Raw genomic sequence first — 288358 nt, forward strand, 5'->3', positions numbered from 1 at the left:
AGCCTGGCCTGACAACAAGACTCTCAACACAGTCAACCTGATAGCGGAGGACCGGGCCGGGTTGCGCAAGCAAATATTCTCACGTATGTACATTGACTGTAGCCATTTACTCTGATGTATTGTAGTGCATAAATTGTATTGTTAACCCCCTTTCAGATATAAAACTCTGTGGTGTCGGAACCCAGTGATTAACTACAAATCGGTGTTGTGACCTCTTTTCCCTGCTAGGGTTTAAAGTGTATTACATTACCTAACTGTATAAGGTTTTAAAGTGTATTAATAAGGTGTGTACGCGCTGCAGGTACTTTGTACCGTCAGCGCTGCATAAGGTTTAAGGTGTAACATCATTGAAGTGCTTTGCTGCATAAGGTTTAGAGTGTAATAATATCATTGCATTGCATTACTAAGAAGGTTTAAAGTATATCAAGAGTGTGTGCGCGCTGTGTGTACTTTGTACCCCCGTTTGTACGCTAAGTCCGTACAAGGTACAGGACTCTGTACGCAAATAGCGTACAAAGTACGTAGCGTGTGTATTAAGTCTAGCGGCCGCAGCGGCTCCATGGTAAAAGTGTATTTAGAGGTACAGCTTTATGGTTTAAGATAATATCGACATTATCATGTGTTAGAAAAATACCTAGGTATTTGATCTTTTGCTTGTGCCATTGAAATGGAAAGGAATTTTCTAATGATATCTTAGTCGGGACGGGGATATAAAAATTCAATACTTCAGTCTTACTCGTATTAAGTTTATAACCTGAATATTTAGAGTAGATGTCTATCTCAGAGAGGAGCGGCTGTAACGACTGAGATGGCGATCCCAGCATATAACGCAATTTTATGTTCAGAAGGGCCTACCCGCACTCCAGCTATATCTATATTAGCTCAGATTCTTGCTTCCAGCGGTTCCATAACCAGGGCAAATAGCAACGGGGAGAGCGGGCATCCCTGTCTGGTGCCATTAGCGATGTTGAACGCAGAAGAGGTGAGACGATTAACAGAAACCGTGGTAGTAGGGGATCTGTAAAGCGCCGAAACACCTTCTAGGAATTTGCCAGAAAAGCCCATCCTCCGGAGTACTGAGAAAGCGAAGGGCCAGGAGATTCTGACAAAAGCCTTCTCAGCATCCAATGCTAGCAACAACGAGGGTAGCTTCTGTTTATGGATAGAGTGAATCAAATCTATGGCTCTCCTGGTATTATCGGAGGCCTGGCGGCCAGAAATAAAGCCCACTTGATCTGGGTGTATCAGTTGCGTAAGCAGGGGAGCTAAGCGGTTGGCTAAAATTTTAGCGTAAATCTTAAGATCTACGTTCAGCAAAGAAATCGGGCGATACTTGGAACATCGTGTTGGATCCCTTTCTGGCTTCGGAATCATAATATTGTCAGCTTGTACCGTCGCTGGCGCAAATGATGCTCCCTCTAGAACACTATTAAAGAGCGAGGTAAGGTATGGGGCCAGTTCCGTGTGGAATGTTTTAAAATACTGAGCAGTAAAGCCATCTGGACCAGGGGCAGCTGACGCCCGCATTAATTTGATAGCGGCAACCGTCTCCTCCAGCGATATATCCGCATTAAGAAGAGAAATCTGTTGCTCTGTCAAACTCGGCAGGGGGGCACCCAACAATTATGAACGCGCTCCCCCAGGACCATCGGAGGGAAGAGGGGGGGCAGGGAGATTATATAAGGAGCTATAATAGGCCCGAAATTCCTCCACCATCAATTTAGGATCATAAGTGAGTGCGTCTAATGTAGAAGAATGTAGTTTTTCTATCCGTCCCATAGCTCACTTCTTAACTTATTAGCTACTAGACTATCAATTTTATCCGCCTTATCGTAACATTTCTGACGGAGCTTCTGTAGTATAGCTGCCGCTCTCCGCGATAAAAGGGTGTTTAACTGACCTCTGAGGTTATTTATCTGGGAAAGTAGGGAGTCGCACGGGGCAATTTTATGTTGGACTAAAAGCGCAGAAATTTTAGATTCCAATGAGGAAACTTCCTGTGCTGCTTTCTTACATATGGCTAAGGCCTTAGACATAAAGTGGCTGCGAATAGTGGCTTTATGTGCTTCCCAAACTAGGCTAGGAGAGACTTCTGGAGAGGCGTTTTCCTCAAAGAAAAATTTCAGGTTCAATTTGGTGTCTGAAAGGGTGGAGGGATGCGAAAGAAGAGTATCGTCAAGACGCCATTTACGGGATTTATTAGGGGTTCCATAGAAGTCTACTAGGATATACACCCCCGCATGATCCGTCCATGAACAGGGAGTGATGCCTGAATCAGATATCAACGTCGAGAGTGAGTGAGATACATGTATCATATCTATTCGAGAGTAATGCTGATGAGGTGCAGAGAAGTGGGTATAGTCTCTGGCGTTGGAATGTTTAAGACGCCAGGTGTCAATGTGAGGGCAGCATCAGATGGGGATGCATCCTTCTTAGTTTTAGGAGGAACATATTTATCTAAGGAGGGATCCAGCACAGTATTAAAGTCCCCACCTAAAATAATGTGGCCTTGCACTACTCTATTAAGACGCAAAAAGAGTGTGCGAAAAAAATGGGATTGCTCTTGATTAGGGGCGTAAACAGACACTAGCGTTAGAGTATCAGTGCAGAGCGTACCAATCACTATTAGGTACCGGCCGTCAGGATCAGCTATGGTTGTAGTGTGGACAAATGGGATGTTACAGTGGATCAATATAGCTACCCTCCTTTTCTTACAGTCAGCAGAGGCAAAAAAGGTCTGGGTAAATTGCTTACCCTGAAGCTGAGAGTGTGTACCGGCGAAATGGGTCTCTTGGAGGAAAACTATATCAGCCTTCTCTCTCCGACAGGCGGACAACATCACTGCACGTTTCTTGGGAGAATTAAGCCCGTTAACATTTATAGAGAACAATTTAAGCGCCATGTGATACCAAAGAACAAAAGAGGAGCAGTGGAAACCCAACCCGGGGAAGAAGGAAAAGGAAAGAAGAAAGACTGCAAAAACCAAGAATCAGAGACATAGAAGAAAAGAAAGGGATAGAGAAGCCATACGGGAGAAAACCCTGAATTATAGGGTCCCAATCAAGGACCGCTACACAAATATAAAACAACATATTCTGAAGTAGCAAATAAAGGGAGCACGGGGGTAGTGGGAATAGCAAGCTAATGCAGGAGAAGTGGGTCCCTCTGGACCGCAATAGTTGAGTCGGCTGGAGCCGAAGATACAATAATGTAACCCAAATATGAAAAACAATAAACAAAAACGTACTGTGTCATAACCAACTAAAAAAATAAAAAATATATAAAAAGGGGAGGGGGGAGAGGGAAGGGGAACAAGGAGAGACAAGACAAACGGGATAAGCCTAGCATAATAACACCAGGCTAGGCGGAACATATGGTAAACATTAAAGCTTAGTGAGCAACTTCAGAGCCCACAACAGGCACATTAAAATATGGAAGATGATATCAAGAGTCTCCTCCTGTCAGGAGACGCATTCCTAAAGTGTTGAGAACTGTTCAAGTGTAGCCAAAAAGAGTTCGTCAAAATCAAGGAGCGTCATTGGTGTCGTTGCGATGACGTGTTACCCGTGTCCATTCAGGCGAAGGGACCTAGGAGCGTCGTGGCCCAGAGGAAGAGGCAGACCCACCATCGGATGACGGTATAGGGAGGAGACCAAGCTTAGCCAACAGATCTTGACCTTGATTTAAGGTTTTGACGGAGTGAGTAGAATTGTTTGCTGTAACTTGTAACATGAAGGGAAATCCCCATCTATATCGTATTTGTTGTTGGCGTAGTAACCGAGAAACAGGCTGGAGATCCTGTCTCTTTTGAATGGTGGTGGGGGACAGATCTTGAAATACTTGCAATTGCATATCCCGGAAGTTGATCACTGGAGAGTCTTGTAGTGACAGCAGAATACGTTCATTCGAACGAAAATAATGTAGACGAACTATGAAATCCCTGTTCGGCTGTGTCGGGGCCGGCTTCGCTCGGAGCGCTCTGTACGCTCTATCACATAGACAATCAGCATCTGAAAGGTCAGGTAAGACATGTTGAAAGAAGTCTTTCAGGAAAGACGGTAGGGCAGAGCTAAGGATTGATTCCGCCACATTGCGAATGCGCAAATTGTTGCGACGGGAGCGATTCTCTTGGTCTTCTTGGCGTTCTTTGAGGTCCTCAAGCTCATCATGAAGTCTGAAGAGCTCCGAATCAAGATGCTGTTGAGAGCGACAAAGGTCATCTGTGTTCGATTCAAGAGCATCTGTACGATTACCGAGGGCCGTGAGATCAGATTTGAACTCGGCGATAGCTGTGGAAAGTTCTTGCTTAAAAGCGGACTGCACCCCTTCAAGTAAACTGGTCATAACTGCTTGGATCTGTGGGTCTATACCCGTCTCCGATGAACAGGGGGAGGAAGGAGAATCCGTGAGCAATGCAGGAGTTGGGGGGCCCTTCGATTTTGTCCAAAATTTTTTGTGGGGGGCTGCGTGTTTTTCTTGTTTCTTTGCGCCATTATGGGAAAATGAAGAGGGTAGGTGGGATATCACAAATGTAAAAAGAGACACAGACGGTGTTTGTCAGCTGTACGTTAAGTAGAAGAAGGAAAGGTATAAAGAAAACTATCACGGTCCAGGTCGGACAAATTGTGTTGCTAGGCCATCATCCCAGACATTGCAGAGGGGAAGATGAGGGCCAGTGACCCTATCGCTATCGTCCTAGGGCACTTGACAAAGACTGAGTGGCCCTGACAGCAATGGATATCAGCGGGACACCAGAGTCGGGGAGAGTAAGGAATAGGCAGCATCGGAGGGAGGGACGAGGGTAGGTGGTCCCACAATCGAACCTGGTCGTCCGTATGTGAGTGTCCACAGGAGCTGTCCAATGCAGTGTGACACCGGAGCTTGTCTCCTGTCTGGTCTGTCGGCAGGCAGTGTGCGGCACCTGTAGCTGGCGGATATACACGGCTCCAGAGGTTTTTGTCTCTCTCAGGGTGGCTAGCAGATGTGTAGTATTGTAAGCTGGGGGCCACACTGTGGCTCCAGGGAGAGCAGGGGCTGTGCAGCACCTAAAGAGTGGCATGTATATGGAGATGTATCCTGTTAACCACCCCCAATATGGCCACCATCACTGAGCTCCAGTAGGTATTCTTATAACAGATAAGTTAGCCCAGGGGTCCCCTGGGCTGATGCACTCCACCAGCCCCACAGATACTTTCAGCGGGAGAGACCCAGTCAGTGCGAGCCGCTCGGGCGCTCACTTCATCCGCGCGTCTCTTTGCTCCCTCCAAGATGGCCGCCGGCCCCGAACGTCCACAGGCACCTCGCGGCACCGGTTTGCGCTCGGTTCCCGGCTCCAGGGGCCCGTGCGCACCTTCTCCAGCACTTGGTAAGGGTCCACTTGGAGGAGAGTATGGTCCGCCAGGGTCGCTGCAATCCGTGTGACTCCCGCAGGTCCGAGTCGCCCGGCCGGGAGGGGTATAAAATCTAGGTCCTGGCTTCTGCACAGGAGGAAGGCCGCAACCCGCAGGAACAGGAAAAACCTGCTCCCCGGCTCCGCAGCACTTCCACACGAATTGCCCTGTTTCAGGGACAATATAACAGGGCTTCAGGAGCTAAAGAAACACAGATGGCTGGGTTATAATGGGGTAAATATGAGGCGTTTACTGGGAGCTCTCCAAGGACACCTCTGCTCAATCAGGCTGCAAGCCACGCCCCCCGCAAAACTTTTTTTAAGTATATAAGTGAAAGGAGAAAATAAAATGGAGGAATAATAAGACTTAAGACAGAGAGTGAGCATTTGGTGGAGGGAGACAAGGCAATAGCAGATCACCTAAATAATTATTTTTGCGCAGTATTTACCACAGTTAAGTTGAAGAACATTCATAAAAATAAGGTAGATGAAAATACATTTACAGAGGAGAAGGTCCTAACAGAACTTTCAAAACTAAAAGTGGATTAATCAATGGGACCAGATGGGATACACCCAAGGATACTAAAAGAGCTAATAGATGTGCTGGTTACATCTTTAACAGAATTATTTAACCAGTCACTAAATACAGGTGCCATTCCAGAGGACTGGAAAAGAGCAAATGTAGTTCCACTGCACAAAAGTGGAAGCAAGGAAGAAGCAAGTAACTACAGACCAGTAAGCCTTACATCAGTAGTAGGGAATGTAATGTAAAAACTATTAAAAGAAAGAGTTGTGGAATAGCTTAAATAAACAACTTACAGGATCCAAAACAGCATGGATTTACTGGTGGGAGATCCTGCCAAACAAATCTTATTGGCTTTTTTGACTCTGTGACGAAAATAATAGATCAAGGGGGAGCTGTAGATGTAGCATATCTAGACTTTAGTAAGGCATTTGACACTGTCCCACATCGCAGACTGCTAAATAAACTTGAAAGCGTGGGGGGTGGATTATAAAATAGTTAAATTGATAAGAACCTGGTTGCAGGATAGAAAACAGACAGTTGTAGTTAATGGAGCGCAGTCAATGGAGGGAAATGTTACCAGTGGAGTACCCCAGGGATCTGTACTTGGTCCAGTTCTCATTAATATCTTCGTTGGTGACATTGCAAATGGTATTGAAGGGAAGGTATGCCTTTTTGCAGATGATACAAAGATATGCAACAGGGTAGACACACTGGGAGGGGTAAAACAAATGACTGATGACCTAGGTAGGCTTGAGAAATGGTCAAGAGCGTGGCAACTACAGTTTAATGCTATAAAATGCAAAATCATGCACTTGGGTCTCAAAAACCCAAAGGCTAAATATAGTATCAAGGGTACTATAATGGAAACTATTGAGGAGGAAAGGGATTTAGGAGTCACTATTTCAAGTGCCTTGAAGGCAGGAAAGCAATGCAACAAAGCAATGAGAAAGGCAAGTCAAATGCTTGGTTGCATAGGGAGAGGAATCAGTAGCAGGAAAGGGATAATGCCACTGTATAGATCATTGGTACGGCCCCATCTGGAATACTGTGTCCAGTTCTGGAGACCATATCTCCAGAAGGATATAAATACATTAGAGAGTGTACAAAGAAGGGCAACTAAAATGGTCCATGGCCTACATCACAAAACTTACCCGGAAAGGCTAAAAGATCTTAACATGTATAGTTTGGAGGAGAGAAGGGAAAGAGGGGACATGATAGAAACTTTCAAATATATAAAGGGTCTTAAAGTTCAGGAGGTAAACATTCTTCAAAGGAAGAGAAGTATTAGAACTCGAGGACATACACTGAGACTGGAGGGGGGGAGGTTCAGGGGAAATTTAAGGAAAAATTACTTCACAAAAAGGGTAGTGGATAAGTGGAATAGCCTCTACCACCTCTGATGGGAGGCTAAGACTGTAGAGCAATTTAAACATGCTTGGGATAGGCATATGAATATCCTTACAAAGAAGTAAGGTTCAAAAAGGGTTGAGATTGCCTAAAGGATAAAAAAAGGGGCAGTCTAGATGGGCCAAGTGGTTCTTATCTGCCATCAAATTCTGTGTTTCTATGACATGTTACAAACCGCCAGATATTAGTGTGTCTGACGAATTACAACTCTGGCAGCAAATCGAAAAAGCTGCAGGAATGGGGGAGGTCATTATCATAGGGGACTTTAATTACCCGGACATAAATTGGAACACTGAAACAGTAAAAACATGCTAAAAGATCATTACTTGTCCCAGGTAATTGAGGAACCAACTAGACATAGTACTACTATACTGGACCTAGTACTAACTAATAAGGAGATAATATCAAATGCTAAATTAGAGGAGACCTTGGAATTAGCGATCATAATATGATCACATTTGATATCAGCTTCCAAAAACAACACTATAAGGGTGTAACGAAGACTTTTAATTTTAGAAAAGCTAATTTCAACTTGCTGAAACAAGCAATGAAGGACATTAATTGGGAAATTGTTCTTCATGGTAGGAATACGGCTGAAATATACGTTATGTTAAGAACTTATCGTTGATAACGGTATTTCTCCTAAGTCAACAGGATACACAGGATAACAATGGGATATGATGAAGCGACAGCGGATTGGCACCAATCGATCAAAGCTTTCAGGCCTCCCAGCATGCAACGGGCCCGTCCATATATCCCCGCCTCCTGGCTCAGACAAATCAGTTGTATTCCAAAGCACAAGGCAGGAGCATCATATAGAGCCCTAATCAGGCGAGAAGAACACACATGCACACCCTTCCGTACAAGAAGGAAGACGTTAGTGAGTAAAAGGATCCTCAAATCAGGTGTATCAGGGTGGGATCCCTGTGGACTTAGGAGAAATACCGTTATCAACGGTAAGTTCTTACCATAACGTATATTTCTCCGTCAGGGTCCACAGGTTATCCACAGAATAACAATGGGATTTCCCAAAGAATTTAGTGGTGGGGATGCTCTTGATTGGACAGGAGAACCCATCGCCCGAATTCAGCGTCATGAGAGGCAAAGGTATCCAAGGCATAATGTCTAATGAATGTGTTAATGGAAGACCATGTGGCTGCCTTACATATCTGTTCTGCTGAAGCACCACGCTGTGCTGCCCATGAGGAACCTACCTTACAAGTAGAGTGAGCAGAGACATTAGCCGGAACAGGGAGATCAGCCTGAGAATATGCTTCTGAAATCATCATCCAAAGCCATTTTGCCAGTGTTTGTTTATTAGCAGGCCATCCTTGCTTGTGAAATCTGTAGATAATGAAGAGAGAATCTGTCTTTCTGATGGCACTGGTACGATCCATGTATATCCTTAATGCACGGACCACGTCCAGCGATGCATCTCCCACAGAAAGTCCCGGTACCTGAAAAGCCGGGACTACAATTTCTTCATTAAGGTGGAATTTAGACACCACCTTAGGAAGATACCCAGATCTAGTTCTGAGAACTGCTCTATCTGGATACAAAATCAGAAATGGGGTACAACATGACAATGCCCCTAAAGCTGATACTCTTCTAGCTGATGCCATAGTCAGTAGAAAGGGTGCTTTAGCTGTCAACCATTTAAGATCCACTTTATTAAGTGGTTCAAATGGGGCAACTTGCAGGGCTTTCAGGCTTAAACATAAGTACCATGGCACTGTAGCCGGAACAAACGGAGGTTGAATGCGCAGCATTCCCTGGAAAAAAGTATGCACATCCTGTAAATTGGCAATTTTCTTTTGGAACCATACAGTCAATGCCGACACTTGCACTCTCAAGGAAGCCACCTTCAAACCTTTATCCATTCCTGCCTGAAGGAATGCTAAGACCCGGGAAACTCTGAAAGATTTAGGGTCCACCTTTCCTTCACTGCACCAATGAATATAGGTTTGCCATATTCGGTGATAAATGCAAGCTGAGGAAGGTTTCCTTGCTCTGAGAATTGTTTGAATTACCTGTTGTGAGAAACCTCTTGACTTCAGGATAGAGGTTTCAAGAGCCACGCCGTCAAAGACAGTCAATCCAGATGTCTGTGATAACAAGGACCCTGCGTCAGTAGGTCTGGACGTTGAGGCAGCAGAAATGGAGCATCCATCAACATTCTCTGCAGATCCATATACCAATGCCTTCTGGGCCAAGCTGGAACTATTAGTATCACGGCACCCTTTCCTTGTTTATCTTTCTCACCACCCTGGGTAATAGAGTGGTTGGAGAGAACACATAAGCCAGATGAAAGTCCCATTTCACCGACAAGGCATCCACAAAAATCGCTCTGGGATCCTTTGTTCTTGACTTGTATGCGAGCACTTTGTTGTTCAGACAGGACGCCATGAGATCTATCTCTGGCAACCCCCATTTGTCTACTAGAGTCTAGAAGACCTCCGGGGGTAGAGCCCATTCGCTTGCTTGAATGGTGTGTCGACTGAGAAAGTTCGCTTCCCAGTTTAGGACTCCCGGAACGAACACTGCAGACAAGGCTGGATGATGAAGTTCTGCCCACTTTAGTATGTGACTTGCCTCCTTCATTGCTTTTTGACTGCGAGTTCCTCCCTGATGGTTGAGGTACGCTACTGTCATCGCATTGTCCGATCGGATCTGGGCTGGTTTTCCTCGAAGAATGTCCTTTGCCTGAATCAGTGCCATGTATATGGCCCGAAGTTTAACACATTTATTGGCAGGCAACTTTCTATTTTGGTCCATCGCCCCTGGAAACACAACTTTCCGGACACTGCTCCCCAGCCCTGGAGACTGGAATCTGTTGTCAGAATTTCCCAATCTGCTATCCGAATGGGTCTCCCCTTGTTCAGATGGAACGTCTGTAGCCACCAGGCTAATGACCTTCTTACTTTTATTGAAAGTACCATAGTCTGTGTTTTTATCATCTGATGTAATCCACTCCATTTGGCAAGAATCAGATGCTGCAGAAGCCTTGAGTGGAATTGTGCATACTCCACCATGTTGAATGTTGACACCATCAAACCCATCAGTTGCATTGCTACATGAATGGATACTGTTTGACTGTGTAGCAAGTCTTGAATCCTTGACTGAACCTTGGATATCTTGTTCCGAGGTAAAAATACTCTCTGCAGACCTGAATCCAGTACAGCCCCCAAGTGAGTCATCCGTTATGACGGAACTAGAGATGATTTTGCCCAATTTATGAGCCACCCGTGCCTCTGCAGACATGTTATTGTCTGTTGGAGATGACATAGGAGCAATTCCTGTGACTGTGCCAGGATTAAAAGATCGTCGAGGTATGGAAAAATTCTTATCCCCTGCTGGCGGAGATAAGCTGCCATAACCACCATAATCTTGGTAAATACTATGGGGGCTGTGGCTAACCCAAAGGGTAGAGCCTGGAACTGAAAATGCTGTTGGAGGATAGCGAACCTGAAATAACACTGATGAGACAGTGCTATAGGAACATGTATGTAAGCATCCTGTATATCCAGGGATACCATATAATCTCCTGGCTCCATGGCCAAGACTATGGAACGTAACGTCTCCATGTGAAACCGAGGTACCCAAATGTATTTGTTTAGCATTTTATGATTGAGAATGGGCCGAAATTACCCATTTGGCTTCTGAGCCAAAAACAGGTTGTAGTAAAAACACTGTCTTCGTTGTGCAGGGGGAACTGGAATGACTACTCCTGACTGTAGCAATCTCTGAACTGCTTCTTGCAAAGCCCTGGCTTTCGTCTCTACCAGAGATGGGCTGGTACAAAAAAAAACCTTTGAGGAGGATGCTTCTAGAAGGGGAAAGCATAACCTAGAGATACTGCTTCCTGCACCCAGGCATCTGTTGTAGACTGCTGCCAGATCTGTGCAAACTGAAGAAGTCGGCCCCCTACCCTGGGGTCTCCCAGGAGGAGGCCCGCACCATCAGGCTGATGGCTTGTTTTCTGATGTGGAAGCCAGCCCTCTGGTAGCCCAATGCTTTTTCGACTTACCAGACTTGCTGTATTGGGGCTGCTTGCGATCCCTTTTCCCCCTAGCTTTTCCTTGAGACCGAAAGGGCCGAAAAGCCGGAACTTTAGGCTTGAAGTTATATGTGGAAGGAAACTTGACCTTTTTGGAGTCTGCTTCTGACTCCAGAATATCTGTCGTTTCTTTACCAAAAATAATATTTCCAGAAAAAAAGCAAAGATTCCAAAACCTTCTTAGATTACGAATCAGCTTTCCACGTACGTAACCAAACTGTTCTGCAAGCAGCTATTGTTGAAGTGGATGCCCCGGAGGCAATAGTACCCATATCTAATGCTGCTTCTTCCAAGAATATTGCAGCCTGTTTTATATTAGCTATATGGGATTTTTGCTCTCTAGAAGCTACAGAAAAATCCCCCTCCAACGTATCAGCCCAGGCAGCCACTGGCTTTGCCATCCAAGCTGAAACCATGGTTGGCCTTATGACTGTCCCAGACAGGGAAAATATGGTTTTTAGAAACCCATCCTCTCTCCTATCCGTGACATCATTTAATGATGTTGAAGGCAAAGGTAATATAGATTTTCGCACTAATCGAATCACATGCGTATCTACTTTAGGAGCCACTTCCCTTTTTAAACAATCCCCAGCTGGAAGAGGATAATTGAAATCCCATTTTTTTAGGAATTCTAAACTTGTTATTGGGTGTGGCCCAAGGCTCTTCCATGATTTCCGTCAGCTGATCTGACTCTGGAAACTCGGTTTTAACTGTTTTGGGATGTTTAAACACAGGTGCCTTGGTTTTTAACACAGGCACTGCTGAATCCTCTAAGGATAGAATGGCTTTCATTGCTTTAATTTACTCAGCTATATCCACTAAGCTGAGACCTTCTTCCTCCTCTTCGTATACCGAAGTAGAATTAATTAAGCTTTCATCTTTCGATGAATCCTCCTCTGCCTCATGTGTAGCCTGTGAAGGTGAAGATTTACTTACCATCGGTTTATCAGCTTGTTTCTGTTGAGAAGCTGCTGGTGGAAGTGATATACCGTAGGTAGGAGCTGCATGTAAGGGTTAATAGTGTAACCTATGCCTGGTACAGAAGCTGTAGGAATTATCTGTTCAGCTACACTGGATAAGGTCTGTGAAAACATAGCCCAAGGTGGATCCATCTGTACCTGACATTGTACAGGGATCTGCCTTGTACTTTGCTGAAAACTAAAACAATTTGCACATAAACCATCATTAACCAGAACCTAAGATGATAATACAGTTTTGCAAGACAATCATGATATGAGTGTTGGTGTTGCTGTGAGTGTACCTTCCTCACCTTTGCCGCTCTTAGACATGATAAATAATCAGCACTTTCACAGTGTACTACACAATTTGTGACTGTAATCACTTTAAAGTTTCTAAAGTGACATACAATCTGACCCTACCCATGCACCAGCATTGAGGATCAGAAAAACAAACTGACAGACATATAGTAAAGTCAGCAATCACACTAGCAGTCACATGTTATACATTAGTATAATTAGCAATATGAGCACATCAACTACAAACACATTTTTAAGTAAGTAGGAGAACAAATTACTGCATCCTGTCTGAAAGGATCTAACATATTCAGATGCAAAGCGAAAGAAACAACAGTAAATGTATACAGACTCATATGCAATAGGCACTTATCTAACTATTCATACTCAAAAGGTAAAGATTTAGTGCTGTATAACCCATACTCAGTAGAGTGGGATTACAGGGAGACTCACCTCGCTTCCAGGATTGATCAATACGTTAGCAAACGCTGAGTGGATCCAGATGCTACTAGTGTACACTGCCTCATCAAGAACCTATAGTGAACACAGACGCACCCATCACACAGCCGCCTATGCTGCGACCGGGTCCCCTCGTGCACAGCATCTGGGATGGAAGCGAGGAAACAGATCATGGTGGGAGTCTTGGAGGAAACTGGTCATGAACCAGGGGGGTGGTGACAAGGAGAGCATCTGACGCCCCCTGCTGACATCAACCCTAGCCTCATGCTATTCCTGGAGCCTATGATCCCTAAGGCCTAGCACTGGTGCACCCGCAGTGGCAGCCGCGTCAGCTACTGTTTGGTAGTCTCTTCCCACAAAACAGTGCGGCTGTGTCTGTATTATATCTAGCTAAGCGGAACCGATGCCTTACCTTCTCGCCGTGCTCCGGCCACAGCCTGGTAACGTCTGCTGGACATGCTAGTATATCAAACACAGATGTCCGCCAAAATAGCACTGTACTCATGGGTAAGCATTGTCACGACCCGGCGGAGAGTTGTTGGAGTGACTCTTTTTAATATATGTATAGGACGCTGTTTATAAAGATCACTCAAAAAACTAGTAAGACTATAAAAATAAAATAAGAAAGCTTAGGGCTGCTAAAAACTGATTTGCATGAGCCAGGAGGCGGGGATATATGGACGGGCCCGTTGCATGCTGGGAGGCCGGAAAGCTTTGATCGATTGGTGCCAATCCACTGTCGCTTCATCATATCCCATTGTTATCCTATGGATAACCTGTGGACCCTGCCGGAGAAATGTGGGATGTTTTTACAACTGAGCTCAATAAGTACACTCATTTGTTCATTTCCAAGGTTAACTAAAACAGGAGTAGTAAATCCAGATGTGGCTTAATAAGATGATCAAGGAACAAATGGATAAAAAGAGGCGAGCTTTCAAAGCATTTAAGTCCGATGGTAAGGCGGAATCATTCCAGTTCTACAGGAAATGTAACAAAAAATACAAAAAAGAAATCAGGGCAGCCAAAACAGAAAATAAAAATATTGCAAAGGAAAGTAAAACAAACCCCAAGAAGTTCTTTAAGTATATAAACAGTAAAAGGTAAAAAAAAATGGAGAATATTGGACCACTAAAGGGCGAGTTGGATGTCTTGATTAATGATAAGGAAAAAGATCTATTGAATAAATTCTTTTCATCTGTATTCACGAGAGAGGACTGGTTGACGAAAGAAGTGCACAACATAAGCGATAAAAACGACCCATTGCTAAATACTTGGTTAAACGAGGAAGTAGTCTGGGAGAGACTAAGTAAAATTAAGATAAATAAATCTCCTGGGCCGGATGGACTACACCCCAGGGTTCATATGGAACTTAACTCAGAGCTATCGAGGCCCTTATATTTGATTTTCAGAGAGTTAATTACATTAGGAATGATACCCAAGGACTGGCGTATAACAGAGGTAGTCCCAATATTTAAAAAGGGAATTAAAACTCATCCCGCAACTATAGACCGGTAAATACTGGAAGGTATATTAAAGGATAGTATACTAGACTACTTAGATACCTCCAAGGTTACTAATAGGAATCAACATGGTTTTGTGAAGACAGGTCATGTCAAACTAACGTAATAAGCTTCTATGAGAAAGTGAGCGATAATATTGATCAGGGTAAAGCAGTGGATGTGGTCTTTTTGAACCAGCCAAGGCCTTTGACAAAGTCCCACATAAGAGACTAATTTTCAAATTTAGAGAGCTTGGCGTGGTAAACACTATTTGTACTTGGGTAAGTAATTGGCTGTACAACAGAAAACAGCGAGTGGAGATTAATGGGATGTGCTCTGAATGGGCCTCAGTGCTTAGTGGAATACTGCAGGGTCCAGTACTCGGGCCATTGCTGTTTAACATATTCATTAATGACCTAGGAGTGGGCCTAGAAAGCACAGTGTCAATTTTCGCAGAGGATACTAAAGTGTGTCGAGTAATTAATTCAGACAAGGATGTTGAGTCTCTACGGAAGAATTTATCCAGACTGGAGGTCTGGGCAGACAAATGGAGAATGAGCTTCAATATCGAAAAATGTAAAGTTATGCACTTTGAGACTTCGAACAATCGGGCAGCCTATAAATTAAATGGGGAAAATGTAGGGATAACGGTAGTTGAAAAGGATTTGGGTGTGCTCATCGATAATAGACTTAGCAGCAGTACGCAATGTCAAAATACAGCAACAAAAGCAAATAAGGTGTTAGCATGCATAAAACGGGGAATGGAGACAAGGGATAAGAGTGTAATCCTGCCACTATATAAATCATTGGTACTGCCACACCTGGAAAATTGTGTACAGTTCTGGGCACCGCACTATACAAAAAGATATCTTGGAACTCGAAAGGGTTCAGAGGCGAGCCACCAGACTGGTTAAGGGGTTAGAGGCACTGAATTATGAGGAAAGACTCAAAAGGTTAGATATGTTTACACTGGAAAAGAGGCGGCTGAGAGGGGACATTATTAATATTTATAAATACATTTAGGGACATTACAAGGACTTATCAGATGATCTGTTTATCAAAAAGACGCTACACAGGACTCGAGGACACCCCCTGAGGTTAGAAGAAAATATACGTTATGGTAAGAACTTACCGTTGATAACGGTATGTCTCCTATGTCCACAGGTTCCAAAGGATAACAATGGGATATGATGGAGCAATAGCAGATTGGCACCAAACGATCACAAGCTTTCAGTCCTCCCAGGATGCAACAGGCCCGTCCATATATCCCCACCCACTGGCTCAGGCAAATCAGTTTGATTCCAAAGCATTTAGACAGGAGCATCATGTAGAACCCTAATCAGGCGAGAAGAACACACATGCACACCCTTCCGTACAAGAAGGAAGAGGTTTAGAACCAAGACGGGCTGGAACAGAAGAACTTTCAAGGAGGATGCTTCTTGAAAGGAAAGCATAAACTAGAGATACCACTTTTTGCACCCATCTGTGCAAACTGAAGAAGTCGGCCTGCTACCTGGGATCCCCCAGAATGAGACCTGTACCATCATGCTGATGGCTTATCCTCTTGTTTAGAAACTGGCCCTCTGGTCGCTAATACAATCCTTTTGCTTTTCCTTTACGATGATAAGGCCGAAAATCAGACCCCTAACCAGGGGCTATATGTGGAAGGAAACGTGACCTTCTTGGAGTCTGCTTCTGACTCCCAAATATCTGATAATTCTTTACTCAACAGAGAGTTCTAGCCAAAGTTAAGTTCCCAGAACCTTCTTTGATTCTGAATCAGCTTTCCATGTATGTAAGCAAACTGCTCTGCGAGCAGCCATTGTGAAGGGTGACGCCTCCATGAAGCATTACCCATATCTACTTCTGCCTGTTACAAGCCCAGGCAGCTATCTTGCTTCTTTCCATGCAAGCTGAAGTCATGACTGGCCTTATGACTGCCTCAGACAGAAACATTATGGTTTTTTTGAAAACCATTCCTCTTTTGACATTGATTGCAGAGGCCATATAGATTTTTGCACTATGACATGCGTATCTATTTTGGGAGGCACTTCCCTCTTTTAAACACTCCCCAGCTGGAAAAGGATATTGGAATCCCATTTACCGGGAATTCTATTTTACTGGGTGTATCCCAAACCTTTGCCATGCATTCTGCCCTTGTGAGGAAGTCCAATTATTGTTTTGGGATGATTAAACACAGGTGCCTTATTTTTAACCCAGACTCTGCTGCCTCTAATGACAGACTAGCCTTTTCTGCTCTCATTAATTCAGCTTATTCATTAAGCTGATACCTTTTACCTTATCTTCATATGCTGAAGTAGAGTATATAGAGCTTTCATCGTCTAAAATGTAACGGCTGACAGCAGCATCAGTCAGAAATTTTAGTCAAATCATCATGCATAGGAGACCACAAATAGGTTGAACTCGATGGACAATTGTCTTTTTTCAACCTCAGATACTATGTTACTATGTGTAGCCTGTGAAGTCGATGATTTATTTACATTCAGTTTATCAGCTTGTCTTATTGGAGAAGCTGTTGGGGATATACCGTAGGTAGGGAGCTGCATGTATGGGTTAATAGTGAACCCTATAGACCCTGGTATTGAAGCTGTAAGAATTAACTTTTCAGCTAAACTGGACAAGGTCTGTGCAAATATTGCCCCAATGGCTCTATCTATACCTGATGTAGATCAGAGATGTATTATGCTGAACAGCAAACCATTTTACACATAAACCATCCTGTACCAGATCATAGAGGATAATACAGTTTTTACAAAACACCATGATATGAGTGTTGGTGTTACTGTAAGTGTACTCTCGTCACTTTGACCGCTCTTAGACATGATAAATAATCAGCACTTTCACAGTGTACTACACAATTCGTGACTGTAACCACTTTATCTCTCTAAAGTGATATCAATCTGACCCTACCCATGAACCCGCATTGAGGATCAGAAGATCAGCTGACAAACATATATTAAAGTCAGCAATCACACTAGCCGTCAGTCAAGTTATATATTAGTCATATGAGCATAATATCAACTACAAACACATTTTAAAGTATATAGGAGTACCTATTACTGAAACGTATTCACACGCAATGCGAAGAAAACCACAGTAATGTACACAGCCTCATATGCAATAGGCACTAAACTTAACTATACTAACAAAAGGAGATAGAAGTTTAGTGCTGTATAACCCGTACTCAGTAGAGTGGGATACAGGGAGACTCACCTCACTCCCAAGACCAATCAATACGTTAGCGAATGCTAAGTGGATCCAGACGCTACTAGTGTACACTGCAAACTTTAAGTGAACACAGACGCACTGGTCATACAGACGCCTGTACTGCGACCGGGTCTCCTCGCGATAGCATTTAGTGAACACAGACGCAGCGGCCTATGCTGCAACCTAGACCCCTCGTGGTAGCGTCCGAGACGGAAGTGAGGCAACAGTTCATGGCGGGAGACCAATGGAAACTGGTCATGAACTGGGGGGAGGGGCGACCAGGAGAGTGTCTGACTCCCCACCTGCTGACATAATCCCTAGGGATCGCAGCCTCATGCTATTCCTGGTGCATTATGATCCCTAACACCTAGCGCTGGAGCACCCATGCCTGAGCCAGTGGGCAGGTATATATGGACGGGCCCGTTGCATCCTGGGAGGACTGAAAGCTTGTGATCGTTTGGTGCCAATCCGCTATCGCTCCATCATATCCCATTGTTATCCTGTGGATAACCTGTGGACCCAGCCGGAGAAATAGGATTTTGGTACTTACCAGATAAATCCTTTTCTTTGAATCCACAGGGATCACTGGAGTAGTCTTGGGATATGGACGCGGCGTTAGCAGGGATAGGCACATTTAAATTAGTAACCCTCCACCCGATAATAACCAAGTGATATTATCGGCAGTGTTCATTCCAGGAATGGACAACTGAGAAGCAGATTATCTCAGTCGTCAGGACTTTCATCCAGGAGAATGGGCTTTACATTCAGAAGTGTTCCAGATGTTAGTCCAGCGGTGGGGTTACCCAGTGGTGGATCTAATGGCTTCTTGCCAAAATTATCAGACACCCAAGTATGTATCCAGAACAAGAGATCCTAAGGCAGTTGATGCTCTCACAATAGCGTGGCCGTACAGCCTCGTGTATCTATTTCCACCATTTCCGCTGCTTCCTCGGTTGCTAAAGGGGATCAAAAGACAGTCCACAACCATCATACTATTGAAAGAAAAGGATAGGAGTAAAATATCACAAGGCGCCACAGATTTAGTGTACAATACTAAATTTAGACCATACGTCCCTTTTATGGCTGAATTCAATTTCAGAAATCCAGGCTTTCCACCTCATTCATTGATCAGATATATCCGCATATATGTGTCACGATCCGGGTATCTGGACGCCATTACTTACCCTTCAGATGCCTCCTAAGGCGGGCTCAGCGTTCCAGGACCGGATTCCGCTGTTCCTGAGTTTCCACATGCAGAGTGGTCTTTTCATCAGCCGCGGCCTCCGCTGTGCCCGCGTGGTTAAATGTGCATCTATCAGCCTGGCGTCTCCTGTCTCCGGTGGCCGGCGCCGCCATTACTGTTTCCCAGACCACATGGATTACAAACCAAACTTCCCTCCAAGTGTCTGCATGGGCGCAGCCATCTTGGATTCTGTCATCTGATCATTTCCTCCAATCTGCTGTCTGTGTTGTTGATTTGCATAATTGCCTAGCCAACCCCTTCCTTGCTGCAGGTATAAGTAAGCTGTACCTGAGCAAGGAAGACGTCAGTGCTTTGGTTGTCAAACCTAGTTCCTGTTTGTCTCTCTTCTATGATTGTCTTCCAGGCTCCAGCTCCTGTCTCAAGACTTCCACCATAGAGACCCGCACCAGCATTCCACCTGCGGTGTAGCCTGACTCTCCAATCCATTGTGGATTCATCTGTTTCCAGCTACAACACTACCTGCTTCCAGCCTCAGCTTCCAGCAGAGTACAGCTTCCCTTAAAGGGCCGGTGTCCTTTCTACACTTTACCACTCTCCACCGGAATTATTATTTCTCCGCTCTCAAGTTCTACATTTCAGTTCACATTTCATCGCTCCCAAAGTTCATTTATTATTTAACTGGTTCCAGCCAGTATCCACTCCGTGCTAACAACAGTCTGGTTCCAGCCAGTATCCACAGCAGCTGTTTTACCTTCAGCAACCCAGCTCTTCCTGGAACACCAGCTGGTACAATCCTGGGTTATCTCCATTGCTACAGCCGGGCCTGGTAAGGACTTTCCATCTAGAAGATCATAAGAACTATCTCACACTACCAGTGCCCTGTGGCTCCTGCCATGCTGTAGTACTCAGGAACTGTATTTATTCTTTGCTGACTTTTACGTTTTCTTTTATTGCTGCTGTGATGCGGAGTTGTCATAATAAACATCATTGACTTTTATCTAAGTTGTCGTGGTCACGCCTTCGGGCAGTTATTATTCATGTTACTTACATGTCCAGGGGTCTGATACAACCTCCCAGGTTCCGGTACATCTCAGCCCCTACAACTGAGGCTGCCTCCCGTCAGCTCAGGCCCTCAGTTGTGACAGTAAGCACTGACCTAATGAATCCAGCCGGAGACCAGGATCAAGCGGCCAGGCCGATGCAAGAACTGGCAGCCCGACTAGAACATCAGGAGGCTGCACAGGGCCACATCATCCGCTGTCTCCAGGATCTCTCTACTCGGCTGGATGGGATTCAGACAACTCTCCGTGGATCAGGCGCGTCTGGTGCGTCAACCACAGTGACTCCAGCTATAACCCCACCCACCTTACCCATTTCTGCTCCACGTCTTCATCTTCCAACGCCAGCAAAATTTGACGGATCTCCAAGATTCTGCAGGGGATTTCTCAACCAGTGTGAGATTCAGTTTGAGCTACAACCTGGCAATTTTCCCAGTGACCGTACAAAAATTGCCTACATGATTTCTCTTCTCAGTGGCTCAGCCCTTGATTGGGCATCACCGTTATGGGAGAGGTCCGACACCCTGCTATCTTCTTACACTGCATTTGTGTCAACATTCAAGCGCATCTTCGACGAGCCAGGCCGGGTAACTTCAGCTTCGTCTGAGATTCTCCGTTTACGCCAGGAATCACGTACTGTAGGACAATATCTTATACAGTTCCAGATCCTGGCATCCGAACTGGCATGGAACGACGAGGCCCTGTATGCTGCATTCTGGCATGGTTTATCCGAGCGTATTAAAGATGAGTTAGCTACCAGAGACTTACCCTCCAAGTTAGATGAGCTAATCTCACTTTGTACGAAAGTTGACTTACGTTTCAGAGAGAGAGCAACTGAGCGTGGAAGATCATCTGCTCCAAAATCTTCTACTCCTCCTCCTCGCCAACTGTCACCAACTACAGATGAACCCATGCAAATTGGCCGTTCCCGTTTAACTCCTGCTGAGCGCCGAAGACGTCTCTCCGAGTTTCTCTGTCTGTATTGTGCAGCTCCGTCTCACATCATTAATGCCTGTCCCAAACGTCCGGGAAACTCCAAATCCTAGCTCGCCAAGGAGAGGGCCGGCTAGGAGTAATGATCTCCTCTCCATCTCCTCAAGATTGTAACCTCCCAGTCTCGCTTCAAGTTGCTCAACGTTATCAGAACGTCATTGCCCTCCTGGATTCCGGAGCAGCTGGGAACTTTATTACTGAAGCCTATGTTAAACGGTGGTCCCTACCCACCGAGAGACTTCCTTCGTCCTTTTCCTTAACTGCTGTGGATGGCAGTAAAATTTTTGATACAGTTATTTCTCTAAGGACTCTACCAGTTCGTCTGAGAGTGGGAGTTCTTCATTCCGAACTTATTTCATTTTTAGTGATTCCAAGAGCCACACATCCTGTGGTCCTGGGCCTTCCATGGCTCCGTCTTCACAATCCTACAATTGATTGGACGACTACGCAAATCCTGGCATGGGGTTCCTCCTGTACTAAGACATGTTTGTTTAAAGTGTTGCCTGTCTGTTCTTCCTCCCCCAGGTCGTCTGATGTTCCACCTCCTCCATATCAAGATTTCACGGATGTGTTCAGTAAAGCTTCTGCTGATATCCTTCCTCCTCATAGAGAATGGGACTGCCCGATTGATCTCGTTCCAGGGAAGGTTCCACCTCGAGGCCGAACTTATCCGTTGTCTCTCCCCGAGACACATTCTATGGAGGAATACATTAAAGAGAACCTAGCAAAGGGGTTCATTCGACCTTCTTCTTCTCCAGCCGGCGCAGGCTTCTTTTTTGTAAAGAAGAAAGATGGTGGTCTGCGGCCGTGCATCGACTACAGAGGTTTGAACGACATTACCATCAAGAACCGCTATCCTTTACCCCTGATTACTGAGCTCTTTGACAGAGTTAGCGGAGCTACCATCTTTACAAAGCTGGACCTGAGAGGTGCATACAATCTCATCCGGATCCGTGAGGGTGACGAGTGGAAGACCGCATTTAACACCCGTGACGGACATTATGAGTACCTCGTCATGCCCTTCGGATTGAGCAATGCTCCAGCTGTCTTCCAGCATTTCGTCAAAGATCTTCAGAGACATTCTATACCGTCATGTCGTGGTCTATCTAGATGATATCCTCATTTTTGCCAACGATTTAGAGGAACATCGTTTCTGGGTTCTGGGTAAAGGAGGTTCTGTCCCGTCTCCGTGTCAATCATCTCTACTGCAAATTAGAGAAATGCGTCTTTGAAGTCAAGTCCATTCCGTTTCTAGGGTACATTGTGTCCGGTTCCGGACTAGAGATGGATCCTGAGAAACTACAAGCAATCCAGAATTGGCCGGTACCCTTAACCCTCAAAGGGGTCCAGAGGTTCTTAGGGTTCGCCAATTATTACCGAAAGTTTATACGAGACTTTTCCACCATTGTGGCGCCTATTACTGCTTTCACCAAGAAGGGTGTTAACCCGTCCAAGTGGTCTGAAGAAGCCATGCAAGCTTTTCATCTTTTAAAACAGAGGTTCATCTCTGCACCTGTCCTGAAACAGCCTGACATCGACTCTCCTTTCATCTTAGAGGTGGATGCCTCCTCCGTTGGAGTAGGAGCGGTGTTATCTCAGAGGGCTAAAGATGGTCATTTACATCCTTGCAGTTTCTTCTCACGGAAGTTCTCCCCAGCGGAGCGCAACTATGCCATTGGCGACCAGGAGTTGCTAGCCATCAAGCTCGCTCTAGAGGAGTGGAGATATCTGTTGGAGGGAGCTTCTCATTCAATCACCATCCTTACAGACCACAAGAACCTTCTATATCTAAAAGGCGCACAATGTCTCAACCCTCGTCAGGCCAGATGGGCACTTTTCTTTTCCAGGTTCGACTTTAAACTCCAGTTCTGTCCGGGCTCTCAGAATCGCAAGGCCGATGCCCTTTCCCGCTCATGGGAGCAAGAAAATGAGTCAGAGTCTTCAGACAAGCATCCTATTATAAATCCGTTGGCATTCTCCACGGTAGGGATGGACTCTACGCCCCCATCAGGGAAAAGTTTTGTGAAGCCGACACTAAGGAAGAAGCTCATGCATTGGGCCCATGCTTCCCGTTTTGCCGGACATACAGGTATCCAAAAAACCCTGGAGTTTATCTCTAGGTCCTATTGGTGGCCAACTCTGAAAAAGGACGTTTTGGAGTTTATTGCATCTTGCCCAAAGTGTGCTCAACATAAAGTATCCCGCCAGTCGCCTGCGGGGCAACTGGTTCCACTATCTGTTCCCCGTCGACCATGGACCCATTTGTCGATGGATTTTATTACAGATTTGCCCATGTGCAACAAGTTCAATACCATCTGGGTGGTAGTTGACCGGTTCACCAAGATGGCACACTTCATTCCTCTCACCGGTCTTCCGTCAGCTTCCAAGTTGGCTCAAGTATTCATACAAGAGATCTTCCGACTCCACGGTCTTCCAGAAGAAATTATCTCAGATCGAGGAGTTCAATTCACAGCCAAATTCTGGCGAAGTTTATGTCAAGTCCTCCAAGTCAAGTTAAAGTTTTCCACGGCTTACCATCCTCAGACCAATGGTCAAACTGAGAGGGTGAATCAGGACTTGGAGGCCTTCCTCCGCATCTATGTGTCCTCCTCTCAAGATGACTGGGTTCAATTACTTCCCTGGGCCGAGTTCTGTCATAACAACCAGTATCATTCTTCATCTTCCTCAACACCATTCTTCACCAACTTTGGATTCCACCCTAAAGTCCCTGAGTTCCAACCGCTTCCAGCAACTTCTGTTCCCGCAGTGGATATCACCTTGCATCAGTTTGCCAATATCTGGAAGAGCGTACGATCAGCTCTGCTCAAGGCATCGTTCAGGTACAAGAAGTTTGCGGATAAGAAGCGTCGAGCAGTTCCTGCTCTCAAGGTGGGTGATCGGGTATGGTTATCCACGAAGAATTTGAGGTTAAGAGTTCCCAGTATGAAGTTTGCACCTCGCTACATCGGTCCTTTTAAAATTGATCAAGTCATCAATCCTGTTGCTTACAGACTCCAGTTACCTCCCTTCTTAAAAATACCCAGGACATTCCATGTTTCCCTGTTGAAACCGCTAATCTTGAATCGGTTTCATTCCTCACTTCCACCAACTCCGAAAGTCCAAACTCAACGAGGCGTTGAGTATGAAGTGGCCAAGATCCTGGACTCACGTCACCGTTACGGTCAACTTCAGTATCTCATTGACTGGAAGGGCTATGGTCCTGAAGAACGCTCTTGGACCAATGCCTCTGACGTCCATGCTCCTGCCTTGGTCCGAAATTTCCACGCAAAGTTTCCTTTAAAGCCTAAGAAGTGTCCTGGGGCCACTCCTAAAGGGGGGGGTGCTGTCACGATCCGGGTATCTGGACGCCATTACTTACCCTTCAGATGCCTCCTAAGGCGGGCTCAGCGTTCCAGGACCGGATTCCGCTGTTCCTGAGTTTCCACATGCAGAGTGGTCTTTTCATCAGCCGCGGCCTCCGCTGTGCCCGCGTGGTTAAATGTGCATCTATCAGCCTGGCGTCTCCTGTCTCCGGTGGCCGGCGCCGCCATTACTGTTTCCCAGACCACATGGATTACAAACCAAACTTCCCTCCAAGTGTCTGCATGGGCGCAGCCATCTTGGATTCTGTCATCTGATCATTTCCTCCAATCTGCTGTCTGTGTTGTTGATTTGCATAATTGCCTAGCCAACCCCTTCCTTGCTGCAGGTATAAGTAAGCTGTACCTGAGCAAGGAAGACGTCAGTGCTTTGGTTGTCAAACCTAGTTCCTGTTTGTCTCTCTTCTATGATTGTCTTCCAGGCTCCAGCTCCTGTCTCAGGACTTCCACCATAGAGACCCGCACCAGCATTCCACCTGCGGTGTAGCCTGACTCTCCAATCCATTGTGGATTCATCTGTTTCCAGCTACAACACTACCTGCTTCCAGCCTCAGCTTCCAGCAGAGTACAGCTTCCCTTAAAGGGCCGGTGTCCTTTCTACACTTTACCACTCTCCACCGGAATTATTATTTCTCCGCTCTCAAGTTCTACATTTCAGTTCACATTTCATCGCTCCCAAAGTTCATTTATTATTTAACTGGTTCCAGCCAGTATCCACTCCGTGCTAACAACAGTCTGGTTCCAGCCAGTATCCACAGCAGCTGTTTTACCTTCAGCAACCCAGCTCTTCCTGGAACACCAGCTGGTACAATCCTGGGTTATCTCCATTGCTACAGCCGGGCCTGGTAAGGACTTTCCATCTAGAAGATCATAAGAACTATCTCACACTACCAGTGCCCTGTGGCTCCTGCCATGCTGTAGTACTCAGGAACTGTATTTATTCTTTGCTGACTTTTACGTTTTCTTTTATTGCTGCTGTGATGCGGAGTTGTCATAATAAACATCATTGACTTTTATCTAAGTTGTCGTGGTCACGCCTTCGGGCAGTTATTATTCATGTTACTTACATGTCCAGGGGTCTGATACAACCTCCCAGGTTCCGGTACATCTCAGCCCCTACAACTGAGGCTGCCTCCCGTCAGCTCAGGCCCTCAGTTGTGACAATATGTAAAATAGAGGGGAAAATACCATCATGTGCAGACAACATAAAATTTAATAAAACATCATACAAGACGTAAACATACAACAAGTATATATTAAAACAAGTATGTATTAAAACAATGGCAGCCACAGTAGATCCACAGAATAATTACCAGATGGTCTGAGAACCCAGAAAAAGTTCTCAAACAAGCTCTTAAATCACCAACAACCACCCGGATCTGGAAACTGGGAAAAGGAACCTGGTTCTTATTGACATACTATTGGCGCCTCATTGGCCTTGGAGAACGTTGTTTTCGGATCCTCGCGTGCTACTCACGGACAATCCATGGCCACTTGCGCTATGTCCAGGGTCCGTTTCTTTACCCCGATTTAGCGTGGCTGCGTTTAACAGGGTGGCTGTTAAAACCACTCTCTTAAGACGAGAGGGCATTCCAGAGTCTGTTATACCAACCCTGTTACGTGCTAGGAAGCCAGTTACAGCAGCTCATTATCACAGGATTTGGCGAGCTTATATAGGTTGGTGTGAAGCACGGAAGTTTCCGACGTCTTCTTTCAAGTTATCCCGTCTTTTGCTATTTTTACAAGCGGGGGTAGATGGAGGACGACATTTAGCTACACGAAAGGTGCAGGTCTCTGCCTTGTCAATTTTCTTTCAAAAGCATTTGGCCCTGTTGCGAACAGTTCACACTTTCCTGCAAGGTGCCCTTAGAGTTCAACCTCCATTTATACCACCTACAGCGCCATAGGACTTGAATTTAGTTTTAGATTTTTTGCAGTCTGGTGTTTTATGTTGATAGAGCAGAACTTCGGATGAATCCCGCTTTTCTACCAAAGGTAGTATCTTCTTTTCACATCATTCAACCAATTGTAGTTCCTGTTTTTACAGAAGGTTCAGGAACTCCAGCTACTTTGGATGTGGTACGCGCACTTCACGTTTATGTAGCCCGAACATCAACAGTACGTAAAACAGATACATGGTTTGTTCTTTATGATGCAATCAAGATAGGTTGGCCAGCTTCCAAACAGACCTTGGCTAGATGGATTAAGTTGACCATTCATCAAGATTACTTTCATGCTAGTCTATAACCGCTTGCATCCATTTCAGCACATTCCACGCATTCTGTGGGAACATCATGGGCAGCAGGTCATGGAGCTTTTAAGACACAACTTTGCCATGTGGCTACATAGTCATCAGTGCACACGTTTGTGAGCTTATACAAGTTTGATACATTTGCGGCATCAGAATCTAGCTTTGGTCGTCTAGTGTTACAGATGCCAACCAGCTCTTCCGCCCAAGGGGGAAACATTGGTACGTCCCAAGAGTACTCCTGTGACCCCTAGTGGATGAAAAAGAAAATAGGATTTTGGTACTTACCAGGTAATAGGATTTTAATTACCTACCGGTAAATCCTTTTCTCGTAGTCCATAGGATACCCTGACCAAGTAGCCACTCGGCAAAGTTGTAAAGCCGAGACCCCCTGGGCAGCCGCCAAGGAAGAACCCCACTCACGAGTAGAGTGGGCCTTAACCGATCTTGGACATGGCAATCCTGCCGTAGAATACGCATGCTGGATAGTGAACCTGATCCAGTGAGAAATTGTCTGCTTAGAAGCAGGAGACCCAAGTGTCTTGGGATCATAAAGGACAAACCGAGAGTTAGATTTTCTGTGACGAGCAGTCCTCGCCACATAGATATTCAGAGCCCTTACAACATCCAAGGACTTTGATGGAATTGAGGTGTCAGTAGCCACTGGCACCACAATAGGTTGGTTGATATAAAAAGCCGTCACAACCTTCGTAAGGAACTGCTGATGCATCCGGAGTTCCGCTCTATCCGCATGGAAGCCCCCAATTCCGACACACGTCTAGCAGATGCCAAGGCCAACAACGTGACAGTTTTCCACGTGAGAAACTTGACCTCAGCCTCCTGTAGCGGTTCGAACCAATCCGATTGCAGGAACTGCAATACCACATTAAGAACCCAGGGTGCCGTAGGCGGCACAAAGGGAGGCTGTATGTGCAGAACCCCTTTCAAGTCTGAACCTCAGGGAGGGAAGCCAGTTGTTTCTGGAAGAAAATGGATAAGGCCGAAATCTGGACCTTCAGGGATCCCAAACACAGGCCCATATCCACACCTGCTTGCAGGAAGAGGAGAAACCGTCCCAGTTGAAACTCCACCATAGGAAACTTCTTGGATTCACACCAAGACACATACTTTTTCCAAATGCGCTGGTAATGTTTAGAAGTTACTCCTTTCCTGGCCTGTATCAGGGTAGGAATAAACTTGTTCGGAATGCCCTTCCGAGCTAAGATCTGGCGTTCAACCTCCATGCCATCAAACGTAGCCGTGGTAAGTCTTGATAAGCGAATGGCCCCTGTTGCAGAAGGTTCTCCCGAAGAGGAAGAGGCCTTGGTTTTTTTCAGCAGTAACTCCAGAAGATCCCTGAGTCCTTCTTGGCCAGTCCGGAGCAATGAGGATTGCTTGAACTCTAGTTCTCTTTATGAGTTTTAGAATCCTTGGGATGAGTGGAAGTGGAGGGAACACATACACTGACTTGAACACCCACGGAGTTACCAGGGCATCCACCGCCGCTACTTGTGGGTCTCGTGACCTGGAACAGTACCTCCAAAGCTTCTTGTTGAGACAAGAGGCCATCATGTCTATTTGAGGTACACCCCAAAGACTTGACATCTCCGTGAACACCTCCGGATGGAGGCCGCACTTTCCTGGATGGAGATCGTGCCTGCTGAGGAAGTCCGCTTCTCAGTTGTCCACTCCCGGAATGAAGATTGCTGACAGTGCCACAGCGTGCTTTTCTACCCAGAGAAGGATTCTTGACACCTCTGACCTCGTAGCTCTGCTCTTCGTTCCGCCCGGTCGGTTTATGTAGGCCACCATCCTTACATTGTCCGACTGCACCTGAGTGGCCTGATCTTGCAGAAGGTGTGCCGCCTGTAGAAGACCATTGTACACGGCTCTTAGTTTCAGGATGTTTATTGGAAGAATGGATTCCAGACATGACCACCTTCCTTGGAAGGTTTCCCCTTGGGTGACCGCGCCCTAACCTCGTAGACTTGCATCCGTGGTTAGAAGGATCCAGTTCTGAATCCCGAACCTGTGGCCCTCTAGAAAGTGAGGCAGTTGTAGCCACCATAGGAGTGAGATCCTGGCTTTTGGCGACAGATGTATCCTCTGGTGCATGTGTAGGTGAGAACCTGACCACTTGTCTAGGAGGTCCAGTTGGAAGGACTGTGCATGAAATCTTCCATACTGTAGCGCCTCGTAGGAGGCAACCATCTTCCCCAGAAGGCGAATGCACTGATGGACCGATACCCGGCAGGCTTCAAGACATCCCGGACCATCGATTCTATCACCAACGCTTTCTCCACCGGTAGAAATACTCTCTGCACCTGCATGTCGAGGATCATCCCTAGGAAAGACAATCTCCTTGTCTGCTCCAAATATGACTTTGGAAGATTCAGGATCCATCCGTGATCCATGAGCAGTCGAGTCGTGAGGGCAATACTCTGCAACAACTTCTCCCTGGAGGACGCTTTTATCAGCAGATCCTCCAGATATGGAATTATATTCACTCCCTGCCATAACCTATCCATCATCTCTGCCATAACCTTGGTGAACACCCTCGGTGCCATGGAGAGGCCGAATGGCAGTGCCTGGAACTGATAGTGACAGTCCAACAGCGCAAATCTGAGATAAGCCTGGTGGGGCAGCCAAATCGGAATGTGGAGGTACGCATCCTTGATATCCAGGGATACCAGAAACTCTCCCTCCTCCAGACCTGAGAACAATGACATCTGACCTTTCCAATATGTGAATGGCTTCCTGTAGGATAGCCCTTTCTGTCAGCAAAGCTGGCAAGCCTGATTTGAAGAATCTGTGAGGGGGGAGCTCTTGAAACTCCAGTCTGTACCCCTGGGACACAATATCCTGTACCCAGGGGATCCAGTCCAGATGGACTCCCAGACGTTACTGAAACGTCTGAGTCTCACTCCCACCTGCACGTTCTCCAGGCTGTGAGGTCCACCGTCATGCTGAGGATTTTGAGGAAACAGAGGCAGGCTTCTGTTCCTGGGAACCTGTGTGTGCAGGTTTTTTGGATTTTGCCCGACCGCCTCTGAAGAAAGTGGTAGGCGGCTTGGACTTTTTTAGCTTTTGCAGCCTGAAAGGACTGCATGGAGGACGTAGAAAAAGGTTTTCTTCGGCGTCTGAGTGGCTGAGGGAAGAAAGGTCGACTTAGCAGCGGTTGGCATGAAGAACCACGCATCCAATGCTTCCCCAAAGAGAGCCTGACCTGTGAAGGGTAGGTTCTCCACACTTCTCCTGGATTCCGCATCTACCGACCATTGGCGCAGCCAGAGTCCCCTGCATGATGAGACAGCCATGGTAGATGTCCTTGCATTCAGATGACCCAGGTCCTTCATAGCTTCCACAATGAAACCCGCAGAATCCTGTATGTTACGTAAAAACAATTCAATTTCACTTCTATCCATAGAATCTAAGTCCTCTAGTAATGTGCCTGACCACTTACTATGGCTTTAGAAATCCATGCACAGGCAACAGTGGGCCTTAACGCCACTCCTGAAGTAGTGTATATGGATTTGAGCGTAGTTTCAATCTTGCGGTTTGCCGGTTCTTTCAAAGCGGTAGACCCAGGAACAAGTAAAACCACTTTTTTTAGATACATAAGCGTCTACTATAGGTGGGTTTTCCCACTTTTTCCTATCATCCTCAGGGAAAGGAAAAGCCACAAGAACCCTCTTTGGGATCTGGAATTTTTTCTCTGGATCTTCCCAGGATTTTTCAAATAATGCGTTTAATTCCTTAGACGCAGGGAAGGTCAGGGAGGCTTTATTATTGTCTGTAAAGTAAGCCTCCTCTACCTGCTCAGGTGGTTTGTCAGTAATGTGCAACACATTCCTAATAGCCTCAATCAGGAGTTGCACCCATCTTGCCAGGAAAGCCTCATCCCCACTCATATCCGCATCACTGCCTGCCGTGTCAGAGTCGGTGTCCATGTCGACATGCATAATCTGAGCAAGTGCACGTTTCTTTGCGCATATACAAGGTGATTTTGGTGTAGGGGGAACAGAACCAGACAAAACCTCCACAGATTGTTTTAAAATCTGTGATTCAGTCTCATAATGTGCAATCCCAGTAGAAATCTGGGATATCATTCCCTTAATAGAAGCTACCCATTGGGGCTCGGATTCAGAAGGCTGAGACAAAATATTACATTCCACTGGAGAAGATACATATTCTGTCGCACAAGACACAGAGTCCCTGGACATGGTAATGTGAGAATTTGCACACACACACACACACACACAGAGGAAAATGTCAGACAGTTTTCCCCAAGTACCTTCAGAGAGACACAGAGAAATGGAGCCAGCACCCACACAGCGCCCCAGAAGGCAGATACACAATCTGTGCCTGGTGCTGACTGTGTAACCTTAATAGATTACACAGTTGTGACTAAACACTCTCTCCCCCCCCTCTACAACTCCCTGGTACCGCACAGGATAGCTGGAGTCGTGTGGAGGGTCAGTGTTCCCTGTCAGCGTCTCTCAGTGATGATCTGCAGGGAGGGAAATGGCGCTGGTGAGCTGATGCGTCCGCTCCGAGAAGCTCCGCCCCCAAACATGGCACGTCTTCCCGCACTTTGTAGGATTATACTGGCCTGAGGTATATAGTGTCTAACAGCAGAACTAACGTCCCTGATAGCAATTGTGATCAGTTTTCAAGGGTACCTGCACTGGCTCAGGGCGCCCCACCATGTGTACCGCTGAGCCTTCCGGAGTGCAGTGTCAGAACTGCTCTCCCACCCTGATGCCGCCATTTACTCCGGTTCCCTGCTTGTCGGGTCACCGGTGACACACTCACCACCGCAATCTTCTGGCTGTTAGGGTGTGGCGGCATGCTGCGGGAGTGAGCGGTCGCCTCAGGGGCTAACGATCATCACCCTCAGGAGCTTAATATCCTGTCAGCGGAGATAGTGGCCATTAACCTCAGAGGGTTGGACACTACTCCCCCACCCTAAGTCCAACGAAGCAGGGATGCTGTTGCCAGCAGCCTCCCTTTGCCTAACATATTAATGAAATAATAAAACTATAAAATCTCTAGGAGCTCCCCTAGCTGTGACCGGCTCCACCAAGGCACATTTTCTAATCCGAGTCTGGTAGGAGGGGCATAGAGGGAGGAGCCAGCCCACACTATTAAAGTCTTAAAAGTGCCCATGGCTCCTAGTGGACCAGTCTATACCCCAGGGTACTAATGTGGACCCCAGCATCCTCTAGGACGTAAGAGAAAAATCCTTTTCTTTGAATCCACAGGGGGCACTGGAAGCCCACCCAGAGCAGTTTCTCCTGGCTTGTGGTAAGTTCAGTAAATCTTGGTAACACATTCTCACCGCCTTGTTAAAATGTTAAGGTGATTGTTATCTATTGTCGTGTCAACTTTCTAGTTGTCCATTATGTGTCAACTTTATAGTTGTCTGTTATGTTATATGTAATTCTCCATTGTTCATCCTCTCTATCACTTCTGTTCGGCTCAGTAAAAAACACTGAGATCATGGGAGTATGGAGGGGGTGGAGGGTTACTAATTTAAATATTTTAATGTGCCTATCCCTGCTAACGCCCCGTCCATATCCCAAGAGTACTCCAGTGACCCCTAGTGGATGAAATTTCTTTTAATTAATTCATACAGAATGGAGGAAAGGGTTCTTCAATGTAAGAGCAGTAAGGATTTGGAATGCTCAACCAGAGGCGGTAGTAAAGATGGACTCCCTAAATAAATTTAAAAATGGTTTAGATAAATTCCTAACGAATAGAATTATCCAAGGTTACAGCATCTAAATGATAATACAGGTTGAACTCTATGGACTGTCTTTTTTCAACCTCACAAACTATGTAACCAACTATGTAACTTATTAGGTGGCGGTGGTATTATGAGACAGGTATTGTCTTGTCTGGTATTGTCAGATATATCCTCTGGCAGCTCTTCCTCTAATGCCTGAACCCACGCCCCAATACCTTTTGCTGCCAGGAGGCAGCTATAGTAGGTCTATGAATGACTCCAGTAAGGGAGTATACAGACTTCAGACATCCCTCCAAACGCTTATCTGTCGGTTCCTTCAGTGAGGTGACAGTGGTGACAGGCAGAGTGAATGACACCACAAGGCAGGTGACGCGAGAATCCACCCACGGTGGCATTTCCCATTTATACATAAACCTGCAGGGAGGGGATAGTGATCCAAGGCCCATTTTGGCAGAGGGAATTTCCTCCCTGGATTAGACCTGGGTTGCCGTTTGATGTCCACAAAATGATGAGAATGGGGTCATAAAGTTTAAGCAGCAGAAGGTGGTTAAAACTATATCAGTTTTATTTGCCACAGTAGTGGAATCCTCCTCTTTGAAGGAAATGCTTATTAGCATCCACTAAGGCAGGTACATCAATCTGCAAAAGAGAATCCTCATCAGTAACACAGGATTCAGTGTCTGACAGGACCGTAAGCTCCCCCTCCTCTTCAAATGAGACATCCAAGAGGTTATTGGATTGCGAGGAGGAAGCAGCCCGCTTAGAGGACCCAGAGACACGGGAGAGACCTGGTGTAGGTTTCTGTCTAACCAAAGACTGATTCATTTGCAGTTTGTTAGACAAATTTTCCTCCCAAGGTGAATTAACCATAGGGACAATATGAGGTGGCAGGGCACCGGTGGTCCTATAGCGGGCGCTATGCGTTCCACCAGAGTACCCAGTAGGTTGGTGAACGCAGCCCAGGGTGCTCCATTGCAGGAGCTGCAGACTGACTGGGAGGCGTATGACAATTAGTACACAGACCGTCATATAACACTTCCCCTCTGGTAAATCCCTGGAGCATGCTCTGCATGATGTAGGCGCTTCCACTGATTTACTGCCCTGTTAGACATTTTGTGAGAATGCAACAACAGATCGACTTAGTACGATATTGCCAGACAAAGTACACCACCTGCGAATAAATCCGGTATTATGTGACTGAGTACATAGTAGAATATGCATATTGGATAAATACTATGACGCACTATATTAGCAGACCCAGACGCACCTAGCCTCTTAGGGTACAGAATATAGTGACAGTTATATCTGGAAAACACAGAGTGAAACCACACAGCAGATACAGGGCAATGAAGAAAATATCAAAATAAGACTGCACTGGACTAGTATATAGGTATATATCAGAAAACTCACACAATATATTCTGTAACAGGTACACTCTCTTAACGAACGCTGTCTGTATAAAGACATGTAGAATACTGAAGTGTTTGTAAAGTCACAGCACTGTATACAGGCAACTTTACAAGGGAGAGCTTGCCCTGCAATCCCAGAGACCAGTAGTAGCTATGCTCAGAAGATGGCACCCAGCATCTGTCAGGGAATGAGGGAAAGTGAGGCAGCTCCAGGGCGGGAAAATCTACTCAGAGATGGCACCCTGAGCCGGGGGAAGGGTTTCAAGTCAAGCACCGGTTCCCCTATCCTGGACTTCCACCGCCGGTACTACAGAGCCTTATTAAATGGGGCGTTCGTACACCTGACCTGTACTCTTACGCCCTGGTGGTCTTGTGGGATCCCTGCTCGGTGACAATGTCCACGCCAGCGCCGTGACCCATTTCCCTAGGTCGCGGACGGAATGCGATTTAATGGCACGTCCCGCCTGGGGGACCCTCTTACCTCCTCCCCGTAGCAGCCACATGATCCAGGGGAGCGGTCTGCAACTGTGTGCCTAAGCGTCTCCGCCGCAAGTACCTGGGAACAGAGCCGCGGGAGCATGCGACGCCGCTTGGGAGGTGATGGAGCTGCAGCGCTGAAGTGTCACCCTGACATACAGCGCTGACAGCCCAGTTGAATCAATCTTCTTAGGAAGTTTTTTCAGGGCTGCCCAGTGCAGCCCCCGTTAGGTGACCTGCTCCCTCAAGCACCAACTCAAAACTGAGCTCTCAGTGCCTGGAGGCAGGTTTATAAGGGAGGCCCCAATGCATCCTGGGACAGCCTAAAGCTTTCGCCTGTTGGTGCCTCTGGATCAAGATCCACTCTACACCCCAATGTTTTCCTGTGGAAATGAATGTATCCTGCTGCAGAAATTGTACAGTAAATACTCAGCTTTTTTTCTCTAGGCTCATTGCTGTAAGAGCTGAGACAACACTGTTCTTGTATTGGCTGTACATTGTAGCTATTCTATTAGGAAAAAAATAATAATTATATATATTTTTTGTTTATAGTTGTCTACAAGGAGGTGCTAAATATATACCCACATATACATACACCTATACACCATTTTTATGTACCCATCTTAGGTGAAAATCATGCTTTCTGAGCCTCTATCAGCACGAAAAGCACTGGTTAACACCACCAGCAGTATGTAATAGCGTCCAAGATTGCTGGAGGTGCGGTATGCCAGATGATCTCGGACATCCTTTTAAAGGGGCAATCACATACAAGGCATGGTTTGCCACTTCAAAAAAAAAAAAAAATAAGGTCAGATTGACCGGCAGCCCGCACCTCTGATTATAGACGACATTACATCCCGCTGCACATGTGAAATATAATTTGTTGTAAATGCAGGGTCACTGGTGTTTTCCTAACAGGAGAGGGGGAATTTTTGTTATAATCCAATTCGTAAATCTAGGAATGTATTATGTGGCAATTAATGTGTGGGAGTTGTTTGCTGTTTAAGTTAAACTTAGCATTGCAACTTACAAAGACTGGCATATAATACAAGGTAGTGGTTCCCAAACTTGGTCCTCAAGAACCCCTATCAATCCAGTTTTTAAAGTTAGCCATGGCTCTCCACAGATGGTTAAATTAAAGTGACTGAGGTACTAATGAAGTCCCCTTGGCCAAGCATGGATATAATTAAAACCTGGACCGTTAGGGGCCCTTGAGGACAGAGGGCCTAATTCAGATCTGATCGCAGCAGCAAATTTGTTGGCTAATGGACAAAAGCATGTGCAGTGCAGTGCAGTGCAGGGGGGGGGGGGGGGATATAACGTGCAGGGAGAGTTAGATTTGGGTGGGGTGTGTGCACATGGTTTTGCCCAAGTGCTAACAAATTTGCTGCTGCGATCAGATCTTAATTACCCCCCAGAGTTTGGGAAATACTGCCTTGTATTATATGTGCTGCAGCTATATCAGGCTGACACCAAAGGGAAAAAAATTGGGGACAACTAGCTGGCAATTGATTTTTTTTCAAACTACATTGAGCAAATATCTGACAATGGAAGGCAGGAGGGGTGTACTAATTACACTAATCAGATAAAATAATTGGGTGGAGATATATTAAGAAATCATACCCACTCCCACAACAGTTAACCCTCTGAGATGGGTCTCTATGGCTAGATCAGAGACTATAGGATAAAGATGATGAAACTGGTATAAATGTAGACATGCCATAAAATCAGTCACAAGATGTCAGCATGATATATACGTTATGGTAAGAACTTACTGTTGATAACGGTATTTCTGCTATGTCCACAGGATAACATTGGGATATGCTTGAGCGACAGCGGATTGGCACCAAAAGATCACAAACTTTCTGGCCTCCCAGGATGCACCGGGCTCGTCCATATAATCCCACCCACCGACTCAATCAAATCAGTTGTTTCCAAAGCCTTTAGGGAGGAGCATTATGTAGAACCCTATTCAGGCGAGAAGAACACACATGCACACCCTTCCACGCAAGAGGGAAGAGGTTAGTGAGTATCAAATCAGGTGCGTCAGGTGGACATAGGAGAAATACAGTTATCAACGGTAAGTTCTTACCATAACGTATATTTCTCCGGCAGGGTCCACAGGTTATCCACAAGATAACATTGGGACTTCCCAAAGCAAATTTTTAGTGGTGGGGATGCTCCTGATTAGATAGGAGAACCTTTCGCACAAATTCAGTGTTATGAGAGGCAAAGGTATCCAAGGCATAATGTCTAATGAATGTGTTAATGGAAGACCATGTGGCTGCTTTACATATCTGTTCTGCTGAAGCACCATGTTGCGCTGCCCATGAAGAACCTACCTTACGTGTAGAGTGAGCAGAGACATTAGCCGGAACAGGGAGATCAGCTTGAGAGTATGCTTCTGAAATCGTCATTCGATGCCATCTTGCTAGCGTCTGTTTAGTAGCAGGCCATCCCCTCTTGTGAAATCCGTAGAGAATGAAGAGAGAATCTGTCTTTCTGATGGCACTGGTACGATCTACATAGATTCTTAATGCACGGACTACGTCCAGCGACGCTTCTCCCGCAGACAGTCCAGATACCTGAAAAGCCAGGACTACAATTTCTTTGTTAAGGTGAAACTTTGAGACCACCTTTGGAAGATAACCAGACTTAGGGGGTAATTCCAAGTTGATCGCAGCAGGAAATTTTTTAGCAGTTGGGCAAAACCATGTGCAGTGCAGGGGGGGCAGATATAACATTTGCAGACAGAGTTAGATTTGGGTGGGTTATTTTGTTTCTGTGCAGGGTAAATACTGGCTGCTTTATTTTTACACTGCAATTTAGATTGCAGATTGAACTCACCACACCCAAATCTATCTCTCTGCACATTTTTATATCTGCCTCCCCTGCAGTGCACATGGTTTTGGCCAACTGCTAAAAAATTTCCTGCTGCGATCAACTTGGAATTACCCCCTTAGTTCTGAGAACTGCTTTATCTGGTTAGAAAATCAGAAAAGGAGACTTACACGTCAGCGTTCCTAAATCTGATACTCTTCTGGCTGATGCCATAGTCAGTAGAAAGAGTACTTTAGCTGTTAACCATTTAAGATCCACTTTCTTAAGTGGCTCAAACGTAGCCCATTGAAGGGCTTTGAGGACTAGACTTAAATCCCAAGGTACTGCAGAAGGAACAAAAGGTGGTTGAATGCGCAGCATTCCCTGGAAAAAAGTATGCACATCTTGTAAAGTAGCAATTTTCTTTTGAAACCATACAATCAATGCTGAAACTTGAACTCTCAAGGAAGCCACCTTCAAACCCTTATCCATTCCTGCCTGAAGGATATCTAAGATTCTGGATACTCTAAAAGATCTTGGATCCATATTTCTTTCACTGCACCAATGAATGTAGGCTTGCCATATTCGGTGATAAATGCGAGCAGAGGCGGGTTTCCTTGCTCTAAGCATTGTTTGAATTACCTGTTGTTGTGAAAAACCTCTTGACTTCAGGATAGAGGTTTCAACACCCACGCCGTCAAAGACAGCCGATCCAGATGCCTGTGATGACAGGGACCCTGCATTAGTAGATCTGGACGTTGAGGGAGCAGAATTGGAGCATCCATCGACATCCTCTGCAGATCTATATACCAATGCCTTCTGGGTCAAGCCGGAGCTATTAGAATCACGGCCCCCTTTGCTTGTTTTATTTTCCTCACCACCCTGTGTATCAGGATGATTGGAGGAAACAGATAAGCCAGATGAAAATCCCATTTCACTGACAGAGCATCCAAAAGATTTCTCCGGGGTCTTTTATTCTTGACCCGTATACCGGAACTTTGTTGTTCAGACGGGATGCCATGAGATTTCTCTCTGGCAACCCCCATTTGTCTACTAGAGTCTGAAATACCTCCGGGTGTAGAGCCCATTCAGTTGCTCGAATGGTGTGTCGACTGAGAAAGTCCGCTTCCTAGTTTAGGACTCCTGGGACGAATACTGCGGACAATGCTGGAAGGTGGAGTTCTGCCCACTTTAGTATCTGACTTACCTCCTTTATTGCTCTTTGGCTGCGAGTTCCTCCCTGATGGTTGAGGTACGCTACTACCGTTGCATTGTCCGAGCGGATCTGGACTGGTTTTCCTTGAAGAGTGTCCTTTGCCTGAATCAGTGCCATGTATATGACCAGGAGTTCCAACAGGTTTATTGGCAGGCAACTTTCTTCTGTGGTCCATTGTCCCTGGAACCATGATTTCCTAGACACTGCTCCCCAGCCCTGAAGACTGGCATCCGTTGTCAGGATCTCCTAATCTGATATCCAAAAGGGTTTCCCCTTGTCTAGATGGGATGTCTGTAGCCACCAGGCTAACAACCTTTTTACCTTTACTGGAAGTACCATAATTTGTTTCTTTACTGTCTGATGTACTCCATTCCATTTGGTCAGAATCAAATGTTGTAAAGGTCTTGAGTGGAATTGTGCATATTCCACCATGTCGAATGTTGACACCATCACTCGCATTGCCGTGTGAACTGATATTGTTCGACTGTGCAACAATTCCTGAATCATTAACTGCACCTTGGATATCTTTTCCACAGGTAAAAATATTTTCTGCAGACTTGAATCCAATACAGCCCCTAAGTGAATCATCCGTTTTGACGGAATCAGAGAAGACTTTGCGCAATTTATGAGCCATCCGTGTTTCTGTAGACAGGTTATTGTCTGTTGGAGATGGCTCAAGAGCAATTCCTGGGATTGTGCCAGGATTAAAAGATCGTCGAGGTATGGAAAGATTCTTATCCCCTGCTTGCGGAGATAAGCTGCCATAATCACCATGATCTTGGTAAATACTCTGGGGGCTGTGGCTAACCCAAAGGGTAATGCCTGGAATTGAAAATGTTGCTGGAGGATAGCGAACCTGAAGTAACACTGATGGGACAATGCTATTGGCACATGCAGGTAAGCATCTTGTATATCCAGAGATACCATGTAATCCCCTGGTTCCATGGCCAAAACTATGGAGCATAATGTCTCCATGTGGAACCCAAATGTATTTGTTTAACATTTTGAGATTGAGAATGAAACGATCCATAGGGCTTCTGGACCAAAAATAGGTTGGAGTAAAAACCCTGCCCCCGTTGTGCCGGGGGGTACTGGAATAATTACCCCAGACTGAAGCAATTTCTGAACTGCTTCTTGCAGGGCCCTGGCCTTCGCCTCTACGTGAGACGGGCTGGTACAAAAAAAACCTTCGAGGAGGCTGCTTCTTGAAAGGGAAAACGTAACCCAGAGATACCATTTCTTGCACCCAAGCGTCTGTTGTCGACTGCTGCCATATGTGTGCAAACTGAAGAAGACGGCCCCCTACCTTGGAGTCCCCCAAGTGGAGGCCCGCACCATCAGGCTGATGGTTTCTGTTCTGTTTTGGAAGCTGGCCCTCTAGTGGCCTCTTGCTTTACCAGACTTATTGTACTGGGTTTGTTTCAATTCATTTTTACCTTTCGTTTTACCCTGCCACCGAAATGACCGAAATCCCGAGCCCTTTGTTTTAGGATTATAGCTGGCAGGAAACTTGACTTTCTTGAATTCAGCAGAAAAAAGCTAGTGTATTGCGCTTGATGCACTAATTAAATTGAATAAATAACACTATACAGTTGTGTGTCTGCTTTTGCTCAAATTAACACACATGGAACTTGCTTTCATAAAATCCAACAAAAACTTTTAATAACAGCACACATACATATAGCATAAATACCAAGATTAAATGAGCTAAACACATTGAGAAAGTCGCTTTAGCTATTTAGACACAAATTAGTTGGACAGTAATGGTGTCCATAAACAGTATCCAGTAGACGGCAACAGTGTATCGTATAAAGTGCTAAACAGACATACCTCATCTGTTACGTACAATGTATCTCAGTTTGCAACAGTTACTAATGCCTATGTGAATTTATGTATAATGTCTTCAATCCTCCTGCTACTGGCGTCCCAGTGCAGAGGAATGCTGCTTGAAATATATTTACCCGAACCTGCGGAATTATCCACATACACAGCGCAGATTTCCAGGGAGATATCCTTATGGCATGCAGCCACAGCGTCCGCCGCCGGCACTATTCGTGGTGCAGTAGAATCTCTGTCCTGGCGGGCGGGTACAGACGCTTCAGGTGCCGACAATCAGCAGATTGATTCAGATAGATGATACGAGTATGCAAGGAAATGTCCTTATGGCATGCAGCCACAGCGTCCGCCGCCGGCACTATTTGTGGTGCAGGGAGACTCTCTGTCCTGGCGGGGTGGGTAAGGACGCTTGAAAAGCCGCTGTCCCAATGGGCCGATATGCAGACTCTAGTTACCTCCTCAGGAATAAACGTCCGCACCAGACACAAATAATAGGCACTAGTAATAGCACTTAGAACAATGTAGCCGTCAGTACGTATATCAAAGCGGGGAGATGACGTCAACGCGTTTCGTCCCGTCACAACTCGGGACTTCCTTGAGGAGGTAACTAGCGTCTGCATATCGGCCCATTGGGACAGCGGCTTTTCAAGCATCCTTACCCGCCCCGCCAGGACAGAGACTCTCCCTGCACCACGAATAGTGCCGGCGGCGGACGCTGTGGCTGCATGCCATAAGGATATCTCCCTGGAAATCTGCGCTGTGTATATGGATAATCCCGCAGGTTCGGGTAAATATATTTCAAGCAGCATTCCTCTGCACTGGGACGCCAGTAGCAGGAGGATTGAAGACATTATACATAAATTCACATAGGCATTAGTAACTGTTGCAAACTGAGATACATTGTACGTAACAGACGAGGTATGTCTGTTTAGCACTTTATACGATACACTGTTGCCGTCTACTGGATACTGTTTATGGACACCATTACTGTCCAACTAATTTGTGTCTAAATAGCTAAAGCGACTTTCTCAGTGTGTTTGGCTCATTTAATCTTGGTATTTATGCTATATGTATGTGTGCTGTTATTAAAAGTTTTTGTTGGATTTTATGAAAGCAAGTTCCATGTGTGTTAATTTGAGCAAAAGCAGACACACAACTGTATAGTGTTATTTATTCAATTTAATTAGTGCATCAAGCGCAATACACTAGCTTTTTTCAGTTTTGTGTATCTTTGAGGATATTGCCAGTCCTTTAGTGTGTGCAGCTGGTGTACTGAGAAATATTAACTACAGATTTAATTATATTTGCGCCAGGAGTTGGGGTGTTAATCACTCCTAAAATCTAGGTTTTCTTGAATTCAGCTTCTGACTCCAGAATATCTGTCAATTCCTTGCCAAAAAGTATGTTCCCAACAAAAGGTAAAGCTTCCAGAACCTTTTTGGATTCTGAATCAGCTTTCCATGTTTGTAGCCAAATTGCTCTGCGAGCAGCTACCATTAAGGCTGATGCTTTAGAAGCAATCGTACCCATAACCATTGCTGCTTCTTCTAGGAATAGCGCAGCCTGTTTCATATGGGCTATATGGGACTCCTGCTCTCTAGTAGGTGCTGAGAGCCCATTTTCCAATTCTTCAACCCATTCAACAACCGCTTTTGCCATCCAGGCTGAGGCCATAGCAGGCCTTATGACTACCCCTGACAGAAAATATGTTTTTCAAAAAACCATCCACTCTTCTGTCTGTGACATCATTTAATGATGTAGATGGCAAGGGTAAAATAGATTTTCGCACTAGTCGAATGACGTGCGTATCTACCTTAGGAGGCACTTCTCTTTTTAAACAGTCCCCAGTTGGAAAATAAGATTTTAAACCTACCGGTAAAACTTTTTCTCCTAGTTCGTAGAGGATGCTGGGGACTCCGTAAGGACCATGGGGCACAGACAGGCTCCGCAGGAGACATGGGCACTACAAAGAACTTTAGAATGGGTGTGCACTGGCCCCCCCTCCAGACCCCAGCCAGAGAAACTGTGCCCAGAGGAAACGGACAGTACGAGGAAAGGATTTTTGTTAATCTAAGGGCAAGATTCATACCAGCCCACACCATCCACACCGTATAACATGGAATATACGAACTGGTTAACAGTATGAAACAAAACAGCATCAGCCCGAGACTGATCAAAACTGTAACATAACCCTTATGTAAGCAAAAACTATATACAAGTCTTGCAGAAGATAGTCCGCACTGGGACGGGCGCCCAGCATCCTCTACGGACTAGGAGAAAAAGATTTACCGGTAGGTTTAAAATCTTATTTTCTCTTACGTCCTAGAGGATGCTGGGGACTCCGTAAGGACCATGGGGATTATACCAAAGCTCCAGACCGGGCGGGAGAGTGCGGATGACTCTGCAGCACCGATTGAGCAAACAGTAGGTCCTCATCAGCCAGGGTATTAAACTTGTAGAACTTTGCAAAAGTGTTTGACCCTGACCAAGTCGCTGCTCGGCAAAGCTGTAATGCCGAGACGCCTCGGGCAGCCGCCCAAGAAGAGCCCACCTTCCTAGCGGAATGGGCCTAAACCGAATTTGGTAACGGCAATCCAGCCGTAGAATGAGCCTGCTGAATCGTGTTACAGATCCAGCGAGCAATAATCTGCTTAGAAGCAGGAGCGCCAACCTTGTTGGCTGCATACAGGACAAACAGAGCCTCTGTTTTCCTAACCCGAGCCGTCCTGGCTACATACATTTTTAAGGCCCTGACTACATCAAGGGACTTGGAATCCTCCAAGACCCCTGTAGCCACAGGCAACACAATAGGTTGGTTCATATGAAACGATGAAACCACATTAGGCAAAAATTGAGGAAGAGTCCGCAATTCTGCTCTATCCACATGGAAAATCAGATAGGGGCTTTTTGGGAGAAAAGCCGCCAATTCAGACACCCACCTTGCAGATGCCAAGGCCAACAACATGACCACCTTCCAAGTGAGAAATTTTAATTCCACCGTTTGAAGAGGCTCAAACCAGTGAGATTTCAGGAACTGTAACACCACATTAAGGTCCCATGGTGCCACTGGAGGCACAAAAGGAGGCTGGATGTGCAGCACTCCCTTTACAAAAGTCTGGACTTCTGGGAGAGAAGCCAATTCCTTCTGAAAGAAAATCGATAGGGCCGAAATCTGTACCTTAATGGAGCCTAATTTTAGGCCCATATCCACTCCTGTCTAGAAAGTGGAGAAAATGGCCCAGATGGAAATCTTCCGCAGGAGCATTCTTGGCTTCAAACGAAGATACATACTTTCTCCAGATACGGTGATAATGCTTCGCCGTCACCTCCTTCCTAGCCCTTATCAGAGTAGGGATGACTTCTTCCGGAATGCCTTTACCAGCTAGGATTCGGCGTTCAACCGCCATGCAGTCAAACGCAACCGCGGTAAGTCTTGGAACAGACAGGGCCCCTGTTGCAACAGGTCCTCTCTGAGAGGAAGAGGCCACGGATATTCTGTGAGCATTTCCTGAAGCTCTGAATACCAGGCCCTGCGAGGCCAATCTGGAACAATGAGTATTGTTTGCACTCTTTTTCGTCTTATGATTCTCAGTATTTTTGAGATGAGTGGAAGAGGAGGGAACACATAGACCGACTGAAACACCCACAGTGTCACCAGGGCGTCCACTGCTACTGCCTGAGGGTCCCGTGACCTGGCACAATACCTCCGAAGCTTCTTGTTGAGGCGTGACGCCATCATGTCTATTTGAGGAAGTCCCCAAAGACTTGTTATCTCTGCAAAAACTTCTGGATGAAGTCCCCACCCTCCTGGATGGAGATCGTGTCTGCTGAGGAAGTCTGCTTCCCAGTTGTCCACTCCCGGAATGAATACCGCTGACAGAGCGCTTACGTGATTTTCTGCCCAGCGCAGAATCCTGGTGGCTTCCGCCATTGCCACTCTGCTCCTTGTCCCGCCTTGGCGGTTTACATGAGCCACAGCTGTGACGTTGTCTGATTGAATCAGAACCGGTAGGTCGCGAAGAAGATTTTCCGCTTGTCGAAGTCCGTTGTATATGGCCCTTAATTCCAGTATGTTGATGTGTAGACAAGCCTCTTGGCTTGACAATAGTCCCTGAAAATTCCTTCCCTGTGTGACTGCTCCCCATCCTCGGAGGCTCACGTTCGTGGTCACCAGAACCCAGTCTTGAATGCCGAACCTGCGACCCTCTAAAACAGGCTTTTTCAACCAGTGTGCCGTGGCACACTAGTGTGCCGCGTCCAGTTGCAAGGTGTGCCGCGGAGCCAGAGCAGCTTCCCGCACCTTCAGAGTGAACTGTTGGCCCAGGCTCTTCTTAGAGGATCAGTCGTGCTCCAGCCGTGACCTATGCCTTGAAAACGGTGTGATATCATAGGTCACGGCCGCCACGTCTCACCACCCAGCCATCCCACCTGCCGGCATACACATCTTCCAGTTCCCACCTGCATACACAGCTTTCCTTGCCAAACCACATCCACACCTGCCCGACCGCCCGCTTCTCAGTATTCGCAGAACTCCACTATGAACAACCCCCACCACTGAGGGACAGGGAGGAGGACAGCTGATGATAATATTTATTTCATTTCTTCTGTGGGGAACAATAGGATTTCAATAGGACTTATGTGGGGAGAATAAGAATTTATGGGTTTATGGGGGGAACAATGTGAATAATTCATGTGGGGAGCAACAGGATTTATGTGTGGAGCAACATGATTTATGTGGGGAGCAATGTGATAGTTTTTTCTGTGTAGGCCAATGTATGTGTGGATTTTTTTTACTGTGAGGGCCAACGTGTGTGTTTTGTTTTTTTCTGTGGGGAACTGATGGTGTGCCTTGGCAATTTTAAAATATTGTTCGGTATGCCACGAGTAAAAAAAGGTTGAAAATCACTGCTCTAAAAGGTGAGCACTCTGCAGCCGCCACAGGAGAGACACCCTGGCCCTGGGGGACAGGGTAATTTTCTGATGTATTTGAAGATGGGACCCGGACCACCTGTCCAGAAGGTCCCACTGAAAAGTCCTCGCATGAAACCTGCCGAAGGGGATGGCCTCGTAGGTCGCCACCATTTTCCCCAGTACTCGAGTGCATTGATGTACTGACACTCTCGTCGGTTTTAACAGGTCTCTGACCATGTTCTGGAGTTCCTGGGCTTTTTCCATCGGGTGAAAAACCCTCTTTTGTTCTGTGTCCAGAATCATGCCTAAGAACAACAGCCAAGTCGTAGGAACCAACTGTGACTTTGGTAGATTTAGAATCCAGCCATGTTGTTGCTGCACTCTCAGGGAGAGCGACACACTTTTCTGCAACTGTTCCTTTGATCTCGCTTTTATCAGGAGATCGTCCAAGTACGGGATAATTGTGACTCCTTGCCTGCGCAGGAGCACCATCATTTCCGCCATTACCTTGGTGAAAACCCTTGGGGCCGTGGAAAGCCCAAACTGCAACGTCTGCAACTGGTAATGACAGTCCTGTACAGCGAATCTCAGGTATGCCTGATGAGGAGGATATATGGGAACGTGAAGGTATGCATCCTTTATGTCTAGTGACACCATAAAATCCCCCCCTTCCAGGCTTGACATAACCGCCCTGAGTGATTCCATCTTGAACTTGAACCTTCTTAAGTACAGGTTTAGGGATTTTAAGTTTAGAATGGGTCTGACCGAGCCATCCGGTTTCGGAACCACAAACAGGGTTGAATAGTACCCCTTTCCCTGTTGATTTAGGGGAACCTTGATAATCACTTGCTGTTGACACAGCTTTTGAATTGCAGCTAAAACTATCTCCCTCTCTGGAGGAGAAGCTGGTAAAAGCCGATTTGAAGAATCGGCGAGGAGGCACGTCTTCCAATTCCAGCTTGTAGCCTTAGGATATAATTTCCATCACCCAAGGATCCACGTCCGACTGAACCCAGACGTGGCTGAAAAGTCGAAGACGTGCCCCCACCGGCGCTGACTCCCTCAGTGGAGCCCCAGCGTCATGTGGTGGATTTAGTAGAAGCCGGGGAAGACTTCTGCTCCTGGGAACTAGCCATAGCAGGCATTCTTTTCCCTTTACCTCTGGTGAGGAAGGAAGATCCCCGACCTCTTCTGGACTTCACCCTTGTAAGGCAAAACTTCCATATGCCTTTTTGAGTCGGCATCACCCGTCCATTGGCGGGTCCACAGCGCTCGCCTAGCAGAAATGGCCATGGCGTTGGCTCTCGAACCTAGCAGCCCAACGTCTCTCTGAGCGTCTCTCATATATAAGACTGCGTCCTTAATGTGACCTAAGGTCAATAAAATGGTATCCCTATCTAGGGTATCAAAATCAGCTGACAAGGTATCTGTCCAAGCTGCTACAGTGCTACAAAGCCACGCCGATGCTATCGCCGGTCTGAGTAAAGCCCCCGTATGTGTATATATTGATTTTAAAGTCGTTTCCTGTCTGCGATCAGCAGGATCCTTGAGGGCTGCAGTGTCTGGAGACGGTAATGCCACCTTCTTGGATAAGCGCGTTAAAGCCTTGTCCACCCTGGGCGAGGACTCCCACCATACCGTGTCCTGTGCCGGGAAAGGATACGCCATAAGAATTCTTTTGGGAATCTGCAGTTTCTTGTCTGGAGATTCCCAAGCCTTTTCAAATAACACATTCAGCTCATGAGATGGGGAAAAGGTTACTTCAGGTTTCTTTTCCTTAAACATGTGTACCCTCGTGTCAGGGACAGAGGGGTCATCTGTGATATGCAAAACATCTTTTATTGCAATAATCATATAATGAATGCTTTTGGCCACCCTTGGGTGTAACCTCGTATCATCGTAGTCGACACTGGAGTCAGAATCCGTGTCGGTATCAGTGTCTGCTATTTGGAAGAGGGGACATTTTTGAGACCCTGAAGGGCCCTGTGACACCGTCAAAGTCATTGATTGACTCCCTGGACTCTGCTTTGTCTAATCTCTTATGTAACAAAGTTACATTTGCATTTAAAACATTCCACATGTCCAACCAATCAGGTGTCGGCGTTGCCGACGGAGACACCACAATCATCTGCTCCACCTCCTCCTTAGATGAGCCTTCCGCTTCAGACATGCCGACACCCCCACACACACAGGGATATATTTATATGGAGACAGTTCCCCAATAAGGCCCTTTGGAGAGACAGAGAGAGAGTATGCCAGCACACACCCAGCGCCAACTGACAGTGGAACAAAATTCCCAGATAACAGCGCTTATATGATTATCTGTATATACCTATACACTCACTGCGCCTTACAAGTGCCCCCCCCCCCCCCTCTTTTTTGCCCTGTGTGTTCAGCAGGGGAGAGTCTGGGAGCCAGCTTCTCTGCATGTGCTGTGGAGAAAAATGGCGCTGGTTAGTGCTGTGGGATCAAGCTCCGCCCCCTCAGTGGCAGGCTTCGGTCCCGCTCAATTTGTTTAATACTGGCTGGGGATTTGATATATATTGCCACCTCAGCTTATATTGGTCTTTTAGCCAGTCCTAGAGGTCTTTTATTGCTGCCCAGGGCGCCCCCCCTGCACCCATCCGTGCCTGCAGTGTGTTGTGTGTGGGAGCAATGGCGCGCAGCGGTTACCTCAGAGAAGATCTAAAGTCTTCTGCCGCCTTTGAAGTCTTCTTTCTTCTTATACTCACCCGGCTTCTACCTTCCGGCTCTGCGAGGACGACAGCGCGGCTCCAGGACGAATGGCGAGGGTGAGACCTGCTTTCCGACCCTCTGGAGCTAATGGTGTCCAGTAGCCTAAGAAGCAGAGCCTATCATTTAAGTAGATCTGCTTCTCTCTCCTCAGTCCCACGATGCAGGGAGCCTGTTGCCAGCAGTGCTCCCTGAAAATAAAAAACCTAACAAAATTCTTTTTCAGAGAAACTCAGGAGAGCTCCCCTGCAATGCACCCAGTCTCCTCTTTGCACAGGATCTAACTGGCTGGGGTCTGGAGGGGGGGGGGGGGGGCAGTGCACACCCATTCTAAAGTTCTTTGTAGTGCCCATGTCTCCTGCGGAGCCTGTCTATGCCCCATGGCCCTTACGGAGTCCCCAGCATCCTCTAGGACGTAAGAGAAAAGGGTAGTAAGAATCCCATTTTTTTGGAATTCTGTATCTCCTATTAGGCGTAGCCCAAGGTTCCTCCATGATTTCCGTCAGTTCCTCTGACCCTGGAAACTCAACCCTGTTTTGGGACGTTTAAACACAGGTGCTTTAGTTTTAACTATTGGCTCAGCTGAATCTTCTAAAGACAGAATAGCCTTCATTGCTCCAATTAATTCAGCTATATCTTCTGAGCTGAAACCCTCCATTTGTTCTTCATATGGTGAAGTAAAGTATATTGAGTCATCATCTGTTACATCGTCCTGTGTAGCCTGTGAATTTGATGATATATTTACCCTTGGTTTATCAGCTTGTTGGGGCTATTCCTGTGGTTGGAGCTGCAGGGACCAACGTGTCAGCTATACTAGAGTTTGTGCAAATATGGCCCAAGGCGGATCTTTTTGTTGTTGAACAGGGATCTGCCTTGTAATCGTTCTCACTCGTTCCTGTCCCCTCACCAACTCCCCACTTGACCCCATCCCCTCCCGCCGCCTCCGCTACCTCTCTCCTTCTGCTTGTTCCCATCTTCTCAATCTCTCCCTCTCATCAGGCACTGTCCCTTCTGCCTTCAAGCATGCACTCATCTCTCCTATTCTTAGAAAACCTACCCTTGATCCAAACACTCTCTCCAACTACCAACCCATCTCTCTCCTCCCTTTTGCCTCCAAACTCCTTGAGCGTATTGTCTACAACCGCCTTATTTCCTTGCTTTCCTCACTCACTACTTGACCCATTCCAGTCTGGCTTCCATCCTCTCCATTCCACTGAAACTGCCCTTACAAAAGTAAGCAATGACCTCCATGCTGCTAAATCTAAGGGACACTACTCTATACTTATTCTACTTGATCTCTCTGCTGCTTTTGACACTGTGGACCATCCTCTCCTACTGCAGATCCTTCACTCCATTGATCTGCGTGACCCTGCACTCTCTTGGCTGTCTTCCTACCTCTCTGACCGTTCATTCTCTGTCTCCTCTCATGATTCCACCTCCCCCTCACTTCCACTAACTGTAGGTGTACCCCAAGGTTCTGTCCTTGGTCCTCTTCTCTCTATATACATCCTCACTAGGTAAGCTCATTAGTTCTTTTGGTTTCCAATATCATCTCTATGCTGACGACACCCAAATCTATCTTTCCTCTCCAGACCTCTCCCCTGCTCTCCTCACTTGTATCTCCAACTGTTTCTCTGCTACCTCTTCCTGGATGTCCCAGCGCTTTCTTAAACCTAACATGTCTGAGACAGAGCTGATCATCTTCCCTCCCTCCCGCATAACCTCACCTCCTACAATCTCATTATCTATTGATGGCACTACTATCTCCTCTAGCCCCCAAGTGCGCCGTCTTGGAAACCGTCTCCTTCAAACCACACATTCAGCACCTCTCACAAACCTGCCGTTTTCATCTAAAAAATATTTCCAGGATCAGACCCTTTCTGACCCAGGATGCTACTAAGACTCTTATCCACTCACTGGTCATCTCCAGACTGGACTACTGTAATCTCCTCCTGACTGGCATTCCGGACAAACACCTCTCTCCACTCCAATCTATCCTCAATGCTGCTGCCCGGCTCAATTTCCTCACCAAATGCACTACGTCTACCTCCCCTCTCCTACTAGACCAGGGATGGGGAACCTTCGGCCCTCCAGCTGTTGTTGAACTACACATCCCAGCATGCCCTGCAACAGTTTTAGCATGGCCAAATAGCAAAATTGTAGCAAGGCATGCTGGTATGTGTAGTTCAACAACAGCTGGAGGGCCGAAGGTTCCCCATCCCTGCACTAGACCTTCACATGCTCCCCTTCCCTTTCAGAATCCATTTCAAGCTTCTCACACTCGCTTACAAAGCCCTCACCCACTCCTCTCCCATCTACATCTCTGATCTTATCTCCCTTTACACTCCCACCCGTCCTCTTCACTCTGCTAATGCACGACGACTCTCCTGCCTATGGATTACTTCCTCCCACTCCTACCTCCAAGATTCACGTGCTGCACCACTTCTCTGGAATTCCCTACCTCTCCCCCTCAGACTCTCCACCTCTCTACAAAACTTCAAACAGGCTCTCAAGACCCACTTCTTCACCAAACCCAGCCAAATCTCATCCTAACCCTCTGTTCCACATTCTCTATGTACCCCATATGTGTCACCCATGTCTGTCTACCCCTCCCCTTTAGATTGTAAGCTCGCACGAGCAGGGCCCTCTTCCCTCATGTGCTCATACTTAGTCTTACCTTAATAATCTTCAACTGTACCACATCCAGCAATCTTCTGCCACCTGATACTTATTCCAGTGTCATCTGCTGATGTAACCATGTTTATTTACCCTGTACTTGTCCTATACTGTCATCAACTGTAAGTTGCTGTTTTCCTGTTTGATTATTTATGTACTCTGTAATTGGGCACTGCGGAACACTTGTGGCGCCATATAAATAAAGGATAATAATAAGGATAATAATAAGGATAATAATAATAATCTGCTGGAACGAAAAACAATTTGCACATAACCCCTCATTTGTCAAAGATTGAGTTATTAACCCCACCTTGCAGGATAAACATGTTTTGAGTGTTGGTATTACTGTTAATGTGACCTTTGCCGCTCTTAGACATGATAAACAATCCGCTTTGCCACAGTACTACACAATCTGTGACTGAAAACACTTTATACATAAGTGATATCAATCTGACCCCAACCCAAGCACCAGCATTGAGGTTCAGAAAAAACACTGACAAACATATATAAAGTCAGCAATCACACTAGCAGTCAGCCACATGTTATATATTAGTCATATGAGCATGTTATCAACTACAAACACATTTCAAGTATGTAGGCGTACATTTACTGTTTTCTGTATTATACAGTTATTTCAATGTATTCAGACGCAATTGCGGAGAAAAAATAGGATTTTAATACCTACCGGTAAATCCTTTTCTCTTAGTCTGTAGAGGATGCTGAAGTCACATCAAGAACCATGGGGTATAGACAGGATCCACAGGAGACATGGGTACTTTAAGACTTTGAATTGGTGTGAACTGGCTCATCCCTCTATGCCCCTCCTCCAGACTCCAGTTATAGGAACTGTGCCCAGGGAGACGGACATTTCGAGGAAAGGATTTATTGTTAAACCACGGTGAGCATCTTACCAGCTCACACCTCAAGCATGCCGCAGAATGTGGCATTCCACAGAATACAAGCCAACAGCATGAACAATTGCAGCACCAGGCTGACAAGAAACGTAACACAACATGTGTGTAACCACAAATAATCACTGCAGATATAGTACGGGCGGGTATAGTACTGCAGATATAGGACGGGCGCCCAGCATCCTCTACGGACTAAGAGAAAAGGATTTACCGGTAGGTATTAAAATCCTATTTTCTCATACGTACTAGAGGATGCTGGGGTCACATCAAGAACCATGGGGTTATACCAAAGTTCTAGAATGGGCGGGAGAGTGCGGACGACTCTGCAGTATCAAATGACCAAACGTGAGGTCAACCTCGGCCAAGGTATCAAACTGTATTACTTAGCCAAATTGTTTGCTAAAAGCTGCTCGGCAAAGTTGCAATGCAGAGACTCCCCGGTCAACCACCCCGGACGAGTCCACCTTTCTAGTAGAATGGGCCTTCACCTATTTCGGTAACGGCAATCCTGCCGTGAGATGAGCATGTTGATCGTACCACAGATCCAGCGCGCAAAGGTCTGCTTGGAAGCAGGACACCCAATCTCGTTGGGAGCAAATAGGACAAACAGAGCCTGTGTTCCTAAACGGAGCCGTCCTGGCGACATAAATTTTCAAAACTCTGACCACATGCAGAGACTTCGACTCAGCGAATGCGTCAGTAGTCACAGGCTACAAATTGTTGATGAGTTTCCAACTCTGCTCTATCTTCATGGAAGATCAACTAAGGTCTCTTGTGAGACTAGGCCGCTAACTCAGACACTCGCCTTGCGTATGCCAAGGCCAACCTGACGACCACTTTCCAAATGAGGAAATTCACTCCTCCTTACTTAAAGGTTCAAACCAAAGTGATTGAAGGAACTGCAACACCCCATTAAGATCCCATGGTGCCACTGGGCACAAATGGAGGTTGGATGTGCAACACGCCCTTCACGACAGTCTGAACTTCTGGAAGGGAGTCCCATTTATTCTGAAAGAAACCCGCTAAGGCCGATTTTAATTGAGCCCAAGTTTAGGCCCGCATCCACACCTGCTTGTAGAAAATGGAGAAAACATTTTAGCTGAAAACTCTGCCACAGGAGTCTTCTTGGATTCACACCAAGAAACTTGTTTTCTCCAAATATGGCAGTAATGTTTATACGTTACCCCTTTTCTAGCTCAAATAAGTGTGGAGAACTAATTCCGTGGGAATACCCTTACGGACTAGGATTTGGCGGTCAACGGCAATGTCGTCAAACGTAGACGCGGTAAGTCCTAATACACGCACGTCCCCTGTTGCAACAGGTCCTCTCGCAAAGGAAAAAGCCAGGGATCTCCTATGAGTAATTCCTGAGATCTGGATACCAAGCTCTCCTTGGCCAGTCTGGGACCATGAGGCTCGCTTGAATTTCCTTTTTATGATCCCAGAACTTTTGGAACGAGAGAAAACGTAGGGAATACATATACAGACTGAAAACACCCACGGTGCCACCAGTGTATTCAATGTTCCTGTTTTAGGGTCCCTTGACCTGGAACTCTGAAACTTCTTGTTGAGACGAGATGCCATCATTCCTACTTGAGGAAATCCCAATGACATGTCACCTCTTCGAAGACTACTTGGAGGTCTCCCCTCTCCTGGATGGAGATCGTGCCTGCTGAGGAAGTCTGCTTCTCAGTTGTCCACTCTTGGAACGAACATCGCCGACAAAGCGATTGTATGTTTTTCCGCCCAGCGGAAAATCTTTGTGGTTTCTGCCATTGCTGTTCTGCTCTTTGTTTGTAGAAAACCATTGTAAACGGCCCTTAACTGTAGACCGTTTATGTGGTGACAAGTTTCCTAACTTAACCATCTTCCTTGGAAGTTTCCCCCCTGTGAGACTGCCCCCCCCCCCCACCTCAAGGGCTTGCATCCGTGGTCGCTAGGATCCAGTCCTGGATCTCGAACCTGTGCCCCCCTAGGAGGTGAGAACTGCACAGCCACCACAGGAGTGAGATTCTGGTCTTGGAAGACAGGATTATTCTCTGGTGTATGTGTAGGTGGGAACCGGACCACTTGTCCAACAGGTCCCACTGGAACACCCTGGCATGGAACCTGCCAAACTGAGTGGCCTCGTAGGCCGCAACCATCTTTTCCGGCAACTGAATGTATTGATGAATTGACACTCTTGCTGGTCTCGGAATTTGTTTGACCAGACTCTGGATCTCTAGAGCCTTTTGGAAGAAAAAAACTCTGTATTTCTGTGTCTAGTATTATTCCCCAAAACCGACAATCGCGTCATTGGGACCAACAGTGATTCCGGCAAGTTCAGGAGCCAACCATGGTGAAGAACTGTCAGGGAGAGTGCAATGTTTTGCATCAACTAGTTCCTTGACCTCGCCGTTATCAGGAGACCGTCCCAGTACGGGATAATTGTGACTCCTTACTAACGAGGGAGAACCATCATTACCGCCATCAGCCTGGTGAAAATCCTTAGAGCCATGGACAGACCAACCGGCAACATCTGAAATTGGTAATGACAACCCTGAATTGCAAACCTCAGGTAAGCCTAATGAGGAGGAAAATGTAATTAGGCCTCCGTTATGTCTACTGAGACCATGAAAAAAAACTCCTTTTCCAAAATTGGAAATCACTGCCCTGAGAGATTCCATTTTGGATTTGAATTTCTTTAAGTAGAAATTGAGGAATTTCAGATTTAGGATTGGTCTGACCGAGCCGTCTGGCTTTGGGACCACGAAGTGGCTTGAATAAAAGCCTTCTCCCTGTTGTGACAGGGGAAACCAGGCCAATGACCTGATCCTGATACAACCCTTGTACTGCGTCGCATACTACCTCCCCGTCCGGAGGAGAATCGGTAACTTGAAAAATTTGTGAGGAGAAACATCTGGAAACTCCAGTATGAACCCTTGGGATACTATTCGTAAAAGCCTCCGGGTCCAGGTCCGTTCCAGGACTGACTGAAGAGTTTTAGACGTGGTCCCACCAGTGTGGGCTCCCGCAAGAGAGTCCCAGCGTCATGCGGTGGATGTGGCAGAAAACAGAGGATGAGCTCTTCTCCTGTGATCTTGAAGAGGTTGCGGACCTCTTCCCTTTTCTCCTTCCTCTACATGCAAAGAAAGAGGAATCTGTATCTATTGGTCCGAAATGACTGCATCCGACAATGGTGTGTCATCATCCCTAGTGAGGGAACATAGGGCAAAAAGGCGGACTTACCAGCGGCAGCTGTTGAGATCAAATTAACTAGGCCGTCACCCAACCAGGCTTCACCTTCATAGGGAAGAGACTCACCTTCTTCTCGGAGTCAGCCTCAGCATTGCATTGGTGAATCCACAACGCCCTCCTAGCCGAGACCGCCATGGAATTGGCCCGTGAACCCAAGAGTCCTATATCCCTTGCAGTCGCACGAAAATAAGATTTTACTCACCGGTAAATTTATTTCTCGTAGTCCGTAGTGGATGCTGGGAACTCCGTAAAGACCATGGGGAATAGACGGGCTCCGCAGGAGACTGGGCACTCTAAAAGAAAGATTAGGTACTATCTGGTGTGCACTGGCCCCTCCTCCAGACCTCAGTTAGGATACTGTGCCCGGAAGAGCTGACACAATAAGGAAGGATTTTGAATCCCGGGTAAGACTCATACCAGCCACACCAATCACACCGTATAACTCTAACTATACCCAGTTAACAGTATGAAATATAACTGAGCCTCTCAACAGATGGCTCAACAATAACCCTTTAGTTAGGCAATAACTATATACAAGTATTGCAGACAATCCGCACTTGGGATGGGCGCCCAGCATCCACTACGGACTACGAGAAATAGATTTACCGGTGAGTAAAATCTTATTTTCTCTGACGTCCTAGTGGATGCTGGGAACTCCGTAAGGACCATGGGGATTATACCAAAGCTCCCAAACGGGCGGGAGAGTGTGGATGACTCTGCAGCACCGAATGAGAGAACTCAAGGTCCTCCTCAGCCAGGGTATCAAATTTGTAGAATTTAGCAAACGTGTTTGCCCCTGAGCAAGTTGCAGCTCGGCAAAGTTGTAAAGCCGAGACCCCTCGGGCAGCCGCCCAAGATGAGCCCACTTTCCTCGTGGAATGGGCTGTTACTGATTTAGGATGCAGCAATCCAGCCGCAGAATGCTCCAGCTGAATTGTGCTACAAATTCAGCGAGCAATAGTCTGCTTAGAAGCAGGAGCACCTATTTTGTTGGGTGCCTACAGGATAAAAAACGAGTCAGTTTTCCTGACTCCAGCCGTCCTGGAAATATACATTTTTAAGGCCCTGACTACGTCCAGTAACTTGGAATCTTCCAAGTCCCTAGTAGCCGCAGGCACTACAATAGGTTGGTTCAAGTGAAAAGCTGATACCACCTTAGGGAGAAACTGGGGACGAGTCCTCAATTCTGCCCTATCCATATGGAAAATCAGATAAGGGCTTTTACATGACAAAGCCGCCAATTCTGACACACGCCTGGCCGAAGCCAAGGCCAATAACATGACCACTTTCCACGTGAGATATTTCAAATCCACAGTTTTAAGTGGCTCAAACCAATGTGATTTTAAGAAACTCAACACCACGTTGAGATCCCAAGGTGCCACAGAAGGCACAAAAAAGGGGCTGAATATGTAGCACTCCCTTTACAAATGTCTGAACTCCAGGCAGTGAAGCCAGTTCTTTCTGTAAGAAAATCGACAGAGCCGAAATCTGGACCTTAATGGAACCCAATTTTAGGCCCATAGTCACTCCTGACTGTAGGAAGTGCAGAAAACGACCCAGCTGAAATTCCTCTGTTGGGGCCTTCCTGGCCTCACACCACGCAACATATTTTCGCCAAATACGGTGATAATGGTTTGCGGTTACTTCTTTCCTGGCTTTTATCAGCGTAGGAATGACTTCCTCCGGAATGCCCTTTTGCTTTAGGATCCGGAATTCAACCGCCATGCCGTCCAACGCAGCCGCGGTAAGTCTTGGAACAGACAGGGCCCCTGCTGTAGCAGATCCTTGTCTGAGCGGTAGAGGCCATGGGTCCTCTGATATTATTTCTTGAAGTTCTGGGTACCAAGCTCTTCTTGGCCCATCCGGAACCACGAGTATCGTTCTTACTCCTCGTTTTCTTATTATTCTCAGTACCTTTGGTATGAGAGGCAGAGGAGGGAATACATAAACCGACTGGTACACCCACGGTGTCACTAGAGCGTCCACAGCTATTGCCTGAGGGTCCCTTGACCTGGCTCAATATCTAGTTTTTTGTTTAGGCGGGATGCCATCATGTCCACCTGTGGCCTTTCCCAACGGTTTACCAACAGTTGGAAGACTTCTGGATGAAGTCCCCACTCTCCCGGGTGTCGGTCGTGTCTGCTGAGGAAGTCTGCTTCCCAGTTGTCCACTCCCGGAATGAACACTGCTGACAGTGCTAAGACGTGATTTTCCGTCCATCGGAGAATCCTTGTGGCTTCTGCCATCGCCATCCTGCATCTTGTGCCGCCCTGTCGGTTTACATGGGCGACTGCCGTGATGTTGTCTGATTGGATCAGTACCGGCTGGTTTTGAAGCAGAGGCCTTGCCAGACTTAGGGCATTGTAAATGGCCCTCAGTTCCAGAATATTTATGTGTAGGGACGACTCCTGACTTGACCAAAGTCCTTGGAAATTTCTTCCCTGTGTGACTGCCCCCCAGCCTCGAAGGCTGGCATCCGTGGTTACCAGGACCCAGTGCTGTATGCCGAATCTGCGGCCCTCTTGAAGATGAGCACTCTGCAGCCACCACAGTAGAGATACCCTGGTCCTTGGAGACAGGGTTATCAGCCGATGCATCTGAAGATGCGATTCCGACCACTTGTCCAAGAGGTCCCACTGAAAGGTTCTTGCATGGAACCTGCCGAATGGAATTTTGCTTCGTAAGAAGCTACCATTTTTCCCAGGACTCGTGTGCAGTGATGCACCGATACCTGTTTTGGTTTCAGGAGGTCTCTGACTAGAGATGACAGCTCCTTGGCTTTCTCCTGCGGGAGAAACACTTTTTTTCTGTTCTGTTTTAGAACCATCCCCAGGAACAGCAGGCGTGTGGTAGGAACCAGCTGTGACTTTGGAATGTATAGAATCCATCCGTGCTGTTGTAGCACTTCCCGAGATAGTGCTAATCCGACCAACATCTGCTCCATGGACCTCGCCTTTATAAGGAGATCGTCCAAGTACGGGATAATTAAAAACTCCCTTTTTTCGAAGGAGTATCATCATTTCTGCCATTACCTTGGTAAAGACCCTCGGTGCCGTGGACAGTCCAAACGGCAGTGTTTGGAATTGGTAATGGCAATCCTGTACCACAAATCTGAGGTACTCCTGGTGAGGATGGTAAATGGGGACATGTAGGTAAGCATCCTTGATGTCCAGGGATACCATGTAATCCCCCTCCTCCAGGCTTGCAATAACCGCCCTGAGCGATTCCATCTTGAACTTGAATTTTTTTATGTATGTGATCAAGGACTTCAAATTTAAAATGGGTCTCACCGAACCGTCCGGTTTCGGTACCACAAACAGTGTGGAATAGTAACCCCGTCCTTGTTGAAGTAGGGGCACCTTGACTATCACCTGCTGGGAATACAGCTTGTGAATTGCCTCTAGCACAGCCTCCCTGCCTGAGGGAGTTGTCGGCAAGGCAGATTTGAGGAAACGGCGGGGGAAAGACGCCTCGAATTCCAGCCTGTACCCCTGAGATACTACTTGAAGGATCCAGGGATCCACCTGTGAGCGAGCCCACTGATCGCTGAAATTTTTGAGGCGGCCCCCCACCGTACCTGGCTACACCTGTGGAGCCCCCGCGTCATGCGGTGGACTCAAAGGAAGCGGGGGAAGAATTTTGATTCTGGGAACTGGCTGACTGGTGCAGCTTTTTCCCTCTTCCCTCGTCTCTGTGCAGAAAGGAAGCGCCTTTGACCCGCTTGCTTTTCTGAAGCCGAAAGGACTGTACCTGATAATACAGTGCTTTCTTAGGCTGTGAGGAAACCGGAGGTAAAAATTTTTCTTCCCAGCTGTTGCTGTGGATACGAGGTCCCAGAGACCATCCCCAAACAATTCCTCACCCTTATAAGGCTCCCTTTTAAAGTCAGCATCACCTGTCCAGTGTCGGGTCTCTAATACCCTCCTGACAGAATGCCCATTGCATTAATTCTGGATGCCAGCCGGCAAAATATCCCTCTGTGCATCCCTCATATATAAGACGACAACTTATGTTCGCAAAATAGTATCCCTGTTTGACAGGGTTACAGACCACGCTGCAGCAGCACTATCTGCAGGTCTCAGTCTAGTACCTGAGTGTGTAAATACAGACTTCAGGATAGCCTTCTGCTTTTTATCAGCAGGTACCTTCAAAGTGGCCGTATCCTAAGACGGCAGTGCCACCTTTTTTGACAAACGTGTGAGCGCCTTATCCACCCTAGGGGATATCTCCCAGCGTAACTTATCCTCTGGCGGGAAAAGGTACGCCATCAGTAACTTTTTAGAAATTACCAGTTTCTTATCAGGGGAACCCACGCTTTTTCACACTTCATTCACTCATTTGATGGGGGAACAAAACACTGGCTGCTTTTTCTCCCCAAACATAAAACCCTTTTTTTAGTGGTACTTGGGTTAATGTCAGAAATGTGTAACACATTTTTTATTGCCAGGATCATGTAACGGATGTTCCTAGTGGATTGTGTATATGTCTCAACCTCGTCGACACTGGAGTCAGACTCCGTGTCAACATCTGTGTCTGCCCTCTGAGGGAGCGGGCGTTTTTGAGCCCCTGATGGCTTTTGAGACGCCTGGGCAGGCGCGGGCTGAGAAGCCGGCTGTCCCATAGCTGTTACGTCATCCAGCCTTTTATGTAAGGAGTTGACACTGTCGGTTAATACCTTCCACCTATCCATCCACTCTGCTGTCGGCCCACAGGGGGCGACATCCCATTTATCGGCATCTGCTCCGCCTCCACATAAGCCTCCTCATCAAACATGTCGACACACCGCACACACACAGGGAATGCTCTGACTGAGGACAGGACCCCACACAGCCCTTTGGGGAGACAGAGAGAGAGTATGCCAGCACACACCAGATCGCTATATAATGTAGGGATAAACACTATCACTGAGTGAATTTTCCCCAATAGCTGCTTGTATAAACAATATTGCGCCTAAATTTAGTGCCCCCCCTCTCTTTTTAACCCTTTGAGCCTGAAAACTACAGGGGAGAGCCTGGGGAGCTGTCTTCCAGCTACACTGTGAAGAGAAAATGGCGCCAGTGTGCCGAGGGAGATAGCCCCGCCCCTTTTTCACAGACTTTTCTCCCGCTTTTTTATGGATTCTGTCAGGGGTAATTATCACATATATAGCCTCTAGGGCTATATATTGTGATTATTTTGCCTGCCAAGGTGTTTTTATTGCTGCTCAGGGCGCCCCCCCCCCAGCGCCCTTCACCCTCAGTGACCGGAGTGTGAAGTGTGTATGAGGAGCAATGGCGCACAGCTGTGCGCTACCTTGGTGAAGACTGAAGTCTTCTGCCGCCGATTTTCCGGACCATCTTCATGCTTCTGGCTCCGGGAACGAACACCAAGGACGGGTCCTGCGGTCGATCCCTCTGGAGCTAATGGTGTCCAGTAGCCTAAGAAGCCCAAGCTAGCTGCAAGCAGGTAGGTTCGCTTCTTCTCCCCTTAGTCCCTCGTAGCAGTGAGCCTGTTGCCAGCAGGTCTCACTGTAAAATAAAAAACCTAACATATACTTTCTTTCTAGGAGCTCAGGAGAGCCCCTAGTGTGCATCCAGCTCGGCCGGGCACAGAAATCTAACTGAGGTCTGGAGGAGGGGCATAGAGGGAGGAGCCAGTGCACACCAGATAGTACCTAATCTTTCTTTTAGAGTGCCCAGTCTCCTGCGGAGCCCGTCTATTCCCCATGGTCCTTACGGAGTTCCCAGCATCCACTAGGACGTCAGAGAAAGTATGCTGCAGTGTCCTTGATATGACCCAACATAAGGAATATTCCCCAGGGTATCTACATCGGATGACAAGGTACCTGACCATATTTGAATACTACTACTCCCCCATGCGCATGTAATGGCAGGACTAACTAACGTAGTTGTGGACACATAACTAGAATATAACGTAGCTTCCTGCATACTGGATTTGTGACAGGGCCCCGTGCAGAACAGGGGGCGACTCCCACTTTATTCTGTCCGCAGCGGGAAAAGAAATAAACAATGAGAATCCTCAGGAGGATTTGAAACCATCTTGTCAGGGCTGACCCAGACACTCTCACACAGAGCTCTCAGCACATGAGAAGGAGGAACGTTACCTCAGCTTTCATTATAACTATATATATATATTCCATAGACAAAAAACCTTACGGTTTCACATGTCCCATTAAGGCTTCTTAGACATGATCGAAATTTCAGAAACCTGTTGTAACTCTTCCACTCAAACTCCAAAAAGCAATGAAATTCCGATCATTAAGGCTGACGCCTTAATGGACGTGTTCCTTGCGCAATACAGATATGGTATGCCATCACAGCCTGTGGGTAAGTGCAGATTCAGCACTCTCACAGAGTGACATTGCTGTCACTCACACAATGGTGGAGCTGCTAATTCACAGATTTGTGTGCTCATTGGAATACACACATGCAGTCTATGCAACTGAAGGTCTGAGCGGAAGGCAAAGCTGCTTGGATGAGGTAAGAGTGTTGTTGGTTGGAGGGAGGAGACAGAGCATTGTGGATGGGGGAACAAAAGTGTGTGGCTAGAGGGAAGACTAAGCAGCATTGATGGGGGGTGACAAAGAAACACGGGATAATTCAGACTGCAGCGATCGCAGTCTGAATTAGTTTGCGGGGTGCGAATGCGCAATGGCTGCACTGTGCGTGCGTACCCGGGAGCCCAGTGGGGGGAGGGCCTGACATGCGGGGCGGACTATCCCTGTGCTGGGCATCCCGCCGCATGTCAGAGTAAATGATTGTAGATGTGCTAAATTTGGCACATCTACAATCAACTCTGAATTACCCCCACAGATGGGGGGGAGGTAAGACAGATGGGGGAAAGACAGTGGCACAGATGGTGGGGAGACAGCTGCATGGATGGGTGGACAGTGCCGTGTGGATGAGGGGGAAAAAGCAGCACAGATGTGGGAGGGGTAAGAGCAGTATAGATGGAAAGAAACGGCATGGATGAGGAAGGCAGAGCAGCATAGATGAGGGGAATACAGTCCCAACATCGGAGGGGATAAGTATTTTTACCTCCCCTTGGGGGGTGGCAGCTAGGCCTAATCCTTGGGTGGGTTGGATAGGGCAACCCCCCTCCCACCCCAATAGTGACCCACGAAACTTACCTTCAGGATGACAGCTATATGAATAGGGTAAGAGTGGTGTGGATAGGGGGTAGATCAAGCAGCAAGTATGGGAAGGGAGACATCGGTGCAGATGGGTTAAAAACACTGGCACGGATGGGTAGAAAACTGGATCAGATGGGAGAGAAGACAGTGTGCTATGTATTGGAGGAGGCAGAGTGACGTTGAAGAAGGAAACACTGAGCAGCACAGAGAGAAGGAAACAGTGGTACAGACAAGGCACAGGTGGGGAAAGACAGATGGTACAGATAAGTTAGTACAGACTAGCACAGATGGGAGAACATAGCAGTAGGGATTGGGGAAGACAGAGCAGCATGGGGGTGTATAGGGGAAGTAAGTGTAGATGCATAGACCGTAGATGGGGTATTATAGTTTTAGCAATTAACCAAGATGTTTGAGGGAGCTAAATGTGTATACTAAGTGAGATGGATGTATGGAGTTAGAAGGATGTTGTAACAAGGTGGGATTGTTGTGGTGACTGAATGTTGTAACAAGGTGGGATTGTTGTGGGCACTGAGTGGGATGGGTGCACCACAAAACTGCTCAGACCTTCAGTTGCATAGACTGCATGTGTGTATTCCAATGAGCACACAAATCTGTGAATTAGCAGCTCCACCATTGTGTGAGTGACAGCAATGTCACTCTGTGAGAGTGCTGAATCTGCACTTACCCACAGGCTGTGATGGCATACCATATCTGTATTGCGCAAGGAACACGTCCATTAAGGCGTCAGCCTTAATGATCGGAATTTCATTGCTTTTTGGAGTTTGAGTGGAAGAGTTACAACAGGTTTCTGAAATTTCGATCATGTCTAAGAAGCCTTAATGGGACATGTGAAACCATAAGGTTTTTTGTCTATGGAATTTCATTGCTTTTTAAAAAAAATAAAAATAAGAATTTACTTACCGATAATTCTATTTCTCGTAGTCCGTAGTGGATGCTGGGAACTCCGTAAGGACCATGGGGAATAGCGGCTCCGCAGGAGACTGGGCACAAAAGTAAAAGCTTTAGGACTACCTGGTGTGCACTGGCTCCTCCCCCTATGACCCTCCTCCAAGCCTCAGTTAGGATACTGTGCCCGGACGAGCGTACACAATAAGGAAGGATATTGAATCCCGGGTAAGACTCATACCAGCCACACCAATCACACCGTACAACCTGTGATCTGAACCCAGTTAACAGCATGATAACAGAGGAGCCTCTGAAAAGATGGCTCACAACAATAATAACCCGATTTTTGTAACAATAACTATGTACAAGTATTGCAGACAATCCGCACTTGGGATGGGCGCCCAGCATCCACTACGGACTACGAGAAATAGAATTATCGGTAAATAAATTCTTATTTTCTCTGACGTCCTAGTAGATGCTGGTAACTCCGTAAGGACCATGGGGATTATACCAAAGCTCCCAAACGGGCGGGAGAGTGCGGATGACTCTGCAGCACCGAATGAGAGAACTCCAGGTCCTCCTCAGCCAGGGTATCAAATTTGTAGAATCTAGCAAACGTGTTTGCCCCTGACCAAGTAGCTGCTCGGCAAAGTTGTAAAGCCGAGACCCCTCGGGCAGCCGCCCAAGATGAGCCCACTTTCCTTGTGGAATGGGCTTTTACAGATTTTGGCTGTGGCAGGCCTGCCACAGAATGTGCAAGCTGAATTGTACTACAAATCCAACGAGCAATAGTCTGCTTAGAAGCAGGAGCACCCAGCTTGTTGGGTGCATACAGGATAAACAGCGAGTCAGATTTTCTGACTCCAGCCGTCCTGGAAACTATATATTTTCAGGGCCCTGACTACGTCCAGTAACTTGGAGTCCTCCAAGTCCCTAGTAGCCGCAGGCACCACAATAGGCTGGTTCAAGTGAAATGCTGAAACCACCTTAGGGAGAAATTGAGGACGAGTCCTCAATTCTACCCTGTCCGAATGAAAAATTAGGTAAGGGCTTTTATAGGATAAAGCCGCCAATTCTGAGACACGCCTGGCTGAAGCCAGGGCTAACAGCATTACCACCGTCCATGTGAGATATTTTAAGTCCACAGTGGAAAGTGGTTCAAACCAATGTGATTTTAGGAATCCCAAAACTACATTGAGATCCCAAGGTGCCACTGAAGGCACAAAAGGAGGTTGTATATGCAGTACCCCCTTGACAAACGTCTGTACTTCAGGAACTGAAGCCAGTTCTTTTTGGAAGAAAATCGACAGGGCCGAAATTTGAACCTTAATGGACCCTAATTTTAGGCCCACAGACAGTCCTGTTTGCAGGAAATGCAGGAAACGACCCAGTTGAAATTCCTCTGTAGGGGCCTTCCTGGCCTCGCACCACGCAACATATTTACGCCAAATATGGTGATAATGTTGTACGGTTACATCCTTCCTGGCTTTGATCAGGGTAGGGATGACTTCATCCGGAATGCCTTTTTCCTTCAGGATCCGGCGTTCAACCGCCATGCCGTCAAACGCAGCCACGGTAAGTCTTGGAACAGACAGGGTCCCTGCTGGAGCAGGTCCTTTCTTAGAGGTAGAGGCCACGGGTTCTCTGTGAGCATCTCTTGAAGTTCCGGGTACCAAGTCCTTCTTGGCCAATCCGGAGCCACGAGTATAGTCCTTACTCCTCTCCTTCTTATGATCCTCAGTACCTTGGGTATGAGAGGCAGAGGAGGGAACACATACACTGACTGGTACACCCATGGTGTTACCAGAGCGTCCACAGCTATTGCCTGAGGGTCCCTTGACCTGGCGCAATACCTGTCTAGTTTTTTGTTGAGGCGGGACGCCATCATGTCCACCTTTGGTTTTTCCCAACGGTTCACAATCATGTGGAAGACTTCTGGGTGAAGTCCCCACTCCCCCGGGTGGAGGTCGTGTCTGCTGAGGAAGTCTGCTTTCCAGTTGTCCACTCCCGGAATGAACACTGCTGACAGTGCTATCACATGATTTTCTGCCCAGCGAAGAATCCTTGCCACTTCTGTCATTGCCCTCCTGATTCTTGTGCCGCCCTGTCTGTTTACGTGGGCGACTGCCGTGATGTTGTCCGACTGGATCAGCACCGGCTGACCTTGAAGCAGAGGTCTTGCTAGGCTCAGAGCATTGTAGATGGCTCTTAGCTCCAGGATATTTATGTGAAGTGAAGTCTCCAGGCTTGACCACAAGCCCTGGAAATTTTTTCCCTGTGTGACTGCTCCCCAGCCTCTCAGGCTGGCATCCGTGGTCACCAGGACCCAGTCCTGAATGCCGAATCTGCGGCCCTCTAGAAGATGAGCACTCTGCAACCACCACAGGAGAGACACTCTTGTCCTTGGAGGCAAGATTATCCGCTGATGCATCTGAAGATGCGACCCGGACCATTTGTCTAGCAGATCCCACTGGAAGGTTCTTGCGTGGAATCTGCCGAATGGGATTGCTTCGTAAGAAGCCACCATTTTTCCCAGAACCCTTGTGCATTGATGCACTGAGACTTGGCCTGGTTTTAGGAGCTTTTTGACTAGTTCGGATAACTCCCTGGCTTTCTCCTCCGGGAGAAACACCTTTTTCTGGACTGTGTCCAGGATCATCCCTAGGAATAGAAGTCGTGTCGTCGGAATCAGCTGCGATTTTGGAACATTGAGAATCCAACCGTGCTGGCGCAGCACTATCTGAGATAGTGCTACCCCGACTTCCAACTGTTCCCTGGATCTTGCCCTTATCAGGAGATCGTCCAAGTAAGGGATAACTAAAACTCCCTTCCTTCGAAGGAGTATCATCATTTCGGCCATTACCTTGGTAAAGACCCGGGGTGCCGTGGACAATCCAAACGGCAGCGTCTGAAACTGATAGTGACAGTTCTGTACCACAAACCTGAGGTACCCTTGGTGAGAAGGGTAAATTGGGACATGTAGGTAAGCATCTTTGATGTCCAGAGACACCATATAGTCCCCTTCTTCCAGGTTTGCAATCACTGCTCTGAGTGACTCCATCTTGAATTTGAACCTTTGTATGTAAGTGTTCAAGGATTTCAGGTTTAAGATTGGTCTCACCGAGCCGTCCGGCTTCGGTACCACAAATAGTGTGGAATAGTACCCCTTTCCCTGTTGTAGGAGGGGTACCTTGATTATCACCTGCTGGGAATACAGCTTGTGATGGCTTCCAATACTGCCTCCCTGTCTGAGGGAGACGTCGGTAAAGCAGACTTTAGAAAACGGCGAGGGGGAGACGTCTCGAATTCCAATTTGTACCCCTGAGATACCACCTGAAGGATCCAGGGGTCCACTTGCGAGTGCGCCCACTGCGCACTGAACTTCTTGAGACGGGCTCCCACCGTGCCTGAGTCCGCTTGTAAAGCCCCAGCGTCATGCTGAGGACTTTGCGGAGGCGGGAGAGGGCTTTTGTTCCTGGGAACTGGCTGTTTGTTGCAGCCTTTTTCCTCTCCCTGCCACGGGGCAGAAATGAGGCGCCTTTTGCCCGCTTGCCCTTATGGGGCCGAAAGGACTGCGCCTGATAATATGGCGTCTTCTTAGGTTGAGAAGCTACCTGGGGTAAAAATGTGGATTTTCCAGCAGTTGCCGTGGCTACCAGGTCAGATAGACCTACCCCAAATAACTCCTCCCCCTTATAAGGCAATACTTCCATGTGCCTTTTAGAATCCGCATCACCTGACCACTGCCGCGTCCATAAACCTCTTCTTGCAGAAATGGACAGCGCGCTAACTCTTGATGCCAGTCGGCAAATATCCCTCTGTGCATCACGCATATATAGAAATGCATCCTTCAAATGCTCTATAGTCAATAATATACTGTCCCTATCCAGGGTATCAATATTTTCAGTCAGGGAATCCGACCACGCCAGGCCCGCACTGCACATCCAGGCTGAGGCTATTGCTGGTCGCAGTATAACACCCGTGTGAGAGTATATACATTTTAGAATATTCTCCAGCTTTCTATCGGCAGGTTCCTTTAGGGCGGCCGTATCAGGAGAGGGTAGTGCTACCTGTTTTGACAAGCGTGTGAGCGCTTTATCCACCCTAGGGGGTGTTTCCCAACGTGCCCTATCCTCTGGCGGGAAAGGGTACGATGCCAATAACCTTTTAGGAATTATCAGTTTTTTATCGGGGGAAACCCACGCCTCATCACACACTTCATTTAATTCCTCGGATACAGGAAAAACTACAGGCAGTTTTTTCTCACCAAACATAATACCCTTCTTAGTGGTACTTGTATTATCAGATATATGCAATACATTTTTCATTGCTTCAATCATGTAACGTGTGGCCCTAGTGGAAGTCACGTTTGTCTCCTCATCATCGACACTGGAGTCAGTATCCGTGTCTGTGTCTGCCATCTGTGGTAACGGGCGTTTTAAAGCCCCTGATGGCGTTTGAGACCCCTGGACAGGCACAAGCTGATTAGCCGGCTGTCTCATGTCGTCAACTGTCTGTCTTAAGGAGCTGACACTGTCACGCAGTTCCTTCCACAAGCTCATCCACTCAGGTGTCGACTCCCTAGGGGGTGACAACTGTATAATAGGCAATTGCTCCGCTTCCATCTCATTTTCCTCCTCAAACATGTCGACACAATCGTACCGACACACCGCACACACACAGGGAATGCTCTGATAGAGGACAGGACCCCACTAGCCCTTTGGGGAGACAGAGGGAGAGTATGCCAGCACACACCAGAGCGCTATATATATACAGGAATACCACTATCAAGCGTGCTTTTCCTTTATAGCTGCTGTTAATATAAAACTGCGCCAAATAAGTGCCCCCCCTCTCTTTTTTACCTTTTTCTGTAGTGCAGGACTGCAGGGGAGAGTCAGGGAGACGTCCTTCCAGCGGAGCTGTGATGGAAAATGGAGCCCGTGTGCTGAGGAGATAGGCTCCGCCCCCTTCTCGGCGGCCTTTTCTCCCGCTTTTTTGGTAATTCTGGCAGGGGTTAAAATACATTCATATAGCCCTGGGGGTTATATGTGGTGTATTTATGCCAGCCAAGGTGTTTTACATTGCTGCTCAGGGCGCCCCCCCCAGCGCCCTGCACCCTCAGTGACCGGAGTGTGAAGTGTGCTGAGTAACAATGGCGCACAGCTGCAGTGCTGTGCGCTACCTTGTTGAAGACTGATGTCTTCTGCCGCCGATTTTTCCGGACCTTTTCTTGCTTCTGGCTCTGTAAGGGGTCCGGCGGCGCGGCTCCGGGACCGAGCTCCGAGGCTGGGCCTGTGTTCGGTCCCTCTGGAGCTAATGGTGTCCAGTAGCCTAAGAAACCCAATCCACTCTGCACGCAGGTGAGTTCGCTTCTTCTCCCCTTAGTCCCTCGATGCAGTGAGCCTGTTGCCAGCAGGTCTTACTGAAAATAAAAAACCTAAAACTAAACTTTTCACTAAGAAGCTCAGGAGAGCCCCTAGTGTGCACCCTTCTCGTTCGGGCACAAAATTCTAACTGAGGCTTGGAGGAGGGTCATAGGGGGAGGAGCCAGTGCACACCAGGTAGTCCTAAAGCTTTTACTTTTGTGCCCAGTCTCCTGCGGAGCCGCTATTCCCCATGGTCCTTACAGAGTTCCCAGCATCCACTAGGACGTCAGAGAAAAATTATTTTTTTTATTCAGAAATGTAAAATTTCACTGTAAGAATAAACATTTGATTTTTTAAATGTTTAATGAAAATGTTCGTATAACATCACTGTTCTGTGCAAAATTATTTTATTTACCAAACCGAATTGTTTAAGGTCCGTACACACTTAATGATTTAATGAGCGACGTCGCTCATTTTCCCCCTTCTTGAGCGATGTCGCTCGTTTTATCGTTGTGTGTATGCCGCCAGCGACGAATGATGCGCGGCCCCGCGGGTCGGCAACAATCGTCGCTGACGGTAGGGCATGCATGAAGGATGTGGACTGTCGTCCACGACCTTCATGCAGGGCTGGCGGGGGCGTGACGTCACTGAGCGATATGAGCGGTCATATCACTCAGTGTGTACAGTCGGCCGCCGGCCGGCCCGGGAGGGGGAAACATTAGACGATGTCGCTCACAGAGCGACATCGTTTAATGTGTATGGGCCTTTAGACTTTGGTCAAAATATTTTGCTGCCTTTGCAGCTGATGCAGGGAGGGGGGTAGGCGGCAGCAGCCTGTGACTGAGGCTGGAGGTAGGCGTGAAATGCATTGCTTGTACGTGTGAGTGCGTGGTGTCAGGTGCTGTGCGTGTATATGTGTGTGTGTCAGGTCCTGTGTGTGTGTGTCAGGTGCTGCGTGTATATATGAGTGTGTCTGATGGTTCGTGTGTATGCGTCAGCTGCCGCACGTGTGTGTGTGTGTCAGGTGTTGCGGGTGTATATGTGTGTGAGTATCAGGTGCTTCGCGTGTGTACAAGTGTATGTCTGGTGCTGTGCATGAATACGTATGTCTGGGTCTGAGTGTGCGTCAGGTGCTGCGCGTGTACATGAGTGTGCATTAGGTGCTGCGCGTGTACATGAGTGTGCGTCAGGTGCTGCGTGTGTACATGAGTGTGCATTAGGTGCTGCGCGTGTACATGAGTGTGCGTCAGGTGCTGCGTGTGTACATGAGTGTGCGTCAGGTGCTGCGCGTGTACATGTGTGCGCGTCAGGTGCTGCGCGTGTACATGTGTGTGTGAGTAAGGTGCTGCGTGTGTATGTGTGTGTCAGGTGCTGCGTGTGTATATTAGTGTGTCTGATGGTGTGCGTGTATATGTATGTGTCAGGTGCTGCGTGTATATGTATGTGTCATTTGCTGCGTGTGTATGTGTGTGTCAGGTGCTGCATGTTTATTTTATTGTGTCTGATGCTACGTGTGTGTGTGTCAGGTGCCGCACGTGTATATGTGTGTGTGTCAGGTGTTGCGCGTGTATGTGTGTGTCAGGTGCCGTTCCCCTTCTTCCGATCCCAGCTCTCTCTGTAGAATACAGCTCTGCACCCAGAGAGAGGGAAATACCAAGGGGCTGATCACTGCACTGCTCACTTTTTGGTCATGAGTACGGCCTCCTGTTTCTTCCAGTGCTGTGTTCCTGCAGCCCAGCCCTCCCTGTTGTGCCAGAGAATCAGCCCTTCCTTCCCCAGCCAGAGAGAGAGCCCAAGGCAGAGACACTCTTCCCGTAGCTGGCCTACCCCCAGTACTTCAGCACTGGCCATGCGGCAGTCAACAAAGGAGACCAGCAGGGGTTTCTGGCAGCATCAGCTGTGGCCGCAGCTTGATCGGGGAGGCCTGCAGTGTCTGAGGTGGGCAGCACTTCCTCCGCCGCTGTCACCTTCCCCTGCCGGAGAGAAAGCCAGAGACATACCCTTCCCGCAGCTGGGCTACCCCTAGTACCTCAGTGCTGGCCAGGCAGAAGTCTATGGAGGGGACCGGCAGGGGTTTCGGGCAGCAGCGGCCGCAGCCAGATCAGGGAGGCCTGCAGGGTCAGAGCTGGGCAGCACTTCCACCAACACTATCACCTCTGTGCTGGGCATGTACACCAGTCCGTACGGACGGAGGTGTCCACAACAGGCAGCAGTATAATGAGTCAGACAAACTCATTACACGCTGCCCACTGCTGCGCTGCGTGCCCTCGATGGAGGAAGCCTAGATGCGGTCCCCAGCGGCAGCGAGGGAGAAGGGTGATCACATCACCCATCAACCCGGCACCTCACAATCAGCTGGGGATCTGCAGTAGCTTCATCTCTCTCTTCCTCTCCCTCTCTGACAGCACAGCAGCCCCTCTGGGTCCCATGTAGCTCTGCCCCCCTGCTCACAGTTCACTCGGCCTCTACTGATTAAAAAGAAAATAAGAGCCTGACCTGCTGCTCAGATGCGAGGAGGGGACGGGCGGTAGGTCCTCTGTGAGTGCACAACACAGTCAAAATTAACTCGGACTCCTCACAACAGTGTGGACTGCGGGCGACGTCAGACGCCAATTTGGGTGTGCTTGCCGCACTACCTGCCCATCAAGCCCAACGTGGTGCCATGGTGCCAGCCCCGCCCAGAGTACGGATTCCATTTTGTATTAGGAATCCTATAACAGCATTCCGACATCCCTCCCTATGACGCTGCCATCCATACATCCGTACACTGCCGCTCTCATACATCCGTACACCATCACTCTCATACATCCGCACACTGCCGCTCTCACACAACTGTACACTGCTGCTCTCATACATCCATACACTGCCGCTCTCATACATCCGTACACCCCCGCTCTCATACATCCGTACAACCCCGCTCTCATACATCCGCACACTGCCGCTCTCATACATCCGCACACTGCCGTTCTCATACATCCGCACAACCCCGCTCTCATACATCCGCAAACTGCCGCACTCATACATCCACACACCACCGCACTCATACATCCACACACCACCACACTCATACATCCACACACCACCGCACTCATACATCCACACACCGACGCAGTTATACAGCCGTACAGTGCCGCTCTCATATAGCCGTACACTGCCGCTCTCATACAGCCGCACTCATACAGCCGTACACTGCCGCTCTCATACAGCCGTACAACCCCGCTCTCATATATCCGCACACTGCTGCTCTCATACAGCCGCACACCGACGCAGTTATACAGCCGTACACTGCCGCACTCTTACTGCCGCACTCTTACAGCCGCACTCTTACAGCCGCACACTGTTGCACTCTTACAGCCGCACACTGCCGCTCTCATACATCCGTAAAACCCCGCTCTCATACATCCGTAAAACCCCGCTCTCATACATCCGTAAAACCCCGCTCTCATACATCCGTACAACCCTGCTCATACATCCGTACAACCCCGCTCATACATCCGTACAACCCCTCTCATACATCCGCACACTGCCGCTCTCATACATCCGCACACTGCCGCTCTCATACATCCGCACACTGCCGCTCTCATACATCCGCACATTGCCACTCTCATACATCCGCACACTGCTGCACTCATACATCCACACACCACCGCACTCATACATCCACACACCGACGCAGTTATACAGCCGTACACTGCCGCTCTCATACAGCCGTACACTGCCGCTCTCATACATCCGCACACTGCCGCTCTCATACATCCGCACACTGCCGCTCTCATACATCCGCACACTGCCGCACTCATACAGCCGCTCTCATACAGCCGTACAACCCCGCACTCATACATCCGCACACTGCTGCTCTCATACAGCCGCACACCGACAAGGTTATACAGCCGCACACCGTCGCAGTTATACAGCCGTACACTGCCGCTCTCATACATCCGCACACTGCCGCTCTCATACAGCCGCACACTGCCGCTCTCATACAGCCGCACTCTTACAGCCGCACACTGCCGCACTCTTACAGCCGCACTCTTACAGACGCACTCTTACAGCCGCACACTGCCGCACTCTTACAGCCGCACACTGCCGCACTCTTACAGCCGCACACTGCCGCACTCTTACAGCCGCACTCTTACAGCCGCACACTGCCGCACTCTTACAGCCGCACACTTCCGCTCTCATACATCCACACACCGCCGCACGCATACAGCCACACACCATCGCACTCATACAGCCGCACACCGACGCAGTTATACAGCCGTACATTGCCGCTCTCATACATCCGCACACTGCCGCTCTCATACATCCGCACACTGCCGCTCTCATACATCCGCACACTGCCGCTCTCATACATCCGCACACTGCCGCTCTCATACATCCGCACACTGCCGCTCTCATACATCCGCACACTAACGCTCACATCTATACATACATAGCCTCCATACATCTACACATCCAATCCCCGCGCAAGGGAACACTGAAGTCACTATCACTTTTCCCCGGGGTGTGACCACAGCCAGCCACTACTCAGGCCACCTTCTTGTGACACCAAAATGCATCTTACCTATCATCAGGGTGGTGCTGCTGCTGGGGGCAGGTTGCTGCCTCAGTCTCCTGGTTGGTGCTGCGATTGGAGGGGTTACTGCTTCCCTGTGCTGCCACTGTCTCCCGGATCATCGTGCCGCTGGCTGAATTGCAGCTTGACGCTACTGCTGCCGGGAGTAATAGCTTCCTGACTGTTGTTGCTGGTGGCTGCCTACTGCTCATTGCCGCCGGAACACTGACCGGCTCTGCAGTGATGCTGGCGGAGGAGTAGTGGCGGTGGGGTGGGGGGGTGCCTGCTCCCTTCCCTCGAGCATGCCGCAGTGTAAAAAAATAAATAAATAGAGAGCATACCAGGGTGAGTTTGTATGGATCACAGTGATTACACGGGGCACAGCATAAGGACACCTTGCTGTGAGGGGCTCTGCCCACACAGATTGCTGCACCCTCTCTGATGTCAGCCGCTGCCCTCTCGTTCTCTGGGCGGCCAGTTCCAGTGTGAGGTAGGAGAGGAAAGAGAACACACAGGAGAGCAGCCCTGATATATAACAGAGGTAGAAGTTCTATAGGCAGCAGAGACGGAGACCAGCTAGCCAGTCTCCCAGTGCCCTGATCACTACACGCCGCCAGCACAGCATTACAGGAGGGTCCTATAGTGCTGCCCTGAGCTAACAGGTGTGTGTACCAAGTGTACCCCGTACAGTGTGCTGCGCCCTGGTGTCTCAGAGGGGTGAGGTCACCGTGCCGCTTTAGTATATGGCTTTTCCTTAGTACTGTACGTTACAGCCCTGCACTAGTAGTGGCAACTCTGCCCTATGTGAACCTGTGAGGTTATTTTCCTATTTACAGAATAACCGGGGAGAAGGCGGCCATATTGCGGCTCTCAAGTGAAGGCACTCTAGTACACCCCCTGCTGGCGGCCACTGCGCAGGCGCAACAAATTGAAATGCCCTATCTCTATAATGGGGCATATTTCTCTTAATTAAAAAAAAACCTGTAACTTTCTGGAAAAACCACAACCCCAAAAGGCACTTCACTGGGACATGCTCTATCTAATAAAACAAACCCCAAGTCTTATTTATATATATATAAGCACACACACTCATGTATATACATGCATATACATGTATACACAAATACATGTATGTACATGTTTATGCATGTATAATACACTGATAGAGTACATTATATTTATGAATTTATTGCTTCCCGATTCTGCAGCAGCATCATCAGCACCACCAGTGTTACTCACAGTCACTTCACACTGACTGCTGCATAACACATCACTTAATTTCCGGGCCGCCCGCCACCTGGTGAAGAGACATGGGAGATGAAGGACCAGCAGTGCCACGTTGAGCGGAAGTATTGTGAATTAGTTACCCACACACTCCTTGTGACACCTGCTACCCGTCTGCCCTCCCACCCGCCGCCCGGAACCCGCACTGACAAGTATGTCTCAGCAGAATGTGTCTGCCGGCGGCTCCCAGTCCCCCCTAGAGGAACACTGCCAGTGGTGTGGCGGCCGCGGCACACTAGGACTGAGAGACCGCAGCGGGAGGAAAGCACAGGTGGGCGGGAGGAGAGCATGGGCGGACATCACCACGTCACATCGCAAGGTGACGCCAGTCCCCCCAGTGAGGCCGCCGACGAATGCACTCAGCATAGTATTAGCAGCAGGCAGAGGGGGGGCGGGCGCAGCGGTGGTGGGAGGTACGGAAATGAGCTGTAGGCTAGGCTCCACCGATCACACACTCAGCGATCACTGTGCTACAGCAAGCGTGGCGTGCAGCGCTGCTGGACATTAGAGAGTGCCTGTGCGCACCAGGCACCCCCTGTACGCACGCCTATGCGCTACCACCCCCCATATGCCACACTACATCACTATGCTATAGCCCTCCCATATGCTGCACTTCATAATTACACTATACCCCCCATACAACATACTACATCACCACAATACACTACACTACTCACAATAAAATTAAAACATCCCAGTTCCTCATTCTTAATGAGCTCACGTGAGTTCTCTCCCCAACGGAGCTCCAGACCAAGTAACAATGAAGACACCAGCAGCGTGTAGGGGGCAGGCCTGGTCCACTTGTCAGGAGAGAGCAGTCACTGGAGGGTAAGAAGGGGGCGGGGCCTAGTCCTACAGACGGGAGAGAGCAAGGTACAGGGGTAGAAGGGGACGGCTGATGTGACGAAGGGGGCGGGGCCTATTCTTACAGGCTTTCAAAATTCGACTTTTTAAAATTCGACATTTGACAAATTCGACTTTTCTGCAATGGTACAAATGCGGCAATTCGACAAAAGTATATTCAATTGAAGTTTGTAAATTCGACGACAGTGCTTTTAAACAGTAAATTCGTCATTTTCAATCCGCCACACTTTGCAGGCGGAATCTAATAAAAAATTTTAAAAACATGTTTTTTTTGCTGGTTTTTTTTTGGTAATAGCATATCTATTTATATTAGAAGGGATTATGTACTTAGTTTGTCTTTTTTGGAGGCGCAAGTATTATTTATATATTTTTTAAAAGATTATTTTTTAATTTTTTAAATGGAATGTGAAAAACCCGGAAAAAAAATTGCATGGGGTCCCCCCTCCAAAGCATAACCAGCCTCGGGCTCTTCGAGCCGGTCCTGGTTCTAAAAATCCGGGGGAAAAACAGACAGGGGATCCCCTGTATTTTTAAAACCAGCACCGGGCTCTGCGCCTGGTGCTGGTGCAAAAAATACGGGGGACAAAAAGAGTAGGGGTCCCCCGTATTTTTTACACCAGCATCGGGCTCCACTAGCTGGACAGATAATGCCACAGCCGGGGGTCACTTTTATACAGTGCCCTGCGGCCGTGGCATTAAATATCCAACTAGTCACCCCTGGCTGGGGTACCCTGGGGGAGTGGGGACCCCTTCAATCAAGGGGTCCCCCCCCAGCCACCAAAGGGCCAGGGGTGAAGCCCAAGGCTGTCCCCCCCATCCAAGGGCTGTGGATGGGAGGCTGATAGCCTTAAGAAAATTGAAAGAATATTGTTTTTTCCAGTAGTACTACAAGTCCCAGCAAGCCTCCCCCGCAATCTGGTACTTGGAGAACCACAAGTACCAGCATGCGGGAGAAAAACGGGCCCGCTGGTACCTGTAGTTCTACTGGAAAAAAAATACCCAAATAAAAACAGGACACAGACACTGTGAAAGTATAACTTTATTTCACACCTGCCGACACACACATACTTACCTATGTTGACACGAAGCAGTCGGTCCTCTTCTCCAAGTAGAATCCACGGGTACCTGAAAAATAAGAATTTACTCACCGGTAATTCTATTTCTCGTAGTCCGTAGTGGATGCTGGGGACTCCGTAAGGACCATGGGGAATAGACGGCTCCGCAGGAGACTGGGCACATCTAAAGAAAGATTTAGGTCTATCTGGTGTCCACTGGCTCCTCCCCCTATGACCCTCCTCCAAGCCTCAGTTAGGACACTGTGCCCGGAAGAGCTGACACAATAAGGAAGGATTTTGAATCCCGGGTAAGACTCGTACCAGCCACACCAAACATACCGTATAACTCGTGATAGGAACCCCGGTTAACAGTATGATAACAACGGAGCCTCTGAACAGATGGCTCGCAATAACAACCCGATTTGTGTAACAATAACTATTTACAAGTATTGCAGACAATCCGCACTTGGGATGGGCGCCCAGCATCCACTACGGACTACGAGAAATAGAATTACCGGTGAGTAAATTCTTATTTTCTCTGACGTCCTAGTGGATGCTGGGGACTCCGTAAGGACCATGGGGATTATACCAAAGCTCCCAAACGGGCGGGAGAGTGCGGACGACTCTGCAACACCGAATGAGAAAACTCCAGGTCCTCCTCAGCCAGGGTATCAAATTTGTAGAATTTTGTAAACGTGTTTGTCCCTGACCAAGTAGCAGCTCGGCAAAGTTGTAAAGCCGAGACCCCTCGGGCAGCCGCCCAAGATGAGCCCACCTTCCTTGTGGAATGGGCTTTTACAGATTTAGGCTGCGGTAGTCCCACCGCAGAATGCGCCAGCTGAATAGTGCTACAAATCCAGCGCGCGATAGTCTGCTTAGAAGCAGGAGCACCCAGTTTGTTGGGTGCATACAGGATAAACAGCGAGTCAGTTTTCCTGACTCCAGCCGTCCTGGAAAATTTTCAGGGCCCTGACTACGTCCAGTAACTTGGAATCCTCCAAGTTCCTAGTAGCCGCAGGCACCACAATAGGCTGGTTCAAGTGAAAACGCTAATACCACCTTCGGGAGAAACTGGGGACGAGTCCTCAACTCTGCCCTATCCATATGGAAAATCAGATAAGGGCTTTTATAGGACAAAGCCGCCAATTCTGACACACGCCTGGCCGAAGCCAGAGCCAACAGCATGACCACTTTCCACGTGAGATATTTCAAATCCACAGTCTTAAGTGGTTCAAACCAATGTGATTTCAGGAACTCCAAAACCACATTGAGATCCCAAGGTGCCACTGGGGGCACAAAAGGAAGCTGAATACGCAGAACTCCTTTGACAAAAGTCTGAACTTCAGGCAATGAAGCCAGTTCTTTCTGGAAGAAAATCGACAGGGCCGAAATCTGGACCTTAATGGACCCCAATTTGAGGCCCAACGTCACCCCTGCTTGCAGGAAATGCAGGAATCGACCCAGTTGAAATTCCTCCGTTGGGGCCTTCCTGGCCTCACACCTAGCCACATATTTCCGCCAAATGCGGTGATAATGTTTTGCAGTGACATCCTTCCTGGCTTTGATCAGGGTAGGGATGACTTCCTCCGGAATGCCCTTTTCTCAGTACCTTGGGAATGAGAGGCAGAGGAGGAAACACATAAACCGACTGGTACACCCACGGTGTTACTAGAGCGTCCACAGCGATCGCCTGAGGGTCCCTTGACCTGGCGCAATATCTTTTTAGCTTTTTGTTGAGGCGGGACGCCATCATGTCCACCTGTAGTCTTTCCCACCGGTTTACCAGCATTTGGAAGACTTCTGGATGAAGTCCCCATTCTCCCGGGTGGAGGTCGTGCCTGCTGAGGAAGTCTGCTTCCCAGTTGTCCACTCCCGGAATGAACACTGCTGTCAGTGCTAACACACTGAATCCTTGTGGCTTCTGCCATTGCCCTCCTGCTTCTTGTGCCGCCCTGTCTGTTTACATGGGCGACCGCCGTGATGTTGTCTGATTGGATCAGTACCGGCTGGTTCTGAAGCAGGGGCCTTGCTTGGCTTAGGGCATTGTAAATGGCCCTTAGCTCTAGAATATTTATGTGAAGCGAAATCTCCTGATTTGACCACAGTCCTTGGAAATTTCTTCCCTGTGTGACTGCGCCCCAGCCCCGAAGGCTGGCATCCGTGGTCACTAGGACCCAGTCCTGTATTCCGAATCTGCGGCCCTCTAGTAGATGAGCCCTCTGCAGCCACCACAGCAGCAACACCCTGGTCCTTGCCGACAGGGTTATCCGCTGTTGCATCTAGAGATGGGACCCGTACCATTTGTCCAACAGGTCCCACTGGAAAGTCCTTGCGTGGAACCTTCCGAATGGAATCGCTTCGTACGAAGCTACCATTTTTCCCAGGACTCGTGTGCATTGATGTACCGACACCTGTCCCGGTTTTAGGAGGTCTCTGACTAGAGATGACAACTCCTCGGCATTTTCCACTGGAAGAAACACTTTTTTCTGGTCTGTGTCCAGAATCATTCCCAGGAACAGAAGACGTGTCGTCGGGACCAGCTGTGACTTTGGAATATTGAGAATCCAGCCGTGCTGTTGTAGCACTTCCCGAGAAAGTGCTACCCCCACTACCAACTGTTCCTTGGACCTCGCCTTTATCAGGAGATCGTCCAAGTACGGGATAATTAAAACTCCCTTCTTGCGAAGGAGTATCATCATTTCGGCCATTACCTTGGTAAAGACCCTCGGTGCCGTGGATAACCCAAACGGCAGCGTCTGGAACTGATAGTGACAGTCCTGTACCACAAATCTGAGGTACTCCTGGTGAGGAGGGTAAATGGGGACATGTAGGTACGCATCCTTGATGTCCAGGGAGACCATGTAATCCCCCTCGTCCAGGCTCGCAATAACCGCCCTGAGCGATTCCATCTTGAACTTGAACCTTTTGATATAAGTGTTCAAGGATCTTAAATTTAAGATGGGTCTCACCGAACCGTCCGGTTTCGGTACCACAAACATTGTGGAATAGTAACCCTTCCCTTGCTGAAGGAGGGGTACCTTGACAATCACTTGCTGTGAATACAGTTTTTGGATAGCAACCAACACTGCCTCCCTGGCCGAGGGAGTTGCTGGTAAGGCAGATTTTAGAAAACGGCGGTGTGGGGGGGGGACGTCTCGAATTCCAGCCTGTACCCCATAGATACTACTTGAAGGGCCCAGGGATCCACCTGTGAGAGAGCCCACTGTGTGCTGAAATTTCTGAGACGGGACCCCACCGTACCCGGATCCGCCTGTGAAGCCCCAGCGTCATGCTGTGGACTTACCGGACGCGGGGGAGGACTTTTGCTCTTGGGAACTGGCTGTATGCTGCAGCTTTTTCCCTCTACCTTTGCCTATCGGCAGAAAGGATGCGCCTCGAGCCCTCTTGTGTTTATGGGGCCGAAAGGACTGTACTTGATAATACGGTGCCTTCTTTTGCTGTGGGGTAGCCTGTGGCAAAAATGACGATTTCCCAGCCGTAGCTGTGGAAACGAGGTCTGAAAGACCATCCCCAAACAGTTCCACCCCCTTATAAGGCAAAACTTCCATGTGCCTTTTTGAATCGGCATCACCTGACCACAGCCGAGCCCATAACCCCCTTCTGGCGGCAATGGACATTGCGCTTATTTTTTATGCCAGCCGGCAAATATCCCTCTGTGCATCACGCATGTATAAGACAGCGTCCTTTATATGCTCTACTGTCAGCAAAATAGTGTCCCTATCCAGGGTATCAATATTATCCGACAGGGAATCTGACCACGCAGCAGCAGCACTGCACATCCATGCTGATGCAATCGCTGGTCGCAATATAATGCCCGTGTGTGTATATATAGCTTTTAGGGTAGCCTCCTGCTTTCTATCAGCAGGATCCTTTAGGGCGGCCGTATCCGGAGACGGTAGTGCCACCTGTTTTGATAAACGTGTAAGCGCTTTATCTACCCTAGGGGACGTTTCCCAACGTGACCTATCCTCTGGCGGGAAAGGGTACGCTGCCAATAACCGTTTAGAAATTATCAATTTCTTATCGGGGGAAGTCCAGGCTTCCTCACACACCTCATTTAATTCCTCAGATGCAGGAAAAACTACTGGTAGTTTTTTCTCACCGAACATAATACCCTTTTTTTGTGGTACCTGGGGTACTATCAGAAATGTGTAATACATTTTTCATTGCCTCAATCATGTAACGGGTGGACCTATTGGAGGGTACACTAGTCTCATCGTCGTCGACACTGGAGTCGGTATCCGTGTCGACATCTGTGTCTGCCATCTGAGGTAGCGGGCGTTTTAAAGCCCCTGATGACATTTGAGACGCTGGAACAGTCACAAGCTGAGTAGCCGGCTGTCCTATGTCGTCAAACCTTTTATGTAAGGAGCTGACACTGTCACGTAATTCCTTCCATAAGTCCATCCACACAGGTGTCGACCCCTCAGGGGGTGACAACACATTTACAGGCATTTGCTCTGCCTCCACATCATTTTCCTCATCATACATGTCGACACAGCGGTACCGACACACAGCACACACACAGGGAATGCTCTGACAGAGGACAGGACCCCACAAAGCCCTTTGGGGAGACAGAGGGAGAGTATGCCAGCACACACCAGAGCGCTATATACCACAGGGATATCACCTATAAAGAGTGTTTTCCCTTATAGCTGCATATATATATTATACTGCGCCTAAATTTGTGCCCCCCCTCTCTTTTTTACCCTTTCTGTAGTGCAGGACTGCAGGGGAGAGCCAGGGAGCGATCCTTCCAGCGGAGCTGTGAGGGAAATTGGCGCCAGTGTGCTGAGGGAGATGTCTCCGCCCCTTTTTCAGCTGGCTTTCTCCCGCTTTTTGTGTTATTCTGGCAGGGGTAATTTACACCTATATAGCCTCTAGGGCTATATATTGTGATATATTTGCCAGCCAAGGTGTTAATATTGCTGCTCAGGGCGCCCCCCCCCCCAGCACCCTGCACCCATCAGTGACCGAAGTGTGTGGTGTGCATGAGGAGCAATGGCGCACAGCTGCAGTGCTGTGCGCTACCTTGGAGAAGACAGAAGTCTTCAGCCGCCGATTTTCCGGACCTTCTTGCTTCTGGCTCTGTAAGGGGGACGGCGGCGCGGCTCCGGGAACGGACGACGAGGTCGGGTCCTGTGTGCGATCCCTCTGGAGCTAATGGTGTCCAGTAGCCTAAGAAGCCCAAGCTACCACCACTTAGGTAGGTTTGCTTCTTCTCCCCTTAGTCCCTCGCTGCAGTGAGCCTGTTGCCAGCAGGTCTCACTGTAAAATAAAAAACCTAAACTATACTTTCTTTCTAGGAGCTCAGGAGAGCCCCTAGTGTGCATCCAGCTCGGCCGGGCACAGAAATCTAACTGAGGCTTGGAGGAGGGTCATAGGGGGAGGAGCCAGTGCACACCAGATAGACCTAAATCTTTCTTAAGATGTGCCCAGTCTCCTGCGGAGCCGTCTATTCCCCATGGTCCTTACGGAGTCCCCAGCATCCACTAGGACGTCAGAGAAATAAAAGTTAATTATACTCACCTGATCCAGGTTCCAGATTAAATCCACGTACTTGGCAAAACAACAAACCGAACACCCAGACCAGACGGACTGAAAGGGGTCCCATGTTTACACATGGGACCCCTTTCCACGAATGCAGACATCCGAATCTCGCGAGAATCCAGACAGCGGGATGATGACGTTCGGGCGCGCTCGGGTTAGCCGAGCAAGGCGGGAAGGTTCGAACCTGCCTCGGACCCGTGTAAAATGGGTGAAGTTCGGGGGGTTCGGATTCCGACAAACCGAACTCACTCATCACTAGTATGTACGTGTCTCAGGTGCCGTGCGCGTACGTACATATTAGTGCCGTGCGTGCACGTACGTGTGTGTCAGGTGCCGTGCGTGTACTTACGTGTGTGTCAGGTGTCGTGCGTGTACGTGTGTGTGTCAGGTGGCGCGTACCTACATGTGTGTATGTCAGGTGCTGTGCATGTGTGTACGTACACGCGTGTATGTGTCAGGTGCCGCGCGTGTACGTGTGTGTGTGTGTGTGCCAGGAGCCGCGCGTGTACATGTGTGTGGGTGTCAGGAGCCGCGCGTATATGTACATACGTGTGTGTGTCAGGAGCCGCGCGTGTACGTACATGTGTGTGTTTCAGGAGCCACGCGTGTGTGTGTGTGTGTGTGTGTGTGTCAGGAGCCACGCGTGTGCATACGTGTGTGTCAGGAGCCGCGCGTATACGTACATACGTGTGTGTGTGTCAGGAGCCGCGCGTGTACGTACATGTGTGTGTTTCAGGAGCCACACGCGTGTGTGTGTGTGCCAGGAGCCGCGCGTGTACATGCGTGTGGGTGTCAGGAGCCGCGCGTATACGTACATGCGTGTAGGTGTCAGGTGCCGCGCGTATATGTACATACGTGTGTGTGTCAGGAGCCGCGCGTGTACGTACGTGTGTGTTTCAGGAGCCACGCGTGTGTGTGTGTGTGTGTGTGTCAGGAGCCACGCGTGTGTGTGTGTCAGGAGCCACGTGTGTGCATACATGTGTGTGTGTGTCAGGTGCCATACGTGTACGTATGTGTCAGGTGCCGCGCGTGTACGTGTGTGTGTCAAGTGCTGTACGTGTATGTGTGTATCTCAGGTGCTGCATTTGTATGCGTCAGCTGCCACGTGGGTGTCAGGTGTTGAGCGTGTATGTGTTTGTGTCAGGTGTCGCATCTGTATGTGTGTGACTGTCAGGTGCTGCGCGTGTATGTGTGTGTCAGGTGCTGCATGTATATATATGTGTGTGTTAGGTGCTGTTCATGTATGTGGAAGTGGCAGGTGCTGCATGTGTATATATGTGTGAGTGGCAGGTGCTGAGTGTGTATACGAGTGTGTGTGAGGTTCTGCGAGTGTATGTGTGTGTTAGGTGCTCTGAGTGTATATGATTGTGTGCCAGGTGCTGTGCGTGTGTGCGTTAAATGCCACATGTATATATGTGTGTCAGGTGCTGCCTGTGTGTGCGTGTCAGGTGCTGCATGACTGTAAGTGTGTGGGTGTATCAGGTGCTGCATGTCTGTGTGTGTGGGTGTATCAGGAGCTGCGTGTCTGCGTGTTTGTGTGTCAGGTGCTGCGTGTCTGCGTGTGTGTCAGGTGCTGCGTGTGAGTATGTCAGGTGCTGCGTGTGAGTGCGTGTGTCAGGTGCGTGAGTGTGTGTGTCAGGTGCGTGTGAGTGTCAGGTGCGTATGAGTGTGTGTGTCAGGTGCTGCATGTGTGTGTCAGGTGCTGCATGTCTGCGTGTGTGTGTCAGGTGCTGCATGTCTGCGTGTGTGTGTCAGGTGCTGCATGTCTGCGTGTGTGTGTCAGGCGCTGCATGTCTGTGTGTCAGGTGCTGCGTGTGTGTGTGTGTCAGGTGCTGCGTGTGTGTGTCAGGTGCTGCGTGTGTGTGTCAGGTGCTGCGTGTGTGTGTCAGGTGCTGCGTGTGTGTCAGGTGCTGCGTGTCTGCGTCAGGTGCTGCGTGTCTGCGTGTGTGTGTCAGGTGCTGCGTGTGTCAGGTGCTGCGAGTCTGCGTGTGTGTGTCAGGTGCTGCGTGTCTGCGTGTGTCAGGTGCTGCGTGTCTGTGTCAGGTGCTGCGTGTCTGCGTGTGTGTCAGGTGCTGCGTGTGAGTATGTCAGGTGCTGCGTGTGAGTGCGTGTGTCAGGTGCGTGAGTGTGTGTGTCAGGTGCGTGTGAGTGTCAGGTGCGTATGAGTGTGTGTGTCAGGTGCTGCGTGTGCGTGTGTGTCAGGTGCTGCGTGTGCGTGTGTGTCAGGTGCTGCGTGTGTCAGGTGCAGCGTGTGTGTGTGTCAAGTGCAGCGTGTGTGTCAGGTGCAGCGTGTGTGTCAGGTGCAGCGTGTGTGTGTCAGGTGCAGCGTGTGTGTGTCAGGTGCTGCGTGTGTGTCAAGTGCTGCGTGAGTGTGTGTGTGTGTCAGGTGCGTGAGTGTGTGTGTGTCAGGTGCGTGAGTGTGTGTGTGTCAGGCGCTGCGTGTCTGTGTGTGTCAGGCGCTGCGTGTCTGTGTGTCAGGCGCTGCGTGTCTGTGTGTGTCAGGCGCTGCGTGTCTGTGTGCGTCAGGCGCTGCGTGCTTGTGTCAGGTGCTGCGTGTGTGTGTCAGGTGCTGCGTGGGAGGGGGGGGTGTGGCCGGACACACAGCAGGGGAGGGGGGGGGCGGACACACAGCAGGGAGGGGAGGGTGGCCGGACACAGCGGGAGGAGTAGGGGTGGGCGAATACACAGCAGGGGAGGGGAGGCGGCCGGACACAGCAGGGAGGGGGGGGGGGTTGGGTGGCCGGACACACAGCAGGGAGGGAGGGAGGAGGGGGCGGCCGGACACACAGCAGGGCGGGTGGGGGATGGACGGACACACAGCAGGGAGGGAGGGCGGGCGGGGGATGGACGGACACACAGCAGGGAGGGGGGGGGCGGACACACAGCAGGGAGGGAGGGGGAGGGGTGGGGGAGGAGAGGGGGGGAAGGGTGCGGCCGGACACACAGCAGGGCGGGCGGGGGGGGGGATGGACGGACACACATCAGGGAGGGCGGGGGCACGGGGGGAGAAACAGCAGTGAGGGCGGGGGCACTAGGGGGGGTTTGAAACAGCAGGGAGGGCGGGGGGGGGGGGGACACAGCAGGGAGGGGGGGGGGACACAGCAGGGAGGGTGGGGGCACGGGGGGGGGAACACACCAGGGAGGGCGGGGGCACGGGGGGGAGAAACAGCAGGGAGGGCGGGGGCATGGGGGGGGAGAAACACAGCAGGGAGGGCGGGGGCACGGGGGGGGAACACAGCAGGGAGGGCGGGGGCACGGGGGGGGGGGGAGAAACACAGCAGGGAGGGCGCGGGCACGGGGGGGAGAAACACAGCAGGGAGGGCGCGGGCACGGGGGGGGGAGAAACACAGCAGGGAGGGCGCGGGCGCGCGGGGGGGAGAAACACAGCAGGGAGGCGGGGGCACGGGGGGGGAGAAACACAGCAGTGAGGGCGGGGGCACGGGGGGGGGGTTTGAAACAGCAGGGATGGCGGGGGCACGGGCGGGGGGGGAACACAGCAGGGAGGGCGGGGGCACGGGGGGGGGACACAGCAGGGAGGGCGGGGGCACGGGGGGGGGGGAGAAACAGCAGGGAGGGCGGGGACACGAGGGGGGGGGGAGAAACACAGCAGGGAGGGCGGGGGCACGGGGGGGGGAGAAACACAGCAGGGAGGGCGGGGGCACGGGAAGGGGGGAGAAACACAGCGGGGAGGGCGGGGGCACGGGGGGGGGGGGGGAAACACAGCAGGGAGGGCGGGGGCATGAGGGGGGGGATAAACACAGCAGGGAGGGCGGGGGCACGGGGGGGGAGAAATACAGCAGGGAGGGCGGGGGCACGGGGGGGAGAAACAGCAGGGAGGGTGGGGACACGGGGGGGGGATAAACACAGCAGGGGGACACTGCCAGCAGCACCCCGTCAGGAGCGACAGCAGCGGGCAGCCCACGGCACCACAGGCAGAGGAGACGCAGCCAGCCACCAGGGGCGGTCCGGCTGGCGGCCGCGCATACAGCGGGAGGGAGGGCACGGCCGGGGGGGGGGGGGGGGGGGGGAGTGGCCAGACACGCGGGGAAAAGAAGCAGGGTACACAGTGGGGGGCTGCCTGACAATACTCACCCAGCGGTGTGCAGCTCCGGCAATCTCCTCCCTCTTCATGGACCTCAGTGACAGCCTCACACGCCGGGAACCGCTGGCTGTCCTCCTGCAGCTCCACGTGACTCCTTCCCTCTCCTCGTGCCCAACTGCCAGTGTATAGGTTACTACAGCTACTCTCTGTACACCCCCTGCTGGCGGCCACTGCGCAGCCGCAACAAATTGAAAAGCCCTATCTTTATAATGGGGCATATTTTACTTAATTAAAAAAAATATATAACTTTCTGAAAAACCACAACCCCAAAAGGCACTACACTGGGGCATACTCTATCAAATAAAACAAACCCCAAGTCTTTCTTTGTCCTCTATCCTGAGTTATGCCTTCCCAAAAAAAATTCTCATTCACTGTATGGGAAAACGTTGTCAAAATGCCAACAAGGAAGTAGCAGAAAAAAACTGACAGTTGGAACTTTAGGTTACTCCCAATTCCTCATTTTTTATTATTTTGCCCTGAAATTTGGCATGCAGCACCGGGTGACGATTCTACGCTCCCATGCCAAATTTCAGCTCAGTACGTCCAATCAGTTTTGAGGTGTAGCCCCTCAAACACCATGCCCCCATCTCAGAAGTTCCCTATGGGAGAATTCCGTTTGTTCGATTCAGCCTTAATATAAGGACACGACCGTGCCCTTATAATATATATACACATACATACATACATACATACACACACACACACATACATAATTATATACACATATCCACACAGAGGCCCCTGTCAGGAACAGCCAGAGTCCTCAGTGCACTACTCATGTACTGAATGCTTTTTTTTTTTTTTTGGCGGATCTAATCAGGAAACATTATGGTCGACATAGGAAACAGTATCCGTGTCGACATCAGGGAGTAGTAACTGGGTAAAATAAAATTTTTGCGACCCCGAGGGGTCTGAGGGAAATATAGCTATGAACATGACATCCTCCATAGATATTTCTACGTCTGTGTTTGGGACACAGAGTTATGCAACCTTACTATATATATATATATATATATATATATATATATATATATATATAGAGTCCATGGATAAGTCCGGCACTCTGCTTCCCCGTGGGGGTATGGGCTCCGGTGCCCTCCCAGGGGGGTGAACCCCAATATAGAGCCAACGATATAGGCGGCACTCGGAGACTTACACGAAATGGGTGAAAAAACAGCCAGGTGAGTTTTATTGAAGTCAACGTTTCGGGGGACGTACCCCCTTCCTCAGGACACAACACACTAATGTGCAACACAGTGATACAGCCGCCCCACGGTGTCAGCGCCGTCCCGGCGCACGCGGCCCGCACTTCCGGTCGCGGCTCTCACCCAGCAAAGGAAGTGACGTCATCGCACCGCCGAGAGCCGCCTCCACCGCAGCTGCGTACACAGAGGGACTGGTTACCATGGGAGCAGAGTGCACAACTCATATTCGGTGCGCAGGATCACCAGCGAACCAGAGGATCTGGAGATCCAGCTCGACGCTATGTCTAACAAATTTGCACAGCGAGGCTATCCGTCTAACATCTTGAAACCTGAAACAAGCACGAACTAAGGTGATGTCTACCAGTGGAATGGAGCTACTCCAACAGGATGGCATGACATCCACAGATGATAGGGTCACGTGGGTCAATGAATTCAACACCGCCAGTGGGGTCAGAAGTAAACAGATGAAACAAATGGGGCCCATCATAGCCACAGACCCCAGCCTAACCTCCCTCAAACGCAGTAAGATCATGTCATACCAGAAGCGCGAACATTAAGGACATAGTGGTTAAAAACGATGTGACGGGTTTTAATAATCCCCCACCCACTGCACATTTCCTTAGCCGCAAAAATCGTTGTTTTAAATGCCTAGGCTGCACAACATGCAGCTACATGCTCACGGGTGATTTTATCACTCACCCACATACAGGTAAAAAGATTTCCATCAGATGGCCCCTCACTTGCAGTTCCATGTTTGTAATTTATGTCTTAATCTGCCCATGTAGCTTGTATTATGTTGGTAAAACGCAGTGCCACTTCAAAGAAAGGATGGCCCAACACAGGTCAGCTATTAGGGCAGCTTTGCAATCAGGGAAAAGTGACCAACCTGTGGCATGCCACTTCGCACAGATGCGACATTCTTTGTCATCAGTGCGTTATAAAATTGTGGACCACATCCCAGCCACAATAAGAGGTGGCGATCGCGTCACTAAATTATTAAAACTTGAGGCAAGATGGATCTATAAACTCGATACCATCCATCCCCGAGGCTTGAATGAATATTTAAGTCTACAGTGCTTATGATACCCCTGGCGACATAATATACTATACTGTGTTGGATACATATTTCCAACAAATCCTGCTTTATGTCTTCCACTTAGAAGAACTTCCCTTAAATAATTAATTAATACAGATACACTGACAGGTCGACTAAAAGTGTGAGAGATACTTTCTTAGCTAGTTATACATTGTTTCATGCATAGTCAGTTATGCTTGTTTATGTTATTTACAGGTATTCAGTGATTTTTCCATATACTGTAGAGGAAGCAAGACTGCTGACTGCTCAGATGTTTAGCTATTTAGTTATATATATTTTTTGATTTGTACATATTCACTAGGCACTTTATGCATCAGGCATTTTGATCACTCATCACACACGGAGAGATCCGGTGTGTGTCGTAATCAATTACTTTTTATGTTTTTATTGAGCATATCGTCACCATGTTTTTATTGTGCAGGTTATTCACATGTGTCTTTATATGTTGAGAATGTCGATTTTTTTATTACCTTATTAAACACTCTAAGAGGTTAAGAGACAGTACGCAATTGGCGTACGAGGTACCGTAAGGGTACGCTCTTAGCGTAGCGGACGCTGTATCGGGAGCGAGCCGCTCGAGCGACACAAACGCTCGCGAGAATACGCTGTTGGTATCGGGCACACTATAGGTGAGCGACTACCGTAATGCTACGCTATCAGCGTAGCGGACGCTCGAGACCACGAGGAGATCACGAGCGGCGCAGACGCTCACAAGATAACAATCATTAGACCTTGAATGTAACACACAGAAAGGATATTCTTATACTGTAGACCTTGTACTGAAACACTGTAGCGATATAACGCTGCTTAACCTTGTTTACCCTAAAACTGTTTGAGCGATAGAGACGCTCCTATTACCCACTGCAATGTAATGAATACACAATACCGTACTAAGGATCCAACACCTTTTACTAACAAGCTTTAAGTTATATCGAAAAGGGGAAAAACAGTTTACAAGTCATACACTACATACTAACATATAAATCTAACAGAATATCTAGACAGAAATATACAATAACGTTACAATCTTAAACTAAACAGAAAGAGAGAGAATGTGGCCAATACAAACAAAGAGCGAGATGATTACAGAGAATTACTTACACACACACACACACTGGGAACGATCGCAGCGCAGCCTGGTACCAGACCCCAAGTTTGTCAATATGATAACCCTTTGTGGAGAGAGTGGGGGAGCTGTTCAGGCTGGCTGACCTTATATACACTACACACAATACAGTACAATGGTCCCTACAATCTCATTGTTCATTGGACACAGGAATTCGTCTTCGCATTATAACAAAAGGTCATAGGCTGATTCATACAGGTGGGCTGTGACTATTTCCAACTGCTCAGGTGGGTGGGAAACTAGGTTTCCCGCCGCATGGATAATAAAGTGCAAATAATAGTAAAAGTCCATAAACTTCTTATGTCCATAACTATTCGCACGAGCGATTAATCCGCTTCAAACCAACACCGGAATATTGCTAATTAAATACTCTTCCGATGGATACTAAACTCCACTGTATAACCCTTGTCTGACCCTTCGTATCAAAAAAGAGGGATCTCTTTGTCCATGAACATGCTACATTAACTAAACTTTCAGATTCTATCAAAGGGACCATAATCTACAAAATACATTATATGGTTAAAATATGTAACGATCGAGTCGCCCGCTAGACGCACACAAACTCTACCGTAAATGCGCATACCGTGCGCCTGCGGGTGCACGCACCAGCGGGTATGCGTACGCACGGGAGAGCGTGGGTACACGCAGCGGGGACACGCATGAGGTGCAAATATGGTAGTGTGCATCATGATATTTTTCTGACTTTGACAATGTTAATGTGTCATGTTTGTACCTGGCAACAGCGTGCGCACCGAATATGAGTTGTGCACTCTGCTCCCATGGTAACCAGTCCCTCTGTGTACGCAGCTGCGGTGGAGGCGGCTCTCGGCGGCGCGATGACGTCACTTCCTTTGCTGGGTGAGAGCCGCGACCGGAAGTGCGGGACGGCGCTGACACCGTGGGGCGGCTGGGGTCCTGGTAAGTAGGTTATTTAAGTTTGTATCACTGTGTTGCACATTAGTGTGTTGTGTCATGAGGAAGGGGGTACGTCCCCCGAAACGTTGACTTCAATAGAACTCACCTGGCTGTTTTTTCACCCATTTCGTGTAAGTCTCCGAGTGCCGCCTATATCGTTGGCTATACATATATATATATATATATATCCATGGGAGTCCTGCACTCACGTCCGTAAAGGATCAGCTGTGGGGTGCACCCAGTAGAATCCACACAATCTCTGTAGATCAACATATATAGTAGTAGTAGTTCCAGTTTCCTGGGGGGCACTCTCCTTTGAACATCATCACATGAAACTTCTTAATCCATAATAGGCTTTATTTGGTCACACAATTGGCTTTATTAAGTCGACGTTTCGGCTCTATAAGTGGAGCCTTTCTCAAGACAAGCCTTGCATATAATTTTATATTGAAATAGTCACAACTAGAGTAAATGTAACTCAACAAGATAGCAACAATACAGCACTGAAGGTGGATTCGCAGTCACTCCAATGTATTTAAACTTCACACAATAGAAATATCCTGGATAACTATCCAAATAGTGGCACCTTGCTCAGTGGAGCCTCCCTGGGTATCACGAATCAACATCCAGTCAGTGCGGATGTTGATTCGTGATACCCAGGGAGGCTCCACTGAGCAAGGTGCCACTATTTGGATAGTTATCCAGGATATTTCTATTGTGTGAAGTTTAAATACATTGGAGTGACTGCGAATCCACCTTCAGTGCTGTATTGTTGCTATCTTGTTGAGTTACATTTACTCTAGTTGTGACTATTTCAATATAAAATTATATGCAAGGCTTGTCTTGAGAAAGGCTCCACTTATAGAGCCGAAACGTCGACTTAATAAAGCCAATTGTGTGACCAAATAAAGCCTATTATGGATTAAGAAGTTTCATGTGATGATGTTCAAAGGAGAGTGCCCCCCAGGAAACTGGAACTACTACTATATATATATATATATATATATACACATATATATATATATATATATATATATATATATATATATATATATATATATATATATATATATATATATATATATATATTTGTAGACGGTCCGGCACTCCAATAGCATGTACAGTGGTCCCTGGTGCCCTCACTTTCCAAATGGCAGATAATATCAAAACGATGTGCGGCACTCAGGATTGTGAAAATAAATCAACACCACCAACTGTCCATCAACGTTTCAATTTTACTTGAAAATTGTCATCAGGATAAAATACAACAGTGAAAAAGCTTACCTTATATCCCTATCACCAAAGTGTAGTGTAGTGAAGTGTGCATCGTCCATCCGGCGGGGACCCGCTCGGCCGCTGCGGCGCTGATTGATGACGTCATCGCGTATTACGCGGTGCACGTCTGTGAACCCATCACCATGGTAACCCGTTGTGACACTCCTGACATAAACAAAGCAACATATGTAGCACAGTTGTAGTCCATAGAATCTAGACTGAAGGCATATATAACTGTAATGAGATATATCAGAGCTGTAATAAAGTCACAGAGTTATTAGCACTACAGGTGGAAGATATTTAGACAATAATGTAGCTGCTGTGACTCTTAATATATAATATGCTGATGATATAAAGTAGAGTGTTGAATGTGGAACACTCTGGCTATAGTGAATATGAACCTGTAATGTGAGATAACTATATGTTGAGCAATGCAATAAAGATCTGCAGCATGCATGCTGTAGGATGTCTGGTTGTGTTAAATGTATTTAGTGGTATACACGCTAATATTATATAACAACTGCTGGAATATATACGTGTCTATATAGGATACAAACCTAATTTACTGGGTGAACAAATATTTCACCTGTAGATATAGAATGGGAATCTGATAGTGAATATCAAATGTGTTACACAATGTAGGGGAAAAAATATAAATAACTAGGAGGACCAAGGATATATAAATGCAAAAAGAAGAAAAATGCAATATAAACACTAGGAGGACCAAGGATATATAAAAGGAAATACTCAATAATATTCAGAGTCACTTTAGAAGAAACAGGATAATGGCAAAGATTCATTAAGTCTTCTCGGTGTAATTACATCCAATTTGTGGATCCACCTTGATTCGCATCTTAAAAGGGCTTTGTGTCTGTCCCCACCTCTAACATTGGCAGGTACATGATCAATCATGCGATATCGTAGACTCGTCAAAGAGTGTTTAAAAGTCGCAAAATGGTGTGCTACTGGTTGCTCGCTCTTTCCTTTGGCTAGGGCCAGCCTAATGGCCGATCTGTGGGCGGTCATTCTTTCTTTAAACTTCCTCTTCGTCTTGCCAATATAGGTTAAGCCGCAAGGGCAGATGATTTGGTAAACCACGAAAGTAGATTCGCATGTTAAATGATGCTTGATGGATATTTTATGGCCCAGATGCGGATGGTAAAAGGTGTCACCAGAGATAAGGTATTGGCACGTTGTGCACGGGCACCTGAAACAGCCCCGTTTGCGAGCTGTAAACATGGCTGGTCTTTCAATTTTAGTTTTGGATGATATATCTGTTTTAACTAGCATGTCTCTGAGGTTTCTGGAGCGACGGTAACATGGCATAATGTTAGTGTTCTGTAAGTTCAATTTGTTATCCGTTTGGATGAGATGCCAATGTTTTTTGGTGATTTTGTTGGTTTCCTCTGAGGCAATATTATAGGTGCTTTTCCAAATTAATTTAGATGATGAGGTTTCCTTAATTTTCTTCTGTAATAATGTGTTTCTGTTCATTGATAGCACTTTCAATTTGGTCTCATACAGTTGTTTGGAATTGTATCCCCGCAGAATGAAACGATTAATGAGATCATCAATTTGAGATGCTGCTCTTTTTGTGTCTGAATTAATTCTGTGGATTCTAATCATTTGTGAGTATGGAAGACCCAACTTAAGTCCTTTGGGTTGGCAACTCGCATTGTGCAAGAAGGTGTTCCTGTCTGTTGGTTTGGAAAACACCGTGGTGTTGATGCTTGCATTCTCAATAGAGATCCTAACATCAAGGAAATCTATGGTGTGTTGGTCCATTTTATAGACCAATTTCACAGGGCTAGAAGATATATTGTGAGCATCCACTAAATTCTGCAGTGTTGCTTGCGGGCCTTTCCATATGATGAGCAGGTCATCTATATATCTCTTATATAAAATGATGTTGGATGAAATATTGACATCAGAAAAGAATATGTCTTGTTCAACATCAAACATATATATGTTTGCATAGGTAGGTGACACGGCTGATCCCATGGCACACCCCCTTTGTTGGAGGTAGAACGTGTTGTCAAATAGAAAGAAATTTTTCATTAATACAAGTTCCAAGAGATGAATCAAAATCTCACCATGAGCAGAGTCCATCTTGAGCTCATTCAACAATACCTTTTTGACTGCGTGGAGGCCCTCAGGATGTGGAATAATTGTATATAGGCTGGTAACGTCAGCTGTTATCAACCATGTATCAGGAGGAATGGGTCCTAATTCACTTATTTGATTAAGTAAAGTTGTTGTGTCCATAAGGGTATGGGGGTGTTGTTGTACATATGGCTGCAGTATGGAATCCAGCAGTACTGAGGTAGGCTGGAGTAATGAACCTCTAGCCGAGATAATTGGTCGCCCTGGAGGGGGATTAACCCCTTTATGAATTTTAGGGACTGTATATAGAATAGGGACCACCGGATGTTCTGGAAGTAACAGTTTCATGGTCTCTTCTGTGATGATCCCTGCATCACAAGCCCTCAGTACTGCTTCTTTAAGCTCTTTCAAAAGCGGAACCATCGTCCTACAAGACATCTCTGATTACCGGGCGGAAATTTACCATCAACTGGAGGAACCGGGTGTATATACTAAGCTTAATGGCAATCCAACGTCAGTATTTTTGAAAGAGCTTAAAGAAGCAGTACTGAGGGCTTGTGATGCAGGGATCATCACAGAAGAGACCGTGAAACTGTTACTTCCAGAACATCCGGTGGTCCCTATTCTATATACAGTCCCTAAAATTCATAAAGGGGTTAATCCCCCTCCAGGGCGACCAATTATCTCGGCTAGAGGTTCATTACTCCAGAATACCTCAGTACTGCTGGATTCCATACTGCAGCCATATGTACAACAACACCCCCATACCCTTTTGGACACAACAACTTTACTTAATCAAATAAGTGAATTAGGACCCATTCCTCCTGATACATGGTTGATAACAGCTGACGTTACCAGCCTATATACAATTATTCCACATCCTGAGGGCCTCCACGCAGTCAAAAAGGTATTGTTGAATGAGCTCAAGATGGACTCTGCTCATGGTGAGATTTTGATTCATCTCTTGGAACTTGTATTAATGAAAAATTTCTTTCTATTTGACAACACGTTCTACCTCCAACAAAGGGGGTGTGCCATGGGATCAGCCGTGTCACCTACCTATGCAAACATATATATGTTTGATGTTGAACAAGACATATTCTTTTCTGATGTCAATATTTCATCCAACATCATTTTATATAAGAGATATATAGATGACCTGCTCATCATATGGAAAGGCCCGCAAGCAACACTGCAGAATTTACTGGATGCTCACAATATATCTTCTAGCCCTGTGAAATTGGTCTATAAAATGGACCAACACACCATAGATTTCCTTGATGTTAGGATCTCTATTGAGAATGCAAGCATCAACACCACGGTGTTTTCCAAACCAACAGACAGGAACACCTTCTTGCACAATGCGAGTTGCCATCCCAAAGGACTTAAGTTGGGTCTTCCATACTCACAAATGATTAGAATCCACAGAATTAATTCAGACACAAAAAGAGCAGCATCTCAAATTGATGATCTCATTAATCGTTTCATTCTGCGGGGATACAATTCCAAACAACTGTATGAGACCAAATTGAAAGTGCTATCAATGAACAGAAACATATTATTACAGAAGAAAACTAAGGAAACCTCATCATCTAAATTAATTTGGAAAAGCACCTATAATATTGCCTCAGAGGAAACCAACAAAATCACCAAAAAACATTGGCATTTCATCCAAACGGATAACAAATTGAACTTACAGAACACTAACATTATGCCATGTTACCGTTGCTCCAGAAACCTCAGAGACATGCTAGTTAAAACAGATATATCATCCAAAACTAAAATTGAAAGACCAGCCATGTTTACAGCTCGCAAACGGGGCTGTTTCAGGTGCCCGTGCACAACGTGCCAATACCTTATCTCTGGTGACACCTTTTACCATCCGCATCTGGGCCATAAAATATCCATCAAGCATCATTTAACATGCGAATCTACTTTCGTGGTTTACCAAATCATCTGCCCTTGCGGCTTAACCTATATTGGCAAGACGAAGAGGAAGTTTAAAGAAAGAATGACCGCCCACAGATTGACCATTAGGCTGGCCCTAGCCAAAGGAAAGAGCGAGCAACCAGTAGCACGCCATTTTGCGACTTTTAAACACTCTTTGACGAGTCTACGATATCGCATGATTGATCATGTACCTGCCAATGTTAGAGGTGGGGACAGACACAAAGCCCTTTTAAGATGCGAATCAAGGTGGATCCACAAATTGGATGTAATTACACCGAGAGGACTTAATGAATCTTTGCCATTATCCTGTTTCTTCTAAAGTGACTGAATATTATTGAGTATTTCCTTTTATATATCCTTGGTCCTCCTAGTGTTTATATTGCATTTTTCTCCTTTTTGCATTTATATATCCTTGGTCCTCCTAGTTATTTATATTTTTTCCCCTACATTGTGTAACACATTTGATATTCACTATCAGATTCCCATTCTATATCTACAGGTGAAATATTTGTTCACCCAGTAAATTAGGTTTGTATCCTATATAGACACGTATATATTCCAGCAGTTGTTATATAATATTAGCGTGTATACCACTAAATACATTTAACACAACCAGACATCCTACAGCATGCATGCTGCAGATCTTTATTGCATTACTCAACATATAGTAATCTCACATTACAGGTTCATATTCACTATAGCCAGAGTGTTCCACATTCAACACTCTACTTTATATCATCAGCATATTATATATTAAGAGTCACAGCAGCTACATTATTGTCTAAATATCTTCCACCTGTAGTGCTAATAACTCTGTGACTTTATTACAGCTCTGATATATCTCATTACAGTTATATATGCCTTCAGTCTAGATTCTATGGACTACAACTGTGCTACATATGTTGCTTTGTTTATGTCAGGAGTGTCACAACGGGTTACCATGGTGATGGGTTCACAGACGTGCACCGCGTAATACGCGATGACGTCATCAATGAGCGCCGCAGCGGCCGAGCGGGTCCCCGCCGGACGGACGATGCACACTTCACTACACTTTGGTGACAGGGATATAAGGTAAGCTTTTTCACTGTTGTATTTTATCCTGATGACAATTTTCAAGTAAAATTGAAACGTTGATGGACAGTTGGTGGTGTTGATTTATTTTTACAATCCTGAGTGCCGCACATCGTTTTGATAATATATATATATATATATATATATATATTTATTAGTGATGTGCACCGGAAATTTTTCGGGTTTTGTGTTTTGGTTCCGCGGCCGTGTTTTGGATTCAGACGCGTTTTGGCAAAACCTCCCTGAAAATTTTTTGTCGGATTCAGGTGTGCTTTGGATTCGGGTGTTTTTTTTTACAAAAAACCCTCAAAAACAGCTTAAATCATAGAATTTGGGGGTCATTTTGATCCCATAGTATTATTAACCTCAATAACCATAATTTCCACTCATTTCCAGTCTATTCTGCACACCTCACAATATTATTTTTAGTCCTAAAATTTGCACCGAGGTCGTTGGATGGCTAAGCTAAGCTACCCAAGTGGCCGACACAAAGACCTGGCCCATCTAGGAGTGGCACTGCAGTGTCAGACAGGATGGAAGATTTAAAAAATAGTCCCCAAACAGCACATGATGCAAAGAAAAAAAAGAGGTGCAATGAGGTAGCTGTGTGACTAAGCTAAGCGACACAAGTGGCCGACACAAACCTGGCCCATCTAGGAGTGGCACTGCAGTTTTCTAGCGAGAGGATGAGTGCTTCCATTCTCATGTAAATCTGAACCACTAGCCATGAACATAGGCCAGGGCCTCAGCCGTTCCTTGCCACTCCGTGTCGTAAATGGCATATTGGCAAGTTTACGCTTCTCATCAGACGCTTTTAATTTTTGGGTCATTTTACTGAACTTTTGTAGTATACTTGACAACACAGAGGTAGGTAGAGCAGTGGACTACTGTACCGTACTGCTATATATTATATACTGGTGGTCAGCAAAATTATGCACTGTCCTCCTACTATATATATATATATATATATATATATATATATATATTGCGCAAAACTTAAATGCACCACAGGTATGGATGGATAGTATACTTGACGATACAGAGGTAGGTAGAGCAGTGGACTACTGTACCGTACTGATATAATACTGGTGGTCACTGGTCAGCAAAATTCTGCACTGTCCTCCTACTATATACTACAATGCAGCACAGATATGGAGCGTTTTTCAGGCAGAGAACGTAGATATTTTCAGCACACTGAGCACAGATATTTGTAAGCACACTGAGCACAGATATTTGCAGCACACTAAGCACAACTGAAAGAACGCTGCACACGTCCTCTCCCTATCATCTCCAATGCACGAGTGAAAATGGCAGCGACGCGCGGCTCCTTATAAAGAATATGAATCTCGCGAGAATCCGACAGCATCCTGTCCGGGCGCGCTCGGGTTAACCGAGCAAGGCGGGAGGATCAGAGTCTGCCTCGGAACCGTGTAAAATGGATTAAGTTCGGGGTGGTTCGGATTCCGAGGAACCGAACCCGCTCATCACGGATAGATATATATATATATATATACATACATACACACACACATACATATATACACACACACACACACACACATATATATATATATATATACATATATACACACACACATATATATATATATATATATATATATATTTAATTTTATTTTTTATTTTTACCCAGTCAGATATTGGTGGTACCTACATGGCCACCCACACACGTCTGTGTCCCTAATATCGTTTTCTCTTGGGAAACATTCAGCCACCGATGTGTTGACACACATGTACCAAGTACCATCAGGAGCCGGCGGTGCCGACAGGGTCACTCCCACAGCAGTTTGTGGGAGGAGCACTCAGCCTCAGACATGCCGACACACGTGTACCAAAACCCACTGGGCATATAGGGGACAGACCCACAGTAAAGTCTGTCAGAGAGACACAGAGGAAGATTGCCAGCCCACAACCCAGCGCTTAATCACCGGTTCTGAAACACTACGGAATGCCCCAGACCTGCAGCGCTTTTAATATATATATATATATAATATATATATATCTACTGAATACACTTTATTGATTTTTTTCACAAGTCTGCTGAGTGCCGCCTCATATTTGTTGTTTGTTAATATATCTATCTATCTATCTATATATATATATATATATATATATATATATATATATATATATATATATATATATAAAACCAATATTTCTGTGCCCCCCCGTTTTGCACCCTGATTTTTATTCAGAAGTGTGAGGAAGGACCAGCGTGTCTGCATAGAAAATGGCGCTGAGCTGTGTGAGCTGACAGGACTAAGCCCCGCCCCCTCAATGGTGCGCTTCAGTCCCGCTTTTTTTTTTTAAACAAATTCTTTATACTGGTGGGGGTTAGGACAGTGCCTAGGCACCTATGTCCCCACTTGCCAGTCTTATTTTTGAGGTTTATATGCCCCCCCCGCACCCTGTAGTGCTGTTGTGTGTGGGAGCATGGTGCGCAGCGTGCTCTCGCTGTGCGGTACCTCTTAAGCCGTCACTGAAGTCTTCTTTTCTTCTTCTACTCACCTGTCTTCTAACTTCTGGCTCTGCAAGGGGGGTGACGGCCGGCTCTGGGAATGAGCCCCTAGGCGTACCTAGTGATCAAACCCTCAGGAGCTAATGGTGTCCTGTAGCCAAAGAAGCAGAGCCTTGAAACTCACAGAAGTAGGTCTGACTTCTCTCCCCTAAGTCCCACGAAGCAGGGAGACTGTTGCCAGCAGTGCTCCCTGAAAATAAAAAACCTAACATAAGGTTTTTTAGAGAAACTCAGTAGAGCTCCTCAGAGTGCATCCAGTCTCCATGGGCACAATTCTAAACTGGAGTCTGGAGGAGGGGCATAGAGGGAGGAGCCAGTTCACACCCAAAGTCTTAAAGTGCCCATGTCTCCTGCGAATCCCGTCTATACCCCATGGTTCTTGATGTGACCCCAACATCCTCTAGGACGTATGAGAAATCACATTATCGTACAAACTCATATGCAATAGGCACTAAACTTAACTATTCATACTACAACAGTAGATAGAAATCTAGTGCTGTATAACCCTTACTCGGTAGAGTGGGATACAGGGAGACTCACCCCACTTCCAGGATCGATCAATAAGTTTAGCAACCGCTGATTGGGATTGGATCCAGACGCTACTAGTGGACACTGCTGCTCCGGGAACTTTTAGTGGACACAGACGCTCATGTCTGCGACCCAGTCTCTTAGCGGTAAACCTTAGTGTATACAGACACAGCGGCCTATGCTTGCGACAGAGTCCCCTCGTGGTAGCGTCTGAGACGGAAGTGAGGCAATCAGTTCATGGCGGGAGACGTACGGAAACTGGTCATGAACTGGGGGGAGGGGCGACCAGGAGAGCGTCCGACTCCCCACTGCTGACATCAACCCTAGGGATCGCAGCCTCAAACTAATCCTGGCGCCTTATGATCCCTAAAGCCTATCGCTAGAGCACCCGTGGTGGTGGCGCGCCAGCTACTGTTTGGTAGTCTCCTCCCAAAACAGTGCGGCTGTGTCCATATTCCCCTTCTAAGTGGAACCGATGCCTTACCTTCTTCCCCATGCTCCAGCCACAGCCTGGTAACGTCTGCTGAACCTACTAGTAACATTCGACACAGATGCCCGTCGAGACAGCACTTGTACCATGGGTAAGCGTTGTCGCGATCCGGCGGAGAGTTGTTGGAGCGACTCTTTCCAATATGCGTGTAAGACGCTGTTAGGAAAGATCACTCAAAACATAGTGAGACTATAAAAAAATAAATGAAATAAAGCTCAGTGCTGCCAAAACACAGCAGCCCTGTAACCATGGTCCGGCTCTTGCCGCACCAAACAAAAAACTGATTTGACTGAGTCAGTGGGCGGGATTATATGGACGAGCCCAGTGCATCCTGAGAGGCCAGAAAGCTCGTGATCGTTTGGTGCCAATCCACTGTCGCTCCAGCATATCCCAATGTTATCCTGTGGATAACCTGTGGACCCTGCCGGAGAAATGCTCCTTTACAAAAAGTGTTCAGACTTCAATACAAACTTCCCCACAATAAATATGCAATAAAGCAGATGATGGCAGAATTCCCCCATTCAGTTCATAATTTCCCAATTTAAACAGGCTTATTACAGTATATACACATAAATGTTAGAGGAAAACAGAGAATGGACACAGAACAGTTTGGAGAAGAGCTCTAACACAGGGTGTAAGGAAGCATGGTTTATAAACAAGCCTGTACCTTATGAGAGGTTTGCATGTTTTACCCACAAAGTATTTCAGGTAGAAAGTAGAAAATTATTGAAATAAATAAAATAAATAAATCTGTATACGCTTGGACATTAAATAGCTGCGTAACACAAGCACTTTTTAGACTTTCATATTATAACTGCACACAAAACTCACACTATCAGTTATTAAAATTCTTTATTTCTTACTAGCATTGTCACACAATATTCATGACTGGTTTCATCATTTATAAAAATTCCTAGAATTTTTTTTTTCTTGCCCATTTAAAATACTGCTGACCGGTTCAGTGTTTATTAAAATAATTTCATAGGCAAAAGTCAGGGCATCTTTCACACAAGAGCATATCCCCAGGACAAGTTAAATAACTAGGGGAGGTCCTTACTTGGCTGACAGGTACTGAGGATATTGCAATAGTCTGTTTAATAAACATTTGGACTTGATTTGTCTTTTCATTTCTATGCAAGAGTTTTCTGTAGTCAGATCCTAGCCCACCCCCACATCTGGGTTATGCATTTCCTATAATACAAAAAAATTATTTAAGAGAAACTTGACTTTTTGGCAATTATTCCCACTCCACTGCATTACTAAAGTCCACGCACCCCAGCTGCTTTGAGCTGGCAAGCAGCTTGTGCTGTCACTAGTGTTGCTCTGTAAGGATGGCACTTTGTTTAAAGAATGACACACTTTCTCTTGGAGGATTTCTTCTTTTTACCATTGTTTATCTTCTCTTTGTGCTTGCGGATTTCACGGACAAGGGTGTAGAATGCATCTTCAACACCCTTTTGGTCCAGAAAATTCCAGTAGAAACAAAAGGGGGAGGGGGGGAAAAAAAAGTGAAAACTAGGTTAGTGAAGAAAAGAGCTGGAATCCCCCCACAGATAATGTCCATTATTACAGCAACAGGATGGAAAGGTCATCTTAGCTTACATAAACCTTCCCACATTTATAAACATCAGAATTTACAACTCGCCAAACAATGGGAGAGATTTTTCTACAAGACAGTTTGCACTAAAGGAAACTTTGCATGCCATGCATACAAGATGGAAAATAAGTCCCTTGTGCCAAGTTACAGAAAGTGTAAAGGTTAAATTTTGGTCAGCACTCTATACTGTATATACAATGACAATATATATATAAATGTGTGTTTTAAAAAGGGCTTAATTATAGGCAATAGAATGAATCACATTTTATAGTTTGCAACAGGAAAATCTTCCTAAACACACCACTATATAGCAAGTTCTTGCCAATACAATTTATAAATTCAATATTTTTTGTTTGAAGATAACAAAATAATTTAAGTTTAATTTGTCCGCTACTCCAACCTGTGCCTCCTCCTCAAATTTGGGGAGTAGGCACAATATTATTTAAACACACACCAGCACTTAAGGTACATACACACTATGCAATATCGCATATGATCTGGCTGATATCAGACGGTTTGTTGTGATATTGTATAGTGTGTACGCTCGATACAAGATACGATGCACATTCCCGCAGGTCGTATCCTGCATCACGTCAGACCTGCATGATTGGCAAATGTGCATGTTGGGGCCCCATCGAAGACATGTCGCATTGAGCGAACATCGTTCGGATGTGTACACAGCCATATTCCAGCAGTGTCTCTACCATCCATTAAAACTAAAGCAACGCTCACATACTCGCATACTGTTATCCCATAGCATTTGGTTAGTAAGGGGTTAAATAGGAACTCACCTGTCTGGTTTTGGCAGAGGTTTCTATGAATGGAATCCCATAACTCTTTGCTAGCTCCTGTGCTTGTTTTGTGTCCACTGTCCGTGATGGAAGGTCACATTTGTTACCAACTAATACCATAGGGACATAGTCAGAATCTTTTACTCTGTTGATCTGTTCTCTGGAAAAATAAAATGGAAAACAGTGTATATTTACTAAGGGGTAAAAAACGAACAAACTAACCCTTTATTTTGGAAATACTCCTCAATCACAACTTAGATTTTGCAATTCAAACCAAAAATATATAAGAACATTAATGCTCATCTTCAGCCCAGAGGACTCATCACCACATCAGTATGAAAGGAGGTGATCAGTAAGTCGGGCATTTATAAAATAAGTTGGATTTATAAATTTAGTTTCACATAGGTGTGCAACGGACATCACTTTAAAACTGATGTTCAACATGACACTACCATTACATGCAGCCCCGTCCTCACTTTCCATAACACATCCCTGGAATACTCTGTGCTGATGTGACTAGTCCAATGAATGGATTAGCTACATGTTTTAAATATCTTTGTCAACTTCAAAACTGTGGACACATGAATGAGCTGGAGAACAAGATGGAATACAAAAAAAAGATGTTCAACCCTAGTTATACACACACAGCCACCCCTTAGGAACAATTGTAGAGTTGGTACTGCTACATGAAACCCACTTGTAAACCCTACTCTGAGCCAAACACATAAGGGCAGCAATGTCACTGAATAACTTATTATATACATAATAGCCACAGGGATGTCCAATAATTCTCAAAAGGTTAGGGTGAGAAATTACAAGAGATACTGTTTAATCATTAATATCCACTAGTTCCTCCTTATGACGAATAGAGGCTCTCATAAGGAGGAAGTGGTAGATATTAATGAATAACAGAGGGACAGATGTATTAAGCCTGGAGAAGTGAAAGGTGATAATGTAAAAGCTAATCTGCTCCTAACTGTCATGTTACAGACTGGGGCCCAAATGTATTAAGCCTTACCAAGAGATAAAGTGAAGACGGATAACGAATGATAAATGATCAGCAAATCAGCTTCCTAGCTGCCATGTCAAAGGCTGTGTTTGAAAAGTGACAGTTAGGAGCTGGCGATTGGTAATTTATTGCTCTTTATCAATCTCCACATTATCGCTTGTTAAAGCTTAATAAATTTGGGTCTGGTTTGAAAAAATGGCAGGAGCTGACTGTCTGGTGCATTATCACCTTCCACTTTATCACTTCTCCAGGCTTAATACATCTGCCACAGAGTATCTCTTGTCATTTCTCTAACCTTTTCAGAATTATTAGACATCCCTGTGGATACGTCTAGGACAACACAATCTCTCTTTTGTATAACAAGTCTACAGTTGACCTACTATTAATGTCAATAATATGGTGTAAATATGTTCTAGCTGCATACCCAGACCTTAGTTTTCAATAGCAACCTTTGATTCCACTAGTATGGCTTATCACTTTTTTTTATTAGGTGTGGCCCAAGCTTCCTCCATGATTTCCGTCAGCTGATCAAACCCTGGAAACTCGACCCTAACTGTTTTGGGACGTTTAAACACAGGTGCCTTCATTTTTAACACCGGCTCTGCTGAATCCTCTAGGGATAGAATAGCCTTCATTGCTCCAATTAATTCATTTATATCCTCTGAGCGGATACCTTCTGCCTGTTCTTCATATGCTGAAGCAGTAAGCGCAAACATAGATCAGGGTAAAGAGGTGGATGTAATCCTTTTAGATTTTGCCAAAGCGTTCGATACTGTACCACACGTGAGACTTATCTACAAGCTACAAGAATCAGGGCTAGGAAGCACAATATGCACTTGGGTCAAAAACTGGTTAGATAATAGGGAAAAGCGCGTTGTGGTTAATGGATCTTTTTCAACTTGGACTGAAGTGCTAAGTGGTGTGCCGCAAGGCTCAGTATTAGGACCGCTATTGTTCAATATTTTCATTAACGACCTAACAGAAGGTCTAGAGAGCATGGTGTCAATTTTTGCAGATGATACCAAATTGTGTAAAGTTATAAATGCGGAGGGGGATGCTGAGTCGCTTCAGAATGACTTAGTTAAATTAGAAGCTTGGGCAGCGAAATGGAGAATGCGTTTCAATACAGACAAGTGTAAGGTAATGCACTGTGGTAACAAGAACAAAAATAACACCTACCTACTAAATGGGGTAAAATTAGGGGATTCTGTACTGGAAAAGGACTTAGGTGTCCTCATAGATAGCAAACTAAGCAGTAGTACCCAAAGTAGGATTGCAGCAAAGAAGGCTAATAAGATACTAGCATGCATAAAACGGGGAATTGATGCTAGGGACGAGAGTATTATACTCCCGTTATATAAATCACTGCCACACCTTGAATACTGTGTACAATTCTGGGCACCATACTACAAAAAGGATATCCTGGAGCTAGAAAAGGTTCAAAGGCGGGCGACCAAACTAATTAAGGGTATGGAGACGCTGGAATACGAGGAAAGGCTTGCAAGACTAGGCATGTTTACACTGGAAAAGAGGAAATTAAGAGGGGACATGATCAACATTTACAAATATATAAGGGGACATTATACAGATCTTGTGCAGGACCTGTTTTTGGTTAGATCAACACAGAGAACTCGTGGACACTCGCTCAGGTTAGAGGAGAGGAGATTCCACACAATACGGCGTAAAGGCTTTTTTACGGTAAGGACGATACGTGTTTGGAATTCCCTGCCTGAGGGAGTTTTAATGGCCAACTCAGTCAACACCTTTAAGAATGGGTTAGATAAATTCCTAATGGATAAGGATATCCAGGGTTACGGGGCATAGTCACGCACTATGGTTATTATAAAAAAGAGGGGTTAATCGGAACGGCAGTCAGCAACTTCAGTCAAAATTTTATACAAAATAATCGTGCATAGGAGACCACAAATAGGTTGAACCCGATGGACAATTGTCTTTTTTCAACCTTAGATACTATGTTACTAAGCAGAGTATATAGAGCTATCATCATCTGATGTATCATCCTGTGTAGCCTGTGAATTTGATGATATATTTACCCTCGGTTTATCAGCTTGGTTTCTTTGGAGAAGCTGTTGGGGCTATAATAAGAAGGGAGCTGCATGTATGGGTTAATATTATACCCGTGTCCTGAGATTGAAGCTGTAGGGAATACCCGTTCAGCTATACTGGACAAGGTCTGTGCAAACATAGCCTAAGGTGGATCTACCTGCCGTTGAAGGGGGATCTGCCTTGCAATCTGCTGAAACGCAAAACAATTTGTACATAACCCATCATATGCCAGATCCTGAGAGGATAATCCCACTTTGCAGGACAAACATGTTACGAGTGTTGGTGTTACTGTTAATGTAACCTCGTCACCTTTGCCGCTCTTAGACATGATAATCAGCTTTTCACATTGTACTACACAATTTGTGACTGTAATCACTTTACTATATTTAAAGTGATATCAATCTGACCCCATCCCATGCACCAGCATTGAGGCTCAGAAGAAACCACTGACAAACATATATAAAGTCAGCAATGACACTAGCAGTCAGTCACATGTTATATATTAGTCATATTAGCATATTATCAACTACAAACACATTTCAAAGTATGTAGGAGTACATATTACTGAATTCTGTTCTATAGAGATCTTTAAGGTATTCAGACGCATTGCGAAGAAAACCACAGTACACAGACTCATATGCAATAGGCACTAAACTTAAGTATTCATACTGACAAAAAGTAGAAATTTAGTGCTGTATAACCCGTACTCAGTAGAATGGGATACAGGGAGACTCACCCCACTTCCAAGATCAATCAATACGTTAGCGAACGCTGAGTGGATCCAGACGCTACTAGAGTACACTGCCGCTCCGGGAACTTTAAGTGCATACTGACGCACTGGTCATACAGACGCACTGGACATACAGACGCCTGTACTGCGACCCGGTCTCCTCGCGGTAACGCTTAGTGTACACAGACGAAGCGGCCTATGCTGCGACTGAGACCACTCGTGGTAGCGTCTGAGACGGAAGTGAGCCAATCAGTTCATGGCGGGAACTGGTCATGAACTGGGGGGAGGGGCGACCAGGAGAGCGTCTGACTCCCCACGGCTGACATCAACCGTAGGGATCGCAGCTTTATACTATTCCTGGTGCCTTATGATCCCTAAGGCCTAGCGCTGGAGCACCAGTGGTGGCGGCACGCCAGCTACTGTTTGGTAGTCTCCTCTCAATACAATGCGGCTGTGTCCGTTATTCCCCTTCTAAGTGGAACCGATGCCTTACCTTCTCCCCGTGCTCCGGCCACAGCCTGGTAACATCTGCCGGACCTGCTAATATATCCGACACAGACGCCCGTGGAGACAGCACTTATACAGTGGGTAAGCGCTGTTGCGACCCGGCAGAGAGTTGTTGGAGCGACTCTTTTCAATATGCGTATAAGACGCTGTTAGGAAAGATCACTCAGAAAACGTAGTAAGCCTATAAAAATAAAATAATAAAGCTGAGGGCTGCCAAACAGCAGCCCTGTGACCATGGTCCGGCTCCTGCCGCACCAAACAGAAAACTGATTTGCCTGAGCTAGTGGAAGGGGATACATGGACGGGCCGGTTGCATCCTGGGAGGACTGAAAGCTTGTGATTGTTTGGTGCCAACCTGCTGTCGCTCCATCATATCCCATTGTTATCCTGTGGATAACCTGTGGACCCTGCCGGAGAAACAGATAGCGTACCCGTGAGAGACAACTTCCAGTACCCATGCGTCTGAAGTGGTCTTTAACCAGACCGGGGTGAACTCAGGGGGAGGCCAGCTTCGTAATGCAACAGGCTTGTCTTGTTTGGAAGCAGGCTGATGGGTTGCCCAGGATGGTTTGGCCTTGGACTTTGTGGTTTTGGGAGCACAAGACTGTCTCGGGTATGCCTGACCTTTTGCTTTTCCTTGAGGCCAAAAGGAATGAAAAGTGGTAGCATTTGCCTGGTGTGCAGAAGGATTAGTATTTGGGAGAAAAGCAGTCTTAGAAGCTGCTAACTCAGACAAAATTTTATTCAGGTCTTTACCAAACAAAATGTCCCCAGTAAAGGGGAGTACCTCCAAGGTCTTTTTGGAGTCTAGGTCCACTTTCCATGACCTCAACCACAGAATCTGGTGAGCCAGTACAGACGTAGTCGACGCCTTGGCTGCCAACACAGCCCCCTCAGAGGACGCCTCCTGAATGTAATAGACTGCGGTGGTAATGTGAGACAGGTATTGTCTGGCCTTGTCAGAAATATCATCGGGCAGCTCATCCTCTAATGCCTGAAGCCATGCTTCAATTCTTTTTACAGCCCAGGAGGCAGCAATAGTGGGCCTATGCACAGCTCATGTAAGGGAGAAATAGATTGCAGACATCCCTCCACATGTTTATCTATCGGTTCCTTCAGGGAGGTGACAGGGGTGACAGGCAGAGTGGATGACACCACAAGGAAGGTGACGCGAGAATCCATCGGTGGTGGATTTTCCCACTTGCTACATAACTCTGCAGGGAGAGGATAGCGATCCAAGGCCCATTTAAGCAGATGGAATTTCTTCCAAGGAGTAGAGCAGGGTTCAAGTCTGATGTCCACTAAATGGTCAGAATGAGGTAACAGAGTTTTAACCACTCTCTGCCATTTAAACATATCAGATTTCTTTGCCACAGTAGTGGAATCCTCATCATCAGATATTTGTAGGATTTGTTCAATAGCAACCAGTAAGGCAGGGACATCAATCTGCAAGGGAGAATCCTCACCAGTAACACTAGATTCAGAGTTTGACAGGACCGTATGCTCCCTCTCCTCTTCAGATAAAACATCAGAGAGGTATGTGGACTGTGAGGAGGAAGTAGCCCGCTTAGATGACCCAGAAGCACGGGAGTGACCTGGGGTGGATATCTGTCTAACCAAGGACTTAATTGGTGCAGCTGGTTAGATAAATTTTCCACCCAAGGCGGGTTAACCATAGGGACAATATGTGGCTGTAGTGGTACAGGTGGTCCGATAGGGGGCGTAAGGCGTTCTACCAGAGTACCCAGTATGTTGGTGAACACAGACCAGGGTGGCTCCTGAGTAGACCCAGGAGCTGCAGACTAGGAGGTGTAGGACACATAGTACATAAACCATCATACTAAAAAATCCCCTTCTGGTAAATCCCTGGACCATGCTACGCAAGATGGCGGAGCTTCCACTGATTTACTGACCTTTCTGTTAAATATTATGTAAATATGCAACAACAGAGCGACTTAGTATGATAAAGCCAGACAAAGTACAATACCTGCAAATAAATACGGTATTATGCGACTGAGTACACAGTAGAATTAGTACACAGTAGAATATGTGTATTGGTGAAATACTGTGATGCACTATATTAGCAGACCCAGACAAATCTAGCCTCTTAGGGTGCAAAATATAGAGACAGTTATATCTGAGAAACACTGAAAGTGAAACCACACAGCAGATAAAGGCACACTCAGTCACAGGCAATACAGAGATTATTAAACAATAAAGCTGCACTGGACTACAATATAGATAGATAGAGATAGATCGAGGTATATATTAGAATACTCATACAATATATACTATAACAGGTACACTTTTTCTTGACGAATGCTGTCTGTATAAAGACACGTAGAATACTCAAGTGTTTGTAAAGTCACAGTGCTGTATACCGGCGGCTTTACAAAGGAGACCTTGCCCTGCAGTCCCGGAGACCAGCCGCAGCTATACTCAGAAGATGGCGCCCAGCATCTCAGTCAGGGAGTGAGGGATAGTGTGAGACAGTACCAGGGCGGGAAAATCTGCTCAGACATGGCGCCCTGGGCAGTGGGAGGGGCTACAGGTCAAGCGCCACCTCCCCTATACTGGACCCCGGGTACTGTGAGTCTTATTAAATGGGGTGTTAGTACACCCGACATGTATTCAGACGTCCCGGTGGTCTAGTGGGATCCCTGCTCTGAGACAGTGACCACGGCAGCGGCGCAACCCGTCTCCCTAGGTCGTGGACGGAACGCGATTTAATGCGGGTCCCGCCTAGGGAATCCTCTTACCTCCTTCCCCTAACAGCCACGTGAGCCAGGAGATAGTCTGCGACGCCGCTTGGGAGGTGATGGAGCTGCAGCGCTAAAGTGTCACCCTGACATACAGCGCTGACAGCCCGGTGAAGAAATCTTCTTAGCAAGCTTTTTCAGGCAGCCTGCCTGTTAGGTGACCTGCTGCTGCAGGCACCGACTCGAAACTGAGCTCCAGTGCCTGGAGGTGGGGTTTATAGAGGAGGCCCCAATGCATCCTGGGACAGCCTAAAGCTTTAGCCTGTTGGTGCCTCTGGATCAAGATCCACTCTACACCCCAATGTTTTCCTGTGAAAACCAGTGTATCCTGCTGCAGAAAAGAAAAAAATAAGATTTTACTTACCGATAAATCTATTTCTCGTAGTCCGTAGTGGATGCTGGGACTCCGTAAGGACCATGGGGAATAGCGGCTCCGCAGGAGACAGGGCACAAAATAAAAGCTTGAGATATCAGGTGGTGTGCACTGGCTCCTCCCCCTAATCCCTCCTCCAAGCCAGTTAGGATACTGCCCGGACGAGCGTACATAATAAGGAAGGATATTTAATCCCGGGTAAGACTCATACCAGCCACACCAATCACACCGTACAACTCGTGATCTGAACCCAGTTAACAGTATGATAAATTTAAAGGAGCCTCTGAAAGGATGGCTCAACAATAATAACCCGAATTTTTTGTAACAATAACTATATACAAGTATTGCAGACAATCCGCACTAGGGATGGGCGCCCAGCATCCACTACGGACTACGAGAAATAGATTTATCGGTAAGTAAAATCTTATTTTCTCTAACGTCCTAAGTGGATGCTGGGACTCCGTAAGGACCATGGGGATTATACCAAAGCTCCCAAACGGGCGGGAGAGTGCGGAAGACTCTGCAGCACCGAATGAGAGAACTCCAGGTCCTCCTCAGCCAGGGTATCAAATTTGTAGAATTTAGCAAACGTGTTTGCCCCTGACCAAGTAGCTGCTAGGCAAAGTTGTAAAGCCGAGACCCCTCGGGCAGCCGCCCAAGATGAGCCCACTTTCCTTGTGGAATGGGCTTTTACTGATTTTGGCTGTGGCAATCCTGCCACGGAATGTGCAAGCTGAATTGTACTACAAATCCAACGAGCAATCGTCTGCTTTGAAGCAGGAGCACCCAGCTTGTTGGGTGCATACAGGATAAACAGCGAGTCAGTTTTCCTGACTCCAGCCGTCCTGGAAACATATATTTTCAAGGCCCTGACAACGTCCAGCAACTTAGAGTCCTCTAAGTCCCTAGTAGCCGCAGGTACCACAATAGGTTGGTTCATGTGAAATGCAGAAACCACCTTAGGTAGAAATTGAGGACGAGTCCTCAATTCCGCCCTGTCAGAATGAAAATTTAGGTAAGGGCTTTTACATGATAAAGCCGCCAATTCTGACACACGCCTAGCTGAAGCCAAGGCCAACAGCATCGACACCTTCCACGTGAGATATTTTAAATCTACCGTAGACAATGGTTCAAACCAGTGTGATTTTAGAAATCTCAACACAACATTGAGATCCCAAGGTGCCACTGGAGGCACAAAAGGAGGCTGTATGTGCAGCACCCCTTTCACAAATGTCTGAACTTCAGGTACTGAAGCCAGTTCTTTCTGGAAGAATATCGACAGGGCCGAAATTTGAACCTTAATGGACCCTAATTTTAGGCCCATAGCCAGTCCTGTTTGCAGGAAATGCAAGAAACGACCCAGTTGAAATTCCTGTGTAGGGGCCTTCTTGGCCTCACACCACGCAACATATTTACGCCAAATGCGGTGATAATGTTTTGCGGTTACTTCCTTTCTGGCTTTTACCAGAGTAGGGATGACTTCTTCTGGAATGCCCTTGTCCTTCAGGATCCGGCGTTCAACCGCCATGCCGTCAAACGCAGCCGCGGTAAGTCTTGGAACAGACAAGGCCCCTGCAGTAGCAGGTCCTGTCTTAGAGGTAGAGGCCACGGTTCGTCCGTGAGCATCTCTTGAAGTTCCGGGTACCAAGACCTTCTTGGCCAATCCGGAACCACGAGTATAGTTCTTACTCCTCTCCTTCTTATGATTCTCAATACTTTCGGTATGAGGGGCAGAGGAGGGAATACATACACTGACTGGTACACCCACGGCGTTACCAGAGCGTCCACTGCTATTGCCTGAGGGTCCCTTGACCTGGCGCAATATCTGTCCAGTTTTTTGTTTAGACGTGACGCCATCATGTCCACCTTTGGTCTTTCCCAACGGTTTACAATTTGGTGGAAGACTTCTGGGTGAAGTCCCCACTCTCCCGGGTGAAGGTCGTGTCTGCTGAGGAAGTCTGCTTCCCAGTTGTCCACTCCCGGAATGAACACTGCTGACAGTGCTATCACATGATTTTCCGCCCAGCGAAGAATCCTTGCTTGAATTAAGGCATTGTAAATGGCCCTTAGTTCTAGAATGTTTATATGAAGAGATGTTTCCATGCTTGACCACAAGCCCTGGAAATTCCTTCCCTGTGTGACTGCTCCCCAGCCTCTCAGGCTGGCATCCGTGGTTACCAGGATCCAATCCTGAATGCCAAATCTGCGGCCCTCTAGTAGATGAGCCCTCTGAAGCCACCACAGGAGAGACACCCTTGTCCTTGGCGACAGGGTTATCCGTTGATGCATCTGAAGATGCGATCCGGACCATTTTCCCAGTAGATCCCACTGAAAAGTTCTTGCATGGAATCTTCCGAATGGAATCGCTTCGTAAGAAGCCACCATTTTTCCCAGGACCCTTGTGCACTGATGCACTGAGACCTGTCCTGGTTTTAGGAGGTTCCTGACTAGCTCGGATAACTCCCTGGCCTTCTCCTCCGGGAGAAACACCTTCTTCTGGACTGTGTCCAGAATCATTCCTAAGAACAGTAGACGTGTCGTTGGAATCAGCTGCGATTTTGGAATATTTAGAATCCATCCGTGCTGACTTAGCACTACCTGAGATAGTGCCACTCCGACTTCTAACTGTTCCTTGGTTCTTGCCCTTATCAGGAGATCGTCCAAGTAAGGGATAATTAAGATGCCTTTTCTTCGTAGAAGAATCATCATTTCGGCCATTACCTTGGTAAAGACCCGAGGCGCCGTGGACAATCCAAACGGCAGCGTCTGAAACTGATAATGACAGTTTTGTACTACAAACCTGAGGTACCCTTGGTGAGAAGGATATATTGGGACGTGGAGATAAGCATCCTTGATGTCCAGCGACACCATATAGTCCCCCTCTTCCAGGTTCGCTATCACCGCTCTGAGTGACTCCATCTTGAATTTGAACCTTTTTATGTAAGTGTTCAAAGATTTTAGATTTAATATTGGTCTCACCGAGCCGTCCGGCTTCGGTACCACAAATAGTGTGGAATAATACCCCTTCCCCTGTTGTAAGAGGGGTACCTTGGATTATCACCTGCTGGGAGTACAGCTTGTGAATGGCTTCCAGAACTGCCTCCCTGTCGGAGGGAGACTTTGGTAAAGCAGACTTCAGGAACCGATGAGGAGGAAACGCCTCGAATTCCAGTTTGTACCCCTGTGATACTACCTGTAGAATCCAGGGATCCACTTGCGAGTGAGCCCACTGCGCGTTGAAATACTTGAGACGGGCCCCCACCGTGTCTGAGTCTGCTTGTAAAGCCCCAGCGTCATGCTGAAGACTTGGCAGAAGCAGGGGAGGGCTTCTGCTCCTGGGAAGCGGCTGCATGGTGCTGCCTTTTTCCTCTTCCTCTGCCCTTGGGCAGAAAAGAGTGATCTTTTGCTCGCTTGTACTTATGGGAACGAAAGGACTGAGTTTGAAAAGACTGTGTCTTTTTCTGTTGATGTGAAGTAACCTGGGGTAAAAAGGTGGATTTTCCAGCCGTTGCCGTGGCCACCAGGTCTGTTAGACCAGCCCCAAATAACTCCTCCCCCTTATACGGCAATACTTCCATGTGCCGTTTGGAATCTGCGTCCCCTGACCACTGTCTGGTCCATAATGCTCTTCTGGCAGAGATGGACATTGCGCTTACTCTTGATGCCAGGGTACAAATATCCCTCTGCGCATCACGCATATATAGCAATGCATCCTTTAAATGTTCTATAGTTAACAGAATATTGTCCCTATCCAGGGTATCAATATTCTCAGTCAGGGAATCCGCCCATGCGACTCCAGCACTGCACATCCAGGCTGATGCGATTGCTGGTCGCAGTATAACACCAGTATGTGTGTATATACTTTTCAGGATATTTTCCAGCCTCCTATCAGCTGGTTCTTTGAGGGTGGCCGTATCAGGGGACGGTAACGCTACTTGTTTAGATAAACGTGTGAGCGCCTTATCTACCCTAGGGGGTGTTTCCCACCGTGCCCTAACCTCTGGCGGGAAAGGGTATAGCGCTAATAACTTATTAGAAATTAGCTGTTTTTTATCGGGGGAAACCCACGCTTTATCACACACCTCATTTATTTCCTCAGACTCAGGAAAAACTATTGGCAGTTTTTTCACACCCCACATAATACCCGCCTTTGAGGTATTTGTAGTGTCAGAAAGGTTCAATGCCTCTTTCATTGCCGTGATCATGTAACGTGTGGCCCTACTGGACATTACGTTTGTCTCGTCACCGTCGACACTAGATTCAGTATCTGTATCTGGATCCGTGTCGACCCACTGAGGTAGCGGCCGTTTTAGGGCCCCTGAGGGTGTCTGAGACGCCTGAACAGGCACTAATTGATTTGCCGGCTTTCTCATGTCGTCAACAGTTTTTTGTAAATTGCTGACATTATCACTTAATTGCTTAAACACAATCATCCAGTCAGGTGTCGACTCCCTAGGGGGTGACATCACTAACACAGGCAACTGCTCCGCCTCCACCTCATTTTCCTCCTCATACATGTCGACACACGCGTACCGACACACAGCACACACACCGGGAATGCTCTGATAGAGGACAGGACCCCACTTAGCCCTTTGGAGAGACAGAGGGAGAGTCTGCCAGCACACACCCAGCGCTATATATATACAGGGATAACCTTATATAAGTGTTAATCCCTTATAGCTGCTGTTAATCTAGTTATTTGCTGCCAAAATGCCCCCCCTTCTCTTTTTTACCCTGAATCAGATGCAGTACTGCAGGGGAGAATCAGGGAGCCGTCCTTCCAGCGGAGCTGTGAGGGAATAATGGCGCCAGTGTGCTGAGGAGATAGGCCCCGCCCCTTCACGACGTCCTTAACTCCCGCTTTTTTGTGTAAAATGGCAGGGGAAAAAATACATCCATATAGCCCTGGAGCTATATGTGATGTATTCCTTTTGCCAGCTAAGGTATATGTGTGTTATATTGCGTCTCAGGGCGCTCCCCCCCAGCGCCCTGCACCCTCAGTGACCGGAGTGTGAAGTGTGCTGAGAGCAATGGCGCACAGCTGCGGTGCTGTGCGCTACCTTAGTCTTGAAGACAGGATGTCTTCTGCCGCCGCTTTCACCGGACCTTCGTCTCTTCTGGCTCTGTAAGGGGGACGGCGGCGCGGCTCCGGTGACCCATCCAGGCTGAACCTGTGATCGTCCCTCTGGAGCTAACGTCCAGTAGCCTAAGAAGCCCAATCCACTCTGCACTCAGGTGAGTTCCCTTCTTCTCCCCTTAGTCCCACGATGCAGTGAGCCTGTTGCCAGCAGGACTCACTGAAAAAAAAAAAAAAAAACCTAACTAAACTTTTATTCTAAGCAGCTCTGGAGAGCTACCTAGTTTGCACCCTTCTCGGCCGGGCACAAAAATCTAACTGGCTTGGAGGAGGGTCATAGGGGGAGGAGCCAGTGCACACCACCTGATATCTCAAGCTTTTATTTTGTGCCCTGTCTCCTGCGGAGCCGCTATTCCCCATGGTCCTTACGGAGTCCCAGCATCCACTTAGGACGTTAGAGAAATTAAAAAAGATCAACCTGTACCAAAAAGATGGGGAAAAAAGTATAGAGAAGGCTTGGAATAGCTCATGAGCAAAAGCACACCACACCACCTGTAAGACACGGTGGAGACAGTGTGATAGCACGGGCATGCATGGCTTCCAATGGCACGAGGTCACTAGTGTTTACGGAGGTGACAGAAGCATCCTGATGAATTCTGAAGTGTATAGGGATAAGATTCAGGTTCAGCCAAAATCAGCAAAATTGAATGGACGGCGCTTCTCAATACAGATTTCCAAAAGGCCCAAAACATGCTGCAAAAGCAGCCCAGGAGTTTGGAATGTCCTTCAATAACTGAGTCAATCACCCAATTGAGCTTGCATTTCATTTGCTGAAAACCAAACCAAACGCAGAAAGGTCCATGAACAAAAAAGCAACTGCTGTAAAGGCCTGGAAAAGCATAGCAAAGGAGGAAACCTACCATTTAGTGTTGTCCATGGGTTGCTGACTTCAGGCAAGAAAAGGTGCCTGAAAAGGTTTCTTGAGAAAGTATAAAAAAAAATATACATTTTATTTAGGATTGTTAATATGTTAATTTGAGCCACTGAAAATAGGGGACAGTATAAAAATAGTTGCAATTCCTAAACGCTTCACACTGTAGTTTTGTTCGACCAACTGAATTTAAACTAAAATGCTTCATATAGGATTTCATTCGCACCTATATTAAGTGAGTTGGGTACGCACGATCAATTGATCCATTGATTGACCCATTCAGTGTGATAACCATATAAAAAGAAGTATTGTCCTAAGTTCCCTTTGAAAAACGACTACACATTGTGGGCATTTTCTACGTTTTTTTTTTTTTTATTCCATGTACATGAGATAAAACACACCAATTGAATTAAATAAGGAGGAGGTAAATCCAGAGTTGGACATTGATTTTGAGATAAGCATTTTATTAAAAAGTACCAATCAACCATACTTATAATCCTGTGACTGATTATATGACATATATACATAAATACTCAGCATGTTGATCTAATAAAAAGCACAAGAAATGCTGAAAGAAAAACAATGCAAAGGCATTGTGTATGCCTCTAACCTGTAATGGTGGACATCCTCGAAGGACTTTGTGTTATTAATAGCAAAGACACACAGAAATCCCTCTCCGGTTCGCATGTACTGATCCCTCATAGCACTATACTCTTCTTGACCTGCAGTGTCCAGAATGTCCAGGAGACATGTTTCACCATCTATCACAACCTGCTTCCTGTAAGAGTCCTGCAATGGTGGAATAGGAGAAAAAAATATACACAGTGATATACCATGACGTAAGGGTAGTTGGGCAAGTCCATGATGTGCGGCTTTCATAATCAAGAAGGGATCATTGTGCAATATCCATCAGCTATGAAATGGAATAGAAGTATAAAGTCTTCTGTCCATTTGACTATACCTTTATGAAGCTATACACAAACTATTAAACACTAACCCAATATGGCAACAAAATCGATTAGACCAAAAACTGGTCAGTATTGGGATACAGCACAATCTCACATGGATGTAGGCATAATTTATGGAATGAGAACTTGTTCTTAGGGACTTTCGTTTGTATCAGTGCAGATGTATTTATTTAGTCATGGGAAGCAGCAGCATCGTAAGGATCCTGAGCAGAACTGCTGCTTACACAAGGAGGAAGAAAAACATAAATGGTAAGAGACAAAAAGGGTATGATAAGGAAATAACGTAGAAAAGGAGATTTATGGTAAGAACTTACCTTTGTTAAATCTCTTTCTGCGAGGTACACTGGGTTCCACAGGAATAACATCGAGGTGTAGAGTTGGATCTTGATCCAAGGCACCAACAGGCTAAAAGCATTGACTGTTCCCAAGATGCACAGCGCCGCCGCCGCCTCTATACCCCGCCTCTGTGCACAGGAGTTCAATTTTGTTAACCAGTCCAACACGGTAGCAGGTAAAAGATGACAACCGTTAGTAGCCACGTACCTTCTCCTGTCGTGAGAATGTGGTGTATCAGCGGCTAATGCCATACAAACCCAAAGAAGCTATGTGCATCAGGGTGGGTGCCATGTGGAACCCACTGTACCTCGCAGAAAGATTTAACAAAGGTAATTTCTTACCATAAATCTCCTTTTCTGCAGCGGGGTACACTGGGGTTCCACAGTGATAACATCGGGGGATGTCCTAAAGCAGTTCCTCATCGGAGAGGACGCACTGTAGCAGGCACAAGAACCCGGCGTCCAAAGGAGGCATCCTGGGAGGCAGAAGTATCAAAGGCATAGAACCTTATGAACGTGTTCACCGATTACCACGTAGCCGTCTTGTACAATTTGTCAAGGGTCGCACCACAGCGGGCCGTCCAAGAAGGTCCAACCGACAGAGTAGAATGGGCTTTGATGGTAGCAGGAGCTGGAAGGCCAGCCTGTACATAAGCATGTGCAATCACCATTTTAATCCATCTGGCCAAGGTCTGCTTGTTAGCAGGCCAGCCACGTTTGTGAAAACCAAAAAAGCCAAAGAGGGAATCAGATCTCCTAAGAGAAGCTGTCCTCTTCACATAAATACGGAGAGCTCGTGCCACATCCAAAGTCCGCTCTTTGGAGGATGAACCTGGAGAGGTAAAGGACGGAACCACAATCTCTTGATTAAGGTGGAAAGATGACACCACCTTAGGAAGATAACCAGGGCGAGTTCTAAAAACTGCATGGTCATGGTGAAAAATCAGAAAAGGTGACCGACAGGACAAGGCACCCAAGTCTGAAACCAGTCTAGCAGATGCAATAACCAGCAAAAACAAGACCTTAAGAGTAAGCCACTTAAGGTACACAGACTCAAGAGGTTCAAATGGAGACTCTTGTAAGGCATCCAGAACAACCAACAAATCCTAAGGAGCCACAGGCTCCGGAAAACAACCTGAGTGAATGTATGAACGTCAGGCAGAGTCGAATTTTTTCTCTGAAACCATATCGACAAGGCAGAAATATGAACCTTGAGGGAGGCCAGACGAAGGCCTAAGTCCAGGTCCTGTTACAGGAAAGCCAAAAGCTTGGCAGTACTGAACTTGTATGCATTATAATTGTTCGTCGCACACCAGGCGAAGTAAGAATTTCAGACCCTATGATAAATCCGAGCAGAAGCCGGTTTACAGGCCTTCAACATAGTTTGAATGACCGCCTCAGAAAACCCTTTGGCCCTCAGTATGGAAGCTGCAAGAGCCACGCCGTCAAAGCCAGCCGGGACAAATCCTGGTAGACACAAGGGCCCTGAACGAGGAGGTCTGGCCGCTGCGGAAGCAGAAGAGGACGCTCTATCAATAGAGCCAGCAGGTCAGAGAACCAATACCGTCTGGGCCACGCCGGAGCGATTAGAAGAAGGATTCCTCCTTCTTGTTTGAACTTCCGAATTACCCTGGGCAGGAGTGACACTGGAGGGAACACATACGGCATTCGAAAGTTCCACGGAATTGTCAATGTGTCCACGAACGCTGCTTGAGGATCCTTTGTCCTTGCTCCGAAGACCGGAACCTTGTGATTGTGTCGAGACGCCATCATGTCTACATCTGGTAGACCCCACTGTTCCACGAGGAGTTGAAAGACCTCCGGATGAAGGCTCCACTCTCCGGCGTGTACGTCCTGATGGCTGAGGAAGTCCGCTTCCCAATTCAGGACCCCTGGAATGAACACTGCCAATAGGGCTGGCAGATGGCGTTCCGCCCAATGCAGAATCTTTGACACTTCAGTCATGGCTTTGCGGCTTCTGGTGCCACCTTGATGATTTACGTACACCACCGTGGTGGCTTTGTCAGACTGTACTTGAACAGGCCTGTTCTGTACAAGAGGCATGGATAGTGTCAAGGCATTCAACCTGCAATGGGGAGGAGAGATTCCTACCATGGTCCATCGACCCTGAAGAGAGTGTTGCTCTAACACCGCGCTCCAACCCCGGAGACTGTCGTCTGTCGTCAGAAGGACCCAGTTGGAGATCCAGAATGGACGACCCCTGCTCAGTTGTTGGTCCTGCAGCCAAGTCGTGACAGACGGACCTCCGGAGTCATATCATGATATCATGTGAGATCTGATCCGGTGAGGTAGGCCGTCCCACTCGGAGAGAATTAACCTCTGCAGAGGGAGAGAATAAAATTGAGCGTACTCCACCATGTCGATAGCCGACACCATGAGGCCTAGTACTTGCATCGCCGAGTGTATCGACATACGTGGGCGAGAGAGGAGAGGAAGCATCTCATCTTGTCCTGATGTTTCGGGATCTTTTCCGGAAACAAAAACAACCGCTGGTTGTGGGTGTCCAACAGTGCTCCCAGGTACACCATGCTCTGAGCAGGTACCAGGGATGATTTCTTCCAGTTAATAAGCCACTCATGGGCTTGCAGGAATTGGACAGTCAGTTCCAGATGACGAAGGAGAACCTCCTGAGAATTCACCAGGATCAACAAGGCGTCGAGATAAGGCAGGATCCCGATACCCTGACAGCGGAGTAGGGCAGTCATGACCGCCATGACCGTAGTGAAAATTCGAGGAGCCGAGGTCAGACCAAACGGCAAGGCCTGGAATTCAAAATGTAGGTTGCCAATAACAAACCGCAGGTATTGCTGATGCGACACTGCAATAGGTATATGCAGGTAAGCTCCAAGGCCAGAATAGAGCGAAGAGTTTCCATACGGAATTTTGAGACTTTCACAAACATGTTCAAAGACTTGAGGTTGAGAATGAGCCGAGAAGATCCATTCGGTTTCGGGAATAGGAACAGTGTTGAATAGTACCCCATGCCTCTCTGAGCCAGAGGCACTGGCACTACCACTCCCGTGTTCAGGAGGGATTGCACCACCAGATGGAGAGTTCTTACGTTCACCGAATCCAAAGGGACGTTTGTTGAGGAAAACTGGTGAGGGGAACGTTTCTTGAAAGAGATGGCGTATCCGTGAGCGACGACTTCCCTTACCCAGGCGTCCAAAGTGGTCTGTAGCCATACCTGAACAAACCGTAGAAGTCGGCTTTCCACCCTGAGATCCCCCAAAGGAGGCCCGTCCCGTCATGCAGCAGGCTTGTCTGTTTTAGCAGCAGGATGACTTGAAGCCCAGGCATGTTTAGGTTTGGGCTTAGTGGATTTGGAAGTGCGAGTCTGTTTCGGGTATGCCTGACCCTTTGCTTTACCTGGAGGTCGAAAGGAACGAAATGAAGTACTCTTAGCCTTCGGGGCTGAAGGAGTAGTACTAGGCAGACATGCAGTCTTTGCAGACGCTAAGTCAGCTACAATCTTGTTGAGATTTTCCCCCAAAAGAATGCTTCCCTTAAAAGGGATAACCTCCAAGGTCTTTTTCGAGTCCAGATCTACTGACCAGGACCGCAACCAGAGGATCCGGCGAGCCAGAATAGACGTGGTAGATGCTTTGGCCGCTTGGATACCTGCATCTGATGCGCCTCCTGAATATAATGAGAGGCTGTAACAATGTATGAAAGACACTGTTTTGCATTATCAGGATAAGTAGATGGTAGTTCCGCTTCTACTTCCTGAACCCAGGCCTCTATAGCTTTAGCAGCCCAAGAGGCCGCAATAGTAGGCCTATGCACAGCTCCAGCCAGAGTGTAAATGGACTTCAAGCAATCCTTTACATATTTATCCGTCGGTTACATCAGAGCATCAGAGAGGTGACGGTAGTGACAGGCAGAGCAGATGACACCACCAGACGTGCAACTTGTGAGTTCACAGTCGGCTGTGTTTCCCAATTTTTGCTTAACTCTGCAGCGAGGGGATAACGAGCCAGCATTTTCTTAGAGAGAATTTCTTTCCTGGATAGTCCCAGGATTCCTGAGGTATGTCAACTAAATGGTCAGAATATGGTAAAACTAATTTAGTAACCTTTTGACGATTAAACTTATCTGGTTTCTTAGAGGTAGCTGGGGGTTCATCATCATCAATTTGACGAATCAGCCGTATAGGGGTATATGCAATAAGCGGCGAATCGCGGCAAATTATCGCCGTTTTTTAATTCGACACAATTCGACTGTCCAATTTCGGCAAGTGGTTGCCGAAATTCACCATATTCAATGGAAAACGGATTTGACAGTCCCGCGGGCGAAAAACGGCCGATTTGCCGGATTTTGCCGCGATTTAAAAAAACGGGGAAAAACCCGAAAAAAAATGGCGTGGGGTCCCCCCTCCAAAGCATAACCAGCCTCGGGCTCTTCGAGCTGGTCCTGGTTCTAAAAATCCGGGGAAAAATTGGACAGGGGATCCCCCGTATTTTTAAAACCAGCACCGGGCTCTGCGCCTGGTGCTGGTGCAAAAAATACAGGGGACAAAGAGTAGGGGTCCCCCGTATTTTATACACCAGCATTGGGCTCCACTAGCTGGACAGATAATGCCACAGCCGGGGGTCACTTTTATACAGTGCCCTGCGGCCGTGGCATTAAATATCCAACTAGTCATCCCTAGCCGGGGTACCCTGGGGGAGTGGGGACCCCTTCAATCAAGGGGTCCCCCCCCCCCAGCCACCCAAGGGCCAGGGGTGAAGCCCGAGGCTGTCCCCCCCCATCCAAGGGCTGCGGATGGGGGGCTGATAGCCTTGTCAAAATTGAAAGAATATTGTTTTTCCAGTAGTACTACTACAAGTCCCAGCAAGCCTCCCCCGCAAGCTGGTAGTTGGAGAACCACAAGTACCAGCATGCGGGAGAAAAACGGGCCCGCTGGTACCTGTAGTACTACTGGGAAAAAAATACCCAAATAAAAACAGGAGACACACACCGTGACAAGTACAACTTTATTACACACTGCCGACACACACATACTTACCTATGTTGACATGCCGACTGCCACGTCTCGACTCCGACGATCCGGGGTACCTGTGAAAAAAAAACACTCACCTGATCCAGTGTCCAGAGATAATTCACGTCCAGAGATAATCCACGTACTTGGCACAAAAAAAAACACGAATACCCGACCACCGGACTGAAAGGGGTCCCATGTTGACACGAGACCCCTTTCCCCGAATGCCGGGACCCCACGTGACTGCTGTCACTGAGGTCCCTTCAGCCAATCAGGAAGTGCCACGTCGTAGCGCTCACCTGATTGGCTGTGCGCGTCTTAGCTCAGACAGCGCATCGCACAGCTCCCTCCATTACTTTCAATGGTGGGAACTTTGCCGTCAGCGGCGGGGTTACCCGCGGTCAGCCGCTGACCGCGGGTGACCCCACCACTAACCGCAAAGTTCCCACCATTGAATATAATGGAGAGGCTTTGCGATGCGCTGACAGCTCAGACGCGCACAGAGCCAATCAGCAGAGTGCAAGGACGTTGCACTCGCTGATTGGCTGAAGAGACACTTCTGTGACAGCTGTCACGGGGTGTCTGCATTCGTGGAAAGGGGTCTCATGCGTCAACATGGGACCCCTTTCAGTCCGGTGGTCGGGTGTTCGGTTTGTTGTTTTGACAAGTACGTGGATTTATCTCTGGACCCTGGATCAGGTGAGTATAATTATCTTTTATTTTCAGGTACCCGTGGATACTACTTGGAGAAGAGGACCGACTGCTTCGTGTCAACATAGGTAAGTATGTGTGTGTCGGCAGTGTGTAATAAAGTTGTACTTGTCACGGTGTGCGTCTCCTGTTTTTATTTGGGTATTTTTTTCCCAGTAGTACTACAATGCTGGTACTTGTGGTTCTCCAAGTACCAGCTTGCGGGGGAGCTTGCTGGGACTTGTAGTACTACTGGGAAAAACAATATTCTGACATTTTCCTCAAGGCTATCAGCCTCCCATCCGCAGCCCTTGGATGGGGGGGGACAGCCTCGGGCTTCACCCCTGGCCCTTGGGTGGCTGGGGGGGGGACCCCTTGATTGAAGGGGTCCCCACTCCCCCAGGGTACCCCGGCCAGGGGTGACTAGTTGGATATTTAATGCCACGGCCGCAAGGCACTGTATAAAAGTGACCCCCGGCTGTGGCATTATCTGTCCAGCTAGTGGAGCCCGATGCTGGTGTAAAAAATACGGGGGACCCCTACTCTTTTTGTCCCCCGTATTTTTTGCACCAGCACCAGGCGCAGAGCCCGGTGCTGGTTTTAAAAATACGGGGGATCCCCTGTCAATTTTTTCCCCGCATTTTTAGAACCAGGACCAGCTCGAAGAGCCCGAGGCTGGTTATGCTTTGGAGGGGGGACCCCACGCCATTTTTTGCAGCACTTGTATCATTGCAGAAAAGTCGAATTTGACAAAAGTCGAATTTCAAAAAGTCGAATTTTGAAAGTCCGTTTTTTTGACGGAAAGTACTGAATTGCATTGACGATTTTTTTTTTTGGGCGAAAAAGTCCCGAAATTCGACAATTTCGGGAATTCGACCGCAATTGCATATACCCCATAGCCTCCAAGAGGTCAGGAACATCCACTTGGGTCAGGGATTCCCCATCAGAAGCATCTGCGTCAGTGTCTGAGGGATCAGTGTATGCGCCATCTTCATCCGATGAAGTATCTGTAACATGACTGGACTGTGAGGATGTAAGGACCCGCTTAGAGGACACTTTGCTCTTAGGTGGGCGAGGGTTAGGATTCTGCTTGGCCAAAGACTGATTTACTTGCTGTAACTGAGAGGACAGATCATCTGCCCATGGTGTATTTACAGCAGGGACAGTATGTGGCTGTAATGGCACAGGAGGTCCCATAGGGGGGCACAAGTCTAGTTACCAGCGTAGTCCGTAAATTAGAGAATGTAGCCCACGGTGGGTCAGTATTTACCCCCGACGTAGGATACTGACTAAGGGGTACACAGCCCCTAGCACCTGAACTCTCAGCTGCAATATTTTCCTCAGAGACATCCGGGGCATGAACACTGCCAGACGCAGAGTCTGCCACCGAACCCTCACCCTGACGAGCTGACATTGTATGAAAGCGTTACCGTAGGGTGGAATAGTACAATAAAAGCAGACAGACTACATACCACAAATCCCCCTGGATAGTGTGACTACAGGCAGAGCACACACAGAGGATTTAAGAGGTAAAGGGTGACTGTAAAACAGAGAAAATACCAAAAAGAGTATATCCTGTGAAAACCACTATATTATATGAAAACCCTGATGCACATAGCCCCCTTCAGGGTACAGAATATAGGTATAGCAGAAGATGTGAGATACACGGAATGAAAATCACACAGGAGCTATTGGCGCACACACACACAGTCACATGTACAATGCAGAACTTACCACAGATAACAATAAAACTGCACTGGATTAGCAATACTGTAGTAACTGCACTACACAAGTAAAGCTAAGTAGGTATATAGATATAGCAATGCACAGTTAACACTGGATGTATATCACAGGGTACTTGTACTAAATAACCCTGACAAAGTGCACTTGTTCTTAACTAACACTGTCTAAAGACATGTATAATACTTAAGTGTCCTGTAAATGCACAGCGCTGATGATGCAGGCGGCTTTACAGAGGAGGCATTGCCCAGCAGTCCCAGAATCAGCGCATTTGTGTGTAATGGCGCCCAAACGCTGACAGGGAGTGAGGGAGGGAGAGAGAGAGAGAGAGAGGGCTAGATGTATCATCGCTTGGAGAGTGATAAAATGGAGAGTGATAAATGACCAGCCAATGAGCTCCTAACTGTCATTTTTCAAACAGGGCCTGTGACATGGCAGTTAGGAGCTGATTGGCTGGTGCTTTTTCTCTATCCATTTTATCACTCTCCAAGCGATGATGCATCTAGCCCAGAGAGAGAGATGCAGCTCCAGGGCAGGAACATTAGCAGTAAATTGCGCCCTGGGGCTGAGGGAGGGGCTACAGGTCAGAGCCAGATCCCCTTGCTGGACTTCACCACAGATACTGCAGGCCTTAAAGAAACACTTATGCATAAATCCGACCTGTGCCCATGCCCTGGTGGTCTAGTGGGGTCCCTGCACGACCACAGTTTCCACGCCAGCGCGTGCGGTCTGCCTCCCAAGGACTGCGCCAGATCGCGGTTTGCAGCGGGTCCCGCCTGTGGGACCCTTTTACCTCCACCTTTCAGCGGCCATGCGATCCCGGAGAGCAGCGGTGGTGTGTGTGCGCCCTTATGAGAGAACCTGGAGCCTCCGCTGTAGTTACCCGGCAACCAGGGGACGGGAGTGTACAGCGCCGCTGAAAGGTGAGGGAGCCGCAGCATGATGTGTCAGAATGACACACAGCACTTTTAAGAGCCTATGCTGCGGCTCTGAAGTCTTCTTTCTTCACTTGAAAGCTCTTTTCTGCCGCGGGGTACACTGGACTCCACAAGTCTGGACAATGGGGTGTAGAGTAGGATCTTGATCCGAGGCACCAACAGGCTCAAAGCTTTGACCTTCTTCCCAAGATGCATAGCGCCGCCTCCTATATCAACCCTGCCTCCCAGCACAGGAGCTCAGTTTGTCAGTTGGTGCTGCAGTAAGCAGGCACTTAACAGAGGGGCTGCTCCAAGCAGCCCTGAGAAAAGATTTTTATGAGGTAAAAAGTGAAGACTTCAAGGGCAGCAGCGGTGGTAAATGTCTTGTGACATTCACTGCTGCAGCTCCAGCTCTCCCCAGCGGCGGGTGTACACTCCCGAGCCCTGGTTGCCGGGTACCTACAGCGGAGGCTCCGGTTTTCTTCATGTTAGATACACACGGCTGGTGCTCTCCAGGATCGCGTGGCCGTGCTTCGGGAGGTGGTAAGTGGGTCCCGCTCGCGGGACCCGGTCTTTATCGCGATCCGGTGCGGTTAGTGGGAGGCGGGCCGCGCGCACTGGCGGTGGACACTGTGGATACAGGCGATCCCACGAGATCACCAGGGCATGGACGCAGGTCAGGTTTTCTCTTAAAACCGATTTTAATATCGCCCACAGTACCCGGTGGTTTTGCCAGCAAGGGGGATAAGGCTTACACCTGAAGCCCCTCCCCCAACCCCAGGGCGCCATTTCCAGCAAGTGTTCCCACCCTGGAGCTGCATCTCTGTCTTTTCCTCACTCCCTGTCAGTGTCTGCGGCGCCATTACTCCTCAGCTCACTGTTCCTGGGACTGCTTGGGCAAATCCTCCTATGTAATGCCGCCTGGTTGTCAGCGCTGTGCCTTTACATGACACTTAAGTATTCTACCTGCCTTTTTAGTCAGTGTTAGTAAGAAAGAGTGCATTTAGTCAGGGGTTTATAGTACAATTACCCTGTGATATACATCCAGTTTCTTACTGTGTAGTGTTATATCTTTTGACTATATAGCTGTGTAAGCTAGTCCAGTGCAGTATTATTGTCTGTAATAACCTCTGCATTGTACAAACTGTGACTATTTGTGTGTGCATTGATAGCTGAGTGGTGTCCATCTCGTGTCTTTCACTCAACTTGCTATCCCTATATTCTATAACCTGAGGGGGCTTGGTGCGTCAGGTGTTATTTAATAAAGGATTTTCACAAAGATATACTGTATTACGTATTTTTCTCGGTGATTTAGTCACCATATCTCTCCTTTATCTCTGCTGGTGCTGACTACACTGCGCAGGGGTTTGGGTTTAGGGATATAGTGCTGCTAATAATTGTACTGTGTTACCTCATACTGCAGGTTATATCATGTCTGCTTCTGAGGGTAACGGTTCTGGGGCGGAACACACTGCTGGTGTTGCTGAAGACACAGGCACATATGGGGAGAATATAGCAGCTGTGGGCTCTGGTTCTGGGGGCTCCTTGCCCCCCCCAGTGGGACTGTGGCAACGGAGGCACATACTGACCCTCCGTGGGACGCTTTTTCCACGCTTCTGCATACGCTAGTTCATAAACACCCCCTATGAGACCCCCAATGCTGGTACAACCGTATGTGGTCCCTGCAGCTAACCCGCCGTGGGCGGACGATTTATCTGCTCAATTAAAGAAGTTGAACCAGTCCCTGACTACTAAAAAGTCTGACCAACGCTCGCCTAAGTCCAATAGGTCCTCTAAGCGAGCGCTCGTCTCCTCACAATCCACTGCTGTCACTGACATCTTGTCTGATGAAGACAGCACATACACTGACCCCACAGGTTCTGACTCAGATACGGCTGATGGGGAGGGTAGTTCACATGTGGATGTTCCTGATCTTTTGGAGGCTATTAAGTTAATTCTGCAGATTACGGATGATCCAGAGCCATCCGTTCCTTTTAAGAAACCAGATAGGTTCAAGCGTCAGAAGGTGATTGAACAAGTTTTACCTCACTCTGACCACCTAGTGGATATACATCAGGAACCCTGGCAAAGCCCGGGTACGAAGTTTGTGTCTCAAAAGAAGATGCTGGCTCGCTATCCCCTTGCGCCAGAGCTGTCTAAGAATTGGGAAACGCCTCCTCCAGTAGACTCACATGTGGCTAGGATGGTGGTTTCCTCAGCTCTACCTGTCACTACCGTCACGTCTCTAAAAGAGCCTACGGATAAACGTGTCGAGGGTTGTCTAAAAGCGATTTACACCCTCACGGGTGCTGCACAAAGACCCACTATTGCAGCTACATGGGCGGCAGAGGCTATTGAAGTGTGGGCCTTGGGAGTTAGAAGCTGAAATCTCCTCTGACCATGCTAGACAATGCTTGTCATATATTGTCACAGCTTCTCGCTATATTAAAGATGTGGCTTCTGATGCCGGTATCCTAACAGCCAAGGCCTCTACTACGTCAGTCCTGGCTCGCAGGATATTGTGGCTGAGATCCTGGTCTGTGGATCTGGACTCTAGAAAAACCCTGGAGGTACTCCCTTTCAAGGGGGATATTCTGTTTGGGGAGGACTTAAATAAGATAGTGGCTGACTTGGCTACTGCCAAAACTGCCAGTCTGCCTAATACAGCTCCTTCTGTGTCGAAGGCCAAAGGCACGTCCTTTCGCCCCTTTCGTCCTTCAGGTAAAGCAAAAGGTCAGGCGTACCATAAGCAGGCCCGCACTTCCAAACCTGGTAAGCCGAAGCCCAAAAGAGCCTGGGCTGCCCGTCAGCCAGCAGCCAAGACCGATAAGCCTGCTGCATGACGGGGCGGGCCTCCCCCTGGGGGATCCCAGGGTGGGGGGCCGGCTTCTAGGGTATACCCAGGAATGGTTGAAGACCACTTCAGATGCCTGGGTACGGGAAGTCGTCACTCGAGGTTACGCCATAGCCTTCAAAAACCGACCCCCTCATCGATTTTGCCAGACAGACGTCCCGTCGGACCAGACAAAGGCAAACACTCTGCATTCGGTGGCACAGACCCTCCTGGATACAGGAGTCGTAGTACATGTGCCTCTTGCTCAGAGGGGACGGGGGTACTATTCTCCGCTGTTTCTAGTTCCGAAACCGAATGGGTCCTCCCGGCCCATTCTCAACCTCAAGGCACTGAACAAGTTTGTGAAGGTTTCCAAGTACCGTATGGAAACCATTCGCTCTACAGTTCTGGCCTTGGAACCTGGGGACTACATGGTCTCCCTGGACATACAGGATGCTTACCTGCATATTCCTATAGCAGTGTCACATCAACAATACCTGAGGTTCGCTATTGGCAACCTCCATTACCAGTTCCGGGCGTTACCTTTTGGTTTAACAACGGCTCTGCGAGTCTTCACCAAAGTTATGGCGGTGATGACGGTGGTACTCTGCCGTCAAGGGGTCAGGATACTGCCGTATCTGGACGACTTGTTAATCCTGGCAAATTCCCCAGATCTTCTCCTGCGTCATCTGGATAGGACTGTCCGGTTTCTACAAGCCCACGGGTGGCTCATCAACTGGAAGAAATCCTCCCTGGTCCCTGCTCAGAGCGTAGTGCATCTGGGAGCGCTGTTGGACACTCACAACCAGAGGTTGTTCTTGTCTCAGGAGAAAGTCCTGAAACTTCAGGACAGGATTCGTTGCTTCCTTTCTCGTCCGCAAGTGTCGATACATTCGGCAATGCAGGTGCTGGGCCTCATGGTATCAGCATTCGATATGGTGGAGTATGCTCAATTCCATTCTCGCCCCCTCCAGAAGCCGATTCCAGCCAAATGGGACGGCCTGCCTCACCGGATCAGGTCTCAAATGATCTCTTTGACTCCGGAGGTCCGTCTGTCGCTGCTCTGGTGGCTCCTGGACTGACAATTGTACAGAGGCCGTCCCTTCTGGATATCCAACTGGGTCCGGTTGACGACAGATGCCAGTCTAAGAGGTTGGGGCGCGGTGCTGGAGCAGCAGTCCTTGCAGGGTCGGTGGACCAAGGAGGAATCTCTCCTCTCGATCAACATTCTGGAATTGCGGGCGGTCTTCAATGCGTTGAACCTAGCCCAGCATTTGATTCAGAACCGTCCTGTTCAACTACAGTCGGACAACGCCACCACAGTGGCTTACATAAATCATCAAGGCGGCACTTGAAGCCGTTTGGCAATGAAGGAAGCCTCACGGCCAACGCCATCTACCGGCAATATTCATTCCGGGAGTCCACTAATTGGGAAGTGGACTTTTTCAGTTGTCAGGACGTGCATGCCGGCGAGTGGGGCCTCCATCCAGAAGTGTTTCAACTCCTCGTGGAAAGGTGGGGTCTTCCAGATGTGGATCTGATGGCGTCTCGACACAATCACAAGGTTCCGGTCTTCTGAGCAAGGACAAGGGATCCTCAAGCAGCATTCGTGGATGTGCTGGCAGTGCCGTGGAGGTTTCGGCTGCCGTACGTGTTCCCTCCGGTGTCACTCCTGCCCAGGGTAATTCGGAAGTTCAAGCAAGAAAAAGGAAATCTGCTTCTCATAGCTCCGGCGTGGCCCAGACGGCACTGGTTCTCAGACCTGCAAGGCCTATCGTCAGAGCGCCCACTTCTACTTCCACAACGCCCAGGCCTCCTCGTTCAGGGCCCCTGTGTCTAGCAGGACCTAGCCCGCCTGTCTTTGACGGCGTTGCTCTTGAAGCTTCCGTCTTAAGAGCTAAGGGTTTTTCTGAAGAGGTCATTAAAACTATGTTGCGGGCCCGGAAACCGGCCTCTGCTCGGATTTACCATCGGGTCCGGCATTCCTACTTTGTTTGGTGCGCATCTAACCATTATAACGCTTCCAAGTTTAGTACAGCCAAACTTTTGGCTTTTCTACAGCAGGGCCTAGATTTAGGCCTGCGTCTGGCCTCCCTCAAGGTTCATATTTCTGCCTTGTCGGTGTGGTTTCAGAGAAAAATTGCGACTTTACCTGATGTTCATACTTTCACTCAGGGTGTGTTGCGTATCCAACCTCCCTATGTCCCGCCTGTGGCTCCTTGGGACTTGTCGGTGGTTTTGGAGGCATTACAAGAGTCTCCATTTGAACCTCTTGGTTCAGCTGACCTTAAGTGGCTTTCCCTTAAGGTGGTGTTTCTGTTGGTTATTGCCTCTGCTAGAAGAGTGTCGGATTTGGGTGCCTTGTCTTGTAGTTCCCCATATCTGATTTTTCACCGTGACCGGGCAGATCTTAGGACTCGTCCCGGATATTTGCCTAAGGTGGTTTCTTCGTTCCACCTTAATCAGGAGATTGTGGTTACAGCTTTTGTCTCTCCTGATTTGTCTCCCAAAGAGCGGTCTTTGGATGTGGTGCGGGCTCTCCGTATCTATGTGAAGAGAACTGCTTCTATTCGAAAGTCTGATTCTCTCTTTGTTTTGTTTGGATTTAACAAACGTGGCTGGCCTGTTCACAAGCAAACCCTGGCCAGGTGGATCAGAATGGTGATTGCGCATGCTTATGTGAAGGCTGGTCTGTCAGCTCCTGTTCACATTACGGCCCATTCTACTCGGTCTGTTGGACCTTCTTGGGCGGCCCAACGTGGTGCGACCCTTGATCAATTGTGCAAGGCGGCTACGTGGTCCTCCGGGAACACGTTCATAAGGTTCTATGCCTTCGATACTGCTGCTTCCCAGGATGCTTCCTTTGAACGCCGGGTTCTTGTGCGTCCCCTCCCATAAGGAAATATCTTTAGGGCATCCCCATTGTCCAGACTTGTGGAGCCCAGTGTACCCCGCAGCAGAAAACGAGTTTTATGGTAAGAACTTACCCTTGTTAAAACTCTTTCTGCGAGGTACACTGGGCTCCACAAGGCGCCCACCCTGACGCACTTAGCTTCGTTGGGTTGATATGGCATTAGCCGCTGACACTTCTCTTGTCGTGAGAGTGTGGTGTATGTGGCTACTAACCGTTTTCGTCTCTTTTCCTGCTACTGCATTGGGCTGGTTAACTAAACTGAGCTCCTGTGCTGGGAGGTGGGGTGATATAGGAGGCGGCGCTATGCATCTTGGGAAGAAGGTCAAAGCTTTGAGCTTGTTGGTGCCTCAGATCAAGATCCTACTCTACACCCCATTGTCCCGACTTGTGGAGCCTAGTGTACCTCGCAGAAAGAGTTTTAACAAGGGTAAGTTCTTACAATAAAACTCGTTTTCAGGGCTGCCCAGCGCAGCCCTCCCTGTTAGCCTGCACTGCAGGGACCAACTTACAAACTGAGATCCTGTGCACGGAGGCGGGGTTATAGAGGAGACGGCGCTGTGCACCTTGGGAACAGTCAAAGCTTTAAGCCTGTTGGTGCCTCGGATCAAGATCCAGCTCTACCCCCCAATGTTATCACTGTGGAACCCCAGTGTACCTTGCTGCAGAAAGAGGAACTTTACAGTACTACAGTGTTCTCCCCACGCTTTAAATTACGTGCGGTCCGCCCGACAAGGGTCCCCTTGTCGCCTGGCAGCCAAGACCCTCTTTTGCCCGGCAGCTCCTACCGCCACTGTCTCCCCTGCTGGATCGCCGGGCAGCCCCAGTAAAGTGCGCGTCCCCTGATATTCGCCCGCCACCCTCTCCAATGTTAACATGTTTCCGGCGGAGAGGGATGCTGGACGGAGATCCAGATGCGACATCAGCTTCAGTCACAGTCGGCACGCTACATCAGGCATCCGGGGACGTGCACACTGTGACGTTGATGGAGGGCAGAGATCCCTCCAACTGCTTAAAAAGGAAGAGGCGCGTTGTCTGGGCGGGAACAGATGCCTGAGCATATTGAAGAGACTGGTCGTCCAGCGTCCACTCTCAGAGACTGTTTTGTTTATAACTGTGTCTTGGGTCAGGCGCTGTAAAAACTTGTGAAGCTAGCAAGTGGGGGCAAAGACTTGTTTTAGAATCGGAGAGCTGTTTGTGGGGGCAATTATTATTCAGAAAAGCTATTAAAAAAAACTGTGCCAGCACGTGGGGGCAAAGAGCTCTGTTTAAATATCTGAGAGCTGTCAACAGTATGAACAACAACAAGGCATCAAACAATGGATGCCAACATAACATAACCCTTTATGAAGCAATAACTATATACACGTATTGCAGAAAGTCCGCACTTGGGATGGGCGCCCAGCATCCACTACGGACTACGAGAAATAGATTTACCGGTGAGTAAAATCTTATTTTCTCTAACGTCCTAGTGGATGCTGGGGACTCCGTAAGGACCATGGGGATTATAGCAAAGCTCCCAAACGGGCGGGAGAGTGCGGATGACACTGCAGCACCGAATGGGCAAACACAAAGTCCTCCTCAGCCAGGGTATCAAACTTGTAGAATTTTGCAAATGTGTTTGAACCCGACCAAGTAGCAGCTCGGCAAAGCTGTAATGCCGAGACCCCTCGGGCAGCCGCCCAAGAAGAGCCCACCTTTCTTGTTGAATGGGCTTTCACTGATTTTGGATGCAGCAATCCAGCCGCAGAATGAGCCTGCTGAATCGTGCAATGGTTTGCTTTGAAGCAGGAGCACCCAACTTGTTAGGGGCATACAGGATAAACAGCGAGTCAGTTTTCCTGACTCCAGCCGTCCTGGCTACATAAATCTTCAAAGCCCTGACTACATCAAGCAACTTGGAATCCTCCAAGTCACGAGTAGCCGCAGGCACCACAATAGGTTGGTTCAAATGAAAGGATGACACCACCTTCGGCAGAAACTGCGGACGAGTCCGTAATTCTGCCCTGTCCATATGGAAAACCAGATAGGGGCTTTTACACGACAAAGCCGCCAATTCTGACACACGCCTAGCCGAAGCTAAGGCCAATAACATGACCACTTTCCACGTGAGATACTTTAGCTCCACGGTCTTAAGTGGCTCAAACCAGTGGGATTTCAGGAAAACCAACACCACGTTGAGATCCCAAGGTGCCACTGGTGGCACAAAAGGGGGCTGAATATGCAGCACTCTCTTAACAAACGTCTGAACTTCAGGAAGAGAAGCCAGTTCCTTTTGAAAGAAAATGGATAGGGCCGAAATCTGGAACTTTATGGATCCCAACTTCAAGCCCATAGTCACTCCAGACTGTAGAAAGTGTTGACACCTGCCCAGCTGGAATTCCTCTGTAGGGGCCTTCCTGGCCTCACACCAAGCAACATATTTTCGCCATATACGGTGATAATGCTTTGCTGTCACGTCCTTCCTAGCTTTTATCAGCGAAGGAATAACTTCCTCCGGAATGCCTTTTTCCACTAGGATCCGGCGTTCAACCGCCATGCCGTCAAACGCAGCCGCGGTAAGTCTTGGAACAGACAGGGTCCCTGTTGCAACAGGTCCTGTCTGAGAGGTAGAGGCCACGGGTCCTCTGTGAGCATTTCTTGCAGTACCGGGTACCAAGTCCTTCTTGGCCAATCTGGAACAATTAGTATTGTTCTCACTCCTCTTCGTCTTACGATTCTCAGTACCTTGGGTATGAGAGGAAGAGGAGGAAACACATAAACCGACTGGAATACCCACAGTGTTACCAGTGCATCCACAGCTATCGCCTGAGGGTCTCTTGACCTGGCGCAATACCTTTGTAGCTTTTTGTTGAGACGGGACGCCATCATGTCTACCTGTGACAGTTCCCATCGATTTGTAATCTGAGTGAAGACTTCGTGATGAAGACCCCACTCTCCCAGGTGGAGGTCGTGCCTGCTGAGGAAGTCTGCTTCCCAGTTGTCCACTCCCGGAATGAACACTGCTAACAGTGCTTGCATGTGATTCTCCGCCCAACGAAGAATCCTGGTGGCTTCCGCCATCGCCACTCTGCTTCTTGTGCCGCCCTGGCGGTTTACATGAGCCACTGCGGTGATGTTGTCTGACTGAATCAGCACCGGTTTGTTGCGAAGCAGAGGCTCCGCCTGACTCAGGGCATTGTATATGGCCCTTAGTTCCAGGATATTTATGTGCAGACAAGCCTCCTGACTTGACCACAACCCTTGGAAGTTTCTTCCCTGAGTGGCTGCCCCCCACCCTCAGAGGCTCGCATCCGTGGTCACGAGGACCCAGTCCTGTATGCCGAACCTACGGCCCTCGAGAAGGTGAGCACTCTGCAGCCACCACAGAAGAGACACCCTGGCCCTGGGGGACAGGGTGATCAGCCGATGCATCTGAAGATGCGATCCGGACCACTTGTCCAACAGATCCCATTGAAAGATCCTCGCATGGAACCTGCCGAAGGGAATGGCTTCGTACGATGCCACCATCTTTCCGAGGACTCGCGTGCAGTGATGCACCGACACCTGTTTTGGTTTTAAGAGGTCTCTGACCAGAGTCACGAGCTCCTGAGCCTTCTCCGCCGGGAGAAACACCTTCTTCTGGTCTGTGTCCAGAATCATACCCAGAAAGGGCAGACGCGTCGTAGGAATCAGCTGCGACTTTGGGATATTCAGAATCCAGCCATGCTGTTGCAACACTTCCTGAGAGTGTGCTATGCTGATCTGCAACTGCTCTCTGGACCTCGCCTTTATGAGGAGATCGTCCAAGTATGGGATAACTGACTCTTTGCTTTCTCAGGATCACCATCATTTCTGCCATTACCTTGGTAAATATTCTCGGTGCCGTGGAGAGCCCAAACGGCAACGTCTGGAATTGGTAATGACAGTCCTGTACCACAAATCTGAGGTACTCCTGATGAGGCGGATAAATGGGAACATGCAAGTAAGCATCCTTGATGTCCAGAGACACCATAAAATCCCCCTCTTCCAGGCTTGCAATGACCGCTCTGAGCGATTCCATTTTTTGAACTTGCATCTTTTCAGATAAATGTTCAGGGACTTTAAATTCAATATGGGTCTGACCGAACCGTCCGGTTTCGGCACCACAAACATTGTGGAATAGTATCCCTTTCCCTGTTGAAGAAGGGGAACCTTTACCACCACCTGCTGGAGAAATAGCTTGTGAATTGCCGCTACCACTACTTCCCTTTCTATGGGGGAAGCTGGCAGGGCCGATTTGAGGTAACGGTGAGGGGGCTTTTTTTCTCTACCCCTGCCTCTGGCAAGAAAGGAAGCACCTCTGACCTTCTTGCTTCTTTGTGAGTGAAAGGACTGCATTTGGTAATATGGTGCTTTCTTAGGTTGTGAGGGAATATATGGTAAAAAGCTTGACTTCCCAGCAGTAGCTGTGGAAACCAGATCCGAGAGACCGTCCCCAAACAATTCCTCACCCTTGTAAGGTAACACCTCCATGTGTTTTTTGGAGTCGGCATCACCTGTCCACTGCCGAGTCCACAGGACCCTCCTGTCAGAAATTGACATTGCATTAATTCTAGAGCCCAGTAGGCAAATGTCCCTCTGGGCATCCCTCATATATAGGACAGTGTCTTTTATATGCCCCAGAGTCAGCATAATGGTATCCCTGTCTAAGGTATCCATTTCCTCAGACAGATTATCTGTCCACACTGCTACAGCACTACACATCCAAGCCGACGCAATTGCCGGTCTCAGTAGCGTCCCTGAATGTGTATAAACAGATTTCAGGATACTTTCCTGCTTTCTATCTGCAGGATCCTTTAGGGCGGCCGTATCCTGTGACGGCAGGGCCACCTTCTTAGATAAGCGTGTGAGAGCTTTATCTACCCTAGGGGAGGATTCCCAGCGCACCCTGTCCGCTGGCGGGAAAGGGTACGCCATAAGTAACCTTTTGGAAATCAGCACTTTCTTATCAGGGGAATCCCACGCTCTTTCACATAACTCATTCAACTCATGTGAAGGGGGAAAGGTCACCTCTTGCTTTTTCTCCCCATACATATAAACCCTATTGTGAGGGACAGGGTTTACCTCTGATATGTGCAAAACATCCTTCATTGCTATAATCATGTAGCGGATAGCTTTCGTCATTTTAGGTTGCAATTTTGCATCATCGTCGTCGACACTGGAGTCAGAATCCGTGTCGACATCTGTGTTAACCATTTTGGATAGTGGGCGCTTTTGAGACCCTGAGGGCCTCTGCGCTGTATGATCAGGCATGGGTTGAGACCCTGACTGGCCCAAGGGATCAGCTTTATCCAACCTTTTATGTAAGGAGTTTACATTATCATTTAACACCTTCCACATATCCATCCAATCAGGTGTCAGCACCGTCGGTGGCGACACGTCATTCATCTGCACTTGCTCTGCCTCCACATAGCCCTCTTCGTCAAACATGTCGACACACGCGTACCGACACACCACACACACAGGGGAAGCTCTAAATGAGGACAGGACCCCCACAAGGCCTTTTGGAGAGACAGAGAGAGAGTATGCCAGCACACAACCCAGCGCTATATGACCCAGGAATCACACAGAAACTTAGTGTTTACCCAGTAGCTGCTGTATTATGATTAATGCGCCTAAATTTATGTGCCCCTCCTCTCTTTTTTACCCTCTTTCTACCGTGAATCTGCAGGGGAGAGCCTGGGGAGCTTCCTCTCAGCGGAGCTGTGGAGAGAAAATGGCGCTGGTGAGTGCTGAGGGAGGAGGCCCCGCCCCCTCAGCGGTGGGCTTCTGTCCCGCGATTTTGTGTAAAAATAATGTCGGGGGCTCATGCATATAACAGTGTCCGACTGTATATATGCTGCTTTTGCCAGGATGTATCAATTGCTGCCCGGGGCGCCCCCCCCTGCGCCCTGCACCCTACAGTGACCGGAGTGTGTGGGTTAGTGTGGGCGCAATTGCGCACAGCTGCAGTGCTGTGCGCTACCTCATGTGAAGACAGGAGTCTTCTGCCGCCGATTTCAATGTCTTCTTGCTTCTGCCGGCTTCTGTCTTCTGGCTCTGCGAGGGGGACGGCGGCGCGGCTCCGGGAACGGACGACAAGGTCAGGTCCTGTGTTCGATCCCTCTGGAGCTAATGGTGTCCAGTAGCCTAAGAAGCGCAACCTAGCCGCAGTTAGTAGGTTTGATTCTCTCCCCTCAGTCCCACGTAGCAGAGAGTCTGTTGCCAGCAGAAGCTCTCTGAAAATAAAAAACCTAACTAAAATACTTTCTTATTAGCAAGCTCAGGAGAGCTCACTAAAAGCACCCAGCTCTGTCCGGGCACAGATTCTAACTGAGGTCTGGAGGAGGCGCATAGAGGGAGGAGCCAGTGCACACCAGGAAGTACTAAATCTTTCTTTAGAGTGCCCAGTCTCCTGCGGAGGCCGTCTATTCCCCATGGTCCTTACGGAGTCCCCAGCATCCACTAGGACGTTAGAGAAATGTTTAAAAAAACAATTGTCCCAACAAGTGTGGGCCAGTATCTTAAAGATAATTTAAGCATTTTTCTCTAACGTCCTAAGTGGATGCTGGGGACTCCGTAAGGACCATGGGGATTAGCGGCTTCGCAGGAGACTGGGCACAAAAGTAAAGCTTTAGAACTACCTGGTGTGCACTGGCTCCTCCCCCTATGACCCTCCTCCAAGCCTCAGTTAGATTATTGTGCCCGAACGAGAAGGGTGCACACTAGGTGGCTCTCCTGAGCTGCTTAGTGAAAAGTTTAGTTTTAGGTTTTTTATTTTCAGTGAGACCTGCTGGCAACAGGCTCACTGCATCGAGGGACTAAGGGGAGAAGAAGCGAACTCACCTGCGTGCAGAGTGGATTGGGCTTCTTAGGCTACTGGACATTAGCTCCAGAGGGACGATCACAGGCCCAGCCATGGATGGGTCCCAGAGCCGCGCCGCCGGCCCCCTTACAGAGCCAGAAGAGGTCCGGAAAATCGGCGGCAGAAGACGTCCTGTCTTCAACAAGGTAGCGCACAGCACTGCAGCTGTGCGCCATTGCTCTCAGCACACTTCATACTCCGGTCACTGAGGGTGCAGGGCGCTGGGGGGGGGCACCCTGAGATGCAATAAAAACACCTTGGATGGCAAAAAATGCATCACATATAGCTCCTGGGCTATATGGATGCATTTAACCCCTGCCAGAATACATAGAAAAACGGGAGATAAGGCCGCCGATAAGGGGGCGGAGCCTATCTCCTCAGCACACTGGCGCCATTTTCCCTCACAGCTCCGTTGGAGGGAAGCTCCCTGGCTCTCCCCTGCAGTCACTACACTACAGAAAGGGTTAAAAAAGAGAGGGGGGGCACTAATTACGCGCAGTATTAAAGATACAGCAGCTATAAGGGGAAAAACACTTATATAAGGTTATCCCTGTATATATATAGCGCTCTGGTGTGTGCTGGCAAACTCTCCCTCTGTCTCCCCAAAGGGCTAGTGGGGTCCTGTCCTCTATCAGAGCATTCCCTGTGTGTGTGCTGTATGTCGGTACGTTTGTGTCGACATGTATGAGGAGAAAAATGATGTGGAGACGGAGCAGATTGCCTGTAATAGTGATGTCACCCCCTAGGGGGTCGACACCTGAGTGGATGAACTGTTGGAAGGAATTACGTGACAGTGTCAGCTCTGTATAAAAGACAGTAGTTGACATGAGACAGCCGGCTACTCGGCTTGTGCCTGTCCAGACGTCTCATAGGCCGTCAGGGGCTCTAAAGCGCCCGTTACCTCAGATGGCAGATATAGACGCCGACACGGATACTGACTCCAGTGTCGACGGTGAAGAGACAAATGTGACTTCCAGTAGGGCCACACGTTACATGATTGAGGCAATGAAAAATGTTTTACACATTTCTGATAATACGAGTACCACCAAAAAGGGGTATTATGTTCGGTGAGGAAAAACTACCTGTAGTTTTCCTGAATCTGAGAAATTAAATGAGGTGTGTGATGATGCGTGGGTTTCCCCCGATAACAACTGATAATTTCTAAAATGTTATTGGCATTATATCCTTTCCCGCCAGAGGTTAGGGTGCGTTGGGAAACACCCCCTAGGGTGGATAAAGCGCTCACACGCTTGTAAGGGCTCTACCCTCTCCTGAGATGGCCGCCCTTAAGGATCCTGCTGATAGAAAGCAGGAGGGTATCCTAAAATGTATTTACACACATACTGGTGTTATACTGCGACCAGCAATCGCCTCAGCCTGGATGTGCAGTGCTGGGTTGGCGTGGTCGGATTCCCTGACTGAAAATATTGATACCCTAGATAGGGACAGTATATTTTTGCCTATAGAGCATTTAAAAGATGCATTTCTATATATGCGTGATGCACAGCGGAATATTTGCCGACTGGCATCAAGTCTAAGTGCGTTGTCCATTTCTACCAGTAGAGGGTTATGGACACGACAGTGGTCAGGTGATGCGGATTCCAAACGGCATTTGGAAGTATTGCCTTATTAAGGGGAGGAGTTATTTGGGGTCGGTCTTTCAGACCTGGTGGCCACGGCAACAGCTGGGAAATCCACGTTTGTACCCCAGGTCGCCTCTCAACATGAGAAGACGCCGTATTATCAGGCGCAGTCTTTTCGTGGACAAGCGGGCAAAAGGTTCCTCATTTCTGCCCCGTGACAGAGGGAGAGGAAAAAGGCTGCAGAAATCAGCAAGTTCCCAGGAACAGAAACCCTCTCCCGCCTCTGCCAAGCCCTCAGTATGACGCTGGGGCTTTACAAGCAGAATCAGGCACGTTGGGGGGCCCGTCTCAATGAATTTCAGCGCGCAGTGGGCTCACTCGCAAGTAGACCCCTGGATCCTTCAGGTAATATCTCAGGGGTACAAATTGGAATTCGAGACGTCTCCCCCTCGCCGTTTCCTAAAGTCGGCTTTACCGATGTCTCCCTCTGACAGGGAGACAGTTTTGGAAGCCATTCACAAGCTGTATTCCCAGCAGGTGATAATCAAGGTACCCCTCCTGGAACAGGGAACGGGGTATTATTCCACACTGTTGTGGTACCGAAGCCGGACGGCTCGGTGAGACCGATTCTAAATCTAAAATCTTTGAACACTTACATACAGAGGTTCAAATTCAAGATTGAGTCACTCAGAGCAGTGATTGCGAACCTGGAAGAAGAGGACTACATGATGTCTCGGGACATCAAGGATGCTTACCTTCATGTCCAAATTTACCCTTCTCACCAAGGGTACCTCAGGTTTATGGTACCGAACTGTCACTATCAGTTCAGACGCTGCCGTATGGATGGTCCACGGCACCCCGGGTCTTTACCAAGGTAATGGCCGAAATTATGATATTCCTTCGAAGGAAGGGAATTTTAGTTATCCCTTACTTGGACGATTCCCTGATAAGGGTAAGATCCAGGGAACAGTTAGAGGTCGGTGTAGCACTCTCTCAGGTAGTGTTGCGGCAGCACGATTGGATTCTCAATATTCCAAAATCGCAGCTGGTTCCGCGGACTCGTCTTCTGTTCCTAGGGATGATCCTGGACACAGTCCAGAAAAAGGTGTTTCTCCCGGAGGAGAAAGCCAGGGAGTTATCCGAGCTAGTCAGGAACCTCCTAAAACCGAGCCAAGTCTCAGTGCATCAATGCACAAGGGTTCTGGGTAAAATGGTGGCTTCCTACGAAGCAATCCCATTCGGCAGATTCCACGCAAGAACTTTCCAGTGGGATCTGCTGGATAAATGGTCCGGGTCGCATCTTCAAATGCATCAGCGGATAACCCTGTCACCAAGGACAAGGGTGTCCCTCCTGTGGTGGTTGCAGAGTGCTCATCTTCTAGAGAGCCGCAGATTCGGCATTCAGGACTGGGTCCTGGTGACCACGGATGCCAGCCTGCGAGGCTGGGGAGCAGTCACACAGGGAAGGAATTTCCAGGGTTTATGGTCAAGCCTGGAGACATCACTTCACATAAATATCCTGAAGCTAAGGGCCATTTACAATGCTCTAAGCTTAGCAAGACCTCTGCTTCAAGGTCAGCCGGTGTTGATCCAGTCACGTAAACAGACAGGGTGGCACAAGAAGCAGGAGGGCAATGGCAGAAGCTGCAGGGATTCTTCGCTGGGCGGAAAATCATGTGATAGCACTGTCAACAGTATTCATTCCGGGAGTGGACAACTGGGAAGCAGACTTCCTCAGCACGACCTCCACTCGGGAGAGTGGGGACTTCACCCAGAAGTCGTCCACATGATTAAAAAACTCGACAGGTATTGCGCCAGGTCAAGAGACCCTCAGGCAATAGTTGTAGACGCTCTGGTAACACCGTGGGTGTACCAGTCAGTGTATGTGTTCCCTCCTCTGCCTCTCATACCCAAGGTACTGAGATTGATAAGATGGAGAGGAGAAAGCACTATATTCGTGGCTCCGGATTGGCCAAGAAGGACTTGGTAACCGGAACTTCAAGAGATGCTCACGGAGGATCCGTGGCCTCAACCTCTAAGAAGGGACCTGCTCCAGCAAGGACCCTGTCTGTTCCAAGACTTACCGCGGCTGCGTTTGACGGCATGCCGGTTGAACACCGGATCCTGAAGGCTGGCATCCGTGGTCACCAGGACCCAGTCCTGAATGCCGAATCTGCGGCCCTCTAGAAGATGAGCACTCTGCAACCACCACAGGATGGATACCCTTGTCCTTGGTGACAGGGTTATCCGCTGATGCATCTGAAAATGCGACCCGGACCATTTGTCCAGTAGGTTCCACTGGAAAATTCTTGCGTGGAATCTAACGAATGGGATTGCTTCGTAGGAAGCCACCATTTTTACCCAGAACCCTTGTGCATTGATGCACTGAGACTTGGTTCGGTTTTAGGAGGTTCCTGACTAGCTCGGATAACTCCCTGGCTTTCTCTTCCGGGAGAAACACCTTTTTTCTGGACTGTGTCCAGGAACATCCCTAGGAAACAGAAGACAAGTCGTCGGAACCAGCTGCGATTTTGGAATATTGAGAATCCAATCGTGCTGCCGCAACACTACCTGAGATAGTGCTACACCGACTTCCAACTGTTCCCTGGATCTTACCCTTATCAGGGAATCGTCCAAGTAAGGGATAACTAAAATTCCCTTCCTTCGAAGGGATATCATTTCGGCCATTACCTTGGTAAAGACCCGGGGTGCCGTGGACCATCCCTACGGCAGCGTCTGAACTGATAGTGACAGTTCTGTACCATAACCTGAGGTACCCTTGGTGAGAAGGGTAAATTTGGACATGAAGGTAAGCATCCTTGATGTCCCGAGACATCATGTAGTCCCCTTCTTCCAGGTTCGCAATCACTGCTCTGAGTGACTCAATCTTGAATTTGAACCTCTGTATGTAAGTGTTCAAAGATTTTAGATTTAGATTTAGAAATCGGTCTCACCGAGCCGTCTGGCTTCGGTACCACAATAGTGTGGAATAATACCCCGTTCCCTGTTCCAGGAGGGGTACCTTGATTATCACCTGCTGGGAATACAGCTTGTGAATGGCTTCCAAAACTGCCTCCCTGTCAGATGAGACGTCGGTAAAGCCGACTTTTGGAAACGGCGAGGGGGAGACGTCTCGAATTCCAATATGTACCCTTGAGATATTACCTGAAGGATCCAGGGGTCTACTTGCGAGTGAGCCCACTGCGCACTGAAATTCATTGAGAACGGGCCCCCACCGTGCCTGAGCTTGTAAGGCCCGAGCGTCATACTGAGGGCTTGGCAGAGGCGGGAAAGGGTTTCTGTTCCTGGGAACTGGCTAATCTCTTCAGCCTTTTTCCTCTCCCTCTGTCACGAGCAGAAAAGAGGAACCTTTTGTCCGCTTGCCAACAAAGGACTGCGCCTGATAATACGGCGTCTTATTTTGAGAGGCGACCTGGGGTACAAACGTGGATTTCCCAGTTGTTGCCGTGGCCACCAGGTCTAAAAGACCGACCCCAAATGTCCCTTTTCAAAGGCAATACTTCCAAATGCCGTTTGGAATCCGCATCACCTGACCATTTTACTGGTAGAATTGGACAACGCACTTATACTTGATGCCAGTCGGCAAATATTCCGCTGTGCATCATGCATATATAGAAATGCATCTTTTAAATGCTCTATAGGCAATAATATACTATCCTTATCTAGGATATCAATATTTCCAGTCAGGGAATCCGACCATGCCAACCCAGCACTGCACCTCCAGGCTGAGGCGATTGCTGGTCGCAGTATAACACCAGTATGTGTGTGAATACATTTTTGGATATCCTCCTGCTTTCTATCAGCAGGATCCTTAAGGGCGGCCATCTCATGAGAGGGTAGAGCCCTTGTTCTTACAAGCATGTGAGCGCCTTATCCCCCCTAGGGGGTGTTTCCCAACGCACCCTAACCTCTGGCAGGAAAGGGTATACACCAATACTTTTTAAGAAATTATCAATTGTTATCGGGGGGAAACCCACGCATCATCACACACCTCATTTTATTTCTCAGATTCAGGAAAACTACAGGTAGTTTTTCCCTCACCGAACATAATACCCCTTTTTGGTGGTACTCGTATTATCAGAAATGTATAAAACATTTTTCATTGTCTCAATCATGTAACGTGTGGCCCTACTGGAAATCACGGTTGTCTCTTCACCGTCGACACAGGAGTCAGTATCCGTGTCGGCGTCTGTATCTGCCATCTGAGGTAACGGGCGCTTTAGAGCCCCTGACGGCCTATGAGACGTCTGGACAGGCACAAGCTGAGTAGCCGGCTGTCTCATGTCAACCACTGTTTGTTTTTTTTATACAGAGCTGACACTGTCACGTAATTTTCAACAGTACATCCACTCAGGTGTCGACCCCCTAGGTGGTGACATCATTGTTACAGACACTCTGCTCCGTCTCCACATCATTTTTCTCCTCATACATGTCGACACAAACGTACCGACACACAGCACACACACAGGGAATGCTCTGATAGAGGACAGGACCCCACTAGCCCTTTGGGGAGACAGAGGGAGAGTATGCTAGCACACACCAGAGCGCTATATATATATATATATACAGGGATAACCTTATATAAGTGTTTTTCCCCTTATAGCTGCTGTATGTTTTAATACTGCGCCTAATTAGTGCCCCCCTCTCTTTTTTTAACCCTTTCTGTAGTGTAGTGACTGCAGGGAAGAGCCAGGGAGCTTCCCTCCAACTGAGCTGTGAGGGAAAATGGCGCCAGTGTGCTGAGGAGATAGGCTCCGCCCCCTTTTCGGCGGCCTTATCTCCCGTTTTTCTGTATATTCTGGCAGGGGTTAAATGCATCCATATAGCCCAGGAGCTATATGTGATGTATTTTTTGCCATGTAAGGTATTTTTATCATGTTTTATTGCGTCTCAGGGCGCCCCCCCCAGCGCCCTGCACCCTCAGTGACCGGAGTATGAAGTGTGCTGAGAGCAATGGCGCACAGCTGCAGTGCTGTGCGCTACCTTATTGAAGACAGGAACGTCTTCTGCCGCCGATTTTTCCGGACCTCTTCGCTCTTCTGGCTCTGTAAGGGGGCCGGCGGCGCGGCTCCGGGACCCATCCAGGCTGGGCCTGTGATCGTCCCTCTGGAGCTAATGTCCAGTAGCCAAGAAGCCCAATCCACTCTGCACGCAGGTGAGTTCGCTTCTTCTCCCCTTAGTCCCTCGATGCAGTGAGCCTGTTGCCAGCAGGTCTCACTGAAAATAACAAACCTAAACTAAAACTTTCACTAAGAAGCTCAGGAGAGCCCCTAGTGTGCACCCTTCTCGTCGGGCACAGAAATCTAACTGAGGCTTGGAGGAGGGTCATAGGGGGAGGAGCCAGTGCACACCAGTTAGTCCTAAAGCTTTCTTTAGATGTGCCCAGTCTCCTGCGGAGCCGCTATTCCCCATGGTCCTTACGGAGTCCCTAACATCCACTTAGGACGTTAGAGAAATATATGTTTCCGGGACGGCTGGAGTCAGAAAATCTGACTCGCTGTTTATCCTGTATGCACCCAACAAGCTGGGTGCTCCTGCTTCTAAGCAGACTATTGCTCGTTGGATTTTTAGTACAATTCAGCTTGCACATTCTGTGGCAGGCCTGCCACAGCCAAAAATCTGTAAATGCCCACTCCACAAGGAAGATGGGCTCATCTTGGGCGGCTGCCCGAGGGGTCTCGGCTTTACAACTTTGCAGAGCAGCTACTTGGTCAGGAGCAAATACGTTTGTAAAATTCTACAAAATTGATACCCTGGCTGAGGAGGACCTGGAGTTCTCTCAATTGGTGCTGCAGAGTCATCCGCACTCTCCCGCCCGTTTGGGAGCTTTGGTATAATCCCCATGGTCCTTACGGAGTCCCCAGCATCCACTTAGGACGTTAGAGAAAATAAGAATTTACTTACCGATAATTCTATTTCTCGTAGTCCGTAGTGGATGCTGGGCGCCCATCCCAAGTGCGGATTGTCTGCAATACTGGTACATAGTTATTGTTACCAAAAAATCGGGTTATTGCTGTAGTGAGCCATCTTTTCTAGAGGCTCCTCTGTTATCATGCTGTTAACTGGGTTTAGATCACGAGTTATACGGTGTGATTGGTGTGGCTGGTAAGAGTCTTACCCGGGATTCAAAATCCTTCCTTATTGTGTACGCTCGTCCGGGCACAGTATCCTAACTGAGGCTTGGAGGAGGGTCATAGGGGGAGGAGCCAGTGCACACCAGGTAGTTCAAAAGCTTTACTTTTGTGCCCAGTCTCCTGCGGAGCCGCTAATCCCCATGGTCCTTACGGAGTCCCCAGCATCCACTACGGACTACGAGAAATAGAATTATCGGTAAGTAAATTCTTATTTTTTTTTTATTGTGAAGGCCCCTACCTGGCAACTTCTTGATGCCACCTGGCTGGAAAAAAATTTACGGGGAGAACACTGGTAATAGTTAATTGTACTCAAATTAAATTTACTCTCCTGCAAGGAAATCTGTCTCCTGGGACTCTCTCCCTCCCCTGCTCTTGTTTAAAATAGAAAACAAGGACTTTTTTTTTATAGGACATTTTCTTAATGCTAAACACAGCACTTTATACCCAAAAAATCCCAGTGACCATAAATTTTTCTAAATATATAGGGGCAGATGTAGTAAGCCATGCAGTGAAAGTGGAGAGAGATAGAGCACCAGACAATCAGCTCCTAACAGCCCTGTTACAGGTTATGGGGCAGATTTATTAAGCCTGGTGAAGTGATAAAGTGAAAGGTGATAAAGTACCAGCCAGTCAGCTCCTAACTGCCATTTTTCAAACCCAGCCTGTGACATGGTAGTTAGGAGCTGATTGGCTGGTAATTTATCACCATGCAATTTATCACTTCTCCAGGTTTAATAAATCTACCCCTATGTTTGAAATATGACAGTTAACCTGGGTAACAGGGCAGAGATGTCAGTTGACCCACTGTTGCGCAGACCGAGTGGCTGACCCGGGTAAGCATATACACTTACCGATCAGCCGCTCAAATATGCCCGCTCAGCTGTAATGTCAGCCCCAGCAGCAAGTGTAAGGACAGGCGACGGACCAGCCAAAACACACAGCTAGATGCGTCAGCTGAACAGCTGACGCAATATGTCTGTGAATGACGTCGTTCACAGACATATTTGCATACATTCACCAACCCATTAGCGATATATAATCGGGCGTCCACTCGAACAGCTGATATATCGCCCAGTGTGTACCCAACATTAGGAGCCGATTGATTGGTAGTTTATCACCTCTCCAAAGACTAGTACGTCTGACCCTTAATCTTTATCAAATTCATTATTATTCCGACTAGAATATCGATTGCTAATAAAAATGATGTCATAACTTTGAAATATAATGACAACTGGCCTGAACTCTGACCCCTCCCACGTGTCGGAGACGCACACAAAAAAAAGTGGAGGGGAGGTAACAGACAATGACCGCAACGCTGGCCTTTACTGCAAGTTGTAACATATGACCCTTGGCATGTCGCAAATTAGGGAATAGTGGATTTTATTCAAAGGTGTACACTAATGCAGCTGCAAAAAAATAAGAATTTACTCACCGGTAATTCTATTTCTCGTAGTCCGTAGTGGATGCTGGGGACTCCGTAAGGACCATGGGGAATAGACGGCTCCGCAGGAGACTGGGCACATCTATGAAAGATTTAGGACTATCTGGTGTGCACTGGCTCCTCCCCCTATGACCCTCCTCCAAGCCTCAGTTAGGAACTGTGCCCGGAAGAGCTGACACAATAAGGAAGGATTTTTGAATCCCGGGTAAGACTCATACCAGCCACACCAATCACACCATATAACACGTGATAGGAACCCCGGTTAACAGTATGATATCAAATGGAGCCTCTGAAGAGATGGCTCACAACAAAACCCGATTTTTGTAACAATAACTATGTACAGGTATTGCAGACAATCCGCACTTGGGATGGGCGCCCAGCATCCACTACGGACTACGAGAAATAGAATTACCGGTGAGTAAATTCTTATTTTCTCTGACGTCCTAGTGGATGCTGGGGACTCCGTAAGGACCATGGGGATTATACCAAAGCTCCCAAACGGGCGGGAGAGTGCGGATGACTCTGCAGCACCGAATGAGAGAATTCCAGGTCCTCCTCAGCCAGGGTATCAAATTTGTAGAATTTTGCAAACGTGTTTGCCCCCGACCAAGTAGCTGCTCGGCAAAGTTTTAAAGCCGAGACCCCTCAGGCAGCCGCCCAAGATGAGCCCACCTTCCGTGTGGAATGGGCTTTTACAGATTTAGGCTGCGGTAAGCCTACCGCAGAATGCGCCAGCTGAATAGTGCTACAAATCCAGCGCGCAATAGACTGCTTAGAAGCAGGAGCACCCAGCTTAGCGGGTGCATACAGGATAAACAGCGAGTCAGTCTTTCTGACTCCAGCCGTCCTGGAAATATAAATTTTTAGGGCCCTGACTACGTCCAGCAACTTGGAATCCTCCAAGTCCCTAGTAGCCGCAGGCACCACAATAGGTTGGTTCAAGTGAAAAGCTGAGACCACCTTTGGGAGAAACTGAGGACGAGTCCTCAATTCTGCCCTATCCATATGGAAAATCAGATAAGGGCTTTTACAAGACAAAGCCGCCAATTCTGAAACCCGCCTGGCCGACGCCAAGGCCAACAGCATGACCACTTTCCACGTGAGATATTTTAAATCCACAGTTTTAAGTGGCTCGAACCAATGTGATTTCAGGAATGCCAAAACCACATTGAGATCCCAAGGTGCCACTGGGGGCACATAAGGAGGCTGAATATGCAGTACTCCTTTGACAAAAGTCTGAACTTCGGGTAGTGAAGCCAGTTCTTTTTGGAAGAAAATCGACAGAGCCGAAATCTGGACCTTTATGGACCCCAATTTGAGGCCCAACGTCACCCCTGCTTGCAGGAAGTGCAGGAATCGACCCAGTTGAAATTCCTCCGTCGGGGCCTTCATGGCTTCACACCAAGCAACATATTTTCGCCAAATGCGGTGATAATGTCTTGCGGTGACATCCTTCCTGGCTTTGATCAGGGTAGGGATGACTTCCTCCGGAATACCCTTTTCCTTCAGGATCCGGTGTTCAACCGCCATGCCGTCAAACGCAGCCGCGGTAAGTCTTGGAACAGACAGGGTCCCTGCTGCAGCAGGTCTTGTCTGAGCGGCAGAGGCCAAGGGTCCTCTGTAAGCATCTCTTGAAGTTCCGGGTACCAAGCTCTTCTTGGCCAATCCGGAACCACGAGTATGGTTTTCACTCCTCGCCTTCTTATTATTCTCAGTACCTTGGGTATGAGAGGTAGAGGAGGAAACACATAAACCGACTGGTACACCCGTGGTGTCACTAGAGCGTCCACCGCTATCGCCTGAGGGTCTCTTGACCGGGCGCAATATCTTTTCAACTTCTTGTTGAGGCGGGACGCCATCATGTCTACCTGTGGTTTTTCCCACCGGTTGACCAGCATTTGGAAGACTTCTGGATGAAGTCCCCATTCTCCCGGGTGGAGGTCGTGCCTGCTGAGGAAGTCTGCTTCCCAGTTGTCCACTCCCGGAATGAACACTGCCGTCAGTGCTAACACATGATTCTCTGCCCATCTGAGAATCCTTGTGGCTTCTGCCATCGCCATCCTGCTTCTCGTGCCGCCCTGTCTGTTTACATGGGCGACCGCCGTGATGTTGTCTGGATCAGTACCGGCTGGTTTTGAAGCAGGGGTCTTGCCTGGCTTAGGGCATTGTAAATGGCCCTTAGCTCCAGAATATTTATGTGAAGAGAAATCTCCTGATTTGACCACAGTCCTTGGAAATTTCTTCCCTTTGTGACTGCCCCCCAGCCCCGAAGGCTGGCATCCGTGGTCACCAGGACCCAGTCCTGTATTCCGAATCTGCGGCCCTCTAGTAGATGAGCCCTCTGCAGCCACCACAGCAGCGACACCCTGGTTCTGGCCGATAGGGTTATCCGCTGTTGCATCTGGAGATGGGACCCGGACCATTTGTCCAACAGGTCCCACTGGAACGTCCTTGCGTGGAACCTTCCGAATGGAATTGCTTCGTACGAAGCTACCATTTTTCCCAGGACTCGTGTGCATTGATGTACCGACACTTTTCCTGGTTTTAGGATGTCTCTAACAAGAGATGACAATTCCTCGGCTTTTTCCAGTGGAAGAAACACTCTTTTCTGGTCTGTGTCCAGAATCATTCCCAGGAACAGAAGACGTGTCGTCGGGACCAGCTGTGACTTTGGAATGTTTAGAATCCAGCCGTGCTGTTGTAGCACTTCCTGAGAAAGTGCCACCCCCACTATCAACTGTTCTTTGGACCTCGCCTTTATCAGGAGATCGTCCAAGTACGGGATAATTAAAATTCCCTTCTTGCGAAGGAGTATCATCATTTCGGCCATTACCTTGGTAAAGACCCTCGGTGCCGTGGATAACCCGAACGGCAGCGTCTGGAACTGATAGTGACAGTCCTGTACCACAAATCTGAGGTACTCCTGGTGCGGAGAGTAAATGGGGACATGCAGGTACGCATCCTTGATGTCCAGGGATACCATGTAATCCCCCTCCTCCAGGCTCGCAATAACCGCTCTGAGCGATTCCATCTTGAACTTGAACCTTTTGATATAAGTGTTCAAGGTTTTTAAATTTAAGATGGGTCTCACCGAACCGTCCGGTTTCGATACCACAAACATTGTGGAGTAGTAACCCTTTCCTTGCTGAAGGAGGGGTACCTTGACGATCACTTTCTGTGAATACAGTTTTTGAATAGCCACCAACACTGCCTCCCTGGCAGAGGGAGTTGCCGGCAAGGCAGATTTTAGGAAACGGCGGGGGGGAGACGTCTCGAATTCCAGCCTGTACCCCTGAGATACTACTTGAAGGACCCAGGGATCCACTTGTGAGAGAGCCCACTGTGCGCTGAAAAACCTGAGACGTGCCCCCACCGTTCCCGATTCCGCCTGAGCAGCCCCAGCGTCATGCTGTGGACTTACCGGACGCAGGGGAGGACTTCTGCTATTGGGAACTAGCTGTGTGCTGCAGCTTTTTCCCCCTTCCTCTGCCCCTCGGCAGAAAGGATGAGCCTCTAGCCCGCTTATTTTTCTGGGGCCGAAAGGATTGTACCTGTGCTTTCTTTTGCTGTGGGGTAGCCTGTGGCAAAAAAGTCGATTTCCCAGCAGTAGCTGTGGAAACGAGGTCTGAAAGACCTTCCCCAAAAAGTTCCATCCCTTTATAGGGTAAAACTTCCATGTGCCGCTTGGAGTCGGCATCACCTGACCATTGCCTAGTCCATAACCCCCGTCTGGCGGCAATGGACATAGCGCTTATTTTTGATGCCAGCCGGCAAATATCCCTCTGTGCATCACGCATGTATAAGACCGCGTCTTTTATATGGTCAATCGTTAGCAAAATATTGTCCCTATCCATGGTATCAATGTTTTCCGATAGGGAGTCTGACCACGCAGCAGCAGCACTGCACATCCAAGCTGATGCAATAGCGGGTCTCAATATAATGCCAGTGTGTGTGTATATAGCTTTTAGGGTACTTTCCAGCTTTCTATCAGCAGGTTCTTTTAGGGCGGCCGTATCCGGAGACGGTAGTGCCACCTTCTTTGATAAGTGTGTCAATGCTTTATCTACCCTAGGGGGTGTTTCCCAGCATGACCTATCCTCTGGCGGGAAAGGGTACGCAGCCATTAACCATTTAGAAATGATCAATTTCTTATCTGGGGAAGTCCACGCTTGCTCACACACCTCATTTAATTCGTCAGATGCAGGAAAAACTACTGGTAGTTTTTTCTCACCAAACATAATACCCTTTTTTGTGGTACCTGGGGTATCATCAGAAATGTGTAAAACATTTTTCATAGCCTCAATCATATAACGGGTGGATCTATTGGAGGGTATACTCGTCTCATCATCGTCGACACTGGAGTCGGTATCCGTGTCGACATCTGTATCTGTCATCTGAGGTAGCGGGCGTTTTATAGCCCCTGATGACATTTGAGACGCTCGGACAGGCACAAGCTGAGTAGCCGGCTGTCCTATGTCGTCAAACCTTTTATGTAAGGAGCTGACACTGTCACGTAATTCCTTCCATAAGTCCATCCACACTGGTGTCGACCCCGCAGGGGGTGACATCACATTCACAGGCATTTGCTCCGCCTCCACATCATTATCCTCATCATACATGTCGACACAGCAGTACCGACACACAGCAGACACACAGGGAATGCTCTTACAGAGGACAGGACCCCACAAAGCCCTTTGGGGAGACAGAGGGAGAGTATGCCAGGACACACCAGGGCGCTATATAACACAGGGATATCACTATACAGAGTGTTTTCCCCTATAGCTGCCTATAATATATATATACTGCGCCTAAATTGTGCCCCCCCTCTCTTTTTTACCCTTTCTGTAGTGCAGGACTGCAGGGGAGAGCCAGGGATCTTCCTTCCAGCGAAGCTGTGAGGGAATAATGGCGCCAGTGTGCTGAGGGAGTTGGCTCCGCCCCTTTTTCGGCAGGCTTTCTCCCGCTATTTTATCGTTTCTGGCAGGGGTTAATATACACCTATATAGCCTCTGGGGCTATATATGGTGTTAGTTTTGCCAGCCAAGGTGTTATTATTGCTGCTCAGGGCGCCCCCCCCCAGCGCCCTGCACCCATCAGTGACCGCAGTGTGTGGTGTGCATGAGGAGCAATGGCGCACAGCTGCAGTGCTGTGCGCTACCTTGGAGAAGACAGAAGTCTTCAGCCGCCGATTTTCCGGACCAACTTCTTGTTTCTGGCTCTGTAAGGGGGACGGCGGCGCGGCTCCGGGAACGGACGACGAGGTCGGGTCCTGTGTTCGATCCCTCTGGAGCTAATGGTGTCCAGTAGCCTAAGAAGCCCAAGCTACCACCACTTAGGTAGGTTCGCTTCTTCTCCCCTTAGTCCCTCGTTGCAGTGAGCCTGTTGCCAGCAGGTCTCGCTGAAAATAAAAAACCTAAACTATACTTTCTTCTAGGAGCTCAGGAGAGCCCCTAGTGTGCATCCAGCTCAGCCGGGCACAGAAATCTAACTGAGGCTTGGAGGAGGTCATAGGGGGAGGAGCCAGTGCACACCAGATAGTCCTAAATCTGTCTTAGATGTGCCCAGTCTCCTGCGGAGCCGTCTATTCCCCATGGTCCTTACGGAGTCCCCAGCATCCACTAGGACGTCAGAAAAATAAGATTTTAAACCTACCGGTAAATCTATTTCTCCTAGTCCGTAGAGGATGCTGGGGACACCATAAGGACCATGGGGTATAGACGGGCTCCGCAGGAGTTAGGGCACCTAAAAAGAACGTTGACTATGGGTGTGCACTGGCTCCTCCCTCTATGCCCCTCCTCCAGACCTCAGTTAGAGAACTGTGCCCAAAGGAGATGGACAATACAAGGCAGGATTTAGCAATCCAAGGGCAAGATTCATACCAGCCCACACCAATCATACCATGTAACTTGGAACATACATAACCAGTTAACAGTATGAATAAGCGACAGTAACGGTCCAAGACCGATGTCAACTGTAACATAACCCTTATGTAAGCAACAACTATATACAAGTCTTGCAGAGTTTCCGCACTGGGACGGGCGCCCAGCATCCTCTACGGACTAGGAGAAATAGATTTACCGGTAGGTTTAAAATCTTATTTTCTCTTATGTAGTAGAGGATGCTGGGGACTCCGTAAGGACCATGGGGTTTATACCAAAGCATCCAATCGGGCGGGAGAGTGCATATGACTCTGCAGCACCGACTGAGCAAACGCTAGGTCCTCATCAGCCAGGGTATCAAACTTGTAGAATTTAGCAAAAGTGTTTGACCCCGACCAAGTCGCCGCTCGGCAAAGTTGTAATGCCGAGACGCCTCGGGCAGCCGCCCAAGAAGAGCCCACCTTCCTAGTGGAATGGGCCTTAACCGAATTTGCTAACTGCAATCCAGCCGTAGAGTGAGCCTGCTGAATCGTATTACAGATCCAGCGAGCGGGTGGTCTTCAGTATGCCGGCGGTCGTGCTCCCGGCGCCGGGAGCACGACAGCCGGCATACCAAAACTTATTCTCCCCTGGAGGGAGAATAAAATAGTGTGGCGCGCGTAGCGCGCCACCGTGTCCGTAGCGTGGCGAGCGCAGCGTGCCCGCAAGGGGCTCATTTGCGCTCGCCACACTGTCGGTAAGCCGGCGGTCGGGCTCCCGGCGCCGGTATGCAGGTCGCCGGGAGCCCGGCCGCCGGCATATCGTAGTGAACCCCAGCGAGCAATAGTCTGCTTCGAAGCAGGAGCGCCAATCTTATTAGCCGTATACAGGACAAACAGAGCCTCTGTTTTCCTAATTCTAGCCGTCCTGGCTACATAAATTTTTAAGGCCCCGACTACGTCCAGGGCTCTGGAATCCTCCAGGTCACTTGTAGCCACAGGCACCACAATAGGTTGATTCATATGGAACGAAGAAACCACTTTAGGCAAAAATTGCAGACGTGTCCTCAATTCAGCTCGATCCACATGAAAAATCAAGTAGGGGCTCTTGTGTGACAAAGTCGCCAATTCAGACACTCGCCTTGCTGATGCTAAGGCCAACAACATGACCACCTTCCAGGTAAGAAATTTCAACTCAACCTTGTTAAGCGGTTCAAACCAGTGTGATTTTAGGAACTGCAACACCACGTTCAGGTCCCATTGTGCCACTGGAGGCACAAAAGGGGGCTGGATGTGCAGCACTCCCTTTACAAACGTCTGGACTTCTTTCAGAAGGAATTGGCTTCTCTTCCAGAAAATCGAGAGGGCCGAAATCTGTACCTTAACAGAGCCTAATTTCAGGCCCATATCCACTCCTGTCTGTAGGAAGTGGAGAAGACGACCCAGATGAAAATCTTCCGTAGGTGCATTCTTGGTCTCACACCAAGACACATACTTTCGCCAGATACGGTGATAATGTTTTACCGTCACCTCCTTTCTAGCCTTTATTAAAGTAGGGATGACCTCTTCCGGAACCCCTTTTTCGCTAGGATTCGGCGTTCAACCGCCATGCCGTCAAACGTAACCGTGGTAAGTCTTGAAATACACAGGGCCCCTGCTGCAACAGGTCTTACCTCAGAGGAAGAGGCCAGGGATCTCCTGTGAGCATCTCTTGTAGATCCGAGTACCAGGCCCTTCGAGGCCAGTCTGGGACAACGAGTATCGTCTGTACTCTTCTTCGTCTTATGATCCTCAACACTTTTGTGATGAGAGGAAGAGGAGGAAACACGTAGACCGATTTGAACACCCACGGTGTTACCAGAGCGTCTACTGCTACTGCCTGAGGGTCCCGAGACCTGGTGCAATACCTCCGAAGTTTTTTGTTGAGACGTGACGCCATCATGTCTATTTAAGGAGTTCCCCAAAGACGTGTTACGTCTGCAAAGACTTCTTGATGAAGTCCCCACTCTCCTGGATGGAGATCGTGTCTGCTGAGGAAGTCTGCTTCCCAGTTGTCCACTCCCGGAATGAAGACAGCCGACAGAGCGCTTACATGATTTTCCGCCCAGCGAAGGATCCTTGTGGCTTCCGCCAGCGCAACTCTGCTTCTTGTCCCGCCTTGGCGGTTCACATGAGCCACTGCTGTGACATTGTCTGATTGAATCAGAACCGGTAGGTTTCGAAGAAAACCCTCCGCTTGTCGAAGGCCGTTGTAAATGGCCCTGAGTTCCAACACATTGATGTGTAGACAGGACTCCTGGTCTGACCAAAGATCCTGAAAATTTTTTCCCTGTGTGACCGCTCCCCATCCTCGGAGGCTCGCGTCTGTGGTAACCAGGATCCAATCCTGAATTCCGAACCTGCGACCCTCCAGGAGGTGAGCACTTTGCAACCACCACAGGAGGGACACTCTGGTTCCTGGGGACAGAGTTATTTTCCGATGTAAGTGCAGATGGGACCCGGACCACTTGTCCAGAAGGTCCCATTGAAAAGTCCTTGCATGGAACCTTCCGAAGGGAATGGCCTCGTAGGCCGCCACCATTTTCCCCAGAACTCAGGTGCATTGGTGAACTGACCCCCTTTTCAGTTTTAGCAGGTCTCTGACCATGTTCTGGATGTCTTGGGCTCTCTCTATTGGGAGGAAGACCTTCATTTGTTCCGTATCCAGTATCATACCTAGGAACGGTAGCCAAGTTATCGGAATCAACTGGGACTTCGGTAGATTTAGAATCCAACCGTGTTGCTGGAGCACTCTCAGAGAGAGCGCCACACTGCTCAGCAATTTCTCCCTTGATCTCGCTTTTATCAGGAGATCGTCCAGGTATGGGATAATTGTGACTCCATGCATGCGCAGGACCACCATCATTTCCGCCATTATCTTAGTGAAAATCCTCGGGGCCGTGGAGAGTCCAAACGGCAACGTCTGAAATTGGTAATGACAATCCTGTACAGCAAATCTCAGGTATTCCTGATGGGGGGCCTATATGGGGACATGAAGGTACGCATCCTTTATGTCCAGAGACACCATAAACTCCCCCTCCTCCATGTTGGCTATTATAGCTCTGAGAGATTCCATTTTGAATTTGAATCTTTTTATGTACAGGTTTAGGGATTTCAGATTCAAAATAGGTCTGACCGAACCGTCCGGTTTCGGGACTACAAATAGGGTTGAATAGTAACCTCTTCCCTGCTGGTGCAGGGGAACCCTGATCATCACTTGCTGTATACACAGCGTTTGAATTGCAGCTAACACTACATCCCTTTCCGATGTGGAAGCTGGTAGGGCTGATTTGAAAAATCGGTGCGGGGGCACCTCCTCGAATTCCAATTTGTAACCCTGGGAAACTATTTCCAACACCCAGGGATTCAGGTCCGAACTGACCCAGGCCTGACTGAAAAGTCGAAGACGTGCCCCCACCGGTGCGGACTCCATCAGGGGAGCACCAGCGTCATGCTGTGGGTTTTGGAGCAGCCGGGGAGGACTTTTGCTCCTGGGCACCTGCCGAAGCAGGTGCTCTCTTGCCTCTGCCCTTACCTCTGGCGAGGAAAGAGGATCCCCGACCTCTTTTGGACTTGTGCGACCGAGATGACTGCATCTGATAGGTTGTTACTTTCTTTTGCTGTTGGGGAATAAATGGTAAAAAATTTGATTTACCTGCTGTAGCTGTGGAAACCAGGTCCGTCAGCCCATCCCCAAACAATACATCCCCCTTATAGGGTAGTACTTTCATATGTTTCTTGGAATCCGCATCACCCGTCCATTGGCGAGTCCATAAGGATCTTCTCGCTGAGACAGACATGGCATTGGCCCTAGAAGCTAGCAATCCAATGTCCCTTTGAGCATCCCATATAAATAAGACTGTGTCTTTAATATGGGCTAGAGTTAGGAATATAGTATCCCTATCCATATTATCAAATTGATCTGTCAGCTCATCTGTCCAAGCTGCAATTGCGCTACACACCCATGCAGACGCAATTGTCGGTCTTAGCACAGCACCCGTATGAGAATAAAATAAGATTTTACTCACCGGTAAATCTATTTCTCGTAGTCCGTAGTGGATGCTGGGGACTCCGTAAGGACCACGGGGAATAGACGGGCTCCGCAGGAGACTGGGCACTCTAAAGAAAGATTTAGTACTATCTGGTGTGCACTGGCTCCTCCCTCTATGCCCCTCCTCCAGACCTCAGTTAAGGAAACTGTGCCCGGAAGAGCAGACATAATAAGGAAAGGATTTTGGAATCCCGGGTAAGACTCATACCAGCCACACCAATCACACCGTATAACTTGTGATACACTTATCCAGTCAACAGTATGAACAACAACAGGGCATCAAACAATGGATGCCAACATAACATAACCCTTTATTAAGCAATAACTATATACACGTATTGTAGAAAGTCCGCACTAGGGACGGGCGCCCAGCATCCACTACGGACTACGAGAAATAGATTTACCGGTGAGTAAAAATAAGATTTTACTCACCGGTAAATCTATTTCTCGTAGTCCGTAGTGGATGCTGGGGACTCCGTAAGGACCATGGGGATTAGCGGCTCCGCAGGAGACTGGGCACAACTAAAGAAAGCTTTAGGACTACCTGGTGTGCACTGGCTCCTCCCACTAAGACCCTCCTCCAGACCTCAGTTAGGATACTGTGCCCGGAAGAGCTGACACAATAAGGAAGGATTTTGAATCCCGGGTAAGACTCATACCAGCCACACCAATCACACTGTATAACTCGTGATACTATACCCAGTTAACAGTATGATAACAACTGAGCCTCTCAACAGATGGCTCAACAATAACCCTTTAGTTAGGCAATAACTATATACAAGTATTGCAGACAATCCGCACTTGGGATGGGCGCCCAGCATCCACTACGGACTACGAGAAATAGATTTACCGGTGAGTAAAATCTTATTTTCTCTAACGTCCTAGTGGATGCTGGGGACTCCGTAAGGACCATGGGGATTATACCAAAGCTCCCAAACGGGCGGGAGAGTGCGGATAACTCTGCAGCACCGAATGAGCAAACTCTAGGTCCTCCTCAGCCAGGGTATCAAACTTGTACACTCTTGCAAGAGTGTTTTAACCCGACCAAGTAACAGCTCGGCAAATTTGTAAAGCCGAGACCCCTCGGGCAGCCGCCCAAGAAGAGCCCACTTTCCTCGTGGAATGGGCTTTCACAGATTTAGGGTGCGGCATTCCAGCCGCAGAATGTGCAAGTTGAATCGTGCTACAGATCCAGCGAGCAATAGTCTGCTTAGAAGCAGGAGCACCCAGCTTGTTGGGTGCATACAGGATAAATAGCGAGTCAGTTTTCCTGACTCCAGCCGTCCTGGAAACATATACTTTTCAGGGCCCTGACTACGTCCAGAAACTTTGAATCCTCCAAGTCCCAAGTAGCCGCAGGCACCACAATAGGTTGGTTCACATGAAAAACTGATACCACCTTAGGAAGGAATTGGGAACGAGTCCTCAATTACGCCTTATCCATATAAAATACAGATAAGGGCTTTTGTATGACAAAGCCGCCAATTCTGATACACGCCTGGTCGACGCCACGGCCCACAGCATGACCACTTTCCACGTGAGGTATTGTAGCTCCACGGATTTAAGTGGCTCAACCCAATGCGACTTCAGGAAATCCAACACCACGTTGAGATCCCACGGTGCCACTTGAGGCACAAACGAGGGCTGACTATGCAGCACTCCCTTAACAAAAGTCCGAACTTCAGGCAGTGAAGCCAGTTCTATTTTGGAAGAAAATCGATAGAGCCGAAATCTGGACCTTCATGGAACCCAATTTTAGGCCCATAGTCACCTCTGACTGTAGGAAGTGCAGAAATCGACCTAGCTGAAATTTCTCCTTTGGGGCCATCCTGGCCTCACAGCACGCAACATATTTCCACCATATGCGGTGATAATGGTTTGCGTTCACTTCTTTCCTAGCTTTAAATAGCGTAGGGATAACTTCCTCCGGAATGCCCTTTTCCTTCACGATCCAACCTTCAACCGCCATGCCGTCAAACGCAGCCGCGGTACGTCTTGGAACAGACAGGCCCCCTGCTGCAGCAGGTCCTGTCTGAGCGGCAGAAGCCATGGGTCCTCTGAGATAATTTCTTGGAGTTCTGGGTACCAAGCTCTTCTTGGCTACCCGGAACAATGAGTATAGTTCTTACTCCTCTCCTTCTTATTATTCTCATTACCCTGGGTATGAGAGGCAGAGAAGGGAACACATACACCGACTGGTACACCCACGGTGTTACCAGAGCGTCCACATCTATCGCCTGAGGGTCCCTTGACCTGGCGCAATATCTTTGTAGCTTTTTGTTGAGGCGGGACGCCATCCTGTCCACCTGTGGCCTTTCCCCACGGTGTACAATCATTTGGAAGACTTCTGGATGAAGTCCCCACTCTCTCGGGTGGAGGTCGTGTCTGCTGAGAAAGTCTGCTTCTCAGTTGTCCACTCCGGGAATGCACACTGCTGACAGTGCTAACACATGATTTTCCGCCCATCGGAGAATCCCTGTGGCTTCTGCCATCGCCATCCTGCTTCTTGTGCCGCCCTGTCGGTTTACATGAGCGACCGCCGTGATGTTGTCTGACTGGATCAGCACCGGACGGTGTTGAAGCAGGGGTCTAGCCTGACTTAGGGCATTGTAAATGGCCCATGGTTTCAGAACATTTATGTGTAGGGAAGTCTCCTGACTTTTCCATAGGCCTTGGAAGTTTCTTCCCTGTGTGACTGCCCCCCAGCCTGGAAGGCTGGCATCCGTGGTCACCAGGACCCAGTCCTGTATGCCGAATCTGCGGCCCCCTAGAAGATGAGCACTCTGCAGTCACCACCACAGCGACACCCTGGCCCTTGGAGACAGGGTTATCCGCCGATGCATCCGAGGATGCGACCTGGACCACTTGTCCAACAGATCCCACTGGAAGATCCTTGCATGGGACTTGGCGAATGGAAATTCTTCGTAAGAAGCTACCATCTTTCCCAAGGCTCGCGTGCATAGATGCACCGATACCTGTATTTGTATTAGGAGGTCTCCGTCTAGAGACACCAATTCCTTGGACTTTTCCTCCAGGAGAAACCCTTTTTATCCTGTTCTGTGTCCAGAACCATACCCAGGAACAGTAGACGCGTCGTAGGAACCAGCTGCGACTTTGGAATATTCAGAATCCAGCCGTGCTGTTGTAGCACTTCCCGAGATAGTGCTACTCCGACGAACTACTGCTCCCTGGACCTCGCCTTTATAAGGAGATTGTCCAAGTACGGGATAAGTACTTCGGCCATTACCTTGGTAAATACCCTCGTGCCGGGGACAGACCAACGGCAACGTCTGGAATTGGTAATGACAATCCTGTACCACAATTTTGAGGTACACCTGGTGACGAGGGTAATGGGGACATGCAGGTAAGTATCCTTGACGTCCAGTGATACCCTGAAATTTTCCAGGCTTGCAATAATCGCCCTGAGCGATTCCATTTTTAACTTGAACCTTCGTATATACGTTTCGGTACCACAACATTTTGGAAAAGTAACCCCGGCCTTGTTGAAGGAGGGGTACCTTGATTTCACCTGCTGGAAGTACAGCTTGTGAATTGCCGCCAGTACTACCTTTCTCCGAGGGCAGCAGGCAAGGCTGATGTGAGGCAACGGCGAGGGGGAGTCATCTCGAACTCCAGCCTGTATCCCTGTGATACTACTTGCAGAACCTAGGGATCCACCTGTGGGCAAGCCCACTGATCCCTGCAGTTCCCGAGACGCGCCCCCACCGCACCTGTCTCCACCTGTGGAGGCCCAGCGTCATGCGGTGGACTCAGAGGAAGCGAGGGAAGATATTTGATCCTGGAACTGGCTGACTGGTGCAGCTTTTTCCTTCTTCCCTTGTCTCTGTGCAGAAAGGAAGCGCCTTTGACCCGCTTGCTTTTCTGAAGCCGAAAGGACTGTACCTGAAAATACGGTGCTTTCTTAGGCTTTTGTGAGGAAACCTGAGGTAAAAAATTTTCTTCCCAGCTGTTGCTGTGGATACGAGGTCCCAGAGACCATCCCCAAACAATTCCTCACCCTTAAAAGGCAGAATCTCCATGTGCCTTTTAAATGCAGCATCACCTGTCCACTGCCGGGTTTCTACTACCCTCCTGGCAGAATGGACATTGCATTAATTCTGGATGCCAGCCGGCAAATATCCCTCTGTGCATCCTTTATATATAAGACAACGTCTTAAATATGCTCAATGTTAGCAAAATATTATCCCTGTCTTAGCGTATTAATATTATCTGACAGGGTGTCAGACCACGCTGCAGCAGCACTATTTATGCTGAGGCAATTGCAGGTTTCAGTATATAACCTGAGTGTGTAAATACAGACTTCAGGATCGCCTCCTGCTTTTTATCAGCAGGTTCCTTCAAGGTGGCCGTATCCTAAGACGGCAGTGCCACCTTTTAACAAACGTGTGAGCGCCTTATCCACCCTAAGGGATATCTCCCAACGTGACCTATCCTCTGGCGGGAAAGGGTACGCCATCAGTAACTTTTTAGAAATTACCAGTTTCTTATCGGGGGAAACCACGCTTCTTTACACACTTCATTCATTCATCTGATGGGGGAACAAAACACTGGCTGCTTTTTCTCACCAAAAATAAAACCCCTTTTATGTGGTACTTGGGTTCATGTCAGAAAATGCGTAACACATTTTTTCATTGCCGAGATCATGTAACGGATGTTCCTAGTGGATTGTGTATATGTCTCAACCTCGTCGACACTGGAGTCAGACTCCGTGTCGACATCTGTGTCTGCCATCTGAGGTAACGGGCGTTGTTTGAGCCCCTGATGGCCTTTGAGACGCCTGGGCAGACGCGGGCTGAGAAGCCGGCTGTCCCACAGCTGTTACGTCATCCAGCCTTTTATGTAAGGAGTTGACACTGTCGGTTAATACCTTCCACCTATCCATCCACTCTGGTGTCGACATCCCATTTATCGGCCTCTGCTCCGCCTCCACGTAACCTTCCTCATCCAACATGTCGACACAGCCGTACCGACACACCACACACAGGGAACGCTCTGACTGAGGACAGGACCCCACAAAGTCCTTTGGGGAGACCGAGAGAGAGAGTATGCCAGCACACACCAGAGCGCTATATAATGCAGGGATTAACACTATAACTGAGTGATTTTTCCCCAAATAGCTGCTTTTATACATATATTGCGCCTAAATTTAGTGCCCCCCCTCTCTTTTTAACCCTTTGAGCCTGAAAACTACAGGGGAGAGCCTGGGGAGCTGTCTTCCAGCTGCACTGTGAAGAGAAAATGGCGCCAGTGTGCTGAGGGAGAAGCCCCGCCCCCTTTTCGGCAGACTTTCTCCCGCTTTTTCTGTAATACTGGCAGGGGTAATTTTACATCTATATAGCCTCTGGGACTATATATGATGTATATTTGCCAGCCAAGGTGTTATTTATTGCCCTCAGGGCGCCCCCCCCCCCCCAGCGCCCTGCACCCATCAGTGACCGAAGTGTGAGGTGTACATGAGGAGCAATGGCGCACAGCTGCAGTGCTGTGTGCTACCTTGGTGAAGACCGAAGTCTTCTGCCGCCGATTTTCCGGACCTCTTCGTGCTTCTGGCTCTGTAAGGGGGACGGCGGCGCGGCTCGGGGAACGAACACCAAGGTCGGGTCCTGCGGTCGATCCCTCTGGAGCTAATGGTGTCCAGTAGCCTAAGAAGCCCAAACTACCACCTGTTAGGTAGGTTCGCTTCTTCTCCCCTTAGTCCCTCGCTGCAGTCTGTTGCCAGCAGATCTCACTGAAAATAAAAAACCTAAATATACTTTCTTTCTAGGTGCTCAGGAGAGCACCTAGTGTGCATCCAGCTCAGCCGGGCACAAGAATCTAACTGAGGTCTGGAGGAGGGTCTTAGTGGGAGGAGCCAGTGCACACCAGGTAGTCCTAAAGCTTTCTTTAGTTGTGCCCAGTCTCCTGCGGAGCCGCTAATCCCCATGGTCCTTACGGAGTCCCCAGCATCCACTTAGGACGTTAGAGAAATCTTATTTTCTCTGACGTCCTAGTGAATGCTGGGGACTCCGTAAGGACCATGGGGATTATATCAAAGCTCCCAAACGGGCGGGAGAGTGCGGGCGACTCTGCAGCACCGAATGGGCAAACACAAGGTCCTCCTCAGCCAGGGTATCAAACTTGTAGAATTTTGCAAATGTGTTTGAACCCGACCAAGTAGCAGCTCGGCAAAGCTGTAATGCCGAGACCCCTCGGGCAGCCGCCCAAGAAGAGCCCACCTTCCTTGTGGAATGGGCTTTCACCGATTTTGGATGCGGCAATCCAGCCGCAGAATGAGCCTGCTGAATCGTGTTACAGATCCAGCGGGCAATGGTTTGCTTTGAAGCAGGAGCACCCAACTTGTTGGGGGCATACAGGATAAACAGCAAGTCAGTTTTCCTGACACCAGCCGTCCTGGCTACATAAATCTTCAAAGCCCTGACTACATCAAGCAACTTGGAATCCTCCAAGTCACGAGTAGCCGCAGGCACCACTATAGGTTGGTTCAAATGAAAAGATGACACCACCTTTGGCAGAAATTGTGGACGAGTCCGTAATTCTGCCCTGTCCATATGGAAAACCAGATAGGGGCTTTTACGCGACAAAGCCGCCAATTCTGACACACGCCTAGCCGAAGCTAAAGCCAATAGCATGACCACTTTCCACGTGAGATACTTCAGCTCCACGGTCTTAAGTGGCTCAAACCAGTGGGATTTCAGGAAACCCAACACCACGTTGAGATCCCAAGGTGCCACTGGTGGCACAAAAGGGGGCTGAATATGCAGCACTCCCTTAACAAACGTCTGAACTTCAGGAAGAGAAGCCAGTTCCTTTTGAAAGAAAATGGATAGGGACGAAATCTGGACCTTTATGGATCCCAACTTCAAGCCCATAGTCAGTCCAGACTATAGAAAGTGCAGAAACCTGCCCAGTTGGAATTCCTCTGTAGGGGCCTTCCTGGTCTCACACCAAGCAACATATTTTCGCCATATGCGGTGATAATGCTTTGCTGTCACGTCCTTCCTAGCCTTTATCAGCGTAGGAATAACTTCATCCGGAATGCCTTTTTCCGCTAGGATCCGGCGTTCAACCGCCATGCCGTCAAACGCAGCCGCGGTAAGTCTTGGAACAGACAGGGTCCCTGTTGCAACAAGTCCTGTCGGAGAGGCAGAGGCCATGGGTCCTCTGTGAGCATTTCTTGCAGTTCCGGGTACCAAGTCCTTCTTGGCCAATCCGGAACAATGAGTATTGTCCTCACTCTTCTTCTTACGATTCTCAGCACCTTGGGTATGAGAGGAAGAGGAGGAAACACATACACCGACTGGAACACCCACGGTGTTACCAGTGCGTCCACAGCTATCGCCTGAGGGTCTCTTGACCTAGCGCAATACCTTTGTAGTTTTTTGTTGAGGCGGGATGCCATCATGTCTACCTGTGACAGTTCCCACCGCGCAGATTGTAGGTCGAAGACTTCTTGATGAAGTCCCCACTCTCCCGGGTGGAGGTCGTGCCTGCTGAGGAAGTCTGCTTACCACCTGCTGGAGAAATAGCTTGTGAATTGCCGCTACCACTACTTCCCTTTCTATGGGGGAAGCTGGCAGGGCCGATTTGAGGAAACGGTGAGGGGGCATCACCTCGAATTCCAGCCTGTATCCCTGAGACACAATCTGTATAGCCCAGGGATCCACCCGTGAGCGAACCCACTGGTGGCTGAAATGTCGGAGACGCGCCCCCACCGCTCCTGGCTCCACCTGTGGAGCCCCAGTGTCATGCGGTGGATTTAGTGGAAGCCGGGGAGGACTTCTGTTCCTGGGAACTAGCTGTAAGGTGCAGATTTTTTCCTCTACCCCTGCCTTTGGCAAGAAAGGAAGCACCTCTGACCTTCTTGCTTCTTTGCGAGCGAAAGGACTGCATTTGGTAATACGGTGCTTTCTTAGGTTGTGAGGGAATATATGGTAAAAAGTTTGACTTCCCAGCAGTAGCTGTGGAAACCAGATCCGAGAGACCGTCCCCAAACAATTCCTCACCCTTTGTAAGGTAACACCTCCATGTGTTTTTTGGAGTCGGCATCACCTGTCCACTGCCGAGTCCACAGGACCCTCCTGGCAGAAATTGACATTGCATTAATTCTAGAGCCCAGTAGGAAAATGTCCCTCTGGGCATCCCTCATATATAGGACAGTGTCTTTTAAATGCCCCAGGGTCAGCATAATGGTATCCCTGTCTAAGGTATCCATTTCCTCAGACAGATTATCTGTCCACGCTGCTACAGCACTACACATCCAAGCCGACGCAATTGCCGGCCTCAGTAGAGTCCCTGAATGTGTATAAACAGATTTCAGGATACTTTCCTGCTTTCTATCTGCAGGATCCTTTAGGGCGGCCGTATCCTGTGACGGCAGGGCCACCTTCTTAGATAAGCGTGTGAGAGCTTTATCTACCCTAGGGGAGGATTCCCAGCGCACCCTGTCCGCTGGCGGGAAAGGGTACGCCATAAGTAACCTTTTGGAAATCAGCACTTTTTTATCAGGGGAATCCCACGCTCTTTCACATAACTCATTCAACTCATGTGAAGGGGGAAAAGTCACCTCTTGCTTTTTCTCCCCATACATATAAACCCTCGTCAGGAACAGGGTTTACCTCTGATATGTGTAAAACATCCTTCATCGCTATAATCATGTAGCGGATAGCTTTTGTCATTTTAGGTTGCAATTTTGCATCATCGTCGTCGACACTGGAGTCAGAATCCGTGTCGACATCTGTGTCAACCATTTTGGATAGTGGGCGCTTTTGGGACCCTGAGAGCCTCTGCGCTGTAGGATCAGGCATGGGTTGAGACCCTGACTGGCCCAAGGTATCAGCTTTATCCAACCTTTTATGTAAGGAGTTTACATTATCATTTAACACCTTCCACATATCCATCCAATCAGGTGTCGGCACCGCCGGTGGCGACACGTCATTCAACTGCACTTGCTCTGCCTCCACATAGCCCTCTTCGTCAAACATGTCGACACACGCGTACCGACACACCACACACACAGGGGAAGCTCTAAATGAGGACAGGACCCCCACAAGGCCTCTTTGAGAGACAAAGAGAGAGTATGCCAGCACACAACCCAGCGCTATATGACCCAGGAATCACACAGAAACTTAGTGTTTACCCAGTAGCTGCTGTATTATGATTAATGCGCCTAAATTTATGTGCCCCCGCTCTTTTTTACCCTTCTACCGTGATGCTGCAGGGGAGAGCCTGGGGAGCTTCCTCTCAGCGGAGATGTGGAAGGAAAATGGCGCTGGTGAGTGCTGAGGAAGAAGGCCCCGCCCCCTCAGCGGCAGGCTTCTGTCCCGCGATTTTGTGTAAAAATAATGGCGGAGGCTCATGCATATAACAGTGTCCAACTGTATATATGCAGCTTTCGCCAAGAGGTATCAATTGCTGCCCAGGGCGCCTCCCCCCCCCCCCCTGCACCCTACAGTGACCGGAGTGTGTGGGTTAGTGTGGGCGCAATGGCGCACAGCTGCAGTGCTGTGCGCTACCTCATGTGAAGACAGGAGTCTTCTGCCGCCGATTTCGATGTCTTCTTTGCTTCTGCCGGCTTTTGTCTTCTGGCTCTGCGAGGGGGACGGCGACGAGGCTCCGGGAACGGACGACAAGGTCAGGTCCTGTGTTCGATCCCTCTGGAGCTAATGGTGTCCAGTAGCCTAAGAAGCGCAACCTAGCCGCAGTTAGTAGGTTTGCTTCTCTCCCCTCAGTCCGACGTAGCAGAGAGTCTGTTGCCAGCAGAAGCTCTCTGAAAATAAAAAACCTAACTAAAATACTTTCTTATTAGCAAGCTCAGGAGAGCTCACTAAAAGCACCCAGCTCTGTCCGGGCACAGATTCTAACTGAGGTCTGGAGGAGGGGCATAGAGGGAGGAGCCAGTGCACACCAGATAGTACTAAATCTTTCTTTAGAGTGCCCAGTCTTCTGCGGAGCCCATCTATTCCCCATGGTCCTTACGGAGTCCCCAGCATCCACTAGGACGTCAGAGAAATACCCTTTAAGGTAGTTTCTTGCCTGCGATCTGCAGGGTCCTTAAGGGCCGCTGTGTCAGGAGACGGTAGCGCTACTTTCTTGGACAAGCGCGTCAGGGCCTTGTCCACAGTGGGGGGTGATTCCCAAATCTCCCTCTCCTGCTTAGGGAAAGGGTATGCCATATAAATTCTTTTGGGGATCTGCGGTCTCTTATCCGGAGTCTCCCAAGCTTTTCCAAAGAATTCATTTAATTCATGAGATGTGGGAAAGTTAATAATCTGTTTCTTTTCCTTAAACATGTGTACCCTTGTGTCGGGGACCGAGGGTTCATCCACAATATGCAACACATCCCTTATTGCCACAATCATACACTGAATGGTTTTAGTCACCCTAGGGTGCAATTTTACTTCGTCATAGTCGACACTGGAATCAGAATCCGTGTCGGTAGTAGTGTCTTGTGTTAAGGGACGCTTTTGAGACCCCGACGGGCCCTGTGAGTCGGTCCAATCTGAGGATTGACCCCCTGATGTCCCCCCTAAACCAGCCTTATCAAGCCTTTTATGTAAAGATGCCACACTTGCATTCAACATATGCCACATGTCCATCCAATCTGGAGTCGGCACAACAGACGGGGACACACCACTCATTTGCTCCACCTCCTCCTTGGAGAAGCCTTCTGCCTCAGACATGTCGACACACACGTACCGAACACCCCACACACACAGGGACAAAACCCCAACCAGGTCCTTAAGAGGAGAGAGAGAGAGAGAGAGAGAGAAAGAGTATGCCAGCACACACCAGCGCTTAAAAACACTGGAAAAAATATGTCCAGATAGCGCTTTTTTATATATATTATGCCAATTCCCACTCACTGCGTCGCTAATGTGCCCCCCTCCTCTTTTTTCCAGCCTGTGAGTTCAGCAGGGGAGAGACCAGGGAGCCAGCGTTTTCCTCATGCAGCTTCTGTGGAGAAAATGGCGCTGGTTAGTGCTGAGGATCAAGCCCCGCCCACCCGACGGCGGGCTTCGGTCCCAGTGATTTTTCAATAAAATGGCGGGGGATCATAGATTTACTGCCTCCGCAGTCTAATCCAACTGTATTTGTGCCAAAATGTGAGGTTTATTGCTGCCCAGGGCGCCCCCCCCCTGCGCCCTGCACCCATCAGTGCTGCTCTGTGTGTGTGTGACTGGGAGCAATGGAGCGCAGCTTACCGCTGCGTGCCTTACCTCATGAAGATCTGATGTCTTCTGCCGCCTAAGATGTCTTCTGCCTTCTCTATCCGGCTTCTATCTTCGGCATCTGTGAGGAGGACGGCGGTGCAGCTCCGGGACGAACCCCAGGTGAGACCTGTGTTCAGACTCCCTCTGGAGCTAATGGTGTCCAGTAGCCTTAGAAGCAGTGCCCAACTTGACAAGCCAGCTCTGCTTCTCTCTCCTCGGTCCCACGATGCAGGGAGCCTGTTGCCAACAGGACTCCCTGAAAATAAAAAACCTAACAAAATTATTTTTCCATAGAAAACTCTGGAGGGGTGTAGTACTGGTGACCGGCGGTCTCCTGACCGCCGGTCACCTTACCGACGCTGGGATCCCGGCGGGGAGGGACGAGTGCAGCAAGCCCCTTGCGGGCTGGTGGCGACCTGTGGTCGCCACGGGTTCTATTCCCACTCTATGGGTGTCGTGGACACCCACGACTGGAAATAGTCCCTGTTGGTCGGCATGCCGACCATCGGGATAGTGAGCCGTCGGGCTCACTGAGGAGGTCATGTGACTGTCGGTCAGCTGACCGGCGGTCACATGAATACCACCCCTCTGGAAAGCTCTCTGCAGTGCACCCATTCTCCTCTGGGCACAAGATCGAACTGAGGTCTGGAGGAGGGGCATAGAGGGAGGAGCCAGTGCACACCCAGAGTCAAAGTTCTTTTTAGGTGCCCTCTCTCCTGCGGAGCCTGTCTATACCCCATGGTCCTTACGGAGTCCCCAGCATCCTCTAGGACGTAAGAGAAATGTACGCAGTAACTGTGGGTAAAATATGCAAATGCCACAGCCGCCTGGATTTGTATGGAGACGCCCACTGGCTGCATATACAGATGAAGCGTCTGTCGCACATAAGTCAATTATTAAACATTTGAGAAGCATTATGGTCGTGAAGCATGGCTGCAAGCAGTAAGACGCCAGAGACATTTTAATGGTGTATGAGGCTGCAGTCTGAGACACGCCCCGGAAACAGTCCTGACACCCCAGTGTTTTTGCCACCACTTCCTGTAGCCTCCTCCAAATGGCCCCTGAAAATCACTGCGAATAAATCCTCACTGCGATTAAGACGCAAGAGCAACCAGCCAATAATCGCTCAACTGTATAAAAATTGGATTGGGTCCATTGCTGAATCGGGATCTATGTCAAGAGATTCAAGTCATCTATTTATGGCAATTCCAAATGCCATGATTACTCTAGCAATACAAGTTGGTATCAACATAGATGATTAACATAGTTGTGTGTCCAGTTTATGACACTTTAGGTGCACACACACTAGGCGATATTGTAAACAATATCGCTCATTTTTAGCCTCATGAGAGAGATTGTTTACAATATGGCCCAGTGTGTATGCTACGGGCGATGCCCGATGCGCGCTACACGGGGTTGTGTCGGCCGTACATGCAGTTCAATCTGACAATATCGTCAGAAGATGCGTGTTCAGGCCAGCCGTGGCACATCACTGTTCGAACTCGCTTGCAATATCACACAGTGTGTATGCACTATGTCGATGGTCCAGGAGAGGAAGGAAAACACTATGCGATATGGCTCATGGAGCGTATCACCTAGTGTGTACCCACCATTAGGGGCAGATGTACTGTACTAAGCCTTGAAGAGATAAAGTAAAGAGATAAACTAACAAAAAAACTGCTAATGTAATGTTACAAACTGAGGGGGTAGATGTATAAAGCAGTTTTAAGAGTAGAGAAGTGTTCCATGGCAACCAATCAGCTTTGAAGTAACATTTATCAAATGCACTCTTAATATATGTAGCAGCTGACTGGTTGCCATGGCATACCTCTCCACTTATCACTGCTTTATACACCTACCCCATAGCCTGTAACAAGGTAGTTAGGAGCTGATTAGCAGGTACTTTATCTCTCTCTGCAGCTTAGTACATCTGCCCCACCTCTGCATAGACTTTACTGCCTATAGGATGTACTGTTATATCATAGCCTACACAGTGGATAAAACAAAAAGCAGACTGCTGTATAATGTAGCTATAAAAAGGTATATCCTTTATAAAATACAGGCAGCTTTTTAGTCATCACAATGCTTCTAGGCACATGAAAAAGAGGACACAGGTGAAGTGAAAGGTGTTAAGAGCGTTCATAAAATGTGAAAGTGCTTCACTGGAAATACTGATCAAAGTATATATTGTTTATTGAACTTTTGGGGATGTTATTCAAGCAACAATGATCAAAAGCAAAACCACAAGCCATTAGCACTACTGCAACCAACAAGGACCTTTCAGAAAGGAACAATAGCCACTTTGCCAAATGAGGTTTCAACTCACCTCAATAGTGGGGTCATACTCATCAACAAAGTGGTTCTGTATGAGCTGGATGGTCAGAGCACTCTTGCCCACGCCTCCAGCACCGACCACAACAAGTTTATATTCAGTCATTTCACTTGCACAGATCCTGCCTGAAAAGAAAGGGGAAGATGATGAGCTCTTCGGTAAGCAACTAGATCCAGTGGGCCTGAATCCAAGACAGACAAAGTGGTGTCCATGCTTGCGTCTTTTGCCAGTTGCACGTTATGTAAATACTGCTACAAGCCCTTTCCTCGTGTATAGTCATGTGTCTGAATGAGTACTGAGACGTCCACTATGAGCATCTTTTAGACGCTGCAATCATGCTTTATAAGTCTTTAGACGCAAACATCAAAACTTTCATCAGCCCCAAGCTAGGTGCACTTTCTCCAGAGTATGACCTCCAAAGTGAGATTTAAATGAAAGGAAAAGAACAGAGCCAGATATCTTGATTAATGACAAATGGTAATATCCTATTACAGGCCATTTTCATCGGCTGAAAACGGACCCGCAATCATGCGAGAACGCACGGTTCCCATCTGTTATTGCGGCTCCAGCAGCCCGCTTATAGTGGATTATGCCTTGGGTGCTTGAGGCACCCGAACCATAATCCGCGATAAGAGCCAGTGGGGGGAAAGGGGGAGAGGGGGGGGGGGGGGGGGTGGAGAGGGGGAGAGGGGGGGGGGCGGAGGTGGAGAGGGGGGGGGGGAGGGGGAGAGGGGGGGGGCGGAGGTGGAGAGGGGGGGGGCGGAGGTGGAGAGGGGGGGGGCGGAGGTGGAGAGGGGGGGGGGCGAGGTGGAAAGAGAAGAGAGCGCTGCACTGGGGCTAACCGGATAGCCCCCAGCAATACAATTACCCGCGGTCAACGACAGTAAATTGGAACACCCCAAAATCAGATCCAACATGTTCTAAAGCAGCATTACCCCAAATCTGGTCCTCAGCTCATGTTTTAGGACAATGGAAACAGGTAGAATAATTAATAACCCAACCGAGTAGACCGTTTCCTGACAAAAATCCTGAAAATGTGAGCTGCTAGCAATGTGTTTAGAGAAGCCTTGTTTTATGTATAGTCACTGAAACCAAACATTTAAAAAGGAGACACCATTGTATTGGCACTGCTAAATGGCCAGAAAATCTAAATATTCTAGATTGCAAATACTAATCAGTGTTCTCCCTTGGGACTTTTAATGGGTACTCAACAGGACTTACAGACAGTGCTGGGCATAGTGGGCAGCAAAGGTGCACAGGAGGCAGACGGCAAGCACTGCTAATTCACAGCCTCCCCTCTTCTACCCAGAACCCAACAGGCAGTGAGTGGGAGGGTGCAGCGTAGCTGTGATGGGGTTCGGTCTGCCACAGATGCCTCCCAGCTTTGAATATACGTAATTATACAGAGGTGATGAAAAGGAGATCTATGGTAAAAACTTACCGTTGTTAAATCTTTCTGCGAGGTACACTGGGTTCCACAGGGATAACATTGGGGTGTAGAGTAGGATCTTGATCCGAGGCACCAACAGGCTAAAATCTTTGACTGTTCCCAAGATGCTCAGCGCCGCCTCCTCTATAACCCCGCCTACGTGCACAGGAGCCCAGTTTTGTTAACTAGTCCAATGTAGTAGCAGGTAAAAGAGACAACAGTTAGTAGCCGCGTACACCACATTCTCACGACAGTAGAAGGTATCAGCGGCTAATGACATACAAACCCAAAGAAGCAAAGTGCGTCAGGGTGGGCGCCCTGTGGAACCCAGTGTACCTCGCAGAAAGATTTAACGGAAAGTTTTTACCATAAATCTCCTTTTCTGCAGCGAGGTACACTGGGTTCCACAGGGATAACATCGGGGATGTCCTAAAGCAGTACGTCATGGGAGGGGACGCACTGTAGCGGGCACAAGAACCCAGCGTCCAAAGGAAGTATCCTAGGAGGTGGAAGTATCGAAGGCATAAAACCTTATGAACGTGTTCACTGAGGACCTCGGCGGGCCGCCCAAGAAGGTCCAACCGACCGAGTAGAATGGGCATTGATGGTAGCAGGAGCTGGAAGACCAGCCTGTACATAAGCTTGTGCTATCACCATTCTAATCCATCTGGCCACGGTCTGCTTATTCACAGGCCAGCCACGTTTGTGAAAACCAAAAAGTACAAAGAAAATCAGACTTCCTAACGGCGGCTGTCCTCGTCACATAGATATGTAAAGCACGTACCACAACCAAAGACCACTCTTTGGAGGACAAATCAGGAGAGATAAAGGCCGGAACCACAATGTCTTGGTTAAGGTGGAAAGAAGATACCACCTTAGGTAGATAACCAGGGCGTGTCCGAAGAACCACCCGGTCACGGTGAAAAATCAGAAAAGGTGACAGACAAGATAAGGCACCCAAATCTGAAACCTGTCTAGCAGACGCAATAGCCAACAGAAACAAAACCTTAAGAGTAAGGCACTTAAGGTCCGCAGCCTCATGCGGTTCAAACTGCGACTCTTGCAAGGCCTCCAGAACCACCAACATATCCCAAGGAGCCACAGGTGGGACATAGGGAGGTTGAATCCGCAAACGAACCCTGAGTGTATGTATTAACATCAGGCAGGGTTGCAATTTTTCTCTGAAACCATACCGACAAGGCAGAAATATGAACCTTGATGGAGGCCAGACGAAGGCGCAAGTCCTGGCCCCGTTGCAGGAAGGCCAATAGTTTGGCCATACTAAACTTGAAAGTGTCATGATTGTTAGATGGACACCAAGCAACGTAAGAATTCCAGACCCTATGATAAATCCGAGCTGAAGCCAGCTTACAGGCCTTCAACATGGTTTGAATAAACGCCTCAGAAACTCCTTTGGCCCTCAGAACTGAAGCTTCAAGAGCCACGCCGTCAAAGTCAGCCGGGCAAAATCCTGGTATACACAAGGGCACTGAACGAGGAGGTCTGGGCGTTGCGGAAGTAGAAGAGGACGCTCTATCGAGAGACCCTGTATGTCTGAGAACCAATGCTGTCTGGGCCACGCTAGAGTGATCAGAAGTAGGATTCCTCCTTCTTGCTTAAACTTTCTTATTACCCTGGGCAGAAGTGACACCGGAGGGAACACGTACGGCAGCTGAAAGTTCCATGGAATTGCCAGTGCGTCCACGAACACTGCTTTAGGATCCCTTGTCCTTGCTCCGAAGACCGGAACCTTGTGATTGTGTCGAGACGCCATCAGGTCTACATCTGGTAGACCCCACTTGTCCACTAGGAGTTGAAATACTTCTGGATGGAGGCTCCACTCTCCGGCGTGTACGTCCTAACGACTGAGGAAGTCCCCGCAGACTGGCATCCATCGTCAGAAGGACCCAGTTGGAGATCCAGAAGGGACGACCCCTGCTCAATCGATGGTCCTGTAGCCACCAGCTCAGTGACAGACGAACCTCCGGAGACAAGGAGATCCTGTGAGACCTGATTCGGTGAGGCAGGCAGTCCCACTTGGTAAGAATCAGCTTCTGCAGAGGACGGGAATGCAATTGAGCGTACTCTACCATGTCAAAAGCCAACACCATGAGGCCTAGTACTTGCATCGCCGAGTGTATCAACACTCGCAGGCGAGAGAGAAAGCATCGAATTCTCTCCTGAAGGTTCAGGACCTTCTCCTGAGACAAGAACAACCGTTGGTTGTGAGTGTCCAACAATGCCCTCAGGTGCACCATGCTCTGAGCAGGGACCAGGGATGATTTCTTCCAGTTGATGAGCCACCCGTGAGCGTGCAGAAACTGGACAGTCAGATCCAGATGAATTCAGGATCAGCAAGTCGTCCAGATACGGTAGGATCCTGACACCCTGACGGCGGAGTAAAGCCGTCATCACTGCCATGACCTTTGTGAATAATTGCGGAGCCGTGGTCAATCCAAAAGGTAAGGCCCAAAATTGATAATGGAGGTTGCCAATAGCAAACCGCAGGTATTGCTGGTGTGACATAGCAATGGGAATATGGAGGTAAGCATCCTGTATGTCCAGGGAAAACATATAATCCCCGGGCTCCAAAGCCAGAACAATGGAGCGAAGAGTTTCCATACGAAACTTGGAGACCCTCACAAATTTGTTCAAATTTGTTGAGGTTGAGAATGGGCTGGGAGGAACCATTCGGTTTCGGGACTAGGAACAGCGGTGAATAGTACCCCTTGCCTCTCTGAGCCAGAGGCACCAGCACTACCACTCCTGTGTCCATGAGGGACTGTACCACCAAATGAAGAATTTTTGCCTTCACCTGATCCGAATGGACGTTTGTCAGGCAAAATTGATGAGGGGGGACGATTCTTGAAGGATATGGCGTATCCGTGAGCGACGACTTCCCTTACCCAAGCGTCGGAAGTGGTCTTCAACCATACCAGGGTAAACCTTAGAAGTCGGCCTCCCACTCTGGGATGCCCCAGGGGGAGACCCGCCCGTCATGCAGTAGGCTTGTCTGATTTGGAAGCAGGCTGACGGGCAGCCCAGGCATGTTTAGGTTTGGGCTTCGTGGTTTTGGAAATGCGAGCCTGTTTCAGGTACACCTGACCCTTTGCTTTACCTGGGGGTCGAAAGGAAAGGAAAGAAAGGAAGTACTTTTAACCTTCGGGACCGAAGGAGCAGTACTAGGTAGACACGCAGTCTTAGCTGAAGCTAAGTCAGCAACAATCTTGTAGAGATCCTCTTTTCAGGGACTGCTGGAGCAGCCCTGCCTGTTAGTGTCCTGCACTGCAGGCACCAACATACAAACTGAGCTCCTGTGCACGGAGGCAGGGTTATAGAGGAGGCGGCGCTGAGCATCTTGGGAACAGTCAAAGCTTTTAGCCTGTTGGTGCCTCAGATCAAGATCCTACTCTACACCCCAATGTTATCCCTGTGGAACCCAGTGTACCCCGCCGCAGAAATGCAGATTAAAATAGGTCCAGTAGGGAAAAACTAGCAAACCCTAAAATGCTAAAGTTATTACCACTATGGTTGAGGTTTACATACATTTACTTTCTACACAAAGCAATATTTTCTATTAAAAATAATCTTTTAAAAAGGATAGTCCCTCTTTTATATATCATGAATTAGTAAACTAATTTACTGGATCCAAAACATGGTGTAAGAGTTTAGCCATGTTTAACTGTAATTAAAATATGCTCTTTCTGTAGCAAAGGATTTAGCCACTTAACTTGATGGTTGGTATGGAAGTTGAAATTATAGTAAAGTCACAATATCTTTCAGTACTTTCATTGCTAACTCAACCATACTGAAATGTGCAAAGATACCACGTGTGGCCAGCATTTCTGCAAATACAGTTAAAGGACAATGGTATATCAAACAGTATTCCATGCCAGAGGACAGCACACATGGCTAGCTGTCTCACTGGTCGGGTGACTGGAATGACCAATGATAGTGGAGGAGGATAACAGAGGTACAAGGTTTGTTAACAACTCCAACAGTATTGTGCAACTGGAACCCTGAAAGTCTATAAAGCATGTTAATTGATGTCTGGATCGAAGTGACTTGTTGGCTATTGCACAACTGGTCACATGCGCGTAGCCACAGTAACATAAAACTGAACTTGTGTGTGCGTCCTATGATCTCTCTAGCTCCCTGCTTCTTTACTTACAGCAGGACATGCACATAGAGAAATAAACAGATAAATGGATTACTTTAAAATGCTTTTAAAAAAGACGGCGCACTCGAGATACAATGTAGCACATAAGCGCTCCATTGTATCCAATGGTGGGAATTTTGCGTCAGCGGTTGAGGTAACTCGCGGTCAACGGCTGACCGCAAAGTTCCCACCATTGAATATAATGGAGCGCCTATGTGCTATGCGCCGCCTGACAGCTCAGACGCGCACAGCCAATCAGGAGAGTGCCACGACGTGGCGCTCCCTGATTGGTTGAAGGGACCGCTTTGACAGCAGTCACGGGGGGTCCCAGCAGTCAGGGAAAGGGGTCCCATGTGTAAACATGGGACCCCTTTCAGTGCGTGGTCCGGGTTTTGCGTTTTATTATTTTGCAAAGTACGTGGATTACAAACTCTGAAGAGGACCGATCTACACAGGATTGTTGTGAGTATAATTTTATTTACAGGTAACCCGTGGATTCTACTGGTGAAGAGGACCGAGCCTCGTGTCAACATAGGTAAGTATGTGTGTGTCGGTGTGCATGTATATAATAAAGTTGTACTGTCACGGTGTGCATGTACTGTTTTTATTTGGGTATTTTTTTGTAGTAGAACTACAGGTACCAGCGGGCCCGTTTCCCCCTCACATGCTGGTACTTGTGGTTCTCCAAGTACCAGCTTGCGGGGGAGGCTTGCTGGGACTTGGAATCCTGCTACAAAAAACAATATTCTTTTTTTGACACTTAGCTATCAGCCTCAAATCCGCCGCCCCTGGATTGGGGGGGGGTTGGGTGAGACAGCCTCGGGCTTCACCCCTGGCCCTTGGGTGGCTGGAGGGGGGGGGACCCCGGCCAGGGGTGACTAGTTGGGGATTTAATGCCACGGCCGCAGGGACTGGTATAAAAGTGTCCCCCGACTGTGGCATTATCTCTCTAGCTAGTGGAGCCTGGTGCTGTTGTGAAAAATACGGGGGACTCCTACGTCTTTTGTCCCCCGTATTTTTTGCACCAGGACCGGACGCAGAGCCCGATGCTAGTTTTTAAAATACGGGGGGATCCCCTGTCATTTCCCCCCCCCCGTATTTTTACAACCAGGACCGGCTAAAAGAGCCCGAGGCTGGTTATGCTTAGGAGGGGGGAGCCCACGCATTTTTTTTGAGGATTTTTAACCCATTCCCACCCCTTCCCACTGAAAAACATGCTCTGATCTCTCCATATTATTTCAGTCAGTGAAAAAAAAATATATATTATTTTAAAAAAATATATTAAATAATAGTTGTGGCTCCTAAATAGACAAACCAAGTAGATAATCCTTTCTAATATAAATAGATAAGCTATTAGCAATAAAAATTAAAAAAAAACAAAAAAAAACATGTTTTTAAAAAATTTTATTAGATCATGCCAGCAAAATGAGGCGGACTGAAATTGACGAAATGACTGTCGAAAAGCACTGTTGTCGAATTGACATTCTTCAATTGAATATACTTTTGTCGAAAAGCCGCATTTTTACCATTGCAGACATGTCGAATTTGACAAATGTGGAATTGCAAAAAGTCGAATCTGAAACGGCAGTTTTTGTGTCGAAAAGTACTGTATTGCATTGTCGAATTCGTTTTTTTTTGTCGAAAATGCCCCGTTTTTCGACATTTGCGGCAATTCAACCGCAATTGCATATGGCCCTAAGTCTTTCCTCATAATCCAGTGCCTCTAACCCCTTAACCAGTTTGGTGGCTCGCCTCTGAACCCTTTCGAGTTCCAAGATCTTTTTTATAGTGAGGTGCCCAGAACTTTACACAATATTCCAGGTGTGGCCGCACCAATGATTTATACAGTGGCAGGATTACACTCTCATCCCTTGTCTCCATTCCCCGTTTAATGCATGCTAACACCTTATTTGCTTTTGTTGCTGCATTTTGACATTGCGTACTGCTACCAAGTTTATTGTCGATGAGCACTCCCAAATCTTTTTCAACTACTGTTATCCCTACATTTTCCCCATTTGGTTTATAGGCTGTCTGACTGTTCTTAGTCTCAAAGTGCATAACTTTACATTTGTCTGTATTGAACCTAATTCTCCATTTATCTGCCCAGACCTCAAGTCTAGATAAGTCATTCTGTAGAGACTCAACATCCTTGTCTGAATTACTCTACATAGCTTAGTATCATCTGCAAAAATGGATACTGTGCTTTCCAGGCCCACTTCTAGGTCATTAAAGAATATGTTAAACAACAATGGTCCGAGTACTGAACCCTGTGGTATTCCACTGAGCACTGAAGCCCATTCATCCCAACTCGCTGTTCCCTATTGAACAGCTAATTCACCCAAGTACAAATAGTGTCCCCTATCCCAAGCTCCCTTAATTTGAGAATTAGTCTCTTATGTGGAACTTTGTCAAAGGCCTTAGCGAAGTCCAAAAAGATCACATCCACTGCATGACCCTGATCAATATCGCTCTCTTTCACAAAACCATGCTGATTACTAATAATAACCTTGGAGGTATCCAAGTACTCAAGTATGCTGTCCCTTAATATACCTTCTAGTAATTTTCTTACTATAGATGTCAAGCTTACCGGTCTATACTTACCGGGGTGAGTTATAATACCCTTTTTAAATACTGGCACTATCTCTGCTATACGCCAGTCATTTGGTATCGTTTCTGATGTGACTCTCTGAAAATCAAATATAGGGGTCTCGATATCTCTACATTAAGTTCCATAAGAACCCTGGGGTGGAGTCCATCCGGCCCCGGAGATTTATTTAATTTTACTTAGTCTCTCCCAGACTACATCCTCTTTTAACCAAGTACCTAGCATCAGGTCGTTTTCGTAGCTTATGTTATGCTCTACTATTATATAAGAATTTATTAAATAAATCCGCTTTATCCCTATCATTAATCAAGACATCCAACTCGCCCTTTAAAGGCCCAATATTCTCCCTTTTTAACCTTTTTCCGTTTATGTAGTTAAATAACTTTTTGGGGTTATACTCTCCTTTGTGATTTGTTTTTTGTTTTCTACTTTTGCTGCTCTGATTTCTTTTTTGCATTTTTTTGTTACATTCCTTGTAGAACTGGAATGATTTCACCGTTCTGTCATACTTAAATGCTTTGAAAGCACGCCTTTTATCCATTTGTTCCTTGACCCTCCTATTAAGCCACATCGATTTGAATTTCCTACTCCTGTTTTTGTTGACTATGGGAATATACAAATGAGTGTACTTATTGAGCGTAGTTGTAAAAACATCCCACATTTCAGCAGTATTCTTACCATGCAATACAATTTCCCAATTGATGTCCCTCATTGCTTGTTTCAAGCAATATGAAATTAGCTTTCTTAAGGTTAAAAGTTTGTTAGACCCTTATATTGTTGTTTTTGGAAGCGGATATCGAATGTGATCATATTGTGATCACTATTTCCTGGGGTCTCCCCTACTTTAGTATTTGATATGATTTCCTCATTATTAGTTAGTACTAGGTCTAGTATAGCCCTAAGCCTAGTTGTTTCCCCGATTACCTGGGACAAGTAGTGATCTTTTAGCATGTTTAAGAACCTATTACCCCTAGTTGTATTTACCAATTCGGTGTTCCAGTTTATGTCCGGGTACTTAAAGTCCCCAACAATAACGACGTCCCCCATACCTGCAGCTTTGTCGATTTGCTGCCAGAGTAGTAATTCGTCCAACACACTAATATCTGGCGGTTTATAGCATGTCCCTATTAGAAGTTTCTTTGTATCTTTACCCCACTCGAAATATCAACCCACAATGACTCCACGTTATCTCCAGTCCCCTCGTATATGACTTCCTTTAAATACGGTTTTAAGAAAGGCTTAACCTATAGACAAACACCCCCTCCGTTTTTATTAGCCCTATGTCTCCTGAAGAGGGTGAACCCCTCCATGTTTACCGCCCAGTCGTGTGAATCGTCCCACCATGTCTCTGTAATGCCCATCATATTGGTCATTAAGTGCAATTGTTTCTAATTCCCCCATCTTACTTGTTAAGGCTTCTTGCATTTGTAATCATACACTTAAGTTTGGTAATTCCATGATCGTGAGTTTTGTTGTGGATAACATTCCCTTAAGAATCTGAGTTTTCCTTAAATTACCATCGCTGACTATTTTTCTCCTTCCCCCCTCTCCATCCTCATTATACTTTATACATCCCATTTTTCTTCGCTCTCTAGTTGTCCCACTTATTCTTTCTAATCCCTCCCCCCCCAGGCACCTAGTTTAAAATCTACTCCAACCTTCTAACCATCCTTCCCCCCAGCACCGCTACCCCCTCCTCATTCAGGTGCAATCCATCGCAACAAAATAAGATAGGGCCTGACTGAGAAGTCTGCCCAGTGTTCAAAGAACACAAACCCCACTTTACTGCACCAGTCCCTGAGCCACACATTTACCTCCCTAATCTAGAAAAAAAGGAAGAGAAAGAGAGGCGCCCGTGACTTACAACCTCGGTGAACTTCCTGGTGCCGCACAATGTGGAAAAATGGGGATGCTGCCAACCCCCAAAAAACCAATAACAAGAAAAAAAGAACCAAAGTGTGCGCAAAAGGAAGAGCCAATCAAAAAACAATAATATTTGGATTAATTATTTTTTTTTTATTAAATATTTATTTAATTGTAGTTAATACCAAATATAAAAATAAATTAACTATAAATATAATCCTTAGAGTGACCACAATAAGATATTAAAAAATGTTATTAAAATGAATAAAACACAATCATGAAATATATAACCATCTAATTGATTTCTCATATATGGTTAGTATTCCAAAAAAACAATAATGGATACAAATGTATCAAATCCTGAAGAATAAATGGCATTCACATCAGCGGGCGTACGAGGTTAGGAGCTAATTAGCCGCACAAGACTTTTGAATACATGTATAACGGATAATCATTACCAGTTTAGATCGTTATTGGAAGAATTTTGAGTCCTTATTGTTGATTCAATTCCATGCTATCCTAAATGCAATACATCTTCCATTTATCTACTCTATTGATCTTGGATAAATTTTTGTTTGTGCACAATATAATAATTATTAATTAAGGCTGGCCAGCCAGTGTGGACTTTTTAGTCCATTCATTAATATTTTTCTGCATTATTGTGATCTAACTATGCATCCAAAGTGACACAGTATTACCTGTTTTAGGAACCATTTATTCTTCAGGATTTGATACATTTGTATCCATTATTGGTCTTTTGGAATACTAACCATATATGAGAAATCAATTAGATGGTTATATATTTCATGATTGTGTTGTTTTATTCATTTTAATAACATTTTTAATATCTTATTGTGGTCACTCTAAGGATTATATTTATAGTTAATTTATTTTTATATTTGGTATTAACTACAATTAAATAAATATTTAATAATAAAAAAATAATTAATCCAAATATTATTGTTTTTTGATTGGCTCTTCCTTTTGCGCACACTTTGGTTCTTTTTTCTTGTTAGCTCCCTAATCTCCCTCTACCTCCCTCGACTAGCACATGGCACAGGTAATATTTCAGAGATTACCTTAGATGTCCTTGCCTTTAATTTTTAGCCTAGGTCCCTGTAATCTATCTTAAGGGCATACCACCTATCAGTAACTTTGTTGTTGGTGCCAACATGCACCAAGACCGCTGGGTCGTTCCCAGCCCCTCCCAACAATATTTCTACCCAGTCCGCAATGTGCCGTACCACAGCACCCGGGAGACAACAGACTGTACGGCGATCACGGTCCCGGTAGCAGATTGCCCTGTCTGTTCTCCTGATAATAGAATCCCCTACCACCACAATCTGACTAGGTACCTTGCTTTCTTTTGTTCCCTTTGTCCTGGAGGGACCACTCCTCCGGTTGCTAGAGGGAACGGTCTCCTCCAGTGCCGTCATTTCCTCACTGTCCTCCCCAGAATCTTCTGCCAAACCCCAATAAATTTGCCCGATTGGACGATCGAGATGTCCTGTCTCCCCCTCTTCTTCCGTCTAACCGTGACCTAGCTAGCTATCCTTGTCTACCAGTGGCCCCCCTTGTCTACCGGGCTATCCTTGTCTACCGGTGGCTCCCCTGCAACTCCTCCACCGTTCTATCTAAGCTCTGCTCGAGATTGTGAATCTCCCTCAGTCGCGTAACGGTTTGCTTTAGATCAGTTACCTGGGCTTCCAGGGCAACCGTTCGCATACACCTCGCACAGATGTATTCACACTGGGTCGGTTGCTCCAGGTGCGGATACATCTAACCCAACATACACTGAGTGAGATCGTCAATAACTGCCACCCCCATTTTGTTTAAGGAAAAAAAAAAACCTCCTCCTCTAACTCCCTGTACCTTTAGAAAAACAACACAGTACAATACAATGATACAGACTATGGGGTGGTCTTCAGGTTGCCGACTGTCGGGATCCCGGCGCCGGAATCCCGACAGCCAGCATACCGACAGTTTTTCTTCTCCGTGGGAGTCCACGCCCCCCCCCCCCCTGGAGGGAGAATAAATAGCGTAGCGCGCCACCGTGCCCGCAGCGTGGCGAGCGCAGCGAGCCCACAAGGGTCTAATTTGCGCTCGCCACGCTGTCGGTATGTCGGCGGTCGGGCTTCCGGCGCCGGTATGCCGGTCGCCGGGAGCCCGGCCGCCGGCCTACCATACCACACCACACCCAGACTATGCAATACAATACATACAGTACAGACTATGCTACACAATACGATACTATAGCCTAGCTGTGGAGAGAAACTATTTTGGGTGGGGTGTATTCAAACTGAAATCTAAACTGCAGTGTAAAAATAAAGCAGACAGTATTTAACCTGCACAGAAACAAATTAACCCACCCAAATCTAACTCTCTGCAAATGTTATATCTGCCACACCTGCAGTGCACATGGTTTTGCCCAACTAAAAAATTTGATGCTGCAATCAACTCTGAATTACCCCATGTGTATGCCCTTGCGATGCTAACGCACGATTCCGCGGGATCGGCATCGCAAGGAAATATAGTGTGTACAGGCAGGGTCTTAGAATCAAGATAATCAGCACGACCACATTTAAATAGATAATATGCTGTTGAACAAAAATATTACAACCTGCTTAACGTGATATTGCTCATCCCCGAGCCTTCAAAACAGTTCTTACCCACCTAGGCACATGGGCTTCCTCAAACAGTACATGCAGAACACATTATCCTGCAGAAAATAAAGCGCTATTGTACAACGTACCTTTGTTAACTCTTTCTTCCACAGGGTTAACCTTAGGTATGGCTCTTCAGTTTAGTTAACAAGCCCAAAGCAGGAGCTGGGGAGAGGAGAGGAGGGAAGGAAGAACTATACACAGACAACAGTCACACTCTTATAGACGAGAAGGGAACTGGTGACCGGAAAAGTAACACATTGAAGCTTGGTGCGCCCTGCGAATCCCATGGACCTTGAGGATAAAGGGTAAACGATAGCAAGTTTTCCCATAACTTTTCTTTTTCGGGGTTAATAGTCTCAACAGGGTAAATCTTGGGAATGTCCTAAAGCAGTTGTAATAGGGAGGGTACGCTCCTAAGCTGAAAGAAGGACATTGCGGCCAAATGTAGCATCCTGAGAGGCAAACGTATAAAGGCATAGAACCTAAGAAACATGTGCAGTAGACCACATAGTAGCCTGCAGAGTTGTTCAGCAGACGTGCCACGGCAGGCTGCCCACGAAGAACCCACAGAGGAAATAGAGTGAACAGAGATTGTACTTAGCACAGGAAGATAAGTCTGCATGTAAGCCTGTGAGATGGTCATGCGGACCCAACGTGCCAACGTTTGTTTAGTGGCTGGCCAGCCCCGCTTGTGGAATCCATAGAGTTTGAGTAAGGAATCTTTTCTCCTACTGGAAATAGTATGGTCCGCGTAGATACTGACAGCACCGACCACATCCAACCAAGCATCCTCGTGACAGACCCGGCTCCTGGAAGGCCAGTGCCACAATGGGTAGGTTAATATCGAATTTAGACATTATCTTAGGTAGGTATCCACGTTTAGTCTGTAGAAGCGCCTGGTCCTGGTGAAATACCAATAAGGGGGAGCAACAAAAGAGCTTAAAAAAGTTAAACTCTTCGGGCTGAAGCGATGGCCAGTAGGTAGATAGTCTTCTTGGTTAACCATTTGAGGTCCACCGTTTCAAAAGGAGTCTGTTGTAAGGCCCGAAGAACCAAGGACAAATCCCATGGAGCAACTGGTGGGACAAATGGAGGCTGTATCTGGAGTACCCCCTAGAGGAAGGTACGCATATCTGGCAAGGGAGTCAGTATCATCTGTAACCAGACCTGGACCTTCTAGGCCGTCTGTAAAAAGGCTAACAGCCTAGGTATCATGAGAACTTTAGGATCGTAGTTACGATGAGCACACTACTGAAAGTAGGAGTGTCAGATCCTGTAAAAAGGAAATTTATGGTAAGAACCTACGCTTGTTAAATCTTTCTGCGAGGTACACTGGATTCCACAGGGAATAACATTGGGGTGTAGAGTAGGATCTTGATCCGAGACACCAACAGGCTAAAAGCTTCGACTGTTCCCAAGATGCTACGATACGACTCCTCTATAACCCCGCCTCCGTGCACAGGACCGCAGTTTTGTTAACTAGTCCAATGCAGTAGCAGGTAAAATACGACAATAGTTAGTAGCCACAGACACCACATTCTCACGACAGGAGAAGCTATCAGCGGCTAATGCCATACCAACCCAAAGAAGCTAAAGTGCGTCAGGGTGGGTGCCCTGTGGAATCCAGTGTACCGCGCAGAAAGATTTAACATCGGTAAGTTCTTACCATAAATCTCCTTTTCTGCAGCGGGGTACACTGGTATTCCACAGGGAACAATATTGGGGATGTGCTAAAGCAGTTCTTTATGGGAGGGGACGCAGTGTAGAGGAAACAAAAACTTGGCGTCCAAAAGGAGGCATCATAGGAGGCGGAGGTATCGAAGGCATGGAACCTTATGAACGCGTTCACTGAGGACCACGTAGCCGTCTTGCACAATTGGTCAAGGGTCGCACCACGGCTGGCCGCCCAAGAAGGTCCAACCGACCGAGTAGAATGGGCTTTGATGGTAGCAGAAGCTGGAAGGAAAGCATGTACATAAGCATGTGCAATCACCATTCTAATCCATCTGGCCAAGATCTGCTTGTTAGCAGGCCAGCCACGTTTGTGAAAACCAAAAACAGTACAAAGAGAGAATCAGACTTCCTAACGGAGGCTGTCCTCTTCACATAGATATGGAGAGCCTGTACCACATGCAAAGACCGCTCTTTGGAGGATAAATCCAGAGAGACAAAGGACGATACCACAAACTCTTGGTTAAGGTGGAAAGAAGACACCACCTTAGGTAAATAACTAGGGCGCGTTCGAAGAACCACCCGGTCACGATGAAAAATCAGATAGGGGGACCTACAAGACAGACACCCAAGTCTCATACCAGTCTAGTAGTGGCAATAGCCAGCAGAAACAAGACCTTGAGGGAAAAACTTAAGGTCCGCAGATTCAAGAGGTTCAAACGGAGACTCTTGCAAAGCCTCCAGAACCACCGACAAATCCCAAGGAGACATAGGTGGGACATAGGGAGGTTGAATCCGGAAACCCTGAGTGGCAATTTTCCTCTGAAACCATACCGAGAAGGTAGAAATATGAACCATAAGGGAGGCCAGCCGAAGGCCCAAGTCTAGTCCCTGTTCCAATTCCTAAGACTGCGTCGCTCATTGGTCTGAACGACTATAGGCAGATTGCTCTCACTTCACCAATCATGAAATGTTTTGAGAGAATTGTCTTGGTCCATCTAAAAAGTGTCATCCCATCGGGATTTGACCCTAATAAGTTTGCCTATCGGTCGAACAGATCAACTGAAGATGCAGCTCTTATGGTGCTTCACACGGTACTTTGACATCTGGAAAATAGAGACACTCATGCTAGATTGTTATTTGTGGATTATAGTTCCGCCTTTAACACGGTAGTGCCGGCCGTGTTAGTAAAAAAGCTTTTAAAGATAGGATATGATACGGCCATATGTAATTGGCTGTTGGATTTCCTGACAGATCGCACGCAGACAGTCAGACTGGGCCCTGATCCGTCTTCAGAACTGGTGTTAAATGTAGGAGTTCCGCAGGGTTGTGTTTTAAGTCCATTTTTATATTCTTTGTATACTTCTGACTGAGAGTCTAATTTGGAGACAATCTCTGTGATTAAGTTTGCGGATGATACCACTCTGGTAGGTTTGATAACCGGTGGAGATGAGAGCAGTTATAGAGAGGAAGTGAGAAGGCTCGCTGAGTATGGGGTAAAAAACAGACCTGTTATTAAACAGTAAGAAAACTAAGGAGGTTGTGATAGATTTTAGGAAATCTAAAAAAAAAAAACCTAGCATCTGTCCAATGATTTTGAATGTTGAGGAGGTGGAAAGGGTCACCGATGTGAAATTTTTGGGGATCAAATTCACAGAGGATTTATCATGGTCCTTGCATATCACGTCTGTGGTCTGCAGCAATCAACTCCTGAATTTTTAATCGCTGCGTGATTGAGAGCTCGCTGACCTACGCAATAATGGTGTGGTATGGTAATGCCAAGTGTTCGGATCTTGTTGCCTTGGAAAGAGTGATTAAATCTGCGGAGAGGATCATTGGCCAACCCTTGCCTAGGTTGGCGGAAGTACTCACCGCGAGGAGTCTGTCGAAGGCAACCAAGATGCTTGAAGATAGGGGTCACCCCTGTAATATGTTTTTTTTCCCCTTTTGCCATCGGGGAGATGTTATAGGTGTTTAAGATGTCGTACCACTAGGTTAAGTAATAGTTTCTTCCATTCTGTGATTGTTGCTTTGAATTCTCAACTTTGCTAAACTTATGTGATGTATTTTATCTGGTGTATATGACATGAGAACTGTATGTAATTTCGCTATACCTGTCCATGTATAGTGACAATAAATTATTCTTATCTTATCTGTTGAAGGAAGGCCAAAAGTTTGGCCGTACTAAACTTGTAAACGTAGGATTGTTAGATGTGCACCACGCAAAGCAAGCATTTCAGACCCTATGGTAATCAGAGCAGAAGCTGGCTTACGGGCCTTCAACATAGTGTGAATGAACGCCTCAGAAAATCATTTGGCCCTCAGTACGGAAGCTTCAAGAGCCACACCGTCAAAGCCAGTCGGGCCAAATCCTGGTAAACACTGGGCACCTGAACGAGGTCTGAGCGTTGAGGAAGTAGAAGAGGACGCTCTATCGAGAGACCCTGTAGGTCTGAGAACCAATGCCGTCTGGGCCACGCTGGAGCAATCAGAAGTAGGATTATTACTTCTTGCTTGAACTTCCTTATTACCCTGGGTAGGAGGGACACCGGAGGGAACACGTACAGCAGCCGAAAGTTCCATGGAATTGCCAGTGCATCCACGAACGCTGCTTGAGGATCCCTTATCCTTGCTGCGAAGACCGAAACCTTGTGATTGTGTCGAGACGCCACCAGGTCTACATCGGGTAGGCCCCACTTCTGGATGAAGGCTCCACTCTCCGGCATGTAAGTCCTAATGACTGAGGAAGTCCGCTTCCCAGGTGAGGACCCCTGGAATGAACACTGCAGATATGGCTGGTAGATGGCGTTCCGCCCATTGAAGAATCTTTGACACTTCCATCATTGCCATGCGGCTTCGAGTGTCACCTTGATGATTTATGTACACCACCGTAGTGGCGTTGTCTGACTGTACTTGAACCAGTACCAGATGCTGGCCCAATTTCAGAGCACTGAACAATGCCCGCAATTCCAGAATGTTTATCGGGTGGAGAGACTCCTCTCTGGTCCACCGACCCTGAAGAGAGTGTTTCTCCAACACCGCGCCCCATCCGTAGTCAGAAGGACCCAGTTGGAGATCCAGAAGGGATGACCCCTGCTCAATTGTTGGTCCTGCAGCCACCACGTCAGTGACAGACGGACCTCCGGAGACAAGAAGATCCTGTGAGACCTGATCCGGTGAGGCAGGCCGTCCCACTTGGCAAGAATCAGTTTCTGCCGAGGGTGGGAATGAAATTAAGCGTACTCCACCATGTCGAAAACCGACACCATGAGGCCTAGTACTTGCATCGCCGACGTGAGGTGAAGCAACGCATCTTGTCCTAAAGCTTCAACCTGTGTGTGTGTCCAACAACGCTCCCAGATGCACCATGCTCTGGGCAGGGACCAGGGATGATCTCTTGCAGTTGATGAAACCCCCGTGGCTTGCAGATACTGGACCGTCAGATCCAAGTGACGGAGGAGAACTTCTGGGGAATTGGCCAGGATCAGCAGGTCGTCCAGATACAGCAGGATCCTGATGCCCCAACGGCAGAGTGAAACTGTTATAACTGCCATGACCTTGGTGAAAATTTGCGGACCCATGGCAAACGGTAAGGCCCGAAATTGGTAATAGAGATTTCCAATAGCAAACCACAGGTATTGCTGATGTGACATGGCAATAGGGATATGCAGGTAAGCATCCTGTATATCCAGGGATACCATATATAGTCTCCTGGTTCCAAAGCCAGGACAATAGAGCGAAGGGTCTCCATACGAAACTTGGAGACCCTTACAAACTTGTTCAAAGATTTGAGGTTGTGAATGGGCCGGTAGGAACCATTCGGTTTGGGGACTAGGAACAGCGTTGAATAGTACCCCCTGCCCCTCTGAGCCAGAGGCACCGATACTACCACTCCGGTGTCCAGGAGGGATTGTACCACTAAACGGAGAGTTGTTGCTTTCACCTGATCCGAAGGGATGTCCGTCAGGCAACAGCGAGGAGGGGGACGTGTCTTGAAGGATGTAGCATATCCGTGAGTGACGACTTCCCGTACCCAAGCGTCTGAAGTGGCCTTCAACCATACCCGGGTGAACTGTAGAAGTCGGCCTCCCGCCCTGGGATCCCCCCAGGGGGAGGACCGCCCCGTCATGCCGCAGGCTTGTCAGATTTGGAAGCCGGCTGACGGGCAGCCCAGGCACGTTTAGGCTTGGTGGTTTTGGAAGTGCGAGACTGTTTCGGGTACGCCTGACCCTTTGAATTACCCAGAGGGCGAAAGGAAATACTCGTAGCCTTCGTGGCCGAAGGAGTAGTGCAGCAACAATCTTGTTGAGATCCTCACCAAAGAGGAGGTTTCCTTTAAACGGGAGCACCTCCAGGGTTTTCTTAGAGTCCAAGTCCACCGACCAGGACCGCAACCAGAGAATACAGCGAGCCAAAATGGATGTCATAGCAGCCGTGGCCGCCTGAACACCTGCATCTGAAGCTGCTTCTTTAATGTAATGCAGGCTGTCCAAACTGCGGCCCTCCAGCTGTTGAGAAAATACACATCCCAGCATGCCCTGACACAGCTTTAGCATTCTCTGACAGCAAAACTGTGTCAGGGCATGCTGGGATATGTAGTTTCACAACAGCTGGAGGGCCGCAGTTTGGACATGCCTGATGTAATGAGATGCCGTGACAATATAAAAGAGACACATTGTCTGGCATGTTCAGGAAAATCGGACGGAAACTCAGCTTCCATTTCCTGAGCCCACGCCTCAATAGCTTCTGCGGCCCAAGTAGCCGTAATGTTGGGCCTATACGCAGCTCCTGCAAGGGTATAGATAGCTTTTAAGCAGCCCTCCAAACGCTTATGCGTCGGCTCCCCGAGAGAAGTGACGGTAGTGACAGGCAGAGCAGAGGACACCACCAGCCGAGCGATTTACGAATCCACCGGCGGTGGCGTTTCCCAATTTTTACTCAATTCTGCCACAATGGGATAGCATCTTCTTGTGCGGGGTTTATTTCTTTCCTGGGTTCTCCCAGGATTCCTGACGTATGTCAACTAAGTGGTCAGAATGAGGTAAAACCAATTTAGTAACCTTCTGACGTTTGAACCTGTCCTATTTCTTAGATGTGGTAGCAGGCTCAGGATCATCATCAATCTGAAGAAGCCTCTAAGAGATCAGGAACATCTATCTGTGAAACAGATTCCCCATCAGAAACGTCATGATCAGAGTCTGTGGGGTCAGTATACACGCCACCTTCATCGGAAGAGGTATCCGGAACATGCGTGGATTAAGAGGAAGTAACAGCTCGCTTAGAGAACTTCTTAGGTTTAGTCTTAGGTGGGCGAGGGTCAGGAATACGTTTATCCAAAGAGTTATTCAAGTGCTGTAACTGAGTGGACAGACCATCTGTCCATGGCGGTGTCGAAGTCGGAAAAAGACGACAACACAAACCACGCACAAAGTGGTGCTTCTCAGTGGAAGCGCAAGGGAGAGTCACAAGGCGTGCGTGTTGCGTGGTGGGTGTATATACGGTAAAAAGCGCAATCACTGAGAAACTCCATAAAGACGCACAGACACATTCATACAACACATAATATACACACAGACAAAACATGTCCAGCACCAGACTTGTTTTATATTGTATTTATATAATAGAGAGTAAAACCAGATATATATGTATGATTGGGACGGAACAAGTTAATTATATCATGCTTAGTGTCAAAATAGTCAGGAGAATGCGTGGATTAATTTGATAGCTATGGGTAAATTGTAACACATTGCAACAATTAGTTATGAACAAATGTATGAAATATAAAGTCACAATCTACGAGAAAAAAGGACTTCCTGAGAAAGCATGTGGGCAGAATCACAGTGGTTAATCCCTGTACTTGTATATTCAAACTGGACATTGCTTACATATGAACTGACCAATAACACACAATGAATGAGAAACCTCCCTCTCCTGGGCCAATGGAAGGAGACCGAAACCAACAACCTGTTAACTGCCACTGTTTGATATATGCAGTTTTCTAAGGCATAGAGGTTAGTTGCTGAGAGGAAGACATGGAGGAAATGTCCTATGGAATAGGGTGATGTATACTGGCTGTGACTGATTCTTATGTTACTGTAACTACCACTCACTTAGGCTTATACATGTTATACTGAATAATATACTGTACATCTGTTATTTTGTATGCATACCTTTTAATATCAAATACATACACATACAGAGAGAGAGAGAGAGAGAGATCTCTCTCTCTCTGAGTGCTGGACCTCAGTATACCATGTGTGTGAGTACTTGCTTTTTCTTAAGGGACATAGTGCTGCGACGTTCAGCGCACTATTAGCGTATATGGTAATAAGATGCGCCTTGCGTCCGCAGTATATATTAACGCTGGTATTTAAATGGTTATTTGAAATAAATGGAAATTCACATTGGATTAACCGCAGGGACCATATAAGGCTGATAAGGCACAGTAGGTCCCATAGGGGGCACAAGTCTAGTTACCAGCGTAGTCAGAAAATTAGAAAAGGCAGACCAAGGCGGGCCCTGATGTGCCCCCGCTGTAACAAACTGACTGGGGGGGATACAGAACCTCCAGAACCTGAACCCTCCGCAGCCATGTTCTCCTCAAATGCATCTGGGACATCATAACCGCGCACGGCGGAATCAGTCCCAGACCCATGTACAACAGATATAATACCTAACACAAACCCCCTGTGCAGTGTGACAGCACAAACAGAGGATTTCTGGTAAATGTGACTGAAAAACAGAGAAAAATACAAAATACGCATATCCTGTGAAATACCTATATTACCTAATAACTCTGACGCATGTAGCCCCCTCAGGTTATAGAATATAGGGATAGCAGTAGGAGTGAGATACACGGAGTAGAAATCACCCAGCAGCTACAATGCTATGAATATATACGTTATGGTAAGTACTTACCGTTGATAACGGTATTTCTCCTATGTCCACAGGTTTCCATAGGATAACGATGGGATAGGATGGAGCGACAGCGGATTGGCATCAAACGATCACAAGCTTTCAGTCCTCCCAGGATGCAACGGGCCCGTCCATATATCCCCGCCCACTGGCTCAGGCAAATCAGTTGGATTCCAAAGCAATTAGGAAGAGACCCAGACCTAGTTCTGAGAACTACTCTATCTGGATAACATCAGAAAAGGAGATTAACATGACAGTGCTCCTAAATCTGATACTCTTCTAGCCGATGCCATAGTCAGCATAAAGAGAACTTTAGCTGTTAACCATTTAAGATCCACTTTTTTAAGTGGTTCCAATGGAGCAACTTAAAGGGCTTTGAGGACTAGACTACAGTCCCAACGCCCCATAGGCGGAACAAAAGGAAGGCTGAATACGCAGCGTTCCCTGGAAAAAGTGCGCACATCCTGAAAATTTGCCATTCTCTTTTCGGAACCATGCAGTCAATGCTGACACTTGCACTCTCAAGGAAGCCAAACTTAACCTTTACCCACTCCCGCCTGAAGGAATGCTAGAACCCTGGAAACTCTAAAATATTTTGGGTCCACAACTCTTCCATTACACCAATGATTATAGGCTTGCTATATTCGGTGGTAAATATGAGCCGAGGAAGTCTTTCCTGCTCTTAACATTGTTAGATTTACCTGTGAGAATCCGCTTATCTTCAGGATATAGATTTCAAGAGCCACGCCGTAAAAGACAGCTGATCCAGATGTCTTGTGATAACAAGGACCCTGCATTAGCAAATCTGGGCGTTTGAGGAATCAGAAATGGAGCATCCATCGACATTTTCTGCAGATCTGTGTACCAACGCCTTCTGGGCCAAGCCGGAGCTATGAGAGTCATGGCACCCTTAGCTTCATTTATCTTCCTCACTACCCTGTAGCAGGATGATTGGAGGAAAAAGATACGGCACCTTTGTTGTATTTTCCCCACCATCCTAAGTAGCAGGATGATCCGAGGATACACATAAGTGAAATGAAATTCCCACTTTATCGAAAGACGTACACAAAGATCACTACCTGATCCCTTGTTCCTGACCCTTGTATGGGGCTTTTGCCGATGGGACGTCTTGAGATCTATCTTTTGCAAACCCCACTTGTCTACCAGAGTCTGAAAAGACTTTTGGGTGTAGAGCCCATTCGCTTAACTGAATGGCGTGTTGACTGTGAAAGTCTGTTGTCCAGTTTAGGACTCCTGGAACAAATACTGCGGACAAGGCTGGAAGTTAGAGTTCTGTCCACTTTAGTATGTGACTTACCTCCTTCCTTGTTGTTTAGCTGCGTGTTCCTCTCTGAAGGTTGAGGTACACTAATACCATTGCCTTGTCCCTGCGGATCTGGACTGGCTTTCCTTTAGGAATGTCCCTTGCCCGAACCATGACCATGTATATGGCCCGAATTGCTAACAGGTTTATTAGCAGGCAACTTTCTTCTGTGGTCCATAGTCCCAGAATAATAATCTTTCGGACAATGGCCTTCCCCAGCCCCGAAGACTGGCATTTGTTATTAGGAACTCCCAACCTGATATCCAACAAGGTTGTCCCCTTGTCTAAATGGGATATCTGTAGCCACCAGGCTAATGACTCTTACCTTCTGTGACAGTACCACTTCTGTTCATTTACTGTACATCTAGTCCACGTACAACACCTGGTATTCACATGTGGTCTCTCATCAGAGATTTTAATCAGGCACAACACTGGTTAACTTCCAACATCAGTTGAGATTGGACCCATCCAGTGTGATGCGGCTCTAGACAAAATAAGAAGCTTCAGAAGTCGAGTGGAATTGTTCATACTCCCCCATGTCGAATGTTGACACCATCAAACTCATCATTCGCATGCTGCGTGAATTGATATTGTTTGACTGTGTAACACCTCCTGAGTCCTTGACTGTACCTTGGATATCTTATTCAGAGGTAAATATTTTCTGCAGGACTTGATTCCGTTCAGCCTCCCCGTGAGTCATCCGTTGTGATGGAACCAGAGATGACCTTGCCCCATTTATGAACCACCCGTACCTATTCAGACAAGTTATTGTCTGTTTGGGATGGCACAGAAGCCTTTCCTGTAATTTTTCCAGAAAAAAAATGGTGGTCGAGGTATGGCAATTTCCTTATCTCCTGCTTGCGGAGATAAACTGCCATAATATATTTTGGAACATACTCTGGGGCTGTGGTTACCCAAATGGTAAGACCTAGAACTGAATGTTGCTGAAGGATGGTAAACCTTGAAATAACACTGATGGACAGTGCTATAGGAACCTGTAGTTAAGCATCCTGACTATCCAGGGATACTATGTAATCTACTGGCTTCTTACCCAACTATGGAACGCTTCCATGTGAACCGTGGTACTCAAACCTATCTGTTTAGGATTTTAGAGATTGAGAATGGAGTAAAGAATCCTTCTGAATCAACCTTAGGTTGGAGTAAACCCCCTGTCCCCATTGTGCATGGGTTACCAGGATGACCACTCCTGACAAAAGCCATTTCTGAACCGTTTCCTGCAATCCCCTTATCTTCGCCTCTGCCCGGAACTGTGCTGCCCATTACAGACAGCACCTGGTATCCCTCTGCAATCCCCCTTTTTTTTTTTTTTTTTATTTTACAGTCCCCAGCTGGAAAAAGATATTGGAATGTAGCCCAAACATTTTCCCGATTCTCAGCTGTTGGTGTCCCCCTTGAGGAGGCCCTACCTGTTTTGGGACATTTAAATAAAAGGTGCCTTATTTTTAACCAATGCTCTGCTGCCTCTAGGAACAGACTAGCCTTTACTGCTCTTATTGTTTCAGTTTATTCACTGAACTGATACCTTTTACCTGTTCGTGTGCCGAAGTAGAGTATATAGAGCTTTCATCGACTGATGATTTATCCTGTGTAGCCTGTGAAGTAGATGATTTTATTTATACTCTGTTTATCAGCTTGACTTATTTGGAGAAGCTGTTGGGGATATACCATAAGTAAGGAGCTGCATGTATTGGTTAATAGTGAACCCTATTCGTGGTATTGAAACTTTAAGAATTAACTTTCCAGCTAAACTTGACAAGGTCTGTGCCAACATCATCTCTATACCTGATGTAGATCAGGGATGTATTATGCTGAACAGCAAACCATTTTACCCATAAACCAGATCATAGAGGATAATAGTTTTTACAAAACATATGAGTGTTGGTGTTACTGTAAGTGTACCCGTCCCTTTGCCGCTCTTAGACATGATAAATAATCAGCACTTTCACAGAGTACTACACAATTTGTGACTGTAACCACTTTATCTCTCTAAAGTTATCTCAATCTGACCCTACCCATGCACCCGCATTGAGGATCAGAAGATCAACTGACAAACATATATAAAGTCAGCAATCACACTAGCAGTCAGTCACATGTTATATATTAGTCATATGAACATAATATCAACTACAAACACATTGTAAAGTATGTAGGAGTACATATTACTGATTTCTGTTTTATACAGATCTTAACGTATTCAGACGCATTGCGAAGAAAACCACAGTAATGTACACAGATTCATATGCAATAGGCACTAAACTTAACTTTTCATACTGACAAAGGTAGATAGAAATTTACTGCTGTATAACCTGTACTCCGTAGAGTGGGATACAGGGAGACTCACCCCACTTCCAAGATCGATCAATACGTTAGCGAACGCTGAGTGGATCCAGACGTTACTAGTGTACACTGCCGCTCCAGGAACTTTTCGTGAACCCAGACGCACTGGTCAAACAGACGTCTGTACTGCGACCGGGACTCCTCGCGGTAGCGTTTAGTGAACATAGACGCAGCGACCTATGCTGCAACCGAGACCCCTCGTGGTAGCGTCCAAGACGGAAGTGAGGCAACAGTTCATGGCGGGAGACCGACTGAAACTGGTCACGAACTGGTGGGAGGGGCGACCAGGAGAGCGTTTGACTCCCCACCGCTGACATCAAGCCTAGGGATCGTGGCCTCATGCTATTCCTGGTGTCTTATGATCCCTAAGGCCTAGCACTGGAGCACCAGTGGTGGCGGCGCGCCAGCTACTGTTTGGTAGTCTCCTCCCAATACAGTGCGGCTGTGTCCGTATTCCCCTTCTAAGTGGAACCGATGCCTTACCTTCTCCCCGTGCTCCGGCCACAGCCTGGTAACGTCTGCTGGATCTGCTAGTATATCCGACACAGACGCCCGTCAAGACAGCGCTTGTACCATGGGGAAGCGTTGTTGCGACCCGGCGGAGAGTTGTTGGAGCGACTCTTTCCAATACGCGTATAAGACGCTTTTAGGAAAGATCAATCAGAAAACATAGTAAGACTATAAAAATTAAATAATAAAGCGGAGGGCTGCCAAAAATAGCAGCCCTGTGACCATGGTCCGGCTCCTGCCGCACCAAACAAAAAACTGATTTGTCTGAGCAAGTGGGCGGTGATATATGGACGGGCCAGTTGCATCCTGGGAGGACTGAAAGCTTGTGATCATTTAGTGTCAATCCGCCGTCACTCCATCATATCCCATTGTGTTCCTGTGGATAACCTGTGGACCCTGCCGGAGAAATAAACGGATATACAGGTTGAGTCTCCCTTATCCAAAATGCTTGGGACCAGAGGTATTTTGGATATGGGATTTTTCCGTATTTTGGAATAATTGCATACCATAATGAGATATCATGGTGATGGGACCCAAGTATAAGCACAGAATGCATTTATGTTACATATACACCTTATACACACAGCCTGAAGGTCATTTTAGCCAATATTTTTTATAACTTTGTGCATTAAACAAAGTGTGTATACATTCACACAATTCATTTATGTTTCATATACACCTTATACACACAGCCTGAAGGTCTTTTAATACAATATTTTTAATAACTTTGTGTATTAAACAAAGTTTGTGTACATTGAGCCATCAGAAAACAAAGGTTTCACTATCTCAATCTCACTCAAAAAAGTCTGTATTTCGGAATATTCCGTATTTCGGAATATTTGGATATGGGATACTCAACCTGTATCAATGCACAGTAAAAACTGGATGAATATCACAGGGTACTTGTACTAAATAACCCTGAAGTATGCACTTGTTCTTATCTAACACTGTCTAAATGACATGTAGAATACTTAAGTGTCCTGTAAATGCACAGCGCTGATGATGCAGGCAGTTTTACAGAGGAGGCATCACCAAGCAGTCCCAGAATCAGAGCAGCTCTGCGTAATGGCGCCCAAACGGACTTCACCACCGGGTGCTGCGGGCCTTAATAAATTGGAATGTAGCCTAATCCAACCTGTGCCCTTGCCCTGGTGGTCTAGTGGGGTCCCTGTACTGCCACAGTGTCTATGCCAGCACGCCCGGCCCACCTCCTAATGGTCGCGGCAGATTGCGATTTCCAGCGGGTCCCACCTGGGGGACCCTCTTACCTCCTCCCTGTGTGCAGCCACACGATCCCGGAGAACTTCTGTTAGTGTGCGTGTGCCCTGGGTGAAGAACCGGAGCCTCCGCTGTAAGTACCCAGCAACCAGGGACGTGGGAGTATACAGCGCCACTAGGGGAGGTGATGGAGCTGCAGCAGGAGATATCAGAATGATATCTAGCACTAGAGTGCCTCTGCTGCAGCCCTTGAAGTCTTCTATCTTCTTTAAAATAGCTCTTCTTAGGGCTGCTGGAGCAGCCCTGCCTGTTAGCTGCCTGCACTGCAGGCACCAACTTACAAACTGAGCTCCTGTGCATGGAGGCGGGGTTATAGAGGAGGCAGCGCTGAGCATCTTGGGAACAGTCAAAGGTTTTAGCCTGTTGGTGCCTTGGATCAAGAGCCTATTCTACACCCCGATGTTATTCCCTGTGGAATACCAGTGTACCCCGCTACAGAAATATGCAGGCTAAGGCTGGTATCTGAGCCTGACGCATAGTTTAAACCACCACACTGGAGAAGCCTTTACTCCTTAGGAGGGATGTCTCAAGAGCCACACCGTCAAAGACAGGCGAAGCAGGTCTCCTGAGAGAGAGCAGGTCTGGATGAAGAGGTAGAAGGAGGGGCTCGTCTGTGGAGAAATCTTGCAGATCCGTAAACCAATGGCGTCTGGGCCATGCTGGAGCCACCAGTATGAGCATGTCGCCATCCTCATTGAATGTGTGTAGTACTCAGGGAAGGAAAGACACTGGAGTGCATCCACAAAGCTCGCCGGATTTCTTGTCCTGGCCCCGTACATTGGAACCATGTGTCTGGAGACCGTGAGATCCACGTCTGGAAGACCCCATTTGTGCACCAGAATCTAGAAGACGTCTGGATGTAGAGACCACTCTCCGGAGTGAACATCCTGTCGACTGATAAAGTCTGCTTCCCAGTTGAGAACTCCCGCAATGAATATTGCGGAAATGGCCGGAAGATGGGGCTATACCCAGGTGAGAATGAGAGTTACTCCCAGCATCGCAACCACACTGCAAGTGCCTCCCTGTCAATTTATATCAGCCATTGCAGTGGTGTTGTCTGACTGGATCTAGACCTGGAAACCCCGCAGAAGGTCCTGAGCCATTTTAAAGGGCCCGGTACACTGCCTGCAGTTACAGGACGTTGAACGGGATATCCCTTTCCGTCAGAGATCAGCAGCCCTGAAAAGGAGTGACTGCCCGTGACAGCTTCCACCCCCAGAGGCTGGCATCAGTGGTGAGAAGCGTCCCGTTCGGAATCCAGAATGGTCACCACTTGTTCAGGTTGGATGTGTGTAGCTACCATGAGAGGGACCCCAAAACATCCTGCAGCAGTATCATAGTCTGAGACCTGATATGCTGTGGTACACCATTCCATTTGGTGAGAATCAGACGCTATAGAGGCCTGGAGTGAAATTGGGCATATTCCACCATGTTGAAGATGGACATCATGGAGCCAGGGTCTGTACTGCAGAATGGACTGAGACCTGGTGACTGAAATAGGTTGTGGAAGCGCAACTGCTATGCCACAATCTTGTATGCTGGCATCCAGTAGTGCTCTGAGGTGGAGCATCCTCAGGCGGGATGAGCGAGGATTAGGCCCAGTTGATTATCCATCTGTGGCTCTGGATAAATTACATCACCACCTCTGGAGATTGCACCAGAAAAAGGAGGTCATCCTAGTAAGGGTGATGGCGGGCCGCCATCACCGCCATTAGCTTGGTGAACACCCTGGGACCTGTGGACAGTCCGAAGTGTAGGGCCTGGAATTGGAGATGCTGACGAAGGACGGCAAAGCAGAGATATTTCTGATGACAGGGAGCTATAGGGGGATGTAGTTATGTGACCAGCGGTCAGAAGACTACATCCCGATCCTTTTAAATCCCGACAGTAGGCATGCTGACTAGCAGAGACTATTCCCATAGAGTGGGAATAGAACCTGTGGCAACAAGGGGCTTTGTTGTGCTGTCCCCCGGCATTCTGCTGCCGTGATCCCACGGTCTGTATGCTGACCGCAGGGATCCCCAGCGCCGGTAAGCCATACCCAACCCGCTATAGGTACATGTAGGAATACCATATAATCCCCAGGCCACATAGCCAGGACATGGATCGTGGAGTTTCCATACAGAACTTGGGTATCTTCGGGAACTTGTTCACTAACTTTAGATTCAGAATGGGACGGTATAACCCTTTTGGTTTCTGAACCAAAGAGAGTGTAGAATACAATCCCTGACCTTGCTGACATTGTGGTACAGGGATAATGACCCCTGACTGTAGTAAGAAGTGAATGACTGCCTGTGCTTTACCAGGGTCTGTGTATGGGGTGGAAGGAAAGTACTGTTTGGGAGGATGCTTCAGGAAGGAAACAGCTTACCTGAAAGAGACCACTTTTTGGACCCAGGTGTCTGTTGTGAGTCGATACCATGCTTTGGCAAACTGAAGAAGTCTGCCTCCCACCCTGACAGGCTAATGGTTTATCCTCTGGCTTGGTAGTTGGACGTCTAGCTGCCAAAGCCTGCTTGGCTTTGGTGGCCTTGATGGTGCAAGACAATCAGGGAAAGCTCAGTCCTTTGGCCTTGGCCTGTGGATGAAAAGACCACAAGGACAAAGTCTGAGGCCGCACTGAGGAAGCTGAAGGCAGGTGAGCAGTCTTAAAGGTTTCCAGGTTACTGATAATCTTGTCCAATTCCGGTCCAAACAGGAAATCACACGTATACGGCAGGGCTTCCAGGGCCTTCTTAGCATGCAAATCTGTCTTCCATGAGCACAGCCACACAATGCAGCAAGCTGCAATGGAAACTGCCGAAAGCTTTAGAGGATAACAGAATTGTATGCAGAGCCGCTTCACCAATGTAATAAGGCCACATTCCTGATGTTAGCCATTGAGAGATAATGGTTCCGTGGTAGGTTCAGACATGAAACTCTGTTCAAGGTAATCAGCCCATATTTCCATGGCTTTAGCCACCCAGGTCGTAGCCGCAGCCGGTCTGGCTGGTCCTCCTGTAAGGCAGTACAAAGATTTAAGACACGCACCCAGCTGTCTATCTGTTAGTTCCTTAAGAGGAGGCAGTCGGGATAGGAAGAATGGAACTTTTAATTAAATGTGTAACAGGAGCATCCACCGTTCCACTTTGCACAATCAGTTGTGGGTAATGGGTAAACGTCTTTTAGGAACCGTAAATTTCTTATGTGTTTTCCTTGCCTTGTTTCTAGCTTCTGAGAGGTGATCCGAATGTTGAAACTCGGCTACCACTACTTTCTTACATTTGCGCAGAGGATTCTTAGTTGGTGGGGTCGGGTCAGCATCTTCAAGTTAAAGAGAGAATTTTACCACCCTAATTAACGCAGCCACATTAAATTTGAATTAGGCCTCCTCATCACCTGAGGGGGATTCCGCATCAGAAACATCAGCTTGACCAGCAGTAACTGATGATACTTCAGAATCAAAAGAGTAGAGTAGACTCCGAAGAAGGCATAGTATGCGTGGCAGTAGGTGCAGTTAGTGTGCCCCACCATGTTGTTAAATGCAGCAGAGGAAGCCGCCAAGCTCTGTATAGAGTTAGAGAATGAGTCCAACCATGGAAGAGGGACGGATGGGACTGCCATCGTCTGATAAACAGGCTGTAATAGTTGCTGGAAACACATAGGGGGGGCCATAATGTGCGCAGAGATTGTGGCATCCCTATAGGGTGAGCCAGAGGTGGGGTAGCGATATGGTCAGCAATTATAGTCCGTAACATAGAAAAAGATTCTCATGGAGTGCCAGAGTATGGCGGCGGGGTACGAGGAAAGAGGAGCCCAGCGCATCCTGAGAGGCTCACAAACTTTGCTGTTTGGTGCCAGTCCTGGTCTCCACCAGCCACACTCAAGGTTAAACCTGTGGAGACCATGGACCCTGAAGAAGAAAGATGACGTAAGAGAAAAGTATTTATTTTGCCTCATCTAATCCTAGTATGGATTAATCTTAAAAGTATTTTTTTATACATTTTTACAACAGTGGTTTCATCCGAGTATCAAGCTGCTCTATATAGTATTACACACTTACGGTAAGTTCGCATCCATACAAATGGACACCAATAATGATAGTGTAAGCAAGGATAAAACACAAGAGAGTGTGCCTTTTTGTACAAGTCCATACATACAATTTTATCCATGCCAGAACTTTGCCTCCTTGCCAAAGAGTGTACTGTACAGATGTGTCCTAGCACACTGTTGCTCAGGTCGCAGCAAATAACCTCTCTTGGCATGCCAGGTCCCTGGCAACTTGGATGCACTGAGCGTCATTCTTGCTCAACATGTGCGCCATATTGACTTAAATGAAACTGGGAGTGACAAAACTACAGTCTGTGCAAGAAGAATACAGAGATAGCGGCCTCCGCTTTTTTTCTAGAGATGTGTGGCGGACACTTTGTGCTTTCGATCTGGATCTCCACTCGTGTTTTGGATCTGGATTGGTTTTGCCAAGACCACCCTTTCGGGTTTTGGATCTGGATGTTTTTTTGAAAAAATAAGATTTTACTTACCGATAAATCTATTTCTCGTAGTCCGTAGTGGATGCTGGGACTCCGTAAGGACCATGGGGATATAGCGGCTCCGCAGGAGACAGGGCACAATAAAAGCTTAAGGATTAGGTGGTGTGCACTGGCTCCTCCCCCTATGACCCTCCTCCAAGCCTCAGTTAGGATACTGTGCCCGGACGAGCGTACATAATAAGGAAGGATATTGAATCCCGGGTAAGACTCATACCAGCCACACCAATCACACCGTACAACTTGTGATCTGAACCCAGTTAACAGTATGATAAACGCAAAGGAGCCTCTGAAAAGATGGCTCACAACAATAATAACCCGAATTTTTGTAACAATAACTATATACAAGTATTGCAGACAATCCGCACTAGGGATGGGCGCCCAGCATCCACTACGGACTACGAGAAATAGATTTATCGGTAAGTAAAATCTTATTTTCTCTGACGTCCTAGTGGATGCTGGGACTCCGTAAGGACCATGGGGATTATACCAAAGCTCCCAAACGGGCGGGAGAGTGCGGATGACTCTGCAGCACCGAATGAGAGAACTCCAGGTCCTCCTCAGCCAGGGTATCAAATTTGTAGAATTTAGCAAACGTGTTTGCCCCTGACCAAGTAGCTGCTCGGCAAAGTTGTAAAGCCGAGACCCCTCGGGCAGCCGCCCAAGATGAGCCCACCTTCCTTGTGGAATGGGCTTTTACTGATTTTGGCTGTGGCAATCCTGCCACAGAATGTGCAAGCTGAATTGTACTACAAATCCAACGAGCAATCGTCTGCTTAGAAGCAGGAGCACCCAGCTTGTTGGGTGCATACAGGATAAACAGCGAGTCAGATTTTCTGACTCCAGCCGTCCTGGAAACATATTTTCAAGGCCCTGACAACGTCAAGCAACTTAGAGTCCTCTAAGTCCCTGGTAGCCGCAGGTACCACAATAGGTTGGTTCATGTGAAATGCAGAAACCACCTTAGGTAGAAATTGAGGACGAGTCCTCAATTCCGCCCTGTCAGAATGAAATATCAAGTAAGGGCTTTTATATGATAAAGCCGCCAATTCTGACACACGCCTGGCTGAAGCCAAGGCTAACAGCATCGACACCTTCCATGTGAGATATTTTAAGTCCACAGTGGAAAGTGGTTCAAACCAATGTGACTTTAGAAAACTCAACACCACATTGAGATCCCAAGGTGCCACTGGAGGCACAAAAGGAGGCTGTATGTGCAGCACCCCTTTTACAAATGTCTGAACTTCAGGTACTGAAGCCAGTTCTTTCTGGAAGAAAATCGACAGGGCCGAAATTTGAACCTTAATGGACCCTAATTTTAAGCCCATAGACAGTCCTGTTTGCAGGAAATGAAGGAAACGACCCAGTTGAAATTCCTCTGTAGGGGCCTTCTTGGCCTCACACCACGCAACATATTTACGCCAAATGCGGTGATAATGTTTTGCGGTTACGTCCTTCCTGGCTTTGACCAGAGTAGGGATGACTTCTTCTGGAATGCCTTTTTTTCCCTCAGGATCCGGCGTTCAACCGCCATGCCGTCAAACGCAGCCGCGGTAAGTCTTGGAACAGACAAGGCCCCTGCAGTAGCAGGTCCTTTCTTAGAGGTAGAGGCCACGGTTCGTCCGTGAGCATCTCTTGAAGTTCCGGGTACCAAGTCCGTCTTGGCCAATCCGGAACCACGAGTATAGTTCTTACTCCTCTCCTTCTTATGATTCTCAGTACTTTTGGTATGAGAGGCAGAGGAGGGAACACATACACTGACTGGTACACCCACGGCGTTACCAGAGCGTCCACTGCTATTGCCTGAGGGTCCCTTGACCTGGCGCAATATCTGTCCAGTTTTTTGTTTAGACGTGACGCCATCATGTCCACCTTTGGTTTTTCCCAACGGTTTACAATCAGGTGGAAGACTTCTGGGTGAAGTCCCCACTCTCCCGGGTGAAGGTCGTGTCTGCTGAGGAAGTCTGCTTCCCAGTTGTCCACTCCCGAAATGAATACTGCTGACAGTGCTATCACATGATTTTCCACCCAGCGAAGAATCCTTGCAGCTTCTGCCATTGCCCTCCTGCTTCTCGTGCCGCCCTGTCTGTTTACGTGGGCGACTGACGTGATGTTGTCCGATTGGATCAACACCGCCTGACCCTGAAGCAGAGGTTTTGCTTGACTTAGGGCATTGTAAATGGCCCTTAGTTCCAGAATGTTTATAAGAAGAGACGTTTCCAAGCTTGACCACAGGCCCTGGAAATTCCTTCCCTGTGTGACTGCTCCCCAGCCTCTCAGGCTGGCATCCGTGGTTACCAGGATCCAATCCTGAATGCCAAATCTGCGGCCCTCTAGTAGATGAGCACTCTGCAGCCACCACAGGAGAGACACCCTTGTCCTTGGCGACAGGGTTATCCGCTGATGCATCTGCAGATGCGATCCGGACCATTTGTCCAGTAGATCCCACTGAAATGTTCTTGCATGGAATCTTCCGAATGGAATCGCTTTGTAAGAAGCCACCATTTTCCCCAGGACCCTCGTGCACTGATGCACTGAGACCTGTCCTGGTTTTAGGAGGTTCCTGACTAGCTCGGATAACTCCCTGGCCTTCTCCTCCGGGAGAAACACCTTCTTCTGGACTGTGTCCAGAATCATTCCTAGGAACAGTAGACGTGTCGTTGGAATCAGCTGCGATTTTGGAATATTTAGAATCCACCCGTGCTGACGTAACACTACCTGAGATAGTGCTACTCCGACTTCTAACTGTTCCCTGGATCTTGCCCTTATCAGGAGATCGTCCAAGTAAGGGATAATTGAAATGCCTTTTCTTCGTAGAAGAATCATCATTTCGGCCATTACCTTGGTAAAGACCCGAGGTGCCGTGGACAATCCAAACGGCAGCGTCTGAAACTGATAATGACAGTTTTGTACTACAAACCTGAGGTACCCTTGGTGAGAAGGGTATATCGGGACGTGGAGATAGGCATCTTTGATGTCCAGAGACACCATATAGTCCCCTTCTTCCAGGTTCGCTATCACTGCTCTGAGTGACTCCATCTTGAATTTGAACCTTTTTATGTAAGTGTTCAAGGATTTCAGATTTAAAATTGGTCTCACCGAGCCGTCCGGCTTCGGTACCACAAACAGTGTGGAATAATACCCCTTTCCTTGTTGCAGGAGGGGTACCTTGATTATCACCTGCTGGGAATACAGCTTGTGAATGGCTTCTAGAACTGCCTCCCTGTCGGAGGGAGACTTTGGTAAAGCAGACTTCAGGAAACGATGAGGGGGAAACGCCTCGAATTCCAGTTTGTACCCCTGCGATACTACCTGTAGAATCCAGGGATCCACTTGCGAGTGAGCCCACTGCGCGTTGAAATTTTTGAGACGGGCCCCCACCATATCTGAGTCTGCTTGTAAAGCCCCAGCGTCATGCTGAAGACTTGGCAGAAGCAGGGGAGGGCTTCTGCTCTTGGGAAGCGGCTGCATGGTGCAGTCTTTTTCCTCTTCCTCTGCCCCGGGGCAGAAAGGAGTGGCCTTTTGCTCGCTTGTACTTATGGGAACGAAAGGACTGAGATTGAAAAGACGGTGTCTTTTTCTGCTGATGTGGAGTGACCTGGGGTAAAAAGGTGGATTTTCCAGCCGTTGCCGTGGCCACCAGGTCCGATAGACCAGCCCCAAATAACTCCTCCCCTTTATACGGCAATACTTCCATGTGCCGTTTGGAATCCGCATCCCCTGACCACTGTCGCGTCCACAACGCTCTTCTGGCAGAGATGGACATAGCACTTACTCTTGATGCCAGGGTGCAAATATCCCTCTGTGCATCACGCATATATAATAATGCATCCTTTAAATGTTCTATAGTTAACAAAATATTGTCCCTATCCAGGGTATCAATATTCTCAGTCAGGGAATCCGACCATGCGACTCCAGCACTGCACATCCAGGCTGAGGCGATTGCTGGTCGCAGTATAACACCAGTATGTGTGTATATACTTTTTAGGATATTTTCCAGCCTTCTATCAGCTGGTTCTTTGAGGGTAGCCGTATCAGGAGACGGTAACGCTACTTGTTTAGATAAACGTGTGAGCGCCTTATCTACCCTAGGGGGTGTTTCCCAACACGCCCTAACCTCTGGCGGGAAAGGATATAATGCTAATAATTTTTTAGAAATTAGCTGTTTTTTATCGGGAGAAACCCACGCTTTTTCACACCTCATTTATTTCCTCTGACTCAGGAAAAAATATTGGTAGTTTTTTCTCACCCCACATAATACCCTTCTTTGTGGTACTTGTAGTGTCAGAAAGGTTCAATGCCTCTTTCATTGCCGTGATCATGTAACGTGTGGCCCTACTGGACATTACGTTTGTCTCGTCACCGTCGACACTAGACTCAGTATCTGTGTCAGGGTCTGTGTCGACCCACTGAGGTAACGGGCGTTTTAGCGCCCCTGACGGTGTCTGAGACGCCTGGACAGGCACTAACTGATTTGCCGGCTGTCTCATGTCGTCAACAGTTTTTTGCAAATTGCTGACATTATCACTTAATTGTTTAAATACAATCATCCAGTCAGGTGTCGACTCCCTAGGGGGTGACATCACCAACACAGGCAACTGCTCCGCCTCCACATAATTTTCCTCCTCATACATGTCGACACACGCGTACCGACACACAGCACACACACACACCGGGAATGCTCTGATAGAGGACAGGACCCCACTTAGCCCTTTGGAGAGACAGAGGGAGAGTCTGCCAGCACACACCCAGCGCTATATATATATATATATATATACAGGGATAACCTTATATAAGTGTTATTCCCTTATAGCTGCTGTTAATTATTGTTATTTGCTGCCAACAATGCCCCCCCTTCTCTTTTTTACCCTGATTCTGAAGCAGGACTGCAGGGGAGAGTCAGGGAGCCGTCCTTCCAGCGGAGCTGTGAGGGAAAATGGCGCTTGTGTGCTGAGGAGATAGGCTCCGCCCCTTCACGACGTCCTTATCTCCCGCTTTTTTGTGTAAAATGGCAGGGGATTAAAATACATCCATATAGCCCAGGAGCTATATGTGATGTATTCTGTTTTGCCACCTAAGGTATTCTGTTATATTGCGTCTCAGGGCGCTCCCCCCCCAGCGCCCTGCACCCTCAGTGACCGGAGTGTGAAGTGTGCTGAGAGCAATGGCGCACAGCTGCGGTGCTGTGCGCTACCTTAGTCTGAAGACAGGATGTCTTCTGCCGCCGATTTCACCGGACCTCTTCGTCTCTTCTGGCTCTGTAAGGGGAACGGCGGCGCGGCTCCGGTGACCCATCCAGGCTGAACCTGTGATCGTCCCTCTGGAGCTAGTGTCCAGTAGCCTAAGAAACCCGATCCACTCTGCACTCAGGTGAGTCCGTTTCTTCTCCCCTTAGTCCCACGATGCAGTGAGCCTGTTGCCAGCAGGACTCACTGAAAATAAAAAAACCTAACTAAACTTTTATTCTAAGCAGCTCAGGAGAGCCACCTAGATTGCACCCTTCTCGGCCAGGCACAAACATCTAACTGAGGCTTGGAGGAGGGTCATAGGGGGAGGAGCCAGTGCACACCACCTAATCCTTAAGCTTTTATTTTGTGCCCTGTCTCCTGCGGAGCCGCTATATCCCCATGGTCCTTACGGAGTCCCAGCATCCACTAGGACGTCAGAGAAAACAAAAACAAAAAACAAACAAAAAAAAACAAAGCTAAAATCAGAGAATTTGGGGATACTTTTGATCCTACAGTATTAGTAAACTCAATGACATTAATTTCCACTCATTTCCAGTCTATTCTGAACACCTCACAATATTGCTTTTAGGCCAAAAGGTTGCACCGAGGTAGCTGGATGACTAAGCTAAGCGACACAAGTGGGCAGCACAAACACCGGGCCCATCTAGGAGTAGCACTGTCAGTTTTCAAAACTAGCCCCCAAAGAGCACATAATGCCAAGAAAGAAAAAGAAAAGAAAAAGAAGAAGAGGTGCAAAATGGAACTGTCATCGGGCACTCCCACTCACCCTTATGTTGTATAAACAGTACATGCACACCTTAACAAACCAATCATTTCAGCATTTCAGCAACAGGGTCTGCAACACGACTGTGGATAAAATTATTGGTTTGTTTGGGCCACCACAAAAAAAAAAAAAAAAAAAGAAGAAGCAATTAATCCCCCCCATCAAAACAGAAGAAATTAATCTCTCCTTGCACAAACTGGCTCTACAGAGGCAAGTTGTCATCCTCAGATTCCGTACTCCTTTCAGTGTGTATATCCTCAAAGAGTATTAATTCATCCCCACTGGAAACCACCATCACAGGTCCCTGTGTACTTTCTGGAGGCAATTGCTGGTAAAAGGTTTTCTGGAGGAATTTATAGTTCACATTGATGAAAATGGTCTTCTCCACATTTTGTGGAAGTAACCTCCTACGCCGATCCACGGACAAGGGTACCAGGGGGCATTAAACACTCCTTAGGAGTACACACTGGAGGGGGGGCAGCTTAGGTAAAAATAAAATAGATTTACCGGTAAGTAAAATCTTATTTCTCGTAGTCCGTAGTGGATGCTGGGTACTCCGTAAGGACCATGGGGAATAGACGGGCTCCGCAGGAGACAGGGCACTTTAAGAAAGAATTTGGATTCTGGTGTGTTCTGGCTCCTCCCTCTATGTCCCTCCTCCAGACCTCAGTTAGAGAAACTGTGCCCGGAAGAGCTGACAGTACAAGGAAAGGATTTTGGAATCCAGGGCAAGACTCATACCAGTCACACCAATCACACGTGATAAATTTACCCAGTTAACAGTATGAACAACAACGGAGTATCAGATCAACCCTGATGCAACCAAACATAACCCTTATTTAAGCAATAACTATATACAAGTATTGCAGAAGAAGTCCGCACTTGGGACGGGCGCCCAGCATCCACTACGGACTACGAGAAATAGATTTACCGGTAAGTAAAATCTTATTTTCTCTAACGTCCTAGTGGATGCTGGGGACTCCGTAAGGACCATGGGGATTATATTAAAGGTCCCAAACGGGCGGGAGAGTGCGGATGACTCTGCAGCACCGAATGAGCAAACACAAGGTCCTCCTCAGCCAGGGTATCAAACTTGTAGAACTTTGCAAAAGTGTTTGAACCCGACCAAGTAGCTGCTCGGCAAAGCTGTAATGCCGAGACCCCTCGGGCAGCCGCCCAAGAAGAGCCCACCTTCCTTGTGGAATGGGCTTTTACTGATTTTGGCAGCAGCAATTCAGCCGCAGAATGAGCCTGCTGAATCGTGTTACAGATCCAGCGAGCAATAGTTTGCTTTGAAGCAGGAGCACCCAGCTTGTTGGATGCATACAGGATAAACAGTGACTCAGTTTTCCTGACTCTAGCCGTTCTGGCTACATACACCTTCAAAGCCCTGACCACATCTAGTAACTCGGAATCCTCCAAGTCACGAGTAGCCACAGGCACCACAATAGGTTGGTTCATATGAAAGGATGACACCACTTTTTGCAGAAATTGTGGACGGGTCCGCAATTCTGCCCTGTCCATATGGAAAACCAGATAGGGGCTTTTATGTGACAAAGCCGCTAATTCTGACACACGCCTAGCTGAAGCCAAGGCTAATAGCATGACCACTTTCCACGTGAGAAATTTTAACTCCACGCTTTTGAGTGGCTCAAACCAGTGTGACTTCAGGAAACTCCACACCACGTTAAGATCCCAAGGTGCCACTGGAGGCACAAAAGGGGCTGAATATGCAGCACTCCCTTTACAAACGTCTGGACTTCAGGAAGAGAAGCCAGTTCTTTTGGAAAGAAAATGGATAGAGCCGAAATCTGGACCTTAATGGAACCCAATTTAAGGCCCAAAGTCACTCCCGACTGTAGGAAGTGAAGGAAACGGCCCAGCTGGAATTCCTACGTAGGGGCATTCCTGGCCTCACACCAAGCAACATATTTTCGCCATATACGGTGATAATGTTTAGCTGTCTCGTCCTTCCTAGCCTTTATCAGCGTAGGAATAACTTCATCCGGAATGCCTTTTTCTACTAGGATCCGGCGTTCAACCGCCATGCCGTCAAACGCAGCCGCGAAGTCTTGGAACAGACAGGGCCCCTGTTGCAACAAGTCCTGTCTTAGAGGCAGAGGCCATGGGTCCTCTGTGAGCATTTCTTGCATATCCGGATACCAAGTCCTTCTTGGCCAATCCGGAACAATGAGTATTGTTCTCACTCTTCTTTTTCTTATGATTCTCAGTACCTTTGGTATGAGAGGAAGAGGAGGAAATACATAAATCGACTGAAACACCCACGGTGTCACTAGTGCGTCTACAGCTATCGTCTGAGGGTCTCGTGACCTGGCGCAATATCTCTGTAGCTTTTTGTTGAGGCGGGATGCCCTCATGTCCACCTGTGGCAGTTCCCACCGCCTTGCAATCTGCGTGAAGACTTCTTGATGAAGTCCCCACTCTTCCGGGTGGAGGTCGTGCCTGCTGAGGAAGTCTGCTTCCCAGTTGTCCACTCCTGGAATGAACACTGCTGACAGTGCTCTTACGTGATTCTCCGCCCAGCGAAGAATTCTGGTGGCTTCTACCATCGCCACCCTGCTCCTTGTGCCGCCTTGGCGGTTTACATGAGCCACTGCGGTGATATTGTCTGACTGAATCAGAACCGGTTGGTCGCGAAGCAGGGACTCCGCTTGACGTAGGGCGTTGTATATGGCCCTTAGTTCCAGGATGTTGATGTGAAGGCAAGTCTACTGACTTGACCACAGCCCTTGGAAATTTCTTCCCGATGTGACTGCCCCCCACCCTCGGAGGCTTGCATCCGTGGTCACCAGGATCCAGTCCTGAATGCCGAATCTGCGACCCTCGAGAAGGTGAGCACTCTGCAGCCACCACAGGAGAAACACCCTGGCCCTGGGGGATAGGGTGATTAACCGATGCATCTGAAGATGTGATCCGGACCACTTGTCCAGTAAGTCCCATTGGAAGGTCCTCGCATGGAATCTGCCGAAGGGAATGGCCTCGTATGATGCCACCATCCTTCCCAGGACTCGAGTGCAGTGATGCACTGACACCTGTTTTGGTTTTAATAGATTCCTGACCAGTGTCACGAGCTCCTGAGCTCTCTCTATTGGGAGATAAACCCTTTTCTGGTCTGTGTCTAGGATCATGCCTAGGAGAGGCAGATGAGCTGTAGGAACCAACTGCGACTTTGGAATATATAGAATCCAGCCGTGTTGCAGTTACACTTCCAGAGAAAGTGATACGCTGTTCAGCCACTGCTCTCTTGATCTCGCTTTTATGAGGAGATCGTCCAAGTACGTGATAATAGTGACCCTTGCTTCCGCAGGAGCACCATCATCTCCGCCATTACCTTGGTGAACATTCTCGGGGCCGTGGAGAGACCAAACGGCAACGTCTGAAATTGGTAATGACAATCCCGTACCGCAATTCTGAGGTACGCCTGATGAGGTGGATAAATGGGGACATGAAGGTATGCATCCTTTATGTCCCGAGTCACCATAAAATCTCCCCCTTTCAGGCTTGCAATGACCGCTCTTAGCGATTCCATCGTGAACTTGAACCTTTTCAGGTATATGTTCAGGGATTTTAAATTCAATATGGGTCTGAATTGCAGTTAACACTGTTTCCCTCTCGTGGGGGGAAGCCGGCAGGGCCGTCGGTGAGGGGGCATCTTCTCAAAGTCCAGCTTGTATCCCTGAGACACAATATCTATTGCCCAGGGATCTAACAGGGAGTGAACCCACTTGTGGCTGAACTTACGAAGGCGTGCCCCCACCGAGCCTAGCTCCGCCTGTGGAGCCCCAGCGACATGCGGTGGATTTTTGTAGAGGCCAGGGAGGACTTCTGTTCCTGGGAACTAGCTGTGTTGTGCAGCTTTTTTCCGGTGCCCCCGCCTCTGGCAAGAAAGGATGCACCTGGGACTTTCTGGTTTCTTTGTTCGAAAGGCTGCATTTGATAATGTCGTGCTTTCCTAGGCTGTGTAGGAATATAAGGCAAAATATCAGAATTACCAGCTATAGCTGTGGAGACCAGGTGCGAGAACCCTTCTCCACACAATCCTCAGCCTTCCATATGCCTCTTAAGTCGGCATCATCTGTCCATTACATATTCTACAGGACACGTCAAGCAGAAATCGACATAGCTTTGACTCTAGGACCCAGTATACTCATGTCTCTGTGGGCATGTTTTTTATATATATATATATATATATATATATATATATATATATATATATATATATATCTACATACTAGGGTCTGTCTCAATCTCTTCTGCTAAGGTAACTGTCCACGCTGCCAAAGCGCTATAAACCCATGCCGACACAATCGCCGGTCTGAGTAGTGTACCAGAATGTGCACGCTATCTGCAGGATCCCTGAAAATAGCGGTTACGTCAGGGCTACCTTTTGGGCAAACGTGACACCCTAGGGGAAGATTCCCATCACATCCTGGCCCTAGTGGGGAAAGGATACTGCCTGAGAATTCTTTGTGGGAAACTGCAGTCTCTTGTCTGGAGATTCCCGCTCTTTTTCTTCATGAGAGGAGGGAAATTTACCTCAGCTTTCTTCCCCTTAAACATGTGTACCCTTGTGTCAGGGACAGAGGAGTCATCAGTGATATGCAAATCATCTTTTATTACAATAATCATATTGAATACTTTTCTGCCATTTTGGCTGTAACTTTGCATTATCGTAGTCGACACTGGAGTCAACCTCCGTGTAGATATCAGTGTTTATTATTTTGAATAGTGAGCATTGAGAGACTCTGAAGGTCTCTGCGACATAGGGACAGACATGGGTAGATTTCCTGTCTGTTCTCTAATTTTTTGTGCAATAAATTCACCTTAGCACTTAATTACACATATCCAAACAGGTGTCGGCGTTGTCGACGGAGACACCCTCACACACATATTTGCTCTATCTCCTCCTTAGGGGAGCCTTTTACCTCAGACATGTCGACACACACGTACCGACACACCACACGCTCAGGGAATGCTCATCTGAAAACAATTTCCCCATAAGGCCCTTTGGAGAGACAGAGAGAGAGTATGCCAGCACACACCCCAGCGCTATTAACCCAGGAATAACACAGTAACTTAATGTTAACCCAGTAGCTGCTGTTTATATTGATTTTTGCGCCTAATTATGTGCCCCCCTCTCTTTTTACCCTCTTCTACCGTGTAACTGCAGGGGAGAGACTGGGGAGCTTCCTCTCAGCGGTGCTGTGGAGAAAAAACATGGCGCTGGTGAGTGCTGAGGAAGAAGCCCCGCCCCCTCGACGGCGGGCTTCTGTCCCGCTTTCATGTACAATTTTGGCGGGGGCTCATACATATATACAGTGCCCAATTGTATATTATGCTAACTTTTGCCAAAGAGGTCTCTAATTGCTGCCCAGGGCGCCCCCCCCTGCGCCCTGCACCCTACAGTGACCGGAGTATGTGGGTTTAGTGTGGGAGCAATGGCGCACAGCTGCAGTGCTGTGCGCTACCTCATATGAAGACTGGAATCTTCTGCCGCCGATTTCAAAGTCTTCTTGCTTCTGTCACCGGCTTCTGTCTTCTGGCTCTGAGAGGGGGACGGCGGCGTGGCTCCGGGATCGGACGACCAAGGGTGCGATCCTGTGTACAATCCCTCTGGAGCTAATGGTGTCCAGTAGCCTAAGAAGCAGGACCTATCTTCAGTGAGTAGGGCTGCTTCTCTCCCCTCAGTCCCACGTAGCAGAGAGTCTGTTGCCAGCAGATCTCTCTGAAAATAAAAAACCTAACAATATACTTTCTTTTTAGCAAGCTCAGGAGAGCTCACCAAGTAGCACCCAGCTCGTCCGGGCACAGATTCAAACGGAGGTCTGGAGGAGGGACATAGAGGGAGAAGCCAGAACACACCAGAATCCAAATTCTTTCTTAAAGTGCCCTGTCTCCTGCGGAGCCCGTCTATTCCCCATGGTCCTTACGGAGTCCCCAGCATCCACAAGGACGTTAGAGAAAGCCAGTTTGTGCAAGGGCCTCCAAATTGCCTCTTTTTCCTGCCAGTATACATACGGACTGTCTGACATGGCTACTTGGATGCTGTCACTGATCTAATCCTCCACCATTCTTTCAATGGTGATAGCATCATATGCAGTGACTGTAGACATTCAGTAATAGTTGGCAGCTCCTATAGTCCAGACCAGATGTCAACACTTTGCTCCTGACTGCCCTGCATCACCATCAGCGGGTGGGCTAGGAAATTTTATTCTTTTAATCGCAGTTCCAGTTGCGGGAGAAAATGAAGGAGGAGCTGTTGACGGGTCATGTTCCGCATGAGCTGACAATTTTCTCACCAGCTGGTCTTTGCACCTCTGCAGACTTATGTCCACCAGAAAGATACAATGTGGGCTTTAAACCTGGGATCAAACACGGTGGACAAAATGTAGTGCTCCGATTTCGACAGATTGACCACCCTTGAACCCTGGCAAAGCGAATGAAGGGCTCCATCCACAAGTCCCACATACTTAGCGGAATCGCTCCATCTTAGCTTCTCCTTCAATTTCTCCAGCTGCTTCTGCAAAAGCCTGTTGTGGGGAATGACCTGAACTGACTTCATGTGTGGTAAGTTCGAAGGGTTGGAGAAACTTGCACAACACGGAAATCATTCTCCACTGCACTTGAGTCAGGTGCATTCCCCCTCCTTTGCCTATGTCATAGGTGGATGTATAGGCGTGAATGGCCTTTTTCTGCTACTCCATCCTCTGAAGCATATAGTGTTGAATTCCACCTCGTTACCACCTCTTGCTTCAGGTGATGGCAGGGTGGGTTCAGGAGTGTTTGCTGGCGCTCCAGTCTTCAGCATGCAGTCGCTGAATGTCGAAAGTGGCCCGCAATTTTTCAGGCCACAGACATCTCCTGCACACACCCCCCTGTCGTTTTAAAAACAAAAAAATTCTGCACCACCAAATTAATTGTATGTGCAAAACATGGGACGTGCTGGAATTTGCCCAGATGTAATGCACACACAATATTGGTGGCATTGTCATATATCACAAATCCCCAGAAGAGTCTAAGTGGGGTAAGCCATTGTGAGAGGATGTCCCTCAGTTTCCATGAGAGGTTGTCAGCGGTGTGCCTCTTATGGAAACCGGTAATACACAGCGTAGCCTGCCTAGAAACGAGTTGGCATTTGCGAGATGCTGCTACTGGTGCTGCTGCTGTTATTGATGTGGAAAGCAATACATCTACCCAGTGGACTGTCACAGTAATGTAGTCCTTTGTTTGCCCTGTTCCACATGTCTGTGGTTAAGTTGACAGTGGGTACAACCGCATTTTTCAGGACACTTTTCTTAATGTTCCTGTACAGTCCGGTAATTGCTTGCCTAGTGAAGTGGAATCTACACGGGATTTGGTATTGGGCACAAAGTACGTCCATCAACTGTCTAAATCCCACTGCACTATTAGCAGATACCGGATGCATGTCCAACACCAGAATAGTTGTTATGGCCTCAGTAATCGGCTTTGCAACAGGGTGACTGCTGTCATATTTCTTCTTCCTGGCAGAGGACTGTTGGACAGTCTATTGCTTAGTTGAAGTAGTACAAGTGGTCTTCTGAGTACCTCTCTGGGATGACGATAGACTCCCAGCAACAGCAGCAGTAAGCGTATCACTCAAGGATCCTCCAGAGGAATCCCGGATAGGAGGACTCTTCAGTCATGCCAGTGACATGGCCTGCAGGACTACTTACATTCCTGACTGAGGAAGAAACAGACGTTGAGGGAGTTGGTGGAGTGGATTGCAGGAGCTTGGGTACAACAGGAAGAAGGGATTTAGGTGTCAGAGGATTGCTTACACTATTACCCAAAGTCTCTAAACTTGACAATAACTTATGATGAATGCGCCGCAAGTGACGTATAAGGGAGGATGTTTCTAGGTGGTTTATGTCCTTACTCCTACTTATTATGGGATTGACAAAGGCAACACACGGCTTGACACCTGTTGTCCGGATTTGCGGAAAAATAATTCCACACTGAAGAGGTGGGTTTTTTGGTATTTTGCCCAGGCATGACAATGGGCTTTTTTTATCCCATGGACAACAATCGTCTCCACTGGTGCCTTATTCAAACAAACCACATCATCAGAATCCTCATCGTCAACTTCCTCCTCAGTGCCAGCTACACCAATATCCTCCTCATCCTGGTGTACTTCTGCAGTGACATCCTCAATCTCAAAATCAGCAACTGGACTGGCGGTGCTCCTCCCAGCACTTGCAGGGGGGCGTGAAAATGGTGATAGGAGCCTCCACTTTCCATACAGTCATCTGAAGGTCAGGCCCAGACATCGCAACCGCGGACACACTTTGGATTTGTTATATCTCTGAACGCAGTTTTCTCCTGCGCTTTAACAAGCTTAATTTTTTTCATTTTTCGAGGGAAGATGGCTTCCATCCTCATGAGAAGCTGAACCACCAGTCATGAACATAGGCCAAGGCCTTAGCCTTTCCTTGCCACTTCGTGTTGTGAATGGCATATTGCCAATTTTATGTTTCTCATCAGATTTCTTTTTTTTTCTGATTATTAAATTTTAGCTTCTCGGATTTTACATGCCCTCTATGACGACATTGGGCATCGGCTTTAGCAGACAACGTTGATGGAATTGCATCATCAATGTAATTACTGGTGGCAGTAGCAGGTTCAGCACTAGTACTAGAAACTGGAAGTGGTTCCTGATCTTCCACTATTACCTCCATATTTTTGATCATTTCACAGGTCATCACCCCTTTACTATTACAGAAGACAGAACAGTGCCCCTTTATATTCACAGCACCCCTGTAATTTTACAGCATACAAGACAGGGTCAGTGTACATTTATTTTAAACAGCACCCTTGTATTTTACAGCATACCGGACCAGTGTAATTTTAATTTAACAGCACCTTTGTATTTTTATAGCATACAAGGCCAGTGTACTTTTATTTTAACAGCACCCCTGAATTTTTACAGCATATAAGACAGGGACAGTGTAATTTTGTTTTAACAACACTCCTGTATTTCTACAGCATACCGGACCAGTGTAATTTTAATTTAACAGCACCCCTGTATTTTTACAGCATACAGGGCTAGTGTACTTTTATTTTAACAACAGCACCCCTGTATTTTACAGCATACAAGACAGGGCCACTGTACATTTATTTTAACAGCAGCACCGCTGAATTTTTACAGCATACAAGACAGGGCAAGTACCCCTGTGTTTTCACTGCATACAGGAGGACAGTGCCCTGCCCCCTGTACAACACAGTGACAGCCAGGACAGTAACACGCATGTACAACTGCAGCACCCATAAAAGTACATGAAACACCTGTGACAGCCACGACAGCACCCCTAACATCACAGGGACACCACAGAGACAGGAACAGCACCCCTAAAGAGCACACAGACCCCACCGGACGCCACCACCCACAGAGAGACAGAGGTTTATCTTCCTCAGTCTCTAAGACCGGAGTGAAAATGGCGGCGACGCGCGGCTGTTTAAATGGAATCCAAAACCCGAGAGAATACGACAGCGGGATGATGACGTTTTGCCTCGTTCTGAGTCTGGCGGGAAGTCCCAAGCCGGACTCGGATTCTGGCCTGGAACGTGAAGTTCGGGGTGGAGGGGGTGTTTCGGTTCTCTGAGAACCAAACCCGCTCATCTCTACTTTTTTTTTTTTTTTTATCAGGCCAAGTTTTTCTGTGCTTCATCTGCAACAATGTACATGTTTAAAACAAATTCATGTGCAGTTAAAAGTTGCAGCCCTGCCTCTCTAGTACACTGAGCTGTGCATCACGGTCGGCAATGCAAATATTATTTATTTATAACCAGCTATTTATATAGCGCACACATACTCCGCAGCGCTTTACAGAGAATATTTGGACATTCACATCAGTCCCTGCCCCAGTGGAACTTACAATCTATATTCCCTACCACATCTACATGCATTCACACTAAATTTTAAATTTTTGTTTGGACCCAACCAACCAACTAGTATATACTAAGAATTTACTCAACGGTAATTCTATTTCTCGTAGTCCGTAGTGGATGCTGGGAACTCCGTAAGGACCATGGGGAATAGACGGGCTCTGCAGGAGACTGGGCACTCTAAAGAAAAGATTAGGTACTATCTGGTGTGCACTGGCTCCTCCCTCTATGCCCCTCCTCCAGACCTCAGTTAGGGAAACTGTGCCCGGAAGAGCTGACATTACAAGGAAAGGATTTTTGGAATCCAGGGCAAGACTCATACCAGCCACACCGTACAACTTGTGATAACCTTACCCAGTTATCAGTATGAACAACAACTGAGCCTCACTCAACGGATGGCTCATAACAATAACCCTTATTTAAGCAATAACTATATACACGTATTGCAGAAAGTCCGCACTTGGGACGGGCGCCCAGCATCCACTACGGACTACGAGAAATAGAATTACCGGTGAGTAAATTCTTATTTTCTCTGACGTCCTAGTGGATGCTGGGAACTCCGTAAGGACCATGGGGATTATACCAAAGCTCCCAAACGGGCGGGAGAGTGCGGATGACTCTGCAGCACCGAATGAGCAAACACAAGGTCCTCCTCAGCCAGGGTATCCAACTTGTAGAACTTTGCAAAAGTGTTTGAACCCGACCAAGTAGCCGCTCGGCAAAGCTGTAAAGCCGAGACCCCTCGGGCAGCCGCCCAAGAAGAGCCCACCTTCCTTGTGGAATGGGCTTTTACTGATTTTGGATGCGGCAATCCAGCCGCAGAATGAGCCAGCTGAATCGTGCTACAGATCCAGCGAGCAATAGTTTGCTTTGAAGCAGGAGCACCCAGCTTGTTGGGTGCATGCAGGATAAACAGCGAGTCAGTCTTCCTGACTCCAGCCGTTCTGGAAACATATTTTCAAAGCCCTGACTACGTCCAGCAACTTGGAGTCCTCCAAGTCCCGAGTAGCCGCAGGCACCACAATAGGTTGGTTCAAATGAAACGATACCACCGTTGGGAGAAATTGGGAACGAGTCCGCAATTCTGCCCTGTCCATATGGAAGATCAGATAGGGGCTTTTACATGACAAAGCCGCCAATTCTGACACACGCCTAGCCGATGCTGAGGCCAACAGCATGACCACTTTCCACGTGAGATACTTTAGTTCCACGGTCTTAAGTGGCTCAAACTAGTGAGATTTCAGGAAATCCAACACAACGTTAAGATCCCAAGGTGCCACTGGTGGCACAAAAGGAGGCTGAATATGCAGCACTCCCTTAACAAACGTCTGAACCTCAGGCAGTGAAGTCAGTTCTTTTTTAAAGAAAATGGATAGGGCCGAAATCTGGTCCCTTATGGACCCTAATTTTAGGCCGATAGACACTCCTGACTGTAGGAAGTGCAGGAATCGACCCAGCTGGAATTCCTCTGTAGTGGCCGTCCTGGCCTCACACCAAGCAACATATTTTCGCCATATACGGTGATAATGCTTTGCTGTCACGTCCTTCCTAGCCTTTATCAGCGTAGGAATAACCTCATCCGGAATGCCTTTTACCGCTAGGATCCGGCGTTCAACCGCCATGCCGTCAAACGCAGCCGCGGTAAGTCTTGGAACAGACAGGGCCCTTGTTGCAGCAGGTCCTGTCTGAGAGGCAGAGGCCATGGGTCCTCTGTGCGCATTTCTTGCAGTTCCGGGTACAAAGTCCTTCTTGGCCAATCCGGAACAATGAGTATTGTTCTCACTCCTCTTTTTCTTACAATTCTCAACGCCTTTGGTATGAAAGGAAGAGGAGGAAACACATATACCGACTGGAACACCCACGGTGTCACTAGCGCGTCCACAGCTATCGCCTGGGGGTCCCTTGACCTGGCGCAATATCTTTTTAGCTTTTTGTTGAGGCGGGACGCCATCATGTCCACCTGTGGCAGTTCCCATCGATTTGCAATCTGTGTGAAGACTTCTTGATGAAGTCCCCACTCTCCTGGGTAGAGGTCGTGTCTGCTGAGGAAATCTGCTTCCCAGTTGTCCACTCCCAGAATGAACACTGCTGACAGTGCTTGCACGTGATTCTCCGCCCAACGAAGAATCTTTGTGGCTTCCGCCATTGCCACCCTGCTTCTTGTGCCCCCTGGCGGTTTACATGGGCGACCGCCGTGATGTTGTCTGACTGAATCAGCACTGGTTGGTCTCGAAGCAGGGGCTCCGCTTGACTCAGGGTGTTGTATATGGCCCTTAGTTCCAGTATATTTATGTGCAGACAAGTCTCCTGACTTGACCACAGCCCTTGGAAGTTTCTTCCCTGAGTGACTGCCCTTCATCCGCGGAGGCTTGCATCCGTGGTCACTAGGACCCAGTCCTGTATGCCGAACCTGCGGCCCTCGAGAAGATGAGCACTCTGCAGCCACCACAGAAGAGACACCCTGGCCCTGGGGGATAGGGTGATTAACCGATGCATCTGAAGATGTGATCCGGACCATTTGTCCAGTAAGTCCCATTGGAAGGACCTCGTATAGAACCTGCCGAAGGGAATATCCTCGTATGAGGCCACCCTCCTTCCCAGGACTCGAGTGCAGTGATGCACTGACCCCTGTTTTGGTTTTAATAGATTCCCGACCAGTGTCACGAGCTCCTGAGCTCTCTCTATCGGGAGATAACCCTTTTCTGGTCTGTGTCTAGGATCATGCCTAGGTGAAGCAGATGAGCTGTAAGAACCCACTGCGACTTTGGAATATATAGAATCCAGCCGTGTTGCCGTTACACTTCCAGAGAAAGTGATACGCTGTTCAGCAACTGCTCTCTTGATCTCGCTTTTATGAGATCGTCCAAGTACGTGATAATAGTGACACCTTGCTTCCGCAGGAGCACCATCATTTCCGCCATTACCTTGGTGAACATTCTCAAGGCCGTGGAGAGACCAAACGGCAACCTCTGAAATTGGTAATGACAATCCCGTACCGTAATTCTGAGGTATGCCTGATGAGGTGGATAAATGGGGACCTGAAGGTATGCATCCTTTATGTCCCGAGTCACCTTTCAGGCTTGCAATAACCGCTCTTAGCGATTTCAACGTGAACTTGAACCTTTTCAGGTATATGTTCAGGGATTTTAAATTCAATATGGGTACCACCGAACCGTCAGGTTACGGGACTACAACATGGTTGAATAATAACCCCCTCCTTGTTGAAGGAGGGGAACCTTGACCACCGCCTGTTGAAGATACAATTTGTGAATTGCAGTTAACGCTGTTTCCCTCTCGTGGGGGGAAGCCGGCAAGGCCGTCGGTGAGGGGGCATCTTCTCAAAATCCAGCTTATATCCCTGAGACACAATATCGATCGCCCAGGGATCTAACAGGGAGTGAACCCACTTGTGGCTGAACTTACGAAGGCGTGCCCCCACCGGGCCTAGCTCCGCCTGTGGAGCCCCAGCGACATGCGGTGGATTTTTGTAGAGGCCGGGGAGGACTTCTGTTCCTGGGAACTAGCTGTGTTGTGCAGCTTCTTTCCTCTGCCAAGAAAGGACGCACCTCGGACTTTCTTGATTCTTTATTCGAAAGGCTGCATTTGATAATGTCGTGCCTTCCTAGGCTGTGCAGGAATATAAGGCAAAATTTTAGAATTTACCAGCTAAAGCTGCGGAGACCAGGTGCGAGAACCCTTCTCCACACAATCCTCAGCCTTCCATATGCCTCTTAAGGCGGCATCATCTGTCCAGTGCATATTCTACAGGACACGTCAAGCAGAAATCGACATAGCTTTGACTCCAGGACCCAGTAAACTCATGTCTCTTTGGGCATGTTATATATATATATATATATATATATATATATATATATATATATATATATATATATATATATATATAAACAGAGAACCCAGCACTCACCAAAGTAAACTCACTTATCCTCAACAATTCAATAAATAAATGATGGGGGTTTAGTTGGTGGATTGGCCAATGCACGGAAGCCTGCATACCGATTTTCAAGGTGCCCCACCTTCATGCAGGTCCTACACTATCACAGAGTCTTAAAACCTGACTAGTTCACTGCTGCACCATCTGCCTGCTAGATGTAATGTGTACCTGCCAATGACTTTATGGCTTTTAAAGGCACACTAGTCACCTATTGCACTGGCTCAAAGATGATTGCTAAAGAACAGCTGAGACAGGTTCAGGATAATAAAGTCCACACAGGGGTGCATGAGAAAGCTAGTGGCCACGGTTAATAAGAGCTAACCATAAATTAACCCCTTCATATACACACAGAGGAAAAACCACAGCACTCACCACACCACATGCAGGCTTCCGTGCATTGGCCAATCCACCAACTAAACCCCCATCATTTATTTATTGAATTGTTGAGGATAAGTGAGTTTACTTTGGTGAGTGCTGGGTTCTCTGTTTGTATTTATTAGAGCGATGTGGTCATGGGCTACATGCACCCCGCCCTGTGAGTGGTAAGTACAGCTGTGTACCCCGCTTCTGTGGTGGAGAGTGCAGTGTTACATGCACCCCACCCTGTGAGTGGTAAGTGCATAGCTGTGCCCCGCTTCTGGTGTGGTGAGTGCTGTGGTTTTTCGTGTGTGTGTGTGTGTGTGTGTGTGTGTGTGTGTGTGTGTGTGTGTGTGTGTGTGTATATATATATATATATATATATATATCTCTCTCTATCTCTTAAGACAGCATCTTCAATATGTATATATATCTATATCTATCTATATCTATATATCTATCTATCTATCTCTATCTACATCTATCTATCTATCTATATCTATATATATAGATAAAATTCAGAGGGGGCACTCTCCAGACTTTTTCATAAATAAACCAGTTCATTTATTTATAATATACTTTACATATTCAGCATAATGGCAAGATATATCTTGCCATTATGCTGAATATGTAAAGTATATTACAAATTAATGAACTGGTGTATTTATGAAAAAGTCTGGAGAGTGCCCCCTCTGAATTTTATCTACAATTTGGATACTTCGGTATATGAGTGGACACCCCAGTGTTTGTGTATTATGAAGATGTGAGTGCTACCGCTGTTTGGACTTATATATATATATATATATATATATATATATATATATATATATACACACACATATATATCTATATGCATACTAGGGTCTCAATCTCTGCTGATAAGGTACCTGTCCACGCTGTCCACGCTGCCACAGCGCTATAAACCCATGCCGACACAATCGCCGGTCTGAGTAGTGTACTAGAATGTGCACGCTATCTGCAGGATCCCTGAGAACAGCTAGTGCTACCTTCTGGGCAAACGTGACGTAGGGGAAGATTCCCATCACATCCTGGCCCTAGTGGGGAAAGGATACTGCCTGAGAATTCCTTGTGGGAAGCTGCAGTTTCTTGTCTGGAGATTCCCGCCCTTTTTCCTCATATGAGGAGGGAAATTTACCTCAGCTTTCTTCCCCGTAACATGTGTACCCTTGTGTCAGGGACAAATGAGTCATCAGTGATATGCAAATCATCTTTTATTACAATAATCATATATTGAATACCTTTTAGCCATTTTGGCTGTAACTTTGCATTATCGTAGTCGACACTGGAGTCAAACTCCGTGTCGATATCAGTGTGTATTATTTTGGATAGTGATCATTGTGAGACTCTGAAGGTCTCTGCGACATAGGGACAGACATAGGTAGATTTCCTGTCTGTTCTCTAATCTTTTGTGCAATAAATTCACCTCAGCACTTACACATATCCAAACAGGTGTCGGCGTTGTCGACGGAGACACCCTCTCACACACATTTTCTCTATCTCCTCCTTAGGGGAGCCTTTTACCTCAGACATGTCGACACACGCGTACCGACACACCACACACACAGGGGATGCTCTATTTGAAGACAGTTCCCCCACAAGGCCCTTTGGAGAGACAGAGAGAGAGTATGCCAGCACACACCCCAGCGCTATATAACTCAGGGATTACACTACAACTCAGTGTTTACCCAGTAGCTGCTGTATATACAAATTTGCGCATAAATTTATGTGCCCCCCCCTCTTTTCACCCTTTGTGTATCTGGATACTGCAGGGGAGAGCCTGGGGAGCATCTTTCCATGGATCTGTGAAGAGAAAATGGCGCTGGTGTGCTGAGGAAGAAGGCCCCGCCCCCTCAGCGGCGGGCTTCTGTCCCGCTTTGTGTGAAAAAATGGCGGGGGTTTTTACATATATAGAGTGCCAGACTGTATATAATAATAATTGCTGCCCAGGGCGGGCGCGCGCGCCCCCCCCCCCCCCAGCGGATCCTACCGATCCTTTTCTGGGTCCCATCGGAATGAAGGTTTTTATTAATGTTATTTGGACACTACAAAAGTGTTGCAAGGTGGGGGGATGGGGTGACAGTGCTGATGGGCTGTGTAGCATGCAGGACACCCTGCACCAGAGCTGTGTAACTGGACATTTTGGTGCCCTTAGGCAGAAAGCGAATTGGTGTCCCACCTCCCAGACCGCAAAGTATAGGCAATGCGCGCCGCTAAATTTTAGAAGCGTGACCACATAGTAGTGCCAATTCACATTACACCACACAGTAGTGCCGCTTATACACATTGCACCAGGTAGAACCTCCTATACACACATTACACCACACAGTAGTGCCGCTTATACACATTGCACCAGGTAGAACCTCCTATACACACATTGCGCCAGGTACAGCACGTTATACGCATTGCGCCAGGTACAACACGTTATACGCATTGCGCCAGGTACAACACGTTATACGCATTGCGCCAGGTACAACACGTTATACGCATTGCGCCAGGTACAACACGTTATACGCATTGCGCCAGGTACAACACGTTATACGCATTGCGCCAGGTACAACACGTTATACGCATTGCGCCAGGTACAGCACGTTATACGCATTGCGCCAGGTACAGCACGTTATACGCATTGCGCCAGGTACAGCACGTTATACGCATTGCGCCAGGTACAGCACGTTATACGCATTGCGCCAGGTACAGCACGTTATACGCATTGCGCCAGGTACAGCACGTTATACGCATTGCGCCAGGTACAGCACGTTATACGCATTGCGCCAGGTACAGCACGTTATACGCATTGCGCCAGGTACAGCACGTTATACGCATTGCGCCAGGTACAGCACGTTATACGCACTGCGCCAGGTACAGCACGTTATACGCACTGCGCCAGGTACAGCACGTTATACACACTGCGCCAGGTACAGCACGTTATACACACTGCGCCAGGTACAGCACGTTATACACACTGCGCCAGGTACAGCACGTTATACACATTGCGCCAGGTACAGCACGTTATACACATTGCGCCAGGTACAGCACGTTATACACATTGCGCCAGGTACAGCACGTTATACACATTGCGCCAGGTACAGCACGTTATACACATTGCGCCAGGTACAGCACGTTATACACATTGCGCCAGGTACAGCACGTTATACACATTGCGCCAGGTACAGCACGTTATACACATTGCGCCAGGTACAGCACGTTATACACATTGCGCCAGGTACAGCACGTTATACACATTGCGCCAGGTACAGCACGTTATACACATTGCGCCAGGTACAGCACGTTATACACATTGCGCCAGGTACAGCACGTTATACACATTGCGCCAGGTACAGCACGTTATACACATTGCGCCAGGTACAGCACGTTATACACATTGCGCCAGGTACAGCACGTTATACACATTGCGCCAGGTACAGCACGTTATACACATTGCGCCAGGTACAGCACGTTATACACATTGCGCCAGGTACAGCACGTTATACACATTGCGCCAGGACAACTAACATTTAATGATGTGAACGTAAATCCGAGGCTGTTAGCAGATGGTGACCTCAGTAGTATATTATGGAGAAAATTAAAACCTTTCCTTACCATAAAAAAAAAAAAAAAAAAAGACATGATCAATTGTCATTTTGAAACAAATACTCCTGCTGCTAGCTAGGTAATGCCAACCTAAACAACATGGCATGTAATAAATGCATTTAAAAGCTGAAGCCCTCCACAAAACACCTACACATAATTAGCAATATCGTGCTTGGCAAGGCCTCTCCAGCTGTGATGGCACTACAAGTCCAAGCACATCCAGTTGACAAGATATGCTGGGACTTGTAGTCCCACCACATTTGGACAGGAACAGACATTATACAGCATTATGGTTACCGAGGACCCCCATGGCTGCTTACTTTTTACAGAGCTCTAGGACCAGATTGCATGGGACTTACAGAAGGTAGCCCCAGGACCAGGCTATACTGGCATCTAATAACCCCCTGCAGCACGCCGCGACCCGACTGTCACACACACACACACTCCCCGGCAGTTAGCTGTACACTTTGCCAGGGAGTTGTGCCATGCCGGACCCCATGGGGAGCCCCCATTGGCTTTCACAAGCGGTCCACCCACCGTATCAGCTCCCCGCGGGAACACTGCAGCAGTCATAACAGTAAAAAGACAGTCACCACTGCATAGCCAGCCTCCCTCCCCTCAGATCGCGGGAAGCCCGGCCCCCTCAGCAAGACCAGTCTTACACGGCCGTGACTAAGACGCGTCACGGCCGGCACCTAATCACCCGCAGCGGACACAGGCAGGCAGCTACCGCATATCCAGCCCCCCCCCCGCCAGAGACTCCAGACCGGCATCCGTGATTGAGCAGGTAAAGCTGGGCTTAGTGAGAGGGGCTCCCGCGGTGCCGTCTGAGGCTGTGGCCGCGCTTGGTTTGAGGAACCCTCAAAGCAAGTGCGGCAATGCGCCCACCACCTCAGACAGCACCGCGGGAAGCCCCTCTCACTAAGTCCAGCTTTACCTGCTCAATCACGGACGCCGATCCCTGCATTGTGCCACATCGACAGCACTCCCCAGACGCTGTGGCAATCACCCTGTTGAGCAACTTAGACCCGCTTCCCTCAACTGCCGCGAGCAGCGCCATGCACAGGACAGGAGAGGAGCTAAAGAGGAGGGGAAAGGATCCACCTCCTCTTTAGATCATTCAGCTGGGGCCAGCATCAATCAGATTGGCTAATGAGGAGCGCGTCCCCAGGGACCCACCCACTTTGGAAACTTGAGTGCCAGGTCTTCAAAATTGGGTAAATGATGAGAGACTACTACAAACCAACACATGGCAGTCATTATAGCATTTACAAGACAATATGGAAAAACCCAGATACGTCTAGAGCAGGCATTCCCAACCTCTGTCCTCAAGGCACACTTAAGGGCCCTACACATTTAACGATCCGCCACCAAGCTGAAGTTACTTCACTCCCCCCATCACACGGCTCCATAGAAGTGCAGGCGAATATGGTCGAGATCGTCCATATTGGCCTGCATGCACAACCGACGGGGCACCAGCGATGAACAAGCGTGGGGCCGCGCATCGTTCATCGCTGGTGCCTCCACACTCAAGGATATGAACGATATCTCGTTCATTAATGAACGAGATCATTCATATCTTTGAGTGATATCGCCCAGTGTGTAGGGCCTATAACAGTGCAGGTTTTAGTGATATCCAGGCTTCAGCACAGATGGTTAAATCAAAATAACTGAGGTACTAATTGAGTCCACCTGTTCTCCAGCATGGATATCACTAAAACATGGACTGATAGTGTGCCTTGAGGACCGAGGTTGGGAAAGCCTGGTCTAGAGGAACGTCAAGAAAGTTGGAGTGTGAATCAGATATAGCCCGGAGCTGTAGTAATCTACAATATGTAGTGAACATGCCATGCCATACATCTAGCTAGCTATGCAACACATGGTGCATGGCGCGAGTGAGCCGCCAGGTCCCATGCAACTCTGGCTTTTTTTTTGTGTGTGTGTGTCTTAAACGAAATGTAATGAGACTAGGACGCAAGAGGATAATGTGCTGATTAGTTTGATATATAACACTTGTATATTGTGTGTGACTGAGACTGTATATGAAGCAGAAAAGAACTTGTATTGGAAAAAAGCTGCAGCTGCTACATTGTAGCACTTCATATGCAGATTCATTGACTAACGCTGTGTACACAGACGGATTTTGAACGATTGCCAGATTTCTGATGGATCAGAATGAGAAATTGTTTAAAATCGTCAGTGTGTAAAGGCTGCACGAAATATCACTCAATCGCATCTGCTGTCGCTGGGTACAACAGGTCGTCTAATGTGTAGCTTTAGTCGCACACAGATAGAAAAGTGTCATATCAAATTAAACAGCATTCTCAAGTGTCCTAGTCACACTGTGGTGCGACCAAGATGTATTTTCTGTAAAAAATAATTCTCACGCGACCTGGTGTGCTAAGAGAGGCTGTTTGACGTGACTACAGCAAAGATGTAGGACGCTGTCTGTACTTGCCTCACATGTCTTGACTTAGGCTGGGTACACACTAGAACGCTGTTTAAGCAAGCGATCAAACCCCGACGGGACCCTGCATCGGCAAGTGCATACACACTTGCACGATGCAGGGTAAAACAGCACGATGCAAGATGCCATGCTGCAGCACGGCCAACCGAATTATATTGCATACAACCGCGGGAGCATGCAAATCGGGCATACACACTGAACGAATTGACTGACATGTCATTCTTATTTAGCCTGAAACTACATACTGGTCACAGATCGTTATAGTGTGTACCCACCCTTAAGGGCCCTACACACTGGGCAATTTTAGCGATTTTAACATCAACAATTTTTGCCTACACTCTGGACTATATTGATTTGGACATTATGACAGTACATACATCTATATCGTCCAAATTGACTTGCATGTATAAACGAGGATAGAACAGCGATGAACGAGTGCGGTGCCGCGCATCGTTGATGCATACACACAACGATATACGTTAATTTTTGAACGATATCGTTCATATCCAACATCGTTATCGTCAAGTGTGTAGGGCCCTTTAGGTGATAAGTGAAAGATGCAATCATCTTGACCAATCCGATTGTTCGGCACAAGCTTAAAGCCAGCAATGAGTCATTGCAATCTCTATGGCCATATTTTAATAAAAAGTCTGGTTGGATCACACACCTGGGGCTCCAAAATGTAGTTAGAAGTTGCAAACGACACACAGCGCGCATTTCTCAACATGCATGATAATCACATCAAATTTTATATGGTCAGCAGACAATCGTTGTTTCTGGAACACGCTGAAATCTCGGACCAAAATTAGCATGTGTGCAGTATAAATGAAACTATTTGAGGCATTGTAGAAATAGTAAATTATATGGTTTAATTTCTCCATAACTTGGACCACACAACTTCCTGACACTCAAATAGTTTTTAATATCACTGGATGTAAGACACCACAAACAAATACAGCATAATTTGCAGAACAGTACATTGCAAATGACAAGTGTTGATATCAATATTGTAGTCATCTTGGGGCCACAACTGATGTTATCCAGCCAAATGCCCAATATAGTCAGTGCGATCATTGGGGCGATTTGATTGCGAAGTGTTCCCAGCGCTATTCAATTCACCGCACTGATTTGGCCGACTAGCAGATTTCTGCTCACGCCCCTACGGGGATGCGAGCAGAAATCCAACAAAACTAGTGCTGTAATGCTGTTTTGTGCCTTTGCGCGGCTTACACAGCATCGCGGCAGGGCACTTATGTCGGAGAGGGCCCGCCCTCGCGCCTAAACACCCTGTGTAAGGCCATTCTCGGACAAAGCAGCTTGCTGAACTGAATAGCGCCGGGAGCTCCTTCGCGGTGCTATTCACTAAGCAAACAATTTAATCTAGCCCATTGTGTAGAAAACATTAAAGTAAAGCTTTAAAACAAAAAAAAGCAACTTATTTAGAAGTACATACATGTGGTATCCATACAGTATAGGGATATGTGATAAATGAGTGTTTTGTTCTGACTTCAATCCATTTTATACTCTCAGAAGCACCTGACCGGGGTCCTGATTTTGAGTTGAGAATAAAGTAAGAAAGAGTAAGTATGCACCTTGGTAAACCATGTTGCACTGCAAGTTGAGAAGAAATAAAATGCACATATTTAGATTCGAGAGAGGCGCTTCCAAACTGAAAGTGTAAAAATAAAGCGGTCCAATACTTGTAAGCATGGTGGGAATTATCCCCCACCGAGCTTCTCACAGAGGACTCCATCAGTACACCCTACTGTCCCTTACCTGAAGAGCTTACACTCTAAGTATGAGTAAGGAGCAGGCATGTGGCACAAAGAGCAGGTCAGAGGTGTTACCAAGTAGAATGTAGGACAGGGACAAGCTGTGTACACAGCTACAGATGGGATATTACTGCATTACTCCCAGAGAACATAAGCTAGGCCCCTCACAGTCAATGCTGCAGAAGGAGGTAACTGTGTACAAGTGGCTGCACGGGTCACCCAGAGGGATACCAGCAGGCAGGTGCCAGCTGATGGCCGGGGGAGGGGTCAGGGAGAGGGCTCTGCCCTAAACACACACTGCCCGGGGAGCAGGGTGCACAGGAAGACTCTTACCGGGCTACTCCCCGTTCCCCTGTCGCTTCTCCTCCTCCCGTCCTCGTTCGGGTTCCCCCCTGATCACAGCCACTCAAACACTCCCATCCTCCCGCAGAGAGAGCCACTAGCGCACCGGAAGTGCCCACAGCCCCGAATACACGGACGCGCCCAATCACACGCTGACGTTTCAGAGTACTTCCTGCTGTGCGTTGCCACAAATCATCAGACGAGAAAATGTGATTGACGGTTGGCAGCAACGCCCGCTCCCAAGTCTCTTGCTCCCGCCCTAACTTTTTGTTATTGTTTTTATTAGATAGTAATTTATTAGATAGATAATTGTAGATCAGTGGTTCTCAAACTCGGTCCTCAGGACCCCACACGGTTCACGTTTTCCATGTAACCCGGCAGCTGCACTGTGTGTCACCAACTGTCACATTTTAAAAATTTACAGGTGACCTGGAAAACATAAACCGTGTGGGGTCCTGAGGACCGAGTATGAGAACCTGTGTTGTAGATTATTGTTGTTGCATACAGTAGGTTTGCAGTGTCTCAGGGGCCAGGGCAGGCTTGGTGGGGAATGAGGGATGGACCGGTATCCGGACCTGAGCGAAAGGATTTCTGTTTGCAACCTCCAGCATTGTGCGTTGAGAGGATTTTATAAAAATAACGATGATGATAGTCTAATCTGTAAATCTTCAGGGTTTTCCTCAGCCTCAGGTTTGCCAGTACAAGAAATCTGCATTGTTATGGGGCAGATATGTTGATGCAGTGATACACGAAACCTTAACCACTCAACTGCAAATGTAAAAAAATAAAAACACTCAGAAATTGTCATGTATTTTATGCATTAATTAGGTCAAAAACATATACATACCCTCCAATATTTTACACATAAAAACCGGTACAAATTTGGAAAGAGGCCATGGCAACGGATAAACCTCTCCTATACTTTCAATGTAAATTTGGAGGGTAAAAAACTACAAAGCCCTTTTCTCTAAAGGGCCCTACACACTGGCCGACATGACTGCACGATATGAACGATCTCGTTCATTAATGAACGAGATAACGTTCATATCGTGCAGTGTGGAGGCTCCAGCGATGAACGATGCGCGGCCCCGCGCTCGTTCATCGCTGGTCCCCTGTCGGCTGTACATGCAGGCCAATTTGGACGATCTCATCCATATTTGCCTGCACTTCAATGCAGCCGGGTGACGGGGGGAGTGAAGAAACTTCACTCCCCTCGCCGCTGGGTCGGCCGTATCCGCCGTCGGGCAGCTCGGCGGCGGATTGGCCAGTGTGTAGGGCCTATAACGTCCTAGAGGATGCTGGGGTTCACATTAGTACCATGGGGTATAGACGGGTCCACCAGGAGCCATTGGCACTTTAAGAGTGTGGGCTGGCTCCTCCCTCTATGCCCCTCCTACCGGAGGAGCCGGTCACAGCTAGGGGAGTTCTACTGAGCTTTCCTGGAATAAGTTTATTTTTGAGTTTTTTATTTTAAAGGGAGGCTGCTGGCAACGGCCTCCCTGGAGTGTGGGACTAAGGGGGGGAGCAGTGTCCGCCCTGCGGGGTCTGAGCCACTGACTCCGCTGACTGGACACTGAGCTCCAGAGGGGCTGATCGGTCTCCGCAACAGGGGCACCGCTCACCCCAGCAGCATGCCGCCGACCCCTTACAGAGCTGAAGGATGTGGTGAGTTAGTCACCGACCCCCCTAGCAAGCGGGGGGCCGGTGTGAAGATGGCGGCAACAGGGGTGGGAGCGCAGTATTAACCGCGCTCCCGGATGGTAACCAGAGGCACACTGTGTGGCGCTGTGAGGGGCGCCCTGGGCCAGCGCTTACCCCTCACACTTGGTCAGCAAGCCTGTCGGACCCCAGGGATCCAGCCAGCACAACTCCTCAGACCAAAACTCAAACACAGTTGAGCGGGAAGAAAGCGCCGGGAAGGGGGCAGAGCTTCTCCTCAGAGCGGACCTGCAGCGTTCCAGCGCCATTTTCCTCCATGCTGCAAGCAGAAGGAAGATCATCATCCACTCCACAGCAGCTCCAGTTACTTTACCGGTACCAGGGGATTGTAGAAGGGGGAGAGGCTGAATTATTGACTGTGTGTCCTATTAAGGAGCACAAGTCAGCGCTGGTAAGAGGTGTCTCTTAGTTTAGAAAGCGCTGGTGTGGGTTGGCTCCAATCTCTTTCTCTCTCTCTTGCCATTCATGGGGGGGAAACTCTGTCTTACCCCATCCTGTGTGTGTGTGGTGTGTTTGGTGGTCACTAGCAGCAATGTCCAGGGATACAGTGTCATATGCTGCAGAGGATTTATCCTCCCAGGATGATCCCATTCCATGCAATCAGGTTAGCACTGGTTTAGCACAGATTCCAGCAAGAGAACCAGAGTGGTTTTCCTCTATCAGGACTTGGATTTCCCAGATTTCTGACAGGGTTACCAATAATGAGTCGGCAACCCAGGTCTCACAGTCCTCTATGGCTGTGTGGCCCTTGTCAGGTACCTCAGGTCACCCCGCTATATATTCCCACAAACGTGCGCTTGTGCAGGTAACACAAGACGACACGGATACCGATTCTGACACTATAGATGGTGACGGGGATGTGTTGCGGGGGTCCGCATCTCTTGCAAGGGGGTCGCAGCTGTTGATAGAGTTGATCAGGGATGTGTTAAATGTTAATGATACCACACCTGAGCAGGTTGAGGAGGCTTTCTTCACTGAAAACAAGAATGCTTTGCTAACCTTCCCTGCGTCAAAAGAGCTGAATGCTATATTTGAAAAGGCCTGGGTGAATCCTGAAAAGAAGTTTCAGATCCCTAAATGGGTTATGGTAGATTTTCCTTTCCCTGAGGAGGATAGGAAAAAGTGGGAAAACCCACCTATTGTTGACGCATCTGTATCCAGACTCTCGAAGAAGGTGGTTTTACCGGTACCAGGAACTACCGCTTTAAAGGAGCCGGCTGATAGAAAAATTGATAATACTCCGAAGTCAGTGTACACTGCTTCAGGGGCCATCTTACATCCCACTATTGCTAGTGCATGGTTTGCTAAGGCTATAGTGAAATGGTCGGCTGCCTTGATGGAGGATTTGGACACGATGGATAGGGATGACGTTGCATTGTACTTGTGTAACATTCATGATTCTGCAGGTTTCATGGTGGAATCTATGAAATACCTGGGTTCCATGGCTGCGGGAATTTCTTCCATGTCTGTTTCAGCTCATCGGGGACTGTGGCTCCGCCAGTGGTCGGCCGACGCGGAATCCAGAAAGAGTGTGGAGTCGCTACCCTATACAGGTTAAGCTCTCTTTGGGGAAGCCCTGGATGCGTGGATATCTACCGCTACTGCGGGTAAGTCTCCGTATCTTCCCTCAGCAGTTCCTGCTCCAAAGCGATCCTTCTCCTCAGCTTCGCAGCAGTCCTTTCGGCCCAACAAGACCAGAAAGGCCAAGTCTTCCGTTCCTTCTTCAGGGGAGGTAAGGTTAAGTCCAAGAAGCCTGCCGCTGCAGGTTCCCAAGAACAAAAGCCTGCTTCGGGTACCCCTAAGTCCTCCGCATAACGGTGGACGGGACGGCCCGGAGGTGGGACCCGTGGGGGCGAGACTCAGGCAGTTCAGTCATGTCTGGGTCTCCTCCGGCCTGGATCCCTGGGTGGTGGATATTGTCTCTCAGGGATACAGGCTGGAATTGCAAAGTCTTCCTCATCGGTTTTTCAAGTCGGGCTTGCCAACTCTGTTGGAGAAAAACGATTTACAGAAGACTCTTGTGTGGGTGCACTGTTATTTTGATTTGTTTATATGAAGATATTAAAACATAACTTTTATTATCTAATTACTTTAAGAAAAAATCCACACTTGTATAGTCCACCACAATTAATCAATAAGATATATTAGTACATACATGTGACTCAGCCCGCCAGCATCTCTAGGAGATGCTATATACAATTGAAGTGGCTGATTAGACTAGAAAGGTTAGAGCGAGTATAGGCAAAAGCCAATCAATTTGAAAATTTGGAAATGTTCTGGTTAGTCTATGCTGATAGACTTTAGGAGGGATGTAGATACTCTGGCTCTACACCCTAATCCTATCCAACCAGCACAAGCTCAGCTTGTGTTAATAAGACCTCCAGAGGTCAGTGATCTGGACTATTGTAAGGAGTATAGATCCTTGATTGTATTGACACTTGTCAGATCTGTAACATATCAAGGAAGAAGGTACTTAGGAGGAGTATTCTGAGTCAAATATAGGAATGAGCAAAAGAAATGATTGAAGGAAAATGTGGTGATCCTGCTGTTGGTTTATAGTCGAGAAGGTCATGAATTACAACACCGGGTATTCTCTGGGGGTCCCCCTCACAAATACTGACGCAGCCCACCACCGTTTTGCTTCCAAGATCGGACGAGATCGGGCTCTGTCGGTGGGGTATGGTAGTAATTTCTTGGGCCTACTATAGCCGACTTACCAATGAGAGTGCACCTAAGGAAGATTTGGGAGAGAGACAGAAAAGGTGGCGGATCTGCTGTCTACGTTAGGCACAGGATAAACCTGTGGATCATAGAGGAGAGTCCGCAGATATGTTAGAGTGGAAAGACAAAGAGAAAAAGGTAAAGAAGAGGAGAAAAGGACTGAATAGGGACTGTCAAAGTCAGAAAAATATCACGATGCACACTGCCATATTTGCACCTCACACAGGTCTGCGCTGCGCATGCGTGCGCTCTCCCGTGCGTGCGCATACTCGCTGTTGCGGGCACCCGCGGGCGCGCGGTATGTGCATTTACGGTAGAGTTCATGTGTTCGTAGCGTGCGACTCAATCGTTACATATTTTCACTATATAATGTATTTTGTAGACCATGGTCCCTTTGATAGATTCTGAAAGTTTGGTTAATGTAGAATGTTCATGAACAGAGAAATCCCCCTTTGTTTGATACGAAGGGTCAGACAGGAGTAATACAGTGGTGTTTAGTATCCATCGGAAGAGTATCTAATTAGCAATATTCCGGTGTTGGTTTGAAGCGGATTAATCGCTCGTGCGAATAGTTATGGACATAAGAAGTTTATGTCCATTTACTATTATTTGCACTTAATTATCCATGCGGCGGGAAACCCAGTTTCCCTCCCACCTGAGCTGTTGGAAATAGTCACAGCCCACCTGTATGAATCAACCTATGACCTTTTGTTATAATGCGAGGAGGAATTCCTGTGTCCAATGAACAATGAGATTGTAGGGACCATTGAATTGTATTGTGTGTGGGGCATAAATAGACAAGCCGATCACATCCAGCTCTCACTCTTCAACGGTTATCATTGCTGAAAATCGGGAGCTGGATGTCCAGAGGCGCATGCGATCGTTTCCTTTGTGCGTAAGTTTTCTCCGCAATCATATTGTCTTTCTTGTGGTTATGGGCCATTTCTCTCTCTCTTCTCTTTCTCTCGTATTCTCTTAAACGTAATAGTATTGTATTGTATTTCATGTGTAGTTATCTGGTTAGGTAGTCTATGTTATATTGTAGTGTATGACTTGTATTGTATTAATTCTTTTGCAAGTATAACATTCATAATATATATATTAGGCGTTGGACCCTAAGCACGGTATCTGTGTATTTCTTATAGTGTTAAGTATTCTCAGAGCGTCGGTGACGCTCAAACAGCTTTTAAGTTAATAAGGTTACACTGTGTTGCATCTACACCCTATCTCTACACAAAGGTTTTACAGCATAGTACATTGTTTATGGTTTAGATATAAAGGTTTAACATTGTGAGCGTCTGCGCCGCTCGTGATCTCCTCGTGGTCTCGAGCGTCCGCTACGCTGATAGCGTAGCATTACGGTAGTCGCTCACCTATAAGTGTGCCCGATACCAACAGCGTATTCTCGTGAGCGTCTGTATCGCTCGAGCAGCCCGCTCCCGATACAGCGCCCGTTACGCTATAGTGAACCATTACGTTAGTCGGCAGCCAATAGCGTGCCTGCCTGTGATCTCTTGGCCGTGAGCGAACGTGACGCTTGAGCGTCTCGACCACGGCTAAGCGATTGTTACACAACGAGCGTACCCTTACGGTACTCCATACGTAAATAGCGTACAGTGTTCTTAGACCTCATAAAGGGTTTTATATAAGATAAATATTTAGCTTTATCAATTGGCGGCTCGTCCTGTCCTTCACATATCTCTGCTAGGTAATTTCAGCAGACATTATCCATCAGCAAAGGGCGGGAGATCATATTCTTCGCAGTGCTGACGGGATAAGCGTCTGCTTCGCTTAGTAAAGGGTGCTGAAGGAATCCGGAACCGGAGGTAAGAACAACACACTAGTGTCTTTTAAAACTGTTTATTTCTGTCTTGCGTACACACGCACATATCTGCATTTCTTTTTCATTCATGTATTTTCATATATCACTCTCCTGTTTGCCATTTTATAATTGATAAAACGTGCTAAGAGAGATTTGTCGCTATTTCATAGTTAAAGTGTAAAAGTAATGCGTTAAGGGATACAGTGTAAAGCACACACAGCTCTACCTAAAGGTAAAAGGAGAGATTGGTGTGTTGCGCGGTAGACGATCGAGGATCATCTACATTGATAAACGTGTTAGTTGTGTTACGGTGGACATTGGTTTTGTGTACACGTGTCTCTAACAAAGGACTGAGACTCGCGTACGCAAAGGCCGACGCACGCAGCGTAAATTACGCAACGGAGCGTCTGGGTACGCCCACGTAACTCAAGTCACACGATAGTGTTGATTTTTAAATAGCGCAACAGGCGCGATAAGTAACGCAACAGGCGATAAGTAACGCAACAGGCGATAAATAGCGCATCAGGCGATAAGTAGTGCAAATCTATTTTAAATCCGAAATTTAAATTAACAGATCCTTCTCCAAATTTACAACACATCTGGTCTAAAGAAAAATTTCTGCGCAGAAATAGAAATAGAAACAAAAGTGTGTATGTGATGAGTGAGTGTTTTTAAGTTTTACAATTTTGGGGATTGAACCACAGAAATCATCGAGTTCTCGTGAAGGTACATACGTGTAAGTGACATACATGGTGGCTAGGGAGGCATCTCTGGTTAAACATATATAAAATTTGAGCATTAGAGTGTAGCAGACCAGGAGGTCATACTGTAACAGACCAGGAGGTCGCATAACAGACCAGGAGGTCCAGGTACAGCAGACAAGGAAGTCCGCTATAGAGACAAGGCACAACACCAAAGAAGGGTTGGTGCGACACCCATATAGGAAAATAAAGCTCAGGCTGAAGGAATTCGCAGCTGCTGAATGTCGATTCCACTGGTCGCTCCGTACATAAGATTAGTTGCTTATGTACTGAACGATTGTACCGCACGTAATTGTGTGCATTAGTTAGTAACCTGACCAGTACCATTTGTGTACAAACCCGGTCATAAACGCTATTTGTACATTCTAACGTGATTTGTGTAATTTTTTATTTTAACCAAAAAGGGAAATTCTCTGGTCACTCAGGAATTATCCGACAACCCCACCTTTACTGGAAAGGGTTAATGCTCTTCGGATCACACCCACATGTTCCAGTAAACTCAGGTTAATAGGGGCCCTGGGTCGAGTACGCCAGCACTATATCAGTGTGTGGGCATATTGGTCGGCGTGGGCGAGTGAGTGAGGTGCTCGGTAAACTTCACCGTCAACCTATCTTTGAATATTTTGGTTTTTTGTAAGGGTTCGCTGAAGACCCTGATATAAAGGTCAGAGGTAGAGCAAGCAACACCTGCAAATTATGGGGGCCAGTTGTTCAAGAAGGGGGCGATCAACCTCGGTTCGGGTTGATTCTGTAAACCGACCAGTCGGGTCGGCAAGGTACGTAATGTGTGAAAAATACGGAAGACACACACAAATTTTATGTGATGAATGGGAGAAAATGACTGTACATGACGGGCAGAAATTCCCAAGAGTAGGTAGCTTCAGCCCAGAAGTGTTAATGAATTTAAGGAGAAGGATATGTCTCATTAAATCAGCAAAGAGACGAATCCAACATTATGATTATTTGCAGCTATGGCAACAGGAGGGTGAAATACAGAGAGGATTGGCTCAGGCGGCGGGATCTGGCCCTATCAGAAAACTGATAGCCACGGCCCCGCCGCCACCATACATATCAGGAGAGAAATTGGTTGCGGAGAATGACGCATCAGGGGGTAACAAACAGGCACTTAGCAACTGTATAAATGTTAAGGATAATGTTGATAAGTTAACCCATGCAAGTATTAACCCGTGCAAGTTGTACCCTGTTTTGAACTTTCCCCAGGAGTGTGATCAGGAAGACGAATCGGCAACAATATCGGCGCTCTCTCTAGCAGCCACCATATCAGAAACGACAGTAGGCACGGCCCAACCCATAAGATTAGTAACAAAGCCCCCTAGCGGAGGGACAGGTGAGGTCGTATCAACGGGTAAGTACGGCACCATACACTATGCTGAGACTATTTCACCACAGGCTGTAGAACCTACACAGAATGATGTTGTTAGAATTAATCCTGTTAAGGTAATAGTAGTGCCAAATGGGAAAACGGACACTTCAGGAGTAACTCCTGTTAGGAACATTGCCATGTGCAGCCCGTTTTCCCGAATGGAATTAAGGACCATAGTGTCTGAATTCCCTGACCCCAGAAAAGACTTAGTTGCTAGCCAAAAATACATCAGAGACCTAGGAAACACTTTAGAGCCCAATAACAAAGATTGGCAGGTATTGCTGAGGGCATGTTTACCCTCCAATGTCGACGCAGCTCAATTTTTAGCTGACTGTGGACTGGATCAGGATGTACCTCTTACAGATGTGTACAACAAAGATAACGTAAAAAGAATAAATTTACAGTTAAAGGAGTATTTCCCAGCTGTAGCCAAATGGAATAGAATTTTTTCCATTAAACAAAAAGAGTCAGAAACAGCTGCAGAATATTTTCACCGGGCATTATTAGAAATGGCAAAGTACACTGGCATAGAGGACATTAGGACCAATGCAAATCATCAAGAAGTAGCAGTATCTGTGCTAATGGATGGTTTAAAAGAGGCATTAAAGACTAGGGTACAGACCACACAACCATGTTGGCGAGGTCTGTCGGTGGCTACTTTGAGAGAGGCTGCTATTGATCACGACCGGAATATCACCAGACACAGGGAGTCGCAAGGTGATAAGTTAATGTCAGTAAGTATACAGGCCCTGACCACAAAACAGCCTGTGTTTATATCACCAAACCCTGTGGGTAAGTCAAAGGTGGTAACATGTTATTTTTGTCATAAACAGGGACACATAGCACGAGACTGTAGAGCGAAAAATTCGCAAAGATCATACCAACCCCCTAGACAACGACACGACACACGACATTGGGAGCAAGGTCCGCAGAGACGGAGTTATGAGCCACATACAGGGGAAACAAAAAGATACCCCCGAACAGAGACTGGCAAGCCACTGGTAGTTCTCATTTCACCCCTTCACAAGTAGTTGCTGCCAGCGGGATTCAGGGAGGTCACCATACCCAATAGGGGTGTGGCCATACCTGTAATCTGCAGCCAGTAAAATTGATTGCAAGTCTTGGGAGTGAACCAGAAATTGCAATCAATGTAGCTGGTAAGTCATTAAACTTTCTTGTAGACACAGGGGCGGCCAAATCAGTGATAAATTCGACAGTGGGCATGAGAACCACTGGTAAGACAATTCCAGCCATAGGAGTAACAGGAGTAGTCCAGCACTACCCTGTTAGCAAACCAGCCGAGATTACAGTAGGGCCGTTACATACCAAGCATTCCTTTTTGCTGGCTGCATCGGCACCGACTAATCTCCTGGGAAGAGACTTGTTGTGCAAAATGGGGTGCGTCATTTATTGTACTCCTGAAGGTGTATTCTTGGACATACCTGAGAATCACGCTCAGGAAGTGCGAGGCATGTTAGACTCCCCGTCAAAATGAATGTCACATACCATTATGACAAATAGGACTCCATCCCAAGTAGAGGAAATGACATCCCAGATACCAGAGTCACTTTGGACTAAAGATGGACAGGACACTGGATTAATGGCAAACGTAGCTCCGGTAGTTGTACAAGTAAAAGATGGTAGGATAGCTCCAAAAATCCCACAGTACCCTCTGAAGCCAGAGGTGGAGTTAGGAGTGTATCCCGTAATAGAGCGCTTGCTACAACAGGGCATTCTGGTAAGAACGTCCAGCACTGCCAATAGTCCCATCTTCCCTGTTAAAAAGAGTGGGGGGAGGGGTTACAGGCTAGTGCAGGATCTAAGGGGGATTAACAAAATAGTTGAGAGTCAGTTCCCCGTAGTGCCAAATCCAGCTGTCATCCTTGTGCAAATCCCTCCCACTGCGAAATTTTTCACTGTTATTGACCTCTGCTCCGCTTTCTTTTCGGTACCTCTGCACCCTGACAGCCAATATTTGTTTGCATTCACATACAGAGGAGTCCAATACACATGGACTCGATTACCACAAGGTTTCATAGACAGTCCAAGTATCTTTTCCCAGGCTTTGCATGATTGTTTACAGTCTTTCCAACCAGAGAGTGGATCAGTATTAATACAGTACGTGGATGATCTACTACTGTGTTCTGATTCATTGGAAGCATCCCTGAAGGATACGAAACAGCTCCTGTTTCATCTCTCAGACACAGGACACAAGGTTTCCAAAGACAAGTTGCAATTATGCCAAACTAAGGTAAAATATTTGGGACACTGTCTAACACAAGGACTGAGACACCTGACCGCTGATAGAATTCAAGCAATTAGAGACATGACTCTGCCACAAACCCAGCAACAGATCAGAACATTTTTAGGAATGTGTGGGTATTGCCGTAACTGGATCCCAGGGTTTTCCATTCTAGCGTTACCTTTGCAGGAGATGGTCTCCTCAAACAAACCTGATCGGATTTCGCATACAGACGAGTCCGAGATGGCATTTGAGAGACTTAAACAGTGCCTAACGCAGGCACCAGCATTAGGTATGCCAGACTATGGGAAACCCTTTGAGCTGTACGGAACAGAAAGTGCTGGTTGCGCGGCAGGCGTCTTAACCCAAAAGCACGGTGATGCCAGCAGGCCGGTAGCATACTACAGCGCTCAGCTAGACACGGTAGCGCGATCCCTCCCCACATGCTTGCGAAGCGTTGCTGCGATAGCATTCCTAGTAACGAAAAGCGAAGATGTAGTGCTAGGTCACAACCTCACAATTCATACACCACATGCAGTGTCAGCCTTGCTAAATTCTGCCCTAACCAGGCACGTCTCATCAGCGCGGTTTACAAGATGGGAATTGGCACTAATGGCCCCCGTAAACATCACCATAAGGAGATGCAGTGCATTAAATCCTGCAACATATCTCCCAGGTGTGCCTGGACAGGCACAAAGGGTGGAGGATGAGAGTGGTGGGGAAGGAGAATTTAACACAAAGGAAGACACACATGATTGTATGGAATATTTGACCCAAAATTTTACCACAAGGCCTGACATCAGTGACAACCCACTGGAAGATGTAGATCTAACTTTCTATACGGACGGTAGTTATCACAGACAGTCAGACTCAGGAGACTTGTGTACTGGATACGCAGTCGTAGATGACCAAGGCACCATAGAAGCGGAACCGCTAGGCCCACCTCACTCAGCCCAGGTTGCTGAACTGGTCGCCCTAACCAGAGCATGTGAATTGGCTAAGGGCAAATCAGCCAATATCTACACCGACTCTAGATACGCATTCGGGGTAGTCCATGATTTCGGAGCCCTATGGCGCCTCAGAAATTTCATGACGGCAGCTGGTACACCGATAGCGCATGCAGCTCACATCAAAAGGCTTCTAACAGCGATACAGGAACCCGACAGAGTGGCTGTTATCAAGTGTAAAGCACACACATATAGCCAAGACCCAGTATCACTTGGTAACAGCCGAGCAGATGAAGCTGCTAAGTTAGCAGCTGGTACCCCCAGACAGACAGACACCACACAACTGATGGTATTTAATACCATCAACACACAGAAGTTGTGTGAGATGCAAAATTTGTGTTCCACACAGGAAAAGGCAGTCTGGAAGGCAAAGGGATATGGCCAGGAGTCCTCAGGACTCTGGACGGATGGACAAGGTAAACCGGTGGCCCCCAGAGCATATCTTCCATGTTTAGCTGAGGCAGCACACGGGCTGACGCATCTGGGCAAGGAGGGAATGTGCAAGTTGGTAAGAGCATATTGGTGCGCCCCAGGATTTTCATCTCATGCAAGTAAGAGAGCAATGTCATGCCTTACCTGTTTGAGAAAGAACATCGGAAAGGCAATACCAACAGAACCATCTCATATCCCACCTGCAGGCGGCCCTTTCCAGGTAATACAGATAGACTTCATTCAATTACCCCCTTGTCGAAATTTGAAATATGTACTTGTTTGTATAGATGTTTTTTCAAATTGGGTCGAAGCATTTCCTGCGGCCACAAATACCGCTATGTTTACTGCTAAGAAAATTGTGCAGGAATTTGTATGTAGATATGGTATCCCTAGTATTATCGAAAGTGATAGGGGTACCCATTTTACAGGTGATGTCTTTCAAGGAATGTGTAAGTTGATGGGAATTGATAGCAAGCTGCACACTCCATACCGTCCACAGGCGAGTGCAAAGGTGGAAAGAGTGAACAGCACTATTAAAAATAAACTGAGCAAAGTTATGGCAGAAACAGGATTGACATTGCCAGAAGCTTTACCCATTGTACTGTACAGCATCAGAACCACTCCCAGGTCCCCTCTTAATCTGTCTCCCTTTGAAATCTTGTTTGGTCGACAACCGCATGTTATGATTAACCCTCAGGATGATTTGAAGTGTAACAATGAAGTGACTGTAAAGTACTTGATTAACATGAGTAAACAGCTAAGGAATCAAAATGATAATTTGAAGTTGGTGATTCCTGATTTACCAGATAGTAATTGTCATGACATTGAACCTGGGGATTATGTAATGATACGGAATTTTCTACGCTCAGGTTGCCTTATTGACAGATGGGAAGGACCATACCAAGTCTTATTGACTAGCACTACAGCATTGAAAGTTGCCGAGAGAGAGACTTGGGTTCATTCGTCCCATTGTAAGAAGGTTGCTGATCCAGAGAGGTCCCGTGATAAGGAACAGACGGTAGAGGACGTTGTATCACTGGAGTGTCTGTTCCAGGAGGACTGAGGCGGCACCTGAGCATTGAAAATCACAAGATCAAAAGCAGTTGTCGATTCCCTGTTCCCATTTATTGTTTTTCTCCACTTCCCATCCCCTCTCCCTCAAATTATTTTTTCCCCCTTCTCATTCTTCTTCGTTTCCTCCTAAGATGGACTTGCCTCAAGAGACTGTGATCCGGATTTTCCTGTTGACCATGATGTTGACCAGAGCAGTCTGTTCCGGCGAGAGTACCATGGAGTTCGAGAGAGGTTCTGGAATGGGTTCTGATGACAGAGATGGAGGCGTAGTTTTCCGAGAACAACATAATCAACAAGCAAAGGCGAGTATCAGAAAACGATCCGATAGCATTGACCATAGAAGGAATTGTGAAGGATTGTTAGCTGAGGAAAACTGTATCTGTAGGCTCTGTGACAACGTAGTCGAGGATGGGTGCATTAAGAAATGCCAATCCAGTTTTAATATCCACATGGACCGGCATCCATTGAGTGACTATCACTCCTTAGTGGGTAGTGTGTTAAATCAAACAGATTGTTGGGTATGCTCTCAAGTACCTCAAGGTCATAGCAAATCAGGACTAGTACCATTTCCTTTAACGATAGGGGAGGTACTTGAGCTAAGTGGTGGGAGGCCGGTGGACAGGAGGTTTAATATCTCCAGTCCTCCTAGTTTGAAGCTCCACCAATATCATGTGGATAGATCCCTTATATGTTTTAACATTTCAAATCCCCGAAAGCCGGGAAATTGGGAGGTGTCATGGAGTAACCAAACCATGACCTTTTCATATAGAGCAGATAGAATGCCGACAGATACAGAGCTTATACGCCACATAGCCAGTAGAGGAAAATCTTTCCGATATAGGTATACCCTAGGAAGTAGGATTACGAGAGTTGGAGAGGTATCACCAGGATACTGTGCACATATCGTACAAGCTGATACGTGTACTAGACAGATGGGAGAATTAGGGTTAGGAGATTTCACATGGAAGATGTGTAATATGGTTATGTCCTACTCCGTCCCATATGTTCTCCCCGATGATGCATATTTCATATGCGGGAGGAAGGCGTATAAGTGGCTTGCCCCAAACTCTGAAGGATTGTGTTATATTGGAAAAGTACTGCCTGAAGTAATGACTGTATCACATGCCAAAATGAAAGATATACACCGTGTTGCCCAAGCTCCTTATTCTCACACCCATTACGAGCACATAGTTAAACGGCACCTGATAGAAAGAACAGAGCATCCGGCCTCTGACATGATCCATGAATCCACCGGGATTCAGTTTCTACTTGCGTTAGACATCACTCGCACCGCCAGAGGAGTGTTGAATTATAAATACATATCTGCGCTCGCAAATTTGTTAGACAATATCACAGAAATGTATGATGACACGTTTAGGTATACTGGAAGAGAACTTCAAGCTTATAAAACAGAACTAGTTCAGCATAGAATGATTCTCAATTATCTCACAGCAGTAACAGGTGGATATTGTGTCACACTGGCAACGCAGTACGGCGTGAAATGTTGCACATATATTACAAATAGTACAGAGGACCCGGTCGAGGTCATAGACCAAAAGATGGACGATATTCTCCAATTGAAGTGGGAATTTCGAAGGAGACACAATCTCACCCTTGCTGCTGTGAGTAATGAGCTGACTGGTTGGGTGTCATGGTTGAACCCGCGAAATTGGTTCTCCGGTTTAGGAGAATGGGCTCAAGGAGTCATAATGGATGTAGGGAAGTTTCTCCTATGTATCCTAGGTGTTATCATAACGATTGGCTTGATATTTAGATGCGGTCAGGCTTTAACGAAGTGTAAACGAAGTACCAGGGTGATGAGTTTAAGGAGTGAGGAAATTGTAATTCCAATGGATTTGATTTATGACCCAAATGTAGAAACAATGATGTGATGAAAATGCGATTTCTACGGTCCGTTTCTTTCACCTGTTTTTCCGTTTTCTCCAAGGTAAAAAGACCCACTTGGACGAGGAATTTGATGAGCCGATATACAGACAACAGATGGATTAAAGAAGAAGTTTTGACAACCTGATACACAGATTTTTGATGAACTTTGCAATAGATCCCCAGTTTCCCTAGAAATTTTAAAATTACGCTAGCCCAACACTTTTGTAAATCTATGGACATTGACAAAGCTTTTGCTCGCACCTTATGGGCAAAAGCACAAAGAAGACTGCATTCAACAGACACCGAACAAGACTTCAACCGACAAATGTTCATTTACCTGACATAGAATACCACTGCATTTACCGTAATTATGTCTTTTCTTCATCTCTACCACCTTCAGGTAATTACACACATAGTATAGGGAATACAGGCACAGATATCAGCAATCACATATTCCCCCATTCATGTATCATCAACTAAAATGTGCTCCCCATTTTGTTACAACCACAGCCGAAAAGAGCTCGGTAAAGTTTGACAGCCCATCCACAGACCCGTACCGCGGGATAAGAAGGAATTCAAATGTATACTTCGCAATACCTCGAAGCTTGATTTAAAACACGTACGGCACGATGATACATGACCCCCAAGCACGGATTCATACACACATGCTTCTGCTATCTCACTAGGTCATACCCTTTTCCTACCTTCTCCTCTCCTCCCCTACCCAACCATGTAAATGTATTAACCCCTGACATATATTTTTCTCGTTTTGAAATGTTTTAGGAAGTGGCAGTTATTGTTGACTGCCAAAGGGTGGACTGTCAAAGTCAGAAAAATATCACGATGCACACTGCCATATTTGCACCTCACACAGGTCTGCGCTGCGCATGCGTGCGCTCTCCCGTGCGTGCGCATACTCGCTGTTGCGGGCACCCGCGGGCGCGCGGTATGTGCATTTACGGTAGAGTTCATGTGTTCGTAGCGTGCGACTCAATCGTTACATATTTTCACTATATAATGTATTTTGTAGACCATGGTCCCTTTGATAGATTCTGAAAGTTTGGTTAATGTAGAATGTTCATGAACAGAGAAATCCCCCTTTGTTTGATACGAAGGGTCAGACAGGAGTAATACAGTGGTGTTTAGTATCCATCGGAAGAGTATCTAATTAGCAATATTCCGGTGTTGGTTTGAAGCGGATTAATCGCTCGTGCGAATAGTTATGGACATAAGAAGTTTATGTCCATTTACTATTATTTGCACTTAATTATCCATGCGGCGGGAAACCCAGTTTCCCTCCCACCTGAGCTGTTGGAAATAGTCACAGCCCACCTGTATGAATCAACCTATGACCTTTTGTTATAATGCGAGGAGGAATTCCTGTGTCCAATGAACAATGAGATTGTAGGGACCATTGAATTGTATTGTGTGTGAAGCATAAATAGACAAGCCGATCACATCCAGCTCTCACTCTTCAACGGTTATCATTGCTGAAAATCGGGAGCTGGATGTCCAGAGGCGCATGCGATCGTTTCCTTTGTGCGTAAGTTTTCTCCGCAATCATATTGTCTTTCTTGTGGTTATGGGCCATTTCTCTCTCTCTTCTCTTTCTCTCGTATTCTCTTAAACGTAATAGTATTGTATTGTATTTCATGTGTAGTTATCTGGTTAGGTAGTCTATGTTATATTGTAGTGTATGACTTGTATTGTATTAATTCTTTTGCAAGTATAACATTCATAATATATATATTAGGCGTTGGACCCTAAGCACGGTATCTGTGTATTTCTTATAGTGTTAAGTATTCTCAGAGCGTTGGTGACGCTCAAACAGCTTTTAAGTTAATAAGGTTACACTGTGTTGCATCTACACCCTATCTCTACACAAAGGTTTTACAGCATAGTACATTGTTTATGGTTTAGATATAAAGGTTTAACATTGTGAGCGTTTGCGCCGCTCGTGATCTCCTCGTGGTCTCGAGCGTCCGCTACGCTGATAGCGTAGCATTACGGTAGTCGCTCACCTATAAGTGTGCCCGATACCAACAGCGTATTCTCGTGAGCGTCTGTATCGCTCGAGCAGCCCGCTCCCGATACAGCGCCCGTTACGCTATAGTGAACCATTACGTTAGTCGGCAGCCAATAGCGTGCCTGCCTGTGATCTCTTGGCCGTGAGCGAACGTGACGCTTGAGCGTCTCGACCACGGCTAAGCGATTGTTACGCAACGAGCGTACCCTTACGGTACTCCATACGTAAATAGCGTACAGTGTTCTTAGACCTCATAAAGGGTTTTATATAAGATAAATATTTAGCTTTATCAGGACTGTGACGGGTGTCAGCATAGGTATCAAACCAGAATCCTGTCCAAAATGGAGTAGTTATGCGTAGGACAGAGTGACTGGCAATATTAGATATATTTGGCAGTCACCCTAAATGCAGACAAACAAAGAAATGGTACACAGGCCCTGATGGGTACAGATTAGCTCACTTACTCTCACATATACTGCATCAAATCACTATGTATAACTTGCAGAAAGAGAATTAATAGAGCCAGTAGACCAACAGTATCCATATATATTGATGGCTGACAAATGACTAAAGAAGATGACAATATGATAGTCCCTGCCCAGATCCCTAGGTTAACCTAAATAGGTCTTAGTGGTACCCATGCAGGGCTGCAGATCTATGTTATCCAGCCTAATTGCGAAAACATACTATGCATAGGTCAGAATAATTCACAATCTTGGGTATGTTTAGCATATATGTGAGAGTAAGTGAGCTAATCAATACCCATCAGGGCCTGTGTACCATTTCTTTGTTTGTCTGCATTCAGGGTGACTGCCAAATATATCTAATATTGCCAGTCACTCTGTCCTACGCATAACTACTCCATTTTGGACAGGATTCTGGTTTGATACCAATGCTGACACCCGTCACAGACCCTATTCAGTCCTTTTCTCCTCTTCTTTACCTTTTTCTCTTTGTCTTTCCACTCTAACATATCTGCGGACTCTCCTCTATGATCCACAGGTTTATCCTGTGCCTAACGTAGACAGCAGATCCGTCACCTTTTCTGTCTCTCTCCCAAATCTCCCTTAGGTGCACTCTCATTGGTAAGTCGGCTATAGTAGGCCCAAGAAATTACTACCATACCCCACCGACAGAGCCCGATCTCGTCCGATCTTGGAAGCAAAACGGTGGTGGGCTGGGTCAGTATCTGTGAGGGGGACCCCCAGAGAATACCCTGTGTTTTAATTCATGACCTTCTCGACTATAAACCAACAGCAGGATCACCACATTTTCCTTCAATCATTTCTTTTGCTCATTCCTATATTTGACTCAGAATACTCCTCCTAAGTACCGTCTTCCTTGATATGTTACAGATCTGACAAGTGTCAATACAATCAAGGATCTATACTCCTTACAATAGTCCAGTTCACTGACCTCTGGAGGTCTTATTAACACAAGCTGAGCTTGTGCTGGTTGGATAGGATTAGGGTGTAGAGCCAGAGTATCTACATCCCTCCTAAAGTCTATCAGCATAGACTAACCAGAACATTTCCAAATTTTCAAATTGATTGGCTTTTGCTTATACTCGCTCTAACCTTTCTAGTCTAATCAGCCACTTCAGTTGTATATGGCATCTCCTAGAGATGCTGGCGGGCTAAGTCACATGTATGTACTAATATATCTTATTGATTAATTGTGGTGGACTATACAAGTGTGGATTTTTTCTTAAAGTAATTAGATAATAAAAGTTATGTTTTAATATCTTCATATAAACAAATCAAAATAAGAGTGCACCCACACAAGAGTCTTCTGTAAATCGTTTTTCTTCTAAGTTTGTTTCTGACTCTGGGTGCACCACCAGGCATATATAAAAAATAGGAATTATTCCTGTACATTGTACGCTATTCTGGTACTTTACTACTTTTTCTGAACCTTCAGTACTGGTGCGGAATAATACCTACTCTGTGAGCAACTCTGTTGGAGGTCAGCGCAGTACTACAGGAGGCTGTTCAACGGCTGGTAGAGGCACAGGTCATTGTGCCAGTTCCACCGCACATGATGGCGAAGGGTTAATTTTCTAACCTTTTCGTAGTACCGAAACCGGATGGTTCGGTCAGGCCCATCCTGAATCTAAAATCTTTGAACCCCTTTCTAAAGGAGTTCAAGTTCAAGATGGAGTCTCTCAGGGCGGTATTAGCAGGTCTGGAAGAGGGGAAATTCTTGGTATCCCTGGATATCAAGGATGCGTACCTTCACATACCGATCTGGCTGCCGCATCAGGCTTATCTCCGATTCGCATTGCTGGACTGTCATTTTCAGTTCCAGGCTCTGCCGTTCGGCCTCTCCACAGCACCGAGGGTGTTTACCATGGTGCTGGCGGAGATGATGATGCTACTCCGAAAACATGGTGTGAACATAATTCCTTATCTGGACAATCTCCTGATAAAGGCATCGTCCAGGGAAAGGTTGCGGCAATCCATTGTTCTGACAACACGGCTGCTTCAGAGTCACGGGTAGATTCTGAGTTTTCCAAAGTCACATTTGGAACCGACCCGGAGATTGTCGTTTCTGTGAATGATCCTGGATACGGAAGTACAGCGGATATTCCTTCCGCGGGACAAGACGTTGGTGATCCAATCCATGGTCCGGGATGTCTTGAAGCCACCCCGGGTGTCGGTTTATCAATGCATCCAACTATTGGGAAAGATGGTGGCCTCCTACGAGGCTCTCCAGTACGGGAGGTTTCATGCTCGGACCTTCCAACTGGATCTCCTGGACAAGTGGTCGGGATCTCACCTCCACATGCATCAGAAAATTCGTCTATCGCCAAGGGCGAGGATTTCACTCCTATGGTGGCTCCAATTGCCTCACCTGCTGGAGGGCCGCAGGTTCGGAATTCAGGACTGGGTCCTGCTAACGACAGATGCGAGCCTCCAGGGCTGGGGAGCAGTCATTCAAGGGGTGACCTTCCAGGGAAGATGGTCAAGCCTAGAAACCGGCCTGACAATCAACATTCTGGAACTAAGAGCCGTCTACAACGGTCTTCTTCAGGCGGCCCCTCTTCTAAGAAACCGGGCCATTCAAGTACAGACGGACAACGTAACAACAGTGTCTTACATAAACCGACAGGGCAGAATGAAGAGCAGAGCGGCGATGTCAGAGGTCATAAGAATACTCTTCTGGACGGAAAAGCACGCCTTGGCGCTGTCAGCCATCTTCATTCCGGGAGTAGACAACTGGGAAGCAGACTTCCTTAGCAGACACAATCTCCATCCGGGAGAGTGGGGCTTCCATCCGGGGGTGTTCAAGGAGGTAACAGATCTTTGGGGTCTACCCCAAATAGACATGATGTCCTCTTGTCTCAACAAGAAGCTTCGGCGTTATTGTTCCAGGTCGAGGGACCCTCAGGCAGTGGCGGTGGACGCTTTGGTGTCTCCGTGGGTGTTCCAGTCATTGTACGTGTTTCCACCACTCCCTCTCATCCCAAGAATCCTAAAGCTCATAAGGAGAACAAGGGTTCAAGCGATCCTCATTGCTCCAGACTGGCCAAGTCAGGCTTGGTACGCGGACCTTCTGGATCTACTGCAAGAAGTGCCGAGGCCTCTGCCTCTTCGAGTGGACCTGCTGTTGCAGGGTCCGTTCGCCTATCAAGACTTACAGCGGCTGCGTTTGACGGCATGGAAGTTGAGCGCCTGATTCTTGCTCGGAAGGGTATTCCGAAAGAAGTGATTCCTACCCTCCCTCATACAGGCTAGGAAAGGGGTAGCATCTAAACATTACCATCGTATCTAGAAGAGATATGTCTCTTGGTGTGAGTCCAAGAAGTTTCCTGCGGTGGAATTTCAACTGGGACGTTTCCTGCTCTTCCTGCAGGCATGAGTGAATATGGGGCTGAGATTGGGATCTGTGAAGGTCCAGATTTCAGCCCTGTCCATTTTCTTTCAGAAACAACTGGCTGCCTTCCCTGAGGTTCAGACCTTTCTGAAGGGAGTTCTGCATATCCAACCTCCATTTGTGCCGCCTACGGTGCCTTGGGATCTTAACGTGGTATTGCAGTTTCTCCAGTCGGATTGGTTTGAGCCTCTACAGGAGGTGGAGCTCAAGTTTCTTACGTGGAAAGCGGTCACTTTGTTGGCTTTAGCTTCGGCCAGGCGTGTATCCGAGCTGGGTACTTTGTCATGCAAAAGCCCTTACTTGATCTTCCATGAGGATAGGGCTGAGCTCCGGACTCGTCCGCAGTTCCTTCCAAAGGTTGTTTCAGCATTTCATATCAACCAACCTATTGTGGTGCCAGTGGATGTTGTGAGGACGCTGAAGATTTATGTGAAGAGAACATCTCATCACAGGAAGTCAGACTCTCTATTTGTCCTGTACGATCCCAAAAGGATTGGGTGTCCTGCTACTAAGCAGTCTATTTCTCGCTGGATTGGGTTCACTATCCAGCACGCCTATTCTGTGGCGGGACTACCGTATCCTAATTCGGTTAAGGTGGGGTCTTCCTGGGCGGCTGCCCGGGGGTGTCTTGGCAATGCAGCTTTGGCGAGCGGCAACTTGGTCGGGGTCGAACACGTTTGCAAGGTTCTACGAGTTCGATACTTTGGCCTCTGATTATCTGAAGTTCTGCAGGAGCCTCCGTGCTCTACCTCCCGTTCTGGGAGCTTTGGTACATCCCCATGGTACTAATGTGGACCCCAGCATCCTCTAGGACGTTAGAGAAAATAGGATTTTGGTACCTACCGGTAAATCCTTTTCTCGTAGTCCGTAGAGGATGCTGGGTGCCCGCCCAGCGCTTCGTTTTCCTGCTAATTGTTATTTGGTTCAGTACCACTTCGTTTAGTTGCATTCTGCATAGTTACTGGGTAAGTAACGTTTCAGCCGTTTGCTGATTAGTTCAAGCTAGTTGTCTTAACGTGCCTGTATGTGTGAGCTGGTATGAATCTCACCACTATCTGTGTTAAGTCCTTCTCTCGAAGTATGTCGTCTCCTCGGGCACAGTTTCTAGACTGAGTCTGGTAGGAGGGGCATAGAGGGAGGAGCCAGCCCATACTCTTAAACTCTTAAAGTGCCAATGGCTCCTGGTGGACCCGTCTATACCCCATGGTACTAATGTGGACCCCAGCATCCTCTATGGACTACGAGAAAAGGATTTACCGGTAGGTACCAAAATCCTATTTTTGGCCGTTACATACCATAAAAAAAGGTACAGTTGGAGGGTATGCATATCAGCTGCGCATGCCTATGACCCCAAGGTTAACCCTGTGGACACCATGGACCCTGAAAAAGAAACAATATTTTACAATATATGATATACAGTATAGCAAAATATTGTTTCTTCTTCAGGGTCCATGGTTTCCACAGGGTTAACCTTGGAGTCATAGGCATACGCAGCTAATTTTATAAAGGGGTGCACCACCGGTGGGGCATGCATTTTGGGTGTGTCTAGCACTGTCTTTTGGGCATATCTAGCACCACCTTTTGGCGTGTCTAGCACTGCCCAGGGACATGTCTAGCACTATTTCCCATTCCCTTAGTAAAATCACATGGCTTAATCTAATTACTACCTAGTCCCTAATAATAAATAAATACAATGCACCCCAGAGAAATAAAGTAAAAGATAATGGTGCGAACATCAGTGGGTACTGACTGTCTGCTACGGCATAAACCTGAGTCCTAGCTGCTGCTGCACCCTATCGCTGCTTACACTTCCCCAATCTGTCCCTGACTCGAAACTAGGTAGAGGTGGGCCTAGGTGCATATGCATTCCCCTCCACACACACTCCAACCCTTGCACCCCCCAGCACCAACACCCTGATTTTGAGTGGACCGCTCTGGGAAGTACAGGAGATTTTGGGGGCTGAACATTTGAGTTTTAATATAACAGAAGTAAAGTTTAAAATTTACACATGTGCCATCAGAGCCACATCTGCCTCTTTCTATGCCATCAGACCCCTTCTCTGCAGATCACCAGCATTTGTCACACATGTCCCCATGCTCACCAGCTACTGACAGTAGTGCCCTTTATGTTATGATTCCAGTACTTCTGACCAGAGGAGATCTTATGACAGAGGCCAGAGTACTGGAAGGAAATGCTGGTTACGGGAGCGGGAAAGCCTAGTAACCCCTGGCGCCCTAACTCCGTTGTCTCGCCCGTGTAATCAGAAATCCCCTGCAAGACTATGGTTGCTTGAGCCCATGGCAGCCGCGTTTGAAGGGCGGATTATGTCTGCCCAACTCCGATGCCCCCTCAGGTCTTAATGGGAGACAAAGGGAAATCCGAGACAGGGTGATAACAAGGGGCCCTCTGACTAAGCAACCAGGCCAGGGGCTACAAGCTAACTAACTTAAACCAGAAGTATGTGCGGACAAACCGCCAGGGAAAAGGACAACCAAAAATCCACTAATCCGTAACTCCTATCCAGCACCGCTGGATACCAGAGTGGATTTGTGGGAGCGGAATCCTCCGCAAAAGCTCCGAAACACAATATAACCAAATAATAAATAGTAAGCGGTCAAGCCGCAACACACGGCTACGCCGCGACTCACGAACACCACAGGATGTTAAAGGTGCTCGGTCTGGACTCCAGGAAAAGATGACAACTTCCGAGTACTGGACCACTGAGGACAGGAACGACCGGATAGAACAGGACTGGAAAACTCTCTGCAACTGACACAGCAAACAGGAAGCTATAACCGGCGTCTGTGAGAAGTCCTGAGAGTGCCTTTAAATGGGAGACCTCCAATCAGGAGTCAGACAGGGCTAATTACAACATGCCGTGCAGCTGCATGCTGCACGGCCAGGAACCAGTGAGGTGATTAACTTAGACCCAGCAACGGGGAACGCGGTCCGACAGTGGCGTCCCCGTTGCTAGGGTCTGTGCGGCTCCGTGCGCCCGGCGTCTAGCGTTGCTAGGGAGCCGGCGGCTGTCCGCATGCGGCGTCCCTAGTTGCTAGGCGCCGGGCCGCACTGACGAGCGGACCCTCGGCGCCTAACAGTACCCCCCCCTTGAGGAGGGGTCAAGGAACCCCTAAAGCCAGGTTTCTGAGGAAATTCTCGAAAAAATGCCCTCTTGAGCCTCGGGGCATGGAGATCCTTATCCAGGACCCAAGACCTTTCTTCTGGACCATAACCTCTCCAATGTACCAGAAAATAAAGCCGACCCCGGGACAACTTGGAATCGAGAACCTTCTCCACCAAGAACTCCTGCTGACCCTGTACATCTACTGGTGATTTCCCCTGAGAGACCTTTCGAGGAAATCTACTGGAAGAAACGTATGGTTTCAACAAGGAGCAATGGAACGTATTTCCGATCCGGAGAGTTCTTGGTAAACGTAACCGGAAAGCAACTGGATTGATCTTTTTTATAATATGAAATGGTCCAATAAATTTGGGGCCCAATCTGGCTGAGGTTTGTCTAAGTTTAATGTTGCGAGTCGACAACCATACCCTATCTCCTACTTTAAAAGTGCAAGGCCGCCGGAGCCTGTCAGAAAAATTTTTCTCCCGAAATGCCGCTTTTCTGAGAGCAAGGTGCACTTTTCTCCAAATGAGTCTGAGATGAGAGGTCAAGGTCAGCGAGGAGACAGAGGAATGTTGAAAAAAGGAATTAGCCCTGGGATGAAAACCGAAAACTGTAAAAAATGGAGACACATTGGTGGAGGAATGACAGGCATTGTTGTAAGCAAACTCCGCCAAAGGAAGAAACTCGGACCAATCATTTTGGAGTTTGGCCGAGTACAAACGCAAATACTGTTTTAATGATTGATTAACTCGCTCAGTCTGCCCGTTGGATTGGGGATGGTAGCCGGACGTTAAAGACAATTTCATCTTTAATGAGACACAAAAAGACTTCCAAAATTGTGCAATGAATTGTGGACCCCGATCAGAAACAATATCAGTGGGTAATCCATGGAGTCTGAAAACATGGCGGAGGAACAAAACTGCCAATCCCTGGGCAGATGGCAGTCGGGGAAGAGCAATGAAATGGGCCATCTTGCTAAAACGGTCCACTACTACCCATATGACTCGGCATCCGGCTGACAGAGGGAGGTCTACCACAAAATCCATGGAAATATGAGACCATGGCCTGAGAGGAACATTTAAGGGCATAAGTTGACCGATAGGCAAGGAACGGGGAACTTTATGCTGTGCACAGACTTGACAAGAAAAAACAAACTTCTTAATGTCTTTGGAAAGACCAGGCCACCATACTGAGCGGGAGACTAATTCCAAAGTCTTAGAGATCCCCGGATGCCCGGCAACTTTGCTATCATGAAACTCAGTCAAAACAGTTGCTCTCAAAAACTCAGGGACATAAAGACGACCAGCAGGAGTATTTCCAGGAGCTTGATGTTGAAGCTGCTTTAACTGGGTGAATAAATCTTGTGTGAGACCTGCCCGAATGACTGAAGACGGAAGTATGGGAGTAACAGGACTGTTATCATGAACTGGAAGAAAACTGCGTGACAGGGCATCCGCCTTGGTATTCTTGGAACCTGGCCTGAAGGTGATAAAAAACTTGAAACGAGTAAAAAATAAAGCCCAACGAGCCTGCCGGGCATTCAGCCGTTTAGCTGATTCGATGTACTGAAGATTTTTGTGATCAGTCAAAACTGAAATGGTATGTGTTGCTCCCTCAAGCCAATGCCTCCACTCCTCGAAAGCCCATTTAATAGCCAGTAATTCCCGGTTACCAACATCGTAGTTGGATTCAGCAGAAGAGAATTTCCTGGACATAAAGGCACAAGGATGTAATTCTAGAGAGTCCGGATCCTTCTGAGACAGGATAGCCCCTACTCCAACCTCCGAGGCATCAACCTCAACAATGAAAGGCAATTCTGGGTTGGGATGTCTGAGGACTGGGGCTGAGATGAAGGCTTGTTTCAAGGCCTGAAAAGATACTTCAGCTTCACGTGACCAGTTGGTTGGATCCGCTCCCTTCTTAGTCAGTGCCACAATGGGAGCAACCAGGTCGGAAAAAGAATGAATAAATCTTCTATAATAATTTGCAAACCCTAAAAAGCGCTGAATTGCTTTTAAGTTGGTAGGTTGCACCCAACTAAGGATGGCTTGGAGCTTCTTTGGTTCCATACAGAATCCCCGAGGGGAAATAATGTACCCTAAAAAGGATACCTCCGTGACATGAAATTCACACTTCTCCAGCTTGGCATATAGGTGATTTTCACGTAATTTTTGAAGAACCTGACGCACCTGGGTAACATGTAGTTCAATAGAGTCAGAATAGATCAAGATATCGTCTAAGTAGACGACTACGAATCTTCCAAGAAAATCACGGAGCACATCGTTAATGAGATCCTGGAAAACTGCCGGAGCGTTAGACAGGCCGAATGGCATAACCAGATACTCGTAGTGACCCGATTGAGTACTGAATGCCGTTTTCCACTCATCTCCTGACTTGATTCGGATGAGGTTATACGCTCCTCTCAGGTCAATCTTAGAAAAAATCACAGCCGAACGTAGCTGATCAAAGAGGACAGAAATCAGCGGCAAAGGGTAAGTATTCTTTACTGAGATCTTATTCAAGGCTCTAAAGTCAATGCAGGGTCTGAGTGATCCATCTTTCTTCTCCACAAAGAAGCAGCCTGCACTTAAAGGGGATTTAGATGGCCTGATAAATCCTTTCCCTAAGCTCTCTTTAACATACTCATTCATGGCCACAGTTTCTGGTCCGGACAATGCATATAACCTTCCCTTTGGCAATGTGGCACCAGGAATTAGCTCAATAGCACAATCATAAGGCCGATGGGGAGGCAGAATGTCCGCATTGCCCTTGGAAAATACATCAACAAAATCCTGGTATTCCACAGGAATGGGTGCGGGAATGACAGCAGCAATTCTGAGGGGAAGCGTAATACATTCCTTATTACAGATGGTACCCCATTGTGAGATCTCCCCCGACTGCCAATCAATGATGGGATTATGAAAGGCCAGCCAAGGGTGACCTAGAACCACCGGAACTGCTGGGCAATGGGTAAGGAAAAATTCAATCTTTTCGGAGTGAAGAGCTCCTACCGAAAGTAGAACAGGGGGTGTACAGAGGGAAATAACCCCATTGGACAAGGGACTCCCATCTAAACCATACATGGTGATACGCCTACCCAAGATTAACTGAGGAATACCTAAGGCCTTGGCCCACGTTAAGTCCATAAAGTTCCCTGCAGCTCCACTGTCAACAAACGCCGACACCGAAGAACAGAGGCTGCCAAAGGACACTTTAGCTGGGACTAACAGGGAATTATTCGAGGAGATAAGCTGCAGACCAAAGTGAACCCCCTCACAATTCACTTGGTCGAGGCGTTTCCCGACTTGTTCGGACAGTTACGGGCAAAATGTCCCTTACCCCCACAGTACAAACAAAGACCAGAATTTTGCCTTCTGGTTCTTTCTTCAGGAGACAGCTTGGAGAGACCCATCTGCATGGGTTCCTCTATGTCCACAGGAATGGAAAAAACACAAGGAGTAGATCCGACAGGTGCTCCTTTTTCAGCCCTCCGCTCTCTGAGGCGACGATCAATCTTAATAGAAAGCTCCATGAGTTTATCGAGAGTCTCAGGAGCGGGATACTGAAGGACACTGTCTTTTATAGACTCAGATAAGCCGAGGCGAAACTGACTGCGCAGGGCTGGGTCATTCCAGCCACAGTCGTTCGACCAACGGCGAAACTCCGTACAATAAATCTCTGCGGGATTCCTACCCTGTCTGAGAGCACGTAACTGACTCTCGGCGGATGCCTCTCTATCAGGGTCATCATACAAAAGCCCTAATGACCCCAGAAAGGCGTCTACCGACAACAATGCCGGATCCTCTGTTCTTAAACCAAAAGCCCAGGTCTGGGGATCCCCCTGAAGTAAAGAAATAATAATTCCGACCCGCTGAGCTTCAGTACCTGAGGAGATTGGTCTTAAACGAAAATAAAGTTTACAAGACTCTTTAAAATTAAAAAACTGCTTCCTATCACCAGAAAAACGATCAGGCAAATGCATTTTCGGTTCAGGGACGACCCTTGGGGAAGTCCGTAAAAGATCTTCCTGCGACTTCACCCGAAGGGAAAGATCCTGAACCATCTGAGTAAGTTCTTGAATCTGGCTAACTAGAAGCTGGCCAGGATTTGGCCCTAAACCAGTGGGATTCATGAGGCCGACAAATCTTCTAAACTGAATAAGGGAAAAAATCAAACCCTGTTTAATTTTAAGTTTTGGTCTGGCCGGTTATAATGTTATGATTCCAGTACTTCTGACCAGAGGAGATCTTATGACAGAGGCCAGAGTACTGGAAGGAAATGCTGGTTACGGGAGCGGGAAAGCCTAGTAACCCCTGGCGCCCTAACTCCGTTGTCTCGCCCGTGTAATCAGAAATCCCCTGCGAGACTATGGTTGCTTGAGCCCATGGCAGCCGCGTTTGAAGGGCGGATTATGTCTGCCCAACTCCGATGCCCCCTCAGGTCTTAATGGGAGACAAAGGGAAATCCGAGACAGGGTGATAACAAGGGGCCCTCTGACTAAGCAACCAGGCCAGGGGCTACAAGCTAACTAACTTAAACCAGAAGTATGTGCGGACAAACCGCCAGGGAAAAGGACAACCAAAAATCCACTAATCCGTAACTCCTATCCAGCACCGCTGGATACCAGAGTGGATTTGTGGGAGCGGAATCCTCCGCAAAAGCTCCGAAACACAATATAACCAAATAATAAATAGTAAGCGGTCAAGCCGCAACACACGGCTACGCCGCGACTCACGAACACCACAGGATGTTAAAGGTGCTCGGTCTGGACTCCAGGAAAAGATGACAACTTCCGAGTACTGGACCACTGAGGACAGGAACGACCGGATAGAACAGGACTGGAAAACTCTCTGCAACTGACACAGCAAACAGGAAGCTATAACCGGCGTCTGTGAGAAGTCCTGAGAGTGCCTTTAAATGGGAGACCTCCAATCAGGAGCCAGACAGGGCTAATTACAACATGCCATGCAGCTGCATGCTGCACGGCCAGGAACCAGTGAGGTGATTAACTTAGACCCAGCAACGGGGAACGCGGTCCGACAGTGGCGTCCCCGTTGCTAGGGTCTGTGCGGCTCCGTGCGCCCGGCGTCTAGCGTTGCTAGGGAGCCGGCGGCTGTCCGCATGCGGCGTCCCTAGTTGCTAGGCGCCGGGCCGCACTGACGAGCGGACCCTCGGCGCCTAACACTTTATTCACATTACACCACACAGTATGTGTCAAATTTACATTACGCTGCACAGTATGAGCCAAATTCACATTATGCCACATGGTATGAACCGAAATTCACATTACACCACAGAGTATGAGCGGAAATTCACAATATGCCACACTGTACGAGCGGAAATTCAAATTATGCCACACAGGATGAGGTGAAATTCACATTACGCCATACAGTATGAGCCTAATTCACATTACGAGCACACAGTATGAGCGAAAATTCGCATTACGCCACACTTTATGAGCCACATTTTTACATTACTGCACACAGTATGAGCTTAAATTCACATTATGCCACACGGTATGAGCTGAAATTCACATTACGTCACACGGCATGAGCCGAATTCACAGTACGCCACACAACATGTGCCGAAATTCACATTACGTCACACGGCATGAGCCAAGTTCACATTACGTCACACGGCATGAGCCAAATTCACATTACGCCACACAACAAGTGCCAAATTCAAATTCGCCACACAGTATGAGCCAAATTTATATTACGTCACACAGTATGAGCCCAATTCATGTTAGGCCACACAGTATGAGCGGAAATACACATTACCTCACACGGTATGAGCGGAAATTCACATTATGCCACACAGTATGAGCCGAATTCACATTATGCCACACAGTATGATTCCAGCAGTGCTAGATACACATAAAACTCCCACTCAGAAAACTGCTGGGGTCTTGGCTCAGCTAATATATTTTTATAACTATCTTCTCAATTTTATTTTCTGAGTACACCTACAGATCTTATTATTTTTTTCTATTTTTTTGTTTGGGGGGGACGGGGACTTCATGTACAATATATATACAAACAGACAGTATGTATATTCCCCCTGGCTGGCCTCCTCTCTTCCCCCCTGCAGGAGCAGGCTCAGCTGCAGCACTGCAGTTTACTTACATAGGGGTCTATTTACTAAGTCTTGGATGGAGATAAAGTGGACAGAGATAAAGTGCCAACCAATTATGTGACAAGAAAATGTGATTGACGGTTGGCAGCAACGCCCACTCCTAAGCACTGGCGTGCGCAGCACATTTTATTAGGGGGTGCACCGTCGGAAGGGTGTGTCTAGCACCGCCTTTTGGGCGTGTCTACCACAATCTATTGATGGTCAACGCATATAAAATATCCACCTTTGTACCAAAACTAATAAAGCAGATACATTGTCAGATGTTGTGGTGTGCACCAAACAAACACCCCTGATGGCACTCACTGCAATTACACTGCTCCTCCTCAGCCTGGTCTGGCTCCCCCTCTCTTTCCCCTGCAAGCTGCAGCAGCTTACTTACAAGTCAGTAACTAAACTGACACTGACAGTCGCAGACTAGTACTGCCACTGCTGGAAAAATGAGTGACGTGTCAATGCTGCTGCCGTCTGCCTGCCAGTATTAAATTTGTCTTCCTAAGAAGAACGCTGGCTGCATGCTGCTCCTTATCAGTGGCTGACGTTGGCATAGCATAGAAGGAGAGAGGTGTGTATGTGACGGGTGTGATGGGTGTGATGGGTGGGCGTGCGAGCAGCATGACGTAATCACGTCACATCACACTGTTTTTGTACATGGAGGTGGAGCCGGGAATTTGAAAGCTGGTGTCAGTGGCACCCTTGATTAATCCAGGCGTCCGGTCAGTAATGCAGTCCGGAAAGGGTGCAGCACAGAGGGGACAGTAATCAGCCTGCTCGGCGATCGCTGCATCAGGCATGTGAGATCAGGGTTCCAGACATTAGGGGGTGCCTGTGCGCACCAGGCACCCCCCCTGCGCACACCTATGCTCCTAAGTCTCTTGCTCCCGCCCTAACTTGTTTTTTTTTGTAGATACAATTGTAGATTATTGTTGTTGCATACCGTATGTAGATTTGCAGTGTCTCAGGGCCAGGGCAGGCTGGATGGGGGATGACAGGGATGGACCAGTATCCTGACCTGTACAAAAGGTTTTCTGGCTCCAACCTCCAGCATTGTGCGTTGAGAGGGTATTATAATTATGAACCTAACAATAATAATAGTCTAATCTGTAAATTAGGGATGCCTTCAGCATCAGGTATGCCAGTACAAGAAATCTACATTGTTAGGGGGCAGATATGTTGATGTGGAGATACACAAAATCTTAACCAGTTAATTGCAAATGTAAAAAAAAAAAAGGAGTGTTATGGTAGACTTACCATGGTTAACACTCTTTCTGCGAGGTACATTGGTTCCACAGGAAAACATTGGGGTGTAGAGTGGATCTTGATCCAGAGGCACCAACGGGCTAAAGCTTTAGGCTGTCCCAGGATGCATTGGGGCATCCTCTATAAACCCCACCTCCAGGCACTGAGAGCTCAGTTTCGTTAACCAGTCCAGTGCAGGAGCAAGCAAGAGAGAAGGCAGATGTTACTCACATAGAACCACATTCTCGCGACAGGAGAAGGTACCAGCGGCTAATACCATACAAACCTAAAGAAGCAAGGTGCGTCAGGGTGGGTGCCCTGTGCAACCAAAGTACTTTGCAGAAAGAGTGTTAAACATCGTAAGTCTACCATAGCACTCCTTTTCTGCAGCAGGATACATTGGTTTCCACAGGACAACATCGGGGATGTCCTAAAGCAGTTCCTCAAAGGAGGGGACGTGCCTTAGCGGGCATGAGAACCCGGCGTCCAAAGGAAGCATCCTGGGAGGCCGAAGTATCAAAGGCATAGAACCTAATAAACGTGTTCACTGAAGACCATGTAGCGCCTTGCACAATTGTTCTGCGGACGTGCCATGGCGGGCCTCCCAAGAAGGTCCAACAGACCGAGTAGAATGGGCATTAATAGCAGCAGGAGCTGGGAATCCAGCCTGCGCATAAGCTTGTGCAATCACCATTCCATCTGGCCAAGGTTTGCTTATTCGCAGGCCAGCCACGTTTGATCAGTCCTCTCCACATAAATATGGAGAGCCCTTACCACATCCAAAGAATGCTCTTCAGAAAACAAGTCTGAAGAGATAAAGGCTGGAACCACAATCTCTTGGTTAAGGTGAAAAGATGACACCACCTTAGGCAAATAACGCGCTCAAGTTTGTAGAACTTCCGTGTCACAGTAAAAAATCAAATAGGGTGGACGACAGGACAATGTGCCTAAGTCCGACACTGCCAATATGGGGGGCAGATGGCTGCCCAACAAAGGATTTTTGACACTTCCATCTTTGCCATGCCGCATCGAATACCGCCTTGATGGTTTATGTATGTCATAGCATGATCGTACTTGAACAGGCCTGTTCTGTTCCAGAGGCAGGGCGAGAAATAATGCCTTGAACACCGCCCTCAACTCCAGAATGTTTTTCTCTAACGTCCTAGTGGATGCTGGGGACTCCGTCAGGACCATGGGGATTAGCGGCTCCGCAGGAGACAGGGCACAAAAAGTAAGCTTTTAGGATCACATGGTGTGTACTGGCTCCTCCCCCTATGACCCTCCTCCAAGCCTCAGTTAGGTTTTTGTGCCCGTCCGAGCAGGGTGCAATCTAGGTGGCTCTCTTAAAGAGTTGCTTAGAAAAAGTTTTTAGGTTCTTTATTTTCAGTGAGTCCTGCCTGGCAACAGGCTCACTGCTACGAGGGACTTAGGGGAGAGAAGTGAACTCACCTGCGTGCAGGATGGATTGGCTTCTTAGGCTACTGGACACCATTAGCTCCAGAGGGAGTCGGAACACAGGTCTCGCCCTGGGGTTCATCCCGGAGCCGCGCCGCCGACCCCCCTTGCAGATGCTGAAGATTGAAGAGGTCCGGAACCAGGCGGCAGAAGACTTTCAGTCTTCATCAGGTAGCGTACAGCACTGCAGCTGTGCGCCATTGTTGTCAGCACACTTCACACAGCGGTCACGGAGGGTGCAGGGCGCGGGGGGGGGCGCCCTGGGCAGCAATGTATAATACCTGTATGGCGAAAAATACATCACATATAGCCCTTGAGGCTATATGGATGTATTTAACCCCTGCCAGATATCACAAACTCCGGAGAAGAAGCCCGCCGAAAAGGGGGCGGGGCCTATTCTCCTCAGCACACAGCGCCATTTTCCCTCACAGAAATGCTGGTGGGAAGGCTCCCATGCTCTCCCCTGCACTGCACTACAGAAACAGGGTTAAAACAGAGAGGGGGGGCACTGATTTGGCGATATGAATATATATTAAATGCTATAAGGGAGGAACACTTATATAAAGGTTGTCCCTGTATAATTATAGCGTTTTGGTGTGTGCTGGCAAACTCTCCCTCTGTCTCCCCAAAGGGCTAGTGGGTCCTGTCCTCTATCAGAGCATTCCCTATGTGTGTGCTGTATGTCGGTACGTGTGTGTCGACATGTATGAGGAAAATGTTGGTGAGGAGGCGGAGCAAATTGCCTGTAATGGTGATGTCACTCTCTAGGGAGTCGACACCGGAATGGATGGCTTATTTATGGAATTACGTGATAATGTCAACACGCTGCAAGCCGGTTGACGACATGAGACGGCCGGCGATCAAATTAGTACCTGTCCAGGCGTCTCAAACACCGTCAGGGGCTGTAAAACGCCCATTTACCTCAGTCGGTCGACACAGACCCAGACACGGACACTGATTTCAGTGTCGACGGTGAAGAAACAAACGTATTTTCCTTTAGGGCCACACGTTAAGGGCAATGAAGGAGGTGTTACATATTTCTGATACTACAAGTACCACAAAAAAGGGTATTATGTGGGATGTGAAAAAACTACCTGTAGTTTTTCCTGAATCAGATAAATTAAATAAAGTGTGTGATGATGCGTGGGATTCCCCCGATAGAAAATTATTGGCGGTATACCCTTTCCCGCCAGAAGTTAGGGCGCGTTGGGAAACACCCCTTAGGGTGGATAAGGCGCTCACATGCTTATCAGAACAAGTGGCGGTACCATCTACAGATAGGGCCGTACTTAAGGAGCCAGCTGATAGGAGGCTGGAAAATATCCTAAAAAGTATACACACACATGCTGGTGTTATACTGCGACCAGCGATCGCCTCAGCCTGGATGTGCAGAGCTGAGGTGGCTTGGTCGGATTCCCTGACTAAAAATATTGATACCCTTGACAGGGACAGTATTTTATTGACTATAGAGCATTTAAAGAATGCATTTCTATATATGCGAGATGCGCAGAGGGATATTTGCACTCTGGCATCAAGAGTAAATGCGATGTCCATATCTGCAAGAAGATGTTTATGGACACGACAGTGGTCAGGTGATGCAGATTCCAAACGGCACAAAGATGTATTGCCGTATAAAGGGGAGGAGTTATTTGGGGTCGGTCCATGGGACCTGGTGGCCACGGCAACTGCTGGAAAATCCACCGTTTTTTACCCTAAGTCACATCTCTGCAGAAAAAGACACCGTCTTTTCAGCCTCAGTCCTTTCGTCCCTATAAGAGTCATATCTGCCCAGGGATAGAGGAAAGGGAAGAAGACTGCAGCAGGCAGCCCATTCCCAGGAACAGAAGCCCTCCACCGCTTCTACCAAGTTCTCAGCATGACGCTAGGACCGTACAGGACCCCTGGATCCTACAAGTAGTATCCAAGGGGTACAGATTGGAATGTCGAGACGTTTCCCCCTCGCAGGTTCCTGTAGTCTGCTGTACCAATGTCTCCCTCCGACAGGGAGGCAGTATTGAAAACAATTCACAAGCTGTATTCCCAGCAAGTGATAATAAAATTACCCCTCCTACAACAGGGAAAGGGGTATTATTCCACACTATATTGTGGTACTGAAGCCAGAAGGCTAGGTGAGACCTATTCTAAATCTGAAATATTTGAACACTTACAAAGGTTCAAATCCAGATGGAGTCACTCAGAGCAGTGATAGCGAACCGGGAAGAAGGGGACTATATGGTGTCCCGGGACATCAGGGATGCTTACCTCCATGTCCCAAAATTTGCCTTTCTCACCAAGGGTATCTCAGGTTCGTGGTACAGAACTGTCACTATCAGTTTCAGACGATGCCGTTGGATTGTCCAAGGCACCCCGGGTCCTTACCAAGGTAATGACCGAAATGAGGATTCGTCTTCAAAGAAAATGGACGACCTCCTGATAAGAACAAGGTCCAGAGAACAGTTGGAGGTCGGAGTAGCACTATCTCAAGTAGTTCTACGACAACACGGGTGGATTCTAAATATTCCAAAACCGCAGTTGTTCCGACGACACGTCTGCTGGTCCTAGGGATGATTCTGGACACAGTCCAGAAAAAGGTGTTTCTCCCAGAGGAGAAAGCCAGGGAGTTATCCGAGCTAATCGGGATCCTCCTAAAACCAGGAAAAGTGTCAGTGCATCATTGCACAAGAGTCCTGGTAAAAATGGTGGCTTATTACGAAGCGATTCCATTCGGCAGATTTCACGCAAGAACTCTTCAGTGGGATCTGCTGGACAAATGGTCCGGATCGCATCTTCAGATGCATCAGCGGATAACCCTATATCCAAGGACAAGGGTGTCTCTCCTGTGGTGATTACAGAGTGCTCATCTTCTAGAGGGCCGTAGATTCGGCATTCACGATTGGATGCTGGTGACCACGGAGGCCAGCCTGAGAGGCTGGGGAGCAGTCACACAGGGAAAAAATTTCCAGGGAGTGTGATCAAGTCTGGAGAATTCTTTCCACATAAATATACTGGAGCTAAGAGCAAATTTATAATGCTCTAAACTTAGCAAGACCTCTGCTTCAAGGTCAGCCGGTATTGATCCAGTGGGATAACATCACGGCAGTCGCCCACGTAAACAGAAAGGGCGGCACAAGAAGCAGGAGGGCAGTGGCAAAACTGCAAGGATTTTTCGCTAGGCGGAAAATCATGTGATAGCACTGTCAGCAGTGTTCATTCCGGGAGTGGACGACTGGGAAGCAGACTTCCTCAGCAGGCACGACCTCCACCCGGGAGAGTGGGAACTTCATAGGGAAGTTTTCCGCATGATTGTGAACCGTTGGGAAAGACCAAAGGTGGACATGATGGCGTCCCGCCCGAACAAAAAATGGGACAGGTATTGCGCCAGGTCACGAGACCTTCAGGCGATAGCTGTGGATGTCCTGGTAACACCGTGGGTGTAACAGTCGGTGTATGTGTTCCCTCCTCTGCTTCTCATAACCAAGGTATTGAGAATTATAAGACGTAGAGGAGTAAGAACTATACTCGTGGCTCCGGATTGGCCAAGAGGGACTTGGTACCCGGAACTTCAAGAGATGCTCATAGAGGACTAATGGCCTCAGGAGCTAAGAAGGGACTTGCTTCAGCAAGTACCATGTCTGTTCCAAGACTTACCGCGGCTGCGTTTGACGGCATGGCGTTTGAACGCCGGATTCTAAGGGAAAAGGCATTCCGGAAGAGGTCATACCTACCCTTGTCAAAGCCAGGAAGGAGGTGACCGCACAACGTTATCACCACATGTGGTGAAAATATGTTGCGTGGGTGAGGCCAGGAAGGCCCCACGAAGAAATTTCAACTAGGTCGATTTCTGCACTTCCTGAAAACAGGAGTGTCTATGAGCCTCAAATTGGGGTCCATTAAGGTTCAAGTTTCGGCCCTGTAGATTTTCTTCCAGAAAGAATTGGCTTCAGTTCCTGAAGTCCAGACATTTGTCAAGGGAGTATTGCATATACAGCCCCTTTTGTGCCTCCAGTGGCACCGTGGGATCTCAAAGTAGTGTTGGGATTCCTCAAATCATATTGGTTTGAACCGCTCAAATCTGTGGATTTGAAATATCTCACATGGAAAGTGACCATGCTGTTGGCCCTGGCCTCGGCCAGGCGATTGTCAGAATTGGCGGCTTTGTCTTACAAAAGCCCATATTTGATTTTCCATTCGGACGGGGCAGAACTGGGACTCGTCCCCAGTTTCTTCCTAAGGTGGTGTCAGCGTTTCACCTGAAACAACCTATTGTGGTGCCTGCGGCTACTAGGGACTTGGAGGACTCCAAGTTGCTAGACGTTGTCAGGGCCCTGAAAATATATATATATATATATATATATATATATATATATATATAATTCCAGGACGGCTGGAGTCAGAAAGTCTGACTTGCTGTTTATATTGTATGCACCCAAAAAGCTGGGTGCTCCTGCTTCTAAGCAGACTATTGCTCGTTGGATTTGTAGTACAATTCAACTTGCACATTCTGTGGCAGGCCTGCCACAGCCAAAATCTGTAAATGCCCATTCCACAAGGAAGGTGGGCTCATCTTGGGCGGCTGCCCGAGGGGTCTCGGCTTTACAACTTTGCCGAGCAGCTACGTGGTCAGGCGGGAACACGTTTGTAAAATTCTACAAATTTGATACCCTGGCTGAGGAGGACCTGGAGTTCTCTCATTCGGTGCTGCAGAGTCATCCGCACTCTCCCGCCCGTTTGGGAGCTTTGGTATAATCCCTATGGTCCTGACGGAGTCCCCAGCATCCACTAGGACGTTAGAGAAAATAAGATTTTACTTACTGATAAATCTATTTCTCATAGTCCGTAGTGGATGCTGGGCGCCCATCCCAAGTGCGGATTGTCTGCATTACTTGTACATAATTATTGTTACAAAAATCGGGTTATTATTGTTGTGGGCCATCTTTTCAGAGGCTCCTTCGTTGTTATCATACTGTTAACTGGGTTCAAATCACAGGTTGTACGGTGTGATTGGTGTGGCTGGTATGAGTCTTACCCGGGATTCAAGATCCTTCCTTATTGTGTACGCTCGTCCGGGCACAGTCCCTAACTGAGGCTTGGAGGAGGGTCATAGGGGGAGGAGCCAGTACACACCATGTGATCCTAAAAGCTTACTTTTTGTGCCCTGTCTCCTGCGGAGCCGCTAATCCCCATGGTCCTGACGGAGTCCCCAGCATCCACTACGGACTATGAGAAATAGATTTATCGGTAAGTAAAATCTTATTATTGGGTGGATCATAAATTACCCAAAGTCACAGTTGGAACCGACGACAAGGTTGTCTTTCCTCGGGATGATTCTGGACACAGAAGTTCAGAGAGTATTTCTTCCACTGGAAAAGGCTCTGGAAATCCAGAAAATGGTAAAACAGATACTGAAACCATCAAGTGTGTCGATCCATCAGTGCATTGGTTGTTGGGGAAGATGGTGGCGGCCTACGAGGCCATACAGTTTGTCTCCGAGCCTGGGGAGCAGTCTCTCAGGGAGAAAACTTCCAGGGACGTTGGTCACAACAGGAAGCCTGCCTTCACATAAACGTACTGGAGCTAAGAGCCATTTACAACGGCCTTCAACAAGCGGTACATCTTCTTCAAGACCGTCCCGTGCAGATCCAGGCGGACAATGTAACAGCAGTCGCATACCTAAACAGGCAGGGCGGAATGGCAGAGGCGACAAAAATCCTCCGCTGAGCAGAAAAACATCTACAAGCTCTGTCGGCAATATTCATTCCGGGAGTAGACAACTGGGAAGCAGACTTCCTCAGCAGATACGATCTCCATCCAGGAGAGTGGGGCCTCCACCAAGAAGTCTTCGCAGAGGTGACAAGTCTTTGGGGATTTCCTCAAATAGACATGATGGCATCTCGTCTCAACAAGAAGCTTCAGAGATACTGTTCCAGGTCGAGAGACCTTCAAGCAGTAGCAGTGGATGCACTGGTGACCCACTGGGTGTTTCCGTCAGTGTATGTTTTCCCTCCACTTCCGCTGATCCCAAAAGTACTCAGGATCATAAGAAAGACAAGGGTTCGAGCAATCTTCATTGCCCCAGACTGGCCAAGAAGGGCTTGGTACCCAGATCTTCAGCAGTTACTCATAGGAGATCCTCGGCCTCTTCCTCCTCGGGAGGTCCTGCTGCAGCAGGGGCCGTGTGTGTATCAAGACTTACCGCGGCTACGTTTGACAGCATGGCTGTTGAGCGCCGTATCCTAGCCAGGAAGGGTATTCCTAAGGAGGTCATCCCCACCCTTATTCAGGCCAGGAAAGGAGTAAGGTCAAAACATTACCACCGTATTTGGAGAAAATATGTGTCTTGGTGTGAATCCAAGAAGGCTCCTTCGGGAGAGTTTCACTTAGGACGTTTTCTCCATTTTTTGCAGGATGGTGTGGAGGCGGGCCTACGATTGGGATCAATCAAGGTCCAGATTTCGGCCTTCTCAGTGTTCTTCCAAAAACAATTGGCCTCTCTTCCAGAGGTTCAGACCTTCGTGAAAGGGGTTCTGCACTTCCAGCCTCCATTCGTGCCTCCAGTGGCACCATGGGACCTTAACGTGGTATTGCAGTTCCTTCAATCGGATTGGTTTGAGCCTCTACAAAAGATAGAGTTGAAGTTTCTCACTTGGAAAGTGGTGATGCTTTTGGCATTGGCATCCACAAGGCGGGTGTCTGAATTGGGGGCCTTGTCTCACAAAATCCCTTACCTGATTTTCAATGAAGATAGGGCAGAGTTGCAAACTCGACAACATTTTCACATAAACCAACCTATTGTGGTGCCAGTAGTTACTGACACATTCACTGATTCAAAGTCTCTAGATGTGGTTGAAAATCTATGTTGCTAGAACAGCTCGTATACGGAAAACAGAGGCTCTGTTTGTCCTGTATGATCACAACAAGATTGGCTGTCCTGCTACCAAGCAGGCTATTGCACGTTGGATTAGAAATACGAAATACGATTCAGCAAGGTCATACTACGGCTGGATACATACGACGTCGGTAAAGGCCCACTCCACTAGGAAGGTGGGCTCATCCTGGGCGGCCGCCCAGGGGGTCTCGGCATTACAACTTTGCCGAGCAGCTACTTGGTCAGGGTCAAACACATTTGCTAAGTTCTACAAGTTTGACACCTTGGCCGATGAGGACCTAAAGTTTGGTCAATCGGTGCTGCAGGGTCATCCGCACTCTCCCGCCCGTACTGGAGCTTTGGTATAGACCCCATGGTCTTAATGTCGTCCCCAGCATCCTCTAGGACGTATGAGAAAATAGGATTTTAATAACCTACCGGTAAATCCTTTTCTCCTAGTCCGTAGAGGATGCTGGGCGCCCGTCCCAGTGCGTACTTTACCTGCAGTTTAGTTATTACAGTTAGACAAGTTGTGTTATCTTGGTTTCAGCATGTTGCTGCAATTAGTTCATGCCTGTTAGTGTGGGTTATGTTGAATGACATGTGTGCGGCATGGTTGAGGGTGTGAGTTGGTAGATATCTCACCACTAGTTAAGTAATTCCTTTCCTCGAAATGTCAGTCTCCCTGGGCACCGTTCCTACAACTGAGGTCTGGAGGAAGGGCATAGAGGGAGGAGCCAGTTCACACCCAATGAAAAGTCTTTAGAGTGCCCATGTCTCCTGTGGATCCCGTCTATACCCCATGGTCTTGATGTCATCCCCAGCATCCTCTACGGACTAGGAGAAAAGGATTTTTCCGGTAGGTTATCAAAATCCTATTTTTTCTTGCTCAGAAATACCCCTCCCTTTCAAGCACCTGAATGATATCACTAAGCTAATTGAGCATCTACCATTATATATATTGTCTCGGGCATGCCTGACCTTTTGCTTTCCCTTGAGGCCAAAAAGAACGAAAGGTGGTACCTTTTGCCTTCTGTGCAGAATGATTAGTATTTGGGAGGAAAGCAGTTTTAGCAGCTGCTAACTCAGACACAATTTTATTCAAGTCTTCACCAAACAAAATGTCCTCTGAAGGGGAGTACCTCCAAGGTCTTTTTGAAGTCTAGGTCCACCTTCCATGACCTCATCCTTAGAATAAGGCGAGCCAGGACAGATGTAGTTGCCGCCTTTGCCGCCAGCACACCCGCCTCAGAGGACGCCTCCTGAATGTAATAGGCAGCGGTGGTAATGTGAGACAGGTATTGTCTGGCACTGTCAGATATATCCTAGGGCAGCTCATCCTCTAATGCCTGAACCCACGCTTCAATACCTTCTGCAGCCCAGTAGGCAGCAATAGTGGGCCTATGCACAGCTCCTGTAAGAGAGTAAATAGATTTCATGCATCCCTCCACATGCTTATCTGTCGGTTCCTTCAGTAAGGTGACAGTGGTGACAGAAAGGAGTGGATGACAAAACGAATCAGTTGATGTGAGAATTCACCGACGGTGAATTTTCCTACTTGCTACATAACTCTGCAGAGAGAGGATAGCGAGCCAAGGCCCTTTTATGCAGAGGGAGTTTCTTCCCTGGAGTAGACCATGGTTCCCTTCTGATGTCCAGTAAATGGTCAGAATGGGGTAACAGAGTTTCAACCACTTTCTGCTGTTTAGACATATCAGTTTTCTCTTACGTTATAGAGGATACTGGGGTTCCATTTAGTTCCATGGAGATATAGGCCCTCATTCCGAGTTGTTCGCTCGTTAGTTTTTTTCGCAACAGAGCGATTAGTCGCAAACTGCGCATGCGCAACGTTCGCAGTGCGCCTGCGCCAAGTAAATTTGCAAAAAAGTTTGGTATTTTACTCACGGCTTAACGAAGAAATTTCATCGTTCTGGTGATCGTAGTGTGATTGACAGGAAGTGGGTGTTTCTGGGCGGAAACTGGCCGTTTTATGGGTGTGTGCGAAAAACGCTGGCGTTTCTGAGAAAAACGCGGGAGTGTCTGAAGAAACGGGGGAGTGTCTGGGCGAACGCTGGGTGTGTTTGTGACGTCAAACCAGGAACGAAACTGACTGAACTGATCGCAGTGGAGGAGTAAGTCTCGAGCTACTCAGAAACTGCTAAGAAATTTCTATTCGCAATTCTGCAAATCTTTCGTTCGCAATTCTGCTATGCTAAAATACACTCCCAGTAGGCGGCGGCTTAGCGTGTGCAAAGCTGCTAAAAGCAGCTAGCGAGCGAACAACTCGGAATGAGGGCCATAGACGGGTCTACTAGGAGCCATGGGCACTTTAAGAATTTGATAGTGTGGGCTGGCTCCTCCCTCTATGCCCCTCCTACCAGACTCAGTTTAGAAAATGTGCCCGGATGAGCCGGTCACGCTGAAGGAAGCTCCTGAAGAGTTTTCTGCATTTATTTTATGTTTTTTTCAGGCAGGGCTGGTTGGCACCAGCCTGCCTGCTTCGTGGGACATAGGGGGGGGGATGACGGCCCAACCTCTTGAAGGGTTAATGATCCCGTTCCCCGGTGACAGGACACTGAACTCCTGAGGGAACTATTCGCAAGCCCCACCACGGCGAGCGTTCATTCCCGCAGCACGCCGCCACCCCTAACAGAGCCAGAATAATGAAGAGTGTTGAGTAATGAGCCGGCATCCCGGTTAGCGGGTTGCCGGCCATTATGGCAGCAGGAAGGTACGGAGACACACGACTTCTCAACGGGGCGGAATGTGTCTCTGGACATAGTACACAACTGCTCTGTACACTGTACACAGTACCCAGACTGGCAAACACAGCCTTAATACGGTTCTACTCCATTTTAAGCACAAAAAACCTCAGCCCGTATAAAAAAAGCGGGAAGACGGCGCGTCACTAAAGTGGAGGGGCTTCACTATGAGAGGATCCAGCAGCTCACCAGCACCATTTTCCCTCTGCAGTGGACACAGACGCTGACTGACAGGTACGCGCAGCTCCTCCGGTGTGACACCAAATTACCTCAGCGGTACCAGGTGGTCATAGCAGGGGGGGAGCAATTATTAGTGTACTAAGTCCCCTATCAGGGTACTTAGTCTGCGACCCGGCTAAGCTTGGCATTAGCGATAAGGGCGTGGTGGGGGCTGGCTCCAAATTACTCTGTGTCTCCCTAAAGGGCTCTTTGTGGGTTAATTGTAGCTTAACCTTTTCCTGTGTGTGTGTGCTGTCACATTTACATTATGTCAAGCAAAGAGTGTGTTTCATGTACAGCGGAGTGTATTTCCTCACCAGGGGGCTCACTACTGGGTTCTCGGGGCAGTGCACCTTCCCAGAATAGCGGGGCTTAACCGGAGTGGATTAATTCTCTTAAAGAAATGATCTCCACTCTTTCTACAAAATTGTCCCGCAATGAGAAAGAGACGCAATACTTAAAACATATGGTGGATGAGTTTATAAACAGAAACTCAGTCCCTAAAACAGCATCTCAATCCCCTCCCATTTGTCCGCAAAAGTGATCTCTGGCCCATATCCCGCGGTCTGACTCTGAAGGGTCAGACTTTGAGGACGGTGAGGTAGACTTGGAGGGGGGGGGGGGTGCGGCTCTGTTACAGGGAATAGAGGCTCTTATAGAAGCTATCAGAGATGTTCTGCATATTCCTGATAAGGTGTCAGAGGAGTGTGAGGACTCTTATTTTAATGTAAAAAAAGAAGTCCTCAGTCACTTTTCCTGCATCAAAGGAATTGAATACCCTGTTTGAAGAACCATGGGTTAATCCTGATAAGAAATTTCAAATCCCTAAAAGGTTGCTCTCATCTTTTCGTTTGAAAGATAGGAAAAAATGGGAAAATCTGCTCTTAGTGGACGCATCAGTCTCTAGGCTGTCACAAAAGATTGTATTGCCTGTCCCAGGTGCAGCCTCCCTAAAAGACACAGCTGATCGTAAAATTGAGACTACACTCAAATCATTGTACACAGCTGCTGGGGTGGCCCAAAGACTTAATATTGCATGTGCGTGGATTACAAAAGCCATTGCTTAATGGTCAGGTAACCTTTTTGAGGGATTAGATTCCTTGCCTGGGGGGATGTTGTTTTAGTCCTGCAGCATATAAAGGACTCTGCGAACTTTATGGTGGAGGCCATAAAAGAGATAGGCTTGCTTAACGCATGCATCATCGCTATGGCAGTGTCGGCACGCAGAGGCTTGTGGCTATGCCAGTGGACTGCTGATGCAGACTCCAGGAAAGACGTGGAAGTCCTACCATTCGCGGGAGAGGCCTTGTTTGGAGATGAACTAGACAAATGAATCTGCAAAGCTACTGCGGGTAAGTCTACGTATGTTCCTTCCACAGCCCTCCCAACCAAGAAGACTTATTCAGCTTCTAAGTTGCAGTCCATTCGGACGGTCAAGTTTAAGGGCAAATCCAGAGGTGCTTCTACATCCTCCAGCGTCGCAAGAGGTAAATCACGCAAACCAGCAACTGCAGGCGCTCAGGAACAGAGCTCAGGCTCTGCTTCCTCAAAGCCTTCAGCATGACGGTTGAGTGCAATGCCTGGAAGGCTGTCAGGTGGGAGCCCGACTACGATTCTTCAGTCAGATCTGGTCAAGTTCGTGGCAGGATCCCTAGTTCGTGGATCTTATTTCCCAGGGCTACAGACTGGAGTTCAATGCACATTTATTGGCAAGCTGCTCAATCAGATTGTGATGTCACTCAGGTGCTAAAAGGGAGGGGTAATTCTGTGCATTAGGGATAACAAACTGTTTTTTCTTCTACAGACTGGAGTTCCAAGAGCTCCCACCTCACAGATTCTTCAAATCAGGCTTACCAGTTTCACAAGAGGTAAGTATAACTTTACAGCATGCAATCCAAAAACTGGTACAGACTCAAGTCATTGTTCCAGTTCCACCTCATTTGCAAAACAAGGGGTACTATTCCAACCTGTTTGTAGTACCGAAGCCAGGCGGTTCGGTAAGGCCGATTCTGAACCTCAAGTAATTTAACCCGTACTTACGAGTGTTCAAATTCAAGACGGAGTCTCTGAGAGTGGTAATCTCAGGTCTGAAGGAGGGGGAATTCCTAGTGTCTCTGGATATCAAGGATGCGTACCTTCACATTCATATCTGGCCGCCTCATCAGGCTTACCTACGGTTTGCACTGCAGGACTGTCACTGCCAGTTCCAGGCCCTGCCATTTGGTCTCTCCATGGCACTGAGGGTGATGGCAGAGATGATATTTCTTCTCCGCAAACAGGGAGTGAACATAATTCCGTACCTGGACGATCTCCTGATAAAAGCACCATCCAGGGAAAGGTTGCTGGACAGCATTGGTCTCTAAACCAAACTCCTCCAGGATTACGGCTGGATTCTGAAGCTTCTGAATCTACCTGGAGCCAACACGGAGGCTTCATTCCTGGGAATGCCACTGAATACAGAGTCAGAAAGTGTTCCTTCCTTTGGAAAAGGCATTGGTAATCCAGACGATGGTTCGGGATGTCCTGAAGCCAACCCGGATATTGGTGCATCGATGCATTCGCCATCTGGGGAAAATGGTGGCCGCTTACGAGGCGCTTCAATATGAAAGGTTTCACGCAAGACCCTTCCAGCTCGATCTGTTGGACAAATTGTCCGGATCGCATCTTCACATGCACCAGAGGATCCATCTGTCGCCAAAAGCCAGGATCTCCCTTCTCTGGTGGCTACAGACTTCTCACCTAGTCGAGGGTCACAGGATCCAAATTCAGAACTGGATTCTGTTAACCACAGACGCAAGCCTCAGAGGGGTGCAGTTTCAAGGAAGATGGTCAAGTCAGGAAGTCATTATTCTAATCAACATTCTGGAACTCAAAGCCATATACAACACACTTCTGCAGCCCTCACATCTTCAAGATCGGGCCATTCAGGTCTAGTTGGACAATGTGACGGAGGTGACGTAGATTAACCAACAGGGCAGAACGAAAAGCAGAGCAGCAATGTCGGAGGTGTCAAGAATTCTCCTCTGGGCAGAAAAATATGCTGTGGCGTTGTCAGCGGTCTTCATTCTGGGAGTAGACAACTGGGAAGCAGACTTCCTTAGCAGACACAACCTGCACCCGGGGGAGTGGGGCCTTCACCCGAAAAGTGTTCAGGTGCTTGACACGTCGATGGGGATATCCACAGATCGACATGATGGCCTCTCGTCTCAACAAGAAGCTCAGGCGGTATTGTTCCAGGTCGAGAGACCCACAGGCAGTGGCGGTAGATGCCCTAACGACTCCATGGGTCTACCAGATGGTGTATGCATTTCCTCTACTTCCACTGTTCCCAAGAATTCTAAAGCGAATAAAAAGGGAAAAGGTTCAAGCAATACTCATTGCTCCGGACTGGCCAAGAAGGGCCTGGTATGAGGACCTTCTGGAGATTGTCCTCGAAGATCCGTGGCCTCTACCTCTTCGCGAGGATCTTCTGCAACAGGGCCTGTTTGTCTATTAGGACTCATCGCAGCTACGTTTGATGGCATGGAAGTTGAATGGCTGATTCTAGCCAGGAAAGGGATCCCTAACAAGGTTATCCTGACTATGAACCAAGCCAGGAAGGGGGTAACGTCCAAGCATTACCATCGTATTTGGAAGAAATCCGTCTCTTGGTGTGAGGGCAGAAATTATTCTGCGGTGGAATTTCAACTGGGACTTTTCCTGCTTTTTCTGCAATCAGGTGTGGATGTGGGCCTATATCTGGGCTCCATAAAAGTCCAGGTTTCGGCCTTGTCCATTTTCTTTCAAAGACAATTGGCTTCTCTCCCTGAGGTCCAGACTTTCTTGAAAGGTGTTCTGCACATCCAACCTCCCTTTGTGCCTCCCACAGCACCTTGGGATCTCAATGTGGTGCTGCAGTTCCTCCAATCGGACTGGTTTGAACCGTTACAGGAGGTGGACGCAAAATATCTTACGTGGAAGACCGTCACACTGTTGGCATTGGCTTCAGCAAGACGTGTGTCGCAGCTGGGGGCTTTGTCTCACAAAAGTCCCTATTTAATTTTCCATGAGGACAGAGCTGAACTCAGAACTCGTCAGCAATTTCTTCGTAAAGTGGTGTCTGCGTTTCACATCAACCAACCTATTGTGGTTCCGGTTGTTACCGACACCTCTGCTACTTCAAAGTCTTTGGTTGTTGTGAGGGCTTTGAAGGTGTATGTAAAGCAAACAGCTCGTCACAGAAAATCGGACTCGCTGTTTGTTCTTTATGATCCCCAAAAAATTGGGTGTTCTGCTTCAAAGCAGACAATTGCACGCTGGATCAAGCTTACTATCCAGCATGCTTATTCCACGACAGGTTTGCCATGTCCAAAATCTGTACAGGCCCACTCTACTAGATCAGTGGGTTCTACCTGGGCGGCTGCCCAGGGTGTCTCGGCTTTACTGCTCTGTCGTGCAGCTACCTGATCATGTTCGAACACGTTTGCTAAGTTCTGCAAGTTCAATACTTTGACCTCTGAGGACCTTCAGTTTGGTCAATTAGTTCTGCAGAAACCTCAGCACTCTCCCACCCTGTTTTGGATCTTTGGTACTTCCCCATGGTACTAAATGGAACCCCAGTATCCTCTAGGACGTAAGAGAAAATAGGATTTTAATAACCTACCAGTAAATCCTTTTCTCGTAGTCCATAGAGGATACTGGGCGCCCGCCCTGTGCTTCATTTTTCCTGCACTGTTACTTAGTTAAGTAATGTTTCAAGTTTGGTTAGCTTGGCTTTCCTCTTGTTGTGTGTGCTGGTTCAGAATCTTACCACTATCCTTATCTATCCTTCTCTCAAAGTATGTCCATTTCCTCGGGCACAGTTTCCTAGACTGAGTCTGGTAGGAGGGGCATAGAGGGAGGAGCCAGCCCACACTATCAAACTCTTAATGTGCCCATGGCTCCTAAGGGACCCGTCTATATCCCCATGGTACTAAATTGAACCCCAGTATCCTTTATGGACTACTAGAAAATGATTTACCGGTAGGTAATTAAAATCCTATTTTCTTTGCCACAGTAGTGGAATCGTCATCATCAGAAATTTGTAGGATTTGTTTAATAGCAACCACTAAGGCAGAGACATCAATCTCTAAGGGAGAATCCTCATCAGTAACACCAGATTCAGTGTCTGACAGGACCATATGCTCCCCCTCCTCTTCAGATGAAACATCAGAGCGGTATGTGGACTGTGAGGAGGAAGTAGCCCGCTTAGATGACCCAGAGACGTGGGAGTGACCTGGAGTGGATTTCTGTCTAACCAAAGACTGATTTAATTGTTGCAGCTTTTTAGATAATTTTTTTGCCCAAGGCAGATTAACCATAGGGATAATATTTTGCTGTAGTGGCACAGTAGGCAGTGTAAGGTGTTCTACCAGAGAAGGTGTTCTACCAGTAGGTTTGTGAATGCAGCCCAGGGTAGCTCCTGAGTAGACCCAGGATCTGCGGACTGGCAAGGAGGTGTATGACATATAGTACACAGACCATCATACAAAACTTCCCTCTCTGGTAAATCCTTGGAGCATGCTCTGCATGATGCAGAAGCTTCCACTGATTTACTGCCCTTTCTGTTAGACATTATAATATGAATGCAACAACAGATCGACTTAGTACAAGGGGGGTCATTCCGAGTTGATCGCTAGCTGAAAATTTTCGCTGTGCAGTGATGATGGCAAAAAACGGCACTTCTGCGCATGCGTATGCGGCACAATGCGCACACGCGATGTACTTTCACAATGGACGATGTCGTTTTACACAAGGTCTAGCAAAGCTTTTCATTCGCACTGCTGACCGCAGAGTGATTGACAGGAAGTGGGCATTACTGGGTGTCAACTGACCGTTTTCAGGGAGTGTTTGAAAAACACAGGTGTGTCAGGAAAAATGCAGGCATGGCTGGCCGAACGCAGGGTGTGTTTGTGACGTCAAACCAGGAACTGAACAGTCTGAAGTGATCGCAACCGCTGAGTAGGTCTGGAGCTACTCTGAAACTGCACAAAAACATTTTTGTAGTTGCTCTGCGATCTTTTTGTTCGCACTTCTGCTAAGCTAAAATACACTCCCAGTGGGAGGCGGCATAGCGTTTGCACAGCTTCTAAAAACAGCTAGCGAACGAACAACTCGGAATGACCCCCAATAAAGCCAAAGTACAATACCTGTGAATAAATACGGTATTATGGGACTGAATACACAGTTTAATGGGGATAATTCAGACCTGATCACTCGCGTTTTTTGCAGCGCTGCGATCAGATCAGAACTGCGCATACGAATGCGCAGGTGTGTCGCACGGGTACAAAGCGGATCGTTGCTGTGCAATGGGTTTTACGAAGAATCCATTTGCACAGCCGATCGCAAGGTGATTGACAGGAAGAAGGCGTTTGTGGGTGTCAACCCACCGTTTTCTGGGAGTGGTTGGAAAAACCCAGGCGTGTCGTATAGTTTGCAGGGCAGGTGTCTGATGTCAATTCCGGCCCCAGACAGGCTGAAGTGATCACAGCGGCAACTCAGAAACTGCAAAACGTTTTTCTGTATCGCTCGGCAGGACATGAGATCGCACACTTGCACAGCTAAAATACACTCTCCAGTGGGCGGCGACTATGCGAACGCAGGACTGCAAAAACCAGCTAGCGAGCAATCAGGTCTGAATTACCCCCTATATACGTATATGGATAAATACTGTGTCGCACTATATATATGACCCAGACGCACCTAGTCCCTCAGGGTACAGAATATAGTGACAGTTTTATCTGGAAAACACTGAAAGTGAAACCACACAACAGATAAAGGCACACACAGTCACAGGCAATGCAGAAATGACAACAATAAGGCTGCACTGGACTAGTCTTATTTCTTTTTTTCTGTGCAGTATCATGTCCCGACGATGGTTCATGCTGGCACCAAAACGTTGACAGAATGATGTGATGTACTGCTGTATTTCTTAATATGTTTTTTGCAAACTAAAAACCTCTGAGTGCCGTCCCCTATATTTTGCTATGTTTGGCAGAAACACTGTGTCGGACCAGGACACCGGGGTATTAGTTTTTCTTTATCGAGTGCCGGTCCCTGCTATTATATATATATATATATATATATATATAAACACAGCCCGGTCCTAGACCGGAGGTATATATTAGAATATTCATACAATATACATTATTCTATAACTGGTACACTCTTTCCTAACTAATGCTCCAACTGAGTTTGTCTGCACTCTTACACCGCATTTTACTTTATATTTTGTATTTATATTTTTATCATATGTACAAGTCATGTGAATGGACACATAATGTCCGCCTCATTATATCTTTTATTTTTTGAGTTTTACTTACCATGCTACATATAAATTCTTTCCAATTTTTATTATTTTCGGACCATTAAGGACATATTAGTAGCTTATCCCTAGGCATATGCGCCTTATTTCTTGATGATTAGGTAATATCTTTTTGACTCACGTTCAATATATGCATCATATTCTATTGCATCCGTGACCTAATGTTTGATATCTATAATATCTTCAGGTTTCACCTTTAACAGTGGACATAGTAACAAGGGTATTTTATACACCTACCCTATATAGGCCCTCATTCCGAGTTGTTCGCTCGCTAGCTGCTTTTAGCAGCCGTGCAAATGCTAAGCCGCCGCCCTCTGGGAGTGTATCTTAGCTTAGCAGAAGTGCGAACGAAAGGATCTCAGCGCTGCTACAAAAAAAGATTGTGCAGTTTCTGAGCAGCTCCAGACCTACTCCTAGCTTGCGATCACTTCAGACTGTTTAGTTCCTGTTTTGACGTCACGAACACGCCCTGCGCCACGCCTGTATTTCCCCAGGCACGCCTGCATTTGTATGTGACACGCCTGCATTTTTACACACACTACCCGAAAACGGTCAGTTACCTCCCAGAAACACCCACTTCCTGTCAATCACTCTGCAATCAGCAGTGCGATTGAAAAGCGTCGCTAGACCTTGTGTGAAACTGCATCGGCTGTTGTGAAAGTACATAATGCGTGCGCATTGCGCCGCATACGAATGCACAGAAATGCCAATTTTTTGCCTGATCGCTGTACAGCGACCGGAAACAGCTAGCGAACAACTCGGAATGACCACCATAATGCAAAATGTTGTCAGAACTCCATAACGTGAGACTATCTTTTTGCTTTAATATTAGTATCTAATGAGCTTCTTAACATAAGTAAAAACTTTAACCGTAGGAATTATTTTATCAGAATCAGCTTTATTGGCCAGGTATACTTGCGTATACCAGGAATTGTTTGCGGTTACAGTGCATCGCCAAATAACAACATGGAGCGGGGTTACTTAACATGAAATGGAACATAACGTGTAGACATACATACATACATACATAGCATACATTACTACTGAAACACTGTGCAAGATAGTATCTCAGTTCATAGCTCCAGGCATTTTAGACATTGTTTAGTAGATGAAAAGCTAGTGGGAAGAAGCTTTTAGAGGTTCTGGTCGACATGGCGGGAATGGACCTATAACGCCTGCCTTATGCTGTTGTTACTAGTGTCATTAATTCTGCTCGCTCTCTTTTTTTCTTTTTTATCATTTTTTATGATCGCTTATATTGAATACACACGATCAGTGACCAGAAAAACAGTATTTACTAGATGTACGGTTGCCTGGGTGACGATTCAACATGCAGTAGATACCAAACTATTATGACCACATCTGGGAAATCACATGGTGAACAGCACTTCGGTGTCCTAGCAACATGATACATCCGGATTCACCCATGGAGTGATTGGCTGTATATTGGTACCAGTAAGACTTAAAAACTCTCTACCGCTGCACGGTACAGACAGGAAGTGACCAAGCCCGTGATACGGGCGAAACGCATCTTCCACTAGCCCTGCCGCCTTGGGACCCGGACCACGGAAATAATGTTTACGTGACAGCCGGACAACCGCCCCTTGATTTCAGGACAGTATTTAACAACCTGATGTATTTTGTTATACCTAGATGCATTAGCTGTGTATGTGGGGAATGGTCCATACCGAAACCTCTTATGATATTTTGTGTATTGCCAACTTTGCATTAAATATTGGTTACCGGTCAGTTTTATAATTGTTGCTAGACTCGTTCCATTATTACATCAGCTTTTCACTGGTTACTAAGGGAGATAGCTGTGACAGCGTGGATGGATTTTGTATGTTCACATCAGAACTATAGCAAGCGTTTTTTTGCTTATACACATTGGGATTCTTATATTGATACTTCAGTTATCATCACTGCCTTACTGTATGTATATATATATATATATATATATATATCAGGGGTTCTCAAACTCGGTCCTCATTACCCCACACAGTGCATGTTTTGCAGGTAACCCAGCAAGTGCACAGGTGTATTAATTACTCACTGACCCATTTTAAAAGGTCCACAGGTGAAGCTAATTATTTCACTTGCGATTCTGTGAGGAGACCTGCAAAACATGCACTGTGTGGTGTCCTGAGGACCGAGTTTGAGAACCTGTTATATATATATATATATATGTTAGTTAAAACTGATATGGCTAGGTTCAAGACACCTCCTACCAGACATTTTTTGTCCCGTAGAAACGGTTGTTTCAAGTGCACGGGATGCACTACGTGCACCCATATGTCTCCTGGCGACAGCATTTCACACCCCTTTTCCGGAAAAAATTTAACATCAGATGGCCCCTCACTTGCACTTCTAAGTTTATGGTGTATGCCATCATTTGTCCATGTGGGCGTTATTATATCGGTAAAACCGAATGTCAATTCAAGGTGAGGATGGCCCAACATAGACTGGCCATAAGGAGTGCGTTGGCATCTGGTAATGGGGAACAGCCAGTAGCCAAACATTTCGTGGAACACAGACATAGCATGGCCACGTTTAAACATTGTATCATAGACCATGTCCCTGAGTCTCCCCGTGGGGGCAACAGGGGCAAAAAATTGCTTCAACTTGAGTCTATGTGGATACATAGACTCAACACACTCAAACCGGGCGGGCTTAATGATAGTTTAGGTCTTATTAATTTTTTGTAAAAATGGAGCGTCCTTTGAGATATATACGGGTTGCTTGTGCACCCCCGGGATAGTTCAAGTAGGGGGATATTAATGGTGACAGTTCAGGTTTCTAATTGATTACATATGTGTCGACATTTAATATAGATAATATACATATACTGATCGTGGCGTGCCGTGGTCTTCCCCTTTTAATGCTTATTGTGTTTTAACTTATTTTGCACATTATATGATTGTTTAACAGGAATTTGTATGTTATACTTTCAAAGTACTTTCACGATTGTTATTAGCACTATGCACTTTTACATCTGTTCACTATGATGGTAAGCTTATATTATTATGGCAGTGTGCACTTTATATCTGTAATGCATTTTATGTTACAGTCTTGTGTATAGACACGGTTGTTTTTACATGTCATGTTTGTTTTGTTGTAGCGTCTCCATGGCCACACAGGAGGGAGCCGCGACGTCACTTCCGGTTCCGCTGGTGCGAGCGGTGACGCCGGTCGGGATGCCCGAGTGGCGTGGCCAGAGGATAACGAGCGTGGGGAATCTTGCAAGGGGGGTAAGTTTATTGCTATATAAGTTTGGTTTGTTCACTTGTGCAGTTATCCTGACGAAGGGGAGGTGGTCCCCGAAACGTTGATAGCACTAATACACGTTTGATGCATTTTTCAAGTCTCTGAGTGCCGCCTCGTTTGTTCCTGTTCGTGTACTGGGGTGACGCCCCGGAGGAAGGCACCTGAGCAAGCTGGTCCTGTGGGACTTCTGGAGTGCCGGAGTTAAGTAGTTGTTATATATATATATATATATATATATATATAATTCTTCATGGAGAGATTACTTCTTTTTGCCGTCTTATTATCCTAAAATCATTGTTGGGTGTCATTACGATTCCTAGCAGTTAGAAGGTGATAAGTTTTTCTATTGCTATTAATATAGCAGTCTGGATACCCTTATGTTATACATCTAAGAATTGTGCAGCACTGTGAATAGATACATTTCCTGACACTGTATGTCTAAACATTGTTACAGTCTTCCACAAGAAAAGGCTACAATTGTTGCCCTGTTGTATAATTTTAGCTGCATATTCTAGTGTCTTTCTTATTCAGTTATAGAAATTGCATGTGGGGGTAAAGGAATAAAGAAGGTATTATTGGGGTTATGCTACTGGCCGCCTGGTATTAATGTGTCTGACGAGAAAATGTTACTGAACCAAATTGAAAGAGCAACAGGAGCAGGAGACATAGTAGTGATGGGAGACTTTAACTATCCCGAGATAAACTGGAAAATCAATTCATGTGATACTGCTAGGGGCAATATGTTTTAAAACACGCTAAATGATAATTACTTAGTTCAATTAATCGAGGAACCAATTAGGTACAATGCAATCTTAGACCTGGTATTAACTAACAATGAGGAATTGGTATCAAATATTGAAGTAGGAGAGCCCATAGGTAACAGTGACCACTGTCACGAACCTCGGGCAGCGGCGACCGCGCTTGTCCCTGCGGGTGGCCTGGTCTGCCCGGCGCCTCTCTTCCCCTGTCAGTCTCCGGCTTCAGCGGCGGGTCGGCGCTGCTCTCCGGCGGCTTCCCGGAAGCAAGGGCGCCGCCATCACAAGCAAGGGCAAGGAGGCGGAGCAGGTCTGACGTCACCTGCCTGCTCCGCCAATCAGGCTAGGGCGGGGAATTTAAAATCAGATACCAGGCAGAGATCCGATGCCTGAGTATCTTCGTTTCTCCTGTGGAAGCTATGATCCAGAGCTCCCTCGTCCCTGCAAGCATCCTGTGCTTCCAAGCATCCTGTCCCTGCAAGCATCCTGTGCTTCCAAGCATCCTGTCCCTGCAAGCATCCTGTGCCTACAAGCAACCTGTGCTTCCAAGCATCCTGTGCCTACAAGCACCTCCGTGCCTCCAGTTACCTCCGTGTCTCCAAGCACCTCGTGCCTCCAAGCACCTCCGTGCCTCCAAGCACCTCCGTGCCTCCAAGCACCTCGTGCCTCCAAGCACCTCGTGCCTCCAAGCACCTCCGCGCCTCAAGCACCTCCGTGCCTCCAGTTACCTCCGTGCCTCCAGTTACCTCCGTGCCTCCAGTTACCTCCGTGCCTCCAAGCACCTCCGTGCCTCCAAGCACCTCGTGCCTCCAAGCACCTCGTGCCTCCAAGCACCTCCGCGCCTCAAGCACCTCCGTGCCTCCAGTTACCTCCGTGCCTCCAGTTACCTCCGTGCCTCCAGTTACCTCCGTGCCTCCAAGCACCTCCGTGCCTCCAAGCACCTCGTGCCTCCAAGCACCCCGTGCCTCCAAGCACCTCCGCGCCTCAAAGCACCTCCGTGCCTCCAGTTACCTCCGTGTCTCCAAGCACCTCGTGCCTCCAAGCACCTCGTCCCTCCAAACACCTCGGTGTCTCCAAACACCTCCGTGCCTCCAAGCACCTCCGTGCCTCCAAACACCTCCGTGCCTCCAAGGGTCTCCCAGCACTCCCTGTACTCCCAGTACCTCAGTGCCTTCAATACCACAGTGTCTCCAATATCTCAGTACCCCAGCCTTCATTATTTCTACAAGTCTTGTCTTACAGGAGACCTACAAGAATTCCTCTGGGCCTCCCGCCTGCCGTCTTAGTTCTGCATGAGGAAGACCTACATCCGGCCATCTCTACTACGACCCAGTGGCGGTTCCTCTTCCCGGTCATCGGAAGAAGCCCCGAGTCCACAACACTCCCAAACCAGGTCAGTGATAGTATACTCAGGCCACATGGACTCGGGGGATCGGAACACGGACTCTAGTGCCATCCAGAACCTGGCTTCTCGAGTGCAAAGTCAGGAAGCAGCACAAGGTCAGGTGATGCAGTACCTCCAGCAGTTGTCCGGGCGTCTGGATCAGATTCAGGCGTCTCTGGCCTCAGTAATTCCGGCTCCTGTTCCAGCAGTCGCACCAGTTGCCGTTGCCAGCAATGTTCAACCATCGGCCGGTGTCACTCCACGCCTTCAGTTGCCTACTCCGTCCCGCTATAATGGGAATCCCAAAAATTGTCGTGGTTTCTTGAACCAGTGCGAGGTACATTTCGAGCTACTTGCACACAACTTTCCTACAGACCGGTCCAAGGTAGCATATATTATTTCTCTGTTGGAAGGTTCTGCTTTGGATTGGGTGTCTCCATTATGGGAACGATCTGATCCCATGGTTTCCAACTACACCAACTTCATCTCGTCCTTTCGAAGGATTTTCGACGAGCCCGGCAGAATGACCACTGCTTCTTCCGATTTGCTCCGTGTTCGGCAGGGCGCCCGTTCCGTGGGCCAGTACGTGGTTCATTTCCAGACCATTGCTTCCGAACTACGCTGGAATAATGATGCCCTGAGAGCTGCCTTCTGGAACGGTCTTTCCGACCGGCTGAAAGACGAGCTGGTTACTAGAGATCTGCCGGATCCATTAGAAGATTTGATTTCCCTTTGCGTCAAGGTGGATCTTCGGATGCAGGAGCGTGGAAGAGAACGTAACCGTTCGGATCGTTCCAGGTTCCGGAATCCTACTCCTAGGCCGGTGGCCTCACCTAGCTCAGATGAGCCCATGCAAATTAACCGCTCCCGACTGTCTCCGGAAGAACGACAGCGTCGTCGTGAGGGTAAACTCTGCCTTTACTGTGGAGCCGCAGATCATTTTCTTAAATCTTGTAAAGTCCGTCCGGGAAACGGGCAGACCTAGCTTGTTCCGGAGGAGTCAAGCTGGGAGTTACGACAAAAGCTTCTCCAACTTCGGACTGCTTGCTTCCAGTAACTCTAGTCTCCAATTCAGTCTCCAGGTCTTGTGAAGCCCTATTGGATTCCGGAGCTGCAGGGAACTTCGTTTCTTCCTTCTGTGCCCAAAGTTTGGGTTTAAAGTTACGGCCTATCGAGCGGCCAATTTCACTGACGGCTATCAACGGGACTAGAATTTCCAAAGGTCTCATAATGTGGCGCACGGGGCCAGTTAAGCTGCGGGTCGGGGCTCTACATCAGGAAGATTTGGAACTCTTGGTAATCCCAGAAATGCCCCATGATCTGGTTCTTGGAATGCCTTGGCTGAAAAGTCATAACCCCCACATCGATTGGAAGTCGTCACAAATTCTGTCCTGGAGTTCCTTTTGTCACACTAATTGTCTTACTCCTGTTTGTCCGCTCCGTGTTACCTCCAAAACGGATGAAGAGCACATTCCGGAGGCATATCAAGGGTACAAGGACGTATTTTCGGAACAAGCTGCTGACCTGTTACCACCTCACAGGCCTTGGGACTGCCCTATTGACCTTGTCCCAGGGAAGACGCCACCTCGTGGTCGCACATATCCTCTGTCTCTTCCCGAGACTCAAGCCATGTCGGAGTATATTAAGTCCAATATGCTCAAGGGATTCATTCGCCCCTCTTCCTCCCCTGCTGGTGCAGGCTTCTTTTTCGTGAAGAAAAAGGACGGGGGGTTGAGACCATGCATCGACTACCGCGGCCTAAACGACATTACTATTAAGAATAAATACCCCTTGCCACTAATCACAGAGTTATTTGATAGGGTTCGTGGTGCCCGCATTTTTTCAAAACTCGACTTGAGAGGAGCTTATAATCTTATACGCATCCGAGAGGGGGATGAATGGAAGACTGCCTTTAATACCCGAGATGGGCATTACGAATACTTGGTGATGCCGTTTGGTCTTAGTAATGCTCCCGCGGTTTTCCAGGGATTCGTCAACGAAATCTTTCGTGATATGCTGTATCAGAGCGTTGTGGTATATCTGGACGACATACTGATTTTTTCCAAGAATCTTGTCGAACACAGGACTCAAGTCAAAGAGGTGCTACACCGTTTACAAGAGAATCATCTCTACGCCAAGCTTTCCAAATGTACCTTTGAAGTAACATCTATTCCGTTCCTCGGTTATGTCATCTCGGGGACGGAGCTTCGCATGGATCCGGAAAAGTTGTCGGCCATTCGTGATTGGACTCAGCCTCTTTCCCTGAAAGCAATACAAAGGTTCCTGGGCTTTGCGAACTACTACAGGAAATTCATTAAAGGTTTCTCCACCATTGTTGCACCCATTACTGCCCTGACGAGAAAGGGTTCTAATCCTAGTTTGTGGCCTCCGGAAGCCATTGTAGCTTTTTCTCGCTTAAAGTTAGCTTTCACGACGGCTCCAGTTCTCCAACAACCAAATTTCGAGGAACCCTTCTTCTTAGAAGTTGATGCATCTTCAGTCGGGGTGGGGGCTGTCCTCTCCCAG

The 288358-nt window shown here is 47.6% G+C and overlaps 1 protein-coding gene across 1 annotated transcript; it reads right to left on the reverse strand.

The window, feature by feature from the left end:
* Positions 1 to 100639: 100639 nt before the first annotated feature.
* On the reverse strand, positions 100640 to 230488 carry LOC134966282 (GTPase HRas). Its single transcript, XM_063942894.1, has 5 exons — positions 230331 to 230488; positions 170592 to 170722; positions 116258 to 116436; positions 102195 to 102354; positions 100640 to 101260 (listed from the first exon to the last, which is right to left on the reverse strand). Exons 2-5 carry the CDS (start codon positions 170700 to 170702, stop codon positions 101150 to 101152), a joined length of 561 nt encoding a protein of 186 aa, XP_063798964.1. The 5' UTR covers positions 170703 to 170722; positions 230331 to 230488; the 3' UTR covers positions 100640 to 101149.
* Positions 230489 to 288358: the final 57870 nt, after the last annotated feature.

The sequence above is a fragment of the Pseudophryne corroboree genome, chromosome 10 (genome assembly GCF_028390025.1).
Source record: "Pseudophryne corroboree isolate aPseCor3 chromosome 10, aPseCor3.hap2, whole genome shotgun sequence".
NCBI classification, from domain to species: Eukaryota; Metazoa; Chordata; class Amphibia; order Anura; family Myobatrachidae; genus Pseudophryne; species Pseudophryne corroboree.

What these genes read in the sequence shown, in the direction of transcription:
- LOC134966282 (XM_063942894.1), bottom strand. Translation starts at nt 170,702, where the DNA reads ATGACTGAATATAAACTTGTTGTGGTCGGTGCTGGAGGCGTGGGCAAG. An exon ending in AGTATGACCCCACTATTGAG is followed by an intron (nt 116,437 to 170,591) that starts GTGAGTTGAAAC and finishes CCACCATTGCAG; the next exon opens with GACTCTTACAGGAAGCAGGT. An exon ending in CCTCTGCCAAAACCAGACAG is followed by an intron (nt 101,261 to 102,194) that starts GTGAGTTCCTAT and finishes CTGGACCAAAAG; the next exon opens with GGTGTTGAAGATGCATTCTA.